This window comes from Equus asinus, chromosome 7, assembly GCF_041296235.1.
Source record: "Equus asinus isolate D_3611 breed Donkey chromosome 7, EquAss-T2T_v2, whole genome shotgun sequence".
In the NCBI taxonomy this organism is placed as follows: Eukaryota; Metazoa; Chordata; class Mammalia; order Perissodactyla; family Equidae; genus Equus; species Equus asinus.
In genome coordinates, this window is record NC_091796.1 from 100,486,936 (window position 1) to 100,775,293 (window position 288,358).

Sequence of the window (288,358 nt, forward strand, 5' to 3'; positions counted from 1 at the left end):
CCAGGAGGCACAGCAGACTGTCGGTGGGGGAGGAAGGATCCCAGGACACGCCAGTAGGAGCGTGGGGAAACAGACAGGGAAGGGAAGGCAGCGAGAAAGTGTGCGGGGCAAGCCCACGACCACTGTGGGCAACTGCCCCCTAATCCTGCTCGGGGCTCTGGAGCCAGTGCAGCCCACACCCCTCAGAGCTTTCCACCCCTGTCCCCGCCATGAGCGTGGGAGCTGTGGCGCTGAGGCACCAACTCAGGCGGCTCACTGGTCGAGGGCTGCTGCCAGGGGCTGTGACCCTCTTGGCCGTGTGGGCAAGAGTGGGCTTCTGCAGCGGAGAAATGCTGGTGCCAGCGTTTGGGAGACGAGGGCTGAGGCCTGAGGGGCTGAGGGGGAGGAGACGGGCAGGCCAGCCCGGCGTCTGCTGGGGCTCCGTTCCTCTTCTGCCGGATGCAAACTTGCACTCGATTCCATAATACGCCCATGTTTGTTTTAATGTAAAAATACATTAGATAAATAAATAAACAAAATATTGCCCCTCAAGAATTGAATAAGGCTGATACGATAAGAAAATGTCTCACGTTTAGCCGGCAGTTGTCTGTGCTCCCTGGCACGCTGCAACACGCACGCACACTGAGATATCCATGACCCGGTTGGTGAAAACTGGACCTAACTTACGTGATTTGAACCTCCTCTCAATCTTGTGTGTTATGCACTCACTGTCCCCATTTCTCAGAGGAGGTAACGGAGCCTAGGGTTTTAAATGACTTGCTTAGACCTGAGCTGGTAAGTAGGTGAGAACCACTGGGAGGTGGGCCTTCAGAAGCAAGACCACATGGAGCTCAGGCTACGGAGCGGCTCCCCTGTGTACGTGCCCCACTCGGGGAAACAGCCTCGTAGGAGCCGAGGTCTCCTGAGGGACGGGTGGTACAATGAGCTAGCCTTTCAGAAAGATGATGGTGGTGACTGCAGAGAAGGGATCAGAAAAGACTGAACTGGGGCCGGGAGAGCGGCGGGAGGCTGCCCAGAGGGGTGCCCCGCTTGGGCTGAGAAAGAGCCCAGAACCAATAGCTTTAACAGAAGAGGGATTGGCAGGACCAGGGCTCACTGGCTGGGGGATGAGGAGGAGAGGAGGGGGTTCCCATGTGGGCCACTGCGTGGAGGGTGGTGGCCTTTACAAAGACAGGACTCACAGGAGGAGGAGCAGCTCTGGTGGGGCTGGCAAGACGACCGGTTCTTGATGAGTTGATGTTGAGGGCCATCCAAGAGAAGAGTCCAGGAGATGGATGGATATATGGGTCTGAAAGTGAAAAGACTGGTCTGGGCTGGAGGCTTAGACCTGGGGAGCCATTGGCTCCGAGAGTAATTATGGCCATGGGAGTGGAAGATTTCACCCAGAGAGAATAAGAAGAGGGGACGGGAGGGGAGGGGAGAGCAGAGGCCAGAGCAGAGCTGAGGAGCCCCACATCCGGGGTCAGGCAGAGGATGAGCTGGTCTAGACGGCTAAGCTGTGGTCACAGAGGCCACAGGAGAACCTGGAGAAAGGACAATGTGGTGGGGAGGGCAGAAGGTCAGGCCCCAGAGCCTCCCTGGGGCTGGCACCCTGTGGTTGCCCTAGGAAGACTCTTGATTGACGGAGCGCATGAATGAATGCACTTCCTCAGTGTTTTACAGCTTGCAAAGTTCCACCAGAACTACGGCCCGTTTGACCCTTGCAGGAGGCCAGCCAGACTGACCCAATGTGACTCACAAGCACGAGGCTTGGAAAATTTCCCCAGTTGGTGGAGAACTGACTCGTAGGTGCTTCACAGGGTAATTTTTCTTGCCCTAATCCTGCCGGACAGTTGCGCCCTTCCCTGACTCCCCCTGCCTCTGTCTGGCCCTGAGGGCAGCTAATTGGTGCCGTGGGGTTAAGCACTTTCCCAGAGCCCCCTCTGCACCCCTCCTGCTGCCTCTCACACCCCTAAACACCAGCTGGTTGCTCGCACCAAGTGGGGCTATTTGCTGTGTGAGAGCTGATTGGTTTTTGACAAACCCAGCTTGGCCCCTTTTTAGCACCTACTCATCCCCCAGGGGCTGGAAACCTGATATTTTAATGATTTGCTCCAGACCCTTTGGGGGGGGCGGGGCGGTGATTCTGTGGAGCCAAATTCCCAGCAGAGGCAGGCCTGGTAGATGTAATTAGCAGGTGAGGCCTCGCTGGGCTGGGAAACTGAGTGCTGTCAGCACACAGTGGGCTGCGCTGTAAACTGGCTTCCAATCCAGCAAGAGAGACTCTTCATGCCGCCGGAGTGGAGGGATGGCCTTCTCAGTCCAGGGAGGAGAAAGACTTTCAGGAGAGGTCCCTCCCATGGCTGCACAATGGTTCCCCTCTCTTCCTGTTTGCTGGGTCTCTGCTGGCCTGTGTTGCCCCAATCCCTTTTCTTTCTTTCTTAAGAGGTTTTCCTAGATCCTCCTGATCCTTTCTTTGGACCACAGAATCTCAGAGGAGGAAGGAGTCTAAAGTTCCACCTCTTCATTTTATAAATGGGGAAACTGAGGCCCAGTGAGGATAAAGGACTTACTCATGGTTACACAATGAATTAATATGATTAGCATCAACAGCAGTAGCACCATCGGCAGAAGCATTATAATCATTATCATCACTACTACCATCACCACCATCATCACTATCATCATCACCATCATCATCATCATCACCACCATCATTACCATCATCAGCATCATCATCATCGCCACCAACATCACCATCATCACCATCACCATCATTTATTTGTTTGTTTATCCAAAATTATTCCAACAAGGATTCAGGGCACTTAGCCACCACAGATCTTGGGTCTTCAGACTCCTTTCTTTGGGATCTTCTTCCTCCCTCTCGCCCTCTCTCTCTTTCTACAGGTCTCCCACCCTCACACCACCGCTTCCTCTCCATCATCCCTTCCCTACACCCAGAGATTGCTTCTGTCATCTAGGATCTTCCCGCCAATTCCCCCACCTCCTTCCAGTTATTTCTCATGTATGCACTCCTTTTCAAAATCTCCTCTGTCTCACTTCTTCCTTTTGCTTTGAGGATCCTCTAAGCAAAATTCTGAAACAGAAGGATCCTGGAGAAGAAAAATAGAAAACGTGGAAGTGAGGGGGAAAGGTGGAAACGAGGAAAGTAGCATGCAGCGTAAAGTGAAAAGGGTCCCAGGCACGTTGCTGCTTCAGCTCCACAACCAGGTAGGTGGGGCCACACCCTCTGCTCCTCAATCTTCTTGTTTAGAAAATGGTCTGGGAGGAGGGGAGGAAGGATTCTGCTGGAAGATCTGGAAGCTCCATCCTTTTCTCACATTGCATGATTCTAAGGGCATGAGGAGGAGCGGGGAGGCCCGTGGTCTGGTGTTCCCTGAATTGGCTGCAAGAAACACTCCTCACAGCCCCCAGCCCCTAAAATCCGCTCAGCCCCAGAGTCTGGGCCGCATCTCCACACCCACTGGGGAATTAGGCTTTCAGCTGCCAACTCTCCCGACAGCCACTGCTTTTTCTGGATGCCTCTCACTGGAGCCTCCCCGGCAGGCTCAGGTGTGGGAGGACCCAGTGTTCTGATCTCTTCAGGGACAACCACACTGGCAGTGCCACCCTCCACCCTGTGCCCTCCTGGGCGACCTCCTGAGGGCATCCATCCCCAGCCTCCTCTCTTCCCGCCACCCAAGGTACCGTGCCCTCTTCCCCACCCTCCATCCTCCCAGTCTTGCTCTTTGCAGCCTGACACTTTGAAAGCTGGAGTCCAACTTTGCCTGGGTTTGGCCAGAAAACATCCATCCGTCACAGCCGCGTCTTTGGAAGGAGAAGGAAATTCACAAACCCTCCTCCAGGAGCCTCCCAGCAGGGAAGAAGGCCAGCTCCACTCCCCTCCCTGGAGTGATGAGCGAAGGGACGTAATTGACTTCAAGCCGCCCAAGGGCCCCTGTGAGCCCGGGGCAAGTCGTCTAGCCAAGGCCTGAGTTATGCCCGGCAGAGCGAATCTGACAACGCAGCCAGGCTGCCTGACCCACGGCTGCTCAATGAGGCCCTTCCAGAGACAGCTGCCAGGAGGAGAGGCCACGGCAACGCTGACGTCCAGGGGACCAGCTCGGTCACGGAACAACTGACCTCGCCGTGCCTCGGCCCAGCGATCAATCCCAGCCTGGCCTGGAAATTCTGGGCTGCTCTGGCATTCATGGCTCCCCAGGGCTGGGCCCTTTGGGAGAAAGGAATCCAAGAGGGCCCACAAATAAATCGGGGGACAGCCAAGAGCAGCATGCTTTCCTCTCACTTCGGGGGTGGGGGCCAGCTGGCAGGGGATTCATAATCACCCGGGAGACACTGAATGTGACTTAGATAATAATAGGCCCGTGCATTTCACATGTCCTGTGTGCCTGGTCCTGTGCTGAGCACTAGAACAGCCCTCCTATGGTGCTGTCCTGGTCACTTCTGTGCCACAAGGTCGCATAGCTGCTAAGTGGCACAATCTGGGTTCAAACCCAGCCCTGCCTGATTCCAAAGCTATGCTTTTATTCATTATGTCATGTCACCTCCACCTCTGACAATTCACTCCAACCAACCCACTCATCTTAGCGACTCAAGAACTACGGGTCGGCAGGTAAGTAGCTTGCCTAAGGTCACTCAGCAAATGGATGGAGCCTGGTCCTGAGTGGCCCCAGTGAAGGCAGGCGGAGGGGGAGGGGAAGAGGAGGTGAAGGAGGAAGGCTGGAGCCAGGTGACAGCTGTGACGGGTCCGCTGAGGAGCGGAGCAAGGAAAGAGGGTGGGGGGAGTGGAGCATGGAGGAAGAGAGAGGAGGAGGAAGAGAGAGGAGGAGGAAGCCACGTGATGGGGGCTGGGCATGATCTGAGCTCTATTTTTGTCCAAAAATTCTGACAGCTGCCTGGGACAGGGACGGCAGGAGAGGAAGGCTGAAGACAGGGCAGCCACTTAGGAGCTCTAAGAAAGGGCCCGACAGGCCAGAGGGAAGGGCAGGGCCTGGGCCATGGTCGTGGAGGGACAGCAGGAGAGGACTTCTAAGGGAGGTGAGAGGAAGCGAGGAGTTTCTAGAGATGGAGAAAAGCAGGTCCATCAAGCCAGCAAAGAAAAGCAGAGGGAACAGTGGGCCCACCTGCACAGGCTGGGTTTGGGGAAAGGTGGGTAGGCACTGGGACAAATGGGCCTGGCCTTAAAGTCAGGCAGGAATGTAGATGTACGACTCGGTCAACATTCATTCATTCAATAAATATGTATTGAAAACCTCCTGTTTCAGGCTCTGGATTAGACACTAGGGGAGACGAAGATGACTGTGTAACATTCCTTGCACTGCAGAAGCTCAGACTGCCCCTACCACCAGCACAGGGATGACAGGTATCACCTCCTTCTTCTGAAATGAGATCCAGGATACCCCCACCTCCATCCACCACACCTCCATCCGCCCCCACCTCCATCCGCCCCACCTCCATCCGCCCCACCTCCATCCACCCCACCTCCATCCACCCCCACCTCCATCCGCCCCACCTCCATCCGCCCCACCTCCATCCGCCCCACCTCCATCCGCCCCCACCTCCATCCGCCCCCACCTCCATCCGCCCCCACCTCCATCCGCCCCCACCTCCACCCGCCCCCACCTCCATTCATCCCATCTCCATCCACTCCATCTCCATCCACCCCACCTCCATCCGCCCCCACCTCCATCCGCCCCCACCTCCATCCGCCCCACCTCCATCCGCCCCCACCTCCATCCGCCCCCACCTCCATCCGCCCCCACCTCCATCCGCCCCACCTCCATCCGCCCCACCTCCATCCGCCCCCACCTCCATCCGCCCCCACCTCCATCCGCCCCCACCTCCACCCACCCCACCTCCATTCATCCCATCTCCATCCACTCCACCTCCATCCACCCCACCTCCATCCGCCCCACCTCCATCCGCCCCACCTCCATCCGCCCCACCTCCATCCGCCCCCACCTCCATCCGCCCCCACCTCCATCCACCCCACCTCCATCCGCCCCCACCTCCATCCGCCCCCACCTCCATCCGCCCCACCTCCATCCGCCCCCACCTCCATCCGCCCCCACCTCCATCCGCCCCCACCTCCATCCGCCCCCACCTCCATCCGCCCCCACCTCCATCCGCCCCACCTCCATCCGCCCCCACCTCCATCCACCCCACCTCCATCCACCCCACCTCCATCCACCCCACCTCCATCCGCCCCCACCTCCACCCACCCCACCTCCATTCATCCCATCTCCATCCACTCCATCTCCATCCACCACACCTCCAAATGCCCTATCTTCATCTACCCCCATCTCCATCCACCCTTGACCTCCATCCGCCCTCACCTCTATCCACCCCCATCTCCAACCACTCCCACCTCCATCCGCCTTCATCTCGATCCACACCCCTCATCTCCACCCATCCCCTACCTCCATCCAGCCCCCATTTCCATCACCCTCATCTCCACCCTCCCCATCTCCCTGGTCCGAGTCCAGGTTTCTCCTCACTGCATCGATCACTGTTTACTTCTGTGCACCACCTCCCAAACTGGGGTCACCTGAGGTCACCTCCATAGCAGGACCCACCAACCCTCACAGGGCTCAGTGCACAGTTGATGCTCGGCAACCAAATAAGATCACTTTGATTACTGTGCTGAGTTAACTAATAAAGATCCCCATAGATAAATCATTATTAAGTAGCTCCAAGTTCTGATCTTCAAAAAAACAAATCAAGCAACCTACGTTCCCAAATTTGTGGATGAAGATAGCTCTTTGGGGTCAGCTCCTCCATTTTGCTTTCTCATTCATTAAAAACAGACTGTGGCCCCCCTGGGCAATAGAGAATAATCTGATGCCAGCCCCCACGTGGCTCACTGCGGGGCTTCAAGAATGCAAAGGCGAGCACTGATAACAGGTGACAGACGTGTGTGGTAGGTGTGCTGAGGAAACTGTCAGTTACACCAAAACGTAGAATCCAGGAGGGCTTCCCAGAGGAAGGGCTGCCCTGAGAGGTAGGTGGGGCCAGCCAGGTGGAGAGAGAAGGCTGTCCTGCGGAGCAGAGGCTGAGCTTGAGGCTCCCAGTGGGAGCATGTGGGGAGGCTGGAGGGTATGGATTTCCTCCTTTGGGGGTTTGGGGACATCTGCCAACCTGTTCACAACTTATGGACCAAGCTAGGCTATTAGGCTGTCGGGACCCTGGAGTTTCCTAATCGCATCGTCATTCCAAATCAGCAGTCCTTCTGGGAAACATCCCCAGCCCTTGAACCATCTGGCACTGGGGCCCAAAAGTGCCCAACTTCCTGAGTGCAAGCTCTGCCCGACTCCTGCACCACCCCCGAGTCCTGCCCAGCCTCAGAGTCCGCCTACCTTCCAAAGTGTCCCCCTGATTCCACACCCACCCACCTCCCCCAGAATCCAACACTCCCTTCTCTTACTTAGGACCCCTTTGGTCCCTTCCGTGGGGTGCAAACTGTGCTCTGGCTGGTCAGTCGGATATTCAAGTGCTTCCTTCCCCCTGTGGAGGAGGCAACACAGCGTAGTGGATGAGAGTGTGGGGGCTCTGGAGTCAGAATGCCTGGAGGAATGGCAAGGGAGGAACTGGAAAGCTTCCTGGAGGAGGTGACCAAACTGTGTCTCGAAGGGTGAACAGGAGTTTGCAAGATGAAGAAGGAGGGAAGAGAGTAGCACAGGCACAGGGTGGAAGCGTGAGAACACTCAGCATGTTTGGACCAAGTAGGAAGCTGAGTGAGACGAAGTGTAGGGGGCGTGGTGGAACAGGATGTGGAACTCCGAGGGCCTGGATCAGGATGAACTGCCCACATAGTGTGGACACAGCCCCTCAGCCCTAGAAGGGAGCGCACATCACCTGGATGACAGAACACCTTCAGCTGGCTCCACCCTCTAAAACCCCAAGGCATCTCCTGAAGCGTTTTCTAACCGCCCCTACCACTGCGGAGCCTTCGGCCGGCCCCAGCCCAGCCCAGCCCTCCTTCTCCCCTCCCTTCCCGGGGCTCCCAGTCTGCGATCCTGTCAGCTGTCATCTTTTTTTTCATTCATTCACTCACTGATCATTATGCTCCCCCCTTCCGACGCTTCAGACAGGCCGTCCATTTAATTTTGTAAAACTAAACAGCATGCTCGGTTCTTTCAGGGCGCACTCTGAGCGTGATACGTTCTGGGGAATGTTTTTCAGAGTAGTGAAAAATTTAATTTTTTCCCCCAGCATCGTGATGTGTCAAACATAATTTATGCCTGGACATAATTCATCCTTAAAGATAAATATTGAAACCCAAGAGAGGAGAGACGGCTGCAGAATTTCCAGAGGCAGAGGAGTGGGCAAGGGGGTCTCCCCTCCTGATCCCACCACTGGAGGAGTGAAAAAAGTGTAAACTCAAGGAAAGGCAAGTAGCTAACTCCAGGTCTGGTCCCAGTCTCCTTCTAAAACTGCTGCAGACTTTTTGTTTTTTTTTTACAGGCCTCTTTTGTGTCTGTTGAACTGTTGCTCTGTCTTGCATAAAATCTCTTGCAATAGAAGTCCTCAATTAAAGTCACCTGCTGGTCTTTGTCAGCTGAGCTTGACGCTGTCAAATCACACGGAGCTCCTTAAGCCAATACAAGTCATTAAGGAGGAGGTGAATTAGAGATCCGACATGGCGGACAGGAGCCATCCATAATCAATTGATATCTTCCTCTGCCGGAGGCGGGGTCTCGGGGAGCCCCCTCCCCACTGGCCTCGTCCGCGGGGGCCTCTACCCCTGGAACTAATTAGGCTGAGGCTCAGCAGGTCCGAGGCTGCGTTGAAAGGCCATCAGTAGGCGAGCCCATTAATAACTCGCCGGTGCCCTGCGTATTGTAATTGTCAGGCTGCAATTTACAGTAATCCTCCGATGCAAGGACCTAAGTCGCTGCAGCTGACTGGAAATTCATACACCCATTTGAAAGAGAAAAACACAAGATGCGTGGGTTAAAAGGCCAAAGCATGCAAGTGTGTGTGTTGAGTGACAGACATTTTAGTACTAGCCTGGGACCATATTTTAAAAGGTCACTGAAAACTCTTGGCTTGGGCCCTCTGACAAACAATGAACGTTCCATATATTTATTTGCCATCTCTTTGTTTTTACAGCAAGCAGAATAAATGAGTTAAATGACGTTGTGCGGGCCTGCATATTGTCAGCACAGGTTATAAGTCATTATTATCCTCCATCAAATCAAACCAAACCCGGTCAAGGCAATGAGACTAAAAGTTATTTGCATTCCTTCTGTCATAAAAAATCATATCCCCTTACTCAAGACTTTCGTTTCTTTATTAAATGCAGCCACAGGAGTATTTCAGGTCTGGCAATATAAGCTCGGGAAAAGCTTTCTCGGTATAACTCAGTGTAACAGCTTAGACCCCATTCCACTAAAAAGTCCCAGTTGAGCGTATCTGGGCACTCAATCAAGACATACATATTACTTTTAAATAAGATTAGCTTTTATATTTTGCTGCTTAAGTTAAAACTTTTCATGTCATTCTCTACTTTTATGTAAACTCCAGCATAATTCTGTTTTAGCAAAATACTTCAAACAAATTAAAAACCTCAAGTCGAACGTGTCCTTCACAAAAACTTTCTTAATGGCATCGCAATGTGCTTGCTGACACTATAACACTTTTAAATAAGATGGATTTTCCCTCCCTTCCCCTGCATTTCTAATTACGGCCGTGCGGAGCGCGCCTTCGGGGACGATGGCAAAAGCAGTTATCTGTGCCCCAACAGTCATCTGACTAACAACTGGCCGGTGACCGGTGGCAACTGCATAAAAATTGTCCTTCTCTATCTGTCTCCAACTGGGTTCTGGGTTAATTGTGAAATGGAAAGTGATGGACTGGGGGTATTTGGGGAGGGGATACCGGGAAGACAGAGGGAGGCGGCGGGAGGGAAACGTGTCCCCCGAGTGGCTGTCACATGGTAAATCACGGAGCCGTTGATCACAGTATCTTTCTGATCCTGATGAACGGTTGGGAGGAGAGGAGAGTCAGAGTCAACGTCTGGACCCTGCATCCATTCCTAATCCAAAAAAGACGTCAGTGGCCATTGTCAGAGTGGGGATTTGGAAGGGCGGCTGTTTTGAAAAGTGAACGATAAGCAATTTCAGGGCCCATTCGGGCCACGGATCAAATGAAAGGGAACTGAATACTTGCCCGTGGCTCTTCACTTTGACACCCACTGTGTAGTCAGTGGTATCTTCAGGCTGAGACAGAACTGCCGCGTTAGCAATACTCCCACATCTCATCCTTCCATCAGGGACTTCCCGCCTGCCTGTGGCACGCTGCACGCTCCCTGCTTCCTCCTAGATTCCCCACACGTGATCTCACAGGGGCCCACAACAGCCCCGCAGGACAGGCGGGAACTGCCATCTCCGTTTGACAGCCGTCAAAAGGAAAGTTCAAAGAAGTGAAGAAACTTGTCTAAGGTCATGTCGGTGGTATGGCAGGCAGAATTTTAAGATGGCCCCCAAGAACCCTGCCCTTTGGTGTACATGCCCTGCATAACACCCTCCCCTTGAGTGTGGGTGGGGCCTGGGAACATGATGGGATGTCACCATCACGATTAGGTTATGCTATATGGCAAAGGTGTAAGAATTTTGCAGATGTTATTAAGGTTCCTAATCAGTTGACCTTGAATTAAGCAAATGATATCCTAGGTGGGCCTGACCTAATCAGGCAAACCCTTTAAAAGAGATTCGAAGCCTTCCCTGAAGAGAGACTGACGTGGAAGAGCAGCTCTCCTGCTGGCCTTAAAGAAGTGAGCTTCCAGGACTTCCGCGTCTGTGAGGAAGGGAATTCTGCCAACAACCACGTGAGCTGGGAACGACCTGAGCCCAGAGAAGACCCCAGCCCAGCTGACACTTTGAGACCCCGAGCAGAGGGCCCAGCAAAGCTGTGCCTCTGCCTCACAGAAACTGTGAGGCCATAAATGCATGTCGTTCTGAGCCATCAAGTTGATGGTCATTTGTTACACAGCAATAACACACGAATACGCAAAGCTGGTAATGAACGCAGGGCCTCATGGCCACCGAGGTGGTAGACATGCCCCAACATCCACACTGTGGCCATATTTCAACCCCACATGTGGACTCCTTCCTAATATTTACAATCTAAACATCAAATAGAAGCTTACTTTTTTGGGGGGGAGGAAGATTGGCCCTAAGCTAACATCTGTGCCCATCTTCCTCCTCTTTATGAGGGATGCCACCACAGTGCGGCTTGATGAGTGGCACTAGGTACTGGGATCCGAGTCTGCAAACCCAGTGACCCAGTGCCACTGAAGCGGGGCATGCAAACTTAACCACTATACCACCAGGCTGGCCCCTCAGCTCGCTTTCATCCTACCATTTTCTTTTTCTGAAGTACATTCTTAAATATACTAAAATCTACTTCTTGACTCGGCTATTACTGTGAATATTATTTAAGAGCTTTCCTACAGTACAAAAAAAAAAGAGACTACGCCACCTTTTCCTTTTTCATTTCGAAGGTCCGCAAGCAGCAGCATACTTGACACCAGTATGAAATTTTCTGGGGAAGCCCATAAAATTTAGGACCTTATGAGAAAAGTCGTACCTTTAAAAACACCTGACTAAATATTTCATAAATGCAACACACAGCAAATTCCTCCAGTAGATTCACTGGATTTACAACCATCAAACTATATTAAACCTACAACCTCAAGATTTATCACCTATTAAATGCAGCCTCGTTTAGTGATATCTCGCCTTTGATTCCAAAGGATCTCAGATACGTTCGACCCTTCACCAGGGCACCCCACCGTAATTCATAACAAGGTAATCAAAACCCTCGCTGCAACGCTGCCACTGCCACATCAGGGAACTTGCTCACCTATCAGGGAAAGGCAGCCGGATCCGGGAGAGAAGGAGTGGCTGCTTTACAGAGTACAGAAATAGTACCCAGACCCAGACCATGGTAAAACCCCACAGAGAACCAGACGAAGAGTCAGAGGGTCCTAGCGGGCCTCTGTCCCAGTGGTTTCCAAACTAGCTTTTAGCCATAGAGCCCTTTCTTCCAACACAGTGTTCTAAGAAAGCTCAATAAATGGAACAGATACAACTGGAATGGCTCAGGCTGAGGCAGGAAGAAAAGAAGCCCCAGCCCCATACCTCCCCTCCCTTCCGGCCCCATCAGTCCTCTGCAGCACAGAAGGCAAGACCCTGTCTCCACTCCAGTAGTCCCTCACCTTGGCTACAGATTAACATCATCTGGGGAACTTTCCAAACATGCAGATGCCCGGGCCTCGCCCCAGAGATTCTGATTTCACTGGTGATTCTAACTCTCACTTGCTGGTCTGCTTGAACCGCCATCTCACATCTGAACAACCCAAGACTCTGCGAGGGGAAGAGATCTGCTTAAGAAAGTACGGGTTTAAGACTACAACCCAGAAAAATATAGCCTGTGCTCGGAATGTTAGCAGGAACGTCATTATCCATGTTGAAATTGTAAATCTAGGTTAAAATGTGTGAGTTAATTTTGAAGATTTATAGTGATCGCTTACCGCAAATAATTCCTGCAAAACGTTCGGGGCTTATGATATGGGCAAAGAACAGGACCCACGTCTAGGAAGCTCCCTGGACCATCACCCAAAGAACAACGCGGTCTACTGAAGAGACTGCAAGTGTCCACGGCACCGCGGACCGACGCTACTGCACCAAGACATGAACTGAACTTCTGCTCATCCCTCAAAACCCAGCTCAGATCACCCCTTCGGGCAACATTCTCTTAATCCTCCAGCCTTCTGCTACTGCGCCCTGGTCGGTTCTCTGTTGGAGGGGACACCGGATCGAAATTATTTGGTTAGATGCAATTGACCCCACCATAATTTGAGCCCTGAATGCAGGGCCTGTGTTTCTTCCATTTTTCAGGCATATCTCAGCACCTCTGCCTACCTTCACTTATCTGTAAAATGGGAAAGACAGTAGTACTGACTCTCATATGAAACAGAGAAAAGAGCTTAGAACAGTAAGCACTCAATGAGTGTCATCTATTATTCTTTAAACTTGGCCACACTCCACTTGTCACTCGAACACATTACCCTGTTCCATCGTCTCCCCAGCAACGATCACTCTCTCAGACGATCAGCTCTCTTTGATTAAGACCCGTCCTGCCCCCAGCACTTCTGCCCCACTGGAAGGTGAGCATCCATGGACACGATGGACTGGGCTCTCTGATCAAATCCCACCGACTCCACGGTGCCCAGAGGGGCGTGACCATCGTGGATGCTGAGTTGATATTCATGGATGAATGCATGGATGATGGGTTGAGCAAAGAGCAAGCATATGACCCTGGCTTCTAGGAATTCATGGTCTTGACCAGCTATGATTCAAACCTCTGTTATTTCTAGATTCACAAATTAAATATTTGTGGCTTTGAGTACTATCAACCGCTAGGAGAACCTTTGGGCCAGCCCCTTCACTGTACGGAGGAGACAGGCTGAGGGAGGCGAAGGATGTGGCTAGAGCAGGGGATGCAGGGCAGCCCCACGGCGCAGGCTCCCAGGCCCCGCTGACGGGCTCCTTGCAGCCTCCTTGGTACCGGAGGGTTAAAGTCAGATGGCCCTGGGGCGTGCCTGGGACTCAGGAATTCCAGATGCCTAGAATGCTCAGACCACTAGTTGACAGTCCTTCCCCTTTGTCAACAAAATTGGTTTTAGCGAGCTTTAGTTCTGGAAAGCCTAGATTTTCTATTTATAAACATAACCTCAAGTTGGAATTCTGGCTTGTTGAGATGACTGATTCAGCCCTTTATTCCAAAATAGGTAAATATAAGTAAAAATAACTAACCACTAACAAAACCCAAAGTGGCCTTATGGCTCTTAAAAGAACTCAAAGCTCAAATACACTTTCCCATAAAAGCAACTTCTGTCCCACCGTGTCTGCCCACATTGGGCTGGGCTCTCGAGGGGAGGAAACAGAGCGTGGTGCCCCTGTCGCGTGCAGCGCCACGGCTGTCGTCTCCCTTGTGAATTGTGCCTGGACCCGTTTAGCACGCTGGCCCACTGGGACCTGGCAGTAAAGCCAGCCCGAAGTTGAAAAGCTGCGACTATCAAGCATCACCTGCCTCCTCAAGAACCACCTTACTCATCGGGGTCAGCTTCACGTCAAACACTTAGTAGCTGCTTAATAAACACATTCTGCACCAAGGAGCCCACCGCATTTCCAAAAGGATCTGCGCCAAGAACACAACCACCATGACTGTACAGATGCTGTAACAGGAGAGGACGGAGACTTACGGAATGAGGGCAAGGGGAAATGAGAAACTGCTAACACAAACACAGGGTTTTCTTCCCAGAAAGGAGCGATCCGTTGATCCGGCTGTGGCCCGTCTTCCCACTGGGACCCACTGGGATGTCACCGCCTCCAACAGTCATTCATGTTATTCACTGCTGTCCCCAGCGCCTAGAGAAGTGTCTGCACACAGAAGGTGCTTAATCAATATTTCAGCGAACAGACGAACTAGAGGTCTGCTGGGACCCTGGCTCCGAGTTGCCTAGCAGTCAAAGCAAAAAGGGGGAACATCAGCTCCAAGAGTCATAGTGTCAATTCAAACCAAATCTTCAGGAAAAGCATGGGCTCTTCCAGACATTTCTCTACTGGGTCTTTAACTCCGTGTGTCCCACCCGTGTCAGGTGGACCAAAACACCCACCTTCACCCAAGACTTTGAGACAACGCTCAGGAGGGACCCAGGTCCCATTCCCCTGGGTGAAAACATTGTGAAAGGCAGGGACTTTCCCCACTCTCTCTTCTGCTGGCGCTGCCCCGCCCCTTCCCTCCGGATCCCGAACTTCATCTGTGTCCTGAAGAATCCCTAACGTCCTCAGACAGCAGAGAGAGGACAGCACAGCACCGAGTGAGATGGACTGAGGTCCCCTGCAGGCCGACAGTGGGGAAAGGAACACGGAGTGGTGGCCAGGACACAGGCCTCTGCGTCCCAGCAGCTCAGACACGAGGAGGGATGGTGAGCACAGTGTGAGATGTGCTCTGAGAAGCGGAAGGGCTGCGGGGGCACCCAGAGGACGGGCGCGGGCCTACGGTGGGGCTGGGTACGGGCAGGAGGCGTCCCCAGGGGCTGCACACCCCTACGTCTCCAAGGAAGGGTGGTGTTGGGTGAGTACAGAAGGTGGAACGAGGACCAGGAGAGCTTTAGGCCGAGTCGACAGCACAGAGCACAACAGCTCCCCGAAAGCTGCAGTTGTGGGGTTATGGGCAAGACAAGTCCATCACCCCGAGACAGGTGAGGCACCACGTCCGAGGGAGGCGAACTCTGTGAATTGTGTCCTGCTCTGGGACTGTCAGGGCCAGCCCCCAGACACGCAAAACTCGCTTTGACATAACACACACCCTCCACTAGGAGCTTCACTTCACCACTGCTAGTGGCAAGCCAAGCCAAGCCCAGCCGGGACCACAGGACCTAGACTCGCCCACCATGAACGGGAGCCAGAGTGGCCCAGAGACCGGAAAACTGTAGGGTTCCTTCCAGCCCACCAACCGCAGGGACGGTTGGTCACCTTCATGTGTGACCCTGGACCTGCTGGCCGGGAGACCACAGTCCTGGGCACCATCACACATGGGGTTCACCAAATGCCCAGATGCCCTTGGTAGGGCACGTCTTCAAGTGTGTTACTCAGGATGCTGGTCCCATAAGACCTAGTGGGAAGGTGTCTGTGGTCAAGTAAGTTTGGGGAATGCAGCCCTCACTGAGTCCCAACGCACTTTAGCACAATAAAAGACCTGAGAAGTGCTGCAAAGAACCCTGTTTAATTTTGTTTAACCCGTGATTGTCCAAACTTAGTCGACCATGGAACGTTTTTTTGCCATAGCACATCTATTGACATCCTTGGAATCTGATACTCAAGTCTCCATCTCAAAGGCAGATTCAGGCACTGAAAGGAAAGAGGGGATGGCTGGGGAGTCTTACAAATGACAGAGAACGTTCTAAACAAACAGGGAGCACTCAACGAGAGTGAGCAGCTCATCAAAAATTATTTCCTAAAAAGGTTAGAAAACTTTTTCGAGACACAAACAGCACTCTAGTAGCACTTCTTGAGGGTCTCAGTTTTGCACACCAACCACACCACCCTCTGCCCCGACCAAGGAAACTGGGAGGGGGCCCCAACCGGAAAACGCTGTTCCACTCCACAGGGCAGAGATACCCCTGCGGCCGGGGCTTCTGCTGCAAGTCTGCAGGCATGCGCGTGTGTGTAAAGCACACACACTCTGGAAGTGAAGCCCCAGCTTCACTCACTCACTTTTTTCATCCTTCTACAGTGACACCTGACAGCTAACAGGAGCGGCTTTCCTGAATGAAAGGGGCTTTCCTCTTTCTTCGAAATGGAGTGAATGCAAAAGCAGGAGGGAAAGCAGCAGAGGCTCAGCCAGTGCTTGCTCCTCGTTGGATGGGGCGGAGCGTCATTAACATGGGGCGCCAAAGGCTCCTCCCACCAAGCCTGGCTCCTGCACACGGCCCTTAAGCGGCCACTGGGCATGTCCCTGGCTTGTCAGGCTAATGTGAGTTGGGTAACAGAGTAACCGGGGGTTCTGACCCTGGCTCTCTAGTGAAGACGACCATGGAATCTCTTCCTTGGTTGAAAGAAATGAGCTGCTAGGGTGACACACAAAACACAGAAACAAACAAAATCCCACAATTGCTGCCTGTGTTGGTTATGAGTCCCATCTGGTGGTGTTCTTTGCAACATGAAACATCTGTAACATATACACACATTCACTCACATATTTTAGTTCCACCTTTATCTCAAAAGATCCAGAGAATTACTAAACGATGGTTAAACACTTCAATTTACGTAGACATGGGTTCGAGGCCCAGCCCTCTTATGTAATCTCAGGCAAGTTACTTCCCTTCTCTCTGCCTCACTTTTCCCATCTGTAAAATGGGTACTGTAGTGACAATCACCATTTATTACGGGCTCACGACATGTGGGGCACTGTGCTCAGCATTTTTTACGCGAACGCCACTGAATCCAAATGACTCCATCCTCACTGTAAAGGCAAGGATGTGAGGCTAAGAGTGATTAATAACCTGCCCACAGTCACACGGTGCTGGAAACCAGGTGGTCTGACTCCAGCTCTCAATCTGAACTTCCATGCTCTACTCCCCTCCAAAAGCAGCCGCCTCCCTGACGGCGTAAGGAGTAAACAGCAGAAAACATGTAGGACACAGTGCAGACGGGCACCTGCCACACAAGCCATCAACCTCAGGCCCACCATGCCTCATCGGAAATGCCTCAGGCCAATGTGTTTTGCAATTCTGAATTTTTCAAGAGAGAATTTTCAGGAGAGTAAAAGGCAACCCCCAGAATGGGACAATGTATTTGCAAATCACAAATCTGATAAAGGTTTAATATCTAAATATATAAAGAACTCCTAAAACTCAACAACAATAAAACCGACAACTCAAAAATGTGCAAAGGACTTGAACAGATATTTCGCCAAAGGTCTATAAATGGCCAATAGGTACATGAAAAAGGTGCTCGACACCACTAATCATCGGGGTAACGCAGATCAAAAGCACACTAAGACGCCACCTCACACCCACTGGGATGGCCACGGCCAAAAAAAACAGAACAAGCGCTGGTGAGGATGGGGAGAAACTGGAACACTTGTGTGTTCCTGGAGAGAAGGTAAGATGGTGCAGTTCTGGGGCAAACAGAACGGCAGCTTCTCAAACAATTAAACATAGAATTATGATAAGATCTGGCAATCCCACTTCTGGATCTATAGACCAAAGAGAAAGCAGGGCCTCAAGCAGCTGTACATACACCAATGTTCACAGCAGCAGTGTTCACAAAGCCAAAGGGTGGAAGCAGCCCAAACACCCATCGGCAGACAAATGAACAAAATGTGGCAGATACTTGTAACGGACTACTATTCAGCCTTAAAAAGGAAATTCTGACACTTGCCATAACGGATAGATCATGAAGACATTACGCTAAGTGAAATAACTGACATAAGCCAGATGCCAAAGGACAAATATCGTCTGATTCCACTTAGATGAAGTACCTAGAAGAGTCAAATTCAGACAGAAAGCAGAATGCTGGCTGCCAGGGACTGCGGGAAGGAGGGGGGGGAGTTAGTGTTTCATGGGTACAGTTTCAGTTTGGGATGAAGAAGTTCTAGAAATGGATGGCGGTGATGAGTAAACCACCCTGGGAACGTACTATACGCCACTAAACTGTATACTCAAAAATGGCTACACAGTTAAGTTTTATGCATAATTTACCCCAAAAAGTTCTCAGAGTTGCTCACACATCACCTTGCAGACAGGACAGAGAGCAAGCTCCCAGCCTGCACATGCACCATGGCGCAGCCCCTTGCTCCCAGTGTCTCATAAGGACCAAAACTCAGCTCACCACAGAGCCCGCTGTGAGCCAGCATCCGCCACACCATCTAAAACACGCATGATGCCTGTGGATCTGCAAAAAGAAACAAGTTTCACCTTCACCTGGATTCTTTGCATGTACACGTCGCTCTGCAAACTGATGGGCTTGGCCTGGCCGTGTCCTCTCCCGCTGACCACGGGAGGGAGGGTCATGGCGGCAGGAACAAGCTGGGGCACAGAGGTTTGGCCTCAACTCTCCAGTGAATTCTGGGTAGTAACACCAACACACACCAGCACGCAGCACTTAGCCAAATTCCTTGGGATTAAAATACATACACTTTTTTCTCCTTTTGTTTAGAGAATCAGAAGGAGGGAAATGGAAGGGATTAATTTAAACTCTTACAAAGGAAAACTAAAACTTTTCCTCGTTTTAAGAAACTTATTCTCAACCGTCTTATTCCTACAGGCAAGTCATTCCTAGTAGCACTTAGTTTACTGAGTTACAAAAAGGCTGGGTCAAGGCTTGAAATAATAGAACTCTCTCTTAACCGACAGTTTTGGAAGTGTGTCCTAAAAACTTGGAAGCTGAACATTCTGTCCACTTGACTTCAGAATAACCAAATTCACTTAAGGAATGTGTCAAATGTGTCATAAATAATCCAGGACCTGGAACACATCAGTCAATGTGGCAGAATTTCAGAAAAACACACTGATATTATTTAAATCTTGCAAAGAAAGACAATTGTTACTACGTAACTCTATCGGTAGATGTGAAGCAGAACGTGGCAAAGAAGATTTTATCGTATTAAAACATGCATTTTTATATGACCATGGAATTAAAACATTTTAAAGATCATTTCTGCTACAATAATTTAAGCGTTATGACCCATTTGAACTGAACCAAAATGAGAAAAGATGAAAGGACACAAAGTGAACAGACCATAACTTTATTGAAGATTTACTTGGCTACAATTAATACAAAAAAACGACTAAAGGTAATGTGACTCATAAGGTGCAGGCTGCCAATTTCTGCAGCGTGATTACTGAATGAATGAATGACACCATATTCCTGACAAACAGCTGCAGCATGTGATGGCAAATACTTTATTGTCAATCAAATCATGTGTGTTAGTTTTACTTGATTTGAGTCATTTTCCTTCATTCTATTTACAGCAGAAAAGCCAGCAATTGTACTACCTGTCCACCTTTGCATTTCTGCTACGTACCCTGCTGCTGCGTTCTGAGCGCATCTTTATTAAAACGAAATTTAAATTGTCTGTGGTGGATGCCCAAATAAAAACGGACAAGGGAAAAAAACAATTAACGATTAAAATATATTTACAAGTTAGTTCCAAAAGATCATTTTCACTGCTAGCGGAAAACACAACAGTCTCGATGCAAATTCCCTAGGTATTGCTACTGGCGTCTCCCAACAACTTTTAAAATCATTTTAATATTCTTGGTCTTAAACATATCTTAAAAACTTTTCATGTACAATATAAAATAAAGAAATTTATTTGGAAATAATTAAATTCCTAAACAGTAATCAGTGGTTGAAAAAATATACCTATTTAAATGTAATTAAAATAACCGCATGGTAACAAACGTGACAGGAGTTTCTCTTCTGCAGGTGACACTAACTAGGAAGGACTCTCACACGATTTCGGATGCAGTGGAAATAAAGACATCAAGGTCTCAGTTCGGTGGCTGAAATTTTGTGTGAAAGGATTAGATAGCCCAACAGAGCAGGGGATCAAGTTTTAAATCAACCAGGCCTTCAGACTGGCCTGTGGCGGGGCTGCACCTCGATGGTCTCTGCTCTCTGCAGGCACCGTCTGATTCCAGGTAACGACTGGAAGAGCTGGCTGCTGCGTGAGTAACTGCATTTATGAACTGAACCAGCTGAACCAAGGCAGCCGCAAGTCCTTGCTATCTAGGCAGGCTCATCTGAATCTTTCCGAGGGCAGGCTATCATTAAGAAAGTAAAAACATTAGTATCTTAAAATATAATTACAGGAGTGTTAGAGGTCATTCTAAATTTAATCACTTCACATAATGTAAAAAAAAAAAAAAGAAAAAAGAAAAAACTGTAACAAACATTTTTCCAACATAATTAAGAGTTCAGTTAACAAATCTTTGTCATACTTTCACAAACAGTAAAAATGCCACAGACAAAAATGACCTATTTAAGTTGTGCAAGTATATGACACATTGCAGGCATTATAATTATCTTTTTCAAATTCGGTAAATCAAAACAGCAGCGAGGCCAAACCACATTTTTCCTCTCAGTTAAGCATATTTTCCTTGAAATGAGGTAAAGCGCGGTACCAAGGGCCATGTTTATCTGTGCTACACGGACAGAACGGGGGAAGAAAGCTATTACAAAACGCAGCATAGTTAGGACTGCTGAAAGTATATTATAAAGAAATTAAAAACATTTACAATGAAGGCTCGTGCCAATAACCTCCACACAATCATCGCAAGGAATTTCTGCAGTTGCTTTTTCAAGACACGCTTCTCCAGTCCGGTCCACGTGTGCTTGGGCACAATCACACCTCCCACTAGTACAGGTTTCCATATTACATTCGGTCGCACATTGCAATCACAGGAACAAAAGGGTGACACACACAGTTGGAAAGTGGGGCAACACAGACTGAGTTTTTCCTTAATTAATGGATGCAAAACATTTCAACAAGCTAAACTGGGGGAAACTTTACAGCATTAAAAATCAGCAGCACGAAAGCGTTCCTAACCATTTCGTATGTCTAACTCATAGTTTTTATTTTTTAACTAGTAACCAGGGGATCAGAGAATGCTTCAAAGCATGAGTCACAAATTAAGATCAGCTATTTTTCTCCAACCTAAAAAAAAAAAAAAAGAAATAGCTAAAGTTTGCTGTTGATAAACATTTTGAATGGTAGCAGGAAATTTGAACCCCTGAGAATGTTATAACCTAATCATACCCAAGTCTGAACTTTTTAGTATTAACAAAAAATACTCTCCTTAAGGTTACAAAATATATTGAGGCATTTTTCTCCCAACGGGAATTGTAACTGTGAAACAATCTGATTTTGGTGCCAGGAGGCGAGCGAGTCCCTTAACACTGGGATGAGTGCATTAGACGCAATGCAAAGCTCTCAGCTCCTGGCATCAGGTAGTTTATAAATCATCACGAGATTTGTGACATAACTTCATCACAAATCACCCTCACGAGTAAAATTCACATCCAGCCTTACTTGCTAATTGTACACGTTTACAGTTCTGTAATTCAAGAATTGCTTGGTTTTAACTTGCCAGGAGACCTTACATTGAGGTTTTTTGAAAAAAAAAACAAATAGAAATCTAAGGTTCCAAATCAGAATTGAATATTTTTAAAAATGAGTCCACCTGAATTAATTTGCTCAGAAACCCATTTAATAATTTAGATCTTGACTTCAGTTTAAGATTGGAGACAGCAGACCATGTTGGAGAGGCTGCGCATCCCCTCACTCAGGGTTCCTGAGGAGGCGGAGCTGACCGTTTTCTGTGTGCACACGTGCAGAGGTGTTTCCCTGGGGTGGGGGGTGCAGACAGAGCAAGAAGTACAGTATTCGACTGAAATTCGAAACATAAATGCAGCATTACATGAAGCATCGGGTTCAGAATGATGTGCTGGAAAGTATTAGACACCTCTGCTCAGCTTTCTTAAACTTCAAGCATAATTAACGGGGCAAATTGCAGCAAACCTCTACTGGTATGTTGGTGGGAGTGCAAGACTGACCCACAGCTTTTAAAAACGTAAATTAAGAGGTATTATAGTTACAGTGCAAAAAAAAAAAAATTAAAATTTCAAGCATATACATAAACATAGCACCAAACAGGGGAAAAACATGCATGCAAAAGAAAAGAAGAACTGAGGTATTTAAGTGAAGAGTGCCCTACAAGTCTAATTAAAGAAACTTAGGCAAATGCCTAAAAATGTCTTTTTTTCTCTTTTCCAAAGATGGAAATAATGAGCTAGTTTATCTAAATTAATGACCTAAATCACAGATGTATCAAAATTACGGCAGTTTGTTGCAGACATTAAACTTCCATGGCATTAACAGCACAGCTTTGGTAGGTGAAATATGCATGCAACATCGTGAAAAGTACAGTAAGAGATGTATGCAAGAAGACTAAGGGTCAAGGTGCTCTGTTTCGCTTCTTTAAATAAGTAACCAATCAATTATAAAATCTGCAGCATATTTTAGGTGTGATATGTCTAAAGTTTATTTTGTTAGAGCAACAGCCTACAGGGCAAAATTATTTGCCACAAACAATTTCCATCCGTGGAACTACCTAGCAGGAGGTTTTTAGTAAAATTGGGTATGTAGCCAAACACCATTTTTATTACAGTGTTTAAAAAAATCCATAGACTACATACTCTGGTTTTTAAAATGTCTTCAGTACACATATAACAGAAATCCTAATATAATCCTGTAATAAGTTAAGTTACAGCTAGACTAGAGAGTTGTAAATATTACGCTGTCTCAACATCTGATGCATAATAACATGAAGGGAATGTAAAATAGTTTGTTCCGAAAAGATCAGAAACTAAAGAATAGCCATGAGGGGTTTAATTTTAAGGCAAGAACCTTCTTTATGCAAGACTACGTGGCATGAGAAAATTAAAATTTGATTCACCAACGTGCCAGCCAACGTTAATTACAATCTGTCCATTCTATTAAGTGCAATCGTGACCAGGAGACGTCATCTTACACGATATAACATGGAAAGAAAAGACAACACGGGCACACTTCTCCTCTCGAGAACCGCGTCACTCTACTGGGCTTGCCAGCCATGTGGGACGGCGACCGCACAGATGGAGGCACGTCAGCACGGCGGCAGTTCCGGGACTGCGGGAGGGTAAGCTCCTTGGCCTCCTAACAGAACACTAAGAGCTAAGCTGACGGAAACCCAACTAAAAAACAAAAAACACAGAACAAAACTGTCGGTAATTATTCTGCCCACTCGCTAAATGTCATCATTAAAGCACTCTTGTGATTTAAACGGAGCAGAAGGAAAGAAGACAAGATTGTGTTTGCGCAAAAAACTAAAACTACAATTAGTTTCCAAAATTTTTATACACATGTTAAATGTTTTATTCTGTAACCTAGCTTGTTATCAAACTTTAAATTCTGCCTTCAATTTATTCCACTCAGCATCAACTTTAAATCCCTTTCAATTTAAATATTTTCCACCTTAATTCTGCTTTTTTTTTTTAATTTTAAAAAGGGGTTTCAGCTGTTGGGAACCTGAGGTTGATTAGCTTTGAGGCTTCGTAGGGCTCTTCTTGCGGCTGCAGATTTGGCAATCCTGTAACTTCGGCCAACACCTTTAAACTTTCCCTTTCCCACTACTTCCACGGTGACTCTGACCTTGCCATCGTAAGTTCTCTCAGCCGGGCTGTAAAAAGGCCAAACAGCTTGAATGAGACGTCAGAAGTATTTATTATTATTGTCAGTCAGCGTTGAGTGTGCTCTCTCAGGCCGAGAGGCTCACGTACACGCCGACAGCACACAAAGGAAACGAGCATTACAACTTCTCGCACGGCCCTGACACACAGGGCTGTGGTTTCTCCTTTAATTCAGCGTACTCTACAAATAAAAAGGAGCAGTCAATCAGACTACAAATGGGAACTGCACAAGAGCATGCCCCAGGGGAAATATTTTTCAGAATCCTTAGTTTACGGCATCTCTGAGAACTTTTCACCCCTTGTTTTTAAGTAAGTTAACTTTTTTCCATGCACATTTTTTGCTTACCTAAATTTGGCAGTTTCTGGTTCCATTTCAAGCAATTCTCGCACAGGGGAACGGGGCACATTTGCAGAAAATTTTTCTGTAATCAAAATGAGAGAAAAATGTGAATAACCCCCTTGCAGTTGTTTTTAATTTTGCTTTTGCTTCTCCCGAAGGGGAGCCCGCAGTACCTATGAGTGGCCGCATCATAGGGTAGTACACCTGCCAAACCATCTCCAGGGACATCCCGCTATCCATGTAAATGGCACCAGCAAGCGACTCAAAAATATCCCCCATGGCCTTTGGAACTTCAATGTCCTCTTCCTTCTCTTCATCCTCCTCAGATCTCCTAAGCTATTACAGAGAGAAAAGGGACTCGTCAGCAAAAAGGCTGTTTTTAAAGGCAGTCCACAGAGCTGTGTCTCTTCTTGGACATGACTTTCATTATATCTTTAACAAGCATAACAATACCAAACATTTATGCCAGGCTACCACATTGTAACAGGTTCTTCACAAACATTATCTTAGCTGAAAAAGAAAAGTTTTTTCAAACTTCTCAAGAAAAAAATTCCCTCCCATTTGGTATTCTATACTCAGAAAAGGGAAAAAAAAATAACTTCTAAACAAAAACAAAAACAACTTTAACACAAAATTAGAAATAGGTATGCACGTATGAAAAAACTTCTCAAATTCACCTATAATCAGAGAACTGCACATCAAAACAGTTCCGCCCCCTGGCGGTGTGGCGAGGATTAGGCAGCATCCTAATTAGAACTGCTGACAAGGGGTACGCGGCTTTGGGGAGAAGTGGCCATTTTGGGGCAGGGAAATTCTATCTGGAAGATACGTTCCTCCAAGCTCCCTTTTTATTAAACCACTTAATAAACACACATTATAATGGAGTACTTGACACAAAGTAGGTACTCAAATTAATAGAATAAAAACTTACATATGTATCAAATGCTTTTTAAAAGTTCATAATTCTTTGATGCAGCAATTCCGTCTTGGCAAGTTTATCCTAAGGCGGTAACTGGATATGTAAGCATATTTACCATATCTGTGTTTACTAAAAGCCCTAGCTAAAAACAACTTATACATCCAGCCACAAAGGACCGTTTAACTACATCACACTATAGCCGCATACCGACCAGCGTGCCCCTCCTGCAAGTCAGATGCCAGTCAACACACGGAGGGTCGTCCACAGTGCAGTAACGACAAGAACACGTTACAGCACACCATGCAGAACACAAGTCCACTCTATATTTTATGTACGTTTATGTCTCTACACATTAGCAATAAAACATCACAAAATGATAATTTTGGCTATTTCTGAGGTGGCATATTTGCATAATTTAATTTTCTTTTTGCTTATGTGTATCTTCTGAAATAAATACAACCTGTGAAAGAGAAGGGGGGATAGTAATTTCTAAATGGACTATTTAGCCGCACGAAGTTCTAGGTAACACATTTATAATGCTGACTCCTGGAAAACGACACTTGTTGTTCACACACCATGGTTCTGAGGTACCAAGTTTAATTCTCTCCTTTTACACACAAGAAACTGAGGCCCAGACAAGTGGAGAGACTTGCTTAAGGTCAAATGGTAAGTCAGAAAAGCCAGACCAGGACATTTCCAATCAGGTTTTGTAACTTCCATACGTGTGTTTATATAAACAAAGGGAAGGAAAAGGATCAAAACTAAGAGAACCAGTATGTCCCACTGTCATCAAAAGACAACAAATTTAATTGTAGCTAACTCCTCAAATTCTAAGGTTAGGTATTTCTGAGGAATGGGCTAGGAATAATAATGATGCACAGGAGGTGGTCCTCACTGCTCAGGTCATCCTCCTGGAGGAGGGCACAGGCCGGAGTGCAGAGGAGGAACGGCCTCCCCGACTGCCCTCTGCGTGTCTTCTGTGCTGTTTACCGTCTCTGACACTTGGCCTGTGGCCACACCTCAAAGTCTAGACTCTTCATCTCTCTCACAGAAAGTCAAGGAAATGTACTACTCCCCAACAACAGTTTGGTGCAATTAAAAAAAAGGAAGGAACAAATTAAAGAAAGACCAATTAAAACTGTTACCAGAGTTATAAATAAACTCCTTGAATCCTTATAAGAAATCTACAAAAACAGGACAAACAAATGAAGCAGAACGGGGAGCACGAGAAACGAGAGTGCTCTCCGGGGCACACAGCATGCAGGTGGATGTCAGCGAAGGCTCAGAGGGGACTGGAAAGATCTCAGCAACGTCCTTTCCTACAAAACTTCAAAATAGTTCACAAACATATGAGAATTAGCTCCATCACCGAAGAACCTTTGGCTGAACTTACAGTAGAAGCATCTCATTCCAATGGTTAAAAATTTAGAAGTTTGGTTTTTAAATGAGATTTTTCCATTTCAAGTAGGAGCAGAATATACATTTGTGATGCTTACCTGAGACCTTGGCAAATACTTCTGATCATTTTAAACCGAAAGGAAGACAGAAGGAAGTATGGTGAGCTTTCTCTAGGGTGAGAGCCACCTGGGGGCAGGGGCAATTTGCACTCCTTTGGCTCTAGGCCTAGACACTGGAAGCCCGAATCAAGGACGGGGCACGGGAAGATAACGGAGAGCCCTGGCTGCTCTCTTCACTTGAAGGACCACACGCACCACAGTGTGGGCAGTCGAGTTTAAAAGGCCCACCTGAAGAGCGCGACCCAGTCACATCCTGAGAGAACGTCCAGCGTGCTGGGTACCATGGCCCCAGCCTCCAGCTGTCTCTCTGGACAGCTGTGCAGCCAGAACTCTGAAACTACTGGCCACCTCGCTGGAGGGCTTATTTTAAACACGTAATTCAATGTGTTTTTAAACAGCACTAACCTCAGAATCCATTCCCTGCATCTCGTTCTTCTCAAGCTGGAACTGCACGAAGTCGTCGATGACGTGGAAGAGCTCAGGAGACACTGCCTTGAAGTACTTGTGGTAGTCGTACTTGACAGCCAAGGACGCAAAGATGGTGTTGTTGACCAGAGCAGACCGCAGGTCGGTCAGCACCCCTGGGGAGTGCTGCCGGGGGTCTTCGTAAAGGTGCTTGGTGATGAGGTAGTCCAAAATCGCATCTCCCAGGAACTCTAAGCGCTGGTAACAATCTGAGGGAGGACCCCAAGTGGAGCCATTAAGCTTGGGCAAAAACATTTACGCAATTTCCACATAATAACTGATGGAAAGGTCTGGTCCCCAGACCCATTTTAGAGACTTTTACTTGGGTTCATTTTCATATCTATTCTTCAATGACAAAATCATTTTTCACATCATACTTAGTGAAGCCTCTGGAAATTAAATTTTAAGGTCAAATTAAGCACATTTCTGATACATAAATCGGGGTCATAAAATCCTTAAGTGGCCCAAAGACTAATGGTTGTTAAGAAAACAGCATTTCCCAGGAGATGTCATTATCACTGAACCCTTCCCTGTGGCCCGTGCTGGCCAGGCAGGTGCCGGGTGCTCCTCTCAAGTCTCCCTCACACGTCACCGCTTTGGCGAGGCCAGACCCCCACCACACGTCCTGCTCGCTGCACCGTGTGCTCCACCGCTGCACCTCGCCCCACCCACACTCTGGAATGCGCATCACTGACACCGTGCCCCGCCACTCCCGGGTTACAGTGGCTACACAAGATGACAGTCAGTACAAGAGGACCCTTTTCTCAGCTCAAATTAGAAATGCTGAATTGGACATAAACCAAGAGACTGAGAAAGAAGAGCCGTGGAAGTGAGCAAAGACCTCAGGCAAAAGCGCCTGCTGTCAGAGCGTGAATGTTCTCGAGCTAACGCACACCTCCGCGCTCTCACAGGGACTGCCCTGGGGACAGACGGGGACAGAGGAAGTCACTGGTCCCAGCATCCCCAGGCGTCAAGGCGAAGGGCTGAAACAGGCTCGAACCCAGGTCTCATTCCAGTGGAGCGCGGTGGGAACCACGCCTCACTTCTCCCCACAAAGAAAAACAGGTTCAGTCTCACCTGAGTCTTCCTGATCCAGTGTCAAACAATTTTTCACTGTTTGGTTTTACATTTTTCTGATCATCTTAGCCTGCACTATTTTTCTTATACAAACTTTATACTTTGCTTTGGCATCCTGGATTCAAGCACTGACTGCTTTGACAGAGAAGACACATCAGCCTGAGCTGTGTTGCACAAGCGGAAGCTGATCTGGGCTTCAGGCCTCCAGTCTCCTTTCTAACTGAATGTGTTGGGAGCCCATTAATCAAGGAGGAGAAGAGCGGGAGCATGCAGAGCAGACGACAGCAGAGCAAGTGCAACGAAACCCTCGGGGAGCAGTTCCTTTCAAGCTATTCATCTTTAGATTTAAAAAGACCTTAAAAGAGGGGCCTCTTTGTTCAGGAAGAACAATAAAAGGACATAGAAACACTTCCAGAATTCACGAATAAATCAAGAACCAAAAGCAGTGCTGAGAGGCATCAGAAAAACAGTAGGGCAGGATAAAGCGGGAAAAATAAAACAAAATACTAAGGGGCTCACCCTTCTCTAACGATGCAGCATATAAAGTGACATGTATGTAAGGACATGAGAGAGCTAGCCTCCCAGCTACCAGAGTGAAGGAGCAGTGCACGCTCCCCAAAAGAGGAGGAAAATCAAGGTGCTTTCATTTTTCTCTTGCTTCCTCCCCCGACCATGCAGCTTAAGCACTAACTGTACATGCATAGCTTTTTTTTTTTTAATAGGCCACAATAATGCGATTCAGCAAGGTCTCATCTTCAGAGAATGCAGTTTGGTCTGGGGCTCCTTACCAGTAATGGTATTGTAGTGGTAGGAGGCGTGTGTGAAAGCCTGAAGAAGGTAAGCCTTATTCTTGAATCTGTAGTTGATTTTCTTTTCAAAATTTTCAAAACCCGATATAAGGTGATTCAGGGTTTTATCTGCGTCTGGATGGTCAAACATACACCTCGGTGGGATCTTCAGACAACCGTACTCCAAGTCTTTACAGACAGAAGAGCGAGAGCTGGCTGCAGAGGCCGCAGCCCAGCCCCCTGAAAGGTTCTTTTGTTGGCTGCTGAAATTCTCCCTAGGCGGGCACAGGCCCTTTTCCCGGTCAGTCCGTTTAATTACCGGGAGCACCTTCAGCCCCAAGGAGCAGAGGAAAAGCTGAGCGGCCCTCTCGCCACAGCTGGTTAAATAGCAGCCCAGCAGCGCTTCCACACAGTCGGCTATGCTTTTGTCAGCAATGCACTGCTCAGTGTGCAAGTCGTAAGAAATGGACTGCTTCCCTGTGTCAACACCACAGTTTTCTTCTGACGGATTCCAGAACCCCACCACAAAGTCATCCTCTTCAACAGCTTTGCTAGGATCCAGATAGCACATTGCATCCCAAGAGCTATAGTCAAAATCCTCAAAATCGGATGAAAATGGCATACTACCTAAGGAGGATTTTTTGGGCATTTTCCATTCATATGCAGAATCAGTGGTTGAAAAAGGAGAAAGAGAAATTTTCTTGACAAAAGCTCCAGATCCCATTAACATGTTGTCTATGAACTTGATATGCTCCTGATCGTACTCCAGGAAATCGTCGTCGTCGTCGGCGTCCTCCCTCGGAGCCCTCCAGAGCAGGTCCTCCTCCTCCTCCTCCTCCAAGCCCCGGTCCAGTCTGCCATTAGCCAACATGCAGTCTTTTGTCTGAAACCAGGGGGAATGGGGAAGCAGGGGAGACATAGCTGCTGTTTTTAAAAGGGTTTGAAACTCAATAAAAGCAAGGGTTATGGATAATTTCAAATGACAACCACAAATACTAAAAGGCAACTTTAAAATCACGGCCATTTGTTTTCAATTAACATAAAATAAGTTATTTAATCATATAAACAAAGGAAAACATGTTCTTTGAATGTTCATTTTCTAAGTTATAAAATGACCTTCATCCAGTATGAAGCTTTAAGTTAAGGATTTTGTCCATGGATATAAAGTTAAAATTAATGTCCATGAGCCAAAACTGCAGCTAAGAATTCTAACTCGGCAGGGCACACAATGAAAGCACTCACGTGCTGATCAGAGAGAGCTTCAATTCTGCTGACGATGTTTTAAAATGTTTTCAAGATTTTCAAATTAATAAAATTAAATTCCAGATGTAGAAAAAGCATAATCTCTGCCATGAAGTAGGAGTAAAATATGAAAATTGATAAATATATTTTAAAAATCTTCATATATTAAAAATGTACAATAAGGTTTTATGATAAAGTTTTTCTGTCCCTATTTCCACTTCAAAGTACATTTGCTACAATGTGAAACTAAACTGCTTTGCTTGAAAACCAAAAGTGATCAGCGAACTAAGCCATGAACTTGGGAAAGCATGCTTTCCCTCCACTGAGCTACAGTAATCAGGGAAACAGATTAGAGCATGACTGACAAAAACACAAGAAAATTTAGACTAACATGAAACACAACAATCCAATTTCTGTCAGGAGATCTTTGCTAATTCCAATTTCTTTGGCAAAAGCTTATTTGTGAATGACAACCTTAATAACGGGCAAGGATTCAGTAATGATGTGACTTTTTTGCAATGCTAGAAAGATGCCAAATTTCTTGTGCACTAGCAACAACAAGGCTTCACCTTGGGGGGACGGCAGGAGGGTGGGCTTCACCCATCATCAATTTCCACAATGACCATTTTCCAGAGTATTCTGACAAAGAGGTTTTCAAACTTTTTGTCAAGCATTCTTTAAACACTGCAAGTATTTCACTTTAAGCCAGACTCAAAAGAGATACAGCATATTTGTTTGAAAAGAAATAAGAGCAGTGAGCCAAATCATGTATCAACAACTATATACTTTTACATTTTTTTATTAAAAAAAGTTTATAAAATTTTTTCAAGAGAAAGGAAAGAAGACCAAAAGAAACTACAGCGGCAGGCCTCTAGGAACTGTTTCCTGTTAAAATCCTATACTTTTCTAAGGGACATGAGATATTTTTGACTACTGTGTGGTCCTTAAGAAAAAAAGGCCAAAGTGCAATTTAAAAAAAATCAAAGTGAATAATTTTTTAATTAAAAAAAAAATCCTTATATATCCTTAGAAAGGCGCTACTGTAAGCTAAACTTGGCAGAGCTCAAAAAACAAAGAAGTGGGTTTTACCACAAATAAGCTGTGTTCTTGGGTGAAGTTCTGTAATGCATCTGGGTTTCCATTTCTTTAGCTGCAAACTCATGGGATTCCACTCACTAGATGGTTTCCAAGAGCACTTCAAGCTCCTTTAAAGAAACGCCAGCATGAAGCTTTCGTTTCTCTTACAGTTCATGGCAGCTTCCCACCTGAGGCATGACTACCTTTGGCCTCCATGTGCAAAGGCTTCACTTACTCCTATCTGCTGAGGACGCAGGCGGGTACAACAGGAATGGAACATGCACATGCTTTCCAGCATCATGTAAGGACCTATTTCAATTTATTAAGTGAAAATATGAACAGTGTTTTTAATGTATTCAAAAGAACCAACGTGCCAGGTAATCTAAAATGTTAAGGAAAGTAAAATAAAAATTCTGTGTCATATCTTAAAAAAATTTCTTAAAATCAAAAGGACATGCCAATGTCAACTTTATGCTAAAAAGTTTTTTAAAAGAACCATTATACTATGAAACAGTATTTCCAAGACAGGGTAATCGTTACTGGGATATTTTTCACAGAAATACAATATTTTCTCTAAGTTCTCAAAATCTACACATTTTCCTCTAAGGCTCTACCTATTTCTACACTAATTAAAAAATACGTAATTTTTCTAACCCAACTTACATTAAAATATTCTCTTAATGCTTTCCAGACAAGTTTAATTTCTTTAATAAGTCAAATACTGCATGAGTTAAAAAGATACTCAATAAATAGGTAAAAATCCAAACAGAGTCACAGAGCATGCTACGTGGAAATACTTAAGTCAGATATGTAGGAAATACACGTCAGAAAGGAGATGTGAAGAAAACGTGCATTTAGAAAATAGAACCTGTGAAAGGAGTGGCAGTGTCACTGCTGGCCTGCAGTAAAAACGAAGCATCAAGGAGCCAGTTTCTCATTAAGGCAACATGCATGCCGGAGAAGCGACACTGCCTGAGAGCCGGCCCTTCACTTGCAGACGTGCCAAGTCCTGCCCAGCCCACTGCCACGGGTCCCCTCCACCTCCGAGGCCCTCCGAGCTGCCCTCTGCTGGCCTTCGAGACAAGACAAAACGGAGCAGCTGTAGCCAATATCTGGAGTCTTCTTAAGTCAATGGCAAGATTTAAACTATTTCTAGAAAACTGCAAGCTTTATGTATGGTTTTTTTTGGTTTTGGGGTCACAAGAGAAATAGTCCTAATTGTGAAAACCCTGAGCTAGAAAAGCAAGATTTTACTGCAATTATTTCACAGACGGGCTAGACAGCACAGTTCACTGGAAAGTCATTCACTGAACAGAGCGAAGCATCTGGGAGAAACTGTAATACGCAATATGGATGGGAAATGCTACGGGGTTGTGCTTTTTTTTTTTGGAGTCACGACATCAGATACTCTTCAGCTTCTGGAAAAGAAGATAACAGAAACTGCCCTCCATCAAAATTACAACACTGTTTCTAAATTCAATGAAAAGACAGTCAATTTAGAGGAACTAATTCAATATATCAAATATCTACTCTACTCTAAACATACCAGGGAAAAGAAACAAAAATTAATAGAACAATTTCTCCCCCTCACCAAAAAATAAATCCTTCCAGTTACCAAAAACTTACCGTTTCATCTTTTTCCCATTTATCTGTGTTACTTTTGTCTTGATTTACTACATAACCAGGAGGAAGCCAATTCACAGGGGGATCAAATATCGACACCACCATGCGGCTGGGCAGTCCCTTCTTTTTTCCAAGCCGATAGAGATTACAGTTGCTGACCTTTAGCAAAAAAAAATTATGAGACACTTATCCACAAATGATCACTGCAGGAATTCATACCAGGCATATTAACATATTCTCAGCTAAATGTCCTTCATAACTGGGCATCAATTACAAGGATAGTATAGTTTTCCTACCTACTCACAATGGGAAATATTAAATTCCCATGTATTCCATATCCTTTAGTGTAGTTAGATATTTCTGAATATAAAATGTAGATCAGAAAAAATTGATGTCTATAAATATGCAAATTCTTATAAAGTCATAAGAACCAGTTCAAACAATTTCAAACTTTTAAAAGCACAACTTGATAATATAAATGCAAATTGCTAATTGGGGCTATCAGAAGAGAAAAGAATCCACATAAAAAGTCCAAGGTGTCACCATATTCCCAATGAAATAAAAGGGGAAAATGACCTAAAGTGAAAATTCACACTGAACAAAGCTAAAGTAATTTTATATTCCTAGAATCTAGGCCACAAATGTGATTTCAATTGTAGCGTTTTCTCAAACACTATTCCTTTGTTTGGGATGGCATTTTAAGACATTTTTGTTCAACCATTTTAAAGTAGGGCAAAAGGCAGTAAGAGCAACTGCACGTTCACGCCCCTCGAGAAGACAGTTTTACCGCCTCCCCTCGGTCTGCTTTACCTCAGGCCTCCATCTTCTCCCTAATTTACTCCATCACTCCACGTCTTCTAGTCTTCACTCGGAAGCTAGGGTCTAGAACTATCCATCTCACTTTTCTTTCCTAAAAACTGGGTTCCTTTTGATTTAAGTACTTCTCGAGCCTTTTCCCCACATACTTGCTATCCCTGCATGAGCACCCGCCATGAGGGAGACACTGCAGGCAGCCCCGAGAACACAGTCAGCCAGACGGAGGAGCAGGCCCTGCCAAGCACACGGCTGGGAGGGACAGGAGTCTACACAGGACCCTCACTGTGCGCTAACGTGCTCTCCCACCCGCCTGAAACCTAGCAGCTTAAGTCAATGCTAGTCTCCTTGCCCATGCTGAGAACAGGCCACAAATGCCAACAAGACGGTGAAATGCAACGGGGACTCGAAAGGGATGGAAATCACACTCTAAGTTAACAGGAATGGTCGGCAGGATGGAAAACGCAGAAAGAACTAAGGAGGAAGGACCCAGGTAAGGCACAAGGTGGGACAGGCAGAACTCAACAAGCAGAAACGGGGCGAGCATGCCAAGAAGGAGCACAGCGAGGGTGTGGCCCTGAGTTCACAGATGCACAGCAAGGCGCTTAACTTGGTCAGGGGACGAGCGCGTCTGGGTGTGAGCACAACCAAAGGGCCTTCCACACCAGGCTGAGCGAGTGATACAGCTTTCTGCGGGCAAGGAGGAGGCAAAGCTTTCTGGGCAAACGGATGAATTTTCAAAATATCAACAATTTATTTCTTACCTAACAAAGAATACTGTTACTTTATACTCATTTTTAGCCTCTGATATTTTCTTCCTGCAACCAGCCCTTAGAAATCCCATTTGTTCTCAGAGCTTCCATTATCACACTTATGAAGAACACTCCCCCAAACCGTATCTAAGCCCTAAATTTTCAATTATCTGAACACTTCACTTGAGAATCCGTGAGGTCTAAAAACCCTAAGCCTGTCTTCCGTCATTTCTGTCTACCTCACCACCTGCACCGTCACCACCCCAGCTTCCTGGTTCATATGGCTGTCATTACTGCATCACCAGTGCCTCTGCCTCCCACCCAGACTGGAGGCAGAGAGAAGGGTATGGACTCCAGCCTCAGACACACTCCGGAGCGGCCCAGACTAGCTAGATGACCTTATACAAGCTAACGAATCTCTCCAGGCCAGTGTTCTCACCTGCAACGGGGACATGATCGCTACCCCTCAGGGGCTCGCGGGGAAGATAAGTGAGAGGAGGTCTGTAAAAGGCTCAGTGCAGTGCCTGGGCTACAGAGTAGCACCAGACGTAGGTCAGTGTGACAGTGAAGAGCCAGACTGTCTGGGCTCTGCCACGCGCTTGCCATGTGACCTTGGGCAAGTTAACCTCTCCTGCCTCAGTATCCTCATCTACAAAATGAGGATAATAAAAGCATACGCAATTATAAATAAAAGGATACGGAAATATAATGAGAATTAAATTAGGTAATTAATATACATACAGTGACAATAGTAGCATCTGGCTAGGCTAAACACTGTGAGTGTTAGCTAAAATCCTTATTTCCTGTGAAATCTCACTCCCCTCAGTCTTTCCTCACCCCCAGAACTCCAGGTCCATTCCATTCTCTGCAGAAGCTTACACTCAAAGCCCAACCAATGGCTCAGCTTGGTTTGGTTTGGCTTTCCAACTTGCACTGCACTCTGCTACCAGAGTGAGTTAAAACCACCACTTCACTGATGGCCCCTTATGTAAAAACCCTTCAAGAGGGCTACAACTTCCCAGCCTAGCCCTGAAGATCTTCCTCCAGACAGCTTCCACCCACCCGCCTTTGTAAGTCTTCTCAGGTCCTTCCATACTTCTGACCGCCACAGTTTAGCAGAGGGGCTCTGCCATGTGTTCATTGTTTCCACACTGTGAACGCACCTCCTCCATCAACATCTTCCCTGATCACAAGTGACATTCCTTCCTGCTGAGTGCTTAGCACAATTAGCAGCTTTGTAAACTACTTGTGCTGCCTTGTGACACCTCTTATCTTCATTTAAATATTTTACCTTCATCACTTTTCCTCCTTAAATCTTAAATGCACACTAAGCTTAAGATCCCGCCCTTCCTTTGGGCTGTCAAGCACTGCTCACTCAGAATTCTAGCAGGAGTCACTCTCCTTCACTGGAGAGTCCCTGAGCTGGGGAAGGTGCTGCTCCCTCCCCTCTCTGCTCTCCAAACCCTTGAAGATGAGCTCCTCTAGGAAAGACTTGCATCTTAGCCATGCTTGTATGCCTTGTATGCCAAGACAGCATCCTCCTGAGTACCTAAAGTAAAACACAAGTTCCTTGAACACTCTTTCTTTCCATCAGCCTCAGGATCTAGGAGACGCACACGCTCTCACAAATTCAGTCTCATTTGAACTGAATTTCTATCAATAAATAAGGCACAAACAGATCAGCAAAGCCCCAAACCCAGAGTGCTTCATCAGCGAAAAACAGATTCGTGCCCGCGCCTGGGCAGGAATGCCACCGGCTGTGTCTGCACGCGTCCGTGCGGCAATCCCTGAGGGGAAGGCTTCCCTTCTTTCTGAAATTACCCAATGCTTCAAACCGCTTGGATGCACACTGAGGAACCACTGTAACTTCTCAAAATAAAAGGATTCTCTCTCACCTTTTTGCTTCTCATGTATGAAAGGCGGCCTTCGTGAGCGTCAGGATAAGTGCAAAATAGATAGGTGGTGATGGCATGCTTCAAAAAGGAGTCTCCAAGCATTTCCAGCCGCTCCAGGTTAAACCCATCGCTAGCATTTGAAAGGGTCAGAGCCTGAAGAATAAGTCCTGGATTTGGGCCCAGAGTCCTCGAGGAGTACCCAGGAGAAGGACTCTGCTCAGAATCCGCCCTGGCCTTGAGCGCTTTCACAGCTTCTGCAGTACCAGGCGTCGCGGCCATCAGGGGACTTCCATCTGAGGTAGATGTGTTAGCATTTCCATCAAGGTATTTATTACTCAGTAGAGTACATTCATCGCTGGGCTTGGGCTGGTTCTCGTAATTGTATAAACTCTGAATGGGAGATGAGGTAGTTGGTTGTACAGGTATTTCCTGCTTGTAGTCATTCAGCTGATTTCCTTGGCAAAAGTCTCTGTTAGCTAAATCGTAACTGCCGTTGGCAAGATTTCCATTGTAAGAAAGACCATTAACTGCCGCCAGATCTGCTGAAACTTCAGTTGGGAGCTCACCGGGCGGCCGGCTGAGCAGCGTCCTGCAGCTCACAGACATTTGGTCACGGTGTTCTGGAGAGGGGGCTCTATTAGCACCTGGATGTGCAGCATGTTCAGGGACTACAATTGTGCTGTGCTTACAGTAACTATCGTTTTCAGCTGAAGAGGAGTTAGCAGTTGAGATGAAAGATTTGCTGTCGATAGATTTTTTCCACCCAAAGTCTAAGTTAGGGTATCTGCAAAGACATTTTTATAACCTTTCATCAGATCCTTGAACAGGGCTTGGCTTAGAGCAAGAGCAATTTGAATAAAACATATAAAGATCCCTATAAATATACTATTTTAGAAGGCAAACCTTTCCAAGGCAGAAATCGACATTACAGGAACTCTGCACGACATCAATTACAAAGGGAGAAACGATTGGCCGCACTGCTTTAACCCTCCGCCCTAGAGCACGTGGTGGGGGCGACCATGGAGTCTGGGATCACCCTGCAGGACCTGGGGCCACAGGCTGCGTGGGCTACAATCCCAGGCCCTCCAGTTAAGTAGCTGGGTAACTTCTGGCAATGTCCATAATCTCTCTGTGCCTTAGCTTCCGCACTCGGAAGAGGGGTTAACAACAATTCCTACTGCAAAGGATTGTCCCGATGGGTCAATGATCTAATACAGGCCACAGCTTTTAAACCCGTGTTTGACACTGTAGTAAGTACTCAATAAATGCAGCTGTGATTTTACCATTCTAAGGTTCCTCAATCCTCAGAACCATCTTGGTCTTGCCAACTGGATAACCAAAATTAATTTGAGTGGTTAAACCAACAACTTCCTTAGAACGCAGAGACTTCACCAGTGGGAAGAAAACGAGGGAGACAAAGAACATATTGAGGCAACTGCCTTTTAATACACATTTGATTTTATAAAAGAGAAAACAGCCTTAAAATGTCGGCAGAGTAACAAAGAACTGCTCCCACGTCCACTTCACGTGCCATCAAACTGATGGAGGAACAATGACTTGTCACCTTAGATCTCATCTCCCTCTGTAACTTTACGAGAACATAGGACTCAAAGATGCAACGTACAGATTTCCACTTCAAGAGTCAAACGATGCCTTCATTTCATGTGTTAGGCACCCACGTGATCTTCCTAACCTTTCAAGAATGGTTTTACATGAAATTAAAATTTGAACCTAGTTCAGTTCTTCTGAGAATAGGGTTTCATGACCTGTTTCCTCTGGCTGAGAGCACAGGCCTACCTAAAATCCACGGGGAGCGATCGGACTCCCACGCCAGCATCGCTGGCCGTCTGGGCTCGGAGCTCCTCTGCGGTCAGAAGGCAGTGAAGGCGATAGAGAATGCTGGGGAGACAAACCGCTTTTCTCCACAGTGACGCTGGAATTGGATGGATAGCACAGAGTTCTGGAACCAGGATCTGAGCAAGGAAACATGGGGAGAGAGAAATATAACGCAAACACACAGAAGAATAAAAAATAAAGTTTAAGCCCAATTTCACTCATAAAGGCGAAAATCATAAATGCTAGCAAAATCTTCTTTTTAAAAATATTCTATTTTTATTATTTTTTATTTTTTTATTTTACTTACAAATAATCCTTTAAGGAAAATGGGGTTTATCCTAGGACTTATAAGGATGATTTCATGATATAATTGTATCAATGGACCAAGTATAAAAGCCAAACCTCTCCAACTCACCAAAAAGGCATTCAAAGATTGGTCAACACACAATACTAATTAAAATAAAGCAAAACCTAAAGGTTGGGCAACTTCAAAAAAATTCACTCAGTTTACTTGATAATATAAATTCAAGTTTATCTCTAAAAATATTAAGTTTGCTAGTAACAATAACTCATTACCTGTTTATTCTGCAGACTTTCCCATTTGGCTTTCCTCTTCTCAGCACTGCTTAAAGGAAGAGCTTTCCCTTTCTGATTCAGATGGCGAGGTGTCAGAAGATTAAGTCTATAGATAGAATGTCAAAATAATTTTATCAGACAGACAGAAACAAGTACACTCTCACAGTGGTCCTACCACCTCAGTGTGCCCACAAATCACCGACTGTAGACCCCGGGGCACACTCTGGGCAACTGTGTTTGCAAAGGATCTCCTGATCTTGTTGGGGGCGGGGGGGGGGCGGCGCTGACACAGGGCAGGACAGCAAACCTCTACACTTGCCTACTGACTGCTGGAAACAATGCCTCAAGTGAAACCAAAGCACCATTTCTGAAACGCCTCACCTTGAAGATGTGTGGTCCACATCCAGCAGCGGCTGGTTGAGGTTGGTCAGGTCAAGGTTATACTTTGTTTTATAATACTCTGCAAAAGTTTCATACTCAGGGGAAGGAAATTTACTCAGTGGGGTAAGATCAGTGTACACATCAGCTACATAAAATCGGTGAGGCTGATCAAAATTGCGATATCTAAAAAAGAAAAACAATCAGTGACTTTTTGGTTTAAATCAACTACTCTCAAAACACAACTGTTTTTAATATGGAAATGCAAATTATGATTTTAAAGTAGGAGTTCACAAGGTTAAAAATAAATAACATTGATGAAAACTTGGATTCCAAACAACATGTCAAGTGGATCTGAGACGAGAACTATATTTATATCAAGTAAAAGACTGACTCCATTCTACCTTCTTCGCTATTAACCTTCTAAATATCTATAGGTTGATAACACATGAAAGCTAAATGGCCCCTTGAAATATCTCTTCATTTCATCAATAACAGTACAGAAAACTTTCAATATCCACACTGAGTAAATACTTTGTAGATTACTAAAGCTAACCATGAAAGACACTTGCCACATAAACTGCACCATTTATGACATTGATAGTTTGACGACAGCTAACATTTAAAAATATGGCTTTCAGGTGCAAAAAAACAAAAAAAAAAGAAAGAAAAGGTGAATTACAGTTGTACTCTAATTCCTTGACAAGTGTCTATATTTAATCTTATTGCTCAAAAACTTCATCTCCTAAATTTTTACAAAGTAAGGAAAAAAGCATTCTGACTTACTATTTTCATTGCACTTAATAACATTTATTTCTTATAAAAATTTTAAGAAATTATTATTCATGATCAAACTCTACAGACTTTAGGGATTAAAGGAAGAAAGCAACAGCATTCAGATTATCTGACCTTCACAGAGTAAAATCCCCACCCCCACAGTATTTTCAGGTTTCATTTTTTAAGGAAATAAACTGGAGAAGACACGTCCACGGTAAGGAGAGGCCTCAAGTTGCTACAGTAACATCCACGGAGAAGTCGCAGTCCACTCCGTCCCCAGGAACGAGTGAGTCTTCTGAAACAAAGATCGCCAGCACTCTGCTTTCCATTTGAACACCTACCTTGGAATGATAACTGCGTCCTGGTAATCTTCTAATTTAAAAACAAAGGGTGTTTCCTTTGAATACTTTGTACTGGGAATGCCTATGCGAGCTTCAGATTTCTCAATATCTTCCATGAATTTAAAGTCAATGTCCAAAGTGCTGGAGTCATTAACTTCGGGAAGAAAAAGATTCTTTAGCTTGGTAAAATATAATAATACAGATAAGATTCTTACTTAAGCTGTATATTCATACATGTGTCTAATTCAGAGTTATCAAAGTAAGAGATTTCTGTAGTACAGACAAGCTAACTGTCAAGCACAACTTTCATTTCTTAGCTAGCGAAAGTGGCGGCTCTAGAGCCAGGCGCTTCTTACCAACATTGAGAGGTAGAACGCAGTATGCTGAGTCAGCGTCTGCGGGTTTAAACTCTAGTGCAGGTTTTTCAAGCCGAAGAATATGCGAGAATATATACTGGTGAAGTCTTGTAATTAACTCAAGCATTTGCAGAGACAACGTGAAACCAGACTTCTTCAACTCAATGGATATGGTAACCTCTCCAGAGCGGGTGTACACAGGAAAGTGCGGAATCTTAGCAAAAAGAAAAATAAAGCACCCCTCAAGGTTAACAGGCATTTTATCCCATTACAAATAGTTAACTTCAAAGAGGAATGATGCTTTCTATCAGGAAATAGAAAAGATACCTCAATTCATAAAAATTAATCATACCGAGGTAACAAAAGGCTGTTACTCTTAAGAAGTTTTTCCTTTTTTTAAAAAAAACAAGATATTTTTAACATAAAAGCATTAAGAAGTGTCCACCTGAGGTATGGGTTTGGCTGTCAGTATTCCAAAGCATCTTGTGGTGTCCTCAGGGGGATAGAGCTTCCGCCTTCTGAAGTTGAGTTCATCAGGTAGAGGTGTGGTCAGAACCATTCCTATCACGTACAGGTAACAGGGCTGGTCCGGTTTGGGATAGCTATCCCGCAGACATTCTGGAATCTAGAAGTAGAAAGTAAAATTAAGCATCAAGCTCAAGCATAATCAGCTCTTTTCCAGATGTTGGCAAGAAAACAAATATATTCCTGGCTTTACTAAAAGCTGATGAGAAAAAGCTAAGAAAATACCCAAAGCATGAGACCTCCCAATTGCTTAGCCCCACTGGAGAGTCAGCATTTCTCAGGTCTGAGCTGCAAGGTGGCCCCAGGTACCTACCTTATAATGTACTGCTGACTATATAGCTAATACCAAAATTACATAAAACAAACACTGTAGGATCTTTTCAAAAAAATACTATTCATTTGATCTATTCCTGTTAACTAGAAAATTCTTTTCTTCCTTGGGTTTTTTAGTGTAGAATGTGAGAAAATAAAGGTAGGCAAATTTTTTAAAACCCCATATAGTCCTATCACTTGAAGATAACCTTTATTAACATTTTGTTATACTGCATCATCTCCCAGACTTTTTCCTACACAGAAATGTATATAAATGTTTACATATACGTATCTTTCATTACAAATGGAATCACACAACAAAGACTGTCAAAACCTGATTTTTATCTCTGGTTACTACAATGAGAATATCTTTCAGGGTCAATACAAATCAATATCATCATTTTTAATGGCTATCTCATTATACAAATAAACCATAATTTAATTAATCTGCGATTGTTTCTAAGCTTTCAATATTCATACAACCCTACCCAACATTCTTGCAGTTTCTGAGGCTCAATGACATAAATGATCACGTCCGTAGTTAAAAGGCACAGAAATACTGGCCAAGAGATGGCCATCATTAATGAGTATCAAATAATACAGAACACATCATTAGACAGGATGCAAGGCAGTACTATGCTTCCTTATTATTAGTGACAATGTCTGTCACATGAAACTAGGCCGTGATCTCTGGGGTAAATGTTAGAGCAAGAAAACTGAGAGAAACAAACATTTCAGGAAAATGAGTAACATTCATGAGTTTTGAAAAATTGACATGATTTTGAATCTTGAATACTTAGCTAAGTACAAATTTTTTAAAAGTAAAAACTCAGTAAAATTGCAAAAATAAAACAGAACGACACACTTAGTCTAAGATGAAAGTACACACCAAAATTTTGCTTTTGTTTGGGGTTCTTATGAGGCAACAAGATTAACAAATATTTTAAAAGTAAATACTTCAGCCAGCGTGGCTACAGCAGAAGTCACACTTGAAGATGCTTCAGTGCATGCATCCTGCTGGCCGCCATGTACCACGCTGGACGCAACACACTGGAACCACTGATTTCGACCCCAGGAGCCACACCCCACCTCCTGACAGGCACCTGCGCTTGCCCACCAGTGCAGCCCGCAGCTTCAACCACCATCTTTTCACTTGCCTATTTCTTCATTAAAACCCTCCTCTGTTTTAGCCACAAACATAAATAAAGCAATAATCTTACCTAACGCAAGTGAAAGAAACAAGAAATGTCTCTTTAAATGAAATAAACTCATTCTGGATAGAATCTGACAGACGAGTCCAAGAATCTTCTTGAGAAGAAAAACAAAAGCAATGTCTGAAGTGGGAAGGGCACAGAGTGCGCTACGAAAGCAAAGGGGCTGATCGGGGGAAGCTGTGAAGGGGACATGAGCTGAGAGCCAGAGTCAGCCATGTGACAAGGGTTTGGGAAGCCAAGAACAGGAACTTACTAAAAGTCAGAAAGGCTAGATTTTTATTCACTTCTAAACAGTACTAACCGCTTTTGGGTAGCACTGTCTTCGTTTTGTTGAACCTGGTCTTCCTGGAACACTGGTCTCTTCTTCATCATGCAAATCAAGCTCTTCTTCATATTTAACAGTCTCTTTCCCAACTGGCATCAAATGGTCGTCCAGTTCACCTAAGAAATTTAAAGAGAATTAACATGACAATCCAGATTTTGCCTCTCTAATTAATTAGTAAATAATCCAGAACAGCACTGTGTTAGGAAGTGACTGGAAGAAAAATGACAACCAAAGCACCTTTGCTTTTCATGATAAAAAGTAACCAGACGTGATACCTCAGGCAAAGTCTATTTGGGCACTCACACATTCAGAGTGAGTAGGACCACACATTCTGTTGTACAACTGAAAACTAAAAACATCTAAACAGGAAAACAGCACACATCATCACTTTATATAAGCCATGGAATTTAAAAAAAAAATGGATTCATTTGTATACTAATATAGACTAATGTGAGAGAATGATACATTAAAACACAAATGTTCATGATTCAACAGTACAAGAAAGCTTTATGTATTTAAAGAGGTCAGCAAAGGGAGCAAATAAATGACGCTCATCTGCTGTTCACTGTGGAAAACAGAGCTCCGCCCCATGACCAGGTCTTCACGGTACACGGTGCTCACACCCACAGTCACCAAACCACACCACAGGCAACGGGTCACAGCTCTGCAAAATCCTCAGGGACCTATAAAGTCCTGGATACGCTTTTGTGTAACAGTGCTTTTAAATTTATTTTTTATTTCATGTGCTTTCAAACACTCTTACCAATTTTGTGCAGTTTTTCACAGCAAATGAGAGCTACAACTCTTTCAGCCAGTCGTATACAGCTCATGGGTGGACCCTGAAAGTAACAAAAAACATTTCCATTGTACACGCATGCAGCTATGTTATCATTAACACAGAAAACAGCTATGAAACCTCTGGCCCAATATCTTTAATAGCTGAAATTTACCAGAGCAAAGTTCTTTATTTTGAAAAGTTTTGGCAAGTCTAAAAAAATCCTAATCTCCATATTTGAAACAGCCATCTTTAAAAATCTTATCCAGTAAAACCTAAATGAGTTTATAACTGAGATTTGACAATTTTGATGAATTTAAATTTCAATAAGACTTTAATGTACCTTATTTTCACGAATCTACAAATACGTACTAAAATAAAGACATATGAGATGTGACTAACACACATTAACAGTACTGAACAACCTTTCACGTGCAATAGAAATCAGTCATCTAGGAATATCTGGAAATCAGCATTGGGATCAAGGACAGCAGTTAGAGAACGGCGGGTTTTTGAGTCAACAACAAAGAACCAGAGCCGCCCAACTACATTTAATGAATTCTGTGTGGCTGGAAGTACGACGTCACAGTGAAATGATTCTGTCAGAGATCTTTACATCAACAAGATCTTCGAGGAAATTTCAGAGGTCGCCGAGCCCAATTCTAAGAGTCTGTAGGTTATATAGGCTGTTGCCGATTTGAACAGGTAGTTGACTAAACGAGATTTATAAATCTACTTTTTAAAGTAGATTTAAAGCCAAATTTACCTGTGACTTGCATAGGCTTAGAGAAGCTGAAAAAAAAAATAACATTAATGACATAAAGATCATTTCTTTTTCTAAACTTACAACAATGGAGGCTCGAAGAGGCGAGTTAATTGGCAGATAAAGAGTTGAATAAAATGTACCATCAGGCAACTCTCGGGTTCTACATTTAGGAGCCAGATGAGTAAATGGATCACTTGGTAATCTAGCACAGTATCTGTGAAGAAAAAGAAATTCTGATGCTGACTCTACAACTGAGAAATAGATGAAAAAATCTGTATTGATATCCCCATCCTGAAGTCTGATTTTTTTTTCTTCCCCAAGGCCCAAGGACATAGTTGTATATTCCAGTAGGAAGTTCTTCTAGTTCTGTGTGAGCCGCCACCACATCATGGCTACTGACAAACAGGTGGTGTGGTTCCACGCCCGGGAACCAAGCCATGGTCGCTGAAGCAGACTGTGCCAAACTTTAACCAGTGGGCCATCAGGGCTGGCTCACTGAAGTTTGATTTTTCATGTCCCTCTTCCCCTCTACGGGATTGGTATTTACACGTGGAGTCTGAGCTTCATTGTTTCAGACTTTCAATAAGTTGGAACAATGATGAAACTTTCTGCAATGGTGTTCTGTATCTGCACTTTCCAATACGGCAGCAACCCAGCGCTTGAAATACAGCAAGGGCAGCTAGGGAACTAAATTTTTTTTTAATTAAAATTGAAATTTGAATTTAACTAGCCATATATGTTTAGTGCTGTCATATTGGGCAGAAAATATTGTTCTGAATCCGTTAACTGAACACATTGCCAGTGTTTGCTCCTTAATCTTGCACTTGCCAGCAACTACTGGGGCCTGTGTAAGGAAGGCATGAGAAGAGGGCAGAAGGACAACCCAGTACTGATACAAAGGAGGGCATTAGAACAGGACTACCCAGCAGCAGCACAAGGAGAGTGCTGCAGCATGGCAAAAAGCTGGCTCCAAGGGAACTGAGGCCGAGTAAGGAGGGTGCTGGGACAGGCAGGCAACTCAGTGAAGGCCAGAACCCATGCAAGGAGGGCACTGGACTGGAGCAGCCCTACAAGGGCAGCACCTGAGCAATTAGGGTGCCCAAACATGGTGGCAGCCCTGCAGAGCAGGGAGACTGGCTACATACAGGGACACTGACCATAAAAGTAATTATTTTGAGCATGACGGGAGTTAGATTTCTCACTATTGAAAAAGCCAGGAACAAAGACGAAAAAGAAGAAAGCCAGAACAAACCCTCCGGTGTCATCCTAAAAAGGACAACAGATAAGTAGTCAGGTACAGAAACAGATATAGATATAAATGTGTGTGTGAATATATATAGATGTAGATGCATAAATCTATTTCCTAGCTGTCTACTAAAGAGCCTGGTAGCAGCAACACTCCTCCGGCAATGAATACACCTAGTGGTCAGATCTTGGTTTCTAAACACTACCCATTCTCCACTAAGAGAAATCAGGGCCTTTTGGAGAAACAGGCTATCTAGGCTAGGGCAGGGAAAATAGGAGTTGAGTCTAGAACATTTTAGTGTGCCATAAAATAAGGCAGTTTGCAAAGAATAATGGTGACATGTTAAAAAGACACAGAAGCTACCTGGAAGCGGCTCCCACTGGCCAAATTTGAGACAATTTTAACATCAAAATAAATGACAAATGATAGTAACAGATTATAACCCACTGAATAAGATAGGAATCCATTAGTTAACATTGGATAAAAAAATAAAAGGAACAAATAAATGGAGAAAAAAGAAAGTTCTTCTTTACAGTAGAATGCCAACTAATAAATGCAGAAAGCTTAATGAAATTAGAAAATCATTTTGCAGACATCACACTAATAATCAATTCAGGCAAGAAATATCAATGGATAATTAAACTAATGGGTCAAACTGGGAAGAGGAATAAATTTTATATAGTCTCAAAGTTTCCCCCCATGAAATATTCACAAATTGTAAAGGGGGAACAAAGGCAACTATAAAAGAGAAAGCTGGCAGACCTTACGTAAGGGATCAAGTCACCATCAGCACCAGTAAGAGCACAAACTGACACTGAGCGCACCAGACAAGACGGAATGAGAAGAACACAGCATCACTTCAGTGATACGCTGGCCAAAAATGCATAACCTGGGCTAACAAAGAGAAAATATCAGATAAACCCAAACTGAGAGACAGACTACAAAATGACTGGTCTGTAATCTTCAGAAGTTTCAGGGACGAAAGTCAAGGAAAGGGTGAAGAAAGGTTCCAGGTTGAAGGAAACTAAAGAGATGAGAAAAAATGGGTACAACTCATGACTCTGGACTGGACCCTTCCACTCCGCAGAACATTCTTATGAAACATGAACGGGTCTCTCTCAGCGAAGCAGACAGGGGAGTTCTTTGTTTCAAAACAAAAAGTGAAAAAGAAAATCTCATGTTTGCCATTCCTTTATTTAGCCTCTGCATGAAATTTATCTGATACAAAATCTAGGTATGTCTCTGCTTTTCTTAGTTCTTAGAAATGTTATTACCAATTTAGGACAAAGTAACTTAAAAACACACTCAAGAACACAAGTTAATTTATCATAATCTTACACTGTTGCTAATGGAAAATTCAACATCCCCCAACAGTTATGGCACAAAACAACAAATTTCGGGAATCAGAAAAAAATTTGTGAGCATTGTAAAATTAAATTAAATCTAATTAAAACAAGCATGGTTTCATCATGTCAGCCTTGCCAATAAGAACTAAACATTTATTACTGCACAACACTGTTTTTACCTTTTGACCAAAAAAAACACGAACGGAAAAAAGCAACTTCTTTTCTTTCTCACATCAAAATATTACAACCCATAAATGAAAACACTGGTGATGGTTTGCAAAAGGCAAACAATAATACAATGCTTCCAGGTTTAGACTTCAGTCTGCAATGCTCACAGGTTTTCCACGCAGATGGTGTGATACCCTACCTATTGATGTGTCCAATGGCCGTGTTGACTGTGACTCGCGGGCCACCATCCTCAGGCCTCAACACGTACGGTGGGAAAACGTCATCATCATCTACAACAGGCTCAATGTCAGTCTCACCAGTATCAACTGACTTGGAACATTTGTTTCTCAAGATCTGAACAATTTAAAAACAGAATTTATGATGAGAATAAAGGTCTTCTTTGCCATACGTTAGACGTCTGCCTCTATACCTACAGAAAAAGCTCTCTTGACGTGAAACATCTCTCTCCTAAACTCACTTCAATACTCCAAAGTCACCTGCTGCAGAAAATTTCTCCCAACGCATCCTTCCCAGCTCCAATCACGCGGAGACACTCGCCATACAGGTGTAAGGTGTACACAGTACTAAACCTACACACACACACGTGACTGCCAGCCTTTCAGAGTACAGAGTCTTTGTCATCATTCTCAAATCACTCGACAACTCAAGCAACTAACTATTACCTCACTGTTCACACTAACAGCACACTTCACTTCCTGGACATTCTTCCTCAATAATCCATATGACCATTTTCACAGCTATTTTATCGTGAGCTTTCAAATACTTTGTAAAATACTGCTGGCTGTTTGCAAATATTCTCGACTTTTCTATAATGTACACGTTACACACCCCTCTTGAGACTATTCTCTGTAGATAAAAGCTTTTATCTATTTCTAGGCAAATAGAAAATAAAGATAGCACATTAATTTTTAAATCTTACCTTTTCAATAGCTTTGTACGTTTTAAGGTCTTCTTCAAAACTCTTTATTTTGTCCGTATCTGCTAACATTATATAATTAGAGATTGGTGCCCTTGCCCTTCCCTTAGATTGAACGTAGGATCGATACTCTGTGGGCAAATCAAAACGAACCACCAAGTTGCACTTTGGGATATCAACACCCTCTTCCACGATACTTGTTGCAATAAGCAGGTTGGTCTCATGTGCTCGAAATTTCCTAAGTACCTGAAAAAAAATCCACCAAGAAAAGCAATTCTAAGAAATTTTCCAAAGAAAACAATATAGTAGAAATAAGTGACAATTGTCATTTCTGATGCATGCTCTGGGCATGCAAAATCTTTAAGGCCAGGCTAAAGAAGATGACAACATCATAGAAAACTCGAGATGCATAAACACATCGGCAAAGAAACTGATTTAATGATAATTTTCAACTGAATGTGACCGGAAAAATCAAGGTGCCTTTCTACTCTACAGAAGGACCCAGGTACAAGTCGCAGAAAGCCTTCAGGCTAAAGCGGCTGACTTCTTACTGACCACAAAAGAATCTAATCAACAAAGTGAACAAATGAATCCACTTCTGGAGTCCTATTGACATTATGACCCTCCATATGACACCCTATGTCTATGAGACGTGCCAACATATCTCCAAAGATGTCCAAACTTACTAACATCCCCCAATCACTTGGAATTAAAAATTACAAGCAAGGTGTAACTTATTTTCTGGCATCCTGGGACATTTTCAATTTAAGGAAATCAGAATTGATTAAAAAATGAAGTGAAAACTTGTTTCGTACTAGATTTAAAATATCATTTACCAAACCAAAATAAAGTTAAATAATAAAGTTGATTTTTAAACAAATCCAGACTCTGGCTACTGAACCCCTCAAACATGGAGCATCAGAAAGCTGCAACATAGAAAATAACTTCAATATGAATCATTCTGCTACTTTGTAAGTTCAATAACAAACTTTAAATAAGTTTTCATTTGCAAGCCAGAAGACTATATTAGGTTTTAGCCTTAAAAACAATGAAAAAAGTTAAACCAACATCTTTAAAATATAGTGTTATTTTTACAGTATTCAACCAAGGTAGAACTTTAAATAGAAAACGAAACACTTTCTAGGAAAAGATTTCAGTTTGTGGCCTCTGAGTTACACAGAGTCAGTGGGAGTTACGCTTACACAAGCTTTGATTTTCTCTGAAATGTAGTTGTGTGCCATCAGTCCAATAAAAGAAAATGAAATGGTTGATAATTATGACACAAAACTGACTTACCAAACAGTTATTCTAATTCTGAACACGTGATTCGTTACAGAGCTAGCTCACAGGAGACAGCTAGTCAACGTATGAACAAGTATTCTGTATTACAAAAAAACGCTGAGGAACTATGAAGAAAGGGAGCTCCTAGGGGTGCAGTTTGTCTGTATATGCTCTGAAAATTGTTATCGTACAATTCTTTTAACTTGAGTTACCTCTTCCTGTTTTCTGAATTCTGCTTCCATCTGTTTGTTCCGAGGCTGATTCTTTCCGATGCCATGTCCAGTTATAAAATTGCTGCTGATGTAAGCCAGCTCTGGATCTTGTTTGCCAGCTTCCTTTATCAATCTAAGAAAATTATACACATTTGGAAGTTAAGCACTGCTGAGGGAAAAAAATTTAAACTTTTGTTTGTAAGGTCTCCCTTAAAATGGAAATACATGCATTTTTTGCCACATACCTAACAAAATGGTCTCGATATTTTTTTCCCAACCAGCTTAAACAGAAATCATTGCCACTCTTCCCTGCTCAGATCTGCGGCCCAAACACTAACACCAAGCACAGGGCTGACTTACATTGATGAATGAAATGCTCACAGCCCCTCAAACTTCCTAACTGGGCAGTGCTGACTAAATAGAAATGTGGCCCAGGAGGGGACAGGGCTAGGCAGAGAGAAACACAGATTCCTCACACATCTTGGCTTTAGGCCAGGACTTCTAACGACAAAAGCCACACACGCTTCTCTAAAAGTTGGAGCACGTCTCTAAATGCACACACAACTTGTGCAGCAGGCACGCCCTTCTCTCCACGGTCACTCTCATACAGAGTATGTACCAAACGCCCTGACGCCAAAGGGAGAATTCCCACAGCAAAGGAAACCTCACTCTCCCTCTACATGCAGTAAGAGATTCTAGCTGTGCGTGAAAAGAAGCCTGGTTACTTCTTTTAGTCTTACCCCAACACCCTGAATCATGGGAAGCAGAGTTCTAGGGAAAGAAACGTCACCTCTATTGGTAAGATCTCCCCTCCCACCACTTTCCTGTCCCCAGGCCACTGACCACAGTTCTATCTAACACTAGCCTGAGCTCCTGGCCTAGCAATGCCAGACAGCCCCCACCCCATCCTGCCCTGAAGGAGAAGCGGCTCCCGACTCGTTCCCCTTCCTGCCTGCTCCTCTGTATTGAGGCAGAATGCTGGCAACCTAAAGCCGGCTCCCAGCTAAGAGATGGGAAAGAGCTCCGGGGTGGATCATGTTACCCAGGTACAGAAGGTGAACAGTTAGTGCTGCCATTACAGCTATTTTGGAAATATCCACGTTCAAAAACTCAGCACACAGGATAAATGGTTCCACACCTGCCATAAGTGATTCCATATGGTTCTTCTGAAGTCATATAGCATAGTATAAATTCCTAATAGAAAATAGCATTTTTAAGTCAAATCATTTTTTTTTAAATACATTAGACAGACTAATATCAAAGAACTTGAAGAAACCTTGAGTGGCCATCTAGCATATCTTCTTGCCTCCCAATCAGCAAAACACGTGCACATGTAAGGTTAGTTTGAGTCTGTTCTACAATTCAAGTACTTAAAATGTCCAGAATCAGACCTCCCTTCATATGTTCCAAGCTTTGTTCAATTATCATAATACACTTATGATGTCAGTAACAAAAAGCAGTGTTACAAGCAAATAGCACGCCAAAAAACCTAAAATATGAAATTATCTTAGAAATAATTTGTACTTCCAAATTTTAGCTTATGTAAATAGGCACCAATTTGAATGTAACAGAAATGCCTTTCAAGTTACTCCTAATTAGGCAAAGAATGTATTTTACTTTGCCAAAATGATCTGGCAGACTTCAATTAGCTGAGAAACGGAAGCAGAGCGGATTTATTTCTCCTTAATGAAACCCACAGCAACATGCAGAGAACAGAAGCAGCAGCAGGCACATAAACAAGCAAAGCCTCTTGTAAACAACAATTAAATGCTATATCCTATGCTGATAGCGTTTAGAGAGAACTTTATTTCTCTGTCAGATCAGTTTAAGCACTGCCTAATCACGTGCCCACGACGAAGAGCGAGGCTTCCCGAGAAAGAAGATGCAGTCCCTGGCTGTCGGGAGCTGACGAGGGAGCGACACTAACTGCTCCTGGAGCTCCTGGGACCACAGGGCTGGTGGGGCAAAGGCTGGTTTCTTTTCATTTCTACAGTGAGTCTAGGGGAGCTGCTCCACAAGCGAGCTGTGTGATAAACCACACTGTTCTCCAGTGCACGGAGCTTCTCAAACTAGCTGTAGCGAAGAACTGGTTATTTTCTTTCTAATTTCAAATCCATCAGAAACCAAATTAACCATTTAGAAAATGAAACTAAAAAAGCATCAAAATCCAGGCACCAACTGTATTACATTCAGCAGACAAAAGCTACTGTCCAAACTAAGAGTTTCTAGATGCTTACCCTCAGCCTCTGTGCCTAACTCTCTGCAGCTGGCATGGCCCACAGCTGACGCTGGGTGTAAATGCACACTGCCTCCCCAACTACATCGAAAATGGCATGGCCCAAAACAGGAAACATGGACGCCCGATTCAGAAAACTAGCAGATTACTACCAAAACTTGTGATTTGATTAAATGTGGTAATTTACACAGTTAACCCTAAAGGAAAAAAAATTCAAATAGACAAGCATCATTTGAAATCTCTGCCAGGTACCAAAGTATGTTATCAACAACACCTTTAATATTATCCTTCCTACTTATATTTTCTTGTCAATGTGAGAAAAATCAAATGCAATTCCTCTATAATCTTACCAAAAGACTATCGCTGATATTATAGTATACTGATACTGTATCCCCCGAATGTGTGCATAAAGAACCTAAGAAATTAGCACCTACTGTGTGTCAGGTGATAAGACAGGCATTTATATATACATTGTCTCTTATTAACAACCCAATAAGAGGTGGAGGTATTACTACTATTTTACAGATGAAGATGCTCAGTCTTTAAAAACTTAAATAACTTTCGCAAAATATACATCTAAAAGTGGGTAGAAATAAAAGGATCCAGGGCTCCTTGGAGAAATGGCTGACTCTATGGCCAGAGCAGGGAAAATACAAGAACCTTGAACATCTCGTGGCACCAAAAAGTAAAGAAGTGCTCAAAAAGCAAAAGGATGAGAGTATGCCAAAGGGACACAGGAGCTAACCTCAAAGAGCTCCCAGGGCCCAAGGAGGAACAATTTGAACAACAAAGTCAATAACCTAGTATTAGTTTATAACCCAAAGTATAAACTAAACAAACAGGAGACCATACCGATAAAAGAACATGATTCAGTAAATATAAATAGATAGATAGGGGCCAGCCCTGTGGCCGAGTGGTTAAGTTCACTTGCTCTGCTTCGGAGGCCCAGGGTTTTGCTGGTTGGGACCCTGGGTGCAGACATGGCACCGCTCGTCAGGCCATGTTGAGGCGGCGTCCCACATGCCACAACTAGAAGGACCCACATCTAAAAATACACAACTACGTACTGGGGGGATTTGGGGAGAAAAAGCAGGAAAAAAAAAAAAAGTTTGGCAACAGTTGTTAGCTCAGGTGCCAATCTTAAAAAAAAAAAAAAAAAAGGGCCAGCCCAGTGGCACAGCAGTTTGGCAGCACGGGGTTCACCGGTTCAGATCCCGGGTGCGGACATGGCACCACATGTCAAGCCATGCTGTGGCAGGTATCCCACATATAAAGTAGAGGAAGATGGGCATGGATGTGAGCTCAGGGCCAGTCTTCCTCAGCAAAAAGAGGAGGATTGGCAGCAGATGTTAGCTCAGGGCTAATCTTCCTCAAAAAAAAAAAAAAGATAGATAAATAGGATAAAAAAGGCATGATTTCCTTACAAAGAATTCCACTAATACACACAGATACATCACTCTCCAGGAATGGAGCTTAATCTCTCCCTCCCAGGATAAGCCAGACTTGGTGACTCGCTTCCAAAGAACACAGGAAGGAAAGGGAAAAACAGTAACTTCACAGCAGAGAAACCAGGCAAACACTGTCAGGGCCAGGTGGCAAAGTCTAATATCACCACTGATACGTCATGTCGATACTATGAATCCCTGGGGACGAGAAGGGTACTTCAGCCCTGTGGATTCTTCCAAATCCCACTACCCCAGTCTACTCCTGAGAAAACACGAGACAAATTGAAACTGAGAGACGTCCTATAAGATACCTGACCAGGACACCTAAAGACCGCCCAGGCCACGAAACGCAAGCAACGACCGAGAAACTAATAGCCCAGAGGAGACCAGGGAGACATACCGACTACACGCAATACAGGACTTTGGATTAAAAAGAGGACATTAATGGAGAAACTGGTAAAATTCAAATAAAGGCTGGAGTTTAGTTAACAGCAATACATCAATGTTAGTTTCTTGGTTGTGACAAATGCACCAGGATAACCTAAGATGTTATCATCATAAGAGATGCGGGAAACCAGAGGGCGGTAAAGGGCAACTCTGGACTATTTTGCAACTTTCCTGTAAACCTAAAATTATCTCCAAATAAAAAGTTATTAGGAAAAAAAAGGGGGGGAGTAGAGGTAGGGTGTGAACCCAGGTTTGTCCAACGCCAACGTCACAACACTAGTGAACGACACAGTGAGAGGGCACTGGACCTGGAGGGCGGAGGGTGTTTCCAACCACTTGGTAGCTGTGTCATTTGGGAGGGTTACAAACTGAGTCTTAGTTTCCTCATCTATAATATAGTAAAAATCTCTACCTTACTCCTTTGTGGAGTGTTGTGACATTTAAAAATATATATATAGGTAAATTAAAAACCATAAAGCCCTCTGCATATAAGGCAAAGGAAAACAATATACCTAAGACTATATACGATCCAACATTTTATATAGAAGTAGCTGTTATTTTTTTTGTTAGGAGAGCAGAAAACTCCCCGTGTATTACAATAGCTTACACTCCCATGAAACTTCACTGAAGAAGGAGTTTTCCTCCCATTAAATTGATGGAAGGAAAGAATCTGGATTTCTGGAAGTTTTTCTAAGCTTATTAAAAAGCTTACTGAAACAAGACCTCTATTGTATATTTAATTAGTTGCCCATAAAGTCAGCTCTCAAACTGCTCCAGATTCATCCTCCAACACTAAACTCCAGCCACATTTTATGAAAGTTGATCACAATTAATCTGATCCTCAAAGTCAACAGAAAGTAACTGATTGATTTTTGATAAACCTTAAAAAAACATACAGAGAAGAAGGGAAAGGAAGAAAAGAAACTCCATTCCTTCTCTTCAAGGCCCAGAACATTTATTTAATTCTTAAACCATCCTGTATGGGGGCAGGGAATATGTCTATAACGAGCTTAGCACTGCGCCAATACGCAACTTTTCTGACCCCTGAAATGCCTTTCCCCCATTCTAAGAAATGGTCCCGACAGTCATGCTCCCTGGTCTGTCTCCTGGCAGTCTTCCACCGGAAAGCACAGGGCCGTGTTCAGTGACGCTTAGGGCATTATGATTGTAGAGAGAACTGGAAACTAGGAGGCAGGATATCAGGATTCTAGAATTGTCTCTGCCATTGACTAGCAATTTAACTCAGGGCAAATCACTTTTCCTCCTGAGGCCCCTTCGCATTTTTATAAAAATAAGTTGTTGGATTAGGTAGTCAGAGAAGCCCCTTTCCAATCTTAAACTTGTGATTCCAGTGTAATTCACCACCTAAAGTTATTTTAGTCTGTATTCATCATAAGGATCAGGCCCAAGGACCAGGAAAATTACAAGACTGAACACCGCCAGATGACTACCCCAGAGTCCAATTTCTCGTTACTCAAGTAGGTTTTCAAAGCCCCAAAACAGTCAGAAGCAGTTTAGAAAAAAAATCTCAAATTGCCTCAGGAAACAAAGCTTAATTTCTCCTCCGAGATCACTACTTGCAGAAAAGGCTCTTAGCGATCAACTTTGCCAATTAATGGATCTCGTAGAAAAGTAGATGGTCTGAAGTATAAAATAAGGGCACTTTTTTTGCCCTTATAAATAATAGAGCATCTAGCCACAAACCAAAAGGACCATACATTAAGTGACCACCGGACACAAATCTGAGGTCTAGCTCTTTGGCTAGGTCTGCATTCAGGAAACATAAACTTCTGTCAAAGGAGGGGGAGGGATGGAAATCCACAACCTAATTTGGATTCATTATCACCCTTGCCAATATTCTCGGAATTCTTCCCTAACACTTTTATTCTCTTCTGATTCAGAAAATTTTAATATGTGGTCTATGAACCAATCCAAACTGCAAATCCAGTTGTTCTAAACTTTTTCCGCTTTTTCCGCTGCAAACTTGAATAAACATTTGTTAAGGAAAAAAGGCTAACATAAAAAAACTAGCCACAGGGGCTGGCCTGGTGGCGTAGCAGTTAAGTGCACACATTCCACTTTGGTGGCCCGGGGTTCGCAGGTTCAGATCCCAGGAACGGACATGGCACCACTTGGCAAGCCATGCTGTAGTAGGTGTCCCACATATAAAGTAGAAGAAGATGGGCACAGATGTTAGCTCAGAGTCAGTCTTCCTCAGCAAAAAGAGGAGGATTGGCAGCAGATGTTAGCTCAGGGCTAACCTTCCTCAAAAAAAAAAAAAAAAACCCCACAACTAGACACAAAGATAAACAAACACATGGACAAAGAGAACTATTTAGTGGTTACCAGGGGGAAGGAGGGAGGCGGGTGGGCACAAAGGGTGAAGGGACGCACCTATACTGTGACTGACAAACAATAACGTACAGATGAAATTTCACAAGGTTGTACACTATCATAACCTCAATTAAAAAAAAAAACACTAGCTGGGGCCGGCCCGGTGGCGCAGTAGTTAAGTTCACACGTTCCACGTCTTGGCGGCCTGGGGTTCGCCGGTTTGGATCCCGGGTGCAGACATGGCACCGCTTGGCACGCCATGCTGTGGCAGGCGTCCCATGTATAAAGTAGAGGAAGATGGGCACGAATGTTAGCTCAGGGCCAGGCTTCCTTAGCAAAAAAGAGGAGGACTGGCAGTAGTTAGCTCAGGGCTAATCTTCCTCAAAAAAAAGAAACAACTAGCCATAATAATACCCAGATGAAATTTATCCTAAGATTTCCTGAAGGAGAAAGCTTGGTGTGAAACGCTTAATGCAATGCCTAACACACAGTCACAGCTGAGTAAATATCTGAACTGAATCTAACAACTGAATACAAAACAAGAGATACTTTACTTTAATCTAACTTAGTTCATCTATCCTTGCTCTCTATTTTAGATGGATTAGAATAGATTAGCATCCTTTAAGAAAAAATCTGGGCCAGTCGCGTGGCTGAGTAGTTAAGTTCGCGGACTCTGCTTTGGTGGCCTGGGATTGGCCAGTTCGGATCCTGGGGGTGGACCTACATACCACTCATCAAGCCACGCTGTGGCAGCATCCCACACAGAGGAACTAGAATGACCTACAACTAGGATATACAACTATGCACTGGGGCTTTGGGGAGGAAAAAAAGAAGACAAGACTCTCAGTCATGTCAAATCTAGCCTTTTGGAAAAGCTATTGCATACGTAAACATCCTTTCTGTGAACCCCAGCACAGCATTACACTTGAATTATGATGGTGCCAAGTGAAGGACAGTTACATAACCCTTCCGCTAGCTCTTAATGCTATTACAGCATATCACTTCACAAAACAGAAAGCTGCCTTGTTCTACTACAGAAAAAAATGTTAATCTTAGAGATTTACCTGTTTAAGACAACTGCTGTATATCTTCTTTCAACAAAAATAATTCCGCATAAAATATTGGTAAATGGAGAAGGAAAATTTGTCTCTGGCTTCTCCTTTTCTTCAATTTCTTCATCCTCATCATCATCCTCAGAATCACTCCAAGACACATAATTATCCTGATTCCTATTATTATACCACTCAACACTCTCAAACTGCTGTCGCTCATATGGTTTATATTTGCGTAAGATTTCAAGCAGTTTTATGACTTTCGGAGTTACAAATTTCAGGTCAAGTGAGGCAGGTGAGAAGTGCTCTTCACAGAGTGCGTGGATCTTCCTCAGGAAAGTATCTGTAAACAATAGGAATTTCCTGTGCAGCTCCTCCTGTTCATGTTTGATGTACTTCTGTAGCTCTCTTACCATCATTCCAGCCACTTTATCAGCACACCAGGGTCCCAGAACCACCAATACCGCACGACAGTCTGACAGGATCTACAAAAAAACGTAAAGAGCCAAATGCTAAACAATAACCATGTGGCATTTTCATATGGGGTTTAATCGGGATTTAAGCTGTCTTCAATCTGGCCCTTCAAAATAAATGTATCCTACTAATATAAACACTGAGGTTAATTCTCCAAGGTTGGGGGGAGGGGCCAGTGGTCTTTTTCAAGCTCTACTTTTTCATATATATGTGCCCAGAACCATCCTTTTGTTTTCAGCAAAAATAATCAAATAACAGAAATTAAAAGATGCAATTGTATAAGGTTAATAAAACTTAATTTTAGATCTGTGATTAGTTAGAAGTACAACTGAGTCACTGACTTCCAGGTAAATATGCAAGAAATTATGTAGAGGAGTAATTTTACTTTAGGTATCAAAGAGGAGGAAGACAATTTTCCTTGAACTTTATCTACATCCAGAGTGCCGGGACCTACAACCCTAGCTCAGAGCAGAATGGAAATCCAAAGCGAGGCTAAAACTGAGGAATCGCCAGTTCTGCAGGCAAGTAAAAGGGGTGATTATGGACTTAATGAGAATTCAAGGGCCGAGGAGAGTCTGGGCATTGCTGCTCCAGAAAAAATCAGCAGGAGAGAAATTAAGCCTCAGACTAAATACAGTGTTAACATTGACAAACGGGGGCAAAGTCCTACAATAACAGCTCCCAAGTTTTAATGCATCAAGATAATTGGAATGCTTGTCAAATCTCAGACAGCTGGACCCCACCCCAGAGCTTCTGACACAGGTCAAGGGTGGGGTCCACAATGTGCATTTCTAACAAGTTCCAGAGGAATGCTGATGCTGCTGATCTGCAGTCCACACTTTAAGGACCACTGTCCTAAGAGATCTCTTCTCAAAGCTGTACCACTCAGGGAGGACAGGCTCATATCTACTTATATACAAGAAAACAGCAGAGGAATTTGTCTAGCCCGAGGGTTTGAGCAGGAACTAACCCATCTGACCAAGAAGAAGAAAAAAAGGACTCACTCTTTACACTTAAATAACCATACCATAAATCCTAACTCATCTCCTTAAATCTGGGAGGTCTATACTTTATAATATAAATGTCTGTCAGGTCACAGTAAACTCTACCCCATATGAAACGTTCAACGAAAAATGTCCAAAGACATAAGAAGGCAAGGCCTTAAACTAACATCTACAGAAAGTAGCCTCATTAGAAGCATATTTTTATTTCAATATTAAAAATAAACAGAAACCTTTTATTATACTTTCTATACTTCCTTTGTATATGCTTACCTGTTTAGAAATTAAAGTAGAATCTCTTTCTTTTGAATGTACAGATATGTTACAGTCATTGATGAAATTAAGTGCTTCTTCTAACTCCATCAGCAGTCTTTCATAAAGCCCGCTTCTGTCAGTAAATGGTCCACAGTCTACCACGATCTCACATGGCTGAGAAGTGTATCTTTAACATAGAAACAAAAGTTGTCGATACCACAATACATTCACTACAGCATTATGATCCATTACACAGCCAAACCAAAAAAAACTTCCTATTTTCAGTCTGCATACCTCCCTGGGACACAGGCAGGTCACAACCAGCCTTCCTAAAGTGGCACTCTTTGTGCTGTGTTTGCCTGTTAGGTCTCAAGGAATGACTGCTTAAGGCTGACAATCAAAGAATTTTGTGACTTTTCTGATTTCATTATCATCCCAGGTTTTCTGTTTTGTTTTTCAGATTCAGACTTCCATCTCTTGTCCCATTAGGCATCAGGCAGAATGAGGAACAATGTCAGTCAAAATACTCAAGAAACTCAATAATGATTACTTCTCAGAAGCAGAAACAGGGATGGGGGGACAGATCATAGAGGAAAAGTATTATTAAATTTATCCATTTCCATACTATTGGAAACTTTTAGCATTTGCACATATTAATTTTATTTTTAACGTATTTTTAACAAGTCCTTGTAAGGAAAGCTCTCCCAACTTTCAATCCATTATGATATCATTCCTTGGATCTGTCATGCCTTCCATGAACTATGACAATGAGCGTGGCACATAATATTCTAATTAATACAATGATTAACTAAAGAAACAAAATACAGTAAAGACATATTTAAATACTATAGTTTTCATTACTCTCAGCTGGAATTTATACTTTAAGAGTCACGTTTAGAGAACTAGGTAACGCCAAATTCAACACGTTACTGATCAGTTTTACTGAAATGCTCTAACACCTCTCCTGCTCCTGAAGACCTCCAGTACTGCCGAGCTGGCAACCTGATTCAGGCCAGATAAAGCAAAAACACAGCCTTGGACTTGTACGTCACAGACGGTGTGGGCCCAGGGAAGTCAGAAACAGCATGTCCTAAGGGCGACGGGACTGGTCTTTCATTTGGCATTTGGATACCTAAGTTCCATGAATCAAAAATATTACCTTTTCTTCGCATGCTACAAAGACAGCTTTTCCCAAATTCCTACCAAATGACAGGCGCACTGCAAGGCGTTTTCCATGTGTAAATGTAACTGACCATCAAAGAATCCCCGAAACGACTGTCAGCACCATTTTAAAGGTTCAGGGACAGTAAATGACTCACTTGAAGTCACACAGCTCAAATGAGTGGAGCCAGCATTCAAAACCAACGTCTGAGTTAATTCCATAAGCCAAGAAGTCACTCTTCTCTGTTTATTATAACTGTTCCAAGAACTACCACTTGGTACTCGTTAGCCTTGTTAAAGACTGTATCTAATAAGGATATAAGGGTATTTTAATAGGAATCAAAGTAATTACATTTATTTTAAAACCTAAGTTATATAGGTTCCCTTCCACTAACTTAAATCAAAAAGGTTGTGTATGTGGTATGTGTGCATTTTAAGGAAACTCAAAATAGCAACTTCCTCAAAAGGAGACAAACCTAGAAATCATAAACAACACCTTTCTCAGAAATTTACACCATTTTCAAAACTACAGGTTGCTTCCAATTATTTTAAAGCACACTGTAAAACATTGAATTCTCTACACAACTTAATGTTCTTTCAAAGCATCATGTGGGACATTTAGGTCAGAACAACAAAGCACACACATTGACAGAAAAGGACACAAATTTACTGTCCAAACTCCCAGTCCCTGTCAACATCAGCAAACAGAAAAGGCTGACGCTAATGCAATATTCTCTCCAGGCAGAAACACTTCCATCTGCTCCTTTCTGTGGAAACAACGTTAGGTTCCTATATTCACGGGTAACTGTCCTGATAAAGGATTCTTAGTCTTGCTCATTCTTTCTAACAGCTGTTTGTTCACTTAAACAGGTACCACCTGCAAGGCACCTTAAAAGAGCCTCAGGCTTAAAATCAGTTATGGCTAGTCTCCTTAAAGCTGAGTCAATCATAGTGCACACCTGTCCAAGACCACCACGTCAATCCTACAGCACACCTGTCCAAGACCATCAAGTCAATCGTAGAGCACACCTGTCCAAGACCACCACGTCAATCGTACAGCACACCTGCCCAAGACCACCAAGTCAATCGCAGAGCACACCTGCCCAAGACCATCAAGTCAATCGTAGAGCACACCTGTCCAAGACCACCAAGTCAATCGTAGAGTATACATGCCCAAGACCATCAAGTCAATCGTAGAGCATACCTGTCCAAGACCATCAAGTCAATCGTAGAGCACACCTGTCCAAGACCACCAAGTCAATCGCAGAGCACACCTGCCCAAGACCACCAAGTCAATCGTAGAGCACACCTGTCCAAGACCACCAAGTCAATCGTAGAGTATACATGCCCAAGACCATCAAGTCAATCGTAGAGCATACCTGTCCAAGACCATCAAGTCAGTCGTAGAGTATACCTGTCCAAGACCATCAAGTCAGTCGTAGAGTATACCTGTCCAAGACCACCACGTCAATCGTAGAGCACACCTGTCCAAGACCATCAAGTCAATCGTAGAGCATACCTGTCCAAGACCACCACATCAATCGTAGAGTATACCTGTCCAAGACCATCAAGTCAATCCTAAGTATACCTGTCCAAGACCATCAAGTCAATCATAGAGTATATCTGTCCAAAACCACCAAGTCAATTGTAGAGCATATCTGCCCAAGACCACCATGTTAATCGTAGAGTATACCTGTCCAAGACCACCACGTCAATCGTAGAGTATACCTGTCCAAGACCACCACGTCAATCATAGAGCATACCTGTCCAAGACCACCATGGCAATCATAAAGTATACCTGTCCAAGACCATCAAGTCAATTGTAGAGCATACCTGTCCAAAACCACCAAGTCAACTGTAGAGCGTATCTGTCCAAGACCACCATGTCAATCGTAGGGCATACCTGTACAAGACCACCACGTCAAATGTAGTGCATACCTCCAGTCAATTGTAGTGCATACCTGTCCAAGACCACCAGGTCAGTTGCAGTTTCAGCATTACTCTTAAGAATTTTCTCCAGTTTCTGAATCTTTTCTTCCAATTCCTCTGGATCACACTTCCCATTTAAAATGGAAGCAGTTAGTCCCAAAATACGAGGACATGATGGACAATTTTCACAGAGCTAACATAAGAAAAGATACTGACAGTAAGGAATTCATTTCGCAAGGTCATAACAAAAGAGACATTACCATATTAAAACAGGTCAAAAAGACTGACAATACTAAAAATATTGCTTATGGAATTATTGTAGCTCGTTTAAAAGATCTGTTTATCAAAAAGTCACATTTAAATACGCTATGGCAGATTATTATGTAATTCATTTATGACAAATTACATAATTCATTTATTTATGTTTAAAATTTTACTATAGATTTAGATATTATAGATTATTTATTATACTTTATTATTATATAGATTACAGATTTAAAGGAACATTAATATTTATTTTTCATACTCTGGAACCACAGTCACAAAATTGGTAACTAATGCTATTGTTTTTGATATATAAAAATACTGCTTGTACTTAGTAATTTGATCTGAATTAAGACTGACAAAATCTAAAAACTTACCTTCATAATTTCTCGGTAGGGGTGATCTAGGATTGCAAGATGACACTCATCAAACACCAAGAGGTTAATGTCTGACAGTGATAAGTAATCATTTTTCAAAACATTCAAGGCGACATAGCAAGTCATAACAAGAACCTAAAACAAAACTGATATCAGCACACAAAACATGCCATTCACCTGCCTAGACGCACTTACATGAAATCACATTACAGAACCACTGCATTGTAGGTCAGGATTAAGAAATTCATTAGTCAAAATTTAAAAATTCTAAACATATGGAAGCTCATATGTTGGAATCAAGAAGTAGAGTTAGGAAAATGTGGAAACAGACCATGACAAAAAACTCTTGATGATGGAGACCATGTTTTATGATAAATCTACTAAATCTCTTTCAGGTTTTCAGGTTTCTACAGCCTATTTTGACTGATGAGACCTGTCAATTTAATCAAATCACAAAACAATTCACACTGTTTTTTCCTTTTTTTTCCCCTTGAACCAACTGGTTTCCTGGAAGAAGACGCAAACCGAATGTTCTTCTTACCGCTTGTCACTCTGTGGACATTTACGTGCTTTATTAAAGAGGACTTAAGGCAGTATGTGAGACACACCAGTAGACTGTGGACTGCTTAAGGTGAGGAAGCATCTCTTCACCACTCCAGATCCACCAACATCGACCCACAATAAGGCCCTCAACGCATGCTGGCTAGACGGAAACGTGTAAGTTAGAGGAAGTCTGCATCAAAGACCAAAGATCTCAACTAAGGAACCTCTCCAGTTTCAAGACATTTGACTCAAGGGTAAATTTTCCGAAAGCAGGTTATCTACAAGCTGGAAACAGGTTGTGGGAATTTGTGTTTTTCAAGCAAGTAAATCATATGGTAAAGGTGATTCTTTTCCATGAAGTAAGAGCAACATAAATCAATCATTTATTTGGTTTAGGATGAGCTAAAGTGAGAAAGAGCATATCAGGGCTGGTTTGTAGGCTGACGAGGCACAGGAAAGTAGAGTTTTCAATCCTAACTCAGATAACCAAGGCCACAGGTCATCTTATAAACCACGTCAACGACCTACAGGAATTTATGAAGTGAAGTTTCTCTACAAGTCTTACCTGGTGCTTAGTAAACTCTTGGTTCCATTTCTCTTTTGTCCAAGATGCATTGACTTCTAGGTTTGAGTATTCCCCAACCTTGAGATCCGAATGCGTTCTGACAGCTGACACTTGCTGAGCAACCTGGTTGGCTGATTACAAACATAGTGCTCCATGTAAATATGAGAAATCCTAGCTAGTTGGCTCTCTGGACTACTAATGATTAAGACAGTTAAGGAAATCCTTATTATTACATATTACACCTAATCATCAATTTTTTTTTGATAGCCAATTTAAAATATTTCCAAGGTTATCCTCCAAAATGCACTTACTAGACTTACCACCTGCCTCTGTCCTTCAGAGAACCTTACGCCACCTTCCTCCTCTGCAGCTGATTGTCACCAACCTAAGATGGTAACTCCTAGGCTGGAATGGTAACCCCTCCAGATCCACCCCTCCTGTTTTCTTCAATAAAATTAGATCATTTCACTAAAAAGTTAAGACAGTCTAATACGTATTTAAAGCACATGAGAACATCACATGCTGAGACAATCTAAAAAAAAGGAGAGGGGCAACACGATTATATTAGTACCCCAGCGGCTCAGGTTCACATGGTACGCTTTTTATCTTAGTATACAATCCCAAACACATAAAAACCAGTATCTTAAACTCTTACTGAATATTTAACTTGTAAGAAGTATCTAACTTTGTTTCTACAACTGGTATAGCAAAACCATAAATCAAAGAGCTACCTATCTCATAATCAAACACCTTTTGACATACTTTGTGAAGCTAAAATGTCAAAAACAAAATCACTGTGGGCCAGCCACACTGCCTGGTGGTTAAGTCTGGCAGGCCCCCCTCTGGCGGCTGTGTTTGTGGGCTCAGATCCTGCATGTAGACCTACACCACTCGTCAGCCACGCTGTGATGGCAACCCACATATAATGTAGGGGAAGATTGGCACAGATGTTAGCTCAGGACTAATCTTCCTCAAGCAAAAAAAAGAGGAAGATTTGGGGGCCGGTCCCGTGGCTGAGTAGTTAAGTTTGTGTGCACCACTGCAGGCGGCCCAGTGTTTCATTAGTTCGAATCCTGGGCACAGACACGGCACCGCTCATTGAGTGACGCTGGGGCGGCATCCCACATGCCACAGCTGGAGGGACCCACAACTAGGAATATACAACTATGTACTGGGGGGCTTTGGGGAGAAAAAGGAAAAACATAAAATCTAAAAAAAAAAAAGAGGAAGATTTGACAATAGACGTTAGCTCAGGGCTAATCTTCCTCAGCAAAAAAAAAAGAAAGAAAGAAAGAAAAAGAAAACAAAACAACTGCAACAACTCAGATTAGATTATGTTCCCAAAGTAAAGAAATGCAGAATAAGAATTAGATGCCATTACATTTAAGAGAAAAGCTTAAGTTTAATACCTGAGAAATAAAATGGTTAATATTTAAGAGAAATAGCATAAAGTTAAGAAATAAAACAAAATGACATTTCTCCTATCAGAGCTTCAGGAAGCACCTTACTCATCAAACTCTCTAAACTTTCATAATTTAACTTAATACCCAAAGGAAAAATATGCTTAATCATAAAATCTCATCCAATTTCCTGCACACAATTTGAGAAAAGAATTTTTCGTTACCAGAGTTGACCAAGAACACCGTCCTTTTCCCACTTCTGCTGAAGGCGCCCCTGATCTGGTAGGACAGCTCTTTCGTGAGTAGTACTGCAATAAACGTCTTCCCTGAGCCAGTGTTTAAACAGACTATGGTGTTATGATCCAGAGCCGCTTCAAGCAGTTCAACCTAAAGACACAGTGGGAAGAAAGATTACACACTTCTTAATGAAGTACCAAACTTAGAAAACTGGATTTTGTTCTAATTGAGGAGATTTCTTTTTTTCTAAAATCTTCCTCCAATAAATTTCCCAAAAAACATACTTTCCATATCTTTATATAAGAATAATAATCCAGGCATTAAAATGCCTGTTATATTTAGCTGTGTTGTGTAAACAGCCTTGAAATGGCGTTTACAATTTCTGTAAGACTTATTTTGCATGGACAGAATACTTCTTTAGAGTGAAATGAATGACTAAATTCACAGAAACCGTGCTTCTGCCAGTTCAGGATTGTTCAATCGAATCTCAATTCCGACACATCTCATGAGGACAGACACACCCAAATGGACATTAAGGGACAGTGAGGTTTCAGAGGGAAAAGAGTAAGAAACTTCACAAATAAAACTATCAAATCAATTACCCAGCAGATGTTAGGGAAGAAAAAGACTACTAAGAACAAAAGTATTTGGCATGAGAAAATTAATCAGAAGAGGAAAGCTTGAAAAGGTAAATGAGTTTTATATAAATTGTGTCAACTCTCTGCTAATTTACTCTATTTTAGTGAAAATGCTCCAGTATTAGTGTTCTCATTAGTACCTGATATTTTCTTGGCGTATAAATGTTATCATGAATTGCTTCTTGTTGCCATGGCAGTCCAAAGAAAGGACCCATTGGTGAGGAAGCAGGGGTCATGAGCTGCAGGCCTGCCATGCTGAGGGGTTGCAAAGCAGGGCTTTTCATTCATCCAGTGTTTCTTTCATTGCATTTTTGTTCTAGCACAGCTTACTACAAAAGGGAAAAAGAATACCATTACACAACCATGCAGGGTTAAAAACAAAAGAGAGTACAGAAACAAGAGAAACATCAGAATATCATTCCTATGGGCCTTTTTAAACTCTCCCTATAATTGTTTCAGTTTTTTCTTGATCTAAGAGGATCATTTTAAAAGTCAAGCATTCTATCCTCTCCAACCCAGCAATTCCACACCTAGAAACTTGTCTAAACGAAGTAGACAGCTGCACGAAGATAAGTACATGAACATTTATTGCATTATTACTTAAGAACAAAAAACAACTTTACAGTGTATTAATAAAATTAGCTAAGTAAATTATGGTATAGCTATGTAAGGGACTACTCTGACTCCATTAAGATAATACATATCTATATTTACCAACACAGAACCACGTCCACAATATACCTTTAAAAGAAAATATGTATAGAATGATGCCTTATTAAATATATAGGTATATATATAAAACAGGTAAATACATACATCGATAGATTTCAAACATTCTTCATAAATTCTATGATGCTATTATTCGTAAAATAATAAGACAATGTAAGGAAGGCACTTAGCACTGTGCCTGCACACAGGTAAGATTCAAATGCCTGCCATCATTTTGTCATTGTATCAAAAGACCATAAACACGGAAGGTCTTTTTCTCAATTGACAACCCATCACAGTTGCACAGCTCACCAGCTATTTAAATACATACCTCTAAAACTAGACATATCCCAGACAAACTACAACAAAGCTCACCATTCCCGGAAACGGAAGTTTCTTCACGGTATCTAAGCACTCTTCTGTATTTCATGCATTCTTTTTTAAATAGAAATTTGATAACATAAAATAAAATAAAAACTGAGTGTTTTTAAAATTCCTAATCTGCAGACAGGGGGTTAGGGTCTCAAATCTCTACATGAAAGGCCGTCATTAGCTTTCCTGACTGTCAGCAGAATTTACTTGCCCCACAGTAAAGGGAATTTTCTCCCTTGTACTGCTTTGGAGTGTTCATTGTTATCACTCTATGAAACTGGAAAGAAAGAATCCCACTCTTTGTTCCTTGACAACAAAAACTTGGATTCTCCTGACATGTTAAATTTATACCCATGGTACAGCACGGTGCCTTTAAGTTGCTGCATCTAATCCAACAAGAAGTGTCCAGTGTAGAGCCTTTGATGCAGAGGCGTAATACCAAATTCTGATTTCAGAGATTAATTCAGGTAACAAGAATTCAACATCCAGCTAACACAGGTGCAATCTCAACTAAGTGGTACAGGAGCCAACGGCTGCAGGAGCCAAGGGCCTTGGCAAGGCAGGCGGCCCGGGGACCAGGCAGGTTGTAATTCTCATTACCCTCTCCGAGGAAGACGGCAGGCACAGCACTCCAGAGCACAGTATGAAAGCCCATCACATTAGTACTTCCCCTGGATCAGAGACAAAACTGTGTTCTCCATGAGAATTAATCTGCTCAGTCTCTGCTGAACCAGAGCCCAACAGCCATTCCTCTTACTACACACTTAGCATCCACTTTCTCAGTTCCGCAGGCCCACAGGCTGCACGTCCTCAGGCTCATCATTCAAGCTTCTTAATCAGCACAGCTGTCAAGGACCTGAAGTGAAATCTGTTTTACCTACTTTCCTGAGATGCAACACTGTGAAGGCCCACAGCTGAGATCTGCAGGCACCCACCACCTGGCTACCACGCCTGCAATACCTCGGCACTCCTCCTCCATTTCTACAGGCTGCTCACTAAAGGATGATTTATCCTTAAGCCTCACTCCTCACTGTTGACCCAACCCAAATGCTAACCCAACACCAATCAAAGACATGGTGGAAGGTATCAGGAAATAAGCCTACATCCTGGTGGTGGATGGGAATAAAAAACGAAGGAGAAAAGAGGGCAGTAACGTAAACCCCCAAACACATCTTCCTCCGCCCTCCAGAACCACATACAGCCAAGAAGCAGCAGCATCCCCGCCTCCCTACCACTGCCACCATTTCTCCTCGTATAGATAATATCAGTAATAATAATAATTGACAACTCCAAAAACATAGTCTACAAGATAAATGAGAGGAATGTTCTATTTTTTCAAAGGGGGGGTGACTATATTCGTCAAAAATATCCATATCATAAAATACAAAGAAAGACTAGGAAAATGTTCCAGACTAAAGAAGACTATAAAGAGACATGACAACTAAATGCAGTAACTGATCTCAGACAGGGTCCCCTACTGCAGGACAATGCCATTAAGGACATTACGGAGTTCGCTGATAAAACTGTAGACAACAGCGCTGTTCAGTTCACTGAAGCCAATAACTGCATGATGGCTATGTAAGAGAATAGCCTTCTTCTTAGGAAACATACAGTGAAGTGTTTAGGGGTAAAGGGCCATGATGTATGCAACTTACTCTCAGATGGTTCAAAAAAAGAAACTACAGGTAAACACAGAGAGAGAGTGTGTGCAACCGACAAAGCGAATGGGGCAAAGAGGTAAGGCACATATTCCTGTCCTGTTCTTATTCTTGAAACTTTCATGTAAGTTTGAAATTATTTCCAGACAAAGAATTTTCAAAATTAAATAAACAAATATGACCAAACAGACAAGGAGTTCCTTGAGTTTATCTGTGTCATCCACAGTACCAAACCACATCCTGGACATCGCAAACACACACTGTAGGTTTGTAGAGTGAAAGCAGCATCCATGTGAGTGACATAAAAACCTTCAAACACCTTCTCTGCACCTTTCATAATCTACATCACGCTGAATATATTCACAGAGACACATATATACACACCTTTTTCTTTTACTGCCACACATGCTCCAAAGAACAAGATGTGTGTCATTCTTTGCAGCTCCTAAATTTCCTGGTACAATGTACCATACATATATTTAAATAAATATTTGACAAACTGAATGAGAGATTCATAGATGTCCCCATGATATTGCAAAGAACAGAATCATTCAAAAAAAAATCCAAAGATATTTCTATTTGGTTTAGAAATTTACACCCACCCCATTCCTACTCACCCTGAAGGGTGGGGGTGGGTGCAGGAGAGGATTTGCAAGGAAATGGAGGACAGTAACTCGATCCTCTCAATTATATTTCCCATATGGTCAGAATATTTAAATTCATTTTCATTCATTTAGTATACAGTGCCTGGCACCAGTAATATACTTTCTATTCAGGGAAAGCAAATCCAAGATTAAAAAATTCAACAGGTAATCCAATAACGTGAAAACAGAAAACCCTATAATTTTGCCAATTTTTACTTTCTTTGGCGTGTTTAAACAGATTTTTCCCCCTTAACTTGGCCTTAAATGAAAGCTCTGAATCCCTGCTGGTAAGTAAAAGTTCTATAGTTTCATAGCTTAATTGACTATGGTTAACTGCTGCAGCAGAGCCAATACAGTAACTCCACGTGACTGCTTTTCAATGACAGACTTTAAATTTCCGGTCAAACAATTTACACTCATGAAATGGCTGAGGTTGTTTCACAGCTTCCACATACTATTCACTTAGAAATCACTTAGTAAAACACACGAATAAACTCTCTTCCTCTTCCCACATATGATCAATCACAGCTTTACCGTTTTAATGTTTGAGATCTCTGTGTTGCTGTTGTCTGAACTGCATTTTGACATTGTGATAGCAGTTTTTTTGGAAAATCACAGCATGCCCAAGCTTCTGCTCTAAAAATAAATGCAAAAATAGCCAAGTTTAAGACTCCTGTATTAAAGTGAATATAAACACATCTACAAAAGAGCCCTATTGATAAGAAGAGTTGAATACAGCCCATTATTTTATATTAAATTTCAAACAAAGGACATTTGGGTTATTTTAGGATGAAACAAAGAACACGAGAACGGGCTGCAACAATAGCAAGCCTAATTCCCAGAGATCTGGAAGAAAGAAAAAGCTGGAGAAAAGTTCAGGAAAAGATTTCAAAATGAATACGAGGAAATCAAACAAAGTAAATAAATTCTAAAGATAGCAACTAGAAAATAAATAAATCAAAGGATAAGTACGTGTTATTTCCTAAATTCACACATACAAAGGAAATAAAGAAAACCATCAGAAGAGGGACCTGGCTGAGACCCAAATCACTAGTAATAAGTATTCAACACGTGTATGAAATCCACCAGCAATTCCAATTTCCCAAAATGAAATTAAAAACACAACTCAAACACCAGTTAAACCCACACGATAAACTCTTTTACAGAGTTTGTTTACAAATAAAAGAATTCAGCAACACAGCTCAATGGTGTTAACGTTGTGGAGAAACGGAAATTTAGGAGTGATTCTCCAAACAGAGATTATAAATCAAAAACTAAAGAAGCATAAAGTCTCGAGATGAAATGCTTAATTTAATTAACAGATGTTGATTTTGTTAGATTTGACACGAGGTTTCATTTACGCTCAGTAACTTCCTGCAACACCTCTGTTACCACAAGGTCAGGAAGAGCAAATGGGCAGTGGTCTCTTCTCTACATCTAGTCTAGTTGTTTAAAGGACATTCACGTGGAGGTTGAACTTTCTCGTTTCAGACACAAATTTGTTTTGCTAATCAGTTAACAAAGCAAAATGGGGAGACCTTAACACTACTTCAGTACGCACACATTTACCTCAAAATGGGGAGACCTTAACACTACTTCAGTACGCACACATTTACCTCAAAATGGGGAGACCTTAACACTACTTCAGTACGCACACATTTACCTCAAAATGGGGAGACCTTAACACTACTTCAGTACGCACACATTTACCTCAAAATGCTGATTCTAAGTTCTTTCAGTCTCCAAGTCTGTATTAATTCACACCCTAGGTAACCTAAAAGCAATCAGAGAGAATATGTTAGAACATACAACTCACTTTAAAAAACCAACTTTAAGAAATTTCCTATTTGACAAAATTTTCATATTTAACTTACGAGAATAAGATCCCTGAAAAAATAATTTATTTATCTATTGAGAGTCAAGAAAACAGTTTATGTCTGAAAGAGCTGCCCTTTAAAATTAGTATTTGTTATGTTCTAATACAAATGAAATTTTTTTAAAGGTATTAGTACAGTCCAACCAGATATTAGGGACAACTCTTGGCACTAAATTCCATTTTCCCCAGGAAAAGCTGGCTTTAGGAACACTTCAACACGACGTCGGTCCATATGGTGCTCCGCATGAGCTGCCTCCCATCTCTAGGCCGTCAGCTTGCTTTCTAAAGCTACCTGGACTCTGACCTTGCACTCCATTCTGCACTGCCACCTACTAAGACACAAATTCAACACACCCACGGGGCCTGATGTGTCAGGCGCTGCATCTTTCCTAACGCAGAGTCCCCTCTTTACTAAAAACACCACAACCCAAATAATAAACTGATAATCCTTTAAAAGTGAATGCAGCTCTACTATTACAAAATTATTGCTAAGTTATCCAAATTATTTCCCTAGACAGTTCCGCAGAGAGACATATTAGAAAGTTAACATCCCAAGTACAAGGACCCCTTATTTCATGTTCACAATATAAAGCCAACAGTCAAGGTTTCTAATTTTAATTGATGACCACAACTTAAATTACCAACAGGCAAACTCTTGTTTGATAGGCCCCTTTAACTTAACTGTGAAACAAAGACAGGCCACGTACCACTCAGTCAAGTTTTAGTATAAACCAACAAACTTCACCCCCATTAGCATCTAAATCCAGCATATGGCTGCACCCTTTCAGACAAAGGCGTGGAACAGCAGACAGCTGACGACCCTGAAGTCAGATGCCTAGTGCGCATTCTCACAACTGCTAAGAGAAAACTTCCAACTCATTTATTTTATTATAATGTGTCACAGAATCTGATACTAACTTTACAAATATTACTATCTAGATTTCAATCCCACTCTCATGAAGTCCAAAACACACAACTACCATAAAGTCCCATACCAAACAAAAGAAAAAACACAATATCAACAATAGGACACAAACACTGTCAGAAGTACTTCTGTAAGCTAACAGACAAAACCAAAAACTGTTAGAAGAACTTTTAGTTCCGAGTGACAGAGAGGCTATGGAGATCCATGACATTATTTTAACTCCAACAGAGCCTAATGACTAAGGGCATCCCTGGCAATGGATACAAAGTACCAGGTTTATACTTGTTGTAAAGGCAAATTAAAAATAAGAGGCTTAATTCTCCTAGTTGAAAACAAAGGGAATAGGGGCCAGCCCAGTGGCACAGTGGTTAAGTTCGCACATTCTGTGTCAGTGGCCCGGGGTTTGCCAGTTTGGATCCTGGTCGTGGATCTACACACTGCTCATCAAGCCATGCTGTGGCAGCATCCCACATGGAAGAACTAGAAGGACTTAAACCAGGATATACAACCACGTATTGGGGCTTTGGGGAGGGGGAAGAAAGAGGAAGATGGGCAACAGATGTTAGCTCGTGGTCAATCTTCCTCACCCCCAAAAAAAAGCATAAAAAAAAGGGAAGAGGCTCCTTCCTTCTCCCTTTTATTCAGAATTTCTTTCTCAACTTCTTCCAGTGTATGTGAATCTTCGTAAAAGCTAAATGAGCCTAGCCAGCCTCACGTCTCAGGAATGTTTCCTTAAGAACCTGTGAGCATCTCTGAAATGTCAAGAAAGATGATGCCCAATCTCCCCGAGTCCTAGGAGCAGACAGGCCTGATTTGTCACCCGACTACAAACTGCAAAACCTACGTCCAGTCATGAAGATGCAAGAAAGCTAGCAATTTCATCTTGAAAACATGGATGTAAAGTGTTGTAACCGCTTAGCTATACAACAGAGGAAGATTTCTTTCTGTCTTTGCAGTCTCTTCAGGGAACAGTCTGGGACGCACATCACATTCTGGTTTAATGCTTGCTCAATATAAATTCGTTTTCTTCCCCTCTACGTTTGCAGAGAGATTTTCTGGGTTTTTTGTTCTTGTTCTTTTGTTGTTGTTGAGGCAGCACTGATTTGTAACTATAAATTTCAGGTGCACCTCAGAGGAGATTTTATTTATAATTATATTTCCCCAACTTTGGCTTAAAAAAAAAGGTCCAATTCTCAAATAGTATTCATGCCGAATAAAAAAAACTCCATTTCTTGGAACTCAAATACTAGAGAAATTCTAATATATGCTGCCCAACTATATTAGGGACAGGAGTTTTAAGAATGGAGATGGAGCTTAGAAGGCAAACGTTTAGCTATATTAAAAAGGAATCTGCACAGAGAAAGGATCCAAGTTGTTTATAACAACTCCCACCAACTCCCTTTTCTAAATTAAAGTGAGAGGAGAGTCTCGGCTGTTTTCAGTGAACTTTGTAAGTTGATGCTCTCACCTCTTAATACTTTCAATTACACAGTCACTCCCTCCTCACAGAGACCCTCGGATGTAGGAGGGGCACTGACTAAGGCCATGGGGTATGTAGAAAGCAAAGTCTTTTTCTCTTTTTTTTTTTAAGTCTCTTTCATTTAAAATCCTCTGAATGCCAGCAATGGGTCCAGCGTCAGGAAGACCAAGGTTTGTCAGACTCCACTGCCTTTCTCTAAGCTTGTTCCCTTGCCTGTAAAATAGGAACACCTATTGCGAGAACTAAGTAAGATTATGTATGTTAAGCTTGGTAGAGAAAAAGGGCTTGAAACACAGAAAATGCTCAATAAATGGTAGTTTCTAAGAAACCACACTACCATCTCTATCTAGAACCATTGTTCTCAAACAATTCTTCAGACTTTAAGGAACTCCTTAAAGGAAACCTAAAATGTTTTATTAATCCTAAGATTCAGTATAGAAAACATATTCTCATATAAATTTAAAGTATGTACACAAGATTTTACAGTATTTTTAACCAGATGAACCTGAAAAACCACAAACTTGAACTACCTAGTCACTATGAATTTACAGTAGGATCAAAATCAAACAAATTTAAATCGTAAAATACAGTATATAATGTGAAATAAAATTAAATAGCTTTGTGTCAAGTTCTCTTTAAAAGCAAAAACCAAAAAATACTATATGCTACTTCTGTTTGGCTCCGAAGACATCACTGAAAACATTCCTTCACTTAACTGTTTCTTAGGCACTGAAACGGTACACAGGTGGGCAGGAAATCATCATCAAATAGACAAGTTTTGAAAATATAAAATATAAAAAAACCCAAAAAGATAGAAGATATCCACAGTATATAAAATAAATATTCCAAGGATTTACCAACTACTATTTGGTGAATATAGATTATGAAAAGACTAAGGTCAAACCAAACACTGAGAGACTAAGGAGAAAAGAAAAGAGATGATAATTTTAAGAATTTAAACACTGGTACCTTTAGCTAAATACACAGGACAAGAGAAATATTTCCACTTTTACTTTTAATTGTCATATTTGTCATTACTAATTAGAAATCTTCACATAGTAATCTAGCCTACATTATCACAAACTTCATACAGAAATGCTCTCTGCAGTATTATCAACAGCAAAAAATGCCCCCCCCCCGCCCCCGCCGCCAATCTCAATGTCTAACAATGACTGAGGGAATGGTTTGGTAAACTGTGGTTCATTTTACATGATGCAATTCAACTGAGCCATTAAAAATGATGACAGTTCCTAATGAACAAAATGCTTATGTTATGGCATTCAAGGAAAAAGCAGAACATTTTTATTTACAGTAAGATCACGATTATGTCTTCAAGTTAAAACTAAAAAAAGAAGAAAGAGAGGGAGGGAGGGAGGAATGGAGGAAAATCCACCCCAAAATTGAGGATGGGATTACTACCATGAGTAATTTCTTTTTCCTTAAAACTTTTCTGCATTTTAAAATTCTCTACAATTTAAACACTTTATTACTTTTAGAAATGGAAAATGAACTTTCAAACTGAGGATGATTTGTACAAAAACAACAGCTTAGAGATATATGATTCTGTTTTAGGCACTGAAAAAAACACCACCTCCCTTCTTAAGCCATTAAATGTGGTAAAATTTACGCCAGTTTCTATAATGTAAACCACAAATTCACTAGCTTTCTTTTCTTGCACTACTCGATGAACCAAACAAATTTCTGGGTTTCTCTAAATCTGTAACATAAACATATTATGTTTACATTTCAACGTAATTATGCCTAAAATTAGATTTGTCCAAAATTGCAGTTGAATACAGGTCAAATACCATTTTAACAAATTCCATCCGTCAAAATCTCCATATAAAAAATATCTCTAGGCTGCCAGCCAATGGCCTGTTTACTTCGAATACTTAATACAACATTCCAACACATCCAAATGGCACAGACACCGCCCCTCCCCTTCAGGTTACCTATAAGGACATTTACCTTGCAGTGTTATTTCAAGACAGGGAAATACTTAATACAGCACTAGCTTTCAAGGTGAGTTTTAAGGTTAATGTTTGATTCCAAGTTTCTGTACTTTAGTCAGTAAAACATGGTCCAACAAGTCCCAGAATTTTACTCAATTCATCACTACCTTCTGCCTATCTTTTACAGCATGGAAGAGAGGGCCAGAGTTTTCTACATCGAGCTGTTTTGAGACAATATAACATCAACATTTTAATACTAAAGAGAGGTCACTCCTGAGACAAAATGAGCCTAAGCGCCTGCTGAGTCTGATGCATGTTTAATCGATGTTGAGTCGGGAAAGGCAACACATTAAAAGTTGCAGGCAAGAGGTGCAGCACGCCATCACAGCTGTGTGCGACCACGCACAGCATCTGCTCTCCCTGGAACTCCGCGACCAGTGTATCCCAATCTTTACAGATGACCTCCTGCTGCTGGGGTCCACCCCCGCCCCCTCCCCAAGCTTCCCCTAAAAGCCTCTAGCATTCCACTCGCCTCTCACCCAGCACACATGGACCATACCACCCAAATCAGGGCTTAATGACATCTTCTGCTCCATATTAGATGTTATTGCTATTGCTATCCCCCCCAAAATTGTAAGACCTTTGAAAGGAAAGATAATCTTATACTTGACTTACAGAGAATTTAAGGAAAGCTGGAAATACCCATATTATATTTTCACTAATTAATTCTACGCTGAGAATAAGGCTTATTGCTCTAACAAATTAACATGTTATCTTTTTGTAAGTCAAATAAAAAATTCAATTCAGATACTTCCCACTTTTAAAAGACTTTAAACAACCCAAATTATTTTAACAAGTTTAATACCCCCATCCTTGCCTCCACCCCCAACAAAGAAAAGTTCAGGGCTGCCCTGAAAAAGCTAGAGAGGCATCAATTTGTACAATGATAATTTTGACATCATCCAACCACATCCATCCTCCTCTCCCAGTCCTCCTGGGGGAACTCCCAACCTACGAAACTCTCTTCGACACTAATGCAGTCTGATCTGACACTGACCTTGAAAATGTTTCAGCAACAATTTAAAGTTCTAAAGTTGCATAGTATAAGCAGAAAAACCCAAAGACTCAAATAATACTTCTCATTAATTTTTCATTTTATAAACTGTATTTTATTAGGTTTAAAATTCAGATAAAACTCTACTCAATGTCAACTAATAAATGTGGAAGGAATGACAGAAAAATCACCATTTTTAACCATCACATCAGCAGCTGAGGCAAGAATCATTAACGGATGCTAAAACTATTGGGTGAAGGTTACAAAAGAATATTTATATTGTCTAAAGTATCTCTGCACAGATTACGTACTAATTCAAATGAAAACTGGTATTTTTACACTGGAAAAGCCTGACAGATACCACCTTGAGTCGAATGACAAACATCAACACGGGGACAAACAGACAACACGTACCTCCTCCTGTGATGAACTGAGAAAGAAATATCATTTATGTCAAAAGTGCAAAACCTGAATCTAATCATGAGGAAACATGAAAACCAAACTGAGAGTCATTTCCCAAAACAACAGGCTTGAGCTCTTCAACTATGTCAGCGTCGTAAAAGATAAAAGCTGAGAAACTATTCAAGATGAAAAGAGTAAGGAGACGTGACCACCGAACGCAGTGCACATCCCTGGACTGGGTCTCTATTAGGGAAGGAAAAGTGCCATAAAGGACATTACTGGGATGAAGGGGATGAGAGTATGCCACCTCAAAATCAGCCACCGTAGCATAAGGATTGTTCTGAGCTGAAGGCAACAGAGAAATAAGACACAGGAGGCATTCAGGGGAAAGTTCCTGTGCTTAGAAAATCTCTTGAATATTTAGTAGTGAAGAGCATAACACTAACTTACTCCCAAACGGTTCAGAAAAATAATAATAATATGCAGAGACGGGGAGAGAATACAAATGTGGCAAAAGGTTAATTACTGGCAAACGCAGGGAATTCTTTATGCTATTTCTACCACTGATAAGTTTGAAAATATTTTAAAACAAAGCTAAAAAACTCTACTAAATACTGATATACATGTTTGGCTATCAGTAGAACACAGAAAAATGGAACTTAATCCAATTTTATTTCATAGTAGTATAAAAAGTAATATTTAAGGCGGTTTCCCCCATTTAAACTTTTGTTTTACCTCCTGCTCCTTAAATTATTCATTCATTCATTCAACAAGTATTTATTAAGCAAGACGTCACTAATGCAAATTTGTATTCTGGAGAAGGTGAGAAGCGGACTTGAGTCCAGTTTTAGAGAATGAGTAGTAACAGCACTAGCCGGGGTGGGGGCAGAGGACATCCTCGGGGAGAAGGGACAGCATGTGGAGAAACATTTAAACAGAAAGCAGGCAGGTCACGTGGAGGAAATTACAAGCAGTGTGCTGGAGCGCTAGTCCCAGGGGAGAATAGTGAAACAATGAAAGTGGTACGATAAACAGGGGCTGGATCACAAGGGGCTGGATCACAAAGGGCCTCACAGGGAGCAAGGCAGGGATTTGAGCCTCGGCCTCTGGGCCCCTGCTTTTTCAACCTCAGCACACACCAAGGGTTCTCACCTAGTGAATCTCAGCCCAAGAACAACTCTCCAGGCAAGGCCCAGAGATGAGAACATCTAAACGCAACGAAGAGCCTCCTGCACTTGACTCTTTCCTTTAGAGAAGACGCTCCTTTTCCTGGTTACAATCATTGCCTCTACTCATACTGGTTTGCCTGAACTGTCCCTGCTTGCATGCTCGAAGTCCCTTGTCCCAGGAACCAACCATTCACCTACCCCAACCATGGACAAATCAGGATGGTTGGTGACCCCATCTCTAGCTCCAATTCTCTGTCCTTGACTGCCTATTGCACATTTCCACTTAAGAAATGCACACATTACTTACTACTATTTCATACTTTCACTACTTATTTTTAAAGAACGACAAAGAACAAAGAATATGTGAATTATAATTCCTTAGTCAAATTAATCCAAAGTGAATTTTCGTCAAAGATTAAAAATTTAACTTCCAGGGGCCGGCCCAGTGGCACGCTTTGGTTAAGTGCACACAGTCCGCTTCGGCGGCCCAGGGTTCACCAGTTCGCATCCTGGGTGCGGACAGGGCACCGCTTGGCAAGCCATGCTGTGGTAGGCGTCCCACAGATAGAGGAGAGGAAGATGGGTACAGATGTTAGCTCAGGGCCAGTCTTTCTCAGCGAAAAGAGGAGGCCTGGCAGCAGATGTTAGCTCAGGGCTAATGTTCCTCCAAAAAAAAAAAAATTAGCTTGCAGTCTAATTACAGATTTCACATACCGACAGCTTCTGAATATCATGAGTTTTCAGGGAACTAACTTTGTCCGCATGAACCACACTTGTGCCTAAATGTTAAGAGCGTACAAAGCCTAAGTGAGGCGGCATTCATCACGGCCTGTTCTCCCGCACACAACAACAAAGAGCATTCCGTGTGTTGAACCACTTAACGAGCTCCTGAAAGCTGCAATTTTTCCGAATGGAGCAAAGTTTTATCTGGTTATGTTTATTTTTAGTATCAGTTACTTCTTAGTGGGCACTCGAAGAAATACTTTAGATAAAGTGGACAAATTCCTTGAAAAACACAATTTACCAAAATTAACATCTAAAGGAACAGAAAATTTGAAGAGGCCTATAGCTTTTAAAGAAATTGGATTAAAAATTGATTAAAAACTCCAAGCCCAGATGGCTTCACGAGTGAATTCTTCTAAACATTGAAAGAATAACTCCAATCTTAAAGAGAAACTCTTCAGAAGGACAGAAATAAGAGGGAATACTTCCCAGCTCTTTCCATGAGACCAGCATAAACTTGACGCCAAAACCCGACAAGGACATTACAAGAAAGTGAAATTATAGACCTATCTCTCAAACGAAAAATGTAAAAATACTAAAAATACGAGCAAATTGAATTGAGGAATATATAAAAAAGATAATGCATCGTGACCACAGGAATCTAAGGATGGCTTAACATTCAAAAATCAGTCGATTTATGAAGGCAGTACAAGCTACAGTAATTCAGGCAGCACGGGCACAGGAACAGGCAATGCAACAGAACAGAACACGGAAAAAGAGCCGCACATACAAGGTTACTGCCTTAACGGCAAAAACAATACTGTAGCGCAGTAGAGAAAAGATGCTCTTTTCAAACACAAGCTGGGTTAATTATGTATCCAGATGGGAAAGTGAATCTTGACTCCTGCCTCACGTCATACACAAAAGTCAATGCCAGCGGGATTACTGATCTAAATGTACAAAGTAAAGCAATAAAGTTATTAGAATAAAACAGAGAATACCTTCATGCCCCTGGGGTGAGCAAAAACTTCTTAAACAAAACATAAAAAGCTATTAACCATAAAGGAAACAACTGACAAACTAGACTACATTAAAACTAAGAACTTCTGTTTATTAACTGAGCTGATTAAAAGAGTGAATAAGCAAGCCCAGAGTAGGGGAGGTAGAAATGACTCCTACAAATCAGTAAGAAAAAGGCAGATAAGCAAATAGAGAGCAGGCAAAGGACTTCACAGTACAAGGCATCAAAATGGTCAGCAACCTCAGGAGCAATTAGAGTAATGCAAATTAAACCACAGTGAGCGAGGACCACACCCCCATCAGAACAGCTCAAATGAAGAAGACAGACAATACTGAGTGTGGGGGAGAATGTGGAGTTTAGAGAACTTTCACACGCTGCTGGCAGAATTGTAAACTGGAAGTATATGCTAAAGGTGAATACACACATGCCCTATAACCCAAGTCATTCCCTTGCTAAGCGTCTACCCAAATGAAATATGTACATATATTCAGCAAAAGCCACGCACAAGAATGTTCAGAACTGCACCATTCATAATCGCCAAAACTGAAAACAAGCCAAATGTCCATAACGACATAAGAGACAAGTAAATATTGACATATTCATATAATACTATAACTGGATGGTGCAACATGGAATGAATCTCACAAACTTAAAATGTTAAGTGAAAGAAACCCAACACAAAACCATACCGTATGATTTCCATTATATAAAGTTAAAAATAAGGAAAAGTAATTAAGTCAGTATGATGTTTACTTTTGGGGGGGTAGTGTGTGGGAGAGGGCATTGAGAGGAGCTTATAAAGTACTCCTCATATTTGTTCCTTGAGCTGGGCACCGGTTACAGCTGGGATCACTTTGCGTAACCTCATAATTTAGGCACTTTCCTGTGTATCAACTGAAATTGATTTCATTTAATGTTTATTTTTAAAGAGAAGCAAACAATCTTTAATACAATACGTAAAAATTCTTCGTTTACCATGGTGAGCTTTTTGGTAAAAGCTCCCAGAGTAAGAGGGGAAGGAAGAAAACTTACCTTTATTGACCACTTAAATTCTATTATCTGGTTTAATCCTCAAAACAACACCAAGAGAAGTATTATCGCCATTTTACAGGGATTCAGAATGACTTAGTAAAGGCCATTTGACCAACAAAGGGGAGAAGTGGAATTCTACTTAAAATTTTGTCTGACCCTAAACTTTTATTTCCACAATATACAATACACTACGGTCTCAGAGGAGGTGTCTATTTACACTGATCTGCCAGTCAAAATAAGTTACATCTGGATGTGTTCCTTTTGATCTCCCCAGGGAGTTGAAAAAGCGTGGACCCAATGTAAGACTAACAGAAGCAAACTGAGTTATTTTATTTTTAGTTGAATCTGCATAAACACATACAAGTAAATGTTGCTTTAATTGTAAAGCCTTGGCGATAGAAACCAGCCCGGTCCACTCGCACTGCTCTTGGCCTTTGTGATGTGGACCATAGGCGCTCCATAAATACACAAGTCCTGATTACAGAGCTCACCATCTCCCAGTATCTGTATTCCACTCAGCTGAAGACGAACACAATTTACTGCTCAACACAAACACTACGTAATGGTTTCTCTCTCTAGTGAAATGAAAAGTGCTACCTTAAGAGAGATTATAATCATAAAGAGGGCTCAAACACACTAAAATAAACCAGATAAATTAATAATACAGAAACTACAATGGACTGTGTCACTTTTTCTTCACTCAATACACATAACACAGGTAAGCATTTTGCCAGAGCATTTGCTGCTGAAGCAAGACACAGATTTCATATACGTACATATGTATGTATAAGAGATTGTGTGTGTGTGTGCATGCTAAAGAGGCCTTAAGAAAACTATTTATTTCCCTACTCTTGACCAAAGTATGGACCTAACTCATATGTAAAAAAAACTTTCCAGAATTCTCCTAACGTTCAGCTACAAAAAAGCTAGAGGATTACAAAGATTGAGTATAAAAACAATATTCTCCTTCAGATTCTGTCATATGTCAACAGAAACTTTCTTTACAAACATATCCCAAAAGGAAAGCATCCTTTGACAATGCCTCATTTGACATAGTTTATTGAAGAAAGGTTAGAAACTGAAGTCCATATATTTACATAAGCAATAAAGAATCACTCTTTTTAAGATACTAAAGCATTTAGAAATTAAATTACAGCTTGGCTTAACTCCAGCTCAATTTACATACTGCATTTAAATGCCTAATTTAGGTTGTTCTATCATTTGTTCATATATTTTTATCAACAAAATTCTGCATTTTCCTTGAAACACTCAAACTTATGTTTGGTCTAAGATTAATAAATTACTTGAGTTTATTATATCTAACAGGTACATATAAAGACTTAGGAATTGGGGTGTTTTTTTTTTCTTTTTAATGTTTAGTCATACAATATACAAGACCTGGAAAAAAAAGCTAGGTAATCTCAGTACAATGTTATATACAAAATATAATAAGCTTTTAAAATTAAAATACGAGAATGCCTATTGGACACTTTTTTCTTCGTTAACAGTATCAGAGGCCTCTCAATGGGTTACTGACTCTTCATCAAATTGATCAGATCAAAAGCTTTAAACAGTTCTGGTCAAATTCTCCTTTATCAACAAACATTTAATAAGCTGTACTAGATGCAGAGATAGAAAATGAAAAGACTCAACTGTCTCAAAGATTTTGCCATCCAATCAAGGCACACAACCCAACATTATCTACTTTCAAGACTTATTTCCCAGGGTTTTCATCTTCCATTTCCTGCTCAGAACATCTCCCAGTTCCACCTCTACTCTCCTATGGTAACTACTACAAACCTTAGTGCTCAACCATGCACTCTCTCTTTTCCATGTCTCATATTTAGCTTTGATCCTCAGCTTGAAATGGAGAAGTCCCAGAGTTATATGGGCGCTTCAAAGATTGCTGATTATAAGATATCCTGGAGACTTGTAAATGCTACCATTTTAAAAGGGAGAAAATTAAAACGAAGTCTAGAAAGGCCAGGCTGACCTGCCCTTAAAACACAGCTTGTTATTCAGAAGGAAAGCCAAACAAAAACCCAGGTTTCTTAACCATTCATTATTTTACACCGTTCATTCAATGCCACCAATCATGTCTGCCCCAATTATCTGGAATTTTGTTCTTTTTCTTTTGTTAACCTATTACTTGTCTTTATATGTGCAGACACAGCCTAAATCAGTGTCTATGGAGGGGCTTTGGGAGGGATCCCTGTACCTCTTATAATTGTATATAAAATTACAAGCATGTACATGTACATTTTTCTGGGGATAAGATTCATATCTTTCCTCAAATCAGGAGTCTCCAATGAGTAAGAACACTGGCCTACATCAAGTACACACGAGACATGTACAAAAAGTGTATGCTGGTTTGAAATACAGATTCAAGGATGATGCATTTATTTGCGTACAATAGAAGAATAACAGTTATTCAGGGAAAGTTAGCAATATTTAAGGCACTATTACACTCGGAATCATCCTTACAGAGGCAGAACTAGGACAGCTGAGCCATCTGACCCAGTACAGGCAACCTCAAAACAGAGACTGGCCTGTGCAATATTACTCTTGAGCACTCTTTTCTTTTTCGTCTTCCATTATAAAACTGGACATACATCTTAAAATTAATAATTTGGGGGGATCACAATACAATCTAATCACATTAAGAATATAGCAAAGTTTTCTCTAATGTACATATTTAAAGCAAAATAATATCTGCTAAATTTTACCAAACAGTAGTTATGTGCTAGAACTGGGCTAAGAATTTATGGAACTCCTTTTTCCCTCACAATCTCAAGAAGTAGATACTATTATGACCCGTTTGCAGATGAAGAAGCTGACTCAGAGAGGGTGCGTACACCCTGTGTTCCTCAGGGATACACTGGAGGGATCCAAATAGGAACCCTGGTCTCTGTGACAGCAAAGACTTGCTCTTACACATCCCTCTAATGCTATGATAAAATATTAATATTTAATTTTGCAAAGCGGAAAGAGCTTAAAATACCACTGATCGGAACTACCCAGGAGTGATGGCTGTGCAGCAGATGTGTAAAAGCAGGAGAGGCCATTCAATTCTCTGGGTTCATCAAGCTAATCTTGCCCTCCCAGGCTGTTACCAACAGAAGGAAGACAGAAATTCTGGAATCTAAAAATATCTCAAAGTACTGGATAAGGTGACTGCCTTTCATTTCCCTTCAAATAGGGCTCCTGACCCAACTCCTTAATCAAAGAACCTTTCTACATCACTGCAAAGATCAGTTTTTACGTGGAGATCCTTCTCTCATTATTTAAGTACAGTATTTTTTAAATTCTGAACTGATTTGCTGACATTTTCTAATCCCCAAAAGAATTTCCAAATGTGTTTTTAAAATCCCTACTTCACTGTACACATTGAGCTGTCACCTAAAAAGCAACAACCACAACAACTATCAGGGTTAGCCTGCTTCAACAATGAGAAAGCCTACAATGGTAGTAAAACTCCCAAGTTTCATAGAAATCTTCTAGGAAATGCTGAACACTTCTCTCGGTCCACAATGATTCTACGCACCTAATCATATGGACCTCACAAATGGAGAATCAGGCAGCATGATCCAGCCAAAGTCAGAACAGTAATGATCTTTTCAAAAGCTTTAATATACAAGCAATCTGATTCTCCATGAAATTGTATTGGCTTCTAAGAACAGTCATGCACCGCATAAGGACGTTTCGGTCATCAAAGGACCGCATACAGGACAGCGGTCCCCTAAGACTAGCACCACACAGCCTCGGTGTGTAGTGGGTAGGTGAGTACACCCTAGGAGGTTCACGCGGCGACGACACTGCCTAACGACACATTTCTCAGAACGTATCCCCATCAAGTGACGGAGGACAGTACTTCAGAAAGTAATATAAACATAAACGAATTTATTTACTCAACAGATGTGAGCCCCTTCCAGCGCCAGGCACCATTCTAGTCTATCCTTCCTACTCTACAAACCTTCACACAGCCAAGACCTTTTACGTCACTATGAGCCTCAAAAATCAAAACATTAAGCCAAAATTTAAGTCTTTCATGTCTTATTTCTAGTAACATCTTACTGACATCCTCAGAATGTTTCCTTATGGCATTTTTTAGCCACTTATTTAAAATGTACAGCAACTTTGCATATTAAAAGAGAACCAACAATTCATTGACAATTTTAGATAAACAGAAAAGCCGCTTTGTACTCAATTCATTTGAACAAAGGCCTTCTTCCTTGACTGAAAATTTCAATTTCACCAGCTAGACCTCAAAAATAATGCTCTTCTCTCTGTATTCACCCACTGCGTATATATACCACCATACGACAGTCCTAGTTTTTAGACCCACACACATTCCTAAAGACTGGCAAAGAGAACGTGGAAAATCCTGACCGCCTGTGCTTCCACAAGAGTTCATCTGTGAACGGACTGCTTTTCAGCGTCTGTCAAAAGCCTGAATGAGACAACTGGTATTTGAGGGGCATCATAAGAAAAGCAAATTAACTCAAGTCTAATGAATCAAATCACAGAACGATGGACCCCTCTATTACTAGAGCTTTCCTATTATGCCCGAGGCTTTTATCTGGTTTCTCTAAAATGGCACGTGAAAAATGTTTCTCTATCACTGTAAAATGTAAAACATTTTCTTCATAGATTGTTAACGTCATTTTATGTAAGAATTCAAATGATTACTTATTCTTCATATGAGAGAAATGTCCGCTTCTCCTGATTAATTGGTATAGTTCCGTTCATTCATCAATGCCAACTATAATTAGTCCTGTTTCCTCTTTTGCTTTGACTAATAAAAATTTTTTTTAAAAAAACCTTAAGTTACAGCAGATGCTGAGCTGTCCCTGCCCTAAGCTTCTCATCTAACTCCGTCTGCCCCTCAGTCTTTACCTGTATCTTCACAGCCCTCTCAAACACCTATTATCATATGATCATCTCAGATCCTTTCTCAAAGCAGACAAATAATCAAATATACACATCCACTGGGCTTTTAGAAGGAACTAAACTTGAATGCCTAAAAAGCAGAGCAGAAGGTAAACAGGATAAATCACTTGGCTCCAACTTACTATGTACAAGTTCACTGCGGACCTTACTAGTGCCTTCCTGGGCATCTAACAGAGGCAACACGGCTCCATGATGATCAACTGAATGAGTTCAGCTATCTGAATGTGTACTTGCCAAACACTGACAGGAACCGAGATTAGAAAAATGAGTGAATCCTGGCCCTCAAGGAGACTACAGTCTTTTACTGACCCAGAGGAAGCGTTTGTAGGAAAGTATAACTGTCTGAAACAGCCCTGAGAAAACTCACATTGCAATAAACTCTGAGTCTAGTGTTTTTTTGTTTTTTTTTTTTACATTTTATTTTTTCCTTTTTCTCCCCAAAGCCCCCCGGTACATAGCTGTATACTCTTCGCTGTGGGTCCCTCTAGCCGTGGCATATGGGACGCTGCCCCAGCGTGGCCCGATGAGCAGTGCCATGTCCGCGCCCAGGACTCGAACCAACGAAACACTGGGCCGCCTGCAGCGGAGCGCGCGAACCCAACCACTCGGCCACGGCGCCAGCCCCTCTGAGTCTAGTGTTTTGACGATCAAGAAACAACCTGACCACTTCTGGGCACACACCCCAAAGAAGTGAAAGCAGGGATTCCAACAGGTATTTGTACACTATGCTCACAGCGGCATTTCTCACAAAGCCAAACGGGAGAAGCAGCCCAAGCATCTATCGATGGATGTATGGATAAGCAAAACGTGGTGTGCGTACAGACGAAACAAAATGTTATTCGACCTTAAAAAGGAAGGAAATTCTGCCACAAGCTACAGGATGGATGAATCCTGAGGAGGCTAAGCTAAGCGAAATAAGCCAGTCACGAAAGGACAAGTACTGTATGACTCCACTTACACGAGGATCCAAGAGGAGTCAGATTCATAGAGACAGAAAGTCGAAGGGTGGCTGCCTGGGGCTGGGAGGAGGGTGAAACAGGGAGTCAGTGTTTACTGGAAAGAGTTTCAGTGGACGAAGATGAAAAAGATCCGGAGACGGATGGTGGTGACAGTTGCAAAACAATGTGAATGTACTTAGTGCCACAAACCGTACACTGAAAAAGGGTTAAAGGTGGGCAAATTTTGTTATGTATGTCTTATCACCAAAAAAAATCTGAATTATTCAGATAATCAGGTGTCCCCTGTACATTTAAGGTTAGACAGAGTTTCATCCAACATATATTAAGAAAGGACTGACTGACGTGTTACGCAGGTTTCCCCCCTAAAGTCCACTTGGAACAGCGATGCAACACAACACAAGGACTCTGATATCAAAGCATGATTCAATCTGGGCACTGCCACTTCTCAAGTCATAACTCGCGGCAATAACCTCCGAGTCTTGGTTTCCCTGCGTGTAAACTAAGGACGGTGTTGACTCTGTCTCAGGGTCACCGTGAAGATGAAATGAGAACGGACAGAAAAACACCTGAAACATCTTGGCACATAATCAGCAGGCATTTCGTATTATAAATGTTTCCCTTCTCTCCTTTGCCACAAGTGATGACCACAGGATGTTAAGGTCACGAGTGACAGAATGTCTATGAAATACCTACTTTCTCAAATGAAACAAGCATCTCACATGTCAGACAGCGGCAGGGAATAAATATCTCAATGCCATAAGTCATCCTTCCTAGAAGGCAGCCCTATACTAAAAGTCCTACCCACTGTATAACACCACAAAATCACTATCCAAGAAGAATTATGAGCCACATCAAAATAAAACGTCTTCCGAAGCCAAGACAATAAAACTCAGCAACGGCAAAACCACCTCGCTATACCACTCACACACAGAGCCTCTGACCTAACACAGTGACAAACTTAACCTTCACTGATGAGATGGCAGCACAGAGAGTAAAGCAAGGCCTTACTAAAATGATTGCAGGAAAAGGTCTTTTCTCCCCAAATTAAATTTGAATAACACATCTTTACTTAAAACAGCATTTTGATGCCATGAATTAATCCATTAACCAACACTAACAATTTAAATGTTTACAGTGACCACATTAAAATCAATCTTTATAGGATTTCTAATCTACAGAGTTTTATAAAATATGGCCTAAAATGAAGCTTTGAAATAATAGTGTGTGTGTATATATAGCACATGTGACATCCAATACACATGTGCCACAGGTAGCTAGCTAGCTTTAAAGATAACACTTTGCATAATAAACTGACTATTCTAGAACCTAGTCCCAAAGGTATTAATGGTACTAAAATTGTGATTCACTAACAGCCTCATTCAGAATCCTGTACCATCATCCCTCCTCCAACAAATTACTGGAGCTGTTGGTTAAAAGGGGTATTTTTACTTAGAAAATTTAATGTTTACATCAACCCATGATCAATTTAGTTAACCTTTTATTAAAGCACATTTAAAAAATACATTTTCCAAGTTACTTAACTCCTAACTTGTACCCTTTTCCATTCACTGAGTGTGCTGCACTTTTAAACCAAGCAACAGGAAGACCACTGAAAATCAAAACCGTAAAGACTCAGAAAATTCAAAGACAGAAGCATCTCAAAGACACACAGACTTCAAAGTAATACTCTTTAATAAGACGAATGCTTTTAAACCGCGATAGTCCTAAGAATGCTTAGACTTATGTGGGTCAGTAACGTGTCCCTTTAGGCCCGACTTCCTTCACAAAAGCACAGACCGAACACTATAGAGCCAGGACCCCCAGTCATCTGTCTGCAAATCTTCAGGCTACTGAGGATACATTAAGCGGTAGGTTAGCTCCGTGCGGCGGGCAAAGCCACAGGGGCAGCTCAGCTTTTCTAGACACCCTGCAGGAATCTCACGGGCTAACTTAAAGCATACACTGATTTCCCAAAGATTATAAACCCTTTAAGAAAGGCTCCTTGGCAGGGTCCAGGCGTCTGGGCACAAAAACATCGGAGGGGAGGGGCGAAAACATGGCCTCGGCCACACGCCCCGTGGGACCCAGATCTGGTCACCTGCCAATAAACACGAACAATCCTCCCCGGGCGGGCCCCGAAGGCTCGCGCTTTCCTGCCAGGAGGGACAGCCCGTGCTTCCTTCCTCCCCGGCCCTCTCCAGCGGGCCCACGGAGGCCCAGCGCCGCGGCCCCCGGCAGGCCAGGGCCCGAGGATGCTCCGGGATGCCGCGGCTGCCCCCGGGCCACTCTCCGCGCGCCGCCCAACCTGTCAAACCCCGCTCTCCGCCGGCTGCGGGCGAGCGGGGAGCACCGGCCCCACTCCGCGCGCCCAGCTGCTGCCAGGGCGGGCGCACAGGGTCCCTCCAAAGCGCCCACCCCGGAGGGGCGCGAGGCAAGGGAGGCGCGGAGCCCGGCGGGGGCCCCGGCCCCACGGGCCGCGCCCTCTGCCCGCGCCGGTGTCGCCGCGCGGGCCAGGCCGGAGCGCAGGGCCCAGCGCGCCCATGCGGGGCCTCGGCGCGGAGGCGGGCGCGGGGCCGGGCGGAGCCGCTCCCCTCCCCGCACACAAAGCGGCTCCGCGGGAGCCCGCCTCACCTGCAGCACTGGGCGCCGCGGGCCTTCGAGAACCATCGGACCCCGCTCCGGCGCGCGCGTCACAGCCCAGGCCTCCCGGTGCCGCTCGGCGCCGCCGCCGCCGCCGCCATTTCCTCCCGCTCGCCGTCGCCTCGTCCCCGCTGTCAGGTTACTCCATTCACCTGGGCCTGGAGCAGCCTGCGCCGCGCCGCGCCTCCGCCTCGACCCCTCCCGCTGGCGCCTGCGGAGACTGCGCAGCGCCCGGCTCGCCTGCAGCCCGCGCACGGCCCGCGGCAACGGCGCACCGCCGCTTGGAGAATCCCACCGGCGCCCGCGCCGCCCCCTCCGCGCCCCACGCGCCGCTCGCCCCGCGCCGGCATGAGAGCCAGCCTGTGATTGGACGGGGCGCGGCGGTGAAAGGTTAATCCCGGCCGTGCAGCCACTCAGGAGCCGGGAGACAGCGGGCGCGGGCGGCGGCGTTTGCGGCCCAGCGCCGAGACGGAGCCGGCCTTCCATCGCCCGCTGCCCGGCGCCTTGGCGGCCCCGGGGCCCGCGCGCCGATGCGGCGGACGCTCGCCTCGCTGGGCAGAGCCTCCTGGCCCTCGGAATCCCCCGCCTCCATTGTTGCCCCTCTGGCGCCGACCGCCCCCTAAACGTGGCCCTGCCCCGCGGCGGTGCTTGTTCTCCCGAGGGCTCCGCGCCCCTTCCACCACCCCACCTCCCCTCCTAAAGACCTTCCCACTTGCCTGCTTTCCCCCCGCGGTGGCGGTGCAGGGCCCTCCGCATGTGGGGAGACCACAAACCCCACCCCCACTCCCACCCCGGAACAGGGATGACCAGAAAGTGAGATGGGGACTGTGGCCCCGTTTATGTAAATACTTCCTTTGCGTAGGTCACAGCCTTGCACCATATCTCAGAGTTGTGCATTAAAATATGGAGGTCAAGTAAGTGACTAGCTTAAAGAAAATCCCTTTAGTCTATCTCAAAATGTAGGCATCTCTTCCAGAGGACTCAGTATAAGCTCCTTTACTCCAGAGGGGGTATGCTAACGGCAACCATGCTTCTGCTAGTAAGAGTTAGCCCTTAGCACCTACGACTCGCTATATCTGGTCTCGGGCTGCGCCGTTCCGTGCAGTGGTCGCCAGCCCCATGGGCCTATTGAGCGCTTAAAAGATGGCTAGTCCCAATTGAGACGTGCTCGTCGGAACTCAGATGTATGTGTTCTTCATCAAAAAAGAATGTAAAACAGCTCACTAAATGGATTACGTGTGGAAGTGATATTTTTGACATATTAGGATAAATTTGGTTTCATTTGTTTTTTGGGTTTTTTTAATGTGACTAAGAATTATTTTAATGTCTTAGGTGGCTAGCATGATACTGCTCTTGGACAGGCTGGTGTAAGCCTGTGATCTTCGTGTGAAACCTGTGAGGTAGGTGCTGTAATTGGCCCCCATTTTACCAGATGAAGAAAGTTAATAACGCCCATCAGGTAAGCAGCTAATAAGGGAACAACTGAGATTCGGACCCAGGTAGTCTGGCATCAGGACTGGTGTACTCAATCACTACAGTGCTCAAGTTTGGATCCTAGATTTGCTGTAAATTGGCTAGAAGTTTCATCTAAACACAGAATGTTCGTGGGCCAAATTAGGAAGTAGGCAGGATGCTCTTGGCAGACCTTTGGAAAAGTAATGTTTCTTCTATGTCGAGCACCGTGGGCAATAGACCTCCCCAGTAATATATGTGAAGGCTTTTTAGAGATAATGCTTTATGAGAAGGAGGGCATCTCAGGGTGGGGATAGGCACAGGCTCCTCTAGCAGTGGAAATTTGTGAGAGGTAAGACTTGCCTCCCCCTCATGCCATCCCCTCAATCTGTCAAGACTAGCTGGGTTTCTCCATCAGCAGCCTTGTCTGATTTTCATCAATTTTTTAAATTTTGGGGGTAGTACAACAACCCACTTAAAAAATGGGCACAAGATCTGAACAGACATTTTTCCAAAGAAGGTATACAAATGGCCAACAGGCACGTGAAAAGATGTTCAACATCACTAATTATTAGGGAAATGCAAATCAAAACCACAATGGGAAATCACCTCACAGCTGTCAGAATGGATTATTAAGAAGACAAGAAAGAACAAGTGTTGGACAGGGTGTGGAGAAAAGGGAACCCTTGTACACTGCTGGCGGGAATGCAAACTGGTGCAGCTCTGGAAAGCAGTATGGAGATGCCTCAAAAAATTAACAATAGAGCTGAAATATGATCCAGCTATTCTACATCTGGGTGTTTATCCAATGGACATGAAAACACTAATTCAAAAAGATATATGCACTCCTATGTTTGTTGCAGCATTATTCACAATAGCCAAGACTTGGAAACAACCTAAGTGCCCATCGACAGATGAAAGTATAAAGATGTGGTATACATATATAATAGAATACTATTCAGCCATAAAAAAAGATGAAGTCTTGCCATTTGCAACAACATGGGTGGACCTTGTGGATATTATGCAAGTGAAATAAGTCAGATGGAGAAAGTCAAACACCGTATGATTTCACTCGTATAAGGAAGATTAAAAAAAATGAACAAACACATAGATACAGAGAATAGATTGGTAGTTACCAGAGGGGAAGGGAGGTGGCAGGAGGGCAAAAGGGGTAAAGGGGTACTTTTGTACGGTGACAGATGGCAACTAGACTTTTGTGGCTAACATAGTGTAGTCTATACAGAAGTTGAAATATGATGTATACCTGAAATTTATATAATGTTATAAACCAATGTTACCTCAATAAAAATAAATCAAATTAAATAGTACATACATGTGATTCATCGATCAGAAAGCATAGCAAGGTATACAGTAAAAAAAAAACTCTCCCCTACACCTGTCCCCATGCCCTGAACAGGTAACCACTGTTTCTTGCTCATTCCTCTAGAGAATTGTTTTATGCATATACAAGCCAAGACGTTCCTCCTTTACAAAAGTGGTAGTGTGCCATACACATTTACTATACCTTGCTTTTTTTACTTAATATATCAAGAAGCCATGTCTACAGCAATATATACAGAGTTCCTTGCTATTTATTTCAAAACCCATAACATTTTATTGCGGAGATGTGCCATTATTTATTTAACCAATTCTCTATTGATGGGAATTTAGACTTCCAATCTTTTGCAATAAAACACTGATCCATTTGGAACTGATTCAGTATATGGGGTGAGGTATGAATCCAAATTAATTTTTTTTATGGCTGGCTACACAGTTTGCCATTTGTTGGCCATTTATTGAAGAGTTCACTTCTAGACTATCTATTTTGTTCCAATGGTCTATCTATTCATGCTCCAGTTGCTGGTTTGGTTTGTTTTAAATCTGGAGACATAAAATCTTGTAAAGGATAATGTTTCACTCTTTGTTTGGATCACTAGAAATCTTGGAGCTAATATTTCAGCTCATGTTAAGCAACAGTACAGTACCATGTGGAATGCATTTTCTGTGGGTTAATTTTTATTTTCCCTTTGCCCTGATTATTTCCACAATTTGTTTTTTTGTAGACCAAGCCAGGATATAAATATATCTTTAAGACTCTCTGTTTGCAAGTAACAGAAACCATCCTGAAGTAGCTTACCCAAAAGGGAAGAATTGTTCATAAAGATGTAGGCGCTTCTCACAAAAGCCAGAAGCAGGAATATGACTACATCTTAGCAAAGGGCTAGAACCAGGAGTTGGAAAGTTTCCAGGAGTCCAAAAGGTGCTCCCTGTGTCCTTCTGTGATTCTTTTCTGTGTCTCTGCTTCATCTGTGTTATCTCCTTCTACTGACTCATTCTCTGCTTTTTCATCTACATAGGAGAATATAGCCACCACAGTGTTCAGCCAGGAAGTCAGCCCAGTGTGGGGTCAGAGCCCCAACACGGAAGGTGGGGTGACAGTCCTGCAAAGTCAGGTGGCTGTACACATGGAACTACACAAAGAAAAAATGATATTGAGGATAATGGAAGCCAGGATTCTCACTGTTGGAGAAGGGGGTTACAAATAGAGAAAGGGAAAAAGCAAGAAGGCTTGAGAGATTGGATTGGGATTATGAATTCAGAGTTTTCAATATATATGGGTATAAAAATAAATATAAATGTAACAGTTTCATATAGAGGAGACTGGAACATTTTATTATGCCAGAAAGTATGAAAATGCTCAAAGAATGATAGAGACATTTCAAAAGAGCAAAGCAGTTAGCTTGAAGGACACACACTAGCCAAATCTAGGACAATTTGAGCATCAAAATATGATTGTAAGAGATTATATTCCATTGAAATAACATAGAATCCATGAGTCCAGACTGCTATTTTTAAAAAAAATGAATAAATAAATGAGGAATAGCTCTTCCTTAGACTAGATTGTAACTAATAAATTTAGAAGGAATAATGGAATTAGAAAGTCGCCATTTGGCAATCATCAGACAAGAAGTAGCAATGTTTGCTAAATCTACTGGGTAGAAGTTGGACAAAGAATGAGTTATTTACATAGGTTCAAAGCATCTCCCCATAAAATTCTTATTTAAAAAACAGGAACTTGACAAAAGAGAATCTAGCAGGCACCACCTTACTGAAGTGTTCAAAGCTAACCATCAAGCCAAGTGTCAGAGACACACCCAACAGGTGCTACATGGTGCAGCTAGAACATGGGGTTTATTGGAGGAAACTTAAATGCAAAGAAGTGGCAGAGTTCATGCTGCCCCGTGAACTTTCATTGTTGCACAGCATAGGCCAAGCATAGCTGTTGTGTGTGCACCAAGGCAGCTGGGTGTACAACAGACAGAGCCAGAGGCCAAGAGGGAAAGTGGGCCCCACTCCCACACAGCATTGCACATTTATATGTTAGCCTAATTGGGCTTAGGGAAGTCCTAGTTTCTATAAATACTAAGAAATACATCAAGGGAAACCTCAGGTACAGTGCTAGCAAGTAAGCATACCAAGGGCCAAGGTCTGCTCAGAGGGTCCTGGGAACACCCTCGCCCACCAGGAATGTTGACACTGGCGGACAGTCTTGTCTCTCCGCAGACCTGCTCAGTCCAGCTCAGCAGGCCCTTAGCTCTGCGATGAAAAGAAGGAAGGAAATGAGCCTCCAGGGCCATGTAAATTCGTCTCTGACCAATAATGTCACCTGTGATGGGACAAACCAACATCAGGTGCTACAACAACACTTCTGTAGTATTCCTACCCAAAATGCGTGTTTTGAATATTATAGGAAACATCGGACAAATGCAAATTGAGGGATAGTCTATAAAATGACTGGCTTATAATCTTTGAAAATCTTAAGATTATGAAGGTCAAAGAAGGACTAAAAAACAGTTTCAGAATGAAGGACACTGAAGGTACATGACCAACGAGTGCAACGTGTAATCCTGGTCCGGATCCTTTTGCCCTAAAAGATGTTATTGGTACAATTGATGAAAAGTGAAGGGAGTTTCTGAGTGAGCGGCATATGGGAGTGCCTTGTGTTTGTGTATTAGTCAGGGTTCTCCACAGAAACAGAACCAACAGGACAGACACAGATAAATATAAGAGGAGATTTATTATAGGAATTGGCTCATGCAGTTATGGAGGTCGAGAAGTCCCCAAGAAGTCCCACAATCTGCCGTCTGCAAACTGGAGACCCAGGAAAGCTGGGAGTATAATTTAGTCTGAATCCAAAGGCCTAAGAACCAGGCGGCTGTTTGTGTAAGTCCCAAAGTCCGAAGGCCGAGAATCAGGAGTTGTGATGTCCGAGGGCAGGAGAAGATGGACATCCCAGGTCGAAAAAAGAGAGACAGGGGCTGGCCCAGTGGCATAGTGGTTAAGCAGTGCCAATCTTCCTCACCAAAAAAATAAGACAGAAAGAGAGAGAGAAATCTTTAAAAAAAAAGAAAAGAGAGAGAATTTGCCCTTCCTTTGCCTGTTTGGGCCCCTGACAGATTAGATGATGCCCGACCACACAGGTAAGCGTGGTGGATCTCTTTTTTTCTTTTTTTAATTTTTGTTTTTTAAGATTTTATTTTTTCTCCCCAAAGCCCCCCGGTACATAGTTGTATATTCTTTGCTGTGGGTCCTTCTGGTTGTGGCATGTGGGACGCTGCCTCAGCGTGGTTTGATGAGCAGTGCCATGTCCGCGCCCAGGATTCGAACCAACGAAACAGTGGGCCGCCTGCAGCGGAGCACGCAAACTTAACCACTCGGCCACGGGGCCAGCCCCTGGATCTCTTTACTCAGTCTACTGAATCAAATGCTAATCTCTTCCAGAAACACATTCATACATACCCAGAAGTAATGCTTTACCAGCTATCTGGGAATACCTTAGGCCAGTCTAGTTGACACAGAAAATTAACCATGACAGCTTTCTTGCAACTTTAATGTTTGGAATTATTTTCAAATAAAAAGTGAAATTAAATGCAAGAAAAAGAAGTAAAACTATAGAAAATTATAAAGAATCTGGAAGAGACCTACTAGAACTGAGATGTGTGTTTACCGAGATCACTGGATATGAGGTCAATATGCAAAAATCCTTTATATTTCTATATAGAATCAATAGACAATTGGAAATTGAAATTTTAAAGTGTCACAATGACATCAAAAGACATGAAGTATTTGGGGATACATCTAACAAAATATGTGCAGGAATTTTATGTTGAAAACTACAGAACACTGATAGGAGGAAGAAAGAAGACCTAAATAAATGGAGAGGTATACCATGTTCATGGAACAAAGACTCAGTATCATAAAGACGTCAGTTCTCCCCCAAATTGATCTATAGATTCTATGCAGTTCCGATCAAAATCCTAGGAGGATTTTTTTTGGAGAAATTTACAAGTTGACAATTTGGAGGGTGGGACGACCTGACTTCAAGACTCTATACAGCTACCATAATCAAGAGGGTATGGTATTGCTGTGAGGACAAACATATAGATCAATGAAAAATAATAGCACATCAAAAAAAAAAAAAGATCCATACATATGTGGTTGGTTGATTTTTGCCAAAGATGGCAAGGCAATGCAATGGAAAAGGACAGTCTTTTCAACAAATGGTGCTGGAACAATTAGACATGAAAAAAAAAAAAAAAAAAACCTCAAACCACACCTTGTATATATACAAATATTAACTCAAAATGGATCCTAGGCCTAAATGTAAAACCTAAAGGGGAAGACTTCTAGAAGAAATCACAGGAGAAAAATCTTTGTACCCTTGGGTTAGGAAAAGGTTTCTTGGATGGGAAGAAAAACTATGAACCAGAAAATTTTTTAAATTGATAAATGGGACTTCCCAGAATTTAAAACTTCTGCTCTTTGAAAAAGACATGCTAAGAAAATGAAAAGACAAGCACAGACTGGGAGAAGATATTTTCAAACTATATAGCTAGTAGACTATTTGTATCCAGAATATATAAAGAACTTGTATAACTCAACAATAAAAAAGTCAAATAACCCACTTAAAAAATATGGGCAAAAGATTTGAACAGACCCTTACCGAGGAAGATACACAGATAACAAATAAACATGTAAAAAGTTCCTCAACATCATTAACTGTTTAAAAAGTGCAAATTAAAACTACAATGCGTACCTAGTAGAATCACCAAGAAAACTGACCTTATCAAGTGCCGACCAGGATATAGAGTAATTAAAACTCTCACACATTGCTGATGGGAATGCAAATAGCCACTTTGGAAAACAGTTTTGCAGTTTCTTATAAAGTTAAATACATACTTTCATATAACCCAGCAATATCACTCCTGGATGTTTACCTTAAAGAAATGAAAACAAATGTCCCCACAAAGACCTGTGTGTGAACGTTTATAGCAACTTTATTCACAATAGCCAAAAACTGCAAACAACCCAAATGTCTATTGTTGACAAACGGAGAAACAAATTGTGGTACATCCATACAATGGAATAGTATGCAACAATAAAAAAGGAATGAACTACTGATATATGCAGTGGCCCTGTTGAATCTCAAAAGTGTTACGTCAAGTGAAAGAAGCCAGACACAAAAGGCTACGTCCTGTAGGATTCTTTTTGTCTAATATTCTAGAAAAGGCAAAACTATAGGGAAAGAAATCGGGTCAGTGGTTGCTAAGGGCTAAAGGAGAGGGGTAGGGGATTGACTACAAAAGGGCACCAGGGAACTTTTGGGGGTGATGGAAATGTCCTATATCCTAACTGTGGTGGTGATTATACACTGTATACATTTGTCGAAAGTCATTGAACTGTACGTGTAATTTTACTGAATTTAAATTAGACCTCAATAAACCTGACTTTACACCAATAATCTATGACTCCTCAGTGGAGCTCACGTTTTCAGGGTCACTCTAGGCTCTACGCAACTAATGCACAAACCGTCTGTGCCTCACCCCACATTGACTCAGACATGAGACCCTTTTCCGCAGCAAGCTCACTCTCTCTCCCTGAGCGTAACAGCCCTTACCAAAAATGCACGGTGGTGTTAGGAGGAAGGGAGTGAGGCAGGATGGGGTGGAAGAGGAGGGTTTGCCTCGTATCAGTGAAAATAACTTCAACTAAACAGAAGGCACCGCTGTCCTCAAAGTGCCTTCTGGACACCCCATCACTGTAGAGTTCCTCTGTCCTTCTTGCTCTCTGCTCTCTGCTGGTACTTTTTCATCTCTTGGAGTCCGAGGATAGAACTTCCCACCCTCCACCCTCCCAGAACAACTGATCGCTCTTTTGCTCTAACAACTTGTAACCTGCAGAAACAGTCCAAGTTGACCAACTCCGCATGAATACACGTGCTCCTGAAAACTGGCCCATCAATGACAGACCCTATTTTCTGAGGCAGCCGATTAACAAGCCTCCGTCCAGTAAGCACATTTCCGTAGCTGATGATCAATCAATCACTGGACGCTCTGTTAATGAAGGTCCTCCAATCTCTGACCTGTACACCTCCCAGTAGCTGTTTAAGATCAGCATCTTGCTTTGACCAGAAAGACTGTGCCTTCCAAGTACCGCTCTCCATCTCTTAAGCAAACGATAAATTCAGCTCTTTAACTCAGATATTGAGGGTGGCCTCCTCCTCAGACTGGTCTTAGTGCTTGCTGACATCCATAACTAGCAAGGGCTCCCCACCTCTGATCAGCTTTATCAGAGTATTTCCCCCAAGCGAGTTCCTTCCCTATGAGGAATTCTGAATGTTGCTGTTACAATATTTTTTCTCACTTCATTATAAAAACACTTATTTGTTCCCTAAATATTCATTGAGCACTTCCTTTGGATGAGACACTATTTTAGGTGCTAGGGCTATAAAGTTGAAAAAGGTGGATATGGTCCCTATTCTCATGGAACCTACAGTCCAGCAGAAGAAAATGTCAAATAATATCATAAAGTTTGATGACTGCTATAATAGTAGACGCATAGGAGTCGATATGGGGCCATGCCATAGGGGAGCCTAACTTAGTCCATGGAGTCAAGGAAGTTCTTCCTAAGTAAAGAACTGACCTGTAAGCTGAGGCCTGAAGTGCTAGTAGCCAGGTAAAGGGTAGGGAGCCTGCAGGTAGAGGGAACAGGATGTGCCAAGCCCAGAGGCAAGGAGGTGCGGCTCATTCAAGGAACTGAAAGGAGTCCAGTATTGGCCCAAACATGGGGCAAGAGCTGAGGAGAGACACGAAAATGGCACCCGAACACAAAGGAGCTTGTGTATCGTGTTAAAGGATTTACTATTTCACCTCAAAGACGGAGAAGCGGAAGAAAGGTTTTTAAGCCAAAGGTGATGCGATCAGATAGACATTTTTAAAAGTTGACTCTAGGCGCTGTAGGAAATGGAGAGCAGCGGAATGGAAGTGTTCATTTGCATGAGTGTAAAAGACCTGGCTGCTTGGACAAGGATAGTCTCAATGAGAGAGGCGTCTAGCTGAATTAGAGAGATTTGGCGTGTAAAAATGTGTTTTACACTCCTCTTCTATAGTTGTGGTTTCAAGGACACCAAGACTCTGTTCTCTGGAAAATAGAAGGTGCAATTAGAGTAGAACGTTGCCAGCATTAGAGTTTTGGGATCTGACCAAAGGGCCTTGTTAACTTCCATTAAGATTAGCAGTCTTTACTGCAAGGTCAAACTTCTTTTGTTGTTATTTTGCTTTGTTTTTGACGAAATAATTAAAACAGCTAAACAGGAACCTTAATCTACTCAAATAACATTTTCAGTTAGAATAAAATGTAGAAGATACACCAATACCAACACACCAATAAAGGCGCTTTCAATACCTTTTTCACCGTCCCACATTATATCACCGCTCTTTTTAGACTTGAGTAAAATTAACTCAATGTTTCTTGGCATCTTCTTTTTCAGGGTGGCTTTTGCCTCAATTGTGTCTTTGCCCTCCCGTCAGTACCGAATGCCTGAGGCTTAGTTTAGAACTGAAGAACGTCACACTACGCAGTGTTTAACCAGGGAACCTGATCTAAAACTACTTTCTGCTTTTCCTACTACCCTGAAGGGCTCTCCTAGGGGGTGTCAGTATCTTTTCACTCCTTTGGTGAAAATAAAACAAGAGAAAGATTATAGCCCTGTGGTTACCATATCAGTGTCACAGTATTTGATTTCCCCCCAATTGGAATAAATCAATTTTCCCACATCTTAACATCAGCTCTTTTGCATTTGGGAAAAAAAATAGTGGAATCTTACTTTTTATTGAATTGTTAGGCAGTAAACAACATTCAGGCAGCCTTAGGACTTCTGCTAAACCAAATTTCTAAAGAAGCTTGGAATTAGAAAATCAAGTTTGCCCACATTTTCTTTTTAAAATGCAGTTAAACAGAACTATAGACTTTAAAATTGATTTTAAGTGGCTTTATCAGTCATTCCTTCTCTCTTCACTGCCATTCGCCCACCCATTTTCCTAGACAAATGAAACATGATTTTTTTTCTCTTAGTTCTCACACTCCAGATTTTCTTCCAGGCAATTCTCTGAAATCTTTCCCCTGTGACATGAGCCAGGCAAATCAGAATAAGGCAACTGCCAGGGTAGGTCACTGCTATGGTCCGAATGCTTGCGTGCCCCCAAAATTCATTATGTTGAAATCCCAGGGTGCTGGTACTGGGAGGTGGAGCCTCTGGGAGAGGATTAGGTCCTGAGGGTGGAGGCCTCATGAATGGGATTGGTGCCCTTTTAAGAGGGACCCCAGAGAGCTTGCTTGCCCCTTCCACCAGTGAGAACACAGCGAGAAGTCAACAGTCTGCAACCTGGAAGAGGGTCTTCACCAGAACCCAACCATGCTGACGCCCTGATTTTGGACTTCTAACCTCTACAACAGTGAAAAATAAATTTCTGTTATTCATACCAATCTGTGGTGTTTTGTTACAGTGGCCCGAACAGACTAAGACACTCACTATGCACAGCTAGTATCTGGGAGCGCGTTGACATACTGTGTATATCGCTTGCTAGGGCTGCCATACCAAAATACTACGGATTGGGAGCTTAAACAACATTTATTTTCTCACGGTTCTGGAGGCTGGAAGTCCAAGGTCAAGGTGTCAGGAGGCTTGGTTCCTTCTGACGCCTCTCTCCTTGGCTCGCAGGTGGCCACCTTCAGCCTGTGTCTTCACATGGTCTTTCATCTGTGCGCCTGCATCCCTGCTGTCTCTTTTTGTGTCTAGATTTCCTCTTCTTATAAAGACACCAATCATACTGGATCAGGGCCCACTCATATTTACCCATTTTACCTTAATCACCTCTTTAAAGGCCTTGTCTCCAAAAACAGTCACATTCTGAGGTCCTGGGGGTTAGGGCCTCAATATAGGAATTTTGTGGGGACACAATCCAACCCATAACACTATACGATGCTTCTGCCGTCATATGGGGCTCAGGATGCATGTAACTGACCCCTGAAATGCCATCTCAATCTGGAGCCTGGTGGGAACCACCTCCCTTACTTGTCCGCTGTTCAATTATGACCTTCTCTCTTACCTAATAATGTGGAGGAAAAAGAGAGGCTAATAAATACGAATTCCCAGAAATTTCCTGGACCTCAAGACATCTCTTTCCAGATCTAGGATCACCTCTTTCCATTTCATATGCCATATTGCTTCTAGACCAATTTTTCTAATACACAAATCTGATTGGAACATCCCACTACTCAAAAATCTTCAATTGCACCCCATCCAAACATTTTAGCATGGCATTCAGGGTCCCTCATAACCCAGCTTGCACCTGGGTTTCCGATCTCATGTCCTACTTCCCTGATCTCCCTGTGCTCTATGTTCCCGCGACACTGACCTCCTCGTGCTGCTGTAAAAACACTCTCCTTTCCAGAGACAGGATGTTTGGGTCCCTATGTTTTGACTTGTTAAGGTAGTTATTCTACAGGCATTTGCTAGAAAGCTTTCTTCCCCTTGTCTCTGTCTGCAGAGCTCCTTGTCCTTCAAAATTGCACTCGAATACCACCCCATCATGTTACCCTCCTCTCCCCGAAAGACAGTTAATGCTCCCTCCTTGTTTTTTTCACAGCAGCTTCACACCTGATTGTAGCACGGATCACATTGTGTTTACTCTTCTTTCTGCCTCCCCACCTTCACCCCCAGCCCACTCCCACATTGAGCAGAGCTCCTCGAGGGCACAAAGAGTGGTGTTTGGGGCTTCCTCATCTCTACGTCTCCAAAGGCTACACAGAGCAAAGGTAGAAAGAGAAAGAGAGAGGGAGGGAGGGGGAGAGAACAAACCCCCAGTCTTCCTATGATTCCCTGTGACTTAAACACGTATTCACTCCGCATGGCACTAGCATGAAGATACCCTCCTCTGTTTAAAGTTTAGCTAAAAATACCTTCCTTCATGCAGTTTCAAGGCAAGTTACACAGCTCACTAACTACCACAGACGGCAGGGGCCCGTTTTTTAGTGTGGTGCACACCATCATTGTTTTGTCTGTCTTGATATAGCACGCACTTTCGTAAGTGGGAATTCTCTTCCCCGTGATCCCATCTCTGACGGTGTAGTTCTAGGAGGCTGCCAGTCGCAGACCCCACCCCTGACCTCAGAGCTGGACCTTGGACGTGTGAAGGCCAGAGCAATCACTGTCCACCTTTCTCCTGGCCACGTGACCTCAGCCTGGCCAGCCAGAAGCCTTCCCTAGGATTTTTCTGCCCAGAATTAGTGAAGATGAATCCCTTTGCCTCACTGGTCCTGTTGTAAGTATGTGGTCCTGGAACCTTCTGGCACCATGTTCCCCAAGTGTAGAGAGAGCCCATTCCAGTAGAAGCACATGACACCAAAAAACAGAAAGGCAGAGATGAGAGATGGAGACAGGGAGTCGAGGAGGAAGGAGAGAGAGAGAGACTGAAACTCACCAAATTTCTCTTGTTTAGGTCCCTGATTCCAGGTGTCCTTAAACCCAGCTTCACCCCTTCCTGTCCCCAATATTTTTTAAGCTATTTGAATTGCATCTCTGTCATTGCAAGTAAAATTATTAGGAATAGTAATAAACTTGAATTTCCATTGAGTCTTGGCAATTTTCCATAAAATGTGATCATGGGACCATATATATATATATATATATATATATATATATATATATAGTGGGAAAGTGGCCAGACTTTACAGTCGGATAATCTAGACCGGAATCCAGCTCCATCTCTTACTAGATCACCTTACTAAACTTGGGCTCCCTCCTTCATAAAGTGGGAATAATAATAGTTCCCATGACATGTTGAGAGAATTCAATGAAATAAATACATAAAGTGATGATCACATCATAAGCATTCCATAATGTGTAGTTATTATCAAAATTAAAGACATGCAGCAAGAATAATTGAAATCAATTCAACAAGAGTAGCAACAAATACTTTTGCGCCTCTTAAGTACAGGGATGCTCTACCCTTCTAACCCCGAGCTGGGGACTCTGGAGGATGAGGGAAGAGCACATGCTCTATGCGCTCAAGATGCTGGCAGATCCACAGGGAAAAGGATTTTCAAAATGTAGGAGACGTCACAAGGCAGGCCAAGATTATTTGCCAAAGAATCATTGTAAATAGAAATTTACAAGAAGAAAAGTTTGCTTCAGTATCGGTGAGAGAGGCTGACTAGATTTCAAAGAGCAGGTGGGATATGCAGAGGCAGAGAGTCTGGACTTGAATTTCTAGCAATGGGGAAAGGGTGTCACAAAATTAAAGAGCTAGAGGTCAGGAAAATGCACATCAAAACCATGATGAGATGCCACTTCACAGCCACTGGGTAACCTTTATCAAAAAAGGAAAAAAAGAGGAAAATAATAAGTATTGGCAAGGATGTGGAGAAATTAGAACACTTGGGGGTTGTTGGTGGGAATGTAAAATGGTGCAGCTACTGTGGAAACCAGTTTGGTGGTTCCTCAAAAGGTTAGACACAGAGTTACCACATAGGATCCAGCAATTCCCCTTGTCGAAATGTACCAACAGAAAAGAAATGAAAAGCAAGGACTCAGACAGATACTCACACATCAACGTTCACAGCATCGTCATCCACCAAAAGGTGGAAACACCCCAAATGTCCATGCACAGGTGGACAGATTATCAAAACGGGGTTTATACATATAATGAAATGTTATTCAGCCTTAAAAAGGAAGGAAATTCTGATAAATACTACAGTATGGATGAAGCTTGAAAACATTATGCTAAGTGAAATAAGCCAGACACAAAAGGAAAAATATTGTAGGATTCCACTTCCATGAGGTATCTAGAATAGGCAAATTCATAGAGACAGAAAGTAGAACAGAGATTACCAGGGGCTGGGGAATGCGGAGTTGTTCTAATGGGTATAGTTTATTTGGGATGATGATAAAGATCTGGGAGTGGATTGTACACTTAAAAATGGTTACCCTTAAAAAGGGTAAATTTTATGTTATGTATATTTTACGATAAGAAAAAAAAAAGAAAAAAGACCTGGAAAGCACCAGAGGTTTGTGGCAGGATAAGTAGACCAGTTTGGCCTTAGGAGAAGGTTCGTGAAGGGCTGGTTCCCAACACTTGTGTGAAAAGAGCTACTGGGAGACTGAAGGAGATCATCTAAGGAGGAACTTGTAACCACGACAGTGATTCCTAGCGGTTATGGGAGAAGGAACGCCCTTCCAGCTTGAGATCCTGGTGAGTAGACTGGAGGTGCGTCAGAAACAGCCGTCTTAGGGACTCCTGCGGAGAAGCCCTTGTGTGACAAGGAGTGGGAGATAAGGATGAGACCTGAAGGTTGAGGAAACTAACTGGAAATCCAAAAGGCTGGTTTGGAAGAGCAGATCGCATCTCCTCTCCCGCTCAACCGTTATGTGAGCTAAGGGCTTTCCTGTGCTCCGTGCTTCAGCTGCCTTGTTTCACTGCGTCAGCACAAAGCCCCAGGTAGTGATCACTATTGCTATCCCATTTGACAGAGGAAGCATTTGAAATCTAGAAAGGACTTTTTAGTTTGTCCAGGGTTAGCCAGTCAGTAAGTTGGAAAGTTGGGTTTCAAGTGCGGGTCTGTTCTGATTCCAAAATGTGTTGAGTGCACAGGTGCTCAAGAGAACGCCCGGAGGTTCTGAGTGGGTTTGGGGTGGAGCCTGGGACTCTGCAGATAGACGAGCCCCCAGGTAATTCTCATTCAGATAGTCTTCTGTGGACCCCAGTAGGGGAAGCCCTTTTCTCTCCCGCTGCTGGAACATTCCTGGTGCCCCCAAGGACTCAAAACAAATGGTACGGCTGTGAACCAAATCTGGAGTCCCACAACTGTTGCTGCGTTGGGCCATACTTCACCCAGGCGGACATCCTGGGACCCCCGCCATTCGCAGGCACTGAGCTTGCTAGGCTCTGGGGCTACTGTGGCAAGTCTCTCACAATCCATGTCCTTTTAGATCTGTGTGCACCCATTTCTTCCCCCTACAATTTGCTCCTTGAAGGCCAGAACCATGTCTTTTAAAGTCAACTTCATTTTTTAGGATTCTGGCCACAGTCCCTGGCATATAACAGATGTTTCACCAAGTGCGTATACAGGTTATAGTTGTTTTTTCATGAAGTAAGAGGCTGCTTGTCTTTTGTATTACTTTACCTGCAGCTCAGCCTGCCTGCCAACCTCTGCCTTACAAATCTGTTTCTAGAAACTTGTTCGCAAAACTGTGAATCCTGCCTTTATGAGATAAGGGACACATTTTATAGCAGATTTGGTCACTCTTTGTCTACATGTACAAACTGGCCTGAAATGTTGGCAGATTTCCTGTTACTCCAATCAGCACAGACCCTGAGGAAAAAGAATTCATAGTAAGATAAACTCCGTATTTGTAAATTACCATGTATTTCAAGATCGGCTGACGCAAGCAGGTAACCAGCAAGCTTCCACCTTACTTCGTAAGGGGCTGCCTAGACTTTGTACCCCAAGCCTCTTTCTAAAAGGCTGCCTTTCTTCTTGGTTTGCAAAATGTAAAACCCAATCCACAGTCCTTGATTAAACCTTCTCTGCTCACCTTTCATGATGAAGATTTGAGCCTTAACTTAACATTCTAAGTTGAACCTCAATTTTGAGATTCTCGAGGCATCTACCCACCCAAGCTAGCCTTCAACCAAAACCTACTGGAGTCAACAAGGTTCCCCGGATCCAAAAGATGTTGACAGCTCTGGGCTGGGTCCAAGAACACTCAGTCTGTTGGATAGAGCCCAGGAGCAGATGAGGTTCTCACAAAGCATCCCGACCTGACATAATTTTCCAGACTGTGATAAGATTCTAACTGATAGGTGAGCATATTTGGGTAAGAGTTTTGGGCTTCCTGGAATGAGCTAGAAAAGGCTGAGCAAAGTATCCAAGTTTCAGCCTAGTCAACAGGATTCAGGGCTGTTCTCTAATCTTCTCTTAGAGAACTAGGAGACAATCAAAAACTTGGGCAGAAGCCCAGAACATAGGTTGGGCAAACAAGGCTGGAGTATGGAGGAAAATCGCAAATTGATGGTCAAACAAGGGCTGTTTGACCGGCCATCAGGCTTAGAGCATCACTGTTTACAGCGCTGCGGGAGGGTCCCCCAGCATCCCACTCCCACAGCACAGGGGTTTCCTCAGTGCCCAGTCTGGCACTTGTAGGGGAGGAAAAATAATCTTCTTTCTACTTCTGAGCTCTTGGTTGAGACCCCTGTAGTCAAAGACAGATGAACAAGAGAAATTGGAAGTTTATTAACAGGTGCCCCACACATCATGTGGGAGAAACCAGAACCGAAAGTAACTCAAAATGGTGGCTTAGAATTCCAGCTCGATAGCGTCTTCAACAAAGGAGAAGAAGCGCGTAGAGAAACAACAGGACAAAGGAAAGCAATGTTAGGCTTCCAAGGTAGGCAAACTTGGAAGGAGGGTGGGTAAATATAAGGGAAGAAGCTGGTGGAGTAAGGTCCATTTGCAGATTCCTCTGTGCCGTTTCTGGACTGATAGGACTGTCTTCTTTCCTCCTGGTACAGAAAGGGTACCTCTCACATGGGGGTCTTCTCACACGGGGAAGAAAAAGGAGGGTCAGAGTGTCCTTCTTGTGTGTGCTGTTTCTTAAGTCCTTTAATTCAAAATAATCAATATGCCTACATGGCATATTTTAGGGTAATGTATTCTGATTTCCTTCACAGTGTAGGTGGCTTCCCCAGAGCGTGGATTCTGCAGTGCCGAGTGGTGAGCAGCACCTAGCACCCAGCATCTTCCACTGGTGCTTTCATAGTGCCTCCGTGAATGGCTTTCCCCAGGACCTAGAGCATGGTTTCCAGCGCGTTCACCTGCATGGCACAGCAGCAACTGCTCCGCCATCCCATGAGCCACGCCCTGCCCTCTGACAATTTCCAGATCTCAGCTCTCAGCTTTCTTTATATCTGCAATTCCTGTAATCTTTAGAGTTCTCTTTACTTCTTACTAGTCAATCCCTTGTGACACCAATCTCTGTTATAGTTAATAATTCTTTAAAATTTTCCCTTTCAAATCTCTCTGTGGTTTCTGTCTCCTCTCTGAATTCTGATTAATACACAGAGTGTTGACCACAGATCCCGGGCATGTTCTGAAACGGGAAGTGTGGCCAGCACTGTTAGTGCTGCCCAGTCTCCATTCATCTTATTCTCTTAGTGGAGGTCCTCAAACCAGGCTCACAGACCCCAGGAAGCCTTTGAACAGAATTCACGGTGTAGGGGCTGGCCCCGTGGCCGAGTGGTTAAGTTCGCGTGCTCTGCTGTAGGCGGCCCAGTGTTTCGTTGGTTCAAATCCTGGGTGCGGACATGGCACTGCTCATCAAACCACGCTGAGGCAGCATCCCACATGCCACTACTAGAAGGACCCACAACCAAGAATATACAACTATGTACTGGGGGGCTTTGGGGAGAAAAAGGAAAAAATAAAAATCTTAAAAAAAAAAAAGAATTCACAGTGTTCACGGACAAGGATGAGAAAAAAATTACATTTTTGTTTTGACTAACCTCTAGGTAAAATTTAGCATTTCCTTCAATTATGAATGTAGGTGATGGCCACGGCAAGGCTAACAGTGCCTGTGACTCTGTCACTAGAAAGAATCATAGATATTTTTATCTCACATTACAGTTGCAGACAACTTGAAATTTTGCTTATGCTCATGATGACTTTAAAGTTATAGCAGTTATTAGACCTGCTGCCATCTTTGTTATTAAAGCAATAATAATAAGCAAAAATGTAAATATTTCACAATTATTTTTTAAGGTAAATATTTAAAATTTTTTATTATTTAAAAACTTTGAGAATTCTGAGAAGTAGTTTCACCAGATTGCCAAAGGGATCTGTGACATAAGAAAGGTCAAGGACCTCTGGTCTATGATGATAGAGGTTTTAGCCAGGCACGTGGACAGCCAGTCAAGGCTTAATTTCCCAGCATCCCTTGTAGCTAGTATGGCCATGTGACCAAGTTTTGCCAGTGAAATGTGAACAGAAACAATATGTTCAACTTCTGGGTCACACCCTTAAAATCAAAAGAAAATGTCCTCCCTTTCCTATTTTCTCTCTTTCCGGGGCCTGGAATAGGGGCCCAATGGTGGGGAACCGGAGCTGTCATTTTAGACAAGGTGGTAGAAGCTGCATGGTGAAGACGACGGAGCTACAAGATAGAAAGAACTTGGAAGCCCAGTATCTTGGAGCCTAAATGCTTAAGTGTGAGATATGACCTCGTGTCTTGTTTAAATCACTGGTATTTTGGGTTTTGTTCCAGTAGCTGAATCAATATGCTAATATAAAAGTCTGTGAGATCTGCCGAAAATCTGAACAATATTAGAAACTGAATCCAAATTATTCAGGCTGAAACCTGCCCTCTTGGATGAATCTACTTAGCTGAGAAAGCTGCTCTGGAGAGGGAGGAGGAAGGTGTCTTAACCTCAGCTGCCTCTGGCTAGGAAGCTGACCCACCCGCGTTGATGGTGGATTCCAGTGTGTCGGTGTGTCTGTCCAGGGTTCGTTCTTCTCAGCCCCCGGCTGCATCATTTGACCAATTTCCAAGCATGATACACATCATATTTAATGCAAAGAAGGGATTTTTTCAAGGATTTAATTCCCCGTGGTTGTTGTTCCATCCATCCCTTCTTCATTTATTCATTCATCCTTCAACAAAGGTTTTGGACGCTGGCCGTGTTCTAAGATTCCCCTAGAGACTGGGGATATACTGGCCAATAAGACATAGCGTCTGACCTTGGGAAGCTCTCAGTCCAGGGTGAGGGCAGGAGACAGGGGGAACCCAGGCGCAGGAGTATCCTAATGCTTCGCAGCTGCTTTGTGGGGCAACAGTGAATAGACTAAGTTACAAAGCCTCTGATTTAAGGGTTAATGATCTTAAATGCAATAAAAGTTTTCCTAGTGATCTTTGGTATTTTACTTAGTATGATGAAACCCAATTATACAACTTTCCGAAAAATTACCTATGAAAATGAACATCTGAAAAAAATCAATAAAAGACAGTTTTTGAGATGAATAAGAATAGTGATAACAGGAATAATAATAATAGATCACACAGCTGGAACACTTTTCATGCACCTTTTACTGTGCCAGCAGATGGGTCATAATCAAATGCCTGATCAGTCCGTCTCCAAAGGTCCCATTTTGGTTAAAGATGCTACCCACGTCTGGTTAGTGGCCAGTGCTGTCCATCCGAAAGGTGAATTTGAACTCCCTCGTGTGATTCTGTTTCCTCCTCTTTGTACCGTCTAGGGGCTGCTTCTGATGTCTTTCTCTTCCGAACTCGTTACAGTTGCTTCCTGAGCTGTGCTCTGACCTCAGCCTAACCTGCTACAATCCACCCTCTTAACCGGCTACATCCGCCCTCAGCTTTGCTTCCAGGTGATTGTTGACTTGTCTCTGCCCTGCTTCAAAACCCTCACTGCTCCCCAGTGTCTGAAAACCTTTCCTCCTGGAGTTCAAGGTCCTGCAGAAGCTGGTCCCTGCTTATGTAACTTCTTGCCCCGCCATCTTGCTAAGCGCTAGCCACACTGAGCTACCCTGTTTCCTAAATGAGTGATGGAATTTCACCTCTCTATGCAGTTGTTCATGCTGTTCCTCTTGCCTGAAATGCCCTTCCTCTCTTCTGTGCCTTTAGGAATCCTACCGTTCTTCAGTATTTATCTCAACTGTCTCCTCCTTTGTGAGGTGACCCCATTCTGAGACCTGACACCCCACTGCCCCAGCCCCTACTCCTTGCAGCAGAATGAATTGCTTCCTTCTCTCTACTTTCAAGGCACACGGCGTACACTTTTATTCTAGCACTTTTCACAGGGTATGGTGTCTCCTGAGTATCTTTTTCATCTACTAGACAATAGGGTTACTTGAGGGCCCTCCCAGTTCGGAACATGCTCTCCGGCCCGTGCTGGGCATAACTGCTGTAAACGAATTACCTGGTCTGTCCTGGACCCATCACCTCGGACTGTGTCCTTGCATTGCCTTGAAATGCTGGTCAGAGCAGGAGAAGCGAGAACACCACGGCCTCTCCCTACTCTGGCCCCAGGACCTCCATTTCCCTACCTACTTCTCCAACACTTTCCAAAAGGCCTTTCCCTTCTCATCATTTGATCTCATCCCGCACCAGTGATTGTGGCTTTAGGTGAAGCAGAGTAGCTCCTTTTACACTTAAACTCTGCTCTTCTGAGGCAGCACAAGGTCAGTGGATCACCAAATGTCAGCGTGAATTAGAGGTGCCTTAAAACTCTTCAACTTGGCGATCCTGAGGGCAGCAGCCTCATGTTAATTATGTTTTTATCCTTCAGAGCCTTGGAAAACGCTCTCAGTACAACATCGCTAACAGAACTCCTAAATTAAATTCACTACGAAAGTAAACTGAGATCCATAAAGTAAAAAACCTGGAGATATCCAATTCAAACTATTTACAGTAGATGGAGCTATATATTTCACTGTGATCTACTCCGCATTTCATACATCATGTGAAATTATTAACGTTTCAGCAATTCTTAATCAGTTCATGCTTTTGCTTAAATATATTAAAAGCCGTGGGACTCACTTACCCTGTTTATTCTTCTTAGCTATAAATTGTTATAAAATGTTATTAAAGAGTTTCCCTAAAAATTGTTCTGTGATTAAAAGCAATTGGTACAAGTAGTAGACGTTATTAAAAACCAAAGATAAACCCTAATGTAAACTACAGGCTGTGGGTGATGATGGCGTATCGATGTAGGTTCATCAGTTGTAACAAAAGTACCACGCTGGTGGGGGATGTTGATGATGGGAGAGGCTATGCATGTGTGGGTCATGGAAAATCTCTGTACCTTCCTCCGAATTTTGCTGTGAACCTATAACTGCTCTAAAAAAACCAGAATGTTAACAAAAAAGAGCCAGAAGTACAATAAAATCTTAAGACCCCAATGAATAAATTGTACAAAGGACATTTACATTTCATATAAGGGCCGTCAACTGACAAAGAAGTCAACCGCACTTGCAATCTTAAAAAGGTTAAAAAAAAAAAAGAGGTATTTTTTATAAATATATTTCTAAAATATATTTTCTGGACTAACCAAAAATGTAAATGATAATGCCCACATCTGGTGAAGTCCTGTTAAAGCTGTTTCAGTCATAGTAATGATAATAGGTACAGCTCTCCCGGACATCAGCTTGGTGGGAAACAAAATTAATCACTCTTGAACTAGTGATTGTATTCCTAGGTACTTTTGCTAAGAAATAATCCAAAAGGAAAAAGATAAATTCATGAAGTTGTTCATGATAACATTTTTATCATAGTAAAACATCCAAAACAAATATTAAGAGACTAAGCAAAATCTGATATTAGAATGATAGAATATTCTGCAGGCATTAAAATATGTTTGCAGTCTACATAAAGATATGAAAAAATGCTTGAGTGAGGGGAGGGTCGGACCAAGCATTTCAGAAGACCTCCGTCTATATCTAGGCTCCTGTTAGGCTTCATAAGAATTGTACGTAAATATACATGAGGACTGAAGTAAATGGAGAGATTAAAATAGTGTAGGTTATAAGTGATTACCAATGGAATTTTCTCCTTTGAAATGTTTTTGTTGTTATAATGCTTTGCAGTTAAAAAATTTTCAATAGTTACTCCATCTTTTTACCATTCAGATCAGCACAGGGAGAAATCTGTTGAGAAATTTTACATCTAATCAAAAATATAACATTGTGCTTGGTCTTGCAAAGATCTGCTGTATTCCATCAATAGTGTGCCGACTTCTATCCTCAGTCTTGTATAAATTAAATCACCAGACAATAAGATCTTTAAAAGGGGGAGAAATAATACCTTATTAATCTGTTTTCTTCAGACTCAGTATAGTGCTGGGCACATGGTAGATGCTGAATAGGAATTTTCCTCAATCTATGTTAAGTGACCAAATGGCTAAGAAAATTCCTGAACAAGTTGTTTTCAAGAGTTCCCAGCTTGTGGCCACGAAGTTCACGGATTCCCTCCTGACTTAGCGGACCTAAACTAAGCTAATGAGAGTCTCTGTGCTTGGGGTGTTCAATAGGTGATGTTCGAATGAATGCCCCTTGATGCAGTCATAGAAGTTGGTCCTAAAACAGGTCCAGAGGGATGAAGTATCTTTCAGTCTCATCTTTATGTAGTGGAGAATAAACCGGGGTTAGGGGGCAACAAACGGGTCAGGACTTCTGTATTCTCCAGTATTTCTGACCCCAGTGGGACATGGTAAAGACCAGGAGAATCACGTACACTTAGTTCAAGGACAAGACCCCTGAGTAGCACAAGTCACTTTCACTTACATCTCATTGGTCAGAACTTAGTTACATGGCTGCACCTACCTGTAAAGAAGGCTGGGAAATGTAGTCTTTACTCCATTTACTAGGCAGCTAGGTGCCAGCTAAACATCTAGAACAGATAGTAAGGTACAGCTGGTAGTCGGCCATAACAGGATATTTTAAAACTTTTTACTATGGAAAATTTCAAGCATATAAAAAATGTATTATGAATTTCAACGTACCCATCATAAATCTTCAACCACTATCAAGATTTGCCAATCTTGTTTCATGCCCCCCACCCCACACTCCACCCCCTACATTTTTTTTCCTGGATTTTAAAAAATTGTGGTAAAAGATACATAACATAAAAGTTGGATTATTTTTAGCATGACATTTTACCTGTAAATACTTCAAAGTGCCTCTCTGATAATGACTTTTTAAAACAATCTGCCATTTTTATATGTAACAAAATTAATAATTCATTAATATCATGTCATTTCCAGTCTGTATTAAAATTTCCCCATCTGTCTAAAAGAATGTCTTTTTATAGTAGTTCATTCTCAGAAGTCTCATAAGTCTCTTTTTATCCTATAACAGCTCCCCACACTGCTTTTCAAAATGTCACTAATTTATTTGTGAGACCAGACCATTTTTCCTGAACAACAGTATTCTACAGTGGGCTTTTGACTTGTGTTGAATCCGGTCCTCGGGAAACATTCTTTAAAATAAATTTCTAGAATTTTCTGGTCAAAGGGCATGATCATCTCTGTGGTTCTTGCTTACCACTGACAAGCGGAAGCGTCTATCGAGTACTCTCACCAGTTGGGAATTATCCTATCACGTTCCTCACAGCTTGGTGAACACCAGGGGGCATTTGAAATTGTAGGCTAATGTGTAAAATAGCACCTCTATTGACAGTTTGTTAATTTAAAATGTGTAAAGTAGTACTTCTAACATATGTTTTTTTAGTTGCCGTTTTCACTCATGTATTTACCATCCATGCCTTCTCTTCCGTGACTTGAGTGTTCATATCCTCTCCCTAGGCCAACGCTGTACCCCTCTGACCCCTCCAGGTAATTCGGTAGTAACTTCCTGTGATCATGGCAGTCCCTCATCTTGTTTATTAAACTTTTAAAAAAATTATAGTCTTCATATTTTTAGAGTTTTAGTGTCAAGGAAAAATTGAGCTGAAGTACAGAGAGCTCCCGTATACCCTACTCCATCCTTCCTCAGTTTCCCGGCATTAATGCAGTACATTTGTTACAACTGATGAACCCACATTGACACATCACCACGCGAAGTCCCTAGTTTACAATATGGTTCACTCTTTATGTTGTACATTCTCTGGGTTTTGACAGATACATCAGGACATGTATTTAGCATGACAGTATCATGCAGAATAGTTTCACGGCCCTAAAAATACCCAGGGTTCCACCAGTTCATCCCTCTCTCCCTCCCTCCCCGTGAACCTTGGCAACCACTGGCCTTTTTGCTGTCTCCACGGGTTTGCCTTTTTCACAATGTCATATAGCTGGAATCATACAGTATGTAGCCTGTTCAGACTGGCTTCTTTCATTTAGCGATGTGCATTTAAAGTTCCTCCATGTATTTTCATGACTTGGTGGCTCATTTCTTCATATCGATGAATAATATTTCATTGTATGAATGTGCCACAGTTTGTTTATTCATCCACCTACTGAAGGACATCTTAGTTGCTTCCAGGTTTTGGCAATTATGAATAAAGCTGCTATAAACATTCACGTACAGGTTTTTGTGTAGACATGTTTTCAACTCATCTGGGTAAACACCAAGGAGCGTAATTGCTGGATTGAATGGTAAGGCTATGTTTAGTCTTGTAAAAAACCATCAAACTATATTCTAAAGTGGCTGTACCATTTTGCATCCCCACCAGCAACAAATGAGAGTTCCTGTCGCTCCACATCATCACCAGCATTTGGTGTTGTCAGTGTTCTGGATTTTGGCCATTCTAATAGGTATGTAGTGGAATTTCATTGTCGTTTTAATTTGCAATTCCCTAATGACATATGATACTGAGCATCTTTCCATATGCTTGTTTGCCAACTGTATATCTTCATTTGGTGGGGTGTCTGTTTACATCTTCTTACTTTTTAATTGGGCTGTTTGTTTTCTTACTGAGTTTAAAGAGTTCTTTGTATATTTTGGACAAAGTCTTTTAGCAGATGTTTTTCAAACATTTCCTCCCAGTCTGTGGTTTGTCTTTTCATTCTCTTAACAATGTCTTTCACAGTTAATGTATTATTTAGAGAGAATCGTACACTCACATGTAGTTGTAAGAAATAATAGAGAGATCCCGTGTCCCCTTTACTGTTTCCCCAATGGTGACATCTTGTAAAACTTTAGTAATATATCGCAACAAGGATATCGGCATGGATACAGTCAAGATACAGAACATCACCACAAAGGTCCTTCTTGTTGCCTACCCCTCATCTTTTGAACAGTCTTTCTAGCCTTAGAGAAATTCCTGCATGTGGAGACCTGTGGCCCAAGAAGAATGAGAACTCAAGTTGAAGCTAGGATAGAGACATGCACACATCTATGTAAGACTGATTTGGAAGTGGGGAAGTGAGAAATTAGTCTCTTGAAGCTCTTGTGTTTTTGCTGATGTGGTTGTGGCGTGGGCATCAGGCTTTGGGGGAGACGGCAAGGGTGGACGTCTGCAAGCTTGAGCTCCTGGTGCGGAAAGGTCATGGCGGGGGCGGGGGGAAGGAGGGGGTGGCACTCGGGCCTTTCCCTGCAGAGATGTTCTCATCAGTGGGTATCGTTCTTTAAGCGTTAGCCTCAGGTCTGGTTCACCACCTCTCCCCATGAGTCTACGCATGATCCCATACGCTTTTATTTACTTATTTAGTTTATTCTGGGAGAATGTATAGCCTTTAATTATACAAACAGAATAAACAAACCACCCCCGCCCCTAGCATTATTAACTACCCCAGCTTTATCCTTTTAATTTACCTCTTTCTCCTTGATCATTCAGGGTTGATTTCTCTTGCTTGGAACTAAGAATTTTGACTGACCAATTTCCTGAAGACTCAGGCTCCACTGGCCCCCAAGAAACAGGTGAACTTTCAGGCATTTGTGTTTACAGGAGTTTTGCTACAAAAATATTTGTGGAAACCAAAATAAGATAGATGGCCATCTGAGACTGGACACCAGGCGGTTTATATCAGTGAGTTAACCCATGAGACTGGCAGCAGAGGAGAATAACCAGAATACAAAGGATGCTGGATTTAGAAGAACAATCTTCAGTGTGAAAATCGCTCAGCACCAGCCCTTCCTCCGAGGCAGTGGTCAGGACGGACACTGGGTTAGAGTGGAAAGTTAGATTTCAAGGACAGAGACATCAGGGTTAAAATTTTGATCTTGTCATCCATTTGCCTGTGTGACGCCTTGGAAAAGACACTTGACATTTCTAAGCCTCTATTTCTTCATTTATAAAATGGGGATAATAATAATCTACCTTCAGGGTTATTGCAAAGATTGAAGTAGAAAATGAACATCAAGGGTCTGACAGACTTTCTGGTTTATGGGAGATACTTAATAAGAGGTCATTATTATTAGGTGTCCTACTGGGAAAATAATGAGGTAACCCCATCCCCCAAAATGAGCAAGAGGAGACTAGCACAGACTTTCTTCCTTACAGGGCAGGGGTAACCCCAGCTATGGACTACATTTCCCAACCTGCCTTGCAGCCCAGGGCTTGTCATGTTGCACAGTGTCAGCCAATGAGACTTCCATGAGAGTCTACCGGGACGATTTTATTTTCTCCCTGTGGCTCCCTTCTACTTTCCTGGCACAGCTCTCCCATGCAGTTTGCTTCCCTATGGCAGGATGTGGGCCCCAGGCCAGAACCCTGGTGGCCACTCTCTCCCTGTGGGTCTCTGTGAGCCCTGTCCAGGGGTTCACGTTGTCTCAGAGGCGGGGCCTCTTCTGGGGGCACAGAAGGCAGGCTGATGTGGTGGGAAAAGTCTGGTGACCTCCTGGGATGTTTTGAGAGTTTTATGATCTTGCAATGAGTCCCTCGTCTGGCACCCAGGAGAGTGCTCAAGAAATGCTAGCTATGTTCCATACACAGCACTTTCCTCTCCTGCTACTTGGTGAGCTCCTTCCGAGGGTGGACTCTATCTTATTTCCAACTCTGTCACCAACACCTAGTGCCATGCATCCAGTGGGCCTTCTGTACAAAAGTGTTTAATGAACAAGCTGCTCACATCTGGCCCATCCTGACAGCCAGGACTTAGGCAAACGCCATCGAGGCTGCTAGTTGCCGGTACCAACCTCCATCCCTCCTCCTATTAGTAATCCACGTAGCAGAGTGTTCAGCCAAAGGACACCTTTCCTGACTCCCGAGCAGCTATGGTCAGTGACCTAGCTTGGGCCATGAGATGAAAGCTGACGTGATGTGGGTTCTTCTGGGAAGTCTTAAAAGGCAGGGGAGGCCTATTTTTGACTCTTCTTCCATTCTGTAGCACGGAATTTGACACGTTGTTTGGATGGAGAGACAGCATTTTGGACACGAGGACAAGGATGGCAGTCTAGAACGCCGGGAGCAGCGGGAAGCACTGGGAAGCTGGCAAACCAACCTCGGATGGATGGCCTCCCTCGTAAGACAGACAAAACTGAAACTTCCATCAGCTTTAAGCCATTGCTTTTTGGGGGTTTCTGTTACAGGCGCTGAAGTTAATCCTAAATGTTATAGCAATTAATGGAAAGAAAAATAACACCCCATCTTCACGTTTAAGCTTTTATGGCATTGCTGCCCTGTCCAAAATAAGACTCAAGCCACCAAGTTAAAACACGATTACGCACAGCCCGTTACAGGCTTTGGCGATCCAAGCGCAGGATCCATCTCCCCACTGCGTTACCCCTGCCCTCCGCCTCTTTGTTTAATGGGGCCAGATATTTGAGGCGTTTTCTCCCTGTATTTATTTGATATTTGATGTATTTTCTCCATTCAAGCAGGGAGCAGGCTCTGCACAATGGCAAGGGTTGTTTACGAAGGGCCTCCTGGCATCTGTGTTCAAAAGATTAAAAATGCGCAGACAGCAGGCTGAGAGGAGGGAAGGCCTGCCTTGGGGTCGGGCCCGGAGGAGGAATCTGAGTGAGAGGCCAGTCTGGGGGCTCCGCAGGAGGCCAGCGGGAACGCCCTCATTGTGCACCGGGGACCCGAGATTCCAAACGCACCAGGGATTCCCAAGCCTCAGATGTGACACATTGGCAGAGCAGCTAAGGGGCCATCCGGCCTGGGCCATTCCCAGGGTTGACAGAGGAGTCATAACCCCCAGGGCACTCCCCACACCATGTGACCAAGGACGCTTGGGTACAGAGAGGGAATGGAGACACCTGACAGGCATCAACTTAATGAGCCCAGATTTGAACTCCAAACCTGCTCCTCCCAATTCTTCCCATGTCAGCCATAGCGCCTCCATCCTTCTAGCTGCTCAGGCCAAACCTTGGAGCTGTTCTTGACCCTTCTTTTTCTCTCACACCCCACACCCAATCCCTTAGCAAATCCAAGGGTCTGCTTTCAAAGTACACCCAAATTCAGTCCTTGCTCATCCTCTCCCTGCTCCCAGCGTGGCTGCGCTGTTATCTCTGTCCTGCACTGTTGCCACAGCCCGCTGGCTGCCCTCCGTGCTCTGCCCTTGTTCCCCCAAGTCTATTCCCATGGCAGCAGCCAGGGTTAGCCTGCTAAAATGTAACTCAACATGTGCTCCAAACCCTGCAGTGGATCCCAGCTCACTCACAACGTCCTGCAAGGCCCTCCCTGACCTGTCCAGTAAACTCCTTTCCTCCCTCTCTCTCCCCTCACTCACTGTGCGTTAGCCACACTGGGCTCTTTGTTGTCCCTTGAAAACACCAGCCATGACCCCACCCCAGTGCCTTTGCACGTGCCGCTCCCTTTTCTTGGAAAGTTCTTCCCCAGATATTTGAGTGACTTGTCCTTGAGTCTCTTTCAAGTCCTTAGTGAAATGTGTCCCCCTCAAAGAGGACTTTCCTGACTACTCTATTAAAATTGTATCACCTCCCCCCCAACCCAATCCTCTTCCCTGATCTTTCTTATGGCACTTAGTGATATGGATCTGACATACTGTGTCTTTTACTCACCATGTTTATGTCTCTCTCTCCCCACTAGGATGTGAGCCTTGAGTACAAGGACTTGGGTTTCCTTTATTACTCTATTCTTGGCAACCAGAACAGAACCTCATACCTAGGGCGCGGCAATAAATTTTTGTTGCACCACCTTTTATTTGCTTTCCCTCCTTCCTTGCCTCACTCTTGCTGCCCCAGGACAGCACCACCCCTAATGATGCATAAGCACATACGCTTTGACTCAGGCTCTGTTTTCTGGCGAACTCAGGCTATTTCTATAGTAGCTGGCAGCAGGTCGGACAGCTGGTAAGAGACAGATCGGGGATTCAAACCCAGGCAGGCGGTCTAACTCCAGACCGACACAGCTGCTGCTGCTGCTGCTGTTTCTTCTGGGAGCTTCACGTGCAAAGGCTCCAGGCAAGTTAATAGTTAAGAAGGGTATATGCCCTACAATTCCTATAACCCCACAACCAGTTGGCTTCCCTGCTACCCTGGCAACAGTACTATTTGTTGGGACAAAGGAAAGAGAGTGTAATTTCTGGTCTGCAAAGACACAAACACACATGGAAATAAGAATTATCCATGAGATGGTCAGCTCATGAAATTTATCCTCAAAAATTTCTTAAGAATACATGTAATTTTACAAGATCATTCATCGTAGCACTAAGCCCAATATTCCTTAATAGAAAACAGTCAAATAACAAATACTCCAGTTAATTTCCCACAGGTATAAATTATGCAAATAGTCACATCTTCATTTACAATAATCAATAAATAAGAGTGCACATTCACACAGTTTTTTTTTACAAAGATCCCTTTTACAAAGCTACAGCTATGTATATACTAAGTAGACAAAATAGTCCTTGTACCACAAAATAACGTTTCACTTTTTTTCAATAGTCCTCTTAGAGCTCTCAGTAAAAATGTTCAGACATTGTCCATGAAGTCCTGCCATGACATTACAAGAAATCGTGGCATTAAATCTGTTAAACATATTACAGACCTTGAAAAAATAAACACCTATCACCATCCAATATGCTCTCAACAAACCCGTTTCCAGGTTTAGGAATCTGTACCGACGACGTACCGTAGGAACGACCATTTTTCTATTTCTACTGTTGGTCTTTGGCTGATGTGACCAGCACCAATGCAAGGGATGCGGGCAGCTACCTTAAGGTGCAGTTTCAAGGGCAAACGGCCCACCGGTGGTCCCTTCCTCATCCCACCCCTCCCCCCAGGTACCACGCCCACCCAGGGACATTCCATCCTACACAAGCGTGCCAGCCTTTGGCTTAAGGGATCCAGTGCTGGGATACAAACGGCCTCTGATTCCGAGTGGAATTTCTGTGCTTAGTTATTTTGAGTCTGCTAGAGGAAGGGGGAAAAGATGAGAGGAGTAGAAATATCCAGACCTTTACAGCTATTTATTCCTGCAGCTGAACTTCTGAATTTGAAAGAAATTCCCCTGGGAAACTGCGTCAGACGCGCTAACTTAATTTAAAGAGCCCAGTTTAGTTCTGGGGGCCCTAGGAAGCAGATCCCCCACATTCTATCCCAAACATTCAGTCCCACACCTCTAACAGACCACCTTTGTCTTACCAACTCTTTCCGAAGGCACCTTTCTTAGATACTAAAGCTGGGAAGCAATGCTCTGAGCTTTGGAATTCACTCACAAGCACAGAGATGCATTTATTTTAAGCAAATAGGCCACTTACTGAGATTCAAAAAAAAAAAAAAAAAAATCTAACTTGCTAACCTTTGGATTTTTAAACCCAGGAAGAACTTTTAAAAAGAAGTCTTCCAACGCCTGAGCCAGACAGGTAAATGAATTATTCAAGGTGTCACAGCAGATGAGCAGGAACTAGGATGCGGGTTTCTGACGCCGAGGCCAGTGCTGTCCTACTTGGGAACAATGTCAACTCTCTAGGTTACAGACACTCTCAGAGTTTTCTTTAAAAAAGTGTTTCAATCTTCGCATGACATTTGGGAACACAGGCATTGCATGGCTGTCCTTTCTCACAGCCTACTCTTGTGGAGAACATGCTCTTATTGACCTTTGATGGGGCTAAAAGAAGTGATAGCTGTTGCAGATGGAACAAACCTATCAAAAGATATTTTTCTATTTGTCTTTGCAACAATGCAAAAATCATGACTTCTACATTTAAAACAAAGGAAAAATGATGATCCCTGTCTACCAGCCAATGCATTACGACTTCATCCCAGTAAGCCACACTTATACCCTCCATCCCCATTTGAATTGTGCTCTGACCAGCGCAATGAAATAAATTTGCTTTTTGAAGGAGAAAGCCTAATTTCCTAGGCTGAAAAGCACGTGCTGGAGGTAGAGAGATGGTTAGCTGCAGGCAGGATGTACAGTTAATTGAAGTCACTGAAATCTCTGACATTAGACACTGAGATTTTACTGCTAAAGGCCCATTAGAGCAGTCATTTTGGTTGCAAATTTGCAACCGTAGGCTAAAACATGAATTTGAGTGTCCTCAGTCATTTTTATGTGAGTGTGAAGAGTATATTTAAGAAGTTTTGACACGAGGTTGGGAGTCAAGGTGCAGAAACTTGCGACGGGGACGCGGGATACGAGATGGGGGCCTGCAACACGACTAATACAGCTCGCCACCTTCCCAACTCAGAGAATTTCCACCCACACTTGCCAACTAGGCCAAAGTCACCAAGAATCAGAATTTCCTATGTTCCGGGTTCTGCCACTTAACATGCTCTAGGACCTTGTTCTTATTCCTTCCTGCACTTTACTTTCCTCTCTGAAATAACCACCTCCCAGGAGTGCTGTAAGCTGCCAATTAGTAATGAGGATACAACGGCTTCAACTTCCCCTTGTAAAAGGCATGAGTTAGATTTGAGACAGAGGGGCTGGCAAGACGAAGGTGGAGTGGACAGACTGGACAGAAGCTGGAAGAAGCTAAGGCAAACTGAATGTTAGGAAAGGAGGTACATTCAAAGCTTAGAGGGGAGGGAAATGCAGAACGAGGAGCTCCTGAGCATCGTACGTCATCCATTCAACAAACATGTCCTGAGTCTTCTCTGCACAGAAGATGCTCAGAGAGGTTCATTTGCCCAAGACCATCCAGATATCTGGTGACAGAGCAGGAACTTGAACCTAGATCTTGCTGAATTCCCAAACTGTCCTCTTCCCCTGTCACATAATTCCTCCTGGAGAAGAGGAAGGGAGTGACTAAAAAAAAAAAAAGAAAATGGGTTCAGTTTAAGAGACCCCTGCTAGACGAAAGCTAGACTCGAGTGTCAGGGATTTTAAAAAGTTAGCAGTGCGATCAGGGCACAGGTTGTTGAGTTGTGTGTGCATTTCAAAAGAACATGGTCAAACAGCACAAAACACTGGTTGTCTTCTTTCCATAAATGAGAATGTTTTCTGGCTTATTGATGCTATAGCCTGGGCTGGGAAGAACTGTTTGCCTGGAGTGGTTTCACCAAGGTTCTCAGAGCAAATTATAAACACGAATAAGTGATTCCTCCCGGCATGGCGGGGTCGGGCAGTCCTGGAACAGTCAGAGGAGCTCTGGAGCTTGGACGACCTCTGCCGACTCCTGGAGCAGCAGGAGCTGCGAGTATCCAGGCCTTCGCCCCATTCCTCCAGGTGGCGCACACCAAGCCCGGTCCCGGGCACCACGTGGAGAAATGACAAGGCCTGCAGGTCGCTGTGACACTGTTAAGAATCACAGAGAGGAGGGCCGTGTGCTCACGTGCAGCCTGACGACAACAGGTCTGCACACGATGGAAATGGAAGGTTCAGGGCTTAAGCCACGCGAGGCCCATGCCTCTCAGGCACCAGCCTCACCTCCCCGAGCTGCTGGCTGTTGTTCTTTAAGGAAATGCCTGACGAGAGGCAGAGTCAGAAAGATCTGTGGAGCTCCACGTCCTGCAAAGGAGCTGCGTCTCATTTCTGGCTCCCTGACACTGGCTGATGAACTAAGGCAAACTCCACAGCAAGTTTCAGCAAGGGGGTGTGACATCACTCACGCTGGCTCTCAGCCTTCACCCACCCCCCCCAGGTCCTGGACCTTGTCATGAGGGCAGCCTGCTCACCAGCTGGATGGGCCCGAGGACTAGCCTGCTATCCTGGGGGGCCCTAGACGGCAGCTGCAGGCCCAAGACCTTACGTCTTCCCCAAAGGCGGCTTCAGCAGAGATTATGCAATGTCAGGAAAGAGAAATAACACATCTGGACCTGAAGAGCTTTATGTGCTCTCGTTTCCTGGCAAGAGCATCATTGAGAAGGTTCTGAGAAGCCACATGGGCTTGAAGCTCCAACACAGCCCACTTTAGGGACTTCAGGACATGCAGCTGAGCACAGGAGGCTAATTTGGCAGAGACCCCTGAGGAAGGAAGGTCTCCAAGCAGAAAGGAGAGAGAGGCCACGTCTCAGGACTCCAGTGGGGCTTCTGATTCCTTCCGGAGATTTGAGAAAAACCGAGTTCACGTGAAAGAGTTCGTGTCCTAGGACTGCGATGACACAACCATGGAGGGAACACTTCTCACTGAAGACACCATGGTGAACTCTGACATTCAGCAAGACCCCTTCTCTACTTGCTCACTCTCACTGGGTTTGCGAGATTAGCTCTCTGATGTTCTGAGTCCTGGGCGAGGAGGGAGATGCATCTTAGCTTCAGCGGCTGGAAAACTAAATTGGGAATCAAGATGTCCCTCCCGAGGGCATGAACTGGCTGTGTGACTAGTCATTTCTCCTTCCTGATCTTCAGTTTTCATATTTCTTAAATGAGGTGCTGGACCCTTACGTGGTCCCTAAGGCTATCGAATAATCTATGACTCATGAAGAGGGACCACACAGGCATCCTCTTTTGCTTTTTAAAATGTTCTTCCCTTAAAAGGAGGAGGCAAGTACTGCATGGGGAAGAAGGTTGGGGGCCTAGGCTGAACTCCAGGAAGGGAGAAGCAGCATGTGCCCTGGTGGCCGTCTTGGGCAGCGAGGGTGTACTCCCTGGTTCCCAGGCCTGCTGGGAGCCCAACTCCCACAGACGCTGAGTTCGGCCAGGAGGAAATGCTCACCAGGTTCCAAAGAGCCAAGTAACAAGGATGCACCCTGTTTGTTCGCTGGCAATACCAGCGGGAACTCCTTGCTGCTAAACAAAGTTAGGGTGGCAAAGGAAATCTAGAAACTGGATGACTCCATAGCCTGGAGCTTGTGGGAGGCGGGAGATCTAAGACAGTCTCCTGGGGGTAGCGGGGGAGAACGGGGAAAGGATGGGGAAGGACCATTCGAACTGCGGCATTCAAGCAGAGCGTCCGCAGGCTGGTAACCCTCTCCTGCACCTGGCAGAGCATCATAGGAAGGCACTCAGCAGGCCACAGCTCAACAGGACGGATGTTGCCACAGCCCCAGCTGGACTCAGGGCAGGTTCACAAACAAGTCAACAGAGCAGCGAGCCCGCCAGCAAAGTGGTGAGGATGCTCCAATGGGACCTGCAGTTCAAGATGGTGTACTGAACATGTGGGCTCATTGCCTCCCTCGTGAAACCCCATGAAAATACGAGCAAAGGAATGGAAGTGATGCAACCATGAAGACAAAGGGAAGGAGAGGAGGCGACAGTAGGTAAGGAATGCCAACCCACTTACGGCAGGGGCAGAGCTGTTGGAGAAGTGGGCAGGGCAGAGGAATCCTAATCCCACCCAGGCAGCTGCAGAGGCTTGCCACCGAGCAGTCAGGGCAATGTCCCACACCACAGGGACACCAGGCACAGTGAAGTGGGAGAAAGTCAATGAGTCTAAATACTCACTGTGATGAGACTGCCTGCTCAGAGGTCAGGACGGGCACTCAGGTGTGCACTGGGATGTCTGGGTACGGCCCTACAGTCTGTGCACTGCACAAAGGTGCTTGGCTAAGGGGGAAACTGGGAGTTAAAATCTAGCCCTTGCTCAGCTCCTCAAGCCTTGTCCTACCTAGCTCAAGGCTGCATCTTCTGGAGGAATGGTCAAAAGGTACCCTCTGCTAATCAAGCCAAGTACCCATGGGTGGCTCCTGCCCAGACGGGGCACTTTTTTCTGAGTCATCCACCCAGAGGGGATGCCGCTTGTGAAATTGCACGAGGGCACTGCAGAGGCTAGTAGCAGCCCTGTGAGTGTCCCTCTTTCCCAGGCAGGAGAGAAGTGGAAATAGCTCTAAAGAAGCAATGAGCCCCAGAGAAAAGACCTGCAAATATCCCTATGTGGGGTCCCCTCATGAAGAGTCCAGGTGACCCCTGGTGACCCCACGGAAAAGCCCACCATTGACACACAGAGCTCCCAATCCGGTTTTTGATGCATCACTCTTAAACATGATCCATAGGATCCCTGGAGATTTGAAGAAACCTTGTCACATGAAAGACAGAGACTGAGATGACCCAAGAGAAGGGAACTTGGCGAAAACAAAGGCAGCACAGGGATCAGAAAAGAACTCCCCAAACCCCACTATCATGACCGTCCACAGAGAGATCAGATCCGCATCCGTGAAACAAGAACAGGATGCGATAAAACAGAAGCGAGAGAACAGCGACAAAATGTCCGGAAATTAAAAATTAAATAGAACATTCGGCATGTATATTGAGAAGACGAAGCTCATAACTCTCCCTGAAAGCAGATCAAAAAAATAAAGAGACGAGAAATAGAAAGGATCAAAAATATTACAGGATTAGCCTGGGAGGTCCAACACTGAACAACAGGCGGTCCAGAAAGAAAGAATGTGAATAATGACCCTCAAATTTGAGAAATTTCCTGTGAGAACTCAGCATGAGGTATGACATCAGAGGTGCAACACCATCAGGACAGTTCAGAACACTAAGAATAAAGGGATCGCAAAGGTTTCCTGGGGGCGGGGGGAACCCAAGTCATATCTAAAGTCCTGGGAACCAGAACAGCATCAGAAACCTCGACCACCACGGCGGAGGTGGTGGTGGGCGTATTATTTTCTACCTGTGGTTCTGTATCCAGCCACATGGGTAAGGGCAGGAGAAAAACATTTTAAGGGTGGAATAAAGACATTTTAAGTTATGCAAAATCTCAAAATATTTACAATATTTACTTCTCATGTTCCTTTTCTTAGGAAGTTACTAAAAAATAGGCCACAGCAAAAAAAAAAAAAAAGGACATGTAACTACAGTACACCACCTGGCTCAGGAGTAAACGGTCCTCATACACCCACCACAAATAGATATGCACCAAATAACGGGACCTAACCTTGTGGGAAAAACAAAGTGGGGTACAGGGAAGAGCAAACTCCTCACCCCCATAACAGCTAGTCCACCAGATGTTTCTAAATTAATTCAAAAAAACGAAAGAAATATATGTTATGCAGAAACGCAAAGGTCAATATTAAAAGAAATACCTCAAAGAGTAGAAAGTGTTATTTCTAGGCAGCAAGACTTAGGGGGCTGAGAGTTTTTGTTAAAAGCCTTACAGTATTTGTTTCTTTTTAAACTATGAACATGTATTACCTGGATAAGAATTAAAAATAAACTGTTTAAAAAAAATTATAAGCCATGGGGTGGTGTGTCCTGCAGGCTTCTCTATCCACCTTCTCTATCCAGCTTTTTCCATAGAAGCCTATACACAAATGAGAATTCTTTTTTTGCTTTAAAAAAAAAAAATCAGTCTACTGCCCACCTGAACCAAATGACTCTGAGGCCTCTTGCCAGTAGATGGTTTTAAACAATATGACATGTTGCAATGGGTGAGGGGAGCGACCCGCAGAGATTTTTCTGAACGAGGTCTAGACCCATAAAATGAAACGATTAACATCTGAGTGAGCTCTTCCCTGGCTCTTTAAGCAGCTAATTTAGGCGAGGACTGCGTGATGTCCACGGTTATAAAATAGCGCACACAATCTTTATTATCGGTACCTGTGAGCTTTCTGTGATGCCAAGGAGCTCGTTAACTAGCTCCTTTTCCATGGGACACTTGGCCTTCAAGATGAAATCACTCCAAGCTCCCAACAGCTTTCAGCTTGGAAGGCTCCGATTCACTCGTGGGGAGAGGACAGGCTATAATCAGAGCGGCTTAGAGGCCAGATTTTGACGGTCATTGAGTCAAATGTCCCATGTAAACTCTTTGGGCCATGCTGGAATTCTGTAAACTTGAAACCCACTGCTTGAAAAAAGCAAGTCCTTGGCTTGCTAAGAGAGCAACGTGATTCCCGGAGTAAGGACAATGCTAGTATGTCCTCAGACCAGCTGTTAGAGCTGTCAGGGGTCCTCCAGAAGTAACAGGGGACGTACCTGAAAGTGAACGCGACTTCCTTATGGGAAAAACACAAGGACAAATCCAAGGTTGATGGTTGGCCTAAACATTTTGGTTGTGTTTCAGTGAGGACATTTTTTATCTAGCCATTTAATCTTTTTTCAGGACATTCAGGGTCCCCATGGAAGTTTCCTAAAAGGGGTGACAGCTCTGGACTGGCCATCAGGTGGCCTGGGTGCACTTGCAAGTCTGTTCCTATTTGGCTGTGTGATCTTGGTCAACCCACTCTGCCTCTCTGGGTTCAGCAGACAAGATGCTGTCTGAGGGCCCCTCCTGATCGAATAGTTTGTGATTTTATAAGGATCGCCTAATACGCGCTTATTGATGGGGGAGGACAATGGGACGAGGAAGCGATACAGAGGCACCGCGACCTGGATTTTGGCAGGAAACGGAGCCGAGGGAGGCCAGGATGGAAGGAGGATGCAAGGGCAGGCGGAAGCCTCCCCCCTCACAAACTGCCTGTTCTGGTCTACTTCTCAGGGTGCTTTCCAGAAAGCCTTTTCAAGAAACCCATTACGATGGACCACAAAGGATGCTTGTGCTGAGGCTGCATCCGGAGGCAGCAGTGCACAAGGCTTTCTCCGGGCAGGAACCTGCTGGACCACTTCCAGCTCCAATGTCAGCCAGAGCTGATTCCTGGCCCAGCCACTTCGGCACCCCTCCTTAGGGCTTTTTGCAGTGCCCTGTGGGGCTGTGCGGGATCGGCACAGACACCTCGGGAGCCGTGGATGGAAGCCAGGGGCTGCCGGGGCAAAGCGGGAAGGACCCCAGGCCCCGCCCGTCCTGTGTCAGCCAGAGCTCTGCTTTTAGTGCACCATCCAGACCGGCTCCAGCCAAGAATTCATCTGCAAGGAGGGCTCCGCTGGTGGGAAAAATCTGAAAATCACAGCTTTACCTCAATTCCATCAATGCAAAAGTGAATTTAAAATGCATCCCCACCCTCCCTCCCACCCCCAAGAAAAACTAGGGTGAAAAGAGTCCACTGAGGCTCACGACACAGCCTCACTTTCCTCCTCGGATCTGCCATTCCTGGAGCCAGCAGCTTGGCGCTGCTCAGTTATCCCTCAACGAAGGCAGCCAATCGCCAGACCACAACAGGAGCATGGATACCCAGCACCTTCCCTCACACAGCCCCGCTCGCTCGAGCAACACTTGTGGTTTTCTTCCCAGTGGAGGCTCTGCCTGGGACATCCACCCTCTGCTCATCAGGAGGCCCCTCATCTGAGAGCTAAGTACCTCGAGTCCACCCAGGACCTTTAAAACCTGCGTGTGGGACAAGCTACAACCCATTTATGGCTAAATACCAGTTAATGATGCTTAGTATCCGACAAAGCAACACAGGCAACAACCAGCTCCACCCATGGATCCAGCCACACACCTGAGTTTTGAGTACAGGGCCAGAGAAAAGCATGCTTTGGACTCACAGGAGACCATAGAAACATGAAAAAAAAAAGCGAGGAGAGGGATTCTAAGTTTCCTTGGAGGTCCTCCTCTGTGTGCAGAAGTACCCCAGCCAGAACTCAAAATAAAACGAAGTAAAAAGAATTCCCACCCCGGTCAGGGTCCTGTCTTTTTAATTATGCAGACACACGATCAGAGTCTGTTGACGTCCAGCTGTGGGAAGAGCAGCAGGCAGTAAACCAGGAGCCAGAGGAAGAGGATAAAATACATCATATCCGGCTGCTGGACCAACTGGGTGAGCGAGTCGCTCTGGGGGCTGTGGCTCTCCCACGATGTGGCTTCTCCAGAGTTGTTGGCCTTCCTGCAGAAGGGGAGACACAGGCGGGGCAGTTACGAGCAGGGCCCCAGTGGAGTGGCCACCACTCCCACCCCATGCTGCCATCTCGCTGCCCAACTGGAGAGCTGAGGGCTTCCAGTGAGGCGGCCAAGGGGCCCCGCCCTGCGTGTGCAGCCCCAAGGTGGAGGGCCAGGGTCCCGGGGCCCCCTGAGCGTTCGCACATGCTCAGTTCTCCACAACACCAAGAGGGAGGGGCTGCGAGCCCATTCTGCAGATGGGCACACTGAGACTCAGGGCGTGGAGTGGCTTGCCCAAGGCCACACAATTACTTTGTGGCAGCACTGGAACCTGGGCCAGGTCTAACTCTCAGTCCAGGATGCCTTCCTTGACACCACAGAGCCCTGAAGGCAAGGTCACATCCCGACAGCTCTCTGTTATTCATTCCTGACAGAGGGGACTTCCTAAGTAATCTAAAGGAACAGCGAGCTCCCCGATTACAGATAATGTAAGAACCACCGTGAGAAACAAAGACACATCCTCTCCGCACCCCCCCCCCCGCCCCCATCACCAGGTATTGGTTGTGGCTTTGGAATATAACTTTTAAAGTAATTAGCAGATTTGATTTGGGTCAGATTTATCGTTCTTCTTTTATTTTACAGAAGGTGGTGTTAAAGTGACATTTTGCTGTTGCCTGGCAGATCAAGTCCAGAGGGGGCTGTGTGGTGGTGATCAACCACAGCTCCAGGTGCCCATGAAGGAAAGGGTTGGGGGCCATAATCTGAGTGGATGGGGGCTGGGAGCCTCCGCTTGGAGCTGCATTTCCAGAAGCCCAGGGGGTAAGTGTCTTAGGGTCATCTGGGGCGTGTGATGGGAGATTATGAAAACCGAAAACCACCCCATCTCGAACTACCTTCTGATACAGACAGAGGCGAGGCCAAGAGGGGATTAACCATTTGGTCTAGGAACGGATTTCCAAGCAGATAACCGACCACTGACAGAATATCTTTCTCTTTCTTAAAACTGTTTTTAGAAAAACTTTAAACTCAATTTTTTATTACAAAGGGAATAAATGCTCAAAAACATGGAAACACGATTGCATTTCCGAACCTTGCGGGCTCAAATTTCAAAGGCTCTCTCGCTCATAAAAGCTAAAAGTCCTCTTTTCCTAGGAGTCTGTCAAATCTAGTGGAAAACGTGAATTAATATTTCCATTTTACGTCAGGGGAGAGAAACAGGCCTTGCCTCTTTTTTAGGAGCCAGCGTGATGGAGTTCTAAGAACGACACTCCTGGGTGCTGGGGAATATTCAGACAGAGGCTTTCCATTCCAATAACCTAAGTCCTTCCAAGCCAATTCAAATCCACGGCAAAAAAAAAAAAAAAAAAAAAAATCAAAATTAAGTGAGTCAATAACTTTAACAAGGATAGGGGCGTCTCAGAATTGTCAGAGTTTTAGAGATTTCTCTGGATTCCTATGTTCTAAACGGGCAGCTTTACAGGAATTCAGCAATCTTAGTTTAGGTCGTGTAGTGCTCCAAGAGTAAGAAATACTTTCATAGACATCCTGGTATGTTTGTATTCCCTCTTCATGTCTGCTCTGATGCCATAAAACTGTAAAATCAGCTCAGTGAGCTTCTCAGTATTGTACCTGCAGTGGCGACACAGAAGGAATACAGTTGTCAGGCGCCGTGGCATTGAGAACACCCAGAGTCACACCCCTGTGAACTTCTGCCTGCCTCCACCTTGGACAGCCAGTTTATGCCACTGCGTTATTTAAACACAGCGGCGAGCTCATGTCCCAGGACTATCTTTCAACTGAGTCATTTTCTGAACCACGCCCTGCCCATCAAGTGTTAATTAATACCCACTTTTTCCTCCCACTCATATTCAATTTACATTTAGTTTCTCTGAAACAGGTATTTTCTTGCCTTATCTCAGACTCTTATTATTGTTATCAACAAAGCCTAGCTGGGAGAAATAGCCACCCCCCTAAGGCAGGCTGCATAATGAAAAAAGAAAAAAATTTTAAACCCCACGGAACTTGGAGCAAAGCCACCAACCTGGTTAACATTCGGTTTCTCCTGTCATCCAGATCGGCTGCGTTCCTCAATTGAACATAGCTAAAATGATCCTACAGTGAAATTTATAAACAAAACCCCCGCAACCCAATTAGTAAAGATGAAATCTCTGAAACAGAAAATAAAATGATTTTAAACATACAAAGCCGAGCATGCCATGTTGTTCTCAATATTGCAAACATCTAGTTCCAAAATCAAACTGCTAAACAATCATTCTACATTGTTCTACCCACCCCGCTCCCACGGTCCCCCCACTGATGAACGGGTGAGGCCCCACCACCCACATCCTGCGTCAGGGCTGTGGACCACGGTGCTCTGGGCCCCAACACATCCAGGGCTGGGTAGTTGCGAATGTAAAGTGGACCCTCTACTTAGGTTGCACCTCTGTCTTTGAACGTGACCTTTCCATGTGTGTGTGGGGGAGGGGTGATCTTGGATGCGTTTTTATAACAAAGAGGCCTTTGGGCTTTAAAATCATCACTTTATTTACATCTCCTATTGCCCAAACTGAACATCCGATTGGACTGTGCTTAACGACAAGGTTTCAACGTGCTTGTCTTCTATCCAAAAGTACAGTTGTTGCACGTCAGTGATTTCAAAGCTCTGGGCTAGGGAGGGGAAGGAGGGAAAGGAGCTGATTAGCGGGGGCGGACGCAGAAGAAGACAGTCACATACTAACCGATTCCAAAGACCTATTAACATGTCGTCGAATGTAAATGCTGGAGTCACTGTGACTAGTCCTGAAAAAGAAACACACGTTTTTGAATTGGTGCTACCAAGAGCCCCCACCATGGCTCCGTGCTACAGGCACCCCCATCCCGAGTCCTCCACAGGTCGATTTAGGCAAGCCATGATTTCAGACCCAGCGACGGGAGAGAGAAATCTTATCCAATAGGCCCACTTGGGTTGGAGTGTGCCTACAAACAGTAGGATGCATATTAGATAGACATACTGTGCCCTCATCTACAAAAAAAATAACACGGAGCAAGAATAGAAAGCAGACCACATATTCTTAAAAATCATCGGATCTGGGGGCAGGAAAGGATTTCTTTTTCCAAGCATGCTGAGGTCCTGGGAGTCATTGGAGGTCCTCTGCAAGCTAAGTCAGACCTGGGCCGAGAGCTGGTACCTGGACTCTCTTTCCAGTGCTCCTTCTAAGTACAGTGCCACTCTCTGCTTGTGGAGCTCTTGGGCATCCCACCTCTTTTCCTCTCATACACAAGGCGGCTAATTTTCTGACCCAACCTTCGAGGCCGATGTGGAATGGATCTCTGACCTTCCCATAAAGCTGGCTTGCCCAGGCATGAGGCAAGAGACACCCAGCCAGAGGCCTGGGCTGACATCCTGGCTCCTGGCTGATCCACTGGCAACCTCAGCCAAGAACTTAGTCTCTCATGAGTTTTCCTCATCAGTAAAATGGTACATCACCCCCACCCGATCTGCTCCACGGAGCTGGTGGTCCCGGTGGGGAGCACAGTGTTCCGTAGGTGGACGTGGCCCTGTTTCGCTGCTCGGCGGGAGAACTGGGTGTTGGGTGTCGACGTGCCCTGGTACAGAGACAGTCACCTCAGCTTCCTCAAGGGAAACCTACGATGCGGCATCCTGGGGTCCTTTTAAAGGCATTTGACCCAAGAGTTTACTCCTGGGGAATTTATCACTGGCAGGCTTGCTATTCCCTGCCCACTGCCATCCTGCAAACTTCACCAAGCTCTCCCTTGCATTGGGCATGTCCCCAGCTAAGAGGTATTGGGTACCCACTATGTGCCAGGGGCGGGGCTCGGCCTAGGGAAATGTCAGTCCTTGTCCTCCAGCCAAAACCTGTGCTAGTCTTCCTGGCTGGTATCACAGCACAGAAATGAAACAAAATGTACCTACAAAGAAAAAAGATGCCCTGGTGCCAAGAACCCAGCAGTGTCCCGTGAGAGCCGACTCCACACACTGCAGCAGCTGGAGATGCACGGGGGGCAGGCTCTGCCCCGTGTGCTGGCAATGTTTTCTAGTAAAACAGCGCACCCCCTTTAGGAGGGCACTCTCGCTCTTCCCGCTCCCCTTTTTTCCAGCATGCTTGCTTTGAGGTGGTTTTCTGTTTTTTTTTTTTTTTTAATTGAGTTATTGATAGGTTACAATCTTGTGAAATTTCAATTGTACATTAACGTTTGTCAGTCATGTTGTAGGTGCACCACTTCACCATTTGTGCCCACCCCCCACCCCACCTTTCCCCTGGTATCCACTAAACTGTTCTTGGTCCATAGTTTTAAACTTGAGGTGGTTTTCTTGTTACAGTATAATCAATACAAGACTTATTCAGGTCTGAACCCTGAACTTCACTCTTTCCACAAGCATTATCAAGAGTCTGCCGTGTGCCAGGTGCTGGGGACCCGGCTCCTCCAGGAGCTGACCGCAGACTGAGAGCGCACTCATTCACGCATCCATTCATTCATTCACCCAAAGAATGCAGTTGAGTGCCAACTGCAAGCTGGGTGCTCTGCTAAAGGTGGGCTCTGCTGGTATGCCCTCCCCGCCTCCAGCGAGCTGGCTCCCCGGTGAGGGGAGAGCAGATGATAAAAACATCCTTGCACAAATGACTATAGGAATTACTTTTCGATAAATGCTGTGCAGAAAAGAGCAGAGGCTAGGAGAACATATAAAAAGGGATCAAAAATGTCCTGTGGGAACCCAAGAAGGCTGCTTGGAGGAAGTGGTAGTGGCGGCTGAGATCCAAGGGAGCCAGGCAGGAGACAGGCAGGGGACAGAGGGACCTCAAAGGCAAAGGAGCTTCGGGGGCATTCGAGGACCTCAGCTAAGACCAGGGGGCGGGGCACGGTGGAGATGAGGGGAGGAGGTGACTGGGAGTGGATGAGGATGAGGCTGGGGAGACAGGGATCTTACAGGCTCTGGAACAACGGGCCTTTCTGCCTAGACCAACGGGAAGCCACAGGTACAGCCAGGAAAACATCCTGTGCCTGGAAGAGATGCCCAGGGCTCTGTCCCATTCAACGGCCTCGGGCCAGGTACTGACTTCTCTGAACTCAGTTTCCTCGAGTGTAAAAGGGGTGGTGGCACCTCCCACACTGCAGGGAGCAGGTGAGACGGCCTGGACACAGGAGGGGCCCAGGGGTGCTGGATCATTCACACGAGAGAGCACAGCTCCCCGCCACCTGCTCACATGTGCTCTGTAACCTTCACCTCGGTGAACACGGCTTTCTAATAATTACAGCTTCGCCTGAGGGGAGGGAGGAGGCGCTGGGAGGGGACCTGCTGCCCGCTCCAGGCGGACTCTACATGCAGATCAGAGGCAGACCTCTGCACCCAACGGTCAACCAGGCCCCACACCACCTGCACCGAAATAATGGTTGCCTTTCCCTTACTTGCGTCCCTTCTCTCAAGGACAGCCTATGGTCCAATGTCTGAGACAGTTGCTTCATATACTGTCACACACTTTGTTTCCATATCATCCCCCAGGGACAGGTTTGCTGGTACTTGTCGATGCTGCATTTCAAAAATGCTCACCTTACCCCACCGCTCTCCATGTTTCTCCTCCTACCTCCTCACCTCCCACAAATATTTACTGAGGTGCCTGCTCCATGCCAGCTGTCTGCTCAGGCTGTTTCTTCCACCTTCTCTCTCCTCCCAAATCCGAATCCCACTTATCCCTCCACACGAGACTCAAATGACACCTCGGCCCCAGGCTGCCCTGAGCCTCTCCACCTGCCTCTGGGGCCCAGAACAGGAAATCCTCACTAGCCTGTTAACACCTAAGGTGCTCCACCCGGTCCCAGGAGAATAGATGGAGCCCCATCTCATGTCCCTCTAGAGCCCCTGGAGGGTGCAGCTGGGCCTGAATCACCACTGTGGCTGGCCTCTTCCGAAGTCCCCGTCTAGCGGACTCCATCACAGAGCGGCTGCTCAAAGATAACTGAGAAGTGACCTGCTCAGGGAGAAGATGACCGGTCTGGCGATGACTAACGGCCCCTCCCTGAGTTGTGGTGGAGTAGATGACAGCCCTGGGCCTTTTGGCCATAAGCGTTTGTCTGCACTTAGAGCAGGGTCCAGCTACACGCTAAGACTTAGACGTCTACTGGACAGTCACGTCGAGGGGCAGGGAGAGGGTCCCTGGGAGTCACAGGCAAAGTGGGCAGCAGCCTCCCCTCGTGCCTTGCCCCTCCTCCCAGGGCTCTGTCTACTCTCCCTTTGTCCCTCACAGCCCAGGCATGGAAGCGAAGCAGAGGGGCGATGGCAGGCTGGGCAGCCACCAGCTCCTCCTCTGGCTCTCCCATCTGGGCCTCTCCCCGTTCACTCCCCTCGGCACATATGCTGAAGTCAGGAAGATGCTTATAAATGGCTAAGTTTGGTCTCTACCGAACCCAGCCAGCTGGCACCTGGGGGCGGGGGTGGCTGGAGGAGTCTCCAGGCCTCTTACTTCACCCCACATCCTCCTGGGGTTTGGCCACTCCAGGGCTCCCTGCCAGGTTCCACCCAAAGGTACTCAGAGTGAGTTTTGCTTGTTGTCCAGTCCCGCCCCCTGCGCCCCCATAAATCAGAAACCGAAAATGCAATGAGTTCAGAGAGTAGCTCTCTCGCTTGGTCCTGGGGGGAGAGAAGATATTATACCTGGAAGGGACTTTGTGGTCGCCAGTGTCTTCTTCTAGGTCATCTGAAGAGCGAACAGTTCCGGGTTCTATAAATATCGAACTTTCTACGTGGTCCACATGTTTCCTTTTTTCCTTTTTTTTACTGCTGACTGATTCTTCTGTTACCTTTTCTTCTAAAGGGTTTGCTAGGTTTTCCAAGTTTTGGGATTCCTGAGACTTAAGAACAAGAAAATCAAACACACGTCAGCATTTCATGTTGAGATGGCGAGTGAGTGACCCTCCCAGCTTGATTCCCAGGCCCAGCTGGGCATCCCTTCCAATTCTGCCTGTCCCACAGATTCCTGCCGGCACAGGCTGCCTTGGAAGGGAAGGCCACCCAGCCTCCCGCTCCCTGTGCAGAGTTCCACCGCTCCAGACGGACGGAGTGAAAACAGCACGGGTTCTAGAGTCAGCAAGATCTAGTTTCAAATCCTGGCTGCGTCAGCTATCTGATCTTGAGCAACTGACCTGATCTCTCTGACCCTCAGTTTCCTTGTCTGTCACCTGGGTATAACGATTACCAACTTCTTCCACTGGGCCACAGTGTTTCCTATAGAAGAGGTCTCTTCCAGTGGGCAATGCTTGGACCCTTCACACAACCATCGCCTACTTAGACAAAGGAACGAATCCTGGAAGAAAGGTGGGCCGAGGGGTGCAGAGGTGGCCCCCAGGTTTGGAGAGGTACACACACAGGCAAACTCCTGGCTCGTGGGATGACATCTTCACTATGCTTTGCCCGAAGGTGGATTGTAGTGCAACATCTCTAGCGTTTCTTTGATAAGGAAAATTCTGTGACCACTGTCCATACTGGCACTCTGAACCCACCAGGAATGCTCCTGAGTGAAATCAAGAAGCGTGGGAATGGCTGGAGCCACCTCTCAAGAATTCCTCAGGGGCTGGAAGAACCTGCTCGACAGGTGCCAGAATAAGGGGACTGGAGCGACCAGGGCCGTGCACCCCCGGAGAACAAAGCTCCGTGCAGAAATTAAAAAGACGCTCAGCAATTTGAAATGCCAGCCTCCCTCGATCATCAATGGGCAAAGGCTATCTTTTTTGAAAAGTGAAATGAGGAGAGGACTTTTTTCTAGAAGAAGGAAAACTTGTCATTTTCTAGTCCCTTTGGAAGATATTTTTTCTTTCTTTTAAAGGAGGGCCAGGTATCAGAGAGATGCTCCATCCTGTGTCATCTTGTCTGCCAGGAGGTAGGAGTCACAGACCTCACCTGTCATCCCAGGCTGCACCCCACCCCTGTTCACCCACAGGGGTCAAGGCCAGAGCTACACTCGGGAGCCAACTGCAAGGTGGGCAGCAGCAGTGGGCACCTGTTTGCTGGACAGGTGAGAGCCAGAGAAGCAGATCAGAGCCCAGAGACGCAGACGGCACCAGTATGGCTCCCGCACTGTACCCGAGGGATGTGACCTCTCCGCAGGCTCTCCTCCCAGCTCAGCATGAGATGGATTCAATCTAGGTCTCCCGATTCCATCCCTAGCCCAGGGCTCTTTCAACCCCACCCCAAATCTCCTGTCCACATGCTGGGCACAGGCAGGTGCACAAGCTGCTGTTGACAATGACTGGAAGGAAAGTGCATGAAGAGCTGCATCTGCATTTCTGCAAGCCACGTTCCATGAGCCGGGGGAGAGGAGCGGAGCCCCCAATTCGCCATTTGAAGTAACACGAAGGGGTAGAGATGCAACTCAGGCTTTCTTCCCTCCACCCACTTTGTCCCCTTTCTTTCGTCTCCAGAGAGCTTTTCAGCCCATGAGAATCCAGAGAATCATTCCCATTATTGTCGTAGTCCCCAACCTGGGGACCCCAAGACTTGATCTCATTGAAGGACGTTTCTAACCCCCCCGGATTTTGGGGTCTCCTGCAGGAAAAGCCTGCTCAGGCAGGGCTGGCTTCCGACAAGTCAGGAGACAGCAGGTGGGAGGGGGTGGGGGCCAGCACTGGGTTCCTCTCCCTGAGGACAGACGAGGAAGATGGCAGGCAGGTCCCTGGTTCCTGTGGGACCACCCAGGCCTCTTCTCTGTCCGAAGACGGACATAGCATGGATGTCTCTGCCCCAAAAGGTCAATCGGTCCTGCCACACTTGCCTTCTAGGGCATTATAGCCTGAGAATTCTGCCGCCCACAGAGCTCCCAACAGCTGTTCCCCATTGTCCAGAGTTGGGAAACCGATTAACCCAAGCTAGCCCTTCTGGCCTATCCAAATCCTAAACGTCTTTTAAGGTTACTCCGATTCCCCTTCCTCCTGGAGCCCTCCCGGGCTGCAAGGCTTTCTCATTCCCCTGAGCACGGGTGAGCCCCTCCCTCCGCCTGACTCTCTGCCACGTGAGCCAGAGCATCGTCATTTATCTCTGGGTTTAATTTATCCTACGTTCGCCTCGCCCCCAAGCCACGACGCAAAACACCTTTGTTTCGTGCTTTGCAAGCCCTGTCAGGCTGGTCTCTAGAGTCCAAAGACTAATACACAGATGCTCACTCTCTCCTGGGAGAGAGGATCACAACCTAGGAAACCAGCTTCAGCGAGAGCTGAGAGCTGAGAGCAACTCCTCTGCCTGGGGAGGGGCCGGGAAGGCTCCCGGGAGGAGGTGATATTTGCTTTGGGCTTTGAAGGGTGAGTGCTTGCCAGGTGAAGGGTGGGGAAGGTCGTCCAGATGGTGGGGCCGGATCAAGGAAAGCCTGGAGGCAGAGGAGAGCTGGAGTGTCTGGGAGCCAGCAAGGAGGCTGGCTGGGCTGGGGGCCGGGACCGAGAAAAGGGGGACCAGCGGGGTGGGGAGGCCAGGATGGGGAGGGAAGAGTCTCAAAGGTCATGCTCAGGAGTTTGGACTTTATCCTGGAACAGGAGGAGGAGAGCGATGGGACGCGATTTGTGTTTTAGGGTCCACGGCCAGTGGCGAGGGGGCTGAACTGAAGAGCACAGCCCGGAAAGACTGGGGAAGACACCATGGGATGGTGTTAGAAGCCACTTCAGAGGCAAAGTGATCTGGAACAGCCAGTGTCCTCAGCCCGGCCCCACATCCCCGCCTTGGGTCCTGCACTGTGCCCTCCACCCAGAACTGCCCCCGCCACAGCTCCAGAGGCCCCCACACACGCAGGCTTTCTGGACGTGGGTGGGTCTCCCTCTGTGGAACCCCTGCATCTCTCTGCTGGGCCCCATCTCTTACGTCTGAGGCCACGCTCCCTCATGGCACAGCTGCTGGGACCTGGCTGCCCAGCTGCAAACACCAAGGCAGGTCTCCTTGGCACGAGGCCTTCTGCAGGGCAGGACGAGGAGGCAGGTGAGCTCGCCTGGGGTCCTCTCTCCTCCCAGCGTCTCACCCTGGGTCCCCGTCTGCACCGCACCCAGCAAGGACCCAGTCTGCGTGGTGTTGGATCCACTCCCGGATTCCCAGTGCTGCGGTGGGGGGCTCTCATGAACCCGGCGCTTGCAGGAGGACCCCTCCCACTGTGCCCCCACGGGACCAGGCCAGGGCCCACATCCTCTCACTGCTGCTCTTGAGCTGCTGGGCCAGATAAAATGGGAACATCAAGTGGCAGGTAAGTGTGTACCCAGCTCCTCGAGTTCAGAAGTGTGTGTCCCTCCCTTGCCCTGTGCACACAACCCACTTCAAACCACAGGAACCTGATAATAGTGCCGAACAGGAAAAAGGCCTTTAAAAATCAAGGCTGGAGTCAAACGTGAGGTCTGCAGGCTGCCGCAGGAGGTGGCCCTACGATTTACTAACAGCCCGCCCAGTGTTGAAATTTTACTCTTTAAAATGACTGCTACTACTCTGCCGGACCCTCAAACAGGACTCATCTGATGCTCCTGGCAGCCCTGTGGGCAGGGCCAGGCAGGACCGGGGGAGGCCAGTGGGGCACCCAGGGTGCAAATTGTAAGGAGCGCTCATTCTCAAGGGCCAGCCCTGCCCCTGCCCAGGCCTGAGTGAGCGCCTCCTTCAATGCTGGCCCTGGGATGTGTGTGTGGGAAGCTTCTGTCTCCCTCTGCTATGGAGGAACAGTGGAGCAGAACCCATCCCGCCTCAGGGTTCCCAACCCCGCAATCAAGTACCTCATGGCTCTCCACAGGGGCGCTCTCCTCAGCCTCCCTTTGCTGGTGGTCCTCTTGGGGGGATGGGGGAGCGGGTTCCGAGGCCGGTCTGGCATGGTCTGCACCCCTGTCCAGAGATGGTGCCTGGAAGCCAGCCTCGGAGGGGTCCTCGCCCAGCCCGGAGAAGCTGCAGCTGCTCTGAGAGGCCTCGGCCTCCTCCCTGGACCCCAGGTCACACAGATACTCCTCTGGTTCTTCGAGGTCCCTCTCTTCGTTCTTCAAATCCTCCGCGCCTTCTGCGTAAGCCTCCAGAACGGCGGCCAGGGGCACCTCGTAGTGTGGGTAGTAGAAGAGATCGTGGGGGATGACGGAGATCTTGGAGAGGGGTGGGGAGGGTCTGAAGTCCAGGCCTTCTTCGCTGTGACTCTGGAGGGTCTCCAAGCTGACAGTGCGGCTCGGCGGGTTGGAAAGCAGCTCTCCGCCAAGCGCCCGGAGGCCCTCGGCCTCCCCTTCGTCCTCGCCCTGCCGGCGACGTGGGGACTTCCGCTTCGCCTTCTCATAGACTTCCGGCTTTTTCTCCACTGGTGCCTCCTCTGGGGCCAAAGAATAGTCTTCATCTTCTCGTTCAGGGTCCTTGCGGGGGTCTCGCATGTCAAGCTTCACTGGGGGCTCATCTGAATCTTCTTCTTTCTGCGCAGATTTTGCTCTCCTTTTGCCCAGTTTCTCACCATGATCCTCCAAAACCTCATCCTCAGCAGGTTTTTTCTCATGGAGCAAAGGAACCTCATTGAAAGCCTGGCTGGTCGAGGCAAAATCTACTAGGTCGCTGCTAAACATAGAGGCTTTTAATGGGATGCCTTCGAAATAGTCTCCTTCATCCATAGCTTCCACAGTCTGCAGCTTAACCTTGATCTCCAAGGAGTCGGCCATGACAGTGCTCTCTCCCAGGGGTGAGAGGGGACGACCTCCTTCCTCCTGGCTGGCTGCCCTCTCCAATGCCCCATTCCAGGAGGGAGGACTCTGAGACGTCTCAGAATGACTGATCTTACCACGCGCCAAGGAAATGTCACCTGGGGCCTCATCAGAGGCAGCTTCCAGGATCTCAGGCTCCTCCTGTTTCATCTTATCCTCGGCTACCTCCACCACCAAGACGTGTCCATCCTGCTTCCACAACTCCTCTGTCCCCCTTGGGCTCCCTTCAAAGCGAAAGTCTTGACTGTAGGCGGCGTCCTTACTGCAGGAAGCATCCTTGTAGGTGTCAGCCTCAAAGTGCACGGTTTTCTTGACTGGCAAAGAGTTGGACCTCCGGTTGTCCTTTCTGGATGATAGGATGGAAGATTCTGGAGATGGCTCACTGATGCTGATGGTCTTACCTGGGACCCCTTGGAGGACCTGGTCGATGATCTGGTGCATGAACTCGGAGGAGCTGTCTGACAGCGTGCGGCTGGAGATGCCGCCCAGGTAGCACTCCTTCATGCTCTCAGGCTTGTCACAGACAAAGACTTTGGAGGGTGGCGGGTGGCTGATTTCATGGTTGACTGCGTAAGCACGCTCCCCATTTTCGCTCAGAAGGAAGACTGTGCTCTCCTGTTCAGAAGGGGTTTCTTTGATGCGGACAAAGGTGGATTCAATAGGGGCTTCTTTATCTGAATCCACAAAATCTTCCTGCAGAGAAACACAGGGCAATGTGAAATCAGAGGAGCGTTCGAGTACACCATGCATTCCCCTCCCAAAAACAAAAACCAAAGCGGAAAAAGCCACTTCAGAACTAATGCAAGTGTTCTGGTTACGATGCAGAGGGCTGCAAAAGACTATTGTTCCTGCTGAAATGTGAAAACACCTGATAAATTTAAAATAATGTGTTTTTTAAAGCTATGGATACAAAGAAATCTCAATCAACTGAATGTTAGAAAAGGAGGACCCTCCCTAAGTGAGCAGAGACTGTCAGCTCCTTCACACCTGTGGGCCATTGCCTAGTCTGGGTTGGATAGGGGAGCTAACCCACCTGAGATACGGAAAGATCAGCCCAATCTTTTTTTTTTTTTTTTTTTTGGTGAGGAAGATTGGTTCTGAGCTTAGCATCCATTGCCAATCTTCCTCTTTTTGCTTGAGGAAGAGTCTCACTGACCTAAAATCTGTGCCAATCTTCCTTGATTTTGTATGTGGGATGCTGCCACAGCATGGTTCGAAGAGCAGTGTGTAGGTCTGCACCCAGGATCCGAATCTGCGAACCCCGGGCCACTGAAGTGGAATACGCAAACTCAACCACCAAGCCACCAGGCCAGCCACTAGCCAAACCTTTATTGATTGTGTGGGCTGGTATCAGAGACGGAATTCGGAAGGGCCCCAAATGCAAACCCAATTCTCCTCATATGCTAATTCTCCCACACAGGGACTTGTGCTAAGCAAGAAGCAGCAGAGAGCAGGGCTGAAAAGCAGAGGGCAGTCTTGGTGGTACTGCAGTGCTTGGCTCCTGAAGCACCCATGGAGAGAGTGGATGGACCGCATCCTAAAATCATTTGAAGCCAGAGGGCTGAAATTAAATAAAATGGCAAGGTAGCCCTTATCGGTGCCAGAGAAGGTCAAAGTGACCAGCTCCTCATCACAGGCCCTTGGTTGAGCAAGGGCTATGTTCTCTGGGGGGAAACTGTCCTCTACCTCAATCTCTACTGTTCTTTTATCCATCAGGTCTGGCATAAAGTAAAAAATTGAAGATAGAAGGAAGGAGGAGAATGCGATACATAATCAAGAGAAACAACAGTCATTAGAAATAGACCCAAATGTGACCCAGGGTTAGAACTAGCAAATAAAGACTCTAACTATTTAACTAGGACCACGAGACCACAACGGTCATCCTTCAGGCTGAAGGGAGTGACCACAGATGGAAGCCTGGACCAGAAGGATCCATTTCCAGAATGAAAAGTATCTGAAATGGTAAATATATGGTCAATATAAAAGTCTATTTAAAAAAGTTTTCTCAAAATGTCTTCTCTTTAAAGCGAAAATAATAACAAAGCATCAGGGACTAAAACATGCAGAAATAAAGCAAATGACAATAACAGCACAAAGGAATGGGGAGGAAGTGAGTGGACTTGAATTGTCGCATATATAAAAATATATAAAACATGCATTTTACTTGAAGTGGTATAATGGTAACTCAAGGTAGATTGAGGCATGTTCAAGATGAGCATTATAATCTCCAGAACAACTACTAAAAAGATTAAACAAGGAGATGTGGCTAAAAAGCCAACAGAGAAGATTAAATGGAAACCAAAATTAATGGAATAATCCAAAAAAAAGTTATGTGGGTAATATTTCCATTTTATAGATGACAGCTTATAGAGACCTATCAGAAAGGTTAAGTAAGCAGTTCAAGGTCACACAGCTTCAAGTGGCAGAAGTGACATTCCAGTCCATGGAATTCCAGCTTCTAAAGCACCCTGGGAAGCGATCTGTGGTGCAGGCACACAAGGGAATCACATACACAGGCAGAGACTGGAATGAAAGCCACCACACGGGAAGACCCAGTCTGGCTCTTCTGAGTGATACAAAATGGGGTCTCAGTCTCAGCCTTATGTTGTGAGGATCTAAGAGCCTGAACCCTGGAACCACAGAGACCTGGGGTCAAATCCCAGCTCTGTCCTTGGTAGCTGTGACCCTGGAGCGGCCGTTAAGCCTCTTCAAGTGCCCATATTCTAATCTATAAAGTGAAGATGATGACACTGAGCTGTGTGGGACTGCAGGAAGGGCAGTCACCCGGAGACACACAGGACAGGGACCTGAGCAGTCTCCAGCTGAAGAGCAGCCCTTTTCCCCCGTGAGCATTAGCTCTTTATGCCTATTTCTTCTGTCTAGTGCTGACAACTACCTGGGACAATAATGTGTTTGCTGACTTGTTAACTGTTTGCTCTAGCAGAACCAAGCTCCCCCGTGAGGGACCTCATCCACCGAGGTCACGCTCAGTCCGCCTGAGCCAGCAGGAGGTGTGCAGTCAGCTGCCACTGAATTCCACAGAGGCTGGGGTGGCTGTCATTATCACCACCTCAGGGCTGCGTATGGGTTGGGTGCAGGTTCAATGGAGCCGTGAGAACTTCTAAAAGGTCTGATTCTGCTCCAAAAATAAAATCTGTCACCAACTGTAATCTGGGATTCTGACAATAAAAAGGCATGCTTTCGAACACTCAGTGTCTTCTATCATTTTTCACACTCTGACAGAATCTGGTAGACCGCTAACAGGCTCATCCGACACGTAAAAGATCAAGTCGCCGATCCACATGGTGAGCAAGCATCTCTTATGATCTTAATGAAGTTTGGTGTGGGAAGGTTTGTAAGAGGTGAGGCTGTCTAACTTCTCATCCTGCTTTTTTAAAAAACATAATACACGTTGTATATGGTTCTGAAGTTAAAATGTGGCAAAGTAACACTCAGGACTTGAGATGAGGTTTGGACTATCACCGCTCGTCACACGGAGCAGCACAGCCTGAGCCCCAGCTTCGTGTGACGGCCAGCTGAGGCAAACGTACAGTTTCTGAATTAGAGGTAAGGAAAACAAACATACGGCTTCCAACTCCGGAAAATGTTCTAGAAACTGTGCCACGTAAGTCACGATAGACTGCTCGTCCGGTGTGTCAACCATGATGTCTGTTAAGAGAGACACTGGAGTTAGAAGGACAAACGTGATTTTTTTAAAAAATTTTTTTGTTTTGAGGAAGATTAGCCCTGAGCTAACTGCTACCACTCCTCCTCTTTTTGCTGAGGGAGACTGGCCCTGAGCTAACATCCGTGCCCATCTTCCTCTACTTTATATGTGGGACGCCAACCACAGCACAGCTTGCCAAGTGGTGCCATGTCCGCACCCGGGATCTGAACCGGCAAATCCTGGGCTGCCGAAGTGGAATGTGCACACTTAACTGCTGAGCCACCAGGCCGCCCCAAACACGTGATTTTTAAACAGGATCATGGGACACTTGATGGTGAAGAATCTCACAGGTCACTGAGGTTTTTTCTCTTTATTTTACACTGGAGGAAACTTGGGCCCAGAGAGGGTGAATGGTTTCACTGAAGTCCCACAGCCGGCTGATGAACAGAGGGAGCTGGGATACAGAATCCAAGACTTCTTATTCCCAAGAATGTCCACTATTCCCTGCTGTCTTAGTCCCTTCACGGTGAGCAGCCAGCTTGCTGCCGGCTCCATCAGCGAGTCTGGTGAACCAGGACCCTTACTCACTGCTAGCGGGAGCCTCAAATTAGCCTACCCATGTGCAAAGCAATTCGACAGAGATAGTCAAGTGCCTCAAAAAGCTGTGCACTTCCCAGCTCTGTCATTCCTCTGATGGGACCTGGTCCTGAAGGAAATAATCTGAGATGCACACTGAGCTTTATCAACGAGACGTTCACTGCAGCATTCTACACGAACCTGACTATTTCTGAAACACCCTCAATGTCCGCCAGTGGGAGAAGAGTGAAGGAAATGTTGGTATGCCTGCCAAATGGACCATTATGGAGCCAATAAAAATGTATAATGGAGACATCACAGCAACATGCAAAACACATCATAATCTTAGGTAACACAAATGATACAAAACAATACACTGAATGATCCCAATTATGTAAAAAAATTATAATTTGATGCATAAAAGGATACTGGAAAAATGATCTTGGTGGTAGGAATATAGGGGATATAAAAATGTCTTCATTAGGCTTTTCTGCGTTTTCCAAATTTTCTACATGGACAGCATGTATTACACATGTAATACAAATTATTAAACGGAAAGAGAGAGAACCACTGGTACCTTCGGGCTCCAGAAGCCTGGGGATGTGGAGGGCGTCGTGCGCGATGCGGAAAGCCTTCTCCAGATTTTCCCGCATGGAGTCCTCCAGGGCCTGCTTCATGTCCACCAGGCTGGGGTCGATGGCCTTGATCACAGCCAGGAAGGCCAGCCCACTTCTCCAGCTGCCCGCAAAGTCCTGCACCGCCACGCCATACCTGAGGAAAGCCGCAGCGGCCATGAGGCAGGTTAGTAAACACACTTCATGATAAGGAGGTCAGCTCGCAGCACCCTCATTGGCCTCCAAGTGGGTCCAGGAGCTGCGAGCTTGCCAGGCAAAGACACCCCAGGCCCTGACCCTGGGAGAGCTGGATCGAACCATTCATATTTCCGTTTCTGGAGCAACAGAATCAGAAGAGATGATGCACAGAGAGGCAAAATAGGACCTGTGTTCCCCAATTCCCAGGTATATGAAGGGGCAATTTTATACACTGCTCATTTGGTCAGTGATACTCAAAATGCAGCAAATGAGGATGCGCTGTGCAATCAAAGCGGAGCTAGAAGGAGCCACGTTCACACCACGGCTGCCCCTCTGTGCTTCCAGAGCTGTAGCCTGGGGCAAGTCACGTCCCCTAGGAGCCTAGATCTCTCACTTATAAAACAGGGGTCATCTCGCTGTGACCTCTTGGCCGCTGTGGGGGAGGTATTAGGTTGAACCCACAAGAACGGCCACAACACGTGGACAACCTAGTGTGCAATGTAGGTGGCACACGGAAGCCACCCACTGAGTGGCAGCGAATATCATTATTAATATAAATAAATTAAAAGTTTAAAAGTGAATGACAAAGACAGTCATCTTTCCAAGCACTATTTCCTCTAGAATCCATCCCCTGAGACCCCACCAATCTCCCAACTCTCTAAAAAAAAAAAAATCCAAACATCTTTTTATTTAGAAATCACTTAAGATTCATAAGAAGCAAAAGCTGGCCAGAAAGACCCTTGCAGCCTCCACCCAGCGGCTCTGGATGACAGCACCTTACAGCTCCAGGGCGTGTCATCAAGACCAGGACACTGACATTGGGACAAGACTGTGGCTTAAAACACAGACCTCATTCAGATGTCCCCAGTTTCATTCTCAGGGGGTGGCATCCGTTACCGTGGCATTTTATCACAAGCACAGATTCCTGGAACCACCGCCACAATGGAGGTACGGAAGTGCTGCATCCTCCCAGGGACACTTCCTCGGCTTTACCGTCACCCTAACTCCTGGCAACGAGCTCTCTTTGGGTTGATTTATTTTTAAACAACATTTAACTGTTGATCTCGTTAATCCATTCTGGCATGCTCGACTCCTCAATCAAAACTCCAAAGATCCAGCCTCTCTTCCATCTTTTTTTTTCTTCCATCTTTTGTTCCCATCCACTGAGGAGAAGGGATAGGACATTTAAGAGCTTGTTAAGTGCTGGTATTGTGCGAGGCGCTTTCACGGAGTTTATTTCATTTAATCCTAAGTCCCTATAAGGCAGTGAATGGTAAGTTACCATCGTGCACACGCGGCGTCCAGAGGTAAGTGATTTACCAGGATCTCCCCCGTCTGGAGCTGGCAGAGCCGGGGTGGCCCCAAGGTGGTGTGGCTTTCGCCACATGTGGCCTAACTTTCTACCCACCCCTGCCCACGGCCCAGAGGCCCAGAGGCCCAGGGGCTGTCGGCCAACTGCCAGTAAAGGCCTGACATGAAGCTGCTGGAAGCCCTTGCCGGCTGGCCTGGGAGCTTTGCTCCAGTTCACCTGCCTCGGTTTTGGAAAGGCCAGACCTAACTCTGGTATGTCACAGCCTCTACTGTTACTAGTTTCTAAGCAGGTACAGACTCTGAAAAAGATACCCTGAAGCTTAAGAAGAAACACAGACATGTTATTAGGATCCAAGAGACATCCCCACTCTGGGACTGAATGTGGCAAACGCCCCTCGGATTTATATTCAAATGCTCTCATCAGCGTTCTGCAAACCAAGCATTCCTCAAACACAGTTTTGTGCGTGCAGACGCTGAAGAAGGCACACGTCCCCTGTCCGGGCAGTCTACACGAAGCACAGACACCTGAGCGGCATGCAACTTAACAGAGGCTAATGCCCCTCTCCTTCGCCCACCCCAGGGGGGTCCTCTTCCCGGGGCCTCATGACAGTCTGGGACGGTGGGGCCCGGGCTGCACTCACTTCCTGGTCTTCCTCTGCACCCACGCCAGCAGGGTCCTGATGGCCTTCCTCTGGTCTTTCACCGATATCGCCGCGCTCCTCTCTGCGGTGGGTGTGGGAGGGAAGGAAGAATCTGAGTCTGTGCCCCCCGAGCCAGGTGACAGGCTGGAAGATGGAGAGTTCCTGCTGAGGTTGCCCGTGAGCTCCTTAATCTGGAAGGAAAATAGCCTTTCAGACCCCAGAGACAGATCCAGCATGCACCCCCATCCGACCCGAGGCCATGCAGACCCTGGCTGAGGGACCAGCTCACGCAGAAGCGGTTCTCCAGGTAGGGAGAAGCCCCTTCCTGATGGCCATGTGTCAGGGGACAGGGCAGTCCCCATGGCGGCCTGGCCATGTCAGGTGGCTGGCAGTGGGGACAGGGACCCCTCACAGGAAAGATCACCTCTTCCTGGGGTCTCTCAGGCTCCAGCGGGGCACCGCACACGAGGTCTTCCTGACCTGACTCCGCCTACCTGTCCCCTCCCAGCCCAGCACTGCGGGGAAGCATCCTGCTGTTTCAAGCCCCACTGCCTATGCCCAGCCTGGTCCTGCTGCCTGGATAGCCCTCCACCACTGAAGTCCTGGCCACTCAAAACATGGCTCCTATCAATGGGGCACCTGTGAGAAATGCAGAACCCCAGGCCCTGCCCCGACCCACGACTTCAGAATCTGCATTTCCACAGCACCCCCAGGCAACCTGTATGCACAGTAAAGTCTGAGAAGCACTGGTCAAGGGCACTCCTACTCAATCTTCAAAACCCAGCTCCGGTGTCCCTTCCTCCAGGATGTTTTCCTTACTCCCCTTGACCCTCTGAGGGAGTGGCCCCCACTCAGCACTCTTACTACTCTCTGCTCATACCGTGATCATGGCCTGTGCCCTGACTTCTATAACATGAGACTGACTTGTCTGTGATCCCAGAGAGTCATGAGGGCAGGGCCGTGTGTGTCCAGAGCCGGGCACACAGGAGAAACTCAACAGACATTTGCTAAATGAATGAATGAAGACCTGGGATGGATTCAAGGCCTTGACTTCTTACACATTTTCAGGATGTTTCCAGCATCTAAAGGAGTTTAATAAGGAACATCGGTAACCGAAACCTGTCCGTGACACTGTGCAGGTGACAAAGGGCTTTCCCATACAGCATCTCTCAGTGCTCACCACATGGTACGACCACCGCTCCCATTTCACAGATGTGGAAACTGAGGCTGAGAGAGAGAGCCTGTGGTTTTTCAAGTCAAGGCTCACACAGAACTGGATCTGTTGTCTCCAAACCTTGTTTGTGCTCGTTTGTCTCTGAAACACAAGCGTGGAGCCAGAAGCCCCAGCAAGTCCCCTCTGTGCAGATCATTTCTCCTCTTGGGAGGTCAATTAAAAAGAAGATCTCACCTGTCACAGCTGCCCCTTCCACTGTCCGAACTCTCTTTACAGGCTCTTTAATCATCTCTGCCGAACCCTTGAGTTATTGTAGGAAAGTAACTCTACCAAATTCAATTTTGGGTTGGAAGTATTTCCCCAGTTCTTGTGACACTTAGAACGAAATTATTTTTTGAAGTAAATATTTCACTCTTCAAGTCCTAAGAGGATGGAGCCACTCCTCTGGGGAACAGAGCTCACACCACATTTAAAATCAAAGGGACCCAAATCTGCAGCCACCAGATTCCTCTGTTTCTTTTCCAGGAAACAGAAAAGCCCAAATGTGTCAGGAACTACCGCTCCCTGTCTCCCCCCGGATCCCACTCTCCTGCTGGTGCTGAGCAGACGCTAAAGATTCTAAAGGAGATCGCTACCACACGTTACAGAAAGAGAGTTCTCTTACCTGGAAGAAGAGGATTATGTTCCATATCAGCCCGAGAACCAGAGATGGGTTTCCATCGGCTATTTCTGCTGCATCAATGCTAACCAGTTTGACCTGGAGAGAAGCCATTCGTGAGCTCACGGGGTGTCCAAGTGGGTTGAAATGTTACTTTCTGATGCCCTTGTGGGCCTGTTTCTCTTTCTCATCTGTTCCATTCGGTGCTGCCCACAAGCCCCATCTCAGGGACCCAGCATGGAAAAGTGTAACTGTGTTTGAGAAACATGCACGTTGCACTTACCATGCGCAGACACCATTCTAAGCTCCTGACAAGTGTTAACTCAGTTCGTCCTCCCAACAACCCCACAATGTAGGTACTTCTTTTATCTCTCTATTTCAGGTGAGGTAACTCCAGAGAGGTCAAATGTCACACGCCCAGGGTCACACAGCTAGTAAGGTCTGTCATTCTCTCCCAAGGAGGGATGGTCAGTGCCCCCAGGTCTGTCTGCAGGCTACACCACCACCACCAAACCTGCAGATTTAACACGTCGTTGGACAAACACAGAGCACCCTCGTCAGCAATCACGGACCACGATGGGCGAGATAATTATCCATTGCTAATTAGAAAGCGTGTTGGGATGGGGCTGACACCCAGAGCTTCTGCATCATTCCACCATAGCCTACTGATTGCTTAAAATATGCCTGTTTGAGAAACCCTTAGGAGATGACCTATTTAACTATTTTCTGACCCCAGGAGGACGCTCTTGGTGAATCCCTGAGGCACTGGTTCTCAAAGTGCGGTCCTTGGACCTGCAGCATCAGTACTGACTGCCTGGGAACTTCTCAGAATGCAAATTCTCCCCGAGACCTATTCAATCGGAAACTCTGGGAGTGGGGCCTGGCAGTCTGCATTTTAACCAGCGCCCCAGGTGATTCTGATGCAGGCTCAGGTCTGAGGACCACAGCCCTAAGTCATCATTTTATTCTGCAAACAAAATCTGAGTCCATCGATCAGAGATCTGGAAACTTCTGTGAAGGGCGAGAGGGTAAATATTTAAGACTTGGCAGGCATATCCGTCTCCACCACATCATCATCTTCTTCATTCTTCACAACCATTTACAAATGTAAAACCCATTCTTTAGGAGGAAGAGAGTAGAAGTAAACTAAGTCAAGGGAGACTTTCAAATCTACGCTGTGAAATTCTGCCAGGGAGGCTGGGAGAGAAAACACGAGGAAAGCATCTCACACAGTCTTTTCTTCCTTTCCCTCGGGGCTTTTTAAGGTCTCTGATCCTATCAGTTTATCAGGGGTTTCTGACAACACCAATCACTAGGACCTGGGCGTTCCTAATCGATGGAGAGACTCCTGCGTTCCCAGGCTCAGGTCTGTTCCAGGCTGATGCCAAAACTGTAATCTAGAACAGCACGAGCTCATCATCTCTGGCAGGCTGGAGTCAGGAAGGAAGTTGTCAGTACTGTGAACAGCACAGCCGATCAAATCCAGGTCCAATTTTCATGCGCATTCGTCACGAGCACACGTCCCGTGTGATGAATCACCTGGGATATGCGGCCAGCTCGTCTCCTGAACCTCTGCTCCCACAGCCCCTCCATTTTTGTGGCTTATGAACACATTCCAGTGCCGGGGAATCAAAGCGGTTAGTTAAGGTGATCATCCCAGGCTTCACTCCCATCTGGAGGGAGCCCAGCATGGCCCTCGGAGCTGAGGGTCACGGGAAACATTCCTAAGGGAGAAAATGACAGAGCTGCTCTGGAGGGACGCCATGAATAGGACGGGAGGCCGGAGAGGGGTGGGCGGGGGGCAGCAGCTCTCGCGAAGGCCATTTGGAGAATAAAGCACGAGCGAAGGTGGTAATTGCAGGTGGTCCAAAGCCCCAAGGAGCAGATATTCCTGAAGACCTTGTCGTGGGCGCCCAGCTGCCGTCTGGTTCTCCATGCTGAATAATGTGACAGCCAGAAGCTTCAGGGACAACGTCCTCCTCCTCCTGTTCCCCCAGCCCTGCTGTTTTCACCACACTGACAAGTGGACCAACAGGCTCATGGGATATTCCTCCTCCCCCTCTGGCTGGCCCATCGAGCGTGGGGCAGTGATAAGGGTCATCTCATAATGCCTTCCGCTGTGGAGCCCTGACTTCCTGCTGAGAGGTTTTCATGGGTTAGTTCATTTAATGGTCATAATATACTCATTTCATAGATGAGGAAGCCGAGGCTCAGAAAGGTTGAATGACTTGATGGAGGTCACAGAGCTGGTCCCGTGGAGCAGCCGGTCTCTGACTCAGAGTGAACGCTATGCTCTGGGATGCACAGTTGTGTGAGAGACGGAGGGACACGGGCCAGCCGCGTCTAACAACGTCTGAATCCTGGGGCAGACGGGACCTGACGCTGCGCCTCCTGGCACCTGTTTAGCATCAATCACCCAGTTCCGGGCACTTTCTTTGTCCCAACAGAGCCACTGTGGCTTGTCCCTCCTCGAGCTGGGCAGTGGGATAGGAAGGGGCCAGTAAGAGCCCAGGAGCAGTTGTGGATTCTGGGGATGGGGTGGAGGCTGCCTCTGAAATGCCTGTTTCGCTCTATCTCACCCACCCGCACTCAGCTCCCCACGGGGCCATTCACCTGTCTTACCTGCCTGGCAAATGAACCCAAATGGGGTGCAAAGCTGCATAACACAGCCACGTTTGGAATATTTCCAGGTTTTTAAATGAAAAATGAAGAGGGGGCGCTTTCCTGTTCTATGTACCGTGAGACAGCTGTTGCAGACAGTTTGGGAGCATTCTGGGATGAACTACAGGCAGCCAGGCCTCCAGTGAGCACTTCCGCACCGCCACGCCTGTGCATGGTGTCCCACCTGGGACACCGCCCACCCGGCTCCCCGGCCAGCTATTCGTCGTCGCCTCTGCAGGATCATTGCTCCTCTTCAAGCCCCTGGTATGAGGTGGAGCACACACTGTCCATATGGGGTCTCTTCTGCCAGACTCTAAGCTCCTTGAAGGCACAGATGTGCTTCTACTGCAGCTGCGTGTCCCCAACACTGAGCGCAGCCCCAGGCCCACAGGAGACACTTGGTAAGCATGCCCCGAACCGTTGGAAGCCAACCTACGAGCTCCGTGGGTGACTCGGACAAATGCAGTGGGAGAGCGTTGCCGACATTACAAACCCATCAACACAGGCAGCTGACAGAGGAGGAAATTACTTAGGAGTCGAAGCTGGAAGGAGGAGCAATGAGTATCCCAGACAGTTGTTCCAAGCTCCGTGTTATCACACAAACAAGGCTCCTTTGGAATTCGGGCATGGACACTGCTCGGAGCAGCCACGCCTAACACTCTCTTCCAGGGGCAGGCCGCGGTTGGTGGGGGGCGGTGGGGCGGTGGGGAAGGACAGAGAGCCGCAGGCGACGGAGTCCTGGCCCTGGGCAGTGGGAGGCGATTTGCCCCTCTACCTGGACGGGCAGTCAGTCCTCGACAAGGCTCTGGGTAGGTTCGGTTTTTACTACTTCAATTTTACAGATGTGGAAACTGAGGCTCAGAGAATCCACATAAATCTTCCAGGATGGCAAGCCACAGCAGGACCCAGGCTCTGAACTGCCACGAGAGCCGAGGCTGATGGCGAAACTGAGTCTGCAGAGAGGCCAGCCGTTCTAGCGTCAGTGTGATGCACTTTTTTAAAAACAGCTTTATTGAGATAAAATTCACATTCCATTCAATTCACCCATTTAAAGTATACAATTCAATGGTTTTTAGCATATTCACAGATGTGTGCAAGTGTCACCACAGTCAATTTAATTTTAATTTTTTTCTTTTTGTTATGACATTAACATTGGTTTATAACATTATACAAATTTCAGGTGTATATCATTATATTTTGACTTCTGTGTAGATTACATCATGTTCCCCCACCCAAAGACTAATTACCATTATCACCATCCACATGTGCTTAGTGACCCCTTTCTGCTTCCTCACTCCCCACCTTCCCCTGGTAACCACCAATCCAATCTCCATCTCTCTGTGTTTGTTACTGTTGTTATCTTCTGTTTATGAGTGAGATCATATGGTATTTGACTTTCTCCCCCTGACTTATTTCACTTAGCATAATACACTTAAGCGTGTATACATACATGGATGTGTAAAACACATCCATGTTGTCACAAATGGCAAGATGTCACCCTTTTTACGGCTGAGTAGTATTCCATTGTGTATATATACATCTTCTTTATCCATTCGTCCCTTGATGGGCACCTAGGTTGCTTTCAAGTCTTAGCTGTTGTGAATAGTGCTGTGATAAACGTAGGGGTGCGTATATCTTTACACATTTGTGTTTTCATGTTCTTTGGATAAATAGCCAGCAGTGGAACAGCTGGATCATATGGTAGTTCTACCCTAAATCTTTTGAGAAATCTCCATACTGTTTTCCATAGTGGCTGCACCAGTTTGCACTCCCACCAGCAGTGTATGAGGGTTCCCATCTCTCCACGTCCTCTCCAACACTTGCTTCCTGTCTTGTTAATTACAGCCATTCTGACGGCCTCGAAGTGATATCATATTGTAGTTTTGATTTGCATTTCCCTTGATAGTAAGTGATGTTGAACATCTTTTCATGCGCCTGTTGGCCATTAGTATTTCTTCTTTGGAGAATGTCTGTTCAGATCTCTTGCCCATTTTTTAATTGGGTTGTTAGTTTTTTTGTTGTTGAGATGTATGAGTTCTTTATATATTTTGGGTATTAACCCCTTATCAGATATATAGTTTGCCAATATCGTCTCTCAATTGTTAGCTTATCTTTTTGTTTTGTTGATGGTTTGCTTTGCTGTGCAGAAGCTTTTCAGTTAGATAGAGTCCTACTGCTTATTTTTTCTATTGTTTCCCTTGCCTGGTCAGACCTGGTACTTGAAAAGATGCTGCTAAGACCGATGTTGAAGAGTGTACTATGTTTTCTTCTAGAATTTTTACGGTTTCAGATCTTGAATTCAAGTCTTTAATCCATTTTGAGTTGATTTTTGTGCATAGTGTAAGGGAATGGTCTACTTTCAATCTTTTGCATGTGGGTGTCCAGTTTTCCCAACACCATTCATTGAAAAGACTCTCCTTTCTCCACTGAATGTTCTGGGCTCCCTTGTCAAAAATTAGCTGTCCATAGATGTGTGGGTTTATTTCTGGACTCTTGATTCTGTCCCATTGATCTGTGTGTCTGTTTCTGCGCCAGTACCATCCTGTTTTGATTACTATAGCTTTGTAGTATATTTTGAAATCAGGGAGTGTGATACTTTCAGCTTTGTTCTTTTTTCTCAGGATTCGTTTGGCTATTCAGGGTCTTTTGTTGTTCCATATAAATGTTAGGATTCTTTGTTCTATTTCTGTGAAAATTGTCCTTGGAACTTTGACAGGGATTGCGTTGAATCTGTAGGTTGCTTTAGGAAGTATGGACACTTTAACTGTGTTAATTCTTCCAATCCAGGAGCATGGAATATCTTTCCATTTCTTTGTGTCTTCTTCAGTTTCTTTCAACAATGTTTTACAGTTTTCAGTGTACAGATCTTTCACCTCTTTGGTGAAGTTTATTCCTAGGTATTTTATTCTTGCTGTTGCAATGTAAGTGGGATTATATTCTTAATTTCTCTTTCTGCCACTTCATTGTTAGTGTAGCAACTGATTTTTGTATGTAGATTTTGTATCCTGTGACTTTACTATATTCGTTTATTATTTCTAAAAGTTTTTTGGTGGTTCTTTAGGGTTTTCTATATATAAAATCATGTCATCTGCAAATAATGACAGTTTCACTTCTTCCTTTCCAATTTGGATCCCTTTTATTTCTTTTTCTTGCCTGATTGCTCTGGCTAGGACTTCCAATACTATGTTAAATAAAAGTGGTGAAAGTGGGCAGCCTTATCTGGTTCCCGTTCTTAGAGGGATAGCTTTCACTTTTTCTCTATTGAGAACGTCAGCTGTGGGTTTGTTATATATGGCCTTTATTATGTTGAGGTATTTTCCTTCTGTACCCATTTTATTCAGAGTTTTTATCATAAATGGGCGCCGTATCTTGTCAAATGCTTTCTCTGCATCTATTGAGATGATCATGTGATTTTTATTCTTCATTTTGTTAATGTGGTGTATCACGTTGATTGATTTGGGGATGTTGAACCATCCCTGCGTCCCTGAAATAAATCCCACTTGATCATGACATATGATCTTTTTAATGTGCTATTGTGTTCAATTTGCTAGTACGTTGTTGAGGATTTTTGCATTGATATTTACCAGTGATATTGGCCTATAGTTTTCTTTTTTTTGTGCTGCCTTTGTCTGGTTTTAGTATTAGGGTAAAGTTGGCTTCACAGAATGAATTAGGAAGCTTCCCCTCCTCTTCAAGTTTTTGGAAGAGTTTGAGAAGGATAGGTATTAAGCCTTCTCTGAATGATTGGTAGAATTCACCAGGGAAGCCATCTGGTCCTGGACTTTTATTTTTGGGGAGGTTTTTGATCACTGTTTCAATCTCCTTACTGGTCATTGGTCTATTCAAATTCTCTATTTCTTCTTGATTCAGTTTTGGAGGGTTGTATGATTCTAAGAATTTATCCATTTCTTCTAGATTGTCCAGTATGTTGGCGTATAGCTTTTCACAGTATTCTTATAATCTTCTGTATTTCTGAGGTGTGCGTCGCAATTTCTCCTCTTCCATTTCTGATTTTATTTATTTGAGCCTTCCCCCTTTTTTTCTTAGTGAGTCTAGCTAAAGTTTGTCAATTTTGTTTATATTTTCAAAGAACCAGGCTGATGGCGAAACTGATCATTGATTTTTTCTACCTTTTAAGCTTTACTTCATTTATTTCTGCTGTGATTTTTATTATTTCCTTCCTTCTACCGATTTGGGGCTTTGTTTGTTCTTCTTCTTCCAGTTCTTTCTGTCCACTATTAGATTGTCTATTTGGGATTTTTCTTGTTTGCTGAGGTAGGCCTGTATTGCTATAAACTTCCCTCTTAGAACCACTTTTGCTGTACGCCATAAATTGTGACATGTTGTGTTTTCATTTTCTTTTATCTCCAGGTATTTTATCTCTCCTTTGATTTCTTCATTGACCCAATCGCTGTTCAGTAGCATTTTGTTTAATCGCCACATTTTTGTGGCTTTTCCGATTTTCTTCCTGTAGTTGATTTCTAGTTTCATACCGTTGTGGTCAGAAAAGATGCTTGGCATGATTTCAATCTTCTTAAATTTATTGAGACTTGTTTTGTGGCCTAATATTTGATCTGTCCTGGAGAATGTTCCATGTGCATTTGAAAAGAATGTGTATTCTGTGGTTTTTGGATGGAATGTTCTGTATATATCTACTTAGTCCATCTGGTCTAATGTGTCATTTAAGGCCAGCGTTTCCTTATTGATCTTCTGTTTGGATGAGCTACTTATTGGTGTAAATGGAATGTTAAAGTCCCCTACTATTATTATGTTGCTGTCTATTTCTCCTTTTATGTTGCTTTATATATTTAGGTGCTCTTATGTTGGTTGCATAGATATTTACATGTGTTATATCCTCTTGTTGGATTGTTCCCTTTATCATTACATAGTGCCCTTCTTTGTCTCTTGTTACAGTTTTTGTTTTAGAGTCTATCTTGTCTGATCTAAGTATTGCTACCTCAGGTTTCTTTTCATTGCCATTTGCCTGGAGTATCTTTTTCCATCCCTTCACTTTCAGTTTCTGAGTACCTTTAGGTCTAAAGTTTGTCTCTTGTATGCAACATATATATGGGTCATGTTTTTTTATCCAATCAGCCACCCTATGTCTTTTTTTTTTTTTTTTTTGGTGAGGAAGATTAGCCCTGAGCCAACATCTGTGCCAATCTTCTTCTATTTTGTATGTGGGATGCCTCCACAGCATGGCTGACAAGTGGAGCAGGTCCACACCGGAGATCTGAACCTGTGAACCCAGGCCTCTGAAGCAGAGTGTGTGGAACCCCAACCACTCAGCCACAGGACTGGCCCCCCACCCTATGTCTTTTGATTGAAGCATTTAGTCCATTGACATTTAAAGTAGCTATTGATAAGAATGTACATATTGCCATTTTGTTACTTTTTTTCTGGATATTTTAGTAGTTCTCTGTTCCTTTCTTCTTCTCTTGCTCTATTTCCTTGTGGTTTGATGGCTTTCTTTAGTATTATGTTGGGGATCCTTTCTCTTAATTTTTTGTATATTTATTACAGGTTTCTGGTTTGTGATTACCATGAGGTTCATTTATAATAACCTACGTATATGGCAATCTATACTAAGCTGATAGTCTCCTAAGCTTGACCTCTTGCTAAAAGCTCTACTCTTTTACTATTCTCCTCCCACGTTTTATGTTTTTTTTTAAGATTTTATTTTTCTCCCCAAAGCCCCCTGGTACATAGTTGTATATTCTTAGTTGTGGGTCCTTCTAGTTGTGGCATGTGGGACGCTGCCTCAGTGTGGCTCGATGAGCAGTGCCATGTCCGCATCCAGGATTCGAACCAATGAAACACTGGGCCACCTGCAGCGGAGCGTGCGAATTTAATCACTCGGTCACGGGGCCGGCCCCACATTTTATGTTTTTGATATCATATCTAACTTATTTTTTGTGTATGTGTATCCATTACCCTCTGATCGTGGAAATAGATAATTTTAGTACTTTTGTCTTTTGACCTTCATATTAGCTTCATAGGTGGTTGATCTGCTAACTTTACTGTATATTTGCCTTTACTCGTGGTTTTATTGTTTTGTTTTTTTTTTTTTTGATAATTTTCTTATTCCTATTTGTGGTCTTTTCCACTTAAATAAGTCCCTTCAGCATTTCTTGTAAGGCTGATTTCTAGGGGATAAGCTCCTTTAGTTTTTGCTTGTCTGGGAAACTCTTTACCTCTCCTTCCATTCTGAATGATAACCTTGTCGGGTAAAGTATTCTTGGCTGTAGGTTTTTTCCTTTCAGCTCTTTACATATATAGTGCCACTCCCGTCTAGCCTGTAAGGTTTCTGCTGAGAAGTCAGCTGATAGCCTCATGGGGTTTCCTTTGTCTGTAACTTGTTGCCTTTCATTCTTGACATTTTAATTACAATGTGTCTTGGTGTGGGCCTCCTTGTGTTTATCGTGTTTGGTGCTCTCTGTGCTTCCTGTACCTGGATGTCTGTTTCCTTCCTTAGGTTAGGAAAGTTTTCAGCTATTATTTCTTCAAATAGATTCTCTGCTCCTTTGTCTCTCTCTTCTCCTTCTGGGACACCTACAATATGGATATTAGTGTACTTGATGTTGTCCCAGAGGTCCTTTAGACTGTCCTTGTTATTTATTTTTTTTGAGGAAAATTAGCCCTGAGGTAACATCTGCCACCAATCCTCCTCTTTTTGCTGAGGAAGACTGGCCCTGAGCTAACATTCATGTCCCCATCTTCCTGTACTTTATATGTGAGATGCCTGCCACTGCATGGCTTGATAAGCAGTGTGTAGGTCTACACCCAGGATCCGAACCAGCGATCCCTGGGCCGTGGAATCAGAGTGCGCAAACCTAACCACTGTGCAGCCCCTGTCCTTGTTCCTTTTAATCCTTTTTTTTTTTTTTTTACTATTTTTTTGGTAAGGGAAGATTGGCCCTGAGCTAACATCTGTTGCAATGTTCCTTTTTTTTTCTCCCCAAAGCCCCAGTACATAGTTGTATATCCTAGTTGTAGGTCATTCTAGTTCTTCTATGTGGGATGCCACCACAGCATGGCCTGATGAGTGGTGTGTAGGTCCGTGCCCAGGATCTGAACTAGCAAACCCTGGGCTGCCCAAGTGGAGCATGCAAACTTAACCACTTGGCCACAGGGCTGGCCCCTAATTCTTTTTTCTTTTATCTGTTCAGCTTGGTAATTTCCTCTAGTCTTTCAACCAGCTCACTGACCTGTTCTTCTGTATCATCTACTCTGCTATTGAGTCCCTCTAGTGAATTTGGTTCTTTTTTATATTTTCCAATTCTTTGTTGAAGTTCTCACTGAGTTCATCCAGTCTTCTCCCAAGATCAGTGAGCATCCTTATAACTATTAGTTTGTACTCTTTGTCAGGTAGATTGTTTATCTCTGTTTCATTTGGTTATTTTTCTGTAGATTTTTCCTGGTCCCTTGTTTGGAACATATTCCTTTGTCTCCTCATTTTGCCTCTTTCTCTGTGTTTATATCTACGTTTTAGGTAGATCAGCTATGTCTTCCGATCTTGGAGAAATGGGCTTATGTAAGAGATGCCCTATGCGGCCCAGCAGTGTGCTTTCCTCTTGTCACCAGTTCCAAATGTTCCAGGAGTGTCCCCTGCCTTGTGTGGGCTACATGTGTCCTTCTGTTGTGGTAGGGTTGCTCTTGCTGCAGGTGCACAGGGAGGCTAGGTTGTCCCCCTTGTGGGATGGTTGTAATGCTCAGCGGTGTGCAGCTGCTATGGTCCCTTCAGTGACTTTCTTGAGCATGGGCAGCCCCAGTGCAGTTGGCTGGGAGGTCTAATAGCACATTCCTGTTGCAGTTTTTCTATTAAGTGGGTAGGCACCCAGTGTGGCTGGCTGCTAGGCTCAGGGGCTGACAATTGCTGTAGGTCTCCAGCTTGCAAGGCTGTTGTCAGCTCTCTCAGGATTGCAGCGTAGTGGGGCCAGCCCCGGGCATGGGAGCACACAATTGTTTCAGGTTTGGAAAGTGGGGCTGATCCTCTATGTGGCTTAAGATTGCTCCTGGCTGGCCATGAAGTGCTATGGCTTGGACGTTGCTTTTTCCTCTCCAGGAAGGAATTCCTGCCTCTTCCGCCTCAGTCAGCACTGTCCCTTGTTGTGCGTGTTCTTTTTACCCAGTTTTCAGTTCTCTCTCAGGAGTAATTGTTCCAAAAGTAGCCGCGAATTTGTTGAGTCCATGGGAGGGGGTGAGTTCAGAGTCCACCTACACGATCTTCTTGACACCGGAAACACCACAGTCAATTTTCGAATGTTTTCATCACCTCAGAAAAAACCCTATACTCTTTATCTATCACCCTCATAATCCCCCATCCCCCCTCAACCCTAAGCAACCACTAATCTATTTTCTGTCTCTAGAGATTTCCTTGTCCTGGATAATTCATAGGAATGGAATCATAGAATAAGTGGTCCTCCATATCTGCCATCTTTCATGTTTTCAAGGTGCATCCATGCTGTAGCCTGTACTGGTACTTCATTCTTTTTCATGGCTGAATAATATTCCATTGTATGGATATACTGCATTTTGTTTACCCATTCATCCATTGGTGAACATTTGGGTTGCTTCCACCTTTTGGCTCCTGTCAATGATGCTGCTATGAACTCTGCTGGGCTTGTGGCTGCCACATCTGAACTCCCTCCCAAGTCTGGGGCTTTCCCCACAGTATGGCAGGCAGAGCCAGCCCACCTCCCCCTTCAGAAGCCAAAGGTGTTTCCCCTCCCCACTTGGCAGCTGGGGTGTGGGCAGTGGTCCAGGCTTGGCAGCCCAGGCCTCTGGATCTGAACGTGTGTCATGGAGTTCATTCCAGGGCCCATGGTGGCGGCAGTGATGTCCTTCTCCCAGAGGCAGCGGGGGCAGCAGGTTGAGGGGGCACCGCAGGCCTGGCATCCCCAGGTTCCATCCCTGACTCTCCGGCCCTTCAAGTTATTCTGTGCCCTACTCAGCATCCTTCCATCCGATTCCTTGCCTGCTTCCCCCAGCCGAGGTCAGCTTCTACTGCTTCCCATCGAGAGCCCCGAGTGAATCAGATGAAGCTTCACCATCCACGCTGATGCTCAGGGTTTTCCCCAGACTAACTGGTGAAAATTAATGCAAGCGGAGCTCTGGAAATTTCACCCCTCTAGGGTTACCCCTTCTCATTTTTGAAGGACATGAATCCGAGATCAAAAGACAGAAAAAGCGAATTTAAGTCTAGAAGGTTCTACCAAAGAGGGGAGAATTTTGTAATTTTCCCCTGGCTCATTTAGCCCCTTTTCCTCTTTGCTTCTCCAACATTCTGAGTTCTAAGAGAAAGTTTCACACTCTGACTTGCTCACTGTACCCTTATTCAAAGGAATGAAAAAGAAAATGTCAACTAAGTTCTAAGGATCTGAGAGCCAGTCAGCTGTTCCGTCCTTCCCATGACTGGATGTCCATCGGAGTTTTCATCCTGACGGACACAGAGGGGCGGGGCGGGGGGAGTCAGGGACTATCGCTCCAACTGCTGGATTAGCTGAGTGAGTTCCACTACATGTAAACTTGGTTTAATTTGACCATTTTAGCAGGGTCCCCTTTACACGCTTCTTGTGCGACCAGCACTTCAAATTACATCCTTTTCGTCACAGGAAAGCCCGTGTCTACAAGATGTGTTTCAAATACTCACATTGCTATCTTCCAAAAACTTAAGTGCTTTCGCTATGTTGTTCAACCGAAAAATACGATGGGACGAGGATTTGTACTCATGCAGCTGTAACACAAAACAGAGCAAAACGAGCAGTGAAACCAACAGAGGCGCTCAATGCCCAGGGGTGCCGCTGGGTGTGTTTTTCTTATTCTGTACCTTTTTCACATGAATCTCAAGAGGAAGTTAGGGGCTCAGAGCTGAAACCCACCCCTTATTTATGGTTCCTGGGAGCTAACTCACTCGAGTTGGTGAATGGAGGGGACCCAAGTGGGTTAAACGAGGGACAGAGTCGTCAGATTTTTCTCTCGGACCCGGTTCCTGGCTTTGGATACCCCTCCCTCCTGCAGAGACCTGCAGTGACACGTCTGCTGCGCTAATGGCTTCTGTCAGGGCAGGGGGCGTCCGCTGGGGGCGTCACCACACAGCCCCTAAATCATCCTCCGAGTCCCTCCCCAACCAGCAGACGTTTCTGGTTTCTGGTCAAGAGCTTTGTGGACAGTTATCCCAGGTCTGGGCGTGGGGGAGAGAGGAGGAGAGGGCGGGCAGGAGAGAGGGGGAGGGAGAGAGAGGGAGAAAGGAAGAAGGAGACAGAGAGCGGGGGTGAGGTGAGAGAGGGGGAGAGAGAGAGGGAGAGAGAGAGAGGGGAAGAGAATGAGAGAGGAGGAGGGAGAGAGACAAAGAAAGAGAGAGACAAAGGGAGAAAGATAGAGGCAGAGATACAGAGGCAGAGAGACAGACAGAGACAAAGACAGAGAAAAAGACAGAGAGAGATGGAGAGAGGGAGAAAGAGAGAAACAGAGTGTGGCACACAGAAAGCGAGACAGGTGCTGGAGAAGCTGACTCAGCCGTCAGCTGTCAGTCCTGGGAGCAGCATCACACAGCTCATCCTGAACTGAAGCTCACTGAGGCTCCTCCAGGTGCATGGTTTACGCAACAAAGCAAACCCGTGGCGTCAGCTCCACCAGGTGGGAACCGCCAGGCAGGGCTGGTGGGGAAGAGAAGGCCTGTTCCCAGCGGGGCTCCAGAATCAAAGACTCTTAACCGAGGCCCATCAGGGACATGGCAGCATCGCCCAGTGCTCGGGCCACAGAGCAGGAGCCTGTGTTGCCGGGAACACAGAACGAGGGACTTCAATACAGTTTTTCAGGAAGCCCTTTGGGAACGACGCTGCTGGCTCATTGCTAGATCTGCTAAGAAACCAAATGCTATGTTTACTGCAACGGGTGCAGCCTTCATTGGGATTCATCACGTAACTGTGCACAGCCCCTTGGGGTGCGGCTAACGGGCATCTCCCATTTTGCTACTGGGACAGCAAAGACGGGAAGGGTGAAGGGTGTGATAAGACTCCAGCTACAATAGATCTGAGGACAGAGTAGGGGCCCTTGACTTTGAACATAGATCCGGAGAGGCCCGGCCGGGCTGAGCTGCGGGTTGGGAGAGCTGGACTCCATCACCGCACCTCTCTATTGGCCATCATGGGTCACTCAGGCCAAATCAAACACCTGACTCCAGAGCAGGGTTTCTCACCATCGACACTGCTGGCATTTTGGCCAAATCACCGTGCCCCCTCAGGGGACGTCTGGCAATGTCTAGGGACGTTTTTGGTTGTCACACCTGGGGGTGCTACTGGCATCCAGTGGGTAGAGACCAAGGATGCCGTCACATATCCTGCAACACCCAGGACAGCCCCACGACAGAGAACGATCTGGCCCAAATGTCAACAGTGCTGAGGCTGAGAAACGCTGCTCTGTGCAGGGGAGAAAGAGGACCGAACTGCACACAGCAGACACACGCAACAGGGGGACGTCTGCAAGGAGCCAAAGTGGGATTCATTCCCGCTCATGAACCTCAAGACCAGCTGCTTCAATTCAACTTCAGTCATACTTATAAGAAGGTTCTAGAAGCCAGCAGTTCTAGATTTCGCTTCGGGATGGATAATAGAATTTGGTTGGTATGAGGTCTTTCTCCTCCATCTTCCTGATTCTTAGCTATCATTCTAATTAATAAAATCACTGGTGAGCTAAACTTTAATGATCTCGTTCCCATCTATAGCCTTAAAGGACTCAGAAAAGACTGAGCATTTATTTACTTGTTTACTTACTTACTAAAGTATATTTGCTAAAAAAGAAAAAAGAAAGATACTGCTTGGTTACCCACAATATCACTCTTAGTCCCTGGGAAAGGAATGTCACCTGCCAGGTTTCCTGCCACAGGACTTACTTATGGCCAGGAATGTGTACACGCATATAGATCAGTATTGGAAAGAAACCTCCAGCACTGTTCTCCTTCGCATCTTATTTCCTCCCGACGCTTCTATGACGTACGTACCAGATTTCGCCCAGACAGGACTTCTAACAAAGCCATTAGGATTTTGCCATCTTGTATATCAATGAACAGATCTTTCACTTCCAGAGGTGGGTTGCACTGTGGAAGAAGGTGAAGAAAGCAGCCGATTAGTGACCTGTGGCATCCACACAAGAACTTCAGGGCTGCAGGTTTCACTCAAGACAAAGTGTCCAGACTTCCAGACCCACCTACAGCCGGGCAGCAAGGCCCGCCCGAGGAGGGAGTGAGCCCATGTCCCTGAAGGTGGTGCCGGGCGGGAGGTGAGCTGGAGCGCGGCCGGGGGGAGGGCGGGTGGGACTCAGCATCAGGCAGCCAACTGAACAAGAGACCCGTGGGGACCCTGCTAATCTGGGATATCAGACCCCCAAAGTAGATCACATCCACATTCCTCCTTGAGGAGAGAAAGAAATGCATGTCTTGGTTACAGCCTTCCACAGAGTAAAATAATTCTGGAAGCATGGCTCATAGGAAGCTAGCTAGTGCAAGCCCTTCACCTCAGATTTGGGGAAACAGGTTCCAAGAGGCTGGGTGGCATGCCCAGTGTTCGGTCAGGTCACCTCTCTGGTACAGTCCTGCTTCCTCGTCAGGACACACGGGCTGAACACGAGGGCAGCCTGGATCCCACCGTGATGACGTGACCCTGGTCAGTGACCCTCTTGGCCTCAGTTGGGGTGTTGGCAGGGCCCCCCACCTTCAGGACCCGCTCAGTCTCCACGGGTGCGCCTGCCTGAGGTGCCCGTTGTCACTTCATCAATATTTGGTCCAGGTCTGGAGGGGGGGCCCCTCGGCAGAGGAAGCCAGGTGGGTGGCTGCTGTGAGTGACTCGAGAGGGAGTGGAGGGTGGATGGACACACAGCGGGCCCACTGAACGGCTGATGGTCGGGAGCGGGAGAGAATTCCTTCCACCCCCAAGCGTGTAGGTCCGTCGGGAACTCAAAGGTTGAGAGGCTGATTTATATGTACAAGCTCATACACATTTCTATGTTTAGCTATCAAAGCAACACATGCTCTTTATAACAAATCAAACTAATTAAAATTGTATAAAAAAGTTAATCAGCTGAATGCCACGCCCTCTGTTCCTCCACAAATCCAGGCTTCTTGAGATGAACCAATGTTGTCTCAAGACGCACCTTTCACCTGTTCCGAGAGAAGCAACACGACTGAGTTCAAATCCAGCGTCTGCCCTCAACAAGGACTTGCCCTTGGGGGTTTTCCTTAACCCCCTGGGCCTGAGAGTCCTCATCTGCAAGGTCCCAGAGGATAGAGGCCAAAATGGAATGGGATCATGCAGGTAAAGTGTCTGCCACAGATTAATAGCACCTTCCCAGATTAACAGCATCAGTAAAACCAGCTTACTATTAAGTGGCTTCCTTCCTGCAGAGTCTTGGGGGGCCCTCTCTAGTAAGGCATTGCATCCAGGGGCTGTACACCTCCCAGCTGGAAATGTGCAAGGGGGATGTCCTCAGCTGGCCCTCCTCATGGAACGGCTCTTGAATTACCCTCTCTCAGCCCCACTTGCTTCTTGTTCTGGGTTCCCCGGGTCATTCAGTGGCAGCCCCAGTTCACCCGGGCTCTCCCCTCTTCCCGGGGGAAAAGAGAACTCTCCACACAGGATCTGGAGCATGGAGAAGGCCTGCATGGGAAGGAGGACCCCAGCTTTCCTCTCTGAGCTTCACCTGGAGAGATCCACAGTCTAGGTGACCCGATGCTGTGCCGTCCAACACGGTGTCCAACGAGAGCTTGGCTGGATGCAGCCTGGGGTCCGTGGGGCTGGCGGTAACTTATAGTCAGATGCTCCAATGAAGGGATTTGCAAACTGTTTCTCCGAACCCTGGGCGTCAGCAGAGTGGCTTCAGGGCACCCTATGGGGGCGCAGGGCGTGAAGGAGGCTGACCCACTGTACCCCCTTATCAGAGGCTCAGCTCTTATCGGCCTTTATTTAGGGTTCTAGGTAAGACTTTGCTTGAAGAAAGCTCTCTGTTGACTAAACAAGCTTGATAATAACTCCTGAATGCAGTAAGGTTAGTGCCTGCTGCCCCAGATTCTCAGGGAACAGGGTCCCGCAACGTGCATTTTTAATGAGCTCTGACCCCGGCATGAATTCTCTGTTTAGCTTTTGGAACTGGGGCCTTTGGCAACATTACAACAGTTGGGCTGGGTGCTCACTCTGCTCCTGGGTACAATGGAAGGAGGTGTTCACATAGGAGACATGGGGGTGGCGGCAACTGTAACGAGCCAGAGAGCCATGAAAAGGAAAGAAAGGCCAGAGTAAGGAAAATCTTGGAAACACGGTGGAGCTGTGGCCCTGGCACCCTCTTCCTCCGGGAAGGCCTCCTCCCCGTGAGAGCCTTGAGGGTCCGTGTTTTCTTTTCTTATTAAGGAAGGTGGCATTTCCTTACTCCTTACACGTGAGCTCCCGACCCCCCGTGAGTCAAAATACGGGGCAGTTCCACCCACAGGTGCACAGAAGAGGGCTCTGCTTCAAGGACAGCAGAGACTTTGAACCAAAAGGCAAACTATTTTCTCTGCAAACTCCCGCAGCTCCTCGGGTGCATTCCTCCCGGGCTGCCGGCGTCAGGTTACAGAGCCTCTTACGGAAATGTTATTCCTGTTAATGCGAGGCAGAAACCGTGAGACCCGAACAAAACACCCCCTGATCGATGGACTAACAAAATTCCCAGTGACCAGCCCCGACCGTGGCCAAGCCCTGCTTCTGCATTCAAGCTGGAGAATAATTTCCATTGACAGTGTCTGTAAGAGCCACCGCGGCAGCAGCACACGGGGCCTTGGCTGGAGTCCATCCTGCGAGATGGCAGGAGGAGAAATTGAAATGGCTCCAGTGAAAACACTCTCCGGGCCCCAGCCTTCCGCGGGCTTCACGAGATTGGTATGGCCAAATAAACAGAACCCCCAGGGCTTTCTTCGTGATCTAATGCCTTGGGTGAATTAAGGAATTTTTCCAGAAGCCAGAGACTCAGTAAATATTTCTGACAGCCTTCAAATTGCAGTTAAGCCCAATTCCCCAAGGCGTTCCTGGGTTTCCTTTACATGAAAGGGGGTTCTTGAGAGTCTCAAGGTTGGAAACACGGCTGTTAATTTTGCCCTGTTTATATTAGGCATCAGTTTCAGGTGCTATCTGATTTGTCTTCAGAGTGGGTGCTACCCACCTGCCCGGAAAAAGGAGGGGCACAGCCAAGGAGAAAACCCCGGATACGAGAAATGGTGACAGAGGTTCAGGGGGGTGAGTGAGCGCGTGGGTATGTGCTATGTCACCCTCTGCACTTCGCTGTATTTATTTTTTAATTAAAAAAAAAAAAAAAGAAAGAAAGAAAGACGCCATGGCTACACTCTGTCCACCAGGAGGAATTTCCAGCTACCCGGACACACATCAGGCATCAATTTAGGAGTTCAGTGAAATCAGGTTTGGGGAACGGGTTTCCTTTTTTCCAAAAATAACATGTCACTTTATGAGCACTGCCAAAACGCACCAATAGTCAAAACAAGTGGCAAATGATTTATAATGCTTCACCCATGACACACAGACTTTCACCTAGAGTTCAGGAACCTCCTGAGCCAAGGAACCCATTCGATGGGTGGGGAACAGAGGTGTGGGTGGTCCAGGGTCTGCTCGGGAAATACTACAGGCCTAAAGGTAACCTATGTGAATGAGAATTTGGATCAGGAGCTCTAAATCCTAAAAACCACACTTATTTATTTTCTCTGCTTTCTAACCATTACGATGATTTCCCCTAAGAACCTTTCTTTTGGGTTAACTCTAAGGACAGTCAATAGTTACTCCCGTACCTTTTAAGAGGAGAGGAGAGAGTAAAACACATATTTCTAAAATAATTCAAGTGGGGTACTTGAATACTACCAGCTTTAGAAAGAAATGAGAGGACTGGACTGGGTCTCTTCGGAGAACCAGGGAGTGGAATTTAAGAAGAAATGCAGAGAGTAAAACGAATCCTGATAAATCCGGCAGCCTTTAAAGAGAGAAAGACTCTCTCCTCCCCCAGCCCGGGGCAACTTAGAATATTTCCTGTCTTGGGGCCTAACTCAGTGCGCCAGGCGGCTGAGATTTCTCCCTCCGAGCTGTTTATCAGGTCCCTGCCCCTTTTCTGCTGCTCATCATTCTGTCCGCTTCTTAGGACAAGGTGGTTGAGCACTTTCGTTTTACGGTGTGTATGCACGAGAAGCTTATAGACAAAATGCAATTCAAAATGGCCCGGCCCGAGAATGTTACAAAGAAAGGAAAAGGGGGAAAGAAGGGCCATGAAGCTGAATGTGCAGAAGGCACAGGAGGAGCCTCTTTCTAGGTGGTGGATTGCAGAAGCCTTCTACCTTCTCGAAGCCTCTGTTTGCTCATTTGTAACAGAACGAGGGGTAATGAGAATCATCATGAGGCTAAAAGAGATGTGTGGTGCGCTAAGCAGGGTACCGATGCACCAAAAGGGGGAGGGGATGCTGTTGATGAATAGCAACTCTGTGTGATTTACAAGGGCACCTGGCTTTGTTGAGAGGCGTCAAGAGTTCTTGCATAAATCAATCCAAGTACTAGACATCAAGACGCCTCCCACCCCGCTGGGTTTGCATCCGAGGGCAACTGCCTCCTGCCCATAGAAAGGTCTGGATTCTTCCAACCAGGAAGGTCTTCTACTTTTGCTCATCTATTCCTGCTGAAAGACAGACCTCTTCTTCTCCAACGAGACTGAGAACCCCAAGAGGAGAAAACCACATCTTGTCTTACCTCCATGTTCCCAGCTCCAAGCTGGACACCCAGCAGGGAGAACGCACTCCGTAGATGTGTAAACGAATTAATGAAAAAAACATAACACCCCCCCACCAACACAGAGCCATCACTTCTTCCTCAGCGCACAATGAACTGTACACTCAGTTACGGACGAATCTACCACTTAGAAACTCCAGGGCCCACTTACCTTCTCTAGATGTAGATTTATCCATCGCGTAAAGGTCCTCTTCTGCACATTTTCCCTCTCAACTGAAAACAAAGAAGTGCCATGAGCTGGGCAAAAAGAAGTGTGTGCAAAATCCCGCCCTCCTCTTCCCAAGGGGAGGTTATAGGAGAAGGGCAGGCCAAGCCCTGCAGGGTCCCAAGTGTGGACGGGGCCCTTCCCAGAGGGGCATGGCAAGGGGTTGCGTGGCACCCAGAATCCATTTTCCCCAGCCTGGTCCCAGAGCATCTTAAAGAGATTAAATACCCATGAATTCAGACACACAGAACAAAATGTTCTACACAACCTAATGCGAGCATTCAGTATTTGACTCTCCAGCTTAAGAAGCACTGGTGGGAAGACACCAGTAAAAGCACAAGGCGATGGTGTGGCCAACCTGCTGGGCAGTGATGGGTCTGAGGAGCGGGGATGGAGGCAAGACGGGGCGAGGAGAAGGGGAGGTCACTGACTGGGAATTGGGATGGGGGCTCTGGAACGTGCCAGAGTGTGGCAGAAAGAATTCGACAGTCCTAGGTCGGACTGCTAGCCTGGTCATCTCCCAGCTTTGTGTCCTTGTGCCAGTCGCCTGTCCCCATGTCTGATCTGCCTCATGAAAATAAGAAGCTCACTTCCAGGTTGCCATAAAAATACCTGCATTGCTGCAAGTCAAGCTCAACACAGTTCTTGGCACAACGGCTGCCCTTTTTCTTTTTCTTTGTGGCTATTAATTTTAGCCCCAGGGGACACTCCGCGCCCTTCAGGAAGGCGGACTTCTGCAGGCGTCCGCCGCAGAGCCCCGGTGAGCAAAGAGGACAGAAACCAGACACACATCCCTTCTCCCCGGGGAGAGCGTTTACCAAACAGGCTTCTCAAGAAAGACCTCTCCTTTTCGAGGGTTACTGCCATCTATCCAGCACTAATTGTGTCCTGGACATTTTGTTTCCATTAATCTTTAAACCTGACAACACTGTCGGCAAAGTAGAAACTATTATTTTACAGATGAGTAGAACGGCGCCCAGGGAGGGACCAGGACTTGCCCAGGGTACCAGCTGGAGAGAGGAAGCACTGAGCATCACCCCCAGGTCTGTGTGCCCCCCATCAGCCAGCACCCTGGAAATGGAAGGCCTGGGTTTGAATTCCAGCTCTTTGAATTACAGCAAAGGCATCTGCAATAGTAATGACAATGATTGAAAAAGTCTTTACCGAGTGCTCGCAATGTGGCAGCTACTCATCCAGGCAGTTTACACGAATTCGCTGATTTAATCCTTACTACAAGCCTCGGAGGCAGGGCCTCTCAAATCCTTCAGATGGGAAAACTGGGGCGTTTGCCCAACGCACAATTAGTAAGGTTACTGTTCCTAATTTACAGATGAAGAAACTGAGGGCCGAATAGTTAGTAAGCAGCAAAGTTGGGACTTGGAACTGGATTCTGTGCTCTTCCCCCTCCCTCCTGAGCTCTGGACATCAGCTGGCTTGGTGCCCTGGGACCCAGAGGGAGTTTCCGCGATGGAGTGGCAGCACCAGTCCCTGGGTCTGGTTGCTGGTGAACGGTGGCAGCGCCCCCACAGCTTCAAGCTGCTACCCTCTCGGGAAGCTTCCTAGAAATGTCGGAGCCAGATGACTCCTGAATTACTAAGTTCTGGATTTTAACATACTGGAAGAACATATCACATAGGCTTAAAAACATTTCACATTTCTTTAGCAATAAGAAAATGAGAGGCAATTTATCTCCTGGGGGAGGAAAAAAGCTACGTTTTCTGTAACAACTGTAGCTCTTTTTCCCTCTCAGCCTCATTATTAGGTAGATACTGATGCCCATAAATCAAAGTTTAATATTGTGCCTTTCAATCTTTTTAATTGAAGAGCCAGCAGACAGTAATTATGCACAGAACTGCTTTTCTCTCATTTTCCTCCTTTTCTGTAAGGGAAGGTCACCAGCAAGTAGCTATAAGGATTAAAGATCTAATTCCAGGAAACTGTGTTTGGTGGGCAGGGAGAGGTGGGAGAAAGGAAAAGAAGTTGATGGAAATGAGGTAGGGAGGGAGCATCTGTTGTAGAGTCTCAGAAGATCAGAGAGATCTTTCCACCTCTGCAGCTTTTTCCATAGTACAGATGTTCCACAGTTACCATCCTTCTGTTGACGGACACAGCTATTTCCAGTTTTTCACTGTTATGAGCAGGGCAGCAACAAACATCCTCGTACGAGCGCCTGGCACGCGGTTCTTTGTGCACAAGTGTACGAATATAGTTCTCACGCTTGACAACTGAGAGAGGAACTGCTGGGTCTCGGTGGTAGGCACATTTAAAATGTTAATAGCTACTTCCAAATTGCCCTCCCAAAAGGCTGCCCCAGTTTATACTTTCACCCCCACCTGTCTTTAAACAAGTTTATGGGGATTGTAAAGTATTTACACACACATTCAAACCCTCAGGCTGGTTTTCCATATGGCTTCAGAGAGAGCAAAGTTTGTATCCTGAAACAGAAGTGCATTCAGTGAAAGCCTGAGAGAACGTGGGTTGGGCTGTTAGTTTAATGGTGTTGAAGGGTGTAAATGAGGAAGTGGGTGTTCGTTAGTCTATATATGCCTCATCTGTCTGTCTACCCGCCCAACCCATCTGTCCATCTGTCCCCCATCCATCCATCTGTCCATCCATCCACCCATCCATCTGTCTGCCTGTCCATTCATCCATCTATCCATCTATTGGGCCGTCCATCCATCCTCCCAGCTGATACTCATTGAGGGATTACTCTTTGCTGGGACTATGCCAGACCCTGTAGGCAAAATCAGAGATGAAAAACCAAGTATTCATGGAATCTGCACTTCAAGAATTCACAGCCATGCAGGAGAGAGAAAACACGGATGCCACAAGGCACATATGCAAGAAGAAATGAACTAGACATTTCAGGGGCTGACAGGATGGGAGGGAGACATTTCAGACCTCATGGGGTATTCCTCCAGGGCCCCTAAGAGGATCCCATGGTAGAAGTGGGACATGGAGGGGCTCCTGAAGGCAAAGACAGCATGCTACCTCTGCCCTGATCCAGAGCCATCCTCTGGGCATCTTCCCTTCCAACCCAGCCAAGGCCAGTGGGCGAATCTGGGCACCAAGCAGCTTCAACAGCAAAGCTGACCCATGAGAGGGGAAGGTGATGACTGAAGATACCAGGGGACCGTGAGACTAAAACACAAACAGCAGATGAGTCCCAAACTGAACTAGGGTAGGGAGACAGTGTTTTCTGGCCCTGAAACTGGGACACATGGCTCAATACACTGGAGAGAGAGACTGAGAGTTCAGCCTGCCCCAGAACATCCACCGGAGAGCCACACGCCATTAGCCGTGCGACCTTGCACAAGCTCATGACTTTCAAAGTGCCTTTGCCTCAGTCTCCCCTCTAGAGAATGAGGATGACTGTGCCTCCCGCACAGGAATGCTGTGAAGATGGAATGGGATCACCCCACAAGGGATCCCCAATAGCTGTTCCATCAGGGCCACTTCCCCGCCCCCCAGTCACACAGCACGCCCTGGACTTGGGGTACTTTGTCTGGCGTCTGACGCTCTTTCACAGCCTTCCTTCTCCATTTCGGATGCCCACCCCCCTCCCCCAGGTCTTTCCTACTTCTGGCCTGCCAAGACTCCATAAACTTTATATAGTTTCCATAAATCGCATGGCCGCTTTTTTCCACCACACCTATCACGTTGTAAAGGTGTAGGGAACCATTTCCCTGGAAGGGTCTGGCCTTCTCACAGAGTGTTTGGGCCCCCGACTCCCGTGTGGGTTTCCTGAGCAACAAGAGGGTAATAATAGCGCCATAAAAGCCCCATCCCGGCTCTGCCTGGCCGGCCAGGGTGCCCGCAGGCAGGGGAAGCGTGGAGGAGGAGGAGCAGCTCATCGGGCCCCGGACTCCAGGGATGCAGACAGAAAGGGAGGCCGAGCCTTCTGGCCCAACTCCATCATCCCAAACTCCCAGGCGAGACTTTGGCCCCAGCTTTGCCAAGAATAGACAATGTGAAAATGGGAGGTGTGACATTTGTCCCTTCTCCAGGCCACCAGTGGGCGGCTTAGGAGTTGGAAGGCACAGAGATAAAACAGATGCATTTACACCTGTGGCCTCCTTTCCCTTGGTCCACATTTCCCTCAAACCTACTTTCTATATACTATTTCCTCTATGAGAAAGGAACCCATGAGAAAGGCTTGATGGCTTTATCTGTTTATAAAAGTTATATGCTCATTATAAAAAATGAGAACTATATCTAAAATCTCTTGAAATCTCGTTATACCTGGAGATCACCACTACTGAAATTTTATGGACCATCCTTCCAGAACCACACACACACAAACAGGCACACCCACGGAGCTAAGGCAGGTACACCACTTCATTGTGATCAGTAAGTGATCCAGCGTTTCTCAAAGCATCGACCATGGACCCCTAACAGGAGGAGCCTCTAGGGGGAGAGCTAAAATGCTAATTCCTGGACCCCGTCCAAGACCTACTGACTCACACGTTCTGGGACCTGGGAGTATGCATTTAACCAGCTTGGCGGGTGATGACGGCTCATGGTTTGAGAAGCCAGGTCTTAGTGGGAAGAGGCAGTTGGCACAATTCTTTGGTCATCTGTGGGCACAGTAGAGAATGCAGTGGGAGAATGCATGTCACTTGGCGTAGAGGAAAGAGCAGGCAGTCTGGACCAGGCACAGGGGCTCCACTGCAGACCAGGTGTGGACGGGGATAGGACGCCCGGGCTTGCGGTGATGATTAAGCACGGTATCGCTCAGCGGTACCGGGCAAGAAAGAAGTCCTTCCCTTTCCTTCTCTGTCTGGGGGCCCCTCCTGATAATGGCTGGAGTGCTGAATTCATAAAGTTGGGGGCTCCAATTCTCCTGAGAGGGGAGTCAGAGTTCACCTAGGAGGACCGCAAACCAGAATCCCGCAGGGAGGCCTTATCCTCTGATGTCCATCCAGACGGGGCAGTTGGGAGCATCTGTTTTCAGCTCCAAAAGCGCTGCCTGGGCGAAAGGAGGGAGGCACACGGGGCAGTATGGCTCATCTCTAGGCATGCCAAGACCTTAGCCCAGGGCAGGGCAGGTCGTAAGTGCTTAACAAATGCACCTGTTGTTAGCACTGCTAACCTAGCACGAGCTCGGGAACTTTTCCGAGGTTGAGCTTCTTCTCTGTTAACATGGAGACAACGCCTCCCTTCACCAAATGAGATGATGATGCCCCTGTGCCGGGTGCACCAAGGAGCTCGGGAGACAGACTCATCCGTTCTCACCGTTCACGGCGCCTCCTGCACACAGACGCTGGCCCTTCGGACGGCTCTCCTTCAGCAAGTCCTCACAGAGCCCAGCTCCTCTATACAAGGCCACCTGGCAGCCACGGAGGCTGGGGGAAGCCACCTGGCTCCTTGCAGCTGGGTCCGTGCTGGGGAGCGGGTGACAGAGGCCACAAGGCAGGGTGCATCCCATCTGGACCCTGGTGGGGTGTGTGGGGGGGTGTCACACACCCACGACTAGGACAGCAAGGTCATCTGGGGCTGGCAACAGCTGGTGGGCTTGCCCTGTCCCTGGTGGGAAGGTCACCGAGGGTGAAGTCCCCCGCATCTGTCCAAGAGGAGACCCCGCACTTTCACCCTTTACTCCTGTTCTGCAGGGGGCAAGCCCCTGGCATGTATCTGCTCCCGTGCCTCAGGCATCGTTTCCTGCCAACCGGGACGCTGTACAGAGGGCCATCTCGGCTCCAGGGGACAGCCACAGCCCCTGCTGGTGACAGGCTCCAGGGGTTCCCTGGTCCAGAAATCTCTTGCTCAACCTTACACATCAGCAACCTCCTGAGATGTTCACAGACGCTTTTCCATTCTTGTCCGAGCTGACCTCCTCCGCTGTCTGGGAAACCCATTCTCCTCCTTGGAAATAGATTCTTTTTCTCCACGGCTCTGACTCCCTCCCATTCCAAGGGTCCTCCTTGGCTCACGTCAGCCATGCCCCTCACTCCTCAGCTCGTGCTGGCCCCTGGGGATCTTTAAACCCCAGAGACACATCTTCTCTCTCTCTCTGCTCACAGAGGCAGCCCCACCAGCTGGTGCCACCAGACCACACAGGGCACTTACCGCCTCATGGGTGGTGTACAGAGACGCCGGCGCGCGGGCAGCCCCCGCCTGCCCCTCCAGCCCTCGAGGCTGCTGGACCCTTGGGAGTCCCCGGACTCTCGGAGAAGACGCCCCCCCACCCCCCCCCCCGGTCCTGACGCGCGGGCCCCTGCCTGGTGGTTTTGCTCCTTTCTCCATCTTTCAACACCTCCCAGAAACACAACCTCATTACATGGCCCCATGCTGGTTCACTTGAGAAATAAAACTCAGAAACAAATTAAACAGCAATTTCTTTTTAAACAGGAGAGGGGCCAGGCTTCGGGAACACCAGGCCAACGTCCTTCGGTTCTGACTCCTGGGGGCCGCTCCCCACACTGCCCCCCAGCACTGGCGGTATTAAGGCTGAGGCCTCCATGGGGTTTGCACCAGCAGCGATTCTGCATTTAATTTCCTTTGTTTTTCCTCCCGGTAAGGTTGGTCTGACACAAGTCCCTTTTATCGAGACTTTGGTAATAAAATGCAAAACCCTCCTCGGGACCACAGGCCAAGCAGCATGCAACTACTCAAGTAAGTGCAGAGAAGCGGCAGGCCAGGGCTGGCAGCGCCCTCTCACCCTCTCTCCGCTCCTCGCTGCCTCTTCTCCTTTGTCCCTTGTGCGGGCCGGGGATGCGCCGACGGGCATCAAGTCCAAGTGTGAATAATCTGCTGGAGCTGGTGCAAACCGGTGGTCTCCCCATGCTGCCCGTAGAGACTCAAACAAAACTGCCAAGCCCCTTCTAACTGGGGACTTAGACCCAATTCTCTCACAGGTCCCAGAGGCCACCAATTAACATACCACGTCCTGCCCTGCGTGCCCCTGCTTCTCAGCTGCTCCAAAACACATAACCCAGGGCTCCAAAGAGCTAGTCCCAATTACACACCAAATTAAGTTTAAGCTATATATTTATATATATAGGGCTGGTGCCTGTAACTGAAATAAAAAATAAACCCACTCCAGTGTTTTCTGAGAGCGATTCTGTCTAACTTCAGTACTAAACCTCAGCCCACCTTGATTTATGACAGATGACGCCAGCCAGTCGTAAAAACCCAAGCTTAGGAAAAGCGATTGTAACATCCACCTAGATGGGTAGAGCAGGGTGACATGACCAACCCAGGCAGACTGCCCGGAGGTGTCCAGCTGAGATAGACAGAGACTGAAGTGGTGTTGTGCACATCATTCATACACCCATCCAGGTAGCAGACACTGATGAGTATATTCAACCTCAGATAATAAGATGTGGGCCCTGTCCCCATGGGCTTCCTTTGCCAGGTTCCCAAAGGAAGGATGGAGAGAGAGAGAGGAGGAAGGGAAGGAAAGAAGGAAGGAAGGGAAGGGAGTTAGAAAAATATTGTCTTCAAATACCATGAAGACTCACCTTATGGGCCCCTGGTCTCCACAATCTCTGAGGGACTGAACTCACCATTGTGAACCAAGAATTTTGCTGATTTTTTTAATATCAGTATTTTTGTGAACGTGTTCTGGCTTCTGAATACTACCTTGAATAACTTCTAAAGCACTGTTTTCCAAAACACATTCTGCAGAGTACTAGTTTGAAAAGACCTCTCAAAAGAGGAATTCAATAAGTCTGGGAAATATTGCATATTTCCCCCCTCATGGATATTTATGATCAGTATATCAAAGCCTCTGATAAGTCCTGCAACAAAGAAATCGGTTTAACTTGGTCTACGCTAAGCTCATTTAAAACCAGACCCCTTTTTTGTGTAAAACTAATCACAACTTCTTTGTAGAATCCTGCTTTGGTGGAAATACAGAGAGAGGTTCATTATAGGGGGTGACATCTCCACTGGGTCCTCACGGCCAGTGAATTAGGCACTCACGCTTCCTATGACAGATACTACCATGTGTTCACCAAATGCTGTTTCCTTTTCCTCTCGGGCACAGAGCCAAACCACAGTTCCCAGCCTCCCTTGCAGGTGGCAGGCACCGCATGCCTGAGTTCTGGCCGATGGAACGTGGGTGGAACGTGGCATGGACCTTCCAGACAAGGCCCGTACAATGCTCCATGCCTTGTCACCACTACACGGAGGTGACTCCAAGGACCTAGAGGAAGACAGGCCAGGAGAGGGAAGGAGTCCGGACTCCTGAGTGTCCCCTTGGAGAAGGATCACCCAGTAGAGACACCCCATGAGGAAAACCACTGTTGGGCCATTGGGTGAGTGACAAACACATCTTCACTGAGTTAAGCCACAGTCAACTGGGGGTTGTTGTCACAGCGTTTGTCCGCCATGGCTAATACCTGTCTTGAGTGAGAACCAGGCCCCCCGTGCGAGGAAGGAAGGGAGGAGGGAAGGAAGTCAACATTCCGGAAGCCTCTTCCGGGCACAGTGAGAATCACTGGACATCCGCCATTTAATCTCACGGCAACCTGGACGGCGCTTCCTGTGCGCACGTGGAACGGAGTCTCAGAGAAGGAAGCAGCTCGCCCAGCACCTGGCGGTACAGCCGAGAGAAGAATCGAGCCTCATCACCGTGCGCCAAGACCCTCTCCCCGGCACCACGCTGGGCTGGCTGAACCCCTTCAAAGCAAAGATCTCACTGAAGACCCTTCCTGAAGAATCTGTCTCACGCCCAGGTTGCCTCAACTGCAGAAGAAAGGCTGCCCTGGTGCTCCCACCCTTAGGAACAGAGCTAAACAGGCCTAACAAGAAGAATCAGCTCGAGCTCTGGGTTCAGCTCTTTCTAAAAAAAGCAACTAAAAACACTCAACTTCATACAAATGACCTTGATTTGCATTTCTAAGCACATTCTCTTTAATAAAATTCTACACGAACCCTTCAAGTACCAAGGCTTTTACGTACATGCAAAGGCCAATCAGCTGAGAGAACCTCTAGTTTTAGGGTGACCAACTGCCCCAGTCTGCCCAGGACGGAGGGGGCTCCCAGGACACGGGATGTTCAGTACTAAAACTGGGGAAGTCCCAGGCAAACTGGGACGCGTTGGCCATTTTCGCCGGAGACACAGAGTGTGTTTCGGACGGCTGCAGGGAGGGGCAGAAGGCACCGGGATCCACACGGGAGACGAAGACAGTGACAGGCAAGGAGGGTAATGTTTGCCCTAAATGCGAGGGGCAAACCGTGAAATTCCCATTTACAACTTTTCCCTGCCAACAAAAAGTGACACCAGCGTGAATTTAAGTTCCTACCCTGAGCAGGAGAGGTAAGGACTGGAAATTGTGAGGGGGAAAGGGAAGAGGTGCCAAATTCTCCTGGAGATGGAAGCGTCACCACCGTTTCACGTTAATTAGCACGAGAGATGAGAGGCTGCCTAGGCCGGAGCCGGGGGACTGAGCTGTGCCAACATGACAAATAGGAATGCTTCACACATCCCTGGTTCCTTTTTGAAATGCATTTGTTTGAAAAGAGAGAAAAGTTATCTACTTACACAAACCATCCAAATATACACTCATGCATGCCCGTGTGTGTACACACACACACAGACACACAGACACATGCACCCTCACGGTAATGTGGCTCACCTTCAACCCTCTTTAGGGACACTGAGAACTCAGGGTCACTGGACGGATTTTATCATTACAAGGTCCCCCTTACACCACAACGTTCAGACCTCAAGGACTGCATTCTGACATCCAGGTCAAGGTCAGATCATTGTCACTGGGTGGAAACCCAGGAAAACTGCAAATTCCAGTTCTGTAAACTCAACCCTGGCTGCACAGGACAGTCTGCTAGGGAAACTTTAAAAAACAGAGATGCCTGGGCTCCACTCCAGACTGACTGACTCTAAGCCCCTGGAGGCGGGGCCCACGTATCTGCATTTTTAAAACTCCCCAGGTGATTCTGACACGGAGCCGGGGTGGAGAACCACTGCTCCAGGTCAGAGTTGGCAAATTTTTCCCATGAAGGGCCAGACGGTAAGTGTTTTAGAGTTTGTGGGTCACGTGGTCTCTGGCCATCAGTCAGCTCTGGGGTTGTGGTGGAAAGCCGCCAAGACAATACATAAACGGGCACAGCTGTGTTCCAATAAAACTTTATTTATAAAAACAAGTGGTGGGCCACAGTTTGCCATCCCTGCTCTACCCTCCACAGCCCCACTGCCTGGCTTAAGCAGCCATTCGAGATCTTACTGGTGGCTGTACCCCTCACAGCCCAACTTCTAAAATTCAGTGTCAGGCTTCAGGAGCAGGGTTTGTTGGCACTGTTCACCGTCATCCGAAAATCAAAGAGCAGTGGTGGTGTCGACGGGGCAGCAGGTGTGTGTGTGGGGGAAATAAAAGAAGGAGAAAATTGAGTGCTCAGTACCTGCAAGTCAGAGAAATCCACTTGGATTTTCTCCTCCCATCATGAAAACTGTAAAAAAAAAAAAATCACATTTGGGCAACCAGACTTTTAAGTCATTCTTGCCTTTGTTTTCCTTCTTTGAGCGATAGGCCTTTTCCAGATCAAGTTAACTCATGTCACCTCCTCTTCTCTCTCCTCATCTCCTACTAAATAATGTGCCCTGTGTCTGGAGAAGCCAGGCAGCACCGAGAAGAAAAATGACCACAAACACCCATCCTTGATCTTTTTTTCTTCTTTGGTAAAGTATAAATCGGTAACAGATTAAAAAAAAAAAAGAAAAACAGGGCTTCTTGTATGTAAAATTTTTCAGGAGATTAATTTTTGTTCAGGGGGAATAATCTCTTCCATTTACCACAAAAAACCCAGAGTTATTCTGTCTATCAGAGCACTTGGCAATCCAGTTTTCTGGTTGGAGAGGCCCTTAAATACTGGAGGTGGCTTCCCATCCAACACTGCCAATAAAGGCAGTCACACAGCCTGCTTGAATGCCTCCCAGGACGAGGCGCTCAGCACCTCTCCAAAATCAGGCTTCCAGTTATCTCAAAGCTTGTCTTGTGGAAAAGGGGAAAGTTCCATGGGTACAATGAGGACCAACAGTTAGGAGATAGAAGACGATGGGTTTCGGTTTGGTATCAGGAAACTAGGCCATCAGAGCTGCCCAACAGTGGAATGGGCTGAAAGGCCAAACATTTCCAGTTCTTCAAATCTTTAACATTTTAGAGAAAAACTAAAAACACACAGATATTCTACATCAGATGATTCTGACTAGCAAGCCCTGGTAGATGTTTTTCAGGCTGCTGAAAAATCAGATGCGCTGGAAGAAGGTTTTGTGACTTCCCTTGAAAATGGCCGTCACCCCTTCCTCCAGCCACGCTAAGGAAACTACTCCTTGTCACTGGCTTGTCGGGGGTGAACTTGTATTTGAAAATGAACCTGTACATTTATAGAGGAGATGAAAACACACTAGTCTACCCACAGAAGGTACAGATCCTATCGCTAACAGATTCCCGAACAGACTCTTCGCCAAGAAGGCAGGGGCTATTGTAAACAGTCAGCTTTCCCCCTCGGGGGCCACAGGAATCGCATAACCAGCTGAATTTCCTTTTTCACTTTGCTGTCAGGAAATTCTTGCTTAAACTTGAAGTCCAAGTTAACAAATGAGCGGGACTGTGGCCTGCCTATCGGAATACTCACTTTTCCCGGACTTCCATTTTTACAGAAACGTTATTTGATCCAGATTCTTTTGCTCATATACTTTTTAACTCTATTTTATGGATCAGGTAAGCCCCCTTAAATGTTTTCATTCAAGAAGGTGGGGTATCATAAATGAATGAATGAACACGTGAATGAGTAAATCCATAAGTAAACAGTGTGTCTTGTATGGCGTGGTCACCCCTGCCAGCTCCAGTGCCTGGTGTCTAAGTATAGATGCTTGTTGAATGAATGAATGAATGAATGAATGGAAAATCCATCTACCAGTCCGCACACTGCATGTGACCTCTGAAACCACCATGCCCATTCTGATACAGCCCGGATAACTCACTTCCCAGCTGTGACCATGACCTCCGATCTGTCAATCTAATCTCACCAGCGTGGCCCTAGGAACAAAAACGAGGGCTTCTCCCTTCCTGTATCTGCCCCCTGTGGCCCCCACAGTTCCTGCTCACAGCGTTGCTCAGGCTGTTAATGTGAGCCACGACCTCAGGTGGAACCCACGGGACTGAACCAAGAAAGCCCCATGAAGATACCCAGGCATCAGGACAGGGACCAGCTCTGTGGTGCGCTGGCCCGAGGGGCTTGTGAATATTCCTCGCTGGCGGGATGGGTCACTACGGCTCTGCTGGTGACAGTCTGACCTGGAATCTAAGTCCCTACATGGGGCAGTTCAGGGCACTGAGCCACCGTGACGGAATTTCTCCCAGGCCACCATTTTCTGCATCCAGGTGCAGGTACCCAGAGGACAAGCCTGACTCCCTAACAACCACCACCTGTGCACAGTGGCCAAGGGCCACGTCTGGCCCAGGTTAAGCATCTTGGCACTTGGCTTAAATGAACGGCTAAGTAGGGTGCTGCTTCTGACTGCCCCTCAGGAAGAAAAAGGGTGCTTTGCCACGTGGCACCATTGTGCTGGAAGTAATCTTCATGACTCCTAAGGGTTTCTGACTGTCTGCTTTTTGTGGCTAAAGCTGCTGTGTATTTCTGGCTCACTACGGGCCCCGCACTGTGCGTGCCTCTGCTCTTTCCTCTGACCGGCAACCCTATGAGCCTGGGACCGTCCCTGTGGTGTGCACCCCCTGAGAGCTCTGCAGGGCACCCCTTGTAGGGGGACGCCCCTCCCTGGCCATTGATGCAGGCGGTGAGGGCAGAGGGACCCTGGAAACCAACGACACGGCCTCTGGATCAGGGTGGAGCCTGAGTGCCTTCTTGGGAATTCAGAATGGGACATATTCCAGCCTCCACCTGGCAGGTCCCTCGAATGGAGCGGGTGGCATGGAGGCCATTTGCTGCCATGTGGACTGGAGAGCAAAAAGCTTAGCCAGGAACTAAGAAAGAGAGACACAGAGATGAGAGATGTGGTGAGAAAGATGGAGGGGGGAAAGGATGCAAAGGAGAGTTCCGTTCCAGCCTGTTCCTGAGGCCCCTGGACCCTGGCCTTTGCATTCAGCGGCACCCCTGTTCTTTTCTTAAAGTAAATGCAATTTTTTAGCTTAATCACGCTCTGGTGGGTTTCTGCTGGTTCAAAGTAAAAGCATCCTCATAATTTCTTCAACAAGCAAACTGCAAATGAAAGAAGATAAGAAGACTTAAGAGACACCAACGGATTGCCACGTACGGCCTTTAATGGATCCCGACTCAAATTCTTTTAAAAATAAGTGTATTCTGAAAGTTCAAAAACAACTAAAAGAAATTCCTAGAAAAATATAAAATGCCCAAATTACAGCAAGAAGAAATTGGGAATTTAAATAAATCAACAACTGTTAAAAAACAACAACGAAGAGTCCTTAACTCAAACATTCCTGATTCTCATTCTACAGACGCACTAACCAACGCAGGGGCAAGCTCGGTCACCCATCTCGGAATCAGCAGAGCCAGGTGTCACACGGTGGCCCGTGTCCTAACCATTACAGCACACTGCCTCCCGACCACGACCTCGACTGGGACGGCCGACTCGCAGACTTGCCCGTAAATCAGGATGGACATCATTAGCAGAACTATTCCTACTCCTTCCAATTTAGGTCACTGCCTCCTGCAACGCTGCCTGCCACCTTGGCAAGTCCCTCTGCGATGGAGGCATGTGGCGGCAGCTGTGTTGAGAGCAATCTCACAGATTTCAGTCAGTTCTCCCGCACTAAACCCTAACTTCTGCAGGGGAAGAACTCCACCTTCAGAGTCGAAAAGCTGTAACAGGGCTCCCCGTGGGGGCAGGCCCAGAGGCGGAAGAGCTGGGGCGGGAGACTACTACTCCTATCTAAGCTTATTGGTACGTTTCACTGTTTTTTAACTATGTGTGTACACTTGAAAGAAATTTTAAGTTTTACTTAAAAAAATTACTATGTACTCAACCCTGTGCGTGGTGCAATATTTCTGATCTTTTGTCCTCAATACCATCGGGGGAAATATTTACAAACCTAAGAGCTGACATGGGAATTTTCTGTTTATGAAATTAATAGATATGTATAACAGAAAACATTGGAAAATATAATATACTTGGATTAAATTATTCCAAGACAGCTTATCTCCTTCCATTCTTCCTCCTACCTGTTTTCATTTCTGCTTGCTTGTTTGAACATCATTCTGACCACATTATGGATGCAATGTGGTATACAGTGAGGTGGGCACCGCTGGGTGCCTGCCCAGGATCTTCTCTCACCTTTCCTGAACGGTAGGGGTTGTTGTTGTTGTTGTTACTATTATTATTACCATTTATCTTGCTCCTTCTCCATCACTGTGTATTGGCTGTGTTGGGGGAGGAGAGAGATAACCTGTCTCAGTTTACAGTCACAAGGAACCACACACATTCAAACCTGACAGGGAAACTGGCACAGCCCTTCACAATCCTGGATGTTGAGCCCTGGCTGCAGTGACAGAGTGAAACTTTGTGACTTTCTCCTTGGGAAGAAGGTGGGTGAGTTCCGATATGAAGCAGGTATGTATGGATATTGGGTAGCTAACGGGGTAGACGCTGGCAGACACTGCTGGCTGCCTCCCCAGGAGGCATTCTTGCCTTCTTCTCAACTAATGGAATCCTAATTGTGAGTCAGCAATCTGCCTAGTTTTACACTAATCATTTCCCAGCCTCCCTTGCAGGCAGAGCTAGTCACATGACAAAGCTTAGCCAAAGAAGTGGAAGTGAAAGTTAGGGGCTGGGGTTTCCAGGAGTGCTCTGTAAAAGGGAGCAGAGGACACTAGGGTGTGTGCCTTTTCCTTCCCCTTTAATGGAGCTGTGAAGCTGGGGATCACAACCACCACTGCTAAGAATGAAAGAGCAGGGAATGGAGGCAGCTGGTTCCTCGATGGCCCCGCTGGGCCCCAGCACTGGACCCAGGCTGCTTATCTCTAGGCTTCATGGTATGACATAAATAAATCATCCTTGATGAAGTCACTGTGAGCTGTTTTTTCTTTTTGTTACTTGCAGCTCAACACAACCCTAACTGATACAATATGCATCCTCTTGTTATTATAAACCCATCATATACCCTTCCACGCTTTCCCAACCATACCCTATTGTTGGACAGTTCAGCTAGTCTCAATGTCTGGGCTGCCATAAATACTTCAGTAACAAGCACTTCGATGCCGTGGCCCTTACATTTCTACAGCACTTTGCCATCTACAGAACTCTTTCCCCTCCACTCTCTCATGAAGCCAGACGAAAACGATTCAAGACAGGATGGCCCAGCGGCCAAATGACAGGCAACGGGCTCTCCGTGACGTCTTCTCTCTCCTTTATGTTCCCCATAACATCTAAGTGCTGCTCCAAAAACCGTCCAAGTTCAGTAAATGGCGGCTGCTGAGGTCAAGCGAGAAATGAGAAACAATGACAAATCATGAAGAGCTGGGGACGCGTCGTCCAGGTTCTAAAACCCTGCAGATTAACCCTCTTGGAGGTCACTCTGTGAAGCCAGGAAGCCTGTCTCTGAGCGCAGGGCGCAAGGAATGAACAACTGGGAGAGATTAAGGCAGAAGCGAGGGCTCCGAAAGACTGGATATTGCTTGGGGCCTCTGGACGCACAGGAGGATTGGACAAAAGCCTCAGAGACGACGAGCCAAATGTCTGAGCGGGTCGGGGGTGGGCTGGTGGAGCAGCGGGCTGATTGGGAAGAACGGGTATTAGAAACGGTGGCAGAGACTGTGAGATCTTGGAAAGGCATCAAGAGAGGGCTCGTTCTTAACGACAAGACGGGAAATCTGCTCCAGGGACCACCTGGAACCAACCACCACCCCCTCTAACCTCTAGGTTTCCTGAACACACTTTTTATTTCCCATCTGGGGGAGGCATTCGGCGTCTGGACATAGTGACCCTCGTGTGTGTCTAAGGGGGTGGGGAGTGTTGAAGGGGCAAAGACAACGTCCATCTTCTTAGTCCTTAGATGACGATGATGATAAAACCAGCACCTGCCGTCTTGCACCCTGAAAAAGCTCAGTGCCTCTGCACTTGACGTCAGTTTCATGGATGGAGTCTGAACATCCTAGCTGTAAAATGAATCTCATATTCTCACAGATCGACCCTATAAAATCAGAGATGTCGTAAAGAGACTTGTCTCCCCGTCAAGCAGTCATCGCACTCTTTAAAACACATTTGTTCCGCACTGGTCCCATTCTGAATGTCTTCAGTTTTATATCCAGAACTCATTATTACAGAACGAGGAGGACCTGGTGTCGAAACCACCAAGGTCATCTCTTACCCTTGACTGTGAAAACTACGAACCTATATTTATTAAGTTCTGTGAACTGTGCTGGGCCTTTGTGAGGTGGGTATTAATATCTCCATTTCACAGACGAGGAAACTGAGGCTCAGACACCTTAGTGCCCAGGATCACGTAGGAAAAACAAAAAGAGGAATTCTAAATGTCTTAGGCAAATTCCCCCTTAATTCCTGCAGCCAGCGGGTCACAGAGAGAATTGCTGGGCCTTTGTTGGTGAAGGGCCCCTCCTCCCGCCACTCAATTGCTTCTTTCATAAGGAGCAGCTGGAACCTTCCGGGCCTGGTGGTTTTCTGAGACACATTCCTTTACTTTTGCTTATTCTCAAAGCTGCAGGTCCAGGTTCTCACTCGGGTCCAACGGCTGCAGCCAGGCCTTGGGTCTCCTCCCGCAGAGAGTTTTCTGCCTCGGCCCCTGCAGAGGGGAAGGATTAGAAAGGCAAAGCCCGACTTGATTGAAAACTAACTTCCCTCCGGGCTGCTTTATGGCTTTGCGCCTCTTCCTTCCAGCTCTCGCGGAGTCTGGCCCCAAGACCGGTGGACTCAGGGTGGTCCTTGCTTCTCCGAGGGGCCGGAAATTACCAAAGGAGCACCAGGGGGTCCTGAGCAGACCATCTGAAGTGGAGCAGCAACTTATTAATGTTTTTAAAAAGTTTAGAAATGAACGCAGCCCACGGTAAGGAGTCAGGCGTTCTGGCTCCGGGATGGTGGGCAGGGCGCTCCCTGTCACGGTCCCCATTTGTAAAGTGGGGCGATCATCTGCAGCCCCATGAGGATGAAATGAGAGCTGGTGTTTACAAAGGGCTCAGAACCTGACCCACGGCGGGGACCGCAGAGGGGACAGCCCCAGCCCCGTGCCTGAATGAGCACATCGAAATTCATCAGACCAGCCACAGCCGGTTCCTGCCACCCCTTCGGAGCAGCGCAGAATCTGACCCTGCCCAAAGAGAGGTCTGGCCTTTGCCCTGGCTTCTGGGAGTAAATCTAGGTCACAGCCGGGAGAGCAGTGCCTTCGCTTAGGGCAGCGGCTGACCACACTGGATCTTGTGTGGGGCTGGCACGCCAGAAGGACCCACCACGCGACTTCAGGTGGGGGCTGTGGGTCACACAGTATCAGTCGGCCTAGAGACCGAGTTCAACCAGGTGGGCAATCAATCAGTCAACCACGCCTACGTCACGAAGCCCCAGTAAAAACTCTGGGCACCGAAGCCCACGTAAGCTTCCCTAGTGGGGAACCTCTGTGCATATTGTCACAGGTCGGTGGCAGGAGGGTGACAGGAGTATAACAACTCTCAGTGAGTTCTGTGTCTTCCTAATGAATTATCCAACTTGAGAGGCGGTTTGGGGAAGCCCTGGAACTGTAGTTGGGGTCAGAAATGAGGATGATCTTGTGCGGAGACCCTCCCCTCAACCTTTGCAGTTTGGTGAACTCCAGGCAACTTCCCTGAGGCAAACCCTCCCGAGCTTCGGGCCCACTGTCACCCCAACCATTCAGATGGGAAGGACGAGGGGACAGAGGAAGGGAGCCTGTGCCTGACTAAGTGGAGCACTTTACAGGTTCGATCTCACGGTGCCTCAGTTTACATATCTGTAAAATGGGACCCACAGCGCTTACCTCTCCCAGGCCGTGAGTTGCCCAAGGTCTCACAGCTGGGCAGCAAGAACAGAGGATGCAACCCCATGGCCTGAGCCCTCTGCACTCAGCTGCACTACCTCTGCGGGGGCTGAGGTCAGGCTGGGGGTGAGAGAGGCCCACCTTCAGCAGGGGGTCTCACTCACATGGAAAATGCTGTTTCACACATTTTAATCATCACACTTACAAATATGGATTGAGTGTCACCCACATGAGTGGAGCCGTAGGGCGGTTCACCTAACACTGCCTGGTCACGTCATGACGATCACCTGGGACGCTCATTAACACAGCGGCTCAGGCCCAGGCCCTGACAGGATCCAAACGCCCAGGGGGAGCCTGGGACTCTGGATGGTTAACATCCCCCCACGGTCTGAGTCTCACAGGGGCAGATTTGAGAAGTGGAGTCAAGATGGAAAGGGTCTGGGTCCCCCCTGCCCCGGCAGCACTGGTATTGGGCAAGTCTCAGGTTCCGGGCCTCAGTTTCGCCATCTGTGCAACAGGGTGACGACCATGGCTGTCCTTTCTCACTCGTGGTACGGCTGTGAGGATGACGTGCCTGGGACAGGCCCAGCCCCACGATCCAGGAGCCAAGGTCACCCCTAAAGAGTGGTGGCCTCCAGCGCTTGGTGGGCGGCAGGTACAGCACATTCTGCCCAATGATTGTTAGAAAACGCAAATCGGTGCCAGTGCAATCGATCTCTTAGGAAACAACTGAAGCATGACACAAATTTTGCATTTGCTGATGCACAATTTCATCTTCGAGAAACACTAGATGTATACAGAAAGCTGCCTCCAGCAGATCAGAGCTAAACGGAGCCGCAGAGGGATACACAACACACACAAATGTCTACCAGCTCCCTCGGTTCACCATGTGCCTTAAGAACCACACCCATAGACATCTAACACTACAACCTCCTATGAGCTGACGTGTGTCCTCCCAAATTCATATACTGAAGCCCTAACCTCAGTCCGTCAGAGCGTGACTGCATTTGGAGACAGGGCCTTTAAAGAGGTGACTACGTTAAAACGAGGCCTTTAGGGTGGCCCTACCCCAACATGAGCAGTGTCCTTCTAAGGGGAAATCTGGACGCACAGAAGGACACCAGCGGAGTGTGTGCACTGAGACCACGTGAGGACACTGTGGGTGGGCGGCCACCTGCAAGCCAAGGAGACAGGCCTCAAGAGAAACCAAAGCTGCCGGCACCTTAATCCCGGCCTTCTGGCCTCCAGACCTGCGAGAAAATGAATTTCTATTATTTAACCCCCAGCCTGGTCCTTCGGGATGGCAGCCCTGGTGAACTAGCGCACAGCTTTCCACGCCATTTCAGGTCGGCCTCCTTCTCCACGGCACAGCGGCACACCAGGCGCGCCCTGCCCACGCCCCTTCCACAAGCGAGCGTCAGGCCTTCCTCGAAGGGGCGCCATATTTATTCTAACCTTTATACACTTAACCACTTAGGTATAAAACTGTGCTATTTTTTTTCAGGTTCCCGCCTTTTTTTTTTAATGTGTCACTGACAAGGTTTGGAGCGCTGTGTCTGCTGCAGACTGGACGTCTGTGTTCCCTCAAAATTCACAAGTTGAAAGCTAACCCCCAACATGATGGCACTGGGGGGATGGGGCCTTTGGGTGGTGACTAGGTCAAGAGGGCAGGGCCCCCATGACTGGGATTAGTGTCCTTCTGAAAGGCACCCCAGAGATGTCCCCTGCCCCTTCTGTCACATGAGCACCCAGGGAGAAGCAGGAGCTGGACCCTCACTGGACACTGAATCTGCCGGCCCGTGATCCTGGACTTCCAGCCTTCAGAACTGTGAGAAACAAATGCCTGCTGTTTCGAAGTCCCCGGTCTGTGGTATTTTGTTAGAGGAGCCCCGGCTTACTAAGATGCCCCCAGACCTGTTTTCCCTTCTTTCCACTTTTTATTAGTGTGGTGATTTTTAGAAGCACCTATGTCATGTTATAGCAGAACCGACGGTGCTATTCTAAGCACTTCACCTAAATTAATTCTTTTAACCTTAATTCTTTTAACCCTGTGAAGCAGATTCTATTATTCTCCCCATTTTATAAATGAGGAAACAGAGGCACAGAGAGGTTAAATAACTTGCCTACAGTCACACAGCCAGAAGCGGGCAGAACTGCAGTTTGAGCCCAGGAGGTCAGGCTCCAGAGCCCGGGGTCTTGACACCAGGATGTACGGTGGTTTTACGGGTGGACACAGGGCAAGAATGCTCCCGCACTGTCCCCCTATGGGCACCCTCCACTGAGCCCCCCACCCCCCACGCCTCTGCACCCCAGTAGGAAGGACTTGGCGGCACTCCCCACATCATTTTAAACCCAATTCTATTCAGAAAAGAGCACAATCGGATCAAGCTCATGAATGTTTAATGAAGGAACTCTCCGTTTTGTCAGCACAATGAATCTTGCCTAAGGAAATTGCACCACTGGTTTTGTGATTCAACAGATAATTGCAGTGCTTAACACTCAGAAACTGCTTTCTGAAGAGCACGGTTTGCTCCCCGTGCAAAGGCCGGCCTCCTAGAGCACAGCCCACCTGCTGTGCCCACGGCAGGGCATGTGCCCGTGCTCGCTGAGCACCGAGGGGGGCCCCGACCCCTCTCTTCTCAACCATCTCCTGAACATTCACTCAAGACCCTTCCCCGACCAGAGAGAAGACCAGGTGGCTCCTGGCAGGATGTTCCTTGATTCATTCATTTAAAAATGAAACTCAACACAGCATTGGACACATGACGTGTGCTGTGCTGGTGCGGGAGAAAACCTGCCGAATACAGCATACGGTCCGCACACTGCGGGGCACACAGGCCCAGGAAAACAGTGGGCGGCGGGTGCTATCGGTGGACGGGGCCAGCAGCCTCAGGAACTTCCCCGGTAGGGGTGCAGTCAGAGTGGGCATGCGGGGGGTCTGTGGGACGTGAGCAGACAGGGAAGGGGAGGAGAGGGCACCTCATACAGGGACAGCGAGAGCTGGAGGTGTCTGGTGATGAGGGGTAGGTTCTGAAATTTGTTAAGCGCAGCTCCTCGGCAGGGAGAAGTGGGGCGTAAACGGCAGGGGGGGCACCTCGGTGAGAGAGCCTTGAATGCCACCCACGGGGTTTCTCTGGACCAAACATACAGCTAGGCCCCTCTGCATGTGGGGCCCTTACGTCAGAATGTGTCATGTTCCATCCTGGGCTGCAGCTTACACCACTTAGAAGTTTGAAAAGCAAACCAGAGGCAAGAGAGAAATAGACAATTTATACTTCGCTCATCCAACTGAGCAATTGTCCAGTACCTGCTGCCAGCTGCGTCTGGACAAGGAACTATTTGTTACTGTTTGTATTCATTTTCCCTCTTCGTCCTCCACAAAGGATAGACCTAAGCCATTCTCCTGGAAGTGAAGGATGCCAACTGTAAATGAAGGTGTCTGTTCATTGACAAAGACCCAGCAGGAGCCACGCACAATGTTTTGCTAATCGAATAACTGCGCTTAAGTGTTAAAAATATTTTAACTGCACCTCATTAATTCAAATTAGTCTCTTTCAATTAACTTGCATTACTTAACGAGTCAGCGGGGTTGAAGGGAGCTAACATTTCTGGAGCCGGGCATTGGTTAAGAGTGCTTGTGAACACCATCTTGCTTGATTTTTACAACGATGGTGTGTTCAAACACCCTCTTGTGGACACAGCCTCCTTCTCCCCTGGCCCTGCCTCACGGCTATGAGGGGTGTGGAGCTACTGTGTTCTGACACGCTCCCACGTCCTAGGTCATGACCCCGCCACATCTCAGAACCCCACCCCACTCCTGGTCACAGTTAGATCAGCTTAGAGGGTACAGGACCCAAGCTGAGCCAATGAGCTGCTTCCCTGAGAGCTTTGAACTTGGGACTACGGAGAGCATCAGGCACATCTCTCCCATGACTGAAGCCATGGGACTTGAACTTGGGGCTAAACGTGCCATTTTCCGCTGGGTGGAGGAAGCTGGTGGAGAGAATTAGACAAAATGCAGAGAGGAGCCGAGATGAGAGAAGAATGAAAGAGCTGATGAGGCTGGAGTCCTGGTTTCTTTAGTCCCGGGGCTCAGCTGCATCCCCACCTTGCCAGTGGCTTGTTTGGTTCCCCTTTCTTGAAATCCACAAGCAGATTTATTCCCTTTAGAACTTAGGTTATTTCCAGGTAGATTTCTGTCACCTGCCACCAAGAGTCCTAACAGGCAGGCGCTATAATCACCATTCACCGATGAAGCAAGAAGGCCAGGGTGCGTGCTCAAGGCCACACTGCTGGAGAGTTTCAGAACTCGAATCTGACCCCCAAATCTCTTTCTATTTTCAACACACCTTTGGGTACGTGCAATAGAAAGAAGAGTCTCTATAACGATGCTCTGGGTCCTTCTGGTTGGTACACGAGGTAACCTTGGAGTTAAGGATATAAAGGCATCTGTGGGGACGGGAAGGTTCAGCGGTCCTCCATCCTTTCCCATGAAGCTCCTTGACCCCCAGCCGCACCCAGAGAGCAGACAGCCCTCTCCAAGACGGCTGCTGTTGGGTGTTGCTCAGGCCCTCCATAGCCTTTGGAGTCTGGCAGAAGCTGGCTCCCCTCTCAGCTCCACCACCCAGCCGTGCGGTCAGGGGAAACTGCTTAACTTGTCTGTGCTGGGCTGAACTGTGTCCCCTCAAATATTCATACGCTGAAGTCCTAACCCCCAGTACACCGGTACTGACCGGGTTTGAAGACGGCGTCTCCACAGAGGCAATTAAGTTAAAGTGGGGTAGCTGGGGGGCCCTAACCAATACAACTGGAATCCTTAAATACACACGGAGGGAAGACCATGTGAAGACAGAGGGAGAAGAAGGCCATCGTCCAGCCAAGGAGAGAGGCCCGGCACAGACCCCTCCCTCACGGCCCCCACAAGGAACCAACCCCGACGGCACCTTGATCTTGGACTTCTGGCCTCCAGGATGGTGGAGAGTCAATTTCTGTAGTTAATGCAGTCTGCAGCACTTTGTTACGCAGCCTGAGCAACCGAACAGACTCTTTGAGACTCCTTCATCCCACCTGGGGAACCTCTAAAGGGTACCTGCGCCCTGGGGCCGGGCTGCCGTGGGAAGGATTATAAGCTGGACACACAAGGCACCGGTGCCATCGGCGTGCCTCAGTGGCAGCTGTTCTTTGAAGCGTCTTCGCCCTTTGCCAGTCCTTCAAGGAAAGGCGTCGCTTCCTTGACAACAATGTTCTAAAAGGAGGTGACATGTTTCCGGCTTTCCTGAACAGACGCTCTAATCTGAAGGGCTGGTGGGAAAGCCAACTGGGTCTCCACGCACAAGGGACGAAGACGCTTCCAGACATTGGCGTGTGTGTGGTTCACTGGACGCCCCAAAGAGCCCCAGGTGGAGGGGAGGGGTGGTGTCAAGCACAGGGAGGCCCGTGGGGCTGACGCTAACCAGTGCTGGCCCGGCCTTGAGGCTCGGGGCTGAATCCTTAGGCCAAGTGGCCTGGGGATGGGAGCCAGAAAGAAAGTGCCGGTAGGAAATAAGGAAATAAGGGAGCATGTTGGGGCTGGCACTGCAGCCCCAGGTAACAGAGCGCATCTCGTGTGTGTGCGTGTGTGTGTGAGATATATGTGTCTGTGGTATGTGTGAGAGTGTTGGGTGTATATATGCGTGGCGTGTGCAGGTGTGTGGTGTGTGCATTTGCGTGTGGTGTGTGGTGTGTGCATTTGCGTGTGGTGTGTGGTGTGTCTTGTGTACCTATGTCCGTATCTGTATGTGTGCGGTGTGTTTGGGTGTGTGTAACGTGTGCAGTGTATATGTTGGGGTACGAGGTGTGTGGATATTTTTAGGTGTGTGGTGTGTGTGTGTGTTCGGGAGGCTACTGCTGGACCTGGAGGCTGGAGCAAACGAGCAGGGCCGGGAAGCAGAGGGAGCCGCCAGACAGCACCTGCCCTGAGCAGGAATGGAGGGGACGCGCATATGGCTGGGGCCCAGGACAGAGCTGGAGGCTGGAGGCTGGGAGGCTGGCGGCCCGGCTGTCCACTGGCTCCCCCATACCAGGCTTGACCTCGGGCGCAGAGCAGAGGGGAACTGCCGCCCGGACAAGCCTGGCGGGAGCCAGGACACGCACTCAGAAGGACACGGGAGGACCCCCCCCACCTCTGCCCGGCCCCCTGGGGTTTCGAGAACCACTGGGAGGAAACGAGCAGCTGAGTTCCCACAGAGCCCCTGGGAACAGGCCAGAAAAACGCGATCTCGATCTCTTTGGGGATCCTGTTTGCATGCCTGGGTGAGGCTGGGAAAGGCGTCCTCTTTACCGCATCCCACCCCCTCCTGGGCGGGAGCTCCCTGACGGCCTTCTCCCTCTGCGCCCGCCCATGGGCCAGCAGCATGGGCTGGCAGCACAGGGCGGCACCTGTCCCGAGTCACGTGCAAGTGCTACTGAGCCCATTAAGGGCAAAAGCTTCGTGTCCAGCTGCACACCATGGAGCGCTTAAACCCCTCAAAGGCTCCCATAACTCAGGACTCCTTCTGAGTGGACCCCGGGGCCTGGCCCCACCCGCTGTCCAGCTGGTCTCTCCCTCCTTCTCTCCACACCTACCCCGGACCACTGTCCCCTCAGCTGCCGCACATCTTTGTGGCTCCCTAACATGCCTGCTCACCATGCCTCCGGGCCTTTGCACATGCTGATCATGCTGCCTGGAACACCCTCCCTGCACTTCTCCACCTACTTGTCATATTCCCTGGATGCCCGCCCTATCCAACCTAGGATGTAGGAGGCGCCCCCTCTCTGCTCCCCACTATTGCAACACCCAAGATTCTGTGTGTAACGATGTCCTCATCATTACAGCCTCCCTGCCCGCCAAGGGCGCCTGGCAGTCAGTAAGCACACCACTCACTCAGTCAGCCTTGCATTTCTTTGTTCATTAAAAGAATAAATTCAATAAACAAATCAAATTAATGCATGAAATATTTGTGGAAAGAATCACTTATTAAATTACCAACTATCGGTCAGGTACAGAGTTATAACAGACACACTCCCAGCCTTCAAGAAGCTCATGCTATTGTCACACAATATGATAAACGTATGGGAAAAATGACTTCAATCTTCCAGTTATGTCAGCGTCAAATCAATGGTAAACAGAATACATATTGTGGGGTCAGACAGGGTAGGAGAAAGATCCTTGGAGGCTGGAACAAACATGGGAGGCTTCCTGGAGGAGATGGCTTTGAGTTAGGTGTTAAGTGACTACACGACCAAGTTTATCCTCATTGACCAAAGGTAATACTGTTGATTCTCATTATTGACAGTAATTATGTTCTAGAAAGTCACCACAAACACTGAACGAGCAAATACTCAACCACTGCTCCCAGGGGAAACAGGGGGTTAGGTTCCTGTGGACATTTGGTCACAAATTTTTGTCATCTGATCAGTACACATCTTGTTTTATGCATGTTTTTGTCTAAAGACATCTTATTGAATATATATTGTTGACTCTAACACTGCACTCATGGCCCACAGCGCTGTAACTCAGGCCTGAACGCAGCTGACCTAACACACGTATTTTCTCCATAAGGTACATCCCTGTCTTCTTGCATTTCAGCACTATGGGGCGGAGGGGGGGGGGGCGGGGGGCGGGGGGCGGGGGCGGAATGGACCATTTTGAACAGCAAAATCACCAAGAAAAAGCACAAAAATGCTAAAAATGTGGCACTAACTCCACCTCGAAAAGGACCCTTGTTTGCAGTCTGGAAGCCAAAACAAGAAGGCAGATTGTCGCTTTGTTCCCTCGCAGCCGGGAACACGTGCGTTAGCTGACTCACATTTTTTCGCGTCTGTGCACATCTGCAAATGACCGCGAAAGCATCGCAGTATTGACGTGAGGGCACAAAGGCACCCCGCATACACGGAACCCGTGAACAAGGAGCACCGACTGTAATTAACGGCCTCCCCTTTTTCACTCTCGAAAGTTTGAGAGTCACTAAGGTCTTGGGGACCGGTGCCTGTGCAGTGGGACACAGCAGAGCACACGATTGATTGCTGTTGGGTAGGGTGGCTCTTCTGAGCCCACCCGGCCATCCCAGGCTGCTGGCAGGTGGGCTGGCTCCTCCCTCCCACCCCCCCTGAAGGTGTGCGTGCCCCAGATGCATGGGGATCCCCACAGCCCATCACAGCAAGAACCTGGAAGTCATCACTGTCCACGCCCTGGCCTCCAAGAGCATCCATCAAGTTCACTTCGACACCCTACAAGGAGCCCCCTCTCCCAGGTGCCTTTCCCGGGCATTTCTCCTCCAAGCAGCAGCTTGGCTCAGGGCTCAGGAGAGCCGGCATCCAAAGCCTGGATGACAGGTGCTGGGGCCGGGCCAGCATCCGCGTCTGCATCCCCAAATGTCCCGGGCAATCAATCTGAGCTCTCCACGGTCTCCCCACATCGCATGGGGCGTCGGCAACCAAGTGTCATCGCCTGTTCAAAAGCATAAAAGCCATTCTCACAGCCAGGCTCTGGGGACTCCCCAGAAATTGACATCTTCTCAGAGCCCAGTACCCGTCCTGTGGTGACCCCGGCTTTTGGCCTGGCTACTGAACACAGCTTCCCCAGCTGTTCTGTTCTCCAGAAGACCAAGCCCGCCTCCCTCCACAAAAGACAAACACATTCCAGGGACCAGAGGACAGCTCAGCAAGCTACGACCTGAAACAGAATCGAGAACAAGCGAGGCAGCCAAGAGATATCTACTTGGCATTTATCAAATGCCTAATAAAAACAGGGACTGCTTCCTGAGCTTGCTGTGTGCCAGGCGGGCACCGGGCCACGTGCTTTAGAGGCATCCTCTCCTCCCATCTTGCCAAGTTCCAGGCAGGGGCCACTCTTCTCCCCACTTTCCCGATGAGGGAGTCAGGCCTAGCAAGTCAGGGGATGGGCCCCGGGTCACAGGGCTTGTCCTTCTGGGAGCTGGACTGTGCAGCCAGGGCTGGGTCTCAGAGTCCAGCTTGTAACTGCTGTGCAGGCAGTGCCACCCGGGACTCAGCCTGCGATGGCCGGACCAGCTGCCCAGTGGACGAGTGGCTCCAGGGCCGGGCACCTCGCAGGCCTGAATGACCCAGATACGGATGACAGAATGGAGCAGCTGCAGCCCCCCAGAGAAAGGGAGTTGACCGAAGGACCTGCTCATTTCACCAAAATGGATTTCAGAAACAAAGCCCTCTAATTTACTGGGAACGTGAATACGCATTTAGAATAACTGGATATTGGCGTGGGAGGGGAGGGGCACAGGGTTATGGACTGACAGTGTCCTCGAAAATTCGTATGTCAAGATCCTAAACCCCAAAGTGATGGTTTTAGGTGGTAATTAGGCCACGTGTCCTCACGAATGGGATTAGTGACCTTAAAAAAGGACCCCAGAGAGCCTCCTAGCAAGGACAGTGAGAAGACGCTGTCTAGGAACCAGGAGCGGGCCCTCACCAGACACCGAACCTGCTGGAGCCTTGATCTTGGACTTCCAGCCTCCAGAACCGTGAGAAATAAATGTCTGTTGTTTATAAGCCACCAGGTCTGTGGTGTTCTGTGACAGCAGCCCGAACAGACTCTGTAGAGCCTGAAGCAGCCACAAGGGAGGAGGTGGGGGGGCTGCGAGAAGAAAGGAGACCTCGAGCAAGTCCTACGAGCTGAGCCTTCATTTCCCGGAAAACAGCCATGACCGTCACGCCCACCTCGCGGGGTTGTCGTGAGGACTGAATGAGTTTTTGCCTGTGAAGAGCTGAGACAATGGCTGGCATAGCAAACGCCCCGTAAATGCTGGTTGTCACGGTCATCGTCACTATCACCATTACGGCCTTAGAATCTGCAAGTCCAGCCTGAACCCCCCTATCCCCAGTGGGGCCATTTGAAAAAGAAGCCTGTCGCTGACCGAGCCCCAGAGGGGCAGGCGCAGCCTTGTGCTGAGGATGCAAATCGCCCGCACCTTATTTTCTTGAATCCTCACCCCAGCCTGGTGCACAGCGGTGGGGGGACTGGGATCTCTGGGCCAGACCAGAATTCTAGGCCCCGCTCTTCCACATGGCAGCTGAACAACTCTGTTCAGTCCTGTAAGCACCCTGCCTTCAAATGGGGGAGAATCACAAACCCAAATGCTGGGTCAGCGCAGGGGCTCGATAGACGGAAGGCACTTCCACAAGGCCACAGAGGCTCAGAGAGGGCAGTCACATCCCTGGAAAATTCAGGAGGAAAGAGTCAAGCCCAGGATTCCCAGCGTCCGTGCACTTTGCAGGTCAGCCTGCCACCTCTGTGCGTTTGGAATAAACACAGTGTGATGGTTAATTTCATGTGTCGACTTGACTAGGCCATGCACCCAGATACTTAGTCAAACATTATTCCAGATGTTTCTCTGAAGGTGTTTTTTTGGATGAGATTAACACTTAAATCAGGAGACTGAGTAAAGCAGATTGCCCTCCATAGTGTGGGTGGGCCTTATCCAATCAGTCGAAGGCCTTCATAGAACAAAAACTGAGCTCCTTGAAGCAAGAAGGGATCCTGACAGCAGACGGCCTCTGGACTTGGACTGTGACTCTTCCCCAGGTCTCCAGCCTACCAGCCTACCCTGCGGATTTTGGACTCACCAGCCTTGATAACCACGTGAGCCAACTCCTTAATATAAATCCCTCTCTCTGTGTATACACGTCCTGTTGGTTCTGTCTCTCTGGAGACCCTGACTAACACACACAGGTATGAGCCGTGGCATGTGTGAGAGCAGGAGAAGGGAGGAGAAAGGCACGACGTGGAACTGGACCTCCTGTCTGCGGTAATTTGCAATTGCTCCGACCATATCAGTTTCCCATTTTTGCCTCCCAGTGAATCACATTTGGAACAGCTGGCTGGGATCAGAAGGAACAAGGCATCCTTTTCCTGCTCAGACATGGAGCTGTTGAACACTCACATTCCAGTAGCCTGAAGCAGGCAGAGAAGGAAGCACCTCCCTTTGACTTTCTGAGCCTTGAGCAAAAAGAACATTCTGCCTTAACGCACGCGAGTCTGAATATAATCAGATTTTCTCTATAGCAACAGCCCCACCACACAACCCTCTTGGCGGCCGCGAGCAGGGAGAAGCCATCTCCGGGTGGAACCCGTCACACATGCAGGCCACCGGGAAAGCTGCCATCGACGCGTGAGACACAGAGCCTCATGTGGGACAGCCACATCCAGGCCTTGGCTGTAGCCCAGAGCAAAGAGGGAGAAAGAGAGCTGTGCTACAGGCTTTCGATTCGGCAGTTTATAGGTGTTCGTGCAAAAAATAGGCTTCCCCTCCAACTGGCAGATCCACTGAAAGGTGGTCAGCGGCCTGACCCAAGTCAGAACTGAAAGGGCTTTACGCCAGTTTGTGACTCATGACAAAGGTGATGGCACTTTGCGTCTACATCTTCCCTCTCAACTCATCAAAGGGCTTGTACTCGTGGTCCCACCGGACAGTAAGGAGACCTCTTGACAGGTTAACAGGCTCTGTCAATCTGAGCCCCTGCCAGGCTCCCCTCCTGGATCCCCAGGCCCGGCTGCCCGCCCACCAGAGGTTCAGGCTCCCCTCCGAAGTGTGAAGACACTTGTGGGAGGCGACTGCATCTCCGGGCCCCTGCATCTAGCGGGGATCATGTGACAGAGTTCTGGCCAAGGGAATGGGGTGGAGATGTGTCACTTCCGCCAGGCCATATGCCCTCCCACGTGCTCCCGCCCTCTCTCCCGTCCCATCCACCGGCTGCAGGCTGGACTCTGCATGAGCAAGAAATGAACTTCTGCTGTGTTCAACTCCCGCAAGGCGTAGGTTTATCTGTTACAGCAGCCAGCGGAGTCCAGGGAGGTAGGACGACTTGGCCTGGGTCAAACAGCCAGCAAGAGGGAGGGCTCAGCCCAGGACTGAGGCCTTCAGGGGGACCCTCCCCTGATGACGTGCCACATCTCTTTGCCAAGCATGGTCCAGTTATTGCTGTCTTTGTTGACCATCTCCACACTATCATCACCTATTCGTTGTTTTTAAAGTAATTCAATGAAAAATAATTGATTTCCCATCATATCTGCCAAGTGCCTCATTCATCTTTTTTGAGATATAATTCACATACCATATACCTATTTAAAGCACAGGTCCGTGGTTTGAGTACTTTACAAACATCACCACAATCTAGTTTTAGGACACTGTCATCAAAAGAAATCCTACACCCATTAGCAGTCATTCCCCATTCCCCATGCTCTCCCAGCCCCAAGCAAGCACTAATATACTTTCTGTCTCCCTTGAATTGGGACATTTCAAATAAATGGAGTCATAGAATAGGTGGCTTTTGCGACTGGCTTCCTTCACTCAGCATAATGTTCTCAAGGATCCCCCACGTTGTAGCATGGATCAGTGCTTCATTCCTTTTTATTGCTGAATAATATTCCATGGTATGGATATACAGCATTTTGTTCATCCATTCAACAGCTGATGGACATTTTGGGTTGTCTCCAGTTTTTGAATAATTCTGCTGTGCTGTATGAACATTCATGGATGAGTTTTTATGTGGATGTCTGTTTTCCTTTCTCCTGTGTGTATACCTAGGAGTGGAATTGCTGGATTATATGCTAACGGTTTGACATTTTGAAGAATGGCCAGACCGTTTTCTAAAGCAGCTGCCCCATTTTCCATTCCCACCAGCAGCACATGAGGGTTCCAACTTCTCCACATTCTTGTCAACGCTTGTTATTTTCTGCCTTTTTGATTTTAGCCATCCAGTGGGTGTGGAGTGGTATCTCTCTGTGGTTTCTATTTCATTTCCATAATGACTAATGATGTTGATCATCTTTTCATGTGCTCATTGGCCATTTGTTTATATTCTTTGGGGAAACGTCTATTCAAATCCTTTGCCCTCTTTTTTTTGCACGTGAGGAAGATTGGCCCTGAGCTAACATTCATTGCCAATCTTCCTTTTTTTTCTTTTTCACTTGAGGAAGACTGTCATGGAGCTAACATCTGTGCCATATTCCTCCACTTTACATCGGATGCTGCCACAGCATGGCCTGATGAGTGGTGCTAGGTCCACACCAGGGATCTGAACCCATGAACCACGGGCTGCCAAAGCAGATCACACAAACCCAACCTCTATGCCACCAGGGCCGGCCAGTCCACTTTTTAACTGAGATGTCTATCTTTTTATTATTGAGTCATAAGAGTTTATACATTCTGGATGCGAGTACCTTATCAGACAGATGATTTGCCAATCTTTTCTCCCACTCTGTAGGCTGCCTTTTCACTTTCTTGATGATGTCCTTTGCAGCACAAAAGTTTTGAAGTTTGATGAAACCTGACTCATTTTCATAAAATATTCCTGATGAACCAAATTATTCTGAGCAATTCAATCCCAGAACAGCAGCCATGAGGAGACCACTTCCCCAAGAAGCACAAGGCAACGCTAAAGAGACTGGGCTTGTCCCCACTCCTCTTACATCCTTTCAGAAGGAGTGTCTACACGGGAACAAATTTGGCCTGCAGATACAGATGACCTCCACGCAGCAGAGTGCCATGCGGCCACTGAAATCCGGACGCAGCTCTACATGATGGCAGTACGTTCAGACAAGTGAAGTGCAAGCATCAGGGAACAGAGCACCATGGAGGGTATAAGCCTGTCTTTATTTCCCCCAATTGAGGCACAATTTACTACAGTAAAATGGGAAACAGTTAAGCGGACAGCTCAATGAACTTTAACCTATGTGTATATCTGTATAACCCCCACCCAGATCAAGAACGTGGAACATTTGCATCACCCCAGAAAGTGCTCTTGTGCCCAGTCCACATGCCCTCACCCCCACCTACTGTACGCACTATTTTGACTTTTATCCTCGTGGATTAAATTTGCCTGTTTTTGAACTGCATCTACATGGAATCGCACAGTACGTAGTCTTTTGTTCTGTCTTTTGTTTGTTCTGTTAATGTTTTCGAGATTCAGCCGTGTTACTGCATGTATCACCAGTCTGGTCCTTTTTTTATTGCTGTGCATAATTCCATTGGGTGACTATTGCACAATTTGCTTATTGTCTCTTGTCGACGGGCATTAATGCAGTCATCTTTTAAAGAAAAATATAAATATCTGAATGGAGAAAGGTGTGGAAAGAAAAAAAATGCCAAAATGCTAAACAGGGATTGCATCAGCCCACAGGTAGTAAGATGGAGGGAGGGAGGAAGAGGAGACAGGAGCAGGCTGTGAAGATGAGGAGAGTCTGCCAGGAGGCTGTTGGCTGGGGAGAGTGGAAGGGGGAGAGGGAGGAGGAAGGGGGGGGAGGCTGGAAAGGGGAGGGCGCTGTAGGAAGAGGAGGCATTAGAGCAACGCTAGCTGCTATAACAGACCTCAGTGGGGCCTGGGAACAGAAGGGGTGCGGGGAAAGCTCCAGAATGCCTGGAGATGCAGTCATCCATCCACACACAGGACAGATCTCTCCTGCCCACCTACTATGTGCCAGGCCCTGTGCTGGGGGGTGGGGACTCTTGGGCATTTTAGCAGTAAATTCACTGGACACTTGTGAGCTCCTTGACGTCTGGGGCAGCATTTAAAGTGCGGAATGTGGTGGAGACAGATTCACGTTCATCCCGTAACACACCAGCCATGTGTCCTGAGCTAGTTCATTCCTTCCTAACTTACCAAACACTTGAGTCAGGCTGTGCGCCCAGCCCTGTGCCAGATACTAAAGAACCAGCCGACACGGGCCCGGCCCGCATGGGGTCATGTTCTAGATGGAGACAAGAAAGACCAAACGCAAACTAATTAGTAAAATAATTGTAAGTTATTCTTGAGGCCTCCAGAGGGAAAACACCCGGCCGGAGGGATTGCAAATCCTCCCTTATTTATGGTAACGTAAGTTTGCATAAATACTCGTATGGTTCACAACTCAAAAAGCATAATAAAAGAGAATAATGATAAAATAATAATAAAAGGGAGCTCTCGCTCCCATCCTTCTCTCCAGCCAGTCAAATTCCCTTCTCCAAAGCAAACAATTTAGTCACAGTTTGTGTGATTTCTTCCAGAAATACTTTAGGCTTTTACAAACAAATGCATAAATACACATACCCACCCTCCCCAACATTCAGTTTAGTATAATCCTAAAGGACTGGACCCTGAAGAGTAAGGAGGAGTCAGCCCTGCGAAGTGCTGTGGGAAGAACATTCCAGAAAGAGGGACCAGGAGGTGAAAAGCCCCAGAGGATGCTCAGAAGGCTCAGGGGTGCAGGGAGGAGTGTGGACACCGGCGGTGAGCCGACGGATCGTGCCCCCTTCCCACCAAAGGTGGCACATCTGGGTGAGCTCACCCTCCACTCACCCCTGCTGGGGAGGACTCCTCACCTGGTGTCAGGCCAGGTGCTTGTCTGCGAGGAGGAGATGGCATTTAGGAGACTAGTTTGCTTGTCACTGGGAGCTACAGGTGGCCAGCGGTGCCATCCAGTAGGGCCTGACGCCCCAATGTGAGGCTGGCTCACCTTAAATAAGTAATACTCCTAATGCAATGAGCCTCATTCAGGAAGGGCCCCCAAAGGCTCAGTGACGTTTGTGACAGATCAGTAACAACCATTCTCATCCCTCACCCCCTGCGCTCAGGGCTGCATCTTAGGAATTTCAAAGCCTTGAATACCTGGCCTGCCGCCAGGCGAGGAGGCGGAGGAAGGCAGGAAAACGTGGCAGATATCTGATCCGTGACTCTAGGAACACCGTCTCTGCCCTCACCTGCCTGGGCCCCACTCTGCCTACACACCTTGGGTCAATAATAACGATCATCACCACCGTCTCTCAGGTCCTCACTGTTTGCCAGATCCAGTCCCACAATAAAATGTCTGCAGGGGATGCACCCCCAAGGACCTCACAGCAGGCCATCTTCCACAGCCAAGTGTGCACTCGGGATCTCACAGTTGGCCGCTCTGAACTCGGCCGTCCATACCCGAAGCCGTCGCCGCCTTCGCTTTGTAGAGAACGTGTGGTTTACCCACGTGGTCTGGAAGTTGTTTTACTTCCCTTTCTCTGTGCAGAGAGAGGCAGGCAGAGTCTTAGCATTTTATCATCTTGGTTTCATTATCTGGGCTCTGGCTTACTGATCAGTTGCGTGCCATCCTTTATTGCAATTCTTATATTTCCCAATTACTATCATTTTTCTTCCCCGCATTTGCTGTCCAGCTCCTGCCCCGTTAGCTTTTTGCTCCAGTCTGCTCCCTCCTGGAAATACTTAGCCATCGGGTCTCTGCGCCCCCATAGCCCTCTCTCCCTCTCTGGTGCTTCTTTCCATTGCCTGCTCTCCTTCTTTTTCTCCCATCAGACACCACACTGCAGACCACACCTTACAAACTCCCAGAGCTACGTGGCACCCAGGACCATGAAATCAGCCAGTATTTTAATTGCCAGCTCTGCCCAAACAAAGTGGTCATGGACCTGTGGTTAGCTGTCATCCTGTGGTCAGGAGAAAACACGCTCCCCGGGGAGCTGCCTGCCTTCTGCCTGGTGTCAGTTCCTCTCAGGTTCCTGGGCACCTGGGCACATGGCCCTGGCCAGTGGGTTGGAGGGAAGCATGCCCTGAGCCCCAGGGAGCTGGTCACACCCTGCACACTGCCTCAGAGGGACGTCTCCAAACCTTATGCAGCTCCTTGCAGGGGAGACCCTGACTGCCTTCTTCCTCCTGGGTCTTGTGGTATTATTGTAAGACAGTCAGTCATTCATTCAACAAACATTTACCAACCCCTCCCATGGGCCAGACAGTCCCTGGGGAGACAGCAAAGACAGGCATCTTACAGATGACACAGACAGAAGTCCCAGATGCACACCACTGCAGTCTGGGACGGAGAGGCCGACAATCAATTGGATAAACATGTAAAATGTCTAGTCTGCTAGCTGGGGATAAGGGCCAAAGAGAAAAACAAAAAATAAGGGGAAGGGGGATGGAGAGTGTGGGTGGAGGGATGGAAAGTGGTGATTTTTATTTCCCCTAATTTAAATTTTAAATCAGTATTTCTCAATGTAAGACGATTTTGTCCCTAGGGGACATTTGGCAGTTCCTGTTTTTTTTTAATGGCTGCCACATTGGTTTATAACATTATATAAATTTCAGGCGTACATCATTATATTTCACCTCCTGTATAGCCTACATCACGTCCACCACCAATAGTCCAGTTGCCATCTGTCACCGTACACACGCGCCCCTTTAGCCCTTTGCCTAGCCCTTTGCCCTCCCCCACGCCCCCGCCCTCTGGTACCTACCAGTCTGTTCTCTGCATCTACGTCTGTGTGTGTGTGTGTGTGTGTTGATTGTCACAGTGGAGGGGGGGATGCTACTGGCATCTAGTGGGCAGAGACCAGGGAGGCTGCTAAACATCCTACAATGCACAGGACGCCCCCCACAAGACCCAATTATCCGGGCCTACACGCCCATAGTGCTGAGGTTGAGAAACCTGGATTTAAATACAGGGGCGAGGGGAGGCCTCACTGTGAGGCTATATCTGTGGCACAGACCCACCCTGCCCGCACAGGGCCTGGACAACCACAGCGTAGCTCCTGATGACCCAAACTGCTTTTGATAGAAGTCTTTGTAAGTTCACTCACTTCCCTTCTGAGAAAGTGGCCAACCCTTTAGCAGTTCAGGGTGATGCTCAGGGCAGGTGAGGCTAATCGAGAGAAGAAGAGAAACAGGAAGAGAAAAAGGAAATGGAGAGATGAGGGCAAAGCATAGAGAATCAGGCTGGGGGATAGTCAGGCAGGTCTCTCCCAAATCCAGGATGATCGAGCAATGACTGATTACTTATTTATTCATTCAACAAACACTGAGCACTAACTCTGTGCCCAGCTCTGTTAGACACAGGACACAACGGGATGAAAACGCATCATCCCTGTCCCCTAGAAGCTCACAGCCTAAAGGCGAAGAAGCCCGAGCTACCATCTCTGGTGGCGGTAAGTCCCGGACCCCTGTGTTCGGGGGGGAATCAAGGAAGGCTCCCTGAGGAGGTGATGCCTGGTGGAGCCAAGCTTTAAAGGATGCGCAGGTGGTTTCCCGGGCAGTGCTCTGCGTCAGCCTGAAACTGCCACATCAGTAGGAGACCTCTGGATGCAGGAATCCCGCAGCCTGGCAAAGGCAAAGCGGTCCCTCTGCCCAGATGCTCCATCAGGACCCGGAAAATAAGGTGGCAGGAATTCCATGCTCACACACGTGTAACCCTCTAGGCCACAGAGCCACGATCAAGTCTATCTCTGGGAAACACTTCTGAGATTTCTGGTAATCTGCTGTGACAGCATTCTGGCTTGAAATTAAGATGGTCCCACTCAATTCCATCCTTAGCTGAAATCCTTCTATCCACATATGGAAATCTGGAAGCAAGTTTTAGAAATTCTGACTTCCAACCCCTGATGGCCCTGTGTGAAGACGTGCTGCTTTCCTGCACAGGGACGGGCTACTCCAACAGTGGCAGATGGAGGGAGAGAGGGGTGGGTAGGTGTGTGCTTCACCACCCCCCAATTCGCCAGAGAGCTGCCACATCCTAATCTGCCGTGGGCCACACCTGCTAGGCTTGGCCATGTGTCCCTGGTCACGGTTAGGAATTCTCAGAGCACTGGCTGCACGAGGAGGTGAGAATATGTGAACTGGGTTCTGAAGGGTAAACAGGAGTCTGCCAGGCACAGTTGCCAGAGAAGAGAATGTCCAGGGAACAGCATGTGCAAAAAGCAGGAGCAGTTTGGTTTTGCAGCAGCAGAGGACGGGCAGAAGGCAAATACCAGATCTTGAATGGTTTTTCTTGCACTAAGATTTGGACTTCTAGAGAACCAGGGACTTCTAGAGAACCAAATCAGACTTAATCTGTAAGAACATCACTCTGGCGGCATACGGAGAGGAGACTGGAGTGGGAAGCAAGTACAGCCAAGAAGCCGTATCAGTCCAGGTACTCACGATGGAGGCTCGGGCAGGAGCAGGGGCCGGGGGCGGGATGGGAAGGTGAGAACTAAGGAAAGACCCAAACATTTGTTCAGAGTTGACCATAAGGCAGCAGGGCAAGGGGTGGGCAGGCTTAAACAGGTGGCCGAGTCCAGTACACATGGCCCCTGGGGACCTCCCCACGGGCAGGGCAGGCAGATCCCACAGGGGCAGAAGCCAGAGACCTGACTTCCAAGGCATTTCCTGCCTCGGCCCTGTAAGTTTTCACTTTCCTCCCCATCAGGGGCCTCAGCCACACACAAGGCCAGAACAGGGTCCTGAAGGGGAAACCGGCGATTTCCAACAACCTCTCTGTGCCTCTTCACTGAAAGCCCTCACTTCAGCAGGACTGGCCCGTTCTTTGCGGGAGCAGAAGTGGAGAGCCGGCAGATGCAGGACCGGCAGAGGGGTCACCGATCTGAGCTCACGCGCTTTCTGTACACAGGACACAGAGGACCAGGGAGGGAGAGTCACCCACTCAAGGTCACAGAGCAGAGGTGGGCTGGAGCAATTCTTGGGGCTTCAGCTCCAGGGCTGTTTTCTGTTGCATGATGCCATGCCTTTCAGAGTTTGGTTTTGAACAGGATGAAAAATTAAACCTAAACCACCCATCCTTAATTGACACCTGAAATTATAATCGTTCCTTTAGATCACTGAACTCTCTCCAGGAAACGAGAGTATGAAATTCAAGAGTGTGTGTGCGTGTGTGTGAAAGAGAGGGAGGGAGAATGAATCTGAGCCCAGGAAGGCGGGGCCCACATCTACACGCTAGGACTCATGGGAAACAGTGCAGCTTCTTTCGTGCTGTTGACACAGCGCTGGGTAAACATGGAGTGAACTGTGGAAGATGCCTTCCTCCTCTGGAGACACAAGACAGGACCCACATGGTCCGACAAGGAAAAGATTAATTACAGCTGGAGAATCTGAGAAAGGCTTCTGGAAGAGCAGACATTCGAGCTAGGTATTAAACAGGGCGAGATCCTGGGGGGGTTGTGTGGAATGTCAGGGAAAGTGTACAGGTGGGTGGATTCCTGGAATAAACGCAGAGAAAATCTCTGGGATGTGGGGCTAAGGTACAGGCTCCACGGTGCTGCCAGGCCCGCCACCCATGCCCATGGCAGGCATCGCTAATCAACCGTGGCACTCTTTCCCACCCACCCGAGACCTGATCGCACCATCCTTCTGCACTGAGCACTCCAGGCAGCCACTAGCAATCGATCCACGTGGGACCACATGATAAAGTCCATGTGAGATCTCTGAGCTCTGGGAGGAGGAGGAGAGGAGATGAGGCAGGCTTGGGTACCAAATGCCAGGCTGAAAAACTTCTTTCTCCGGCTAGGGGATGATATTAAGGAACCACAGTTTATTGTTTTAGGTGTGACCATGGTATTGTGGCCATGTTTTTAAAGAGTCCTTATCTTTTAAAGAAACATACTAAAATATTTATGGATGAAATGGCACAAGGTCTGAAATTTACTTTAAAATAGTAAGTACCAGAGAGTGAGGGGGGAGAATGGAGAGGGGAGATGTAATATCCATACCATAGAATATTATTCATCCATAAAAAAGAATGAAGTAATGACACGTGCTCCAACATGGATGAACCCAAACGTCATGCAAAATGAAACAAGCAAGACACAAGGCCACATACTGTATGATTCCATACTGTATGATTCTGGATGTATGAAACATCCAGAACAGGTAAATCCATAGAGACAGAAGGTAGATTAGTGGTTGCCAGAAGTAGGGGGGGGATGGATGGGGAGCAGATGCTGACGGGCGTGGGGTCTCCGTTTAGGGTGATTAAAATGTTTTAGAACTAGACAGAAGTGATGGTTGGACAACACTGCGAATATATGAAATGCCACTGCTGTACATTTTAAAATGGTTAATTGTATGCACTTTGGGGAAAAAAAAGTCCCCTAAAATACAAACGCTCTTTTTCAAATAAAAAATAATAATAAAATAATATGCACAGGAGTTAAACACGTGAAGATGGAGAGTCTGGACACGGAGGACATTTTTCCTTTAGAAGATTCTGCAGACAGACAGACACCCGTTGCAAGAGGCACAACTATGATTTGGGAGGAAGAGTGGGCAACTAACAAACAAAGGCCAGTGACCATACTTCAGCTGCCTCCGCGGTCTTGGTCCCCCAGGGCCACCGCACTTTGCTTCCATGACCCTTCCTAGGATCCCACCTCTTGCCTAAGCCACCTCCTCACACTTCCCTCCGACACTCCTCTCCTGCGAATCTGCAGAAGCAAGGAGAGGTGATTCTGACGGGCTGACTTTGCAAACCAGGAAAATCCCATGGATTCGAGCATCTGAGTCTGCATCTACACAAATACATAAAAACCTGGCTGCCCACACCAGCCCTCTCTGCCCACAAACCCTCTGTCTGACAGGCAGTGTCTCTGTGACCCCCTAGCCCAGCCCTGTGCTCAGCCTCCATCAAAGGCGTGTGCATCACGCAAACCAGAGGGCCAGGCGTGCCGGGCCTGCCTCAACCTGCCCTCCCTGCTCAGCAGAGGTCTGAGGCCGGGCATCTCTGGGGTGCCAGAGGCGTCACAGGCAGCAGCTGCATCCATACACTTCACTGACTCAGAGAGGGAAAGAGGAGGGTCTGTGAGTGCCCCCCTTCCTGGAGGGCAGGGGTTGATAAACCAAAGTGTGCATCAGAATCAGCAGGGAGCTGTTCGCACTCAGATTCCTGGGCCCCACCCCCAGGGTCTCTGATGCAGCCATCTGCGGTGGGGCCAGACAACCTGCATTTCCAGCAACTTCCCAGGTGATGCTGAAGCTCCTGGCCAGGGAACCACACTTTGAGAACCACTGTTGCAATAGCTTAGCATCGTAAGATTTCCAGAAAGCTGAGACAATCCTCAAGCGCCCAGAGAAATCCTGGGATTCTGGGTCTTTCGTGGGACTGTGCAGCTCACAATGCATGTCTAAAGTCACCAGACCCTCTCCGCGTGCTCCTGTGTTTCTGACAGAGCGGCTCCCAGCCAGCTCTCTGCATTTTCCCTTCTCAATCAACCCACAAATAATTAGTGAACATCAAAATTCTTGGTGCATGCTTAAATCCACCCACCAATTTACAAAAATGTTTCTGTCCATTAGCTCATGGGTCTTTTCAATGGCTCTGTGACTCAGAGCAGGTTTGATGCTCATTTTGCAAACTCACAATGAAGGAATAGTTGGGGCCTGGAGGCGGCCTTGGGCCCCTGCCTCTAAACCCTGCAGGATTTCAACACCACCAGAGCAGCGTCCCCCACAGAAGCCCTGTATTCTAAGGCAGGGCCTTACTCATACAAGGTGTGCACTCTTATGGGTAGCTGCAACCCAGAGTGCTAACAGCTACAATCTGGCTGATCCAGGGGGCAAAGGAGCCCAAGGAGGGCACCTAATGAAGTGCTGGGATCAGAAGAGCCTTCTTGAAAGAGATAAGACTAGGGGAAGTTTGAAAGAGAAGAGGTTAACCAGAGTGAGATGGCAAGGATGGAGAGAGAAAAGCATTCTAGGCAGAGGGAACAGTACATGCAAAGGCTCAGAGGCAAGAGAGAGCAAGTATGCTTGAAAAAGTGAAATGAGAGCAGCTGGAGCACAGGGTTCTGCTAAGGACGCGTCCCAAGAGATGGGCAGATACTGTGCCTGAGGGTCTCACGAGGCATGTGAAGAAGATGGAGCTCATCTCACCCATTGCTGGCAGGAGTGTAAATTGGTGCTGCTTTGGAAAATGGTTTGGACACATCTACAAAAATAAAACACATGTTAACCCTTTGATTTAGCAAGTCTACCTCTGAGTATAACGCAGAAGAAATAAGTGCTTACATCCACCTACAGACACGCCCAAGAATGTTCTTAATAGCACTATTCCTACAAGCCCCACACTGGAAACACTCACAGGGAAACAGATAAATCGTGGTACATTCATACAAAGGAATACTACACAGCAATGAAAAAGACTGAACTACTGCTCCCCACTACCTGAGTGAACCTCAGACACACAACATCAAGCAAAAGAAGCCAAGACGCACGTACACAAAGCTCACACACTGCATGGCTCCATTTGTATGAAGTTCAAGAACAAGCAATGCTCATCATGGTGACAGGAATCGGGAGGGTGGTTACTGCTGGAGGTGGGTATTTACTGGGAAAGGGCACGGGGAGCTGCTGGGGTTCCAGAAGTGTTCCACGCCTGGATCTGGGCGGTGGCTACATAGGTGTGTGCACAGGTTAAAATTCACCAATCTCTATGCTTAAGGTTAGGGCACTTTGCACACTTCACTGTATGCACATTACACTCAATTTGTAACAATGTTAAATATAGGAGGTTTGGGGTTCACGGCTCCTCAGCAAACCAGAGGAAGGAAGCAATCAAGCAAGCACTGAAGGAACCCCCGCTCGCCCAGCCCAAGGCCCCCACCCCATTCCAGTGTCGCCCACTTTCTCCACCATCCTAGACCTCCATGCTTCTGCCCTTCCTGTCCCTTTCACACCCGATCCCCGTCCTCTGAGGAGCCAGCCGTCCCTGCTGAGACCTCGTAAGGCCACAGCCGGCTTGGCAACCACCCCCACGGATGAAATTACCCAGCAGTGAGTGACACAGAGCTCAAACAAGAGGGATGACATTCTGCAGCGGCTGGGCCTGTGCGTAGTAAGCATCGTCACACAGGTTTACAGGCACAGAAGAAATGAAGCTGAACAGCCAAGGCGTGCAAAATTCCAAGGCAAAGCGTCCATTCTTTGAGGGATGTCTTTTAGGGATCTCTTCAAAATAATGTAACCTTCAGAAAAGAAAAGCCAGTTAATCCTCGCATCAAAGAGAAGTTGTCTCCAAGCCAGTTCTTCACGGCTCTTGCAGTTGTAAAGACTCCATGAGCAGGGTGTGCTAGACGGCCAAGGGCTCCTGGTGACCAGGCTGGTGCTGGCCCCCTGGGGGTGTCCTCAAAACATCCCAGGTCCTCAGGGACCCCACCCACCCACCTTTCAGCATCCTGGCACATCACAATATCCTGTCGGTAAGGAGGCAGCTTCAACAACGACAGCTTCTCCTTAACATCCGCAGAGCCCTCTACAGTTTTCAAAGAGTCTCGTGTATGAGAGATTGTAGTGCTCAACCCTCACAGCAACCGCGGGCCAGCCCGCTTACCGGCATCTTCTGTCTGATTGTACTTTGGGACCCTGTCCGTTTTTGCAGCCCCCCAAAGACATCCGATCCTCATCTCTAGAAGCTATGAATGTTACCTCTCTGTGGCAAAAGGGACTTTGCAGATGTGATTAAGCTGGGGATCTTGAGATGGGGAGACTCTTTCCTGGATTCTTTGGGTGGGCCAAACGTAATCGCAAGGGTCTTTATAAGAGGGAGGCAGACAGAGACTTGATCCAGAAGACAGAAGAGAAGAAGGCCATTGATGGAAGCAGAGGAGACAGAAGAGGAGATGCTGCTGGCTTCGAGGACAGAGGAAGGGGCCACGCGCCGCGGAACCCTGGGGGCCTCTAGAAGTTAGAAAAGGCATGAAAATGGACTTTTCTCCTGAAGCTTCTAGAAGGAATGCGGCCCTGCTGGTACCTGATCAGTGGGGTCGCATCAGACTGCTGACCTCTAGAAGTGTAAGATAATAAATGAGGGCTGTTCGAAACCACTAAGTTTGCGGTAATTTGTTACAGCAGCCCAGGAAACTCACCTCCTTAGGATGCTGTGAGGTACTGAACATGAGTACAGCCTTGCTGGGCTCAGAATTTCCCACCCCCCGCAGTGGTCTGCCACACAGTACAGGCTCCATCAACATCAGTGGCATGAAGGGCGGAGATGGTGAGAGTTAGAAGCACAGGTGTTGGAGACAGACCGACAGACCTGGGTACGATCCTGGCTCTGCCACTTCTCAGCTGGGTGACCTTGGATAAGCTAACCTCTCTGTGCCTCAGTGTCCTCATCTATAAAACAGGGATGGGCACCTCAGACTCCAAGAGCTCATGTAGGGGGTGTTCAGCACAGGGCCAATACGTTTAGCGGCCCAGGAATAATGGTGCAGGGAAAGTAGGGTTCTGAGGGCATGCAGTGCATGTATGTGGTTGCAGTAGAGAGAGTGTCGCTCTCTGAACTATTAGCTGTCGAGGCTGTTGTTATCATCATTATTATCCTCCTGGCCACCTGCTCGGCTCCAACCTGACCAAGCTCTTGTGCCAAATTCTTAATCTCTTCCTCCCCAAAAGAACAAAAGCCATTCAAAGAGAAATCACCTTGGAAAAGGCATTCACTGGCTGGAGCGGAGCCGGGGCTGCGATGGTGTCCCTGGTTACTGAAGACAACATTCACAAGCTGAGCAGGAGGTGTGTGCTTCCTGTCTGTCTGGGGTTTGGCTCCCTGGTCCAGGAAACCACCTGTCACAGGCCTGGATAAATGGGAGCTGCGCTGCCAGACGATGGCTCTGTAAACAGATACCGCCTCCTGCCCACGCAAATCTGCATCCTCCAGAGCTGACTCATACCTGGGACTGCACGCAGCCTGTGCCAAAAATGAGAAAAACGCAGACACCCGCACCCTCCCTGGAAATATCATTGGCCAGGGTAGCTGCCGCCTCTCATCTGCAGAGGCTCCGAGTTTCAGGCACGGCTGGGGATGACGGCTTTCACAAAGAAACCTCAACCCCACCTGGAGAGGGAGGGGTGAGACTGGTCCTGACACAGCCGAGTGGGGAACGTGAAGCGATGTCACCCCCCAGAAAAGTCATCGGGTCTCACGGTACCCAGAACCCTAGAAATAAATTCCCATAGCCTGTGACCCAATATGTCCACACCTTGGTATCGGTCGTAAAAGATCATCCATCAGAAACGGGGCCGAGAATGAATGTGCAAGGAAGTTCATCACAGCAGGATGTATCAAAAATCGTGAAAAACTGGAGAAGGTCTGAATGGTAAACAGCGGCTAAATAAATCACAGGAAGAATTCTCATGCAGCCACAAAAAGGATGTTTATACAGCATTTAAGACACGGGAAACTTCTGAGATCATAATACCAGATGAAAAAGACTGGGCTCCAGAATTACATATCCGATCTACTGAAATTGCTAATGGTAATGACAAGCATTTATTGAGCACTTACTGTATGCCTGGTACCATTCACATGACTTCATTTAGCCTTGCCACAAGCCTGTGGGAAGGTCCGACTTTAGGCCCGTTTCACAGATAAAGAGATGAAGGCACGAAGAGAAGGTCAAGGTCACTCGGCCTGCAAGCAGTGACATTGGACCAGAATGCAGGACCACACGACCATGTGTTAGACCATTTACGTTAAAACCATCAACACGTTTACAGGAAAAAAAGCCTGAAAAGCAAATATATCAAATGTTAACGCTAGCCATTTCTGGGTGGTGCCATTTGGGACGAGGCTCATTTTCTTCTTTATATTTTGGGTATTTTCCACATTTTCTACAGTGGACCTGTGCTACTTTTATAACCAGAAACGACGCTATTTTTAAAAGTCTCCAGAGATTTCATAACCTCCCCTAGAACGGTTTAAATAACAACGACACAAACGAAGGCCAGTAATGAGAGGAGGTCTGCCCTCCCCGGGCCCCAACCAACCCCAGCCTCACAGGGCAGGAGCGGAAGCCTTACTGTCTCAGGAATCGGTTTCCCGCCCTCAGAGACGAGGAAATAGCTTCAGGTCAAAAGCCTGAGGACAGCTCTCCCCTCCTGCACACTCGGGGGGTGGGGGGACCCTCTGACTTCATCTGCTCTCCCATTCCCAGGCTGGTGGCAGGGTGGGGGGGGATCATTGTGCACCTGCGCCCCGACTGAAAACACCAGGAGCCAGGGATGGCCAGGAGCTGCGGAGAAATCGTCAAGGATTAGCACAAGCAAGCTCTGGAGGGCAAGATGATGCCCCGAAAGGTCAGGCCCAGGAGAGCACAGGATGCCCGCGGGGGCGTGGCCACGGGAGGCCCTGAGTCCGGGCATCTCCAAGGACATGGCTAATTCACTCCCAGCACACCCAAGCAGCCAGCGAATGTGATCTGACGGAGGTGACCAAGTAGCAGGAACAAGCAGCAGGTAAGGGACACAGAGCAGAACTCAATTTTGCACATCACCTTTCATGGCCATGAGAACAAATAAAAACATATTTGAGAGATGATTAGAAACGAAAAAACACAACATGACAATAATTATGTCAAAGTGAACGGGCTTAAAGACACTTTTCTATCTTTCTTTTTCCGTCTTGTTTGTCAAGCTTTCTCTAATTTGTTTTTAAATCAATTCAAATAAACATATTTATATTTTTAAGGCCTCCTGGGAAGTTGGCCAGGCTCCGCTCTTCACTGGGCCCTCTGGACCCAAGGCCAGGAGCCCTTTCCAACAGACTCTGGGCCCTGACCCGGTGGGCAGGAGCTGGTCACACAAACCCCAGCACCAGTGCAGAAGGGCGGACCCGTGTTGGCCACCGACGTGGCCCTCTCTGGTTTGTGAAATGAAAAGATAAATCCGCAGTGACGACAAACTCCGGGGCTGAGCTGTCCCCGAGAGGCTGAGAATGGGGTCCAGGCTCCTTCCATCCCTCCTCGGGGCTGTCAGACAAACCTGTGATCTCTAGACACCCGGCCTGGTGTTCCAAACGGTAAGGATGGAGGCAGCATGAAGAAAAAAGGGAAGAAGACCCCTCCTCACTCCCCCTGGTCTCTCACCTAAGGCTCCAGCTATCGCTTGCCAAATGCCAGGAGGGGAGGGGGCAGGCCCAGCCCGGCAGGGTGGGGTGGGCTGCAGACGAGGAAGCAGGCCTCTCCCTACCTCTTGGGGCAACCCCCGCCTCCCCGACTTCACCCCACTCAGCCAGGAGACCACAGTCAGCCTGCCGGCTGCAGAGCCTAAAATGAACCGGTATGATTCGCCTATATTTCTAGAGGTATTTGCTAAGCATCTACTATGTGCCAGGCCCTGGATGAGGCTACAATGATGAGCAAGACGCATGGCCCCTGCTTGCCATGGGGAAGCAGGCATTAACCAAGAAGACACAACTGCAGAATTATAAACTAGGATGGTTGCAGTGAAGGAGACGGCGAGGCCCTAGGAGATGAAGCCCCAGGATGCCTCCGGCAGGAGAGGGGCCGGGGTGCTGTCCGGCATGCACGGGGTAGGCCCTGCACACACTCTGTGCTCAGGGACCTACGACAGGGTTGGCCTAAGCCCACAGCTTCTGGGCGGAAGGATCATGTAGAGAAGAGAGACCCTGGAGACAGAACTGCATCCACATTCCAGCTCCCCCTGCCTCGTCTGTCCCTCCCGAGCAGTGTGATCCTGGGCAAGTTACTTCTTGGTCTGTAATAACACGCAGAAAAGGACACTTCATTTTCAAGCGCTGGGTTGAGGCGTAGGATGTAAGTCCCTGTACTGTTTAGAGACCGTTGCACACCCCTTCCTGCCAATTTGTCCCCATCTGGGAGGCTGAACCCTCCACAGGCTGCATCACTGGGCACTCTTGTCCTCTGACCACCTGCTGGGTTCCACCAATGGGAGATGCTGGCAGGGGGTGGAGCGGGTCAGATGATTTCTTCCCCCACCCTCACCCCCGCCTTCCCTGCTGTGGGTTCAGCCAGGGCTGCCTCCATCCCCCTCAGCCTGCGGCTCCTGCCGGGGACCCCTCACCGGACTATGGCTTTTTGGGTTCCCACAACTCCACCCCCTCTCCTTGCCCATAACAGCTCCCCGCTGCCGCAAGTCCCCGAGTGCTGTCCCTCCCTTGTTGGGGCCCTCCTCCCACCCCCACCTCTGTAAACAGCCCTTCAGCAACCTGCAGACTCCCCCGGTGGGGGTTCCTGCCAGCTCCTAGCTGATAAGGCCTCCTGATACACTCAGTCCATTCTGGTCATAATTACAGGGTACAGGACACTGCCTCTGGGGAACACGCATCTAGGCTGCAACGCTCACAAGCTGGTTAGTTCAGTCTAATCTAAGAGGTTGGCAGCTGGAAAGGGTAAGACGGAGGCTCCAGAACAATCAGACTGGGGGGCAGAGCTATCATTCACTCATCAAACATTTCAGCTCCTGCATGCTGGCCCTGGGCCAGGTGCTAAAGATGGAGAGGTGAAGAGGAGATAGCCTTTACTCCTGGGGAACAGCCCAGCAGAGGTGGCAGATGTACAGACAAGTCACTGTGCACAAGGGGGTCAGTGTGATAAGAGCTGAGAATGCGAGGGGAGAATTTGTTGGTCTGCATGGGGTGGGATCAGGAGAGGCTTCTCAGAGGTGGCGTTGGGCTGGGCCTCTTTGGATGTGTAGGAGTTCACTGGGCCAAAGGACCACACAGGGAAGAGGGAAAAAGACAAGGAGAGGAGAGGTCTGGTGGGGCAAAGGTCAGTGTTCTCCTGTTGACCAAAGGACCAGGTCACTTAAAGTGACAGCTGGCCAGGACAGAACAGGGACCCACAACAAATCCTGCCACAGAACCTCTGCACTTGCTGCTTTCTCTGCCCTAAGTCCTGTTCACTCAAATCGTTGCAAAGCTGCTACGTCTCACTGTTCGTCTCCTCAGAGGCTTCCCTGACCACAAACAGCTGCCTGTATCAGCATCCTGTGGCTGCCATAACAAAGGACCACAAAGGCGGTGGCTTAATCTTACAGTTCTGGAGGTCAGAAGCGTGGAATGCATCTCACCGGGCCAAAATCGAGGTTCTATTCTTTCTAGAAGCTCTGGGGAAAATCTGCTTTCCTTTTCCAGCTTTTAGAGGCCTCCACGCTCCTTGGCTTGTGGCTCCTCCCATCTTCAAAGCCAGCAACAGCTGGTCAAGTCTTTCTCAAGCTACATCCCTCTGGCTCTGCCCTCTGGCCTCACCCTTTTACTCAGAAGGACCACATCGGGCCCATGTGGACAGGCCAGGACAACCTCTCACCTCAAGATCCTTCACTTCATCACGTCTGCAAAGGCCTTCTTGCCGGGTAAAGTCACATTTTTAGGGTCCTGGGATTTGAATGTGGACATCTTTGGAGGGCCAGCCTTCTGACTGCAGGCTCCTGTCTCCCACATCTTCGCTTCCTGCCCTTCACCCTCTATTCTCCTCCAAGCACTTCTTCAGCTGGGTTTCGATGATCCGTGCACTTGTTCATGGCTTCTCTCCCTCACTAGGATGGGAAGCTCCAGCATCTTCTGTGTCTTGCCCACTCTGTGTTGCCAGCACCTAGAACAGTGTCTGGTACCTTAGACGCCCCACAAAGACGCGCTGGGAGGGAGGGAGGGCAAGAAGCGAGCCCCACCTGCAGTCAAGCCCTGGAGGCCTCCTTGTCCCGCCCCTGGGAGGTGGCGGTTTTGAAAAGCCTGAACCCTGCCTGGCTCCTGCCTCATGTCACTGAACCCAACCTCCTCATGGAGCCTCTAAGTTCGTGTCCTACAACAGTGACCCTCTGGGCCAAGGGAGGCCGGGTCATGGTTGGGGACCACTAGGCAGAAGGAGGAGCCAGCCCAGGCGAGGGCCAGTGGATGAGGAGCCGGCTGAGGGAACCAGGACTGGACCCGGGTGGGCGTAGAGGGCGGGTGCCAAGGACAAGATGGCACTGGGCCCAAGAGTGGAGGGAATATGGGGTGGGAGGACATCACAATCTGGGGCTGGGATGCTGGGGACCCAGGCATCTGTAGGCACAAAGGGAGTGGCCCTCGGCAAGCAGGAAGCAGGGCCCCAGTCCCAACCTGGGCTCGAGGGAACTCCTGTCCGTCCGAGAGCTTGGGGCAGCAAGCTCCTGGGAAGGAGGGACTGACTTCCCCACTCCCAGCCAGACCCATCTTCATCTCGCACTGGACTCCACAAATCACGTAGCTGGTCCCGGGTATGGTTCATAAATACGCAGACTGTCAGAGACTTCTAGGATAATCTAGTCCTGGGACAGTAAATCCTTTACTCCCGTGAAACACTCCCCATCCAGTGCCATGGCAGACATTGCTAATCAAACCCAGCTGGCCATCCCACTGTGCCTGGACTTGGCCCCACCCCCTACCTCGGCAGCCACCACCAATCAATCAGAAGAGGCAGCGCAGTGCAACCCTTCATCTCACGGGCGAGGAAACCGGCCCCAGAGAGAATGACATTCACGTAGAGCGCGGAGCTCACCCTGTGGCTGGCTGACTTTCTAGGTTTCCCAGGCAGCCTTTGTCAAATGACGAACTCTGCAAGCAGACAGCCGTAAAGCCAATACTCCTTTTGTAACGTGAATTACTCATGAGTTTTAATAAGTTCCATTCCCATCTAGCAGATTAAAATGGAGACACAGAAAACACCAGATGGGTGGTTGTGGCTATGGGGAAGGCAGGACACCGGGGCCCGAAAGAACGTTTGAGCGCCACCCATGCGGCAGGAAGAAGCCTGGAAGCTCATTCTCTAAAAACTTTGTTTTTCTTATTAGTAAAAACTCAACGTATTATTTGTAAAAAAATTAGGAAATACACATAAGTGAAAAGAGGAAAATATCAGATCCCCACTGGTCCACCACGTGGAGAGCCGTGCTCGGCAGCCTGGGGTCCACACAGGGCTTTTAAATGCAGCACATGCTCCTCTCCTCTCTCATGAATGTGGGAATTGCAGAGAAAAGGCCCCGGCGGCCATCAGATGTGACAATGAGGGGGCTCAGGCCCCTCCTCCCACCCTGAGGACCAGCCCTGGGCACAGTGGTGCTGTTCAGAGGCAGGACAAGGGTCTTGCTCTGCACCTGAGGAAAAGGGCACTGTGGGTCCTGCCACCTAAGGGGGCCCATCCACAGGGCAGACCCCCAGCCTGGGTGTAGAGGATGCCACAGAGCCTTTGGGGGCCACGGCCAGGATGGTTAAGGGGAGAACAGGCTGCTGCCAACGGGTGGCAGGCGCCTCCTGAGTGGGTACGTCCAGTCCTGGCATCAGGCCTGGCATTAGGCTCACAACACGGGGGAAAACAAAACAGAAACTTGGAGAGGTCACCCAGCTGGCAGTGGCAGGGCTGGGATTCCCCTCACCCTATCGACCCACTGTCAAGGACGTTCCCCACACGCAGTGACTACTCCCAAGACCAACACTTCAATGGAAAATGGAATAAATCGCCCTGATCTCATCTAGACCATTCCCGATGGGCACACCCCACTCTCTCGGTCACCACCATCGTTCCCCTCTGCCTGGCACACCCTCCACCAGCCCTGTCTCTCTACTTGGCTGCTTTTCTTTCAAGGGGGCATCATCCCATGGCCCCATGTAACACGTCTGCCCACCTGCGCTGCTGTGCACGTGGTCTGCCCGTGCACAAAGCCGCGGGCATCTGCGGCACACGGGGGAGCTCAGGCCCACCCTACGCAGCCTCTCCCTGGCCGTGCGGCCTTGGGCAAGTCCCTAGTCCTCTCAGTGCTTCAGGCTCCCGCTCTGCCCAACGGGGATGACAATGGCATGGTTCCAGTGCACAGCAAGGCTCTGAGCTCGGAACCTGCCACAGACGAAAGCTGGTGGTGACACGAGTATACTGGCAGCTTAGATAACTGTTGCGTAAATATGGTTAGATGACTGGATCTTGGGCATCTCCCAAGTGCGTCCTCTTCACGGTGTTCTCTGTGGTGCCCGCTCAGGCAGGACATTAATAACCAGACACCGTTCATAGAAAACACAGTGGGAGTAATAACAATGGCGCTCACGGGGACCCTGAGTGCCCCCGGGAGGAGATACACATTCTGTCTTTAATTTCCATAACAAGCAAGAGAGGAAGGAGTTATTGCACTCATTCCACAGATAGCAAACTAAGACCTAAAGAGGTCAGACTCTGGTCCAAGGCCCCACAGCAAAAACACAGCAAAACCAGGAGTTGTGGCCGAGACTACTGGTTGCCTCTTTGGCCCCAGATATCTGTTCTCTTTTTCCTCTATAGAAACAGAAACCCCTGTTCTTAGGTGGACACCACCTAAGGTTCTATTTCCCAGTCCCCCATCACAGTTAACTGCAACCATGTGACCAAGTGCTGGCCAATGAGAAATAAGCAGAAATGCCATGAGGCAGTTTCTTGACACTTGCATTAACAGAGAGCTAGCATTCACCTCTTGATCTTTCTTTGTTGTCCTTTCCTCCATCCTGCTGCTTGAAACACTAATGCAATGGCTGGAGCTCTAGCAGCCATCTTGGACCATGAGGTCAAGAGCTACACCAAGGGATGGTACTACAATGAGCCGGAAGGGGCCTGGGTCCCAGCAGATTTTGTAGCGCACAGCTGCCATACCAGCTTTGAACAACCTACAAAGACATCCATATCTGTTTATGACACTGTTATTTGGAGTTTTCTGTAATTCATAGACAAATCTAATCAAGACTGAGAGTCCCGCCCAGGTCTGTCTCTCTTGGAGGCAGAGAAAGCAAAGGCAGGCCAGCTAGCATGCTCCCAGGGAGGGCTCTGGGCTTGGTGCCTGTTGGGGCCAGAGGGAAAGGGTGGCCATGAGACTCCCCGCTGTGGCTCTGCCCCAGGTCTCACTTTACTGGGCTTGAAAGAAGTCTGTGAAGGCTCATTTACAAGGTAAATCTATGCCTGGGGCTCAGCGGGGTTCCTGCGGCTTTTATAAGGAAGAGATTTCAAAGATCAGTTTAGAAAGGGCTTAGTTACATCAGCGGTCACAGAACTGAAAAAAGGCCTCTTTTGAGCCGTCCTGTTGAAGTGGACATGCCAGCGACACGAAATAAACAGCGATAAGGAGATTCGCAGCTCGTTGGTGGTGCCCTCTCCGTTTTAAAGCCAGATTGATGGAGGTGTAATTTACATACCGTAAAATGCCCCCTTTCTTGTGTACACTTCTGTGAGTTTTGACGAATAAAGTCATGTAAACACGACCACATTCAAGATAGAGAAGAATCTATCACCCCAAAGAGTCCCTTTGTGTCCCAATGCTGTCACTCCTCTTCCCCGACAGCCCAGCCCTGGACAACCACAGACCCACTTTTTGGTTCTGATAATGCTGCCTTTTCCAGAACATCCTATCCAAGGGCTCAGATGTAGGCCTTTCGAATTTAGCTGCTTGGGGCCGGCGGGGTGACGCAGCGTTTAAGTGCACAAATTCCGCTTCTCAGCGGCCCGGGGTTTGCCGGTTCAGATCCTGGGTGTGGACATGGCACCACTTGGCAAAAAGCCATGCTGTGGTAGGCGTCCCACGTATAAAGTAGAGGAAGATGGGCACGGATGTTAGCTCAGGGCTAATCTTCCTCAAAAGAAAAATGTATAAAATAAAATAGAATTTAGCTGCCTCCACTCTGCAGAAGGATCCTGACACCCACCCACGTTCTCTTTTTGCTGAGCAGCGTTCCACACGCAATCTCGTGTCTGTCCACCAGTGGGGGGACATTTGGATCGTGAGAGGGGGTGGTCCTGCACAGCTTCCTCCTGCCCCTCCTGGTCCCCTTGTCCATTGTTCTCCAGGGCCTGGGGCCCAAGCCCAGGGCTCCTTCCCTCCCGCCCTCTGTGAAGCTGATACCCAGAACGGGGACTGGGAAGAGCAAAATGGGGAGGAACGGGCTGACCTCATCTCCCGGCAGGTGCTGGACCAGGAGCCACAGGCGGGCTGAGGGCATGCCCTTCCAGAGATCTCACCCCGCTGTCGGGAGGCGATGCCTCCAGGCGCTTACTATGCATCATGTTCTTGAGCCTCAGTTTCTTCATCTGGAAAATGGGGGAGTTGTCAAAAGTAGCCCTCTCGTGGGATGGTCGTGAAATGCAAGTAATGCCTTCACAAGGTCCCCGGCACACTGTAAGCACTCAGAGGAGTGTGAGCTAGAAACAGAGGTGGTGGACGTGCGCTTGGTTCGCTGACACGTCTCCTCCGAGGACCAGCAGCACCTGCGGACCAGCGAGACGGGCAGATTCTCGGCCCGCCCAGACCTACTGCGTCAGAAGCTGGAGGTGGGGCCCTGACAGCTGTGGTCCCACCAGCCCTGGGGGGATTCTGATGCCCCTAAGGCAGGGTTTCTCAGCCTCCACCGGGGGACATTCTGGGCTGCATCAGTCCCTGTGGTGAGGGCTGTCCGGTGCATTGTAGCATGTTGAGCAGCATCCCTGAACTCCGCCCACTGGAGGCCAAGAGCATCCTCCTGGTTGTGACACCAAAAATGTCTCCAGACATCGTTAAATATCCCCTGGGGGCAACATCGCCCGCCTTGAGACCCACCGACCTACAGTTAGAGCCGCTGTTCCAGAGAGCGTGAGGCAGACCCTCCCTCCAGGGGCCTACAGGGGAACTGTCTTTAGCAATAGTAACCTCCACTGGTCCAGCGCCATGCACCAGCTGGACGCCAGGCCTTACTCCTTGCACAGCACCATTTTACAGATGAGGGAACAGGTTCCAGGGTTTGAAGACACGTGGCTCCTAAGAGGCATAGCCAGACGCAGCCCACGCCGTCGGGCTCCGAGCTGTGGGGTCTCCACCCCACTCACACCGCCTCCCGACTCACGCTGGTCGTCTCTTCCTTCTCTGTCCTCGTCACAGCCACACCTCTCCGTACAGCCCCCTTCCCCAGAAAGCCGTCTCACGTGACTTCGTCCACTCGGGCCACCCTGCGGGACTCCTCTGCTTTCATGCCTGGCTCTCCCAGGGCCATAAATCATCTCCCTGTTATGACCTGTGCCAGCTGGGGAGGGGCAGAGAGGAGCCCACGCTTGAGCTAGACTGTTCTGTTTCATTTTTATCCTTGACTCCCACCCTTTCCCATTAGAACTGGCTTAACAGTTGATTTCTTCTGCCTAAATGCCCAGCAAAGGGAGTCTGGGGGATCCAGAGCCCTCTTCCAAAAAGAAGGCCAGGGGCAGCCCCAAGTGTAAAACTCACCATGAATGTCGGTCAAGAGGCAGAAAATGTCTGACCAGGTCGTCACTTTCAGGGAACCCATCCTAAGAAAATAACCCCCCCGAGTTGGATGGCCGTCCAGAGCTGATGCTCAGGCAGCGGCTCCTTCTGGAAAGCAGCGTCCCACCTCTCAGGAGGGAGCTGGTGAAGACAGGTCCAGCCCAGCGCGTGGTGGCACATGGTGTGTCCATCCCACGGGGACTGCTGGACCGTCTCTGGACCAGGCCCAGACAGGAGGGTAAGACCAGACTCTCCCACAAAGGGTTCACGTCTGATGGAGGAGCGGACAGGTGGCGGCAGCACGACAATGAAGAGACAGGGCTGAGACACGAGGCCAAGGGCAGGGGGGGCCAGGCAGGGCTGCCCAACAGCACGGAAGAAGGCACTGGATGAGGCAGCCACACAGAAAATAAAAAGCAGGACTCAAGCGGGCAATGAACACAAATGTGAAAAATATGAACTCACATGAAAAAAGACCAGAAGGGACGACACAAGAGTAACAGCGCAGTTGCGTTAGGGTGATGGCCCCAAAATACGGTTATACGACCCTTATAACTATATGAAAACAAAACCAGCAATTGCCACAGGTGACGAGCCAGGGGCCACCCCCCCCGCCCCCCGGCAGATCACACCGCTGTACCTCGCCAAGTGCTTCACACACATCATTAATAAGGTGGGCACTCGTTTCCTCCAAGTATAGATGGGGAAACGGGCCCAGGGAGGTCAGGGGGCTCGCCCTCGCATCCATGGTTTTGTGGCACTTAGAACACCCTAGGGCAGGGCCGACCCATCCCTCCCGCCTGCCTTGCCTTCATCACCAGCACCAGACAGAACTGCTCCATGGGCACCCCCAATCACCGTTTTAACTCTTCAACCCCAAAGCTTCTAGATCTGAGCCCACCGAGGCCCAAATGGATGGACCAGTGCGGGATCTACATCCACTGAAGAGGATTCCGGCACATACTTGACGCATTTGCTCAGTGGCCGCTGATCTCCCTGCACCAGGTGTGCAGTCAAATCTACACCTCCCTCCGATCCACATCCTCCTCCAACCCACATCCTTGCCTCCCAGGACACAGGACAGGACAGCGCCACCCTATGTGACTGGGGGCCAGTGACTCAGCGGGGACCGCTCATCGGACTCCGCAGCACAATGTCACCAACACACTTGGCTGAAGAAATGAACACGGCCGATGGCAGGGACCATGCCAACACCACCGCTGTCTGTCATGAGGTGACAAATGTCAGCTACGGAATGCTGAAAGGACGGTGAACACATGGAGTGCTCTTACTGAGTGCGGGGGCCTTATGGACATCCTTTCATCTGACAACCCCTCGAGGAGTGCGAGATTCACCCACGTTTTCTAGAGGAGGCATTCGAGACTCAGAAAGCAGAAACAACTCGTCCTGGGGGGCAGGTAATGCCAGAACAGGTGAGTTTCTTTCCTGTGATGGGGTCAGGGGTCAGGCAGGAATCAAGCTGGGAGTGCCCCCTGAGAATCTCAGGGACAAGCACAGGGCAGTAGCTCAGAAGGGGGCTCGGGGCTCACAGACTCTGCACAGGAAGAAGGGAAACCCAAGTCCCGGAGTCCATGGATTTAGCATGAAAAGGTCCTTAGAAATCATGGTCTAACCTAGTCATGCTGAGTCGAGATAATGCGAGCCATACATGTAACGTGACATTTTCTAGTAGCCACGTTACAGAAAGTCAAACAAAACAGGCGAAACTCATTTAAATAATGTATTTTATTTAACCTACTACATCCAATGTATTATCATTCCAATATGTGAGAATATTTAAAAACTATTAATGACATGTCTTATGTGCTTTTTTTCATAGCAAGTCTTCCAATTTCACGTATGCTCCCATTCACAGACATCTCAATGTGGATGAGATACAACCCTCAATAGCTGCTGGGGGCTGTCGTAATGGACGGGGCACATCTAACCCCTCAATTTGCACTAAAGAAACTGAGGCCAAAGACCTCACTAAGTAACTCACTTAGTGCTTGTCAACTACTGCCATGTGGCTCTGAATGAGGCCAGAGCCACATGCTTGTCAATCACAGGGCCAAACTCAATTTTGGTGTGGGACTGGTGTGGTTCAGTGGAAAGAGAACATGTTTTGGAGCAAGAAAGATCCAAAGCTGAATTCTGATCCTGCCACTAACTAGCTGTGTGGCCGTAGACCTCGTACTTGACCTCTCTGAGCCTCAATTCCCTATCTGAAAAATGGAGATAATTCCCCTAGTCATACCGTTGTGAGAATTAAATATTGGCACACAGCAGGTGTTCAATAAATGGGGACACGAGGGTGACATAGGTGGGGAATATATTGCCATCAACATCCGTGGCATCATCTACATTTTAATCATCTGCAACCCAGAAAAATGATGCTTGAAGGGCGCGGCCCCTCCTGTCTGGGGGGCAGATCTGCCTGGACTGGGGGGGCAGGAAATGAGAGAGACGGGCGAGGGGAGAGGAGAGGACACCTCCACAGGGCATTAGAAGCGCATGCCCGCTGCATTCCAAACCACACAGACGAGTAAAACAAAAGCCACCCAGCTCCGTGGGCCGGCGCCCCAGCCAGCCCGTGTGCTATCAGCGGTGGGAAGCGCCTCCTGGGAGCTGAGCCTATTTGAAAGGAAGCGATCATGGACCTTTTGATCCGTCTGATAATGGCCCAGAGCCACAGTCTATTGCTTTGCTGAGTGGAAAAAATCCAGAACCAGTACCTCCAACTCCAAGACATGCCCATCTTCACCTGGAGTGGGGCTCAAGGGATCCTGCGCTCCGGGCTCCAGATCTAACACAGCCGCTAATGCAGCCCTTGGCAGCTCAAGTCGGCGGAGCCCTGCATGTCCGTGAGCCAGGCTCCCGCCCCCCTCAGCCTCCGGGTGAGTTGTCCCCTCTGCATGGCCTGGTCCTCTCTCCCTTCCTTCTGGCTGACTCCCATTTATTCTGCTCATTTCAACTTAAAATGTCACCTCCTCTGAAAGGCCTTCTATGGCTCCTGATGCAGGGTTTCCTTGTTACACGCTCAGAATAGTCTGCCATCACAGCCGTCACTATATCCCGACGGGACCATGGGGACTGACTCCCTATCATGCAGCAGAGATGGGTCTGTATCTCCCTGGCGTCTGGGAGAGCACCTGGCACCAAGCAGACACTCAATAAATATTTGCCGAAAGTCGCTGCTGCATGAAGTTAGCTCAAGAACCAGAGAGGCTCTGGGTTGGACACGGAGGGAAAGCAGGCAATATTCTGGAAAACAGAAATAAAACTTGCAGCATCTGCACCTGATGCATTAAGTAATTTTTCGTAGAACAATTCCAAAGGGTCAGGCATTATTGCGTCACGTTGCTAGATTCTTCCAACAACCGGAGGGCACTCGGTTATAATGGACACAATTCACAGAACAACGATTACATCAACCACTGATTTTCCAAGAGCGTCAAGGCTGGAGCCTCGTATCAAAGAGTCTTTTGAGCGAGGGGCGCACGCAGTTACAACTCCTCTGTGTTCGAGAGTGGAGCTGGCTCTGTGGAGCAGCACAGTTTCTCCCTTTCCTCTGCATACATGCTACCCTTCTAGTTCTCAAACGGGTGGTACCATTCCCAGGGAGAAACGGTGGGTGAGGTTTTGAGTGTGACATGATTGGCATTTTGTGGGCTCAATCAAGATGCTAAACCTCCTGCAACACATGGAACATCCCACTCAAGGAAGACCATCCTGCTCCAAAAGCCAATAGTGTTCCCCCAATACACTGGGGAAGTTGGCCACAAGCTAGCCTAGGCCACATCCCCGGGGGAAACGGCGGCAGGGGGAAAACGAGCCAAAAAGGTCACATCATTATTAACGAGGACCCACGAAACCAGGTCCTTTTCTCACCCAGGCTGCACCAGTCGCCTTCTGAACATCCCAGCACATCCTGCCTCTGCACCTTGGGTCATGCCAACCTCCTCACTCACTTAGAGGGCAACCCTGCCAGTCTCCACCTCCCCGCATCCCAGCCAACACAAGCTCCTGCTACATGGCACTTGCTGGATGGCTCCCTGTAACCATCTCTCCCATCTCCAAAGGATTCCAGGTCTCCGACAACACAACTCTCTTAGTGCTTGTCCAGTACTGCCTTGTGGTCTCCACAGCATGAGCCCCAAGTGTAGACGCCAAATCTGACCTCAAAATATTGACGAAGTGACTGATTCTTTCATGTCATCCAGTTGAACCCGTACCAAAATATCGTCCACTAGACCAAAAAGAATTCCTCCTTTAAATAAAGAAACATTTATTCCAAAGGTCCTGATTAGTATTGAGCACTCAGCATTCACGACTTCACTGAATCTTCCCAACAATGCTGGGAGGGCATTACTATTATTAAAGTCACATGACAGACAGCAGAGCTCAGAACTCCAGGGGACATGTAATTTGGCTAAAGTTCCACAGCTACAAAGCGAAGGAGCTAAAATTCAAGTCCACACCTGGCTTCCAACACCTCTCTCCCCGACAGCCAGGCAGGCCCTCCTTTCTCTGGTTTTGTTCTTATCGGTCAACTGTGTGTCCCTGGTCAGGGCTGCAGGAGAAGAGGCATCCTTGCAGGGCTCCTGGAGGGTCACCTACTGATTCGGGCTCGGTGCTTCTCCTCCTGGTCATCCAACCCACTCAAAAATCCAGAAGATCAAGTGAAGTCAGCCTGGCGGCATCTGATGGAGGCTCAGGCAGGCTAATGTTTAATCTCGCCATGAAGAACAGCTTAACTTTCAAAGCCTGGCACCAGCCAATTCTCCCCCAGGTAGCTGTGGCTTTGGGCTTAGGACGGTTTTATAGAAGCACGCAGGGTTCCAACATCGAACAATGGAGAAAGCAAGCAACCCGTTCGGTCCGTGGTTTGGCTTTTCTCTCCCGAGGAGCCAACGCGCCCGCGGGCAGCAGAGGCTGCAGCTTTCAAACAGGGACAGCAGCAACAAGAAGCGTGCTATAGTTAGTGCCGGGCTCCAATCAAACCCCACCTGCCAAGCCGAGACCAGCTTTCAGCCCGCCGCTGGATGCCTGGCAGGACCCCGGGGCAAGCCCCGCAGAGGAACCCTCCACCCCCAGAGCTGCATCCGACCTGGACCCCTGACCCCCAGACCTCGGGCCCCCAGCCCCAAGGAACCAGAATGTACGGCTGGGAAAACAGCCATTAGGTGTGATCAAAACCCCTGTGCAATTTCCCCAGTTTCTCCTGGTAACTAGCTGAGCAAGTATCTAGTATCTTCACACTTTGAATCTTCAAGCCCAGGCTGAACACAGCACTCGCATGCCAGCTTCCTGCCCAGCTGTTCTGGGACTTGGAAAGGCAGGAAAGTGACTTCTCAGAAAAGGAGGCAGCCTCAACACAGGCTTCTAACCTCAGCCCATCTCCAAACTCTACTAAAACCTACAGTGAAGAGATTTTGTTTGTTGTATGTATTGAGCATTTAGAATATAAACCCTCAAGGACAGAAAGGACAGAAGAAGGGACGACAGCAAGAAAATTCCGCAGGGTGGAAAGACAGACCGCCCTGCTGATTTAGCAAACTCAAGAGACCTACATCCTAAGTGGCAGCAAAGAAGGACAAAACCCGACCCAACTTATAAACCCCAAGTCCCAACGGGTTCAGGAATGAGAGGCGGCAGGCATCTCTGGAAACGGGCTGGGGTGGAGGAGGCAATAAGAGGAGCAGATGAAGGAACGAGTTGGGTGCCTGTCTCCCCTCTGCTACGTCTCCCAGCTGGGGGACTGTCCCTCCTCCATCGAGCACAAGACTGGAAGCTTATTCCCTAAGGAGGAGGAAACGGAAGGTCTCAGGGCGAACTGTGCTGAAAATGGGCAGATTCCGCGAATTTACACATACTGGATGCAGAGGATGCTCCTGCTCCAAGCCCTCTCCCTTCCCTCCCAGACCCACCCCCACCCCCGCAGCCTGGCCTCGACCACCCAGAATGGAGACTGGAAGACTCTTACCCAGGGAGTCGGACCAGCCCAGGAGGGAAGAGCTAAAGACACTGACATAGGAGTTCTCCAGGACACAAGCCAGCAGGGCCCCATCAGAGAAGCTGCCGGTCAAGAAGTCCCGCCCCCTGTGCACAGAGCTTGCAGGACAGTTTTCAGCCTCCACCTCTTAAATATGACAAGACAACAAGGACTATGAGCTAGCCAAAGAAAGAAGCCTCTAACATGAAAATTCAGACCAAACAAGCATCCATAAACAAAGAGAGAGGGGCAGAAGGAAGACACACAGCGCATCCAACGTGCGCCAGCGTGGCTCTAAGACCTTGCCCTCTAGTATCTCATGTAGTCATCACAACTCTTAAGGCAGATCTCAATTAGTAATATTTTTATTTTAAAGACAAGGTGTTTGGGGAACAGTGCGGTTAAGTGACTTGCCCAGAGCAAGTAAATGTCAGAGCTGAGATTTAAACCAGGCACCCGGCTCCATGCTCTGCATCACCGGCTTTCAAAGCACGGCCCGGCTGGCCCTGTCTGTCAGGAATCTCCTCGGTGTGTAGGAGAAGATGCTGCAGCCCTGACACCAGACCGGACTTCTCTAAAGGACAAGAGAGAGCTCTTGCAAATTAAAAATGTGGCAGATTAAAATACAGAATATAAAATTGATGAAATCTTCCAGGAAGTTGAGCAAAAAGCCAAAGGGATGGAAAATAGAAGGAAGAAAGATAAGGAAATTAGAGGATTAGTCCAGGAGGCCCAATATCCAAACAAAGGGAGTTCTAGAAGATCAGAGAAAACCAAGGAGGAGAAGTCATGATGGAATAATCCAAGAAAACTGCTCAGAACCAAAGGACACAGCTCCAGATGGAAAGGTCTCATTCAGTGCTCAGTACAATGGATGAAAGAGACCAGCACCAGCACGGGTCATCCTGAAGTCTCAGGGCACTGGGGACAGAGAGAGGATCCTGTGAGCTTCCAGACACAACAAACCAGGCCACGCAGAGGATCGGGAATGGCCTCCCACTTCTCAACCACAACCCTGGAAGCTGGAAGACAATGGAGCAAGGCCTTCAAGACTCTCACGGATCTCCAACTTTGACTTTGAGCCCTAGCTCGTCTAGCGATCAAGCACTAGAGGAGACGAAGTTCATTTTCCCATGAAAGTTCTCAGAAAATTCACCACCCAGGCACTTTCTCAAGAAGGGTGTGCTCCTAAATTCAAAGGATTCAGCCATAAGGAGGAAGACAGGAAATGGGAGATCTGGCCCAGGAGAGAGGCAAGGAGGACCACAGGCGATGGTGACAGAGGGCCCAGGCGACAGCCAGGCCCCAAGTGCGGAGGGCAACGAGTCCAGACTGGACAGGTCAGAAGACCTCACCGTGCTCCAGAGGAGGAAACCGAGAGCACATACCTGCTGCATCCACACAACTTCAGGGGCTCATAGACCACTACAGAGAGGTTAGGGAGGAATTAATAAGCACACCCGCCAACAACAGACAATTTCTATTTCCAAGGAAAACAGAAAGCAGAGCAGGAAAGGAAAAGTGATCACAATTTCCGACATGACGAAGTTGAACAGCACTGACCGATAGTAATAGCATAAACCCCAATTACTGGTCTTACCAAAATGATGATGAAAACATATCAGGAAGCTGAGGGGACAAGAAAGATCTGAGGTTAAAGGAAGAGGAGACCCACATCCTTACCTTCCACAGTAAGAAATCGGAGCCTAGGACCAAAAAATCAAGATGAAGCAATGCATACATTATTTTGGAAAATACCAAAATCATCAGCTAAGAAAGTCTGCAAGCAACCGCCTCTGGGAAAAGGGACAATAAGGGAGAAGCACTGTTTTGCATATAAACCTTGGGGAACTGTAACTATGTGTGACTTAGAAAAGGCAATGGAAGGGGGCTGGCCCCGTGGCCGAGTGGTTAAGTTCGCGCGCTCCGCTGTAGGCGGCCCAGTGTTTCGTTGGTTCGAATCCTGGGCGTGGACATGGCACTGCTCGTCAGACCACGCTGAGGCAGCGTCCCGCATGCCACAACTAGAAGGACCCACAACGAAGAATATACAACTATGTACTGGGGGGCTTTGGGGAGAAAAAGGAAAAAATAAAATCTTTACAAAAAAAAAAAAGAAAAGGCAATGGAAGGGGAGTCAGACGTTGATGAGACAGGTGACCTCACCGAAGGTTCTAACAACCGAGAGAAGGCGGGATTGTCCCTCCTTTTACCAAAAAGACACTGTCAGGCTCGGAGACATTAGTTAACCCTAAAGAGATGCTAAAACTAAAAGCTCACTTCTGCCAGATCCCAGCACCTATGCTTTCCCTTTGAGTCCACATTCAAATGTTCAGCAAACATGAACTGGGCACACACTGAGCCTGCGACAGGAGGCTAGGCGCTGGGGGGACACAGTGGTGGATGGGACAGCCGGAGTGCCCCACCCGATGTGGCCTGTGGTCTACCGACAGGAAACAAACCATCACTAATAACAAATCCAAGTGCAGCAGGGCCCACCCCGGGCAGGGGCAATCTATCAAGGGTAACACCGGTCTGACTCCTGGCCTCCTGCCCTGCTAGCCCATCACAGGTCCCACGGCATCAGGGCACCCCGTCCCGCTCATCCCCAACAGGTAAGCCATCAGATCACTGCTCAGCACTTGCCCACAGCACTTCTGGGAACTCAACATGCCATCACCCAGGCCTGTCAACACCCCGCCTCCGAGGCTTTGATTTGGAAGGTATCACATTTTGTTTTGTTTTCCATCAGTCAAGCTCAAAGGCCAGACCGGCTCTGTGGGGGAGAGCGGCACACAATCCCCTGTGTGCATGAAGGGACAGTGAGCACCTTGCACAGAATGGCCTCCAGTAAGTGCTGGCGGGTCCGGGGGGCCAGGGCAAGTCTCGGATACCAGGGTGCAGAATGCAACCTCAGCTGTGCTGCCCACTGGCTGGAGGACGGGGGAAGTGGCTGAACTCCCCCCGGCCTCAGTGCCTGCATCTGTAGAGTGGGGATACAATGTCAGCCTCAGAGGGCTACAGGAGAATTAAATGACCTCATGGGGATGACCGTGTTTCGTAACCTGCCATCACTAAGACAGAACCAGGGATGAAGAGGACAGGACGGTTTCCCATGGCTGCCTCCAGTCACTTCTGCCATAATTCCAAGGTACAGGGCTTTCATCTTGTCAGCCTCTTAGAATGGCACCCTTATCCCCACTCTTCTCAGATCTACCCCTGGGAATGACGGGTCAGGAATCATCGGTTAGGAATTCAGCCTTTATTTAGTGACGGTGTGAGGAACCCGGTGTGGACATGACTACAAACAGAATCAGCCGAGTTACTGACTTCACGCTGATAAGGCTCAGTACCCACGGCTGGCTGACTTCTGGCCCACACCCCTTGGCCTGCTCCAGCTTTCCTGCTGGGTTCCAAGGCAGCTTCCCTCTCCACAGCAGCTGGGCCTCCATCTAGTGCTCTCTCGCCCTCCCCCAAGTCCAAGTCGCCTCGGCCCCCCCGCCTACCACCTCCTCCCGCAACTTACTCCACCTTCTCAGACTTAGTTCTTTTTTTTTGAGGAAGATTAGCCCTGAGCTAACTACTGCCAATCCTCCTCTTTTTGCTGAGGAAGATTGGCCCTGAGCTAACATCCGTGCCCATCTTCCTCTACTTTATATGTGGGACGCCTACCACAGCATGGCTTTTGCCAAGCCGTGCCATGTCCACACCCGGGATCCAAACCAGCAAACCCCGGGCCGCAGAGAAGCAGAACACGCAAACTTAACCGATGCGCCACCGGGCCAGCCCCTCAGACTTAGTTCTGATTCCTGATTCTACCACTTATCAGCTCAGTAGCTTGGCACTGATAACACCTGTGCCGAGCCTTGGTTTTGGGGGGATAGATAATAACGCCCATCACAGGGGTTATCTGGAAGACGTGTCACAGTGCCCAGCATGGTGGTCATCTCCCCACCCCCCACCCTCCTCATATTCATGATATCAATGCCCTATAAACAATTAAGAAGATTTTTACACAATCTGTACTCTGTATTATACATTTAACAACAACAATACCCCAAGTGATCTTCTGTCACTCAAGTCAGGTCCCTGCTAAGTCAGCCTGACAATGAAGACGACGAGCTGCAGCAGAGGGAGCCTTTTCAGCCACACTGCCATCTTCACTGACCGCATGTTCGGGAAATTACTAGAACACTTGATTGCATTTCATCCTTGCTTTATAAAAATAAGTTAAAACAGAAAAAAAGTGAAAGTATCATTATCAGTGATCACTATTGGTCTCATAAACTGAATACCATGGAGATGCTGGAACCAGAGCAATGAAAGTTACAGGTTGACCTTCAACTAGCAAGAGAGGGGAAGTTTATAACAATGGATGAAATGACAGAAGTACAGAACGGTGTTATCCGACCATGCTTAAACAGTGAGGCATGATTAGGACTTTGCTTTCATTCTCTGGGAATTTAGATTCCTCACAACTTAAAGGCCTAGCCTCGGACTTTTAACTTTTGATGTAACGTAAACAAAAGTCGGGAACTGCCTATAAGTCAGTACCCTAATGATGTTCTCTTGTTTTCTAAACAGACTTTGACATTTCGCATCAAGTAGAAGACCGTTTATCCAAAACACCCAGGATTTGACTGCTCCGGGTGAAAACATTTCCGGAGTTCATGTATCTCAACTCTCAAAGAACACAAGGATGAGAACGGAGATGTTACTGCTGCCAGAGCACGCTGAATCTCCGGATCCACACAACAGTGTATGCACCTAGAGGCCACTATGACATCACCCTCCTTGTGCAGAGCCACGGAGCACAGACTGGGCCCTGCGACCTCACTCCCTGGTTATTCACAGCCCTGCACGTATCTCAGATCACCCATCACTGCATCTGGACTCCTGGGTAGTATCCCAGTGCCCTCAGATCATGCTCTCCTGTCCTTTGTCAGGCAGCTCCCTCGGGTTCCATAGCCTAGTGACGGCAGCCCTGTGACCAGAGCCCAGGCCTCTGCACTCCCAACTCAGCCTCGATGCCACCATCCTAGCTGTCCGTCAAACTACCATGGAAACGTAAAGGGTACTCCCAGCATGCAACTGTCTCCCCGCTGTGTCTCTCCCAGGGAAGAGGAGCAGGCTCGAAAGCCACTTCTCCATTCCTCTAACAGTTTCTTGTTGCCGCTGTGACAAATCACCACGTTCTTAGTGGTTTAAAACGACACAAATTTATCTCACATTTCTGGAGGTCAGAAGTCCAAAAGGAGTCTGACAGGTTAAAAATCAAAGTCAGCAGAACTGTGCTCCTTCTGGAGATTCCAAGGGAACATCCATTTCCTTCTCTTTCCCAGGTTTTAATGGCTGCCTGCAGTCCTCAGCTCACGGCCCCTTCCCGCAACGGCATCAGCGACCTCTGCTTCCATCATCACATCTCTCCTCTCTCTCGGGCCTCCCTGCCTTGTTCTTACAGGATGCTTGTGATGAACGGGACCCACCTGGATAATCCAGGATCCTCTCCCCATCTCAAGATCCTTCTCTTAACCGCATCTGCAAATTCCTTTTTACCAAGTAAGGTAACATATTCCCAGGTTCTAGGGATAGGATGTGGGCATCTTTGGGGGGCCGTTCTGAAGACCTACTCCGTGTTAGAGGCTGGTGGGCCAAAGAGAAACACTCTCCTCTCGTGGACCTATTCAGGGTGAGCCGCAGGGAGTCACGAGGCGGTGGCCGTGAATTCCACCCAGGTGGGCGAGGTTCAGGGAGGCTGCTGTGGGCGCAGTCACCGTCACTCTCTGCAGGAGGTGCCGTGCAGACAGGTGCAGGGACAAGAAAGGGCGTGGCCTCTGGGGAAATAGGAAGGCATCTGGGTGCAGCTGGGTCTGGTCCATTCCAGGAAGGACAGGAGGAGTGAGGGGGCCAGAGCACACAGTGGGGCTTCTTCCTGAGGGCAAAGAGGTGTCTTGGCAGATGGTGGACGTGGCAAGAGAAAGATCTCGGGGTTGCAGGGCTGAAGCAGGATTGGAGGCACTGAGAGGCACAAAAACAGTGGTCCTGGCAACTGAGAGCAGGATGTTCCCAAAAGCAGGCAAGGACTCGGGAGGCGGGAGGTGAGGGAGGGGTGGGTGGAGGATACCGCAAGAGGGGTAAGTAAGTGCACCACCAAATTGGCAGGTCATCTCGTGCCCTCGCCACCCCCCGCCCCAGTTCCCGATGAGAAGGCCTCAGAACGCTACTTTTTAAGTATGTCATACCATAGAGGATTAAAAATAGTTTGAAAGAGGAGAGGAATATAAATATCGCAAAGGCTCCTGGCTGCATGGAGAGCCCCCCAGGAGAGGGAGGCAGGAGTGGGGTGTGATGTCACCAGAGTCCTATAGGTCCCTCCAATCAGAGCCCCAGGTCTGCCGGAGCTGAAGGTCCTGCTGGTTGACACCAAAATGACGCTGGGGCTTCTGCAAATTCCCCAAATGGCCCTGGCTTTTCTTCGTCCTCAGGGGCTTTGGTCTAAAATCTCCAAGAAGCAGTGGATCACAGGGCTCAAGAAGGGCAAGAATAAAAGGTGAATGTCAATGGCACGGGCCCTCTGGCCCACCCCCCTGCACTGCCCCCTACTCCTACCGAGGGGCCCACACCTCACCCACCACCGCGCACTCCCCTACTCCCTGGTTGCACACCGCCTGCCTCTGCGGTCACATCACAGATTTTTCCCCACTCCCCCCGCCATCCTCCCACCCTTGAGGCTGGACTGGGCCTCCCCTGCCCCCATGCTCCTGCAGCACCCCCCTTGAGCACCCTCAGTCCTAACACGCTTCTCTCAGCCTCACAATGCGGGTGACCTCTGTGTGCTGCGGTCTCCTGGAGTGACCCATTCATCCCTCCATCCCAGCTCCCAGCCTTTCGGGAGGACACAGTAACAGCTCCTTGACTGCACCAACCAGGCTTCAAGTGGGTACATCCATTTCTAAAGCAGGCCCAGAGCCCACCCAGGCATGCGTCAGCCCTCTGAAAACAAGGCTGGGCCGTGACACGTCCATACAACAAGCTTTCCCTGCTGTTGTCACCGTAAGCATCTCCTACTTGTCATGTGCCCTGAGTCTGGGTTTAGAAAATGAGGTCCCTGCCACCCTTACAGGAGGCTCCCTGGATTCCCACATTCCGAACGGGCCAGGCAGTAACTATTTTTGGTTCTGTGGGTACTCCTCTGTCACTACAACTCGATTACCATTAAATTGCAAAAGCAGCCATGGGCATGTGCAAACGAATGGCCACGGCTGCGTTCCAATAAAACTTTATTCACAAGAACAGGCAGGGGGCCGGATGTGGCCTGTAGTCTGCCATCCCTACTCTGATAAAAAAAAAAAAATTAACAAGAGAAAAGGAGACAGACCAGTGAGGAAAATAAGCCCCCAAAGAGTCTTTAAAGCCACACTTATGATTCTGAAGCTGCCTCTAATTCCCTCTGAGACTGACACAATCTACCGCTGTTAAAAAAAAAAAAAAGAGGTGCGGGGAAGGGGGCCGGGAATAAGGAAAGGTTTCTATGGGAACAGGGAGTTCACTTTTAATGGTTCAACCACCAGAGAGACAATTACTTTATTTTTCTCTCTGCCCCTCTGAAGCAGGGCAGGCGAGACCCACAGCTGGTCGGGCAGGAGAACTCTGCCCAGGGCCTCAGCTGTTCCAGTCCGAAATTCAATGCCAGAGTGTTCCACAGGTCAGGGGGGCAGTTAATGTAATCTGGGCCTCTTCGGCAAAGGGCTGCCTCCCAAGAGCCCTGGACCTGGTCAGAAGTTTCGCCTGCCCGCCCGACTACACGGTGGAGGGCTGCTCCAATGGAGGCAAGGCCAACCGCCAGCCACGGCCGCTCACAAAGGATTCTGTGGCGAAACCTCTTCTGGGTCTGCTGCCAACTGGACCGAGGGCCTCCCTCCCGCTCCTGACAAACCGTTTAGGCGATGGTGCCTGGCCTGGAACACTCTCGTTCCTTGGTACAAATGTGCATGGTTGAAGGCAGGAAGCCCTAGTTTGCCGTGACCGTGGCACCTCCCTGGGCACCTCCAGCTCTGCCCAGCTCGTTCAGAGCAGGTGTTCCAGACCTTCACTGGGCTTTTCATAGAAACGACAACCGATCAGCCAAGAACAAACCACGACTGCACACCATTTGCAGACACGCACGTCTATAACAAAGCTTAGGAGCTGAAACCTTTCCTAGGGGGACCTTCAGCGGGAGTGAGCCTCCAGGCCCTGACAGTGAAAAGGATCCAGGAAGGCAGCCAGCGCTGCTCCATTTGAGCCCCTGACAATCCAACCCTCTCGTTTTGCAGATGAGGAAACTGAGGCACAGCCAGGGGAAGAGATTTCCCAGGATGCCACAGCGAGTCAGCAACAAAGCCAGGTCCCAGACGCAGGCCTTCAGCTGCCCAGTCCTGGCTGTGGCTTCCCCAGCTGCACAGTATGCTCCACCTGGAGGGGCCCCTCAAGAAGAACCCACACCCCGAGTTAGGAACGGAGCTCGGGCTGGAACATAGCCTTTTGAGGGCAAAATCTAGAATTAACGCACAGCCTGTGGCTTGACTCCAGCTGGGGGCCCGTAGGAATGTTCTCCATGCTGATTCACACTTTAGAACCAAGCACACAGCCCCAGGCCAGGGCACTAACAGGCAGAAAGTTCCTGGAGGACGTGAAACCTCTGCATTCGGCTTTTTTGTTTTTTATAGAGAAACCTCCTGTGCAGTTGCCATGCCCTCCAAGAGCCGGGGGAGGCGGAAGCAGGAAAGATTCCTCCTCGGCTCCTTCTCTTCTCTGGGCGGTGATTAACTTTGACCACAGCAATGTCCCTGGTCCCACTGCTGTACCCACAGGGGGTCCAGCGGGATGGGGATGAGAACCGGGGGCAGGGAGGGTGGGGAGTTGCTGCAGAAGAGGCGGGTGTGGCATCCCAAACCAGAGCACAGGGGGCCTCGTACGCCAGGCTAAGGGGCTTGGACTTGATCTTCTAAGCGGTGCAGCCCCACCTTGTTCACATCACAGCATCCCTGGACAATGATGCTGTTCACCCTGGGGTGGACCAAGGAGCTGCCCTAAGCCCACAGGCTGGCCACAGAGATGCAATGAAGGGATTAGCAGGGACGTGCTTTGGGTGGCTGGGTGGCGGGTAGATGGGAGGAGGTGACACAAGGCCCAGAGCCATAAAGAGGTCACTTCGGGCAAGCATGAGGAGAGCCTGGCCTGGGCCTGAGCCAGTGGAATGAAAGGAGGACACGGACAACACGACAAGGGCCGATCTTCCTAACCTCACGGGAACTACCTGCCCCTGAGCTTGCCTTCAGGTTACCCCAAGCTGTATGCAATGTAGAGTGCATGGTCAAGCTTCTGCTCAGCACACAAGGTCCTAATCCACCAGCCCCTCCCCTGACAGGCCTTCCCAGCTCCCAGCCATGAAGCCACCAGCTCCTTGATGTGTGACCATCACACCTGACTCATAGAGCGAGTGCAAGAGGATACGTGGGCTTAGTCTGACCTGGGTTCAAATCTCAGCTCCACCTGCAAGTATCAAGTCCTCGAGTGACCTTGAGGAGTCATTTCACCGTCACTTCTGAAAGGAGCCCCTACCTCAAAGGCTTGTGAAAACACTAATGGGAGCAGTTGGTGCCATGCCTTGCATGCAGGCTACTCTCAGTCAGGTTAACTGTCACCACCTCTGTTTGGCATTCAATCCAATTGCCCCAGATCGCAGCTCCTGTTGCTAGCCCTGGGCAGTACTCTTCCCAACAAATTCGCACCGAGGGAGGCACTGAAGAGGGGATGGGGATGAGGCTCAGGGAGCAGAGCCCAGCTGGCAGCGGTGGACACCCCACCCGGCTCCCCCAGAGCAGCAGTGGGAACAGTCTTACGTCTGCCCAGCCCCCCCCCACGCCGTCCACCTCCAACTCTGAGTGCTGCGCCCTAGCCAAGCCGCTCCAGAACAATGAGGTCAGGGATCCCAGCACCAGACCCGCCGGGCACCAGAGCAACAGGAGACAGCCCCGAACCGAACTGAGGTCTGCGCTGCTAGAAGCAGAAAATTCGAGCCCAGTCTGGCTGGGTGCCCACGATGGCTTCACACTCCTTAGAGGCAGGGACGAGAACCAGCTTTGCAGTCCCTGGTGTCTGCACGATGCTATGGGCCTGGCACATGTTTGCTACAACTGACAGAGAGGGGCTGTGAATTTTGGGGTTGATGGAGGCTTCCTACAAGAATGGGACTGTCTTCAAAATCCTGGCCCAACAGTCCCCTTTGACCCATAGTCAACTGGCCCCAGAACACAGGGCACTCAGCTGGACTCCGAGGCCAAGTCAAGGAGAAAGAGGCGGCAGCCAAAGTGGCCTTGTCATCAGACAGGAGCCAGAGCGTTGCTGCCCACGGCCTGGCAGAGAACGAAGGTACAGACCTGTTACCCAACTGCCTCTAACCTCACTTCTACCAAACGCGTCTCCGAGGAAGTGGGGGCCACCAGGCGAAGGCTGCCAACATCCTGCAATTCCGTTTCTCCTCTCTGAAAAGGTCAACAGCTTGGGCCACCCCCATTTCCGCGCAAGGGACACTGTGAAGGGGCACAGTCAGTCTCTGACCAGAGGGACATCCACGCTCTGCCGGAGAGTCCTGCATTTACAAACATCTTGAGCCATCGAAGCGCACATATCAACGAGGACCTCACCTGCCCACAGGTCAGGTACAGCAAGGTGTGTGACAGGCCTCCTGGGAGGGGTCACACTTTCTGCCCAGACAGGCCAGGAAGTCTTCATTCCAACGTTCCGTGGGGGATGGCCTGGTGACACCACAGTCATAGCTGCAAGGATTCCAGAATTCCACAGTCGGGGCCGTAGACAAAGGCTTCAGATGAGCAAGTGAGCGGAGGCCAACATTTCTCCAAGTTAATTTAAACAGAGAGATATACAGAAAGAAGTAAAGATAGAAATGTATTACTGGACCATCCTTCCCTGACATGCAGCGTCCTCGGGACCGACCCTGGAAGCCCCAGGTCCCAGGACCACGAGAGTCAAAGCTTTCTGAAAAGAACCAGGATGGCTGACCAAGACGCAGCTGCCGCCCACAGCTGGAAGCCGGGAACCCTCCTCAGTCCCTACGATGATTACAGATTCCTGAAATCCCACTGCACCTATCACCACAACAAGTGTGACTGCCTGTGCTCTACAGAAACACACGGCCTAAAACACAGCCCTTCTGCCTGGACTCCTCCTGCCCCCTGAGTGCCATCCACACGGTGTTCAGAAGAACGGGGGCCCCGCCGGCAGCCCACTATCTGGTCATCCAGACACATCCAGGGCTGGGCACCCACCAGCTGGTTTGGGCAGATGCTCTAAGCACAGCAAGGGGTGCCCTCTGGACTTGGCCCCTTGGTTGGGACTTCCTGAGTACCACAGAGACAAGAAGAGAAAACGTCTGTTAAGCATCCAGTCAAGATACAGGGATGCCCGGGAAAAATGAAGAAACAAGACAGATTTCCGCAGCCTCTTCTCAGCGACGCGGGGCAGAGCAGCAACCCCACAGGGCTGGTGTCCCCCCAGACTAAGAGCTCCATTTGTTCACAATAGCCCCAAACTGCAAACAACCCAAATGTCCCTCACCGATGGTCAGACCAACAAACTGCGGTACGTCCACACGATGGAACAGTCCTCAGCCATCACAAGGAATGATGCGGTGCCTGGGTCCAGGGCTGAGAGCTGACACGGATGCACACGCTGGGCCCTAGGGATCTCTTCCAGGCAATGACGATGCTCCCCAAACTGGATTGTTGCGATGTGTGCACAGCTCTGTAGATTTACTAAAAATTATTGAATTGTAAACTTATAACAGGTGGATTTTATGATATGTAAATTATACCTCAATAAAGTCATTTTAATGAAGACTAAAAAAACAGGAACTACTGATACAGGTAAGAACATGGATGAATCGCCCCAACATAATACAGAGGAAAAAACGCCAGTTAGAAAGAATACATACCGTACAATTCAATGTTATATGAAATTTTAGAGGCAAAACTATAGTAATAAGGATCAGAATAGTAGTTATCTCAGGGGGCTGTGACTGACTGGGAAGGGAGACAAGGCACCCATCCAGGGTACTAGAAACCTTCTCACCTTGATCTCGGTGGGGTTCTATGGGGGTTTACGTTCAAGTTTCAACGTAAAAACTTGTTAGGCTTGCACTTAAAATTACGCACATTTTATACACATATATACAATCATATATATAAATATAATGTTTATAAATACATAAACTTTTTAATATTTATAAACATAAATTTATATATATAAATATAAATATAAAGTCATATATAAATTTAAAAGTTTATTTTTTTAAACAGCAAAGCCCACTGATGGTCAAATTGTAACTGGCATTGCCTAAAAGTAAGGACAGTTCACTGGGAGCTGAGAGAGAGAGGAATCCACTCAATGAATTCCTACCCAACCTTCAGAACCCATCTCCAACTGTCCCCCTTTGGTGAGGCCTTCTCTCACACTTCTGGGTGTAACTAACTGCCCACATTGCTGAGCCCTCCTTCACCAAAGTCAGTCCCCCTTGGGAGCTCATCCTAGAGGAATGTAGAAAATTGGTGCACCAAGCATCGGTTACCATGTGTTTATTAAACACCCACTGGTTGTCTAAGACATGCACACACACACACTGTGACAGCCCAAACCAGACGCCATCTCAGCAAAAGAGACCCCCACTCCCAAATAGGATGTCAGTTCTCCCGCAACAGGATCCAGGCGCGAGGCTTATTAACAAAAGGGATCATTTTCAACATATCCAGCTCAATCCTCTTCTCTTTTACACAAATTACAGCCAGAAGAGATGAGGGAGGCCCGAGCAAACTCAGTTTCCAGTGTCCACTGCACTCAGCTACCCCTCCCCCCATTTCAGGTCACCTCCACCTACGCTGTCCCTGCCCAGCCTGGGGGTGGAGCAGACCCACGTGGGCTCCCAGGAAACATTCTATCGGGTGTAATGTTTAAACTCGATTCCTCGGCCACCCCACCCCCCAAGACTGCCCCCTGCTGGCTGGGGCTCCCTGCCCTCCAGCAGTAAAGGCACCACTCCTGCTGAGGGGACACCCACAGCCCCGCCACCCTCCGTCCAGGCGTCCCAGCTCTCTCGGGGCCACCCCCAATCCTGGAATCTCCAGAAACACCAGGCTGCAGGGGAAGCTACTCAAGAAACTTGCCCTGCCCGGGTCCCTGCAGGAGGGGGGCCGGAAGTGGAACTCCGTCCAGCCCTGCAAAGCCCACGAATGCAAACAGAGAGGCTGGAAACACAGCTCCAGGAACACCAGCTTTGGGTGGGTGGGAGCGTTGGGGGCGACTGTGCGTGACTTTTTCTCTCTCAATATTCTTGCGCTTTCTAAGTTTCCACGATGAATAAACTCTTTGGAAAGACGAATACGCTTCATCTGTGGCGGGAGTCACCCCAGCCCTTGTCAGACGCACCGCCCACCCGTTTCTCTCACCTCGTCTCCCGCCGGGTCCTGCGCCCCAGCGGGCGGGCCTCTCGCCCACTCCCCAGTCGAGCCTCCGGCCAGGGGAGGGCAGCCCCCCGAGGAAAGGGGTCGCCTGGGCTGGGTGCCCGCCTCACCCCACAGATCTGCGCCCCCAGCCCCCTTCTCCCCAGCCCAGCCTCTGAGGCAGTGCCCCCCCATTCAATTCCCCTACCCTCAGAGGTACTTAGGAAGTGTGCGAACTCACACACACACACACACACACACAGAGTCGCACTTTCTCCTCCCCTCCCCGACCTGGGCCACCGCCCCCAAGAGCCCACGTACAAACTTCTCCAAACTCGCAGCTGTGGCTGGAGGGGGAGTCGTGACGTCCCCACAAGGAACATAGGACCCCCCCCCCCGCCCCAAACACACACACACATGTGTGCCGCCCCACCCCCTGGGCAATCTGGCCCGGGCGGCAATGCTGGGGTTTGGGGGCGGGTGTCTCCCCCTCTACCCCCAGCATAAGTGACAAGAGCGGGGGCAGGACGGGCCAGGGCGGTGCGAGTCGGAGTCGCCCGGCGTGGGAGCGGCTCCCGGGCTCCCGGGGCGACCCCGATCGAGCCGGCGCGCCTCCCGGGGAGGCTGAGGCACGTTACCTTGCAGGTTCTGGACTCGGATGTCGCTGATCTGTCCGATGAGCTCCTCGCGCTGGAACCAGTCCCATTCGTGCGCAGCCATGAAGCGGGCGGGAGGCCCGGTGCGCCGGGGCCGGGCGAGGAGAGCGGCGGGCGGGCGGGCGAGCGGCACGCACCCGGCGAGGGCGCCGCGGAGCCGGAGGAGCGGCGGCGGGCGGGGCGCGGGCGGGGCGGGCGCGCGGGAGGGCAGCCCCCGCCGCGGGCGGGCAGCGGGCGGGCGCGGGGCGGGGGGTGCGGGGCGCCCGGCTCGAGCTCACTCCCCCATCCGGGGGCGGGGGCCCCGGGGGCGAGGGGCGGGGCGGGGCGGGACGGGGGCGGGAGGCTGGGCTCAGGCCGCTTGCTTTTTTTTTACCAGGGTGTTGTTGGTTGGATTGTTTGGTTGCAAACGCGCGGTGATGCGGCGCGGGGTCCCGGCCCCCAGATTGTGATGTCTCCGGGGGCGGTGGGCCAGGTGACGCAAGCGAGGGGTGAGCCCGCGGGTCCCAGTACCTGGTCCAGCAGGGCCCGCCCCCTCCCACCCCTACGCCCAGCGTCCTCCCCCCACCCCCTGTCCCGGGTATGAACTCCCCCACACACACCCTTCTACTGCGGGTCCCCTGCCCCCGCGCAATTCGCAGTTCGGAGAGGCAGCCCCCCGCGGAGAGGAGGGCCCCAAACCATGCCATCCGCCCCTGAGGACGCCTCGGGGAGCTCCAAGGGCCTGGGAATGGGGCCAATGAGTGTGGAGATAGAGTTAGGGGGAGCTACCCGCTCGTGCGTCTCCAAATTGGGGGGCCGTGGTGAGAAGGACCTCTTTCCTGGGTTTGAATATTGGGAACCTTCTCCTCGGAGATGAAGTCCAGAGATGAGATGACCTCAGGTTCTGGGGAGGAGGGAGAACCAGCCGACTCCCCGAGAGCTGGGGTACCCCCTCGGGTCCCGGGCCGCTGAATCTCCAAGTGTACCTCTCTGGGGCTTTACAGAAAATGAGTGTAGGCCTTTCCGGGACGGTGTGTCTGTGTGTGTTTCTTCACTGTTTGTTTAAACTCTTGGGAGTTCCAGGATCTTATCTTGTTTGGGGCTCACAATTTGTACCTCAGGCAGAGACTTTATTGGTTTTACAAACACGGAAAAAGAGAGGCTCTGGAGTCCTGGAATTTGCCCGTACCTGAGGAATCAGTTAGGGACTAGAGGTCCCAGCCCCCAGCTCGGTACTCTATCCTTTTCCATAGCTCGTGCGCACGCGCTCGTGCGCGCGCGCGCGCGCACACACACACACACACACACACACACACACACACATAAATGGGATATTCCAGGAGAAGAAAATGGGCAGGGCTTGCTGAGCACTGAAACGTGGGCTGTGTTCATCACTGCCATGTTCAACTACTGAAATACTAGAAGCTGGATGGGCTCCTCCCTAATTGACAGGTAGCTATGAGCCCTGAGCAGACCTGTGCCCTTGAGGCAGGGCCCTGAGGTGAATGAGTCTACCTTCAGGTAGATTGGGGGTGGGGGTGGGGGGTCAACAAACAAGGAAACAAGATAATTATAGATGGAAGTGAGTTCCAGAAAGGAGAAAATCAACTCTAGGTAAGTAACTGGTGAGGTCTCTGAAGATGGACCATGGCGCTGAGCCTGAAGGATGAAGGAAGCCAGCGCTGGGACGGCAGCCTGGGTAGGGGGTCAGTGGAGACAGGAGCTGGGTGGCTTCCTGTGAGCTGCCCTCTTCTAGGTACCAGGGGCACAGCCAGGGACAGGACATCACAGCCCAAGGGAGCTGACACTCCAGTGGGGAAGTTTATCCCAAGGATGAACAGGACTAGAATGTCAAGGTGGGCAGCTCTAAATTGCTTTTTCTTCCTCCTTGTTCTCCATTTGCCAAGTTTCCCACCATAAGCACAGTTTTCCAATCAGGCAGAAAGCCAATAAGTTCTTTCTTAACCTCTTGAGATCCTTTCCTGGAGTCCCCAGCCTGCCCCAGCTCTCCTCATCTGCCAGGCTGGAAGCCCGATGGAGGCCCCAGGGTACCGATGGGGCGCGTGGGTGCCTGGGCGTGTGCCCTGGTGCTTGAGGCGGGAGCTGCCTTCTGTCTGATTTGATCTGAAGGCAGGTGGTCATTTCACACTCCAGGGAGCAGGGTCTGCTTCTGTCTCCTGCAGGGCACAGTGCTTAGGAGCCAAGCGTCACCTAATTTTGCCCCATCTGCTAGCCATCTCCTGTTTTCACACTTCAATTTATTTTCCGTAATTGCTGTGGGGCGACGTTGGGCTGAAAATCATTTTCTTTCCAAAACAAAGAGCCAAGAGAATCAGACTTCCTCTTCCTCAGGAGGAGGGCCTCAGAGGACAGAGGGCTCTAAGCAATGCCATGTGAGAGTAGCTGCAGGGATGGGCCATTTCTCACAATACAACTGTTTGTGAAACAACTGTTCGTATGACAACAGTCATACACAATGATTGGTCCTGTGGGTGGAATGTTGCATCTTTGGGGAACATTGCACAGGAAGTAACAACTCCCTGGCAGGGAGAGACCATGATCACCATTGATTGAGCACCAACTGTATACCAGATGTTGGATCCCCAGCCTAAAGAACTTTTTTTCTTTGCATCAAAGCAGAAAGATAATTTTAGGTGGTTTTTCAAATGGAATAGGAGCCTGAGTCAGCTGTGAGCATGAGGCTGGCCTCCAAAAGGTACTTGAACATTCATTAAATTAATGTGTCAACATCATGCCTCTTCCCTTCACTTCTCTTGGCTCTGGCCCTTCCTGACTGGTCCCTGTGCCACCTCCTTGCCCATCAATCCTGGTTTTACACTTTTTGATCCAGTGATGCTGTACTGCTACAGGTCCTGGCTTCACCCCGTCACCTCCAGGCCTCTGCTCATTCTGTTCCCTTTGAAATGCCCTTCCCTCCCCTGCTCCCTGCCCTTCACCTTAACCCAGCTTACACCTGCCCAATCATGTCCATCATAAGAGAGCCTTCTCTGAGAGCTGTAGGCCCAGCTGAGAGCCTGTCTCATACAATTCCCATAATATTCAGTACAATCTCATAATGTCCCATGAACCCGGTATCTTGTTTCCACGTTGCATTATCATTATGTTTACTTGATGATTTCCCCCCATAAACTGTGAACTACTTGAGAATGAGGGCTGTGTCTCATTAATTTCTCTATCTGAGCACTTAGCACAGAGCCTGGCTCGGGGAAATCTCCCAATGTTGAGTGAATGGATGAATGAATGACTCATTATAGGTCTGAACTCAGAAAACAGGGACTAAATGACAGTTGACCCCCGTGTCCTGGGCCCGAGTAAACTTCTGGGGAGGTGATCAAAAAGTGTTCGCGTGTTGGCAGTGGGCAAGGACGTGCTGCCAGGTACACGCTAGGTGCTACGCAAGGGCCACGCTGTGAGATGTCCCTCTCTGGGGCGTGTGCAGCCTCCCGGGTCTGGAGTTCCGGCTGGGAGAGGGGGCGTGCGACTTCCAAGGGGAATTGGGTTATTGCCCTCTTGCATGAATTCACAGTACTAGTTTTCTTTCACACTTTTATTTTTGGGAAGGAAAAGTACTTTGCCTGAAGGCTTGGCTTCCCGGGAGTTTCCAGAAACTGATTTTCTAGAAGTTGCCCAATTCTGCTAGAATCCTTGTCATTGTTTAAAACTGACTTCTGCCAAGGGAAAGGAAGAGAATCTCAGAGAATCCCTGGTCTGAACCTCAGAGATCGTGGACTCTAACATTCCTCCCCTGTAAGGACTTCTAACACATCTGGCCCAGTGATCTTCCTGCCGCCACTCATGGGGACCGATGACTTCAGGCAGAGAATCTGGACAGAAGGTTTGCATCTCCGCATCCCAGACCCCCTTCGAGAAAGAATAGGAATAGCAAACATGACCCCAGAGTACCCTCCCGACCACTTCCAGGAGAGGAGTGTGGTGGGGGCTTCCTACAACAGGCAGCTGCTTTCTCTGCGCACCACCATCACCTCTTATGTGTCACAGCTCTAAAGGGGGTTAAATAGCCCCTCCCCCAGCCAGTGCTCATCTGGTCTTCACGGTGACCTCGTTAGGCCAACGAGGCAGGGATCATTTTCAGATGGGGCTTAAAGCTGCTTAGTGACCTTCCCAAGGTCACAGATTAAGGCAAACCAGACTTTGTCCCGTAGCCCTGACTGCCCACCCACATCCATCCCAATATACCTGGACTTATGCCATGGGCCAGACTAACACTTAGCAATTGGGTACCGGTCATATGTACCTATGTGCTGTCGTGTTTCTATACCATGTTTATAAAATCTCAGCTCTCTTAAAATCGTAGCATTCGTCAGCATACAAAAACTGTTAGGAATTTCCAATTCAGTCCAGTTAAGAGGTTATAGTAGGTCCTAGCTAGATTAACCAAGGATTATCCTTCAAATAAAGTAAGAACATCTCCTGGGCGGGGGTCTGCATTATGATGTCACAAGACTGCACTGTAGGGTAAAGACCCCTGGCCTCATATATTCATTTAACAAACGTGGGTTGAATGTCTACCCGTGGCCCCGCCCTGCAGTAGGACCTAACGAGAGACAAGACCCAGAATCTGCCTTTGAAGGAGGGGGCCAGTTCAGGAATATGGACTCTGTCGTCAGGACACAGAAGAGCCTTTGCAGGACTAAATCGGGCCAGATTGTCCCTTTAGCTGTGGTGTGGAGAAGGGGTCAGAGGTGTAGGCGGGAGCTCCGGAGACCCTGCTGGTCTCGGTGACACAGGTGCGTGACAGTGGTGGCCTACACCAGAGCGGTGGCTGTGGAGACAGATTCTCCAGCCATTCAGGCAGTGGAATTGACAACACCTAGCTCGTGGCTCAGGAATTTTGCAGCACCTGTCCGTATACTCTGCTTCCAGGACTTGTACATGTCCGTTACTCCCACTTTACTGCAAACTCCCCAAGAAGGCCTGGTAAGCAGGGCTGCCTAATTCATCTTTGTATCACCAGGGCCTGACTCCATGCTGGACACATAGGAGGCACTCTGTAACTAGGTTAGTTGCGTGTATGAATAAGCACATTGTATTCAAACTTCACCAAGCAGCAACTCTCAAAACTCTTTGAGCCTCAGGCTCCTCGAGAGGGTTGAGGTCTCTTTTGTGCCTTAGGAATGTCAGATATCTGCCTGTCCGCTTTTTTCCTGCTAAATTCTCCCCACTGATTGCTCCCTGCCTCCAGGAATACTGCAGGACACGATGCAAAGGTGGGTGGCAGAGAGAGATGCTGAGAAACAGAAATCCAGGTTCAAGCAAAAGGATGGAGGACGTGTGGTATAGTGGATAGTGGGCCGACGATAGAGTTTACGCCTGTGGATCTCAGACAAGTTCTTAACCTCTCTGGGCCTTTGTGCTTTCATCTGTAAAATGGGGCACAGAGTCCCTATCTGGCAGGATTGCTGTGAGGTCAAAGATGTGCATATAGAGAAGAGATGCTTCCATAAGATTCGGATCACTTCTATGGCGTAAAATGAACCACACTTGGAAGGAAACTGGTCCCTGAACTTGGGAGATTGTGATGTAAAATATTAATGTATTCTCTGAGATTTTAGTAATTTTTTTGGTGTGTGGAGGTGTTGATGGGCAGTTAAAAAAAAAAAAAACCTGCTTTCCTAAGTAGACAACACCGGATGTCCCAATTTCCACAAATAAAATCCTTCATTTCTTCCAGGTTTGAATAGTCAAAGGCTGCTTCCCTGGGGACAGCTCTACTATTTTTTTTATTTTTTTTGCAGGCATTATAACACTATTTTAGGAGTGTACATTTTCCAGTAAAGCAAATAATAAAGACTTTTTTCCCCCCACAAAGTGCGAGATGATGGCAACGTGAAATGCAAGCAGAGACAGGATGCTGTGGACGGAGAGAAAACACCCTAGATGAAGTGTCTGCGACAACACTGCAGAAATATATACTTTTTTGACATTTTGGAATCAAAAGCAAAGTTTGTTGATGATAACCCCATCAGATCAGGGTGGTTTAAAAGCCAAAGCTTAGTGCGAATAAGATCCCTGGGCCAGCCCCTCGAGCTGACAGTGCCCGCGCAGGCACGTCAATTTCAACAAAGGTATCGGGCGTCACTTGTCTGCTGTGCAGCTGACATTGGCCGAGAACTCACTATTTGCTGAGGGTTGTGTCGAGTGCCGTGCATTACCTTATTTAATCCTCTCAACAACCCTTTGAAGGAGGTACTATTATCATCGTGATTTTATTGATGAGGAACCTAAGGACACAAAGGAGTTCAGTAATGTCCCCAAGGTCACAGAGGTCGTAGGTTAGCAGACAAGGGACTCCAGCCCAGATATTGTGCAGAAACCAGGTCTGATCTTTCTGCTCCATGTCAGCAGCCTTTGACCTTTGGAACTGGCCCAGGATACTAAGTGGAATAGTTCATTTTGGAGATGCAGCGGGAAATAAGTTCAGCCAATTGCTGGCCTTGGGTAAATAAGACCATCGGGACGAGTTTTCCCGAGTAGGTCAGGAATGAAAAAACTCTCTCCATTGCCCTCTGCAGGGGGGTGTCTTCTGTTTGTGTGAAATGCTGGGAGGCATTTCCACTGCTGACCCCTGGGCACCTCAAATGGCTGCACATATCTTTGTGAAGAACCCTCAGTGTGGCCCCTGCTGGAAAAGCATGTATGTTTTGTGCTGTTTGAACGGATTTTTAAAAATTTGTTATTTTATTTTAACATGTAGATTCCGAAGGAGAAAGGGCAAAAGCCTTTCTCCAAGCCAGCAACCAGTCCTGTCACTTTTCTCTGACCTCCAAATCCATCCTTGGGAGCTAGTGGCCACGATGGCCGCCATCAACCCTGCCCATCGACTCTTCCCTCACGGTACGTGCGCCCGCTCCTCCGGGAAGAGGCAGAGTCTAATTTCCCTTCCCTGAAACCCAGGCTGGACTTAATGACTTGCTTGACCAAAAGAATATGGTAGAAGCGATGTCCTGGGATGTCTGAGGCTGGGTCATGAGAGGCCTTGCAGCTTCTGTCCTGGCCTCTTCGAAACCTTGTTCCTGGGGGAGCCAGCTGTCGTTTCCTCTGAAGCTGCCATGCTGTGAGGAAGCTAAGCTCGCCACATGGGGGAGGAGAGAGAGAGAAAAAGAGGCCTCCCCAGTCCGCAGCGCTCAGGCCGCCCCAGCCCAGGCACCAGGCACCAGAGAGAAAAAGCTGTCTTAGATGAGAGCTCAGCTGCAGCCTGTTTGAGCTCTTGATGGCTCCAGCCCCAGTTGCCGTCTAACTATAAGTGCAAGACAGACCCCAAGTGAGAACCTCCTGGCGGAGCCCAGTTAACCCCATAATCGTGGGAGGAAAGGCATGAATGTTTTAAGCCACTAAGCGGTGTTCCGCAGCACTAGATGACCAGAACGCCATGCCCTCGTCTCCATCGCCACTGGCATCCTGGTCCAGGCCACCACTCTCTCTCCCTTAGACTCTGTCCACACCCAACTGCCCGTTTCCTTGGTCCCCTGACAGTCTCCAGCCTCATACCCCAACCTGTTCCCCACACAGCCCCCAGAGGGATCGAAATGTCATCGGAGCGTGCTACTCCCTGGCCTCCCGTCCCACTTCGCATGAAAACCAGCCTCCTTTCCACGTCTCCGGTGCTCTACAGGCGGTTTCACCCCTCCGCTGATGCACACCTGTTCCCTTCTGTTCCTCAAAGGAGTTGTTTTATATGCAAACCCCACGACCCAGCAACTCCACCGCTAGTCTATACTAAACAGAAATGTACACATATATCCCTCAGAAGATGGGTTCAAGAGTACTCATAGCAGTGTTATTATTTTCTTTGGTGAGGAAGATTGGCCCTGACCTAACATCTGTGCCCATCTTCCTCTATTTTGTATGTGGGACACTCCACAGCATGGCTTGGTGAGCAGTGTGCAGGTCCAGGCCCGGGATCCGAACCCCTGAACCCCGGGTCACTGAAGTGGAGCATATGAAGTTAACCACTGCAGCCGGCCCCGACAGTGTTATTCTTAATAGCCAAAACAACCCAAATGTCCATGAGGAGGAGAATGGATAAATAGTGGAATTTGTCAACAAGAATGAAAGAACAACATGGATGAGTCTTAAAACCATAGTGTGGAGCAAAGAAGCCAGACACAGAAGAGTGCATACTATGGGGTTCTGAGGCACAAAGTTCAGAAGCAATCTATGATATTCAAAGCTAAGAAGTTCAAAAACACTTCTGTCTAGGGAGGCAGAAGTCAGGATGGTGGTCAGCCTGGGAGGCAGGTGGTGGATGGGAGGGGCGCAGGGGGTCCTCTGGGGTGCCAGTCATGTTTTGTTTCTTATGTGGGTCTGGTTACACAGTGTGTATTCACTCTGTGATAGTTCACCAATTTGTACATTTTTCTTGGTGTCTGTTCAATAAAGTATTAAAAAATAAAAGAGCTGCTCTGTGTCCTGCCACATGGCTTTTGCACACACCCTTTGCTCCGTCCGGAATTCTCCACCCTCTCTTAGTCTTTCCCTCGCGAATTCCTACGGGTTGTTCAGATCCAGCTCAGGCCTTCCTTCATTAGGGAACTCTTTCCCTGTTGTATCAGTCAGTCTTGGCTGTGTAACAAAATGTGGTGACTTACGGCAGCAATCACTGATCAGCTCATGACGCTACATTTGCCAGTCTGGGTGGGTCTTGCCCAGGTCTCCCCTGGCTCGTGGATGTATGTGCCGTCAGCTGGCACCTTGGCTGGGCTGGATGTTCTCGGATGGCCTCACGTGTGTGGCCGTTGGCATACTGCTGGTGGGGGCACCTCAGTCCTCCTCTGTGTGGCCTCTCCAGAGGGCTTGTCACATCGTGGTCTCAGGATCCCAAGAGGCCACAAAGGAGGGCAAGTCTCAATGCACAAGCTCTTCTTAAGCCTCTGCTTGTGTCACATTTGCTAATGTCCCTTGGCCAAAGCCAGTGGCACGGCCAAGCTCAGATTTGAGAGGTGGTGAAATGAACTTCCCCTCTGGAGGGGAGGCATTTTTATGGCCGTGTCTTCTCAACCATCTGCCACTCCTGCCCTGCCCCACCCCATCCACACAGAGATCGGCTTCCCTGATAGACGCTCTCTCCTCCGCATGGACTTGCCCTCCTGGCGGCCACCCCACTGCAACGGACTGTTTGTAGAGTGAGTTGTTTGTTATCTCTCTCTCCCACATCCTTGTAACTATGTACGGGCAGGAGCTGGTGTGTGTTCATTGTGCCCAGCACAGTGACTGGAGAATAATGGGTAGTAATATTTGGAGAAGGAAGTAGAAAGAAGAAAAAGAAAAAAAGAAGAGAGGGAGGGAAGGAGGGAGAAGGGAAGGGAAGACAGGAGGGAGAGAAGAAGCCCTGGAAAAACAGAGGGATTTCTTTGGCAGAGGACCGACTGGACCCTCTCCAGAAGGCTGGGTGCCCCACACATCCATCAAGCTCACTCTTCTCATTTTAGCCTCTGCATCTTGGCTCACCCTGTTCCTCCCACCCAGCTGCCCTCCCACCTCCTTTCTTCTGCCTGTTCAGCCCTTGGTTTCTTCAAGGGGCAGCTCAAGGCTCCCTTCCCCCACCCCAAACAACCTTCACCTCCATCCCTTGCTCCTGAGTAGCTCCGTGGCTCAAGTGGTCCCTGGGATTCACTGCCCATGTTGTCACAAACACGTGTCCCCTCACAACCTCAGTTGAACGTCCCACCAGCCCCACGAGAAGTCGAGGACGGGTGTGTCGATAGTTCCGTTAAACGGCTGAGAATATGGGGCTCAGGGAAGCCCCGTGTCCGTGGTCACCTGCCGAGAAGAGGTGGTGCTGGGACTCAGGATGGCTCAGTCTGGCTCAGGAGTCTCCACACTGCGATGCCCGCAGTGGGACCACTCGCCCCTGAAGGAAGAGGCTCCCTCCTCTCTGTCTTGGTGGGAGTGGGCTCTTTGGGGGGGGAGCTGAAAGAGGCCTTGGAGCTTTGGGGGGATGGGGCACTAGCCCTTTGCCTTCTTGGGAGCCATGAGCCTGATCCTCAAGATGGGGAGGGACTTCCAAGGTCACACAGCAAATTAGGGTAGCGGGAACTACCGACTGAGGTCAGCGGCCTCTCTGTCAGGCTCTGCCCTTCTTCAGTGCCTCCCCAGCCCCCTCCTTCCCACCTCACACCCAGCTTGCGGCTGGGGCTTGTGAGCAGCCCAGGGGAATGAGACTAATTGTTGGGAGGGCCCCTTCCCGAGGCCCAGGAGGGAGGGAGCTGCAGAGGGAGCAGGCCCACAAGGCAGGGGATTGATCCCAGAAGAAGCCTTTGTTACACATCTACACCTCTTTAGAATTGCACTCAGTGTAAATGGCTGGATGAGTGGGGCCTGGTTTCCTTTAACCTACACCCTCAGGGCAGCTGTTTGAAGAAACATAATCAGGAATTGTGGTCCACAGAACAGTGAGCCTCGAATAGGGTTTGCTAAATGGACACCAGAGGGCTTGGCTAATTAGCATAGGAGATGTTGCAAATACTCTCTCATTGGTGAAATGAGCCGTGTGCAAGAAATGTGGCTGGTGACTGAGAGTGCCCACGTCCTTCCTCTCTGCATGAACCAAGTTCAAGAACCCCGTGCACCCAATGGCCTCACACCTCCAACTGGGCAGGTGTCACAGCTGAATGAGGCTCCGAGATGCCTGGAAACCGCAAGTCCTGCCTCTCCGCAGGGTCCTGCCTTCACTCGGGGTCCTGCCTTCACTCGGGGTCCTGCCTTCAGAAGAGGCTGCGGTTGACTCACAGTGATGCTACCTGCAGGGTGCTTGTCAGACGCCCCGAAGGACATCTGACATCCTCGCTGTGTACCTGCTAAGTGCCAGCCACAGTTCTCGCCGCTTTGTATGCATTACCTTGTCGAAAACTCGCCAAGCTGAGTGGATAAACAAACTGTGATCCATCCAGACAATGGAATATTACTCAGTGCCAAAAAAGAAGTGAGCTTTCAAGCCAAGAAAAGACATGGGGGAAACTTAAATGCATTTTGCTAAGTGAAAGAAGCCAATCTAAGAAGGCTACATACTGTCGGATTCCCACTATGTGACGTTCTAGAAAGGGCGAACTATGGAGACAGTAAAAAGATCAGTGGTTGACGGGATGGGGGAGGTAGGGATGAACAGGTGGAGCACGGAGGATTTTTAGGGCAGAGAAACTGCCCTGTAAAGTGTAATGGTGGATACACATCATTATACATTTGTGCAAAGCCACAGAACGCACAACAGCAAGAGCAAACCCTAAGGTAAACTATGGACTTTGGGTGATGACCACCCGTCAGTGTGGGTTCATTGAGTAAACAAGTGGACCGCCCTGGGGAGGCTGTTGATGGTGGGGAGGCTGTGCGTGTGTCGGGGGAGGGAGTTCATGGGAACTCTCTGTACTTTCCACTCAATTTTGCTGTGAACCTAAAACTGCTCTAAAAAAAGTAAAGTCTATTTTAAAAAAACCAACTCATTGTGACCCTATGCCCCCTTGTCACAAAGGAGAGGACAAGGCACAGAGTGGGTAAGTGCCTTCTCCCGGGCCTCATTGGGAGGACGAGGGGGAGCTGGGATCTGAGCCCAGGTTGTGCTGTCTGACTGCAGAACCCCGGCTGCCCACCACGGCTCCCTACAGCCTCTCTCCTGCAGCTGGGGAACGCGAGGCCTCCGGAAAAGCGAGCAAAGGTGGCTGGGACGGGGAGGGACCTACACATGTCCCTCCCCTGCTTCGTACCCTCCACAGCTCTGGCACTAAGGACCGGCTCCTGCTCTTACCAGGCCCTCCAGCCTTCTCTCCCAGCTCTCATGCTTGCCCCCAGCTACACCCGGCTCCTGTCACTCCTCGACCACGCCAGGCAGTTTCACATCCAGCATCCTTGCTCACCAGACTTGCCCGCTGCCCTTCCCTCCCTGTTAGCCACTACCCAGTAGGTAAACACCTACTTATCTTTCAAGACTCCACTCAGGCCTCATCATCTCTACAAAAAGAGTGATTCTGGACAGCCTACGCTTTTTGGGACAGACCGGCCTGGGGTCCGCTCTCACTTTGCCTCACTTTGCTGTGTGACCTTAGACAAATGAGTCAACTTCTCGGAACCTCAGTTTTTCTCATCTACAAAGTAGGACAAGGATGCTTCCCTCATGGTAGCTGTATGGGTTAGAAAAAACACCCCAGCCACCTGACATAGCTTCCACCACATAACAGGTGGTCAAAAATGGTACTGATTTTTAGGAAGTTTTTCCTGCCCTGTTTTCCCAGTAGAATTGAACTCTCTGTACGCGTGCCTCTGTACCTGTAACCTCCATGGGCATTAACCTGCAGTAGGAAGCCCATCACTGTCTCCCTCCCCTCGGTCTGTCGTTAGCACTTCTCACGAGCTGGCATTTCTGGTTTGCTTCTGTTTGTTTTCTCCCTCCTCTGCGTGCCCGGTGCCGCGTCCCCAAACGTACAGCTCCCTGGGGGCAGGAATCCTGTCTGTCCTGCGCGTCCCTGGATTCCAAGGGTTAGAATGCTGCCTGGCCTTGGTAGGCCCTCCATTAAAGCTGGCTGGAGAAATGAGTGAATGAATGAACAACTGAATCCATGCACATCTCCTGCATTCGTCTTAGTTCTCCTCTGTCCCCAGCTCTGGGCACGGTGACCAGCAGGCGTGTTCGGCTCTGACTATGGAATGAGTCTTATCCATACTTTGTTTTTGCACTTATGAAATAGAACAATGCAACCAACACATCAGATCAACGTGAATGAAGCTATCCGCGAACTTAAACAAGCCTGATGGGCACTGTCAGGTCATTCTCTTTCTCCATTCCTTGCTTGCTATAAACCCATCCGTGTCTTCCCCAGGCCGCAGCGAATCTTTGGTGGAGATTGGCAGAGACCCTGCAGCCCAGGAGGACAGGGCCTCCATTCAAATGTCCAATTTCTCTTTGCTTTTACAAGGTGCAATTTGCATGCACCCGGATTTGTTTGGTTGCTGACAATGCACACAGTCCTGAGCTAGCACACGAGGGAACATCGCACGGGGGGGTCTTGTGGTTGGGGAGGATTATGTATTTCCCAGAGTTTCTAGGTGAAGCTTCAGTCCCAGAAAAACCTGTGACCCCACTCCTGACGCACAGCCTTGTACAAACGAGTGGACTCTTCTCGCCACTGGACATCTCGGCCAGGAGGACCCCAGGTCCTGTGAAGTGATAGAGGCTGGCTGCTCAGTAGGAAAGACTGGCTCGCTCCCTCACACCAGTGCCTAATTTGGGACAGAAAGGAATGCAGATACTCTGAGAAAGGGTGACCTTTTCCAGCTGGGGCATGTGGCCAAACTTGGGTAACACCTTTCCATTAAAATTGATGTTGCTCTTAATCAGCCGTGATGGGGCGATTGTTTCTTAAATGCTGCTAAATACAGTGATGGGTCCCAGGTGAGAAGGCAGAGTTCTCACTAATTCTCCACTGAGATGTTCCAAAGTTGAAAAGGGCTCCTGGCAGCCCCTACCTGGGACGAGGACCTGCTTCCTGAGGTACGTTGACATGCATCTGGAAACAAAGAATTGCCTGCAGGTTGCCTATAATTTTCTTTTGATTTTACGTGTCCTCTTGCCCCCAGAACCATTATTTTTTGAGAAACGCAAAAATGAAAGCTTCATACGTCTCCAGAAGAGTGAGGGGGAGGCCGCCTGCCAGCATCTGGTAACTTGTTCCCCCCCAAAAATGACCTCACATGAGTCTACGGAACACTCTTTCGGGGGTAAGCAGAACCATCTGTAGGGCCCAGGAGCCTAAAACTCACTGAGGAATTCCACACGAGCCCCTCTGGAGGGAGGTGGTGTCCCCAGCCGATGCCTTCGAGTCAGGCTGCTCACGGTGGATGTGCTGCACGGCCCCCGAACCATAACTGCCACCATGACTTCAGAGCCATACCGTCCTGAATTGGACCCAGCAATGCCCACGACGAGCAGGCTGTGTAGCTTCTCTGAGGTTCCGTTCCCAGCTGGAAAATTAACGGGCTGCGAGGGTTAAATGAGAATGATTGTCTGTCTGGCCCATCCCTTTGCTCGTGGAAGGAAACTCCTTCTGGACTCAAGGAAGCAGCCACGAACATCTAGTCCTTATGCAGTTCCACCTGCGTGATCATCCAACCAGTGGAACTGTCGTTGACTCGAGCCACGGGCTCCGTATCTTGTGACGCCCCGTGGGCTATGAAACGAACAGCTGCTGTCTTTGCCCTGTGCCGGGCACACACGGTTGCACCAAGTCAGCACCACCTTCCGTTCGATGGGTATCATTGTCTCCATTTCACAGAGGAGGAAACTGAGTCTCCGGAAGGCAGAAGTGTAGTGGACACGTGCCGATTTTTCCTGTCCAACATTGATTCTTTCCTTCTGATAACAGCACCCTGACTTCTGTGGGGGGAATTGCCTCCTCTCCGTGATGGGCCGGCTGCTGGGATTATCAAGCAAGGCACCCACATCCTCAGGCCAAGGAGTGGGTCTGGGATCCCGCTCAGCCCATCAGAGGCTCTATTTCTCAACTCCCAGAGTTTCTATCCCAAGCACAGGGACGAAAGCACTAAAAGTGGCTGAGGCAGATATGGTCCAGGGAAGAGGGGAGGGCAGTGTGCTAAGGAGACCCTCTTGTTGGTCCCTGCTCCCTAGATCCCCAGCTCGCTCCATCCCCACCCCCGGGCAGCCTTATTCTGCCTTCAGAGTGTGATCCTTCACTTCCCTTCAGTTCTGAGACCCTCTTGGACCTGTCCTTTTCTGCATGGCTTAGCCGCATTGATTTCTGTTGGTGCATGCCCTGAATTCTGTGTGACAAGGAAGCGACTCCTCAGGGTCACGCAGCTGATGAGTGGCAGAGTCAAGACGAGGACCCACTTCACTAGACTACCAGGCCAGTGCTCTTCCCACCATGCCACATGGCTGGCCTTGGGGTGGTCCTGCCATGGGGAGAGCCTTCTGAGTTGGAGGAACAGCATCAGCAAAGGCTGCTGAGAGGAAAACACGTGGCCTCATTGTCACATACCCGGCATGGAGGACAATGTGCTGGAGCAGTGTGAAGCCTGAACGCTTCTGTAGCCACAGGCATGGTGTGGCCACACACCCTCTCTTGTCGTATTTAATGGCATATCTTTGCTGCTCCTGTTAGCAAACTATTTTACTGTTGAAGTTCTCAGTTCATTACATATATCTTCTTTTTCTTTTTTCTTTTTTTTGGTGAGGAAGATTGTCCCTGAGCTAACATCTATGCCAATCTTCCTCAATTTTCTATGTGGGATGCTGCCACAGCACGGCTTGATGAGCGGTGTGTGCGTCGGCACTAGGGATCTGAGCCCGCGATCCCTGGGCTGTGGAAACAGAGCGCACAAGCTTAACCACTATGCCACTGGGCCAGCCCCTCATCGTATTTTTAAGAGCAAAACTGGAGACCTTTCTCAGACAAATTTCCTCATTTTGCTTAATAATGGTGCCATATTGACTAAGCTGTAACGTTCAGAGAGAGAACCATTCCCTCACACCTTCCTGCCAGGAATTGAGGTGGTATAGAGTAAAAACAACATCAGCCTGGTTTGGAGTCCGCCCCTGCCCCTTACCCCTTGGGCAAGTCCCCCAAACGTTCTGGTCCTCAGGGTGCGCTGGACTACATGAGGGCTGCGGCTAGGGCTTCAGAGTTAGATCAATTCGCGTTCCTATTCTCACCTTTCGTTTAATTCACGTACTGTGTACACAGGACAATTTACTTAAAACCGCGAGTCTCAGCTTCCCACTCTGCAAAAAGTGGGATCACTATCACCCATCCCGCAGGCTGGGGTGAGAACGAGACGCATTGTGTCCAAGAACCTGGCTCATCGTGTTTGATTGTCAACCATTGAGATTCTGTGCCCCTCCCTTTGCAGGTCAATGGATTCGAACTCCTTACAGCTCGCGATCCGTCAGCCTGAAGCAGATGTAGGTCACAGGAGCCGGCTTTGGAGAACAATTCCCATACCAGCCTGTGGCCCACACTGTTGAGTGTCTACACAGCAGCTACTTCCAGCCTTTCTCTTCCTTGCCACTTCCTGCTACAGAAGCTCGAAATTCTAGATACTCACTTTCCCAGACTCCTTTGCAGCTCTCGGTGACCATGTGACCCAGTTTGACCAATGAGATGACAGTAGAAGTGTCTCTTTCATCTCATGGGTCCCTGGGGGGCTACAGGGTATTTATTTCCCTAAGAAAAAGGTGACAGCCTGTGAGTGAAGCCCCCTTCCTGTGGGTGTCATCATGCGAAGACGCTATGTGCCAAGCCCAGGTGAGGCTGGCTTCATGGGCGTGTGGCCAGTGCAGTGGCTTTAAAGGGCCCCACACCTGGGGCTTAATGCCCTGTGGTCACCATCTTAAAATGCTGAATGCTTTTACCTTTGAATTTGTGTTTTGTACGTGAAGTCTTATGGGACCGCGGAGCACGTGCTGGGGGCTTGGAGCCTCGATACACATGGGGTCCCACCTCGCTGCCTGCCCCCCTCCCCAGGAGGGGTCTCGCTGCCTGCTCCCCACCTCCCGGTGCTCCAGGTCCCAGTGGAGTCACCACATGTCATTTCTGTGGTTGGGGGGAGAGGAGCCCAGCAGCCAGCGTGGCCGGTGGCAGGACAGGACCCCCAGCCACCTGGGGACCCTCATGAGAAGAAGGACATTAAATAGCTGGTAAGAACAATGACAGGTTGAGAAAGAGACTACGAAAAGGAAAGTGTTTTATAGTTTAGTACCTTTATAGCGCCGTTTCCCTGCTTTTTAAACAAGGGGTCCTGCCTTCTCATCATCCCGGGCCCTGCAAACTGTGTAGCTGGCCCGGCTGAGACAATGGATTAGAGACAGCAGAGACCAAGGACAGAAAGACACCAGATTCTTGACTTGTTGAGCCGTTAAGGCAACCCTGGAAGAGTCTCTGTGTCGTCCCCCTTAGCTGTTGGCTGAGACAATTATCTTCATTCATAAGACCAGGCCTCTTGTTACTTGTAGCCAAAAACATCCTAATGCAAAGCCATTTTATTTTTACTCTCAGGTTGATGCATTAGACCATTGACCGACTGATTGATGGCACAGGAGACAGCGGTGTACGTGTTTCTTACTGACACTGAAAAGTGAGGACCCCTCTCAGATCACAAGCAGCAGCCAGCCTTGGACCTTTCATGGACAGCCATAGTAATTTCATGACTCATTTTACTGTGCCATCTGGTGTGATTCTGACATCAGTATGATTTTCCTCACTCTTCGGATGTGGAATCTGAGGCTCAGAGAGGTTAAGTAACTTGCTTAAGATCACACAGCTTGTAAGCGTTGGAGGCAGAGATCAGATCCGTGATGTTTCATGGCTAGAAAGACGATGGTCTTTCCGCTACATCCAGTCTTTCTTGGAGGAATGACTTGCTCCTTTACCCCTCCCTCCGCTCATCCCTGGTACCTGCTGGAATTCTGATTTGTGCCCCACATCGCTCTGGAGGTCACCCTCCGGCTGCCCATCTTTCTCAGGACCCTCTCCCCAAAGTCACTACTGGGACAAGAAGGCACTGAGGGGGTGTCAGACACCAGCAGAGCCCTATAGCTCGGCTCAGGGTCCTGCGTCCTGTCCAGGTTCCCTCTGCTTTGCTCTCATCCTTCCTCTGGCACCCACTTACAGCTGTGCCCTCTTTCAGGACCCAGAGGGCAGAGGCTGACGCCCACCTCGCTGCTGATGGGGACGGAGCCCTGAGCCCACGGGTATCTTCCCTGCTGGTCACTAGCATTCAGTTTCTCCCCCTACATGTTTTTCCAGGACCCCTGCTGCCTATTTACCCAGAGAACATTCCTAGACTCCCCTTTGCTTGTCTCTGGGCCAGTAATCCATGTTGAAGCTTGAGTCATGACAGGTGGAAGCCCTGGGAATTCTCTTTGCCCTCCACCAGCCCTGCCAGGACGGCTCTTACACCCGCTGTCAGAAGAGCACCTGGCCAGCAGTTCGGGAAAGCCAGGGAGCCCTTCAAGGTAATAGCCGTAACTGCAGCCCATTTGCCGTAATTGGGGGCATTTGCCAGGGAATTCCTGCCTGTCGCAGCAGCTCCTTCGTTCCGCCTCTGATCTCTCTTAGTCTGCGTGAGACGCAAAATACCACTGTCATCTTCAATTACTGCAAGGGGCCGCGTGGCCTTGACCTTGCCACTGCACATCCCCAGCCAGCACGAGGCATGGAGGAAGGCCGAGTGGCTGGTCCCCAGGCCCATTCCTGGAGGCCAAGCCCTCTGGAAACCCAACTGATAATCTGTGCGAAAATGGGACCCCAGAGCTGAGGGTTGGGGGTTATCTGGTAAATAATAAACAGTATACATTGCTGAGCATCTCTCTGTGCCAAGCACAACTATTTTTCTAAATCTCTTGGAATCTTCTCTGCCAGGACATATAACTGTCCCCATTTTTCAGAGGAGGAATCTGAGGCTCAGAGACAGTCATCCAGCCGGCAAAAGGCACAGTGGTGGGTGGTGGGCAGGGACCTCCAGCTGAGGTTTCCCCAGCTCAGGGTCAGGGTTCCTTCCGTATTGCGCAGCTCCTTGGGTCTGTGGGTCAGATGTGAGCTCCATCTTCCTGCAGGCTCTGAGCTCCTTGAGGACAGAAATTGGGTCTCATTCAAATCCATGCCTTCCCACAGCTCCTAGCGCAGAGCTGGATGCAGCGCAAATGCCTGGCTGGATGGAGGCAAGTCCAGGGACGGGTTCCTGCGTCCTTTTCGTATCTCACTCATTTCTCCATGATCTCGTCCCAGCTCCTGGCTTTGATCTAACCTCTCTACCCTAGCAACGCCCACGTTTATATCTTGCATATCCAACTGGCTGCTTGATGTCTCCGCTTGACGTCTAAGAGACATCTCAAATTCAGCACGTCCCCTACCGACCTCCTCATTTTTCCTCCCAAACCGGCTACCCCTACAGCCCTCCAGATCTTAGTGTTTGGGTACTCCATCCTTGCCTAGGACATTCTGTCAGTTTTACCTAAAAAAAAAATTCCATATTCCTCTCATTTCTCCCCACTTTACCGCCATCATCATCTCTCGTGGACGTTATTGCCATTGCTCCCCCACTGGTCTCCTTTGTCTGTCCTTGCTGCCCCCCGGCAGTCTAGGCTCAGCCCAGCAGCTGGATGGATCCTGTTAATACTTAATTTAGACATTGTCGCTTTTCTGCTCCATCTGTCCTGGGGCTCCTCACTCCCCCATGGGGGGATTCACAGAGGTCACTGACCTCGTGACCTCTGAAAGGGGGCTGCTACAACCGGTGGACCAACAAAGGCCCATGGTACGAGCCATGGAAGCACAGGCAGGGGAACTTAACTCAGTGGGGGATGGGAAGGCTTCCAGGAGGAGGTGTTGCTGCTAAGCTTTCACCCGTGAGTCTGTCTATGGTGCTGTCAGGGGCCTGAGACTTGCCCAGAGCAGCGCCTGCAGGGCTGCACATTGGTGAGAGTGTCTGCTGAGGGCTGATCCCACCCAAGGGGCTGACCCCGCTCCTGGGTGTACACCTGTTCATGCTACCAAAGATTTGAACCTGGTCTGTCACCAAAGTGCCTGCTCTTAGCCACGACACTGTGCCACCAGCCTGGGAGGCCGGCAGAGCCATGAGGAGGTCATGTGTGGATTTCCTTCTCTCACGGCTGATTCAGGAGCCCCCGCCTCTCATCTTCCAGGCTGTGCACGCTGACCTGAACTGCTTGTCCCCATGAGTTTGTCCTGCCTCCCCCATCCCTGCACTGTCCACTGCCGCCCTCCTGGCTGAGGAGTGCTGGCACCCACCCAGAGACCTTTGCCCTGCCGTTGGGGAAGTTATTTAACAAGAAACTTTGTCATCTTTCTTTTCCTCTTGCCAGAGGCTTCTGCATACATAACGCTGCAAGCTGCTGTGCTATTTCCTTGTAGGAGCCAAGGTGGTTTATATTCCCTGTCTTCCTTCTGCATCCATTCCCTCTAAATATTTCTAGGGCCACTTCCTCCTCTCTCTTTTACAATTCTATATCTTTATAACTATGTGTACACCTACATTTATAGGTGTATGTAGGTGCCATTCTCCTGCCTTTATTCAAGCATCTCAAGAAGAGGCTGAGATCTGACGCTACAAGGGAGAATTGTCTGTTTATCCACCTAAGACCTCAAAAATAATCGACGAGGAGCAGGCCAGGTTCAACGTGACGCTTCCACAGAATCGGATTCCAGGCCCAGGAACACGTGGTGAGAATCAACGTGCTGGCTCTAAGGCTGTGGCGCCTCCAACACCAGCCCTTGGCTCACCAGCCCTGCAGCACCCACCCCTCCCTCTCTGTGCATAGGGCTGCTTAACGTGGCGGAAACCACGTGGGCTCCGGCATTGGCAGGCTGGGAGTTCAGATCCCAGCTCTGCCAGTTTCCTCGGGCAAGCTCTTTCCCCGCCCTGGCTGCAGTTTCCTTGGTAAATAGTAACGATGATGATGTTTACCTGGCAAGGTCTCGGGAGGACTGATGTCATCAAGCCCACAAAAGACCGAAACCCCACAGAGTCGGACACACAGCTGGCTCTTGACCTCGTTACTGGACCATGGTTAGACTCTGGAAGCATCGGATGTGTGGGTGGCGTTTAGCGAACGCTGAACACCACACTGACAGGTTGCTGTTTGCTGCCTGGGGCATGTTCTCTCACAGTGAGGCCCAGCAGGGGCTGCGGGAGGGGTGAACTGAGAAGGTGTGCTCTTAGGGGCACACACTAGCTCACGCCCAATCACCGTCATGATGGAATGGTTTTCCCAGGGGCCCGTGTGACAGCTTGTGGATTTTGCAGATTCTTTGCTTGAGTTTTTCTCCTTCTACTAACCTAATGGCTGGTCACTTTGCCATTTCTGTGGTTTCTGTGGTTTCTGTGCCAGCCCCGCCTTGGAAAGCAGGGTAAAGGATGTGGGTTTTGAGTCGGTCATTTTCTCCAGGTGCTAGAAACCCTGTGGGTGGGGATGAGGGAGAGGACACAGATTCGTTTGTTCAATCAACAAACATTTATCGAGTTCCTGGTAAGTGCCAGATTCTGTGCTAGGCACTGGGGACACAGAAATGAGTACGATGAAGACCCTGCCCTTACGGAGCTTGCATTCTCCTACGGAAGGCTGAATGAACAGATGCACAAATAGTTAACAAACTGTCAGATATGGATAAGCACTATGAAGAAAGATAGAGCAAGGCAAGAGGATGGAGAGGAATGGGGGGTGGGGCTATTTTAGATAGAGAGGTCAGAGAGGCCTCCCTGAAGAAGTGACATTTGAACAAAGACTAGACTGAGAATGTGAACTGTATGAGTATTTGGGGGAGAAGTTTCCAGGAGGAAAGTAACAGCAAATGTAAAGACCCCGAGGTGGTGCATTCATCAGCTATTGCCACAATGATGCTGCATAACAAACATCCGCAAACTCAGTGGCTTACGGAATTATTTATTTATTTCTTGATGATGCCTCTGCAGGTCAGCTAGTAGTTGGCTGACCCCGGGTGGCCTCCGTTGGGCTTGGCTCCAAGCTACATATCTGTGTCTCTTATCCTCTTTGGATCAGCAGGCTGGGGAGGGCATGTTCTCAGGTTGGAGGCAGGAAAGCAAGAGGACAAGCGGAAAGAGGCGAGATCTCTCAGGGCCTAGGCTTGGAACTGGCACACTGTGGCTTCTACCCGTATTCCATTGAGCAAAGCACATCACATGGTCAGCTCACCACCAATGGGGCAGAGAGGTCCACCCTACCTCTAGGGGAAGCAACCGCAAAGTCACATGGCAAAGAGCGTGGATAGAGACGGGGGTGAAGATTCGGGAGCAGTGGTGCTATTTCCACAACTGGGAACTAGCTTTGTGGGTTTGGGTACCAGCCAGGGGTCAGTACGGCTAGAGTGGAGTGAACGAGGTGGAGAGAGGTAGAATTTGAAGTCAGTGACCTGGGCGGGGCCACATGGTATATGGCCTTGATGAGAATTTGGACTTCTTCTGACTGTGATGGGAAGAGACTGGAGGGCTGTTTGTCTTTTAATTTTAATTGAAGTGTATCACATACTATAAAGTACACAAATGCTAAGTACACACATCAGTGATAAGTTTTTACAGAGTGAAAAGTTAGTTTTACCTAAGGGAATTAGTACATATTTCTCTGTGCCTGTCTTCTTTTGATCAACCTTGTCTGTGAGATTCATCCATATCCTTACATGTAGCAATTAGGTTCTTTTCTTCCCCATCACTATATAGTATCATATGAGTATACCTTATTTATCCTTAATGTGGTTAGATGAGCAATCAAGAGTCCAAAGTTTGGGACATCCAAAAGGTATCAGATAGACAGCTGGCTTCGGGAATCTTAAGCTCAGAAGAGAGGACAGGCCTGGAGATAAATATCTTAGAGTCATCAGTGTAAAATGACATTTAATGCCTTGAGAATGGACAAGGTCAATAAGGGAGTAATTGTAGGAGGAGAAGAAAAGAGAGGGGAAAGGAGAAGAAGAGAGGAGGAGAGGAGGGCAGGGGAGGGGAGAGGAGAGGAGAAGGCAGAAGGGAAGAGAAGGGAAGAGATGCAATGAGACCAGAGGTGGAGAGAATCTGGAATGAGCAGCCAGCTGAGTAGGAAGAAAACCATGAGGGTGTGGTGTCCCAGAAGGTAAGTGAAGAAAGTGTTTCGAGATGGAGGAAACAGTGATGAGCCGTGTGAAATGCTCAGGACGCTGAGGATGACAATTGACCATTGGATTTGGCAAGTTGGAAGTCTGAAGACTGTGGACTACAGTGAGACTGAGTAAGTGAGTTCCCTTCCTAAACTGTCAAGGGCAGGGTGGGGCAGTGCCAGATGCCGCGCTCGCTCACAGTCACGGTTCCTGGTACTCCACAGGCAAGAGGACCCTTGCGCCTCTTGAGTCAGGGGACTGGCAGCCCCAATGAACAGTGAAGAACAACCCTCGAAGTACACGTTATAGTGGCCTCAGGACCTTGGGACTTGCCAGAGTCAGGGCGTTTGGATGCTTTGCTGGGAAGACCTGAAGTGAACCACACTCATGCTATGACTCCCTGGTTTGTATTTCCAGGTGAAAGGGATAGAAAAATCTAGATAATGTTTCTATGCAGAGAAAGTCCCTAAGCTTCATTTTAGCCATCAAGGCCTCACTGAAATGCTCAGCAGGGCTGGTAACTTAGGGCGAGACTCACCGAGGAGGATTTCATTTCTTTCCCGAGCACATTGGTGGATGGATTGATTTTTTGATTCCTTGATGCATCCATTCATTCAGTCAGTCATCACTTATTCATTCAACAATCCTTGCTGAGTATAAGCACACTAGGGCCGTATAAAAGCATAGGACCTCATTCGAAGTCCTGCGTGTGCGTGTGTGTGTGTGTGTGTGTACATGTGTGTGGTGGGGCATAGGACAGTAGATGAGGCCATGCCGTGCCTGTGATTAGTTCCAGGATGGAGGCAGAGAGCACCAGAGTAGGAGAGCGGTCAGCTGCCTCTGGGGAGGTTGGGACAGCCTGCCAGTGTGGCTGTGGGTTGACTGGGCTTGAGGGAATGGTTAAGTCTTCTGGACCGGGAGTGAGACGGGGAGCATGTGGGCAGATGAAACAGAGTGAGCCAAGGCAGGGCCGCGAGGCATTCAGAGAGCGGAGACCATAGAAGGAGATAAAACTTGCAAGCGCTGAGCCTGACAGGTAATGACAGTAATTATTAGCAGTAATGATAGCACTGGCTAACATTTATTCACTTAGCTGAACAGCAACATTGACTGCGTGGTTGCTGTGTGCTAGGCCCTTTTAGATGGAGAGAACACTGGATCCTGCAGTGTTTAGGCGGAACTATTTTATTCCCCGTTTTTATCAAGGCCCCGAATGATGACTCAAATGATTAGACTCCCACATTCTACAGTGGACACCAGACTGCCCAGGTGGAACTGGCAAAGGAGGTGGCTGCCAGCCGATTTCATGACCTCTGTCTGCTCCTCCGCCCCAGAACACAAAGGAGGGTTCCTTCGAGAAGTGGTCTGTGTGGAGCCCCTCCCCCTCTCCCCACCCACCCCCTCCCCCAATCAGGAAGCGTTGGGCAGCACTTTTCTCTCATCAAACGCTATTGGGAGGGGCTTCGAGGAGACCCCAGGGCCTCCTATGTCTTCCGCAGCTTCAGAGACTCAGCAGGCTGGGGTGTGACTCACCCTGAAGAAATCTCAAGGGCTTTAAGAGGCTTCTTGAAGTGGCTTTGGCAGCACAGGAAGGGGCCGTGTGATAATGGGACAAAGGACACAGAAGCGATCCCCAGGGACCAGATGCTGCCAGCCCTTTGCTCCCGCGTCAGGCCCAGGCCGAGGGAGGAACCTCAACTTTGAATGAAGTTAGAAGTTTTGATTATTATAACGAATGAACAGAATATTTACTAAAATGAGACCAGGAGACCCCTGGGACTATAGGATTATTATGAGCAGTGGTATTATCCGAGTCAGCAGGTGAGGACTGTCTGAGATTTCATCAAGGGGCAGGAACAAGGCCCCCGGAGCAAGTTTGAACGAGGCTGTGGAAGGGGTGGTGGAGTCGCTTAGCAGCTACACCTTCCAGGCAGTCCTGTGAGGTAGTCCTATTATCCTTACTATTTTACAGATGAGGAAACTGAGGCACAAGGCTGCTGGGAGCATAGATTGGAGGTGAGGGGGGGGTGGCATGTGGCAACTCCAGAATTTCAATATAGGACAGGTTGAGGGTTCTCCCTGTGAGCGGAGACGGAGGTAAGAGACTGCATTGAAGGTGTTCCCGTGACAACAGGCTGATTTCCTCCGGGATTGACGTCTGTGCAGAGCGGCTCAGGAGGGAGGAGGCTCGTGGAGAGTGCAGGTGGAGATGGTTAAGGCTCTCACAGAACGGGCTTTGGGGCTCCCATGGGGTGAGACCCGAGGCAATGCAACAGCCCTGGGATGGACTGTCCATTTTGTCTAAGTTGTCAAATTTATTGGCACAAAGTTATTCATCGTTATCCACTTAATGTTGCAGCCTCTGTAGCAATGTTCTCTCTTTCAATCCTGGAATTGGCAAATTGTGGGTTTTTTCTCTCTCACTGTTTATCAGTCTAGCTGGGGATTTGTACATTTTAGTAATCTTTCCAAATAAACAACTTTTGACCTTGCTGGTTTTTGCTATTGTCTGCTATTTCACTGGTTTCTACTCATCGTTATAATTAACTTTCTGTTAAAGTTTAATTTGCTCTTTTCCCCCCTAGATTTTTAACATGAAAGCTTGGATCGCTGATTTTACAATTTTATTCTTTTCATAATATAGGCATTGAAAGGTACACATTTTCCCATAAGAAGTGTTTTAGCTGCATCCCACATCTCTTACTATATTATATATTCATTATCACTCAGGTTGAAATATTTCCTAACTCCCTTTGTGATTTCTTCTTTGACTCATGGATAGAGGTGCTGAATAAAATATGAAAATGTTAAACAAAGAAGAACCAGGAATGGTGTTGTTCTGAGCCATACTGTAGCCCGAGGCAAAAGGAAAAATCATGATTTTTCCTGTCGTGATTGACAATTTTGATGTTTTGTTCCTCATGGTTTTTTTTTTGCCATTACTTTTGATTTTTTAAATTATTGCTTTAAAACATGATTTATCTTGACTGTAGAGTTTCTTGGTGCCCCTTTTAATTTTGCACCCAAGGTGAGAGAGTTTCACTGGCCTCACCCCAGACCCCAACCTGGTCCTTTCAGTTAATGATGGAGGAATTGTTACGTCTCTGACTGCGATCATGGATTTACCTATTTCTCCTTTTAATTCTGTTGATCTTTGCTGGTCTTGTTTTGAAGCTACATTATGCACACATATACATTTAGGGTTGTTAGAATGTTTTTTTTAATTGGTCCTTTTAACATTATGGAATGTTCTTTTTTTTTCTGCAGTATGCCTTGTCATGAACTCGACTTTGCCATTATTATATTCAAATCATACATATGTATAGCCTTCTTTATGCTGTGTGTTTTCATGTTATATACTTTTTCTGTGATTTGACTTCCAGATCTGTTTCTTCATTATATTCAAAGTTCTCTCTTGTCAACAGCATAGAGTTGAGTTTTACTGTAATTTTTGATTGTTTACTCCTTGGTCCAGTCCGACAACTGCTGTCTTTTCATTGTTTACTTTACATGTAAAGTAACTATTGATATCGTTGGGTGGAAGCCTGCATTTCTACTTGTGTTTTTCAGTCTCTTTTTGTCTTTGTTTCTCCTTTCAGGCTTTCTTTTGGGATAATAGAGTATTTTTTAGTGTTCCAGTTTCTCTCCTCTATTGATACCTTAGTTTTGGTCTTATTTTTTATTGGTTGCTTTAGGTATTACAATATGCATTCTGAACCTAACACGGTTTTGTTTGTTGTTAGTGCTGTGGAGTTCATTCCAACTCCTAGCGACCCTGTAGACAGGAGAGTGGAGCCCTGCCCACTCTTTCTGTGCCATCCTCTCACCTTCTGGCGCTGTATCAGACAATGCGCCGCTGCTATTCACAGGGCTTTCATGGCCAACTTTTCAGAAGTGGGGTGCCAGGTTCCTCCTCCTAGCATGTCTAGTCTGGAAGCTCCACTGAAACCTGTCCACCATGGGTGGCCCTGCTGGTATTTGAAATCCCAGTGGCGTAGCTTTCAGCATCACAGTAACACATAGCCACACACCACAGTGTGACACCTGACAGACAGACGGTGTGGTTCCCTGACCCGGAAATGAACCCAGGCTGTCGCAGTGAGACTGCTAAATCTTAACCACTAAACCACCATATTATAGTTTACCTCGAATTAATATTTTACCATTTCATGTCAAATGCAGAACTACAATGCCGTAAACCCATTCATTCTTCTGTCCTTTGTGACTTCTTGTCATACATTTTACTTCTATGTAAGCTATACACCCTACAATACATTTAAAAATTTTTTGGCTTTGAATGCTTAATCATATTTTAAGGAAATTAAGAAAACATCATCATTTATCTTTACCTACATATTTAACATTCCCAGCACTCCTCTTTCCCTTCTTCAGATTTGTGTTTCCATCTGTGTCAGTTCCCGTTAGCCTGCAGAATTTCTTACATTTCTTTTAGTGTGGATCTGCTGGCAGTAATTCTCTCAGTGTTTGTTTATCTGAAAATGTCTTAATTTCCCTGTATTTTTGAAGAAAATTTTTACAGCATACGGCATCCTAGGTTGACAGTTATTTTCTTTCAGCACTTGTAAAGATGCCATTCCATTGTCTTCTGTCCTCCTGTTTCTATTGAGAAATCAGTTGTCATTCTTCTTATTATTTCTCTATATTTAATGTATATATATTTTTTTCTGGATGCTTTTAAGATTTTCTCTTTATGTTTGATTTTCAGATAGTTGATCATGATGCGAATTTCTTCATATTTTTCCTGTTTAGAATTTGTTGACCTTTTCTGGACCTGTAGTTTGTTGAAAATTTGAAAAGAAAAAATGTGGCCATTATCTCTTCCTGTATTTTTTCTGTCCCTTTATCTCTCTTCCTCTTCTTTTGATACTCCGGTTGAACATATGTTAAACTGCTGGATAGGTCCCACTGATCATTTAGGCTTTCTCCATGGGTATTTTCAATATTACTTTCTCAGTTTGCATAATTTCTATTGTGTTTTCTTTGAGTTCACTGATCATTTCTTCTGCCATGCCAAGCTACTTTAAGCCCATCCAATAAATTTTTATAGATTTATTGATATAAAATTGACATATAATAGATTACACACATTTAAATTGTCAACCTTGAAGAGTTTTGACATACGATTACAGCCATTAAAATATCACCACAATTAAGACAATGGATTTACCACCACCCCCAAAAGTTTCTTTGTGCCATTTTGAAACCCATTCCCCTCTCCTACCCAGCATCCTATGTGGTCACTGATCTGCTTTTTGTCTGTATAGATTAGTGTGTATTTTCCGGAATTTTATGTAATTGGAATTGTACAGTACGTACTCTTTTTTTCTTTCTGGCTCCTTTCTTATAGCATACATATTTTGCGCTTCACCCACATTGTCTCAGGTGTCAATAATGCATCCCTTTTTATTGCTGAGTCATTTTCTGTTATACGGATGTACCACAGTTTGTTTATCCCTTCACTTATTGATGGACCCTTGGGTTGTTTCCAGTTTTGACTATTACAGGTAAAACTGCTATGAGCATTCACATATTGGTCTTTGTGTGGAAAATATGCTTACAGTTCTTCTGCATAAATTCCTAGAAGTAGAATGGCTGGATCATATGTAGGTACGAGTTTAGCTTGAACCCACCAAACTGTTTTCCAGGATGGTTATACCATTTTATATTCCCACCAACAGTGCAGAAGAGCTCCAGTTGCTCTACATCCTTGGTAATACTTGGTATAGTCAGTCTTTCCAAAGGGATGAAGGCCACTGGAAATGATAAATATATGGGTAAATATAAAATATATATAATTCTTTTTTAAAAATTCCTTTAAAAGATAAATAAATTCTTAAAGTAAAAATACTAACAATATATTGTGGGATTTACAACATATATGGAAGTAAAAATGTATGACAAATTAGCACACAGGCCAAGAGAGAGGCAATGGAGCATACTGTTGTAAGTTCTACACAGTATGTGAGTGACGTAATATCACTTGAAAGTAGACTGTGATAAGCTAAAAGTGCGTACCGTAACCCTAAAGCAGCTACCAAAGAAAACAAAGAGGTAGAGCTAAGAAACCAAGAGAAGAGATAAAATGGAATCACCAAAAAGTACAGTCCAAAAGAAGGCAGAAAAAGAGAAAAAAAGGAACAAAGAACAAATGGGACACTATCAACCAACATGACTTAGTTGACATTTACAGAACACTTCACCCAAGGACAGCAGAATACACAGCCCTTTCAAATGCACACAGAACATATACCAAGGTGGACCACATTCTGGGCTATAGAACAAGTCTCAATAAATGTCAAAGGATTCTTATTATATAAAGTATGTTCTGTGCTGGGAGAATTAAGTGGAATTAAATTAGAAATCAATATTCAAAAGATATCTGGAAAATACCACAATATTAGAAACTAAATAACATACTTCTGAGGAACACATAGACCAAAGAAGAAATCATGACATATCAACATTTGTAAGATGCAGCTAAAGTGCTGATTAGAGGAAAATTGATAGCACTGAAAACTTTCCTTAGAAAAGGGGAAAGTTCTCAAAGCAATGACTAAGCTTTCACCTTAAAAAACAAGAAAAGGGAGAGCAAATAAAGACCAAAGTGAGGAGAATAAAGGAAATAATAAAATAAAATGGGAAAATGATGGAATTAAAATCAAAAAGAGAGAATGAAACCAGAAGTTTTTTCTTTGAAGATCAATAAAATTGTATGTTTCATTTTTTTCAAGAGTTGTGTCCTCTCCTGTTTTTGGTTGCTTTCCAGTGCTTTCAAATGTTTTTGTAAAATACATTGTCCAGAGTTGTCATAATCAGGAGAGTTAGTCTGATTCAAACTGTTCAAACCATATACTGTAAGTGGAACATTTCCCTTTTCGTCACTATCAGGGTGCCTCCTTTGGCAGCCTTCCCTCCTACTTCCTATCTGCTCTTTTTAATTCCCTGTGAACCAGAAGATCATATGATCAGGCTTGGGAGAACTGTACACAAGCAAGAGTAATGGCTCTGGCTGACACACTTGTGAATAAGGTCCCTGAGTGTCCGTTCAAAAGTCTCTATGTTGACTCCTTGGAGGCCATGTGACGTAATGAAGTGGAGACGGGCCGCAGAGTCTGACTCCACCTAAGGTCAAACCACGGCTTCGTTGATTTGAGCAATGTACCTCACCTCTCTGGACTCAGTTTCCTCATCTGTAAAATGGGGTTGACCTGAACTTCCAGATTACTGTAGGGACAAGAGAACATAGTATAGTGAAAGTGCCTAGCACAGCCCCTGGCACACAGAAGGTGCTCAGTACAAATGACCTTCCAAACCCTTTCCCTCCTGTCTGGAGAGCAGCTGCTGACTTAAGGTGCCTCCAGACAATTAAGTTAGGATGTTTCTAGGTATTAATGCATACTGAGCCAATTTGCTTTTTAATTTCTCTTCCATTGTGTATGTTTTAACTTGTGAAGGCATCAAAGATTCTATTCAATATTGCAAACACTTATCCTTCTGCTTCCACGTTGTATTATACACTTAGGATGGGCGTCTGAGAGTGTACCAAACAGGAGACGTAGCAGGATCTTGTTCAGGGGTTGGTGAAGTTCATCCATGTACTCTCAGGAGACCGTGTAATGAGCGAGGCTCCATGGCCTGGCGTCCTTTGTGGGCAGCTTTTGGGCAGATGTGCGGATGACTCACCTGCTTTGGGTGAAGTGTGGCCTCCAGCAGACCAGGCATCGTCCAGCTGCCTTCTGCTAAACAGCTGGTCGACTCGGCAAAGGAAACGCCAGGCCTCCCAGCTTCAGCCTCAGAGCAGACGCTCCCTCACATCTGTCTCCTTCCCCACCCTGCCCCTGAAAACTTAATTTAAAATCAAGCAGGGCTGGGGGTCACCGCTCCTGGACTGTTTTCAGGAATTATCAAAGACTGTTCGAAGTGTATAATGTTCTTAAACTGACAGGATTAGGGGATTAAAATTCTATACATTCTAGAATCCAGGCTTGGAAACTCTCTTGAGCAGAGAAAAGACTGGCTCGGTGGAGGAGAGGTGAAATGCTGTAATATCTGGCAGGTGTCTTCAGAGGCCAGCACACTGCCCCTTCATTGTCCAATCATTCACTCACTCATTTGGTCATTCATTCATACACGCACATTAATTCCTTGAATTGTTTGTTCACTCATTAAACAAACATTTCTTTTTTTTTTTTCTCCCCAAAATCCCAGTGCACAGTTGTATGTTCTAGTTGTAAGCCCTTCTAGTTCTATGTGAGCCACTGCCACAGCATGGCTACTGACAGATGGGTGGTGTGGTTCCGTGCCTGGGAATCGAACCTGGGCTGCCAAAGTAGAGTGCACTGGACTTTAAACACTAGGCCATTGGGGCTGGCTCTAAACAAATAATTCTTGAGCACCTATTAGTGTGCCAGACACCGAGCCAGGTACTGGGGTTGCCAAGGTGAATGTGGTAACCCAGCTTTACCTGTTCAGTACTGCTCCCCATTTTTGGGGGGTCACTACTCTGATTTTGTAAACAGCCTTGGTGGGGTTGTCATCCAGGTGGGCCTGTCTTTCTGTGGCCCAAGAGTTTTCCCCTGGAATTTGAATATTGAGTATAATGACATGAAGATGACAAAGGGTTATTGTTCATTTATAGCCCTGGCACCTAAAAAGACTCTCCATATGTCTCTGACACCTGGATCCCTAGAGTTGCCTCACTCCTTTCTGAACCAGTCTTTGATTTTTATTGGAATTCTTCAAGCTCTCCCAAATTCTCCTGATCAATTCTGCTTTTCCTAAGTAGACCAGTGTTTGTTTCTGTTGCCAGCAACCTCAGAACCCTAACGTATTCCCTGCCCTCTGGGATCTCAGTCTAGTGGGAGAGACAAGTAAATAAATTATTTGGGTTCAAGATACTCTGGTCATGATCATATCGGGGGCTCTGGGAGCCCAGAAGGGGTGGCCCTGATTAACATCTTATCTTCAGTGCTCTTTAGCCCACAAGCCCTGAAAGCCATCCCCGGGTGTTCATGTTATCCACTGCTGTATGTAGCAAACCATCCACAGCTCTGCAGCTTAAAACCTTGATGCATCATTATCTCTCACAGTTCAGTGACTTGAGAGGGCTTAGCCGTTTGGTTCTTGCTTAGGGTCTTTCATGCTGTTTGCACGTCAGAATGCGGCTGGGGTTGGAATTATCTGAAGACTTTATCATGCAGACGTCCAAGGTGCTTCACACAGCATGATGACATGCTGGTCGTCAGCTGGGAGAGCAGCGAGGGCTGTCAATGGGAGAACCCAAACGTGGGCCTTCCAAGTGGGGACTTCTTACAGCGTGGTGGCTGGATTCTGAAAGCGACCATTCCCAGATCAACCTAGGAGACGCCAGTGATGCTGCATGGCTTCTTATGACCTAGCCCTAGAGGTCCCAGAATTTCACTAACGCCACATTCTATTGGCAAGCAAGTCACTAAGGCCAGCCCAGATTCAAAGAGAGGGGAATCAGACTCCACGTCCTGTTGGGAGAGTGGAGAAGTGACACTACCGAAGAGCATGTGGGACGGGAGATACCATTGTGGCCGTCTTTGGAAACTAAGACCTGTCTCACCAGGCAGTCCTCCTAGAGCATCCCTCGGGCCACTCACATGCTCCCAGCAGGTGGCAGGTGCTTGGTGTTTGATTCTGAGTCTCTCCCTGATGTCAGGTGGGACCAATTACTTTGGAAATCCCAGTCCTCAGAGTCTCTGGGCATCACCAGGAAGCTTTGTGACAGTGTTGGGCCAAACCTCAAAGGGTTAGATCCCTGCTCTTTCCAAACATCACTCTCCTAACACTGCTGGAAGGCAGATAGCATTACCAATGAGGAAACAAGCTCGAATAATTAAATTTCTTGTTCCAGTCACTTGCTGTGAGATTTGAACCAAGATCTACAGGCCTCAAGGCCTGCCTGGGCTTTCCAAGAGATGCTTTTCATGCCTGTGGAAACTGGGGGGGCTTGGGGTTAAGACTCCACAGGTTTTGGCTTAGGGTGAGAGCTCCGTAAATGTTGGTTGAATGAAAGAGCGATGAATGAATGAATGGATTAATTAGTGAGCAACCCAGCACTCTGCTCAGGATGCCTCCATCCAGGAGGGGTCCTCTGAAACTCAACTGCATCTCTTATTACTCTCATATTACTTAATTTCCTGCAGCTTCAGGTAGGTGAAATTTGGGTTTGCTTCAGATTCGGATTGCCAGGAGAATGAGCAGCTCTCACCTTCCTGTTCTTCCAGCATTTGGTCACACCCCGTTAGGGTACCCACCTCCCTCCTGCTCTCCTTTGCCCCCAGCTCCCTCCATCTTCCCTCGGCTGTCTACAGACTGAGCCCCTCCGCGCACCAGGCTCTGTGCTTGCACGGAGGCTACAGATGTGGCCATCATTCTTGAACACGCCTGTGACTCCTTGAGGCAGATGTCTTGTCTTACTCCCAGTGTATCCCCAGTGCCTTGAACTGTATCTGACCCATAGGACAGTGACCAGAAAGTGTTTATTAGATGAATAAACAAATGCACGAATGTTCCAAGTGAATGATTTTGGAAAGCACACAAGCGCTGTTCCAGTTCTGTGAAAATGAACCTTTGGCTTCAGCGGGGGGTTCATTCCGCCTTGGGTGCCTGCGACATTGCAGTCCAAGGTTCCGGTGAGGAATGTGGGGTTTTGCCTGAGCTGGGCTGGGCTGCCCTCGAGGTCTGAGACCAGTTGTCCCAGGACAGGTGCCTTCATCAGGGGCAGGAAGTGACCGGGAAGGCTTTCTTTTGGGAACTCCCCAATGTCCAGGCCCTGGGACAAATGGACGGTGCTGCAGAGGTGGAGCCAAGGCAGCCCGCGTGCCCTGCGTGCACCACCCACCCAAGCGCAACCTTGATCATGCGACCCTCGCTAGCGGCTGCGGGGACCTCAGACAAAGCACGACGCGCGCTCCCGCCGCCACAAGCGCTCCATTGAGCCGGCGCGGTCCCTGGAGGCGAGTGGAGAGGGAAGTCCTATGAAGACTCTTTGTTCTGGGGCTCACGCGAGGGCGGCTGCTTAGCCACCCACACAAATATGCAAGGCTTTCTAACCCTGGCCCTGAAAAACCCCACCAGAATGAGAACCAGAATGGCACTGCAAGGGAGAAGGAGGGCTGGAGAGGGGACGGACCCAGGCTAGTCCGCTGCAGCGGGAGGGACCACGCACGTGTGAGCTCATTCCAGGCAGCGTCCCTGCTCCCTGAGGCCTTGAAGTCTGTTTGCGGGTGGGGAAATTGAGGCTCAAAGAGGCCGGAGTGCTTGGCCAAGGCCGTGTGAGGCCAGCGATCCTGAGAAGGACTGGAAACCCCAAAATTACAGGAGTGCAGTTACTCTCACGGTGAGAGGAGATCATGGAAGAGGACTTATGTTTGTTTTGGAAAACAAGGTTGCTTGTGTTTCTGATGGGAGCTTTGCCACAGGCAGGCCGGGGAATGGAAAGAATGTGGGCTCTGGATCCCAATAGTCCCAGGCTCAAATCCCAGCTCTGTTTGCTATAGCTGTGCGACCCTGGCTGGGTTGTCTAACCTCTCTGTGCTTGGTTTATAATAGCACCTATCTTGCCAGCTTGTTGTGAGAATTAAATAAGATAACACTTGCCCAGCACACACAGAGCCAGGCCCACAGGCGCCTGGTCATGATTTTGTTATTGCTGTTGCCTAGGTCACACAGGACTCGCACAAGGACCCTCAGAGCTGTGACATATGTGGACCTCAACACAGCTGGGTCAGGCATCGCCCCCTCCCGGCTTCAGTTTCCCGGTCTGTGAACTGTTAGGAGAGAGAAGGGTTGCACTAGAATGAGCTCCTCACTCTCAGCATGAATGCCACTTGGGGCAAATAGTTCCCTTTTGGGGGCTGTCCTGGGCACTGTAGGATGTTTAGCAGCATCCTTGGCCTCCTCCCACTAGACGCCAGTAGCACCCACCCACCCCCTCCAGTTGTGACCACCAAAAACTCATCCAGACATTGCTGCATACTCCCTGGAGAGGAAGATGCCATCATATTCTTTGCCTATGAGAGCAGGTGAGGAGAAAGCAGCGTCTGCTTGTGCCCGGTGCTCCTCTGGGCACCGTAGGTGGTGTGACCTGCTCACGAGGACCTTCCCTTCAGATTGGAAACATTCAATAGGCATTCACACGAGGAACACATTCTGCCAGCCTTCACCGAGTGCCGTCTCCATGCCAGACCCCAGTGGGTCCTGAGGTCTAAGGTGAGATGGCACCGCCTCCAGGAAGCCATCCAGATTCTCCCAGGCTAGGTTAAGGCCCCTCCTCTGTGCTCATACACATCTCCTCTGGCCTCCCAACAATCCTTGGTGGTGATTTTTACAGATTTAACAGATTTGAGACTCAGTCAGAGATGAATGACGTGCCGGAGGCCACGCTGCAATTTAAAACCAGGTCTCTTCCCACCGGGGCCCAGAATCGGGACGACTCCCTTTGGGGGTGCTATTGAAGGCGTGTTGGCTACACTGGCCAGTCAAGGAAACCCTGGATCCAGAGGAGAGGGAGCTGGAGTGACAGAGTCTGAGGCTGTGCAGGGTAGTGGAAGGAGCCCTGACCTGGGATATGTGGAACCCCAGCTCCGATGCTTGCTGCCCGGGTGGCCTCTGAGCCTTGCCTTTCCTATCTGTGAAATGGGGATAATTATACCTCACCCGGAGGGATCCTGCGACGTTCTGGTGAAGCAACACAGTCAGAGCTCCTAGCACATAGTAGGTGCTCAGGAAATCGCAGTGTAATGGTGGTTGCTGCCATCATCCCTAAGGATGAAGGAAGTAGTTGTCACACAGGGCTGCCAGGTAGGCGTGGCCTGGGCGGCCTGCAAGCACCAGCTCCCTGAGCCTGCTGCAGGTCTAACCACTGGCCTGCACTCCTGGGGCTGCCTGGGGCAGGGGCCGCTCTCAGTAGCAGGTGTTTGAGCTCTGCCAGTGTGGAGGTGACAGTGCCCCCTACTGGACGGTCTGCAGAATGAGGGGGGCAGCCACCTTGGCACCACTGGTGCTGCTGCAGGAGTGGCCAGGGCCTGGCTGGCACATCCACTGGCCGGTTTGACACATCCTTCCAGCTGAGGAGCCACTCACAAAGATCGCCCTGGGCTGACCCCTATCCCAGGTGAATCTTTTGTGTCGGCCAGAGGAACCATGTCTTGCCAAGGACTGCCTTTCTTGGTTCAACGGCGTTCGTTCTTCCGTTTCTCTAACTTAACTCTAGCATCTCTCTTCTCAGGGAACAGAAGTAGAGAGAACTCTGCACAAATCAGCTGAGTTATTATCTGATACACGTCTACTGACTTTCTGGCTCCGGAAGAGTGAATGGTGGCTCTGTGTAGCAGACAGAGCAATGGCCTCCACGGTCACCTGCCCTCCTGGCAGTGCTGAGCCACTCCAAAGAGGTCTGTGCACGTCAACAGGTTTCTCTTTTGAGAAGTTCTTTCGTCGCAGAAAGGGGTAATGTTCATCTTTCTCCAGGTCACTTTCAGCCAATATTTAATAAGCTTGCCATGGAGCAGACGTGAGCCTGGATGTTCGGCACACAGAGAAGCCTCTAGAAGGGCGATCGCCCACCTGTATAGAATTTCCACTGGAAATGATGAACCCCCTGTGCCCCCTGGGCATTTCCACAGAAGGCAAGGACCGTAATGGGGCTCCTCATCCACTCGCTCTGATGTCATGCTGGCCAGTTGGCAAGTAGCCTTGAATCTTCTCATGCTGTTTGATGGAGTAAGCAAATGTGGTCCTCGCTCTGGGAGCTGGACTTTGTCACCAAGCATAGCTGTCCTGACCCGAGGGTGACCTGTGTGTGGTCTTGGTTTTCCAGGTGCAAGGGGCTGGTCCACAAGACATGAGCTTCCGTTTGCAATCAAAGAATGAGTCGCAAATTTGGAAGGAGAGAGGGAGAGACGATGAGGGATGCGAGGTCCCAAATGCCCTCCTTCCAGGTCTGCAGCATCTCCCACTGGGAGCTGGTCCCTGACACCTGGTTATCTCCTTTGCTAGTCTCTCTTAACACTCCTTAGCCACCCCATCCGTGCATAAATGAAGAGAAGGGCTCTCTGGTTGAGCCAGAGTATGGAGCAGAGGGCCAAGAGATAGACTCTCCCAGCGTCATGACTAGCTCAGCGTATAGAGTGATTTCCTCTTTCTTTAAATTGGGCAAGGAGGATGTGTGCCTCACGGGGTTGTTGGGAGGCTTCGAAGAGACATAAAGCATTCACCAAATGTTCCTCTCTGCCCTCTTCTTGATGACAGGCTAGGTTCTAGTCACAATCAGCTGATGGCCTCCAGGAAGTCCCATCGTGCTCTGAGCTCAGGGAGGTTGGACTAGCCAGGCTGCAAGTCCCTCAGCCCTGGCCCCGACGTCCTCCTTGTCTCTCCCCGCTCAGGGAGAGGGAGCATGGGCTCCCCAGGAGAGAGGATCCCAGCTGTGCCCTCACCTGTACACGACCTTTCCCACCTTCCTTCCTCTTCATCCATTGCAGGATTCTCATGACCGTTAAGGGAGACTGTGTCCAGGTTCTGGTACCCAGTGGCTGCTCGGCAAATGGCTGTTCCTTCCTCCTTCCCTCCTTACTTCCCCTCCCTCTCTCTTCTGTCATCTGGTCCATTATCTTAGCTTTTAGTTTGCCTCAAGAGGCATAAATAATAAATGACTTTTTTCCTCCCAGTGCTTATCAGTCTTCAGGCCGATTATTTTCAGGTGGTAGGAATAATAAATACACGCAGATTTCTCACCCTTTACCTAAAAAGGTTTTATAAAACCCCACTAATATGAGAATTTCCCCTAGAGACTAAAAATCACATTTATTCAATAAAACCAGTATTCTCAAATACTGGGGGAGGAGGAGGAGTGTGTCCCCAGGAGATATTATTGTCGCAACTGGAAAGATGCTACTGGCATCTGGTGGATAGAGGCTGGGGCTGCTGCTCAGCATCCGACAGTGGCCAGGACCACCTTCCAACAGCAGAGAATGATCTGGCCTCAGATGCCAGCAGTGCTGAGGTTGAGAGCCCTGGTCTAAATCAATATCTACAAGGATGGGAGTACCTGCCTTGTAGGAGAGGGCCACTGTGAGCCCACCAGGGCTCTGGATCGCCCCACTTCTGGGAGGATCTGTGAGAGAAAAGTTTGTATTTGTTGAGCCCGGGAAATAGAAGTTCTGAGCGAGCGAAGCCCAGTGCGCCCCTCCCTGAGCATCTCCGGACACTGCGGGCAGCTCCCAGGAATGGCCGGCTCAGTGGTCAGAGGACAGCACAGAGGCTGCTTCTCCGCCCTCTCACTGTGTGCCCCTGGGCAGGCCACCCAACATCCCCCAGACCTACGGAGGACCAGGTCCGTCAGTGGTTCTCAAAGAGTGGGCTGAGTTGGGAGGCCCAGAGGTGATTTTGGTGGCACAGGCGCTGTCGCTTTAAATAACCCCAGAGCACACACAGTAATTCTTCCCTCTGTGGTTCACTTCCAAGCCTCTGGTGGAGCCCAGGCGAGAGGCTCTGCTTGGTGCTGCCTCAAACGCTTCTTCAGCTTTGACTGATCTCCCCCTTTCCCCCCAGAGCGGGCCAGCCCGGGGTTCAGAGGCAGCGACAGGCCACCGCTCATCTGGCTGGCATCTAACCACTCGGGCTTACTGCCATCAGTGTCTCCATGTGGCTATGGTCTTTCCACAGCAGGCAAGGCAATGGTTTCCCATTTTTGGTCGTGAAGGAAAGTTTCCTTTGAAAATGAATTTTAGCAAAGTCACCAAGTAGACAAAGAAAAATCTTTAGTAAATAGCAGTGCGGGTGGGACGCGGAAGTGGCAAGTTCGAGACGCATGTCCAGGAATGCCTGGGGTTTGGAGCAGTGAGAGGGAGAGGCGGGTGCTGGGTCCGGAGCTTGCTCACAGGACAAGGGGCAGAGCAGCCTCTCCCTTCTTGGGCAACAAGCGAGCGGCATGGGGCGAGGCAAGCACTCGTGCCTGCTCCACCGCACACCTGCAAGCGGCTGTTGTCCACGTGACAACCTCCTGTGCAGTGCCCTGTCCCCAGACAACCCAGCGTTCTCAGAGGCTAGGGCTGCATCCCTCTGCCAATGCCGCACCTGGGGCTGGGGCGAGGAGGGGAGCAGCAGTGCCCCGTCTTCACTCATGTAATCCTCACGCTATACCTGTGAGGATTGCCTGATTTACTGCCGTCTTATGAGGAGGATTCTGAGGTTTAGGGAGAAGGAGTCCCAGGTCCAAGGCAGTTATTTACCGTAACAGGTAAATAATAAAGTCAGGATTCAAACCCAGCTCTGCCTGCCTTCAAGGCCTGTGTTTTTTCCTGCCACACCATCAGGGCGGACAGGCTGCCCTTGACCCTGACAGTGTGTGATCACATGGGGCAGACACTCACCAGCCAGGGCCACAGTCAGGACGGCTCCTTAGAGTGTCACCAGGAGCTCACTCTGTGCCTCAAATTCTCCTCCCCCGCCCCATGTCTAACCCCCCTCTGTACACCCAGTTTGGGAGAAATTTGTTGGTTTCTTCTCAATAACAATCCTAATCGCTGTTTTCCCCTCCCCTTTCTGCAGACAGGATTACCGAAGAGCGAGGCTGCCTGTATTTTTCCCTCCAAGTCTCTCTCTGCCTTGGTGCCTTGGTTTTCCAGTCTAGTAAAATGGGCGTGATGGTTCTGGCTGGTGTCCACAAGTTTCTGTGGGACTGAAGAGTGGGACTCAGCTTGACTGAGGAGATCTTTCCATCAGAGGCAGCGCACTGTCATTTTCAGTCATCCAGTTGTTCGTTCATCCATTCATTGCACGGTCAGTGTTGGGTTCCTCCTCTGTGCCGGACACTGTGCCAAGCACGGAAGCTACAAAGATGGGTACAAGGTTACCCTCGTCTTTGTGTAGTTTAAGTCAGGAGGGCCAGACACAAGTGAACATGACATTGTAGCAGTGTGAAAGAAACATTGTGACCATCGGTTTTGTAGAAGATGACCGGAACCCTGAGGAGAGAGAACTAATCTCTCCGAGATCAGGCTGAATACTGATGGGGAAGAAGGCGTCTGGGACGGGTCCTTAAAATGCAGGTGGGAGTGCGATGCAGGAACAAGAAGAGGATTGGGAGACGGTGGGCCAAAGGTGAGTTTAGGCAAAAGAGTTTTTTGAACTGAAGGTGAGTGTCTTCCTGAAATCAATAATGGTTCATGGTAAAATGGTAGCTGTTTTAAAGAATGGAATGGAATAGAACAGAATAGAATGCATCCAAGTCAAAGAGAAAATAAGTCTCATGATTGTTTTAGGTGTATCTCTGTGTGTGTGTGTGTGTGCGCGCACACGCTGCTCCCTGATGTGACACATTCTTACTTCCATACATTAAAAAAAAATTAAAGCCCTATGGTCTAGGTGGAGGTATGGAGGATCTCCATCACCAGGGTGCTGGTAAATTTTTAACAACTGGATCTTCAGGGAAAAAAAGTGTGCATACATATACAAACACAAGTTTATTACACATCTCACTGATATAAGGGATGTGTAGCACACAATTTACAAACAAGAAAATATATAATACTTTTTCTTGTAAATTCCATATGGCTAGTGGATTCGCACAGAATATTTCGTTGATGTTTACTGAGCTCTCATATCCATAACTAACCTATGGTTGCATTTCAATCATGATTTGGCAAAATCAGATCACAGATAAATGTTTGATTGCTGTCCAGTTCGGCAAAGAAGTGGCTCGCATCAGTGATGAATAAGCATACAGTCCAGACGCGAATGTTGGTTGATATTTTCAGTCACCTTAATGAGTGAGACAAAACTAAAACAAGGAACTCGTATATGAGAACGTCACTCATTCATCCATGATGTGAGCCGCTCCTTGGCTGAAATGGGTAACAGTTTTCAAATTTCAGAGAAGTGTTTTATCAGTTTTTTTGTGCTGTTCATGATGTAATATCTACCGGTGCAAAACACTTTAAAATTAAATCTTGTCAGGAAAGATTCTGGAAGATTTTTAAATGAGTAAAAGAGATTACTGGGTATTCTTTTAATGGAACTCTGGACTCTCCAGGGATTATCTCATCTTTGTCTTTGTAATCTTCAACTCGGCAGAGATGTTAACTTGTAGAAAATGGGTAGTAATGCAAATGTTTTATGTTCTTGGCTATGCAAATAAATTGTGTCAGGTGGAAAATAGAAATCTCTGTAAGGCAAATCATCATTTGAACTAGTAACTTCTTGCTACTTCCTCATTAATTAATGAGTTAGGTACAATAGTTGACTTGCATTCATTTTTCATCTGGATTAGAGTCATAATTTTATCTTTTTTGGAAAATTATCCTCTAGCAATCTTCATTAGTAACATTCTCTCATCACTTTGTTATGTCTAGACAATCAACAAAGCAATAAATCAAACTCTCATTTTTAGCCCTTGCCAATTTCCGTGCTGTAAATACTCCTACAGTGATAGATTTCAAGCTAAGAATGTGGTCGACTTTATTGAGCATGAAGTTAGAAGAGATGTGCGGTAGCACACCATTATATAATATTAACACAAGCAGATACAATAAACAAAAATAACCTCAGAGCACAGGCAATAGTAAAATATAGTGAAACAATCAGAAAATGATGAGTTTTGTTACTTATATTTTAATATAACTATAAGCTTATAAACTTAATTTTTTATTGTATTCGACAGTCTTAAAATTCCTGAAAATTTAGAGGTGAGCTCTCCTGAGATCTCTATTTATCAAAAAGCATCCCCATAGGAACAAAGCAGTTCTTGGGGGGTTTTTTGCAAAGGAAAAATTCCAAGAAGTGAATTTAAATGAAGGAACTGCCTGAAGATCTGTAAACAGCTGGATCAGGGTAACTCTTCAATTTCCACCTGGTCAGAGCCTAGGGTAGTGCCCTCCCAGGTCTTTACCTGGTGGGGAGGTTTCCCAAGATGACACAGCCGGGTGGATCATGTCCTGCCCCTGCACCCCTGAAGCGGTAGGACTAGCTCCTCCATAGCCTGGGGGCTGCAGAGTGGAAAGGGAAACAGTCCTGCCTGGGCCTGGGAGCCAGTCCGGAGACCTGGGTGTCCCTGACCTTGCTGTGGGCCCCCTTCTCTCTGGAGCTCTGTGTCCTCTCTGGGGAGTCAGTCCTGAGCAGGAGCAGGCAGGTAGTATGCATATGATAATAAGCTGACGCTAAGATCACAGCGCATAGAAGGCATGGGGAGAAAAAGGAGAGCGTGCGCCCTGCCTCCCAGCATCCACATTCAAGCATCTGAAACACTGTGAGCTGCTGACCAAGCAGACCCAGCCAGCAGGCCGCCAGTTTGAGACTCCTCAGCTGGGGTATCTGGAGGGCCAGGCTGGGTTGACGTCCACCACCAGCTGACGCCTCCTGTTCTCCTGCTCGCCCATCCCTCACACCCACCTCAGCACCAGGCTAAGGAAGGGTTCAGGGAGTGTTTGCTACGTGGAGCAGGGGAAAACAGTCTTAGTTTTAGATGTTCACTCCTCTGGAGTCCAGAAGGTGGAAATTGGTTTTTTCCATTCATCTCCAGACAGACGTCTGTATCTGTGGTCAGCCCCGAATGAGGAGCTGGCTTATATTGCAATGTCATGGGGCAGAAAAAACTTATGTCTTTAAGCCCTAGAGAACCCTGGGATGGCCAGTGCTCCCACTGGGAGGGGTGTCTGGGCTGAGATGGTGGAGGGAGCGCTGATTCAGGTCTCCCAGCCTGAACGCACTCTGTTCACTGGGTGGAATAGCAGGAGACACAAACATGCCATTTGCACGTGTTACTGTTACTCCTCTCTCTGCAAGCCCCTGCAGGTGAATTTGCAAGTTAAATTCACTTAGGTTACAGCTGCACAGTACGAGGCGAACAAACTTCCCCTTAGAAAGAGTGCCCAGTCACTTGTTTAGAGGACTTTTGAGGACTGTCATACTAACTTATAATATGTAATAATATAAAATAATATAGTACAAATATACGTTTTTGCCTCGCTCCCAAAGATCTCCCTCTGTACTCTCCTGTCTTGTGCCACTCTAAATTTGGACACTCATGCACACACAGCGCTGCCAGATAAAATACAGGACACCCACTTGCATTTGGATTTCAAATAAACAATGAATAATTTTTAGTCCAAGTACGTCCCATGCAATATCTGAGAATACTTATACCAAAAAGCATTCATTTTTTATGTAAAATTCAAATGCATTTGTGCATCCTGTGCAGTCATGCACCGCATAACGATGTTTCAGTCAATGACGGACCACAGATATGACGGTGGTCCCATAAGATTAGTACCATACAGCCCAGGTGTGTAGTAGGCTGTCCCATCTAGGTTTGTGTAAATATACTGTGTGATGTTCACACAACGACAAAATTGCCTAAGGACGCGTTTCTCCAAACGCGTCCCCATTGTTAAGTGACGTGTGACTGTGTTTGCTAAATCTGGCATCCCTATGTACTCAGAAATGCACACATTTGTGCATGTCCCTGCACACAGACAAACACTACGTCCATGTACACAAATATGCGCTCATGTACACAGAGAACTGGTGCGTCCAGGACCTATGGATTCAGATGTGCACACACACGCACAGGCACACACACGACATTTCATCCTCCTCTGTCGCTGAGCACAGTTGGGTCCCCAAGGCGTCCTCAGAGTTGAGTTTACGACCACAGGGTCTGTGCTTGCTTCCTGAGGCCAGGTTCCTCCCAAGTTTTCCTAAAAGCCTGCAGTTGCTCGGTGGTCATTACTCTTTGCTGAGGTTCCCAGGGATTTTACGGTTCCGGCCTGCTGGTGGAGCAGAGGCCTGGGCAGGCGGGCGGCCTCCCCTCCCTTCCCGGCCTCAGCCTCCCTTACCTGCGCAGCTCCATCACTTTGGGGCCTGCGGGTGGCTGGCTGGTGGGCTCTCTCGAGCAGGCCTCTTCCCTCTGGGCTCCCCAGCTGCTCATATCCCGTTTACAGTCCCAAGGATGTGCCAAGCCGCCTGCAGGCTGGATGTTCTGAGAGTTTTATTGGCATCTCCATCAAGACGGGGGCCATGGGGGTGCTCAGGCCTTCCGGAGCCGCTTTATTGGAGCCGGCCTTCCAGACGCAGGCGGGAGCAGCGATTTCCAGGGGAATCTGGCTTCTCTGCTGGGCTCGCACCGGTGCCTCTGTGTTTGGCTTGGCAGCGCCTTGCCTGGCCTGTTTAGACCCTCACCTCGCGTGGGGCTCTTGTGGCCTGTCGGCGGATGAGGTGTGCGCGGCAGCGGTTTCCCCACAGCCACGGGGACACAAAAGAGCTTTGTGTCTTCAGGCGGCAGGTGGAGTGGAAAGAGCTCAAGCCCCTCCGGTGCTCAGGTGAAATGCTCTGGAATTTGAAGACGTTAAAACGCAAATAAAAACCACGCTGAGTCCTCTACACGTTGGGGACCCAAGCTCCCTCGTGGGAAGATTGAATGGCTGGGTCTCAATTACTGCCAATTCCTTTGGGACCCGGAATAGGAAAGAGGCAGGTAGGATTAATATCCTGCAAGGGGATTTAAATTTAAAAGCCCCACGGAGAGTTCAGATCATTCTCAGCTCGGAGCAACAGATGGCAGGAGTGTCCTTGGCGTCTGAGGCAAGGAAGGAAATGCTGTGGGAGGGGTCCCCTGTGGCACGTGTGGACCTTTTGCCATTTGCTGGGCCTCCAAACCAAAGGAACAACCAGCCTATTTTTAATAAAAGATTCAAGGTTATTATTATGGACGGGATGGTGTTCACAATTCATATGTTGAAGCCCAGGACCTCACCATGTGTCTGCATTTGGAGAGAGGGCCTCTAAAGAGGTGATTAAGTTAATGAGGTCACCAGGATGGGCCCTGATCCAATATGACTGTGTCTTTACAAGAAGAGGATGTTGGGACCCAAACACACAGAGGGAAGACCATGGGAGGATATAGGGAAAAGGCAGCCATCTACAAGCCAAGGAGAGGGGCCTCAGGAGAAACCAGCCCTCTGCCCCCTTGATCTTGGACCTCCAGCCTCCAGAACTGTGAGACAATACATTTCTGTTGCTTAAGCCCCAGTCTCTGATGCTTTGTTACAGCAGCCCCAGGAGAGGAATACAGTTGGCAACAAGTAGGAAGTTATCAGGTAGAACTTTAATGTTATCCTTTACGCTTGGTGGATTTGAGAGGGCAGCCTCGTAATTGAGTGCAATGGTGGGGACACTGGTCCCTCTGATGCTCAGGGTTTCATCTCACCTCTAAGCAATCCAGCACAGCTCCGCAGCTCCTCACAGCTGTCCTCGGCTTTCATCACTCACTCACTCAGAGTTTGGGTTCCCCAGATGTGGAGCCTGAGACTTGGGTATAAGTGGCTTATTGGGAGGTGGTTCTGGGAAGGACATGAGGGAATGGAAGAAAGGAAAGCCAGGGAAAGGTGGGTTAATGAGTGCGCTATTGTTGTGGGCATCAGGAGCTTTGTCCACGGGGGACCCTCTGAGGCACTGTTTGAAGCACCCTCAAAACTGTCCCACCAAGGGGCAGGAAGCTGGGGTATTTTTCCAGCCACCCAATCCCTCATTTTTGAGGGTTACCCCACTGTGTTTACTCCAGGCTGCCTGCAGCTGCTGGAGAAGCTGATCAGGTCAGAGACACAGGAGGTGGCCTCCCCAGGGCGGGAAATGTCTTCCCGGGGTCGATGGAGGGATGAGGTGGGGTACCACACCTCTGCTCATCTACCGTACTCGGTCTCTCACTGATCTGCTGACCCCAGGGCCCCGTTCATGCTGGTCAG

At 47.5% G+C, this 288,358-nt stretch overlaps 2 protein-coding genes across 16 annotated transcripts; both read right to left on the reverse strand.

The window, feature by feature from the left end:
- Positions 1-19,304: 19,304 nt before the first annotated feature.
- On the reverse strand, positions 19,305-92,356 carry DICER1 (dicer 1, ribonuclease III). 10 transcript variants are annotated; one of them, XM_070514247.1, is made up of 29 exons: positions 89,762-89,933; positions 71,137-71,200; positions 69,961-70,062; positions 66,185-66,373; positions 65,394-65,556; positions 63,770-63,900; positions 62,662-62,796; positions 62,053-62,213; positions 58,949-59,117; positions 57,213-57,685; positions 49,687-49,819; positions 48,197-48,439; positions 47,456-47,610; positions 44,578-44,710; positions 43,719-43,794; positions 42,932-43,071; positions 41,025-41,204; positions 40,580-40,793; positions 40,224-40,377; positions 39,109-39,291; positions 38,728-38,833; positions 38,113-38,288; positions 36,316-37,099; positions 32,859-33,014; positions 28,914-29,796; positions 26,989-27,257; positions 24,321-24,483; positions 24,154-24,229; positions 19,305-23,797 (listed from the first exon to the last, which is right to left on the reverse strand). In XM_070514247.1, exons 4-29 carry the CDS (start codon positions 66,326-66,328, stop codon positions 23,632-23,634), a joined length of 5,766 nt encoding a protein of 1,921 aa, XP_070370348.1. In that variant the 5' UTR covers positions 66,329-66,373; positions 69,961-70,062; positions 71,137-71,200; positions 89,762-89,933; the 3' UTR covers positions 19,305-23,631. The 10 variants fall into 10 exon arrangements, with proteins under 10 accessions (XP_070370348.1, XP_070370352.1, XP_070370349.1 ...); XM_070514251.1 differs by having other exon boundaries at positions 89,601-89,928; XM_070514248.1 differs by having other exon boundaries at positions 69,961-70,057; positions 89,601-89,774.
- A 27,073-nt stretch (positions 92,357-119,429) lies between these two features.
- CLMN (calmin) lies at positions 119,430-243,142 on the reverse strand. Of its 6 annotated transcripts, none has more exons than XM_044774263.2 (14): positions 242,929-243,142; positions 169,044-169,105; positions 164,089-164,184; positions 161,740-161,823; positions 149,433-149,525; positions 147,595-147,785; positions 145,408-145,601; positions 144,174-144,256; positions 139,637-141,280; positions 135,564-135,760; positions 131,632-131,692; positions 130,935-131,005; positions 130,426-130,522; positions 119,430-128,896 (listed from the first exon to the last, which is right to left on the reverse strand). In XM_044774263.2, the coding sequence occupies exons 1-14, from the start codon at positions 243,008-243,010 to the stop codon at positions 128,732-128,734; spliced, it is 3,120 nt and encodes a 1,039-aa protein (XP_044630198.2). In that variant the 5' UTR covers positions 243,011-243,142; the 3' UTR covers positions 119,430-128,731. The 6 variants fall into 6 exon arrangements, with proteins under 6 accessions (XP_044630198.2, XP_070370358.1, XP_044630200.2 ...); XM_070514257.1 differs by having other exon boundaries at positions 119,430-128,900; XM_044774265.2 differs by lacking the exon at positions 130,426-130,522 and having other exon boundaries at positions 119,430-128,900; positions 242,929-243,140.
- Between the last annotated feature and the right edge of the window lie 45,216 nt (positions 243,143-288,358).

Coding starts and splice junctions, on each gene's coding strand:
- DICER1 (XM_070514246.1), bottom strand. CDS start 90,095: ATGGAAGGCCGGCTCCGTCTCGGCGCTGGGCCGCAAACGCCGCCGCCC. Junction 47,611..48,196: donor CGTACAAAGCTATTGAAAAG/GTAAGATTTAAA, acceptor TAAATTGTTCAG/ATCTTGAGAAACAAATGTTC. Junction 39,292..40,223: donor GACGCAGTTATCATTCCAAG/GTAGGTGTTCAA, acceptor TTTCTTTTTTAG/ATATCGCAATTTTGATCAGC.
- CLMN (XM_070514257.1), bottom strand. CDS start 243,010: ATGGCTGCGCACGAATGGGACTGGTTCCAGCGCGAGGAGCTCATCGGA. Junction 149,526..161,739: donor AGTTTTTGGAAGATAGCAAT/GTGAGTATTTGA, acceptor GCTTCTCTCCAG/GTCAAACTGGTTAGCATTGA. Junction 135,761..139,636: donor CCCCTGTGGAGAGCCATGAG/GTACTTGATTGC, acceptor CTTGTTCTTAAG/TCTCAGGAATCCCAAAACTT.